This window comes from Dufourea novaeangliae, unplaced genomic scaffold (genome assembly GCF_001272555.1).
Source record: "Dufourea novaeangliae isolate 0120121106 unplaced genomic scaffold, ASM127255v1 scaffold125, whole genome shotgun sequence".
In the NCBI taxonomy this organism is placed as follows: Eukaryota; Metazoa; Arthropoda; class Insecta; order Hymenoptera; family Halictidae; genus Dufourea; species Dufourea novaeangliae.
In genome coordinates this window covers 3,278,240-3,558,111 of record NW_015374020.1, presented here as the reverse complement: position 1 = coordinate 3,558,111, position 279,872 = coordinate 3,278,240, and the positions used below count along the sequence as shown (strand labels likewise).

Sequence of the window (279,872 nt, the reverse complement as noted above, 5' to 3'; positions counted from 1 at the left end):
TCATGTAACTCGAGTCAATCATCCATTCGCCAACGGAGTACTCGCGATCCCTCCTTTTTTTCCTTCTTCTCGCTAAAAAATTTGGGCGTTTCAAACGATGTAACGGGAGATACGATTTCATTGTATTTCAACTGTGCCTAATGATACGTAATTAATGAAACGCAAATTTTTTCACAAAATGAAAGAGATGATGGAGTAGTGTGATACGATACGATACGATACGATACGATACGGTGCGGTACGGTGCGGTGCGGTGCGGTGCAGTTGCGGTGCGGTGCGGTGCGGTGCGGTGCGGTGCGATACAGTGCGGTACGGTACGGTGTGGAAAGAATAATGGTGAAGGAAACGTGTACTTCTTCGGAGAAGAACATAGTTTTACCGTGTTACGGTAAATATCATCACTGAACGCGCGTATTATGCGTACTAAGAACCTACAACGTTAAAAGTCCTTTTGGAAACGTTGCCTCGTCGTACTACCTTTCACACGCGTAAAGAACATTCAGAGAAGCAACAAGTTTGTCTGTAAATCACCGATCATTCTTGTCGGGAAATCCGTAAAGGAACCCGTAGAATTGTACCCTTAAAGAAATTACCGTCACACATTAATCGATCATCCATTGAGAGTTTAAAGGATTCAGCCGTTTAAATAGGTCGCGAACGTATTTGAGCTCGCGCGCAGAACATTTACATTGTCGAATATTTTTACAATGCTTTACCCTTTTTTATATCATAAGTTTAAAGCTATGCAATCCTGCAGACATTAGCCGATTAATTAATGCGTAATGATTATTATTATTATTATTATCATTATTATCATTATTATCATCATCGTCGTCGCCATCGTCATCAGCATCAGCATCATAAGCATCATCGTCATCATCCATCATTATCATATCACCACCATCATGATCATCATTATTATTATTATTATTATTATTATTATTATTATTATTATTATCATCATCATTATTATTAGTACACAACTATTATTATTTTTATTTTTATGCATCGTACATAATAATATTAAGACACAATATTAAACGAGATCGATGGAAATAGGAGAAGAGGACCGCTATAATTTAACATTGTTTAGGAATTATCGTCGTCGAGCGATTGTACTCGTAACTCGTTCGAGTAAAACGCAAGTACTTTGCTCCGAAAAAATATCGGAGTATACCTAACAAATACGCACGCGTGCACGACATCATCGATAATGAGATCTGTTGTTTCTACGAAAGATACCATGTAAGATTATATTTAAGTATTATAATTGGCTATACACTATTATGCTATTTAACCTTTTATTCGCAAATGTATTCGCGGTTGAATGAAACTAAATTAGAAATTATTGTAAATGTAGAGGCGATCTAGAGAGACTTGGTGTATATAAATAATATAATATACGAAGGTACTAAATTAACCAAATAAATGAAGCCTCACACACCAAGAACACGAATAAAAAATGATAGACGAGAAAAAAGAAGTAACTGAAGAGATGGAAGGAGACCATGCCGAAGAAAACAGAAATTAAACAAACGAATGGAACCTTGGGATTCGAGTAACGCAAATTTTTTATATTTGCCTAAGATTAATCGAGTAAAATTACTTATAGGCAATGATTAATTTATTTAAATAAATACGGAACTCGAATAATTTTTTCACGTTTCTAACATTAACGGGCTTTTTGCGCGCGCATGCATACGTATGTACATACATACATACCAAACACCAAGCAGGAACATCTCGATCCACCCGAGTACATACTTGCTCTCGACGCGTGCTCCTCCAATGTGTTATCTGTTTGGGAATCGACAAACGACTGATACTAGCACTTAAGTACCCTCGACTGTTCGACACGTCCCGAATCCGAGTTGTTTTTCTGCACAGGAGATAACTGAGAAAACATTTTCAGTCGAGCGTGGCAATTGTATGTGGGGTTTCAGGTATCAAGGCTTAGAGAAAACCTGTTCATTCATCCCTCGTGCGATAAACACACGGACCGATTACCCGCCCCCTCCTAGTGAATTGTCCACAGAGCTGCTTCGCTCCGTTTTCTGTTTACGATTTTGAATTAGATACCTATCGCTCGTCGAACTGGACACAATCATGCATAGTAACACTCGAAAAATTCCTCTTACATCGATCCCCTTCCACAAAGGAAAAACAAACAAACGGAACCGAAACGAACAAACGCACGAATACTAAAACTTTTTAGTATCGTCTTTATGTCTGTTAACGGCGATTAGATACACGTCTGAACGCAAAATCCAAAATTGGTATGCATACATATGTATAATTTAAAATATGAATCGCCACTATTAAAATCAACACGACGGTGTAGAAAAGTTTATCTTTACGATAGGAATTACGAATTCATGTTACAGAAAATAAAACCCTACGATAGCGTTGATCGTTTCCGTCTGTAAAATAAAAATGGACGGAAAAAACGATTCTATGCTGTAACAGTGTATACATCCATATATAGCATACAAACAAAGCCACACACACATACACACATATACGTATATCTATAATATTCACAAAGACGGGCACCTATCGTTTGTTCGACCGTGCGCCGTTTGCTTATTTAGTACGATAAATGTAAAAATTTCTTATCAATAATTGTGAAAAAGGAACTGCATTTAGAGAAAACTTTAAATGAATCTGAACCCAAAACTAAACGACCGAGAGCAGAATACTTTTGAAAGGCAGAGGACACATTGTTTGCGCCGGCCGCAAACAATTTTTCCCATTTTTCTATAGAAATAGTAAAGTGAGAAAAACATGAAGAAATTCCAAATCTGTACACGACGTATACGTATACCTATGTACACACGGACACATACATATATACATATGTACACGCACCAGTCACACGTGCAATGCATCCGACAATTTGTAGATATAGCTTTACTATATGTGTTTTTTGGTGATCGGTATTTAACCAACAAAATGTAGCAGACGCATTTCTAATAAAAAGTTAACAAACATTGTTTTCCAACTGAGATTTCCTTCAAAGTTGTGCAAGCAACATTTTATACTTATTCTAATAGTATTTCCTTTTGTTTGTAATCAACATTATTTTTTGTTCAATTGTACTGACAATTTTAAGTAATTTTTACAAAGATGTCATATTGCGTGATAAAAAGAAACAAACTCTAACGCCCCTGATAACCATCAGTTGTATGTAAGTTTCGAGGAAATTAATCTTAAACGTTTCGTTTACCAGAAAATTATACGTACATAATATCTGCGCAATACTCTTTTAAGTACCTAAATCGGAAAAACAAGAATGAAGAAAGTAGGATCAAATATTCGTGACCATTAAATCATATCGAATTCCATAACGATTGTATGAGACAGTACGAGACCTTCGAAGATATACGGCCTATCTAATTCGCAAACTCAAGCGACTATAGGCGGCAGCGCGATCGCTCTATCATGGCGGTTGTGGAGGGTGGTTCAAGTGCCACGACCATAAATAAGTCGTCCGTAAGTTACTTGAGGTTACTTCTGCTGAGCGGTTTACGCGTTTCTGTGGATACTTGTTAGACAGAGCAAGAACTCTTGCCGAAATCTCACTTTATCCAAGTGGATGCAGAGAGGCTTCGGCGGGAGTTCTCGCTCTGTCTCACAGATAACCACAGACACAACAGCACGCGTAGACCACTCAGCGGGAGTAACCTACCGATGACATATTTACGGTCGCGACACGCAGGTGGCTTGCCTCTCGACCCCTCCAGCCAGAGATTCATCCGATTCACCTATATTTACAATAATCTACATTATATCTACACTTCGCGATCTGTCCCGAAACAAACTTGAAACAACATCGTACGATCGGTAAGGGATAACCTTATTACATAGCGATTTTGCCGATTACTTCTACCATACATATCTCGTTCGTGGTTTGTTTACTACTTTGTACCGCACGCTCTGACCACGTTAAGTAATCCGTTAATTTTATATCAAAATAAATACAATGACACGTCGCGCTTGTGGTTTCGTTGTATTCCGTCGAATCCAAGGGATGGTCGAGTACCTTCTGATGCAAACTTCATATGGGGAACATCATTGGACACCTCCAAAAGGTTTGTACCTATTTAACTCCTTTACCGTTTCTTTCGCTGACCATAATTATTCTCCGATCATCATACATAACCATTAGAAGATTAAAAACATCCATAATTCGCGCGTACCTGGATCGAGCGGCTTCCAGTTTCAAATAGCGAAACGATAATTCTGCTTCATTTACAAAAATGTGATCGCCAGAATCGGGGATTGTAGCCATTGCCCTTATCTTATAGGACACGTAGATCCCGGCGAATCGGACATGGAAACCGCAATACGCGAAACGAAAGAAGAAGCAGGCTTGTTAACCACCGATCTCAAAATCTTCGAAGACGCGAAACAAGAACTAAACTATTTAGTCAATGAAAAACCAAAAATTGTCATTTACTGGCTGGCAGAGCTACTGAACAGCGATAAACCTATCCAATTGTCGCACGAACATCAGGCGTTCAAGTGGCTACCGCTCGAAGAAGCTTGTTCCGTAGTTACATACGAGGATATGCAGAAGACATTGAGAAACTTCAACGATTTCATACTTAAGAATCTTTCTTAATGTGGTCCCTTTTGGGGTCGCACATAAAACAGTGCATCTGTCGAGATTAATAAAAATAATTTGCTCGTTCTCGTTACGTTACCACACTATTATTACATGTTCTTTTACGATAATACAAAACACCTTGATCGATCGATCGATTATCCATTTCCAATTTTTAAAAAATGTGATTGCAGGTCTTCTTTTTAAAAATTTGGTATATAAGTATGTGTAGCTTGAGTATTCGGCGTACAACCACGTACAACCCACCTCATGCATAGACATATTATGACTCTATATAATAGACTGCGTGGTCTTATTGTACGGATGAAGTAGGCACTAGAAAGAGAGGACAGTAACTGGAGTAACTTTCCTCTCTTTCGAATGGGGCGGTTGGTGGGGGTTACTCCTACGCTTTGTGGAGGCATTACATCCTGATCTGTATATCTCTCTCTGTAGATCAGTGACGACTGTATACGACCGTGTCTATACGAAGTATGTATCAGTATGTATACATACTATATATTCTATGAAGTAACACGCCACGGATGACTAATCCGTGGAAATAACCTAACTGTTAATCTTGTTTCGATTTAGTCCAATTTAGTCATTTCACGAATGTTTACCGTTATGATGAATTCGCTAAACAAATTATTTTCATTTCTCGAATACTGGTACTTCAGATATATGCTCGTTACGGAATTATATATGGTTGAAAAGTGGGAAAGAAAATTTATCAGTATCCTTTAGAGAAAAAATGTAAACCTACCAAAAGTTGACAAACATATTCCAAAAACGAACTACCTATATTAATTCTTACATTAACATAGATATATTTCTAATTGCACTCTTCTTCTCATTTTTTCTGTTTAATTATAAAGTATTACTACAAGTTCTGCAGTATACATTACATACACAACGCAGTGTCGTATAACGATTTATCATGTGTAATTTCAAAGTTATTAATACGTTCCAATGTACCAAATGTGCATCAAGCTATTTTATGTAAATTATGTCGCCATGCGCTGCACATACAACGTAATTTTTTTTATATAACATATCAAACTTTAAATACATATGCATATAAAACATATAAATAATACTGACTGTTATTTCCCCCAAAAACTAATAATTACTTATATACAAATAGTTACTTACGTATTCTTGTGTATTTTGTATTTCAACATACAGGGTTTTATTAAAAGTATTTTTTCGATTAAAGCAATAATTTTGTTATAGTTCCTTAGAACTTTAAGACACGCACTCATTGGATAATTATTGTATCAAGGTTGTAGGTAATAACATGTACACAGACAATTTTGTAATTTTCATTATATTTAATAATAATAACGAACACGAACACAGTTCTTCACTAATGACATTTCGCATGTAAGTAGGCACAACAGGTGCTGCACGAATCACAAATTTTATTTCTTTTAATTGAAAAAAATCAATCACTATACTACGTAACAATACTTCCTGATTCTGGGATTACAATTCTCCCTGAATACGATAAAAATATGAACCAAATTATATATGAACATTGATAAAACACTATGTTACAGCTAAATGTTGAGAAACAGAATAAAAATTTTATCGCTAAAATATATAAAACTTATAATATATTGTGTATCTCAAGCAGCCATTGTACTATATTTACATGTTCTTTCCAAAACAATCTATGCAATATTTGTGATGCAAATGTTGATACAGTTAAAATGATAGCTATTGTTTAAAGTAATCTACTGTTCCTTTTTACGTAGAATATGTATGGTTTAGTTACTAATATTGCAATCGTTTTCTAAGGAGAAAATTTGAACAGAATTTCTATCCTTGACACTATAATACTGTGCATACGACAATAGTGGATCCAAATTGTTGGAATGCAAATACAATCGCAAACTTGTACTATTAGAAGAAAAACATTATCATACTAAGAACGTAAAATGAAAAAGAATAAGGGACGGATAGTATTACAAAAAAAGTTACTCTTTAAATTTTGCAACACACGCGTACATTTAATAAATATTTTTCTTGAAAGTATAGACAATTCGTATGCATGCAGTGACGTTGGTCCCAGTACTGCACATATGCTGACTATAGTAAAGTGGTAGATTCGAGTGGAAAATTAATAAGGTAACGTATGATAGTTCTATTGAACATGAATACAGAGACTCATATTAAAGGTAAATATGATATGGATCTTCCATCTGACTGCAAATCGTTTTCAGTGTCCAATCGCCTAACGCGTACTCTTTGTTTGTAATGGTATTCCTTAAGATAACTTTTAAGTGTCTTTGGCAACTGCAGTTTATTTATACCGTCGTATGTTGTTCGTGTAGTAATTACCGCTCGGCACAAGTGTTGCAACGGAAAGGTAAAATTTCGATGCAATGGTATTGTGAGCATAGGTTCAAAGAACATGCAACAAGAAGGGTCCTTATAATGTTCGATTAAACCGCATACCTGGAAGAGATACAAAGGCTAATAGGTTTGAGCATCCCGTATTGTTTTCTCTTCTTTAGAAGAAAATTTCGACGACATACCGTTTCCGAGGCATAAACTCCTGGATCGTGTGAATCAAAACTAAACTTATGATTCCATTGTTCGATTCGCGCATGCAGAGAACGTCCATATTTTCGAAAACTCACAGAAAAGAGAAACTCTTCTTGAGCCGAATCCCGCAACAAAAACGTGCCTTCTTGTTTGCCTTCTAACAAACGTTCCGCTTCGTATCTATCTATTTTACCCCAATAAAAGGAGCAAGCTGTAATTGACCTGAGGTCTGGTACAAGGCAATGAACATAATCGACCTGTAAATATGTAAACATACACCAACTTAATTTACTATTAAACATTTAGTTATCAGACAAAAAACTTGATGCACTTACCTGTGTATGCGCAGGTCTTTCGATGTTTGGAATTAACGTAAAATCAATCTGAGACAATGCCGTGAGGGCAGCAGCATGAATGCCGGCATGGGCTTGAAATAAGGCCGCTAAACTGTCTACTGTTATTCCATTTGCATGTACTTGTATGTCTGATGAATTAGGCTTATAACCAGGAGGAGGTTCAACACCTTCCTCCATTTCTCGTGCACGTTGCAGTCGAGCTCTTTCATCGCAATCCTACAACAAAATATATCCAAATAATGGTATTTGTTATGACTATAAAATTACATTTATTTAGAATAAACAACAACACTCACTTCCATGGGAAACTCCTCTGGATAGATTCTTGAAAGATCAATTACAGGACTAGGTGGAAGGGGACCTAGCACTGGACTTTGCGGAGCCGACTGACTATTAAGCACGACACCAGCTCCAACAGAATGCTCTCCAGTTCTTCTATAACCAGTGCATACGCATTCTGAACTAGTATTTCCATGACTGGGAATAATGTCAGTGCTTTTAGAAGCTTTACTCTTGGCGCAATTAAATTTCAGTACCCAATTACTCCTCTTCTTCTTAGAAGATAAAACATGAGTACATGCAGGGTTCTGATCCTTGTTACGCTGTTTGCCTATACACATTTAAAAAAAATTCATGTAAGTTAGAAACCGGCACTCCCAATGTACTAAATAAATATGAATGGAGAAGTACAAAAGGTTCATTTCCTTACTTTTGCGTTTTCCAAATGATAAGGTTTTAGAAGATCTCCTTAAAGGAGGGTTTACAGGACTATCTTCTGAACTACTGCTATTATTACTACGTTCAGAACTACTGCAACATACTTCCTGTTGCTTGAAATGTATCTCGCTAGTAACATTTCCATTGCTACAAATTTGCTTTGAATCCTGAGTTTCAATAGGTTGACTATATAATGTTTCAAATTTAGAATTATGATTATCCAGTTCTAAATTTAATCTGTCATTGTCCAAAATCCCATGCATCTTGCATTCTCCATGTAATATTGAATTTGAGTTTAATGCAGGTACATTTCCGTTATTTGCATCATCATGCATGTTCTCTACATCATCCTGATTCATCATATCTAATCTTGAGTGCTGAATAACACTGGAGCATACTTCAGAAGACTGCCGTTCACCATCCATTCTAAAAAATTCTCTGAGACTAGCGAAATGCTGTCCCATTATTAAATGGACCAAAAGGCATCTTATTGCCTCAAAAGTATATCACTCTTATCTCTCTTTTATAGAAACATCATAAATACTTTCATATTATGCAATATTGTTACATTATATCATACAAGTTGTCAATCAATGCAATGTTTTTGATTATCTAAAACAAAGTGTATTGCTTTAAAACTTAGTGAAACATCTTATTTTTGAAATTATAATTTGTAAATAATGTTTTCCATCAGTATAACTTATTATTTATACACAAAGCTGAATATTAATAATAAGTGACCACAGTATTCTTTATTTCGTAATTCAAAGAAGAAGTCTAGCAACAATTTCCTCAGAGACGTTACTACTAAAGTTTTTCAAGCGCTTATAATGGTAGCAACGATAGCAACTGAAAACATTTTCAGACAAGTTTTGACAGAGCTTTCTTGATCGATTGAGACACGCTACTAGATAAATATTTTCAGTTCTGAACAAAGTATTTATCTCACAATACAATTAAAACCATACTTGAAAACAAAACGCACTGCATATGAACTAATATGATCAAAGAAGTAAAATTGACAAAACATGACCAAACGCATCGTCAGCCATTTTCCCTAACCATCCCCAACTCCCCAACTGGTTCTTTCTCATGTAACACAAATAACGTAAAATCCAGACCATCTAGACCGTCTGTCTCATGGACATATATAATAGAGAGCGCGGTCTTATGGTAGGGATGAAGGTGGTAGTAGCTGAGAAACTGGGGTCATAGAACCCCCGGAGCATCTGTAAGAGACCCCGTCTTAAACGTATGTATAAACCAATACGAATACGTAATATAAAATGACATGATAAATAAATACGTACATACATACATCCCATACATCTCACACACGGGGTCTCTTCGCATGCACCGGGGGTTCAATGACCCTTCTTACCAAGCTACTACAAGTTCATCAGAACAGAAGATTTGCAAGTTACAGGGGAGGGAATTATTTGCGGCATATAAGTTACAATATTTTATAAGCCTGAGTAATATCTAAGCCTAGTTTTTTTTGAATTTATATAAATATCATTACAAGTTTTATTTCCCGTTATACATTTCCCGTCAGCAAATTATATAGTAACCCCAGCAACCATGTCAGTTTCTGCAGATACTACTACAGCCTAAGTTTAAAAGACGTAGGCAGTAGTTAGTTACTGTAGTAAGCCAGGAACCCCGTGTGGTGAGATCGTGGGGTTATAGAAGCCCCGGTGGAGGCACCAGGGACCCCGCGTGGTTAGAACGCGGGGTCATAGAGCCCCCGCAGTAGGCGCCAGAGACCCCGTGTGGCGAGAACGTGGGGTCACAGAGCCCCAGCAGGAGGCGCCAGCGACCCCGCGTGGTGAGATCGTGGGGTCACAGAACCCCGGTAGTTGGTCTTACCACAGGAGGTATTTACATTAACGGTTCAATTTAAATTTCAAATCTGATCATACTTGAATCTTTTATCCTTACTTAAATACTTTATTTGACTTAATTATATTATTAGTAATGTATTAGCGTCAGCAAAACACTGATATTATGTGTTCGGATCTGAATCCGAAATAGAAAATAAACATAAATTCATAAAAATGTTTTAATGAGAATAAATATAGAATGTACATGATAAGTATATTTTTGTGTGACAAAATCTTAATGAAATTTCTAAATTGTGATAATATACAAAACAAGATCGTGAAGGTAGAAAGTGATACAAGTAACAGCGAGAGTTATGTTTATGTATATACTTACTTAAGTAAATACTAACTGTTTACACGTGACAATTTTATCGAAGGTACAAAGAGTTATTATAGTGGCATTTTTTATTTTATTAGTAAGTATTATTAAACTCTTTACATATTTTTGTCGTTATAATGAATAACTGGTAGAACTTTTTAACTTACACATCCATTCATTCAAACATGCGTGACAGACCATTCCATAACTATGTACTCAGTACTCACACTATGTCATATGATCCCCGACAACTTATAAGATTAATGCCATCACTCAGCAACTTACAAAATTTGTTTGTTAACATCTCTCCAAGTTAAACAAAATTCTATGGAGAGCGAGAGACCTTCTTTTCGTTATATTTCGTTTAAAAAAACCTATATTGATATATTGCAACCCTAAACGTAGGTATTAAAGTATTTTTCTATTTACTGTGTACTAACCAGAAAGCAAATTGCAGTGTTCAAATATCTTGTAACAGACATTACAAATTGATTAGATTTCATCTATTCATGATCAAATTAAAGTTTGAATGCAATTTTTTTTTTTAAATAATAATAAAGTACACAATATTAGTTGCCTCTTGTACACGTGTATCTTCGGTTTCTATATCGTTCGCTATGTTTCTCTCGTTTAATACTCATTTGGAAAAATGCTGTTCCTTTCGTTTGCTATTTCACTAGAAAATACATTCCGGTCAGTGAATAATCAGATATTTAACTAAAAAAGAAAACAGAAAAGGGCACACGCATCGTATCATGTTTTTGTCTTAGCTGTACTTATTTACGTCCAAAATTACTTATACCGTAAAAATTTCTTGCTAAATTTAGGACTCTCTTATAACAAACGAACAGCTTATAAAACATTTAGTTGCAGCTTTATTTTAGATACGATTATTACTTCAATATCTTACGACTTTTTAAGCACTTTCCTCATTACATGTAGTCTTATCACATACAACTATGTATGACTAAATACATTTTGTAACTTATTACATCTATTCATACAAATAATTTTTTTTTTCTTGCTTGCAATAAAAGTTTACAAAGTACACCACAAATCGTGTGAAAAAAATGCCGTCAAATTTCTTTCTTTTTTGTTTGCAATACCGGTTGCAAATAAATACAGCCTACTAATGAAGAACAATGAAACCAAGTTACATTGGATTCTTCTTCGTCCTTTCTTTTTTTTTCTTTTCGATCCATTTCTGTTGCAGTTATAGCGGCCTAGCTTGAGACCCGAGTCGCATAGTATCAAATGTAATGGCTTCAAGGTTCCAAGCAGAGCTACTCTCATTGATTCATTTTATATGATACAAATCGTTGATGTTCTCATTGAAATGCAGTAGCGGTACGTGCATCTGTTACGTTTCTGAGGCGACATCGGTTATCATTCCCACTCTCGTTCCGTAAAAAAAGTCAAGATACAGCTAGTATTCCTTCGACTGAAAATCGCTGACAATGAATGAAAAACTTTGTTGCATAATAGAAACTATTCAATGTGATGAATCGCGAGAAACAATTTTTTAACTTGTGAACAACGCATAGCGTTTCTGGCAGCTACTTTGTTGTAAAGTCACATTTTCATACGGAGTTCTGTTTTCTTTAATTAAATTTATTTAATGTTTATTTAGTCATTACTACCTTCACAGTTTTTCTCTATAGACCATGTACCAATGTTAGATACGTATTAAGTCGTATTACCATGCATCGAAATTATTTGTGATTTGTAAATCGTAAAGCACCTGTAGCGTTTATTTTGGCGGAGGCAAGCTCGAACGATAAAAAAATTTTGCCTTTCTTTGTTGTTCGGATTCCAGTACTTGTAAAATTTAGGGATCGTTGTACGAAATTGTATAACTATGAAACAGAAAGTAACAGAGAAGTGCAAATATAAGTATCTGAAATCAATTTTAAAAACTTGAAACTTCGAATAACATTGAATCTTCTCTAATACAATACTATACTGCACATTGTAAAAAGGATACAACACTTATGGAAAATATGTTTTACTATTTTCTTTTTATCTATATTCAGTCAAATACTTCACATTCCACTTGGAAAAGTGGAAGCAGTTCACATTCCACTTAGAAAAGTGGAAGCAGATACACATCTACATTTGAGAAGCTGATTCGGATATTACAAATTAAAGGAAATAATGCAAAGTGGAAAAAAGACAAAAATTTTGTATCAATTGATATGAATACTGACAATAGTTTTCCCATAGAGTGAAGTATTTAAAATATCTACGTGTATTATTTCAATTGCAAAACGTTTTGTCAAGAAAGAGCAGAATATACATTGACACATTGAAAGAAACCAGATCTTTCGAATATTTGTTTCACCGATTTAATGGTATTTGTTAAATATAACAAAATATATACTGTTTTACCCTGAACGTATTTTATAACCAATCTATGAATACATAGGGATTATCAGAAAAGTGAAGCCTAAACAAATGCGATGTGTGACGTTTCGTTTAATTTACAAAATTCCTCCATATGACTTGCAATGTATCATATATATCTATATTTCTATATTTCTATATATCTATATATCTATATATCTATATATAGTAATAATAGCATTATCGTACAACTTTATGCAGATAAAAACACACATATACGTGTAACATCTTCTAAATTTGCTGAAACAATACTATTTTATGCATAATATGTACTTTCGAAAACAGCATTTTATGCACTTTTAAATTTAATTCTGTTGCAGTACAGTTATCAGTTAATTATAACTACAATTGAATGGGATTTGTAACATAACTTATATAAATGTTTTAGACAGATGTGAATCACATAGGTACAATATATATATGTATATATAAAAAGTGCAACCAATACCTTGTTAAAATTCGTAGTAATTTTTTTTTATTAAATACTGGTATTGAAAAATTATTTCTATTACATTAAATAGTATTTTTCAGCATACACTCACTTGTTACCCACAACAGAAGTTTTTAATTCTATTAAAATCGCATAACAGACAAACAATTACCACGTTTCGGGCTTACCTCCTTAACAAGAATGTTATATTGTAAACGTCGCTTTAAAAAGTATATAATAATGTGTATCCGTTTTGATGGCAGTCGTGGTACATGTTGTGGGGGAAATTGCAGATCAAAAGACACGATAGTCTCTGTAACAGAATGTTTCTCATTGAGATGTGGAGGAAGCAAGTTACGAAGACGACTGGTAATTCAGTCCTGCATCTCTTCTGGTATTTCGTGCGGATTAAGTATTCCTGGAACTGCCATTTGTTGTCGTCTTTTCTCTTCCTGAGCCAATCGCAATGTTGTTTCTCGCTCTTCTAAATAGAGATCAGAGTCATCTTCACCGGTGTACTCCTATAAGAACAAAGGTCATGAACTCATGAATTTACTTTTTTTTCCATATACAATTGAGAGATGATCAAAAGATAATTAACACTTACTCTAATTTGAACAAGAAAATCTCTAAGATGTTCCTTGAATGCGGGGATGTCTTGGTTAAGATTAAATAAACCTTGTACCGTGATTTTAATCTGATTATCAGTCAAATGGGGAAATGCTGCTTTCAGCAACCTTGCGACAAATTCTTGAACATATAATACATTATCCGGTACAGGTCCCAATGGTACCTGAATTCGTCCAAGTTCAACCAATGAAAACATGTATGCCAAGATAGTGGCATGCATAGTAAGGCCTGGATATTAACATTAACAGATTAATCACATAAGAACGATAAGAGTACGGCAGTTAATAAGATGCTACTTCTAAGAAAAATTATTCATATAATTTTACCTGCTATATGAGATGTGTCAGTGACTACACTAAATATGTGTTGTAGAATATCTGTGAAGTATGTTCGGTAGAAGCTCTGTGCTGCCGGCTCGTTTTCAACATTTTGCAAAAGTTGATAAAGTATTTGTAACCCTGTGTCTGCAACATTTCTCATTGTGTGTTTAAAGGCCCAAATTATTGAATCAAGTACAAGTTTGAATTGTGCTGGTGGAATCACGAGAAATGCAGGAAAACAGTATACATTTACAGCCTAAAATAGAGCAAAATTAAATCTCTCGATATATGCAATACAATTTCTTTTTTATATATAGTCATACCTGTAGGAGTAAAAAGAAATTTGTTCTATGTTCTGGGAATTCTTCAAAATCTTTGTTAATCATTTCTAAAGTACATTCGAATACGGCATCAAATATTTTCGGTACTTCAGAGGTAATATGAGCTTCTAATTTATTTACGATAGTGGCCATAGCACTTAGCACTTCTGGTTCTCGAGCACAATGAACATTCGTTTTTTGGTAGTCCAGCAACACAGCATCCAAAAGAGGTGGTATAAAGTTTTCTAAAACCTGTAAGGATACAATAGAATAAATTAATTTAATAATATTGCAGCTCGTACATTTTCTATATAAAAGAAAATAATGTTTACCATTTGACAGTCGGTCGTCCTGCTGACCCAATCTGAGATCAATTTTAACGTTTCTTTTTTTACTACTCTCATACTCTTAATCAAAGATTGTTCCATTACTACTTCACCATTCAAAGCTATTGCAGCACTTATATTTTCACTCATAACCTGTAGAAAAGAACCATGTTACGTAGTTGTTCATCGAAAGGTTACATATAATATTACATGTTGTATGTTTACCTTATAAACGTTCAACATATCTAAATATATTCTTCCTAATTGTATCACGTATGGATGCCCAAGAGCTTTGCAAGCCCTAACATTTGTTTTTAAAATGCTAGCAAGTTGTTTTACAGCTTCTTGGTCTTTTAACACATCTACGTTCTGAAAAATAAAGAATGTTCATTGAATAAACCAGAATCGAACAGATACTTTGTAAAAGTATCTTGTGTGTTACCTACTTTAGATGCTTGACTTATGATATCATCCCAAAGTAAATTTGGTAGAAGCATGTACTTTTCTATCAATTGTTCTTGTACTACTGTGTCCGTCTGTGCACTTATCATATAACCAACTGCTTCATAAAATGTATGTACCTGAATTATAATTAAGGAAAGATTTAGTAACAAATCGTTTTAGTCTATTTACAGGAAAAGTTTGTTTCATCCTTTCCCTTAACTATTTTTATTTTACCTGTTGTGTTTGAAGGTCACAGATGATACTATTAATAGTAGAAAGTATTTCTTCGATGAATGGTACTGCTTCGCCTAATTGTACTGTCACGAAGTGTCGCCTGCACTTTAGTGCTATTTTTATAAACGTGTCACAGGCCATATCTTGTACACCATCATGTGTTTCTATAATAAATAGTTATTAGTAATTTAAAATGCGTGTTGTTAAAAAAGAATAAAAACTAATTTTCTTAATCTTAAACGCGTTCTTATAATAAAATATTCTTACCATGCATAAATTCAAATAGTTTATTTACAACAGTCTTTAAAAACTTCCAATGTGCTTTGAGAAATCTCGGATACTGCCCAACTACATACATAATGTTGCTAGCGATGATAGCTTTATTATCTTTGCCTTTCTTCTGTTCGCAAAGACCAAGAAGGTCCTTGATCACAGTCACTAAAAATCGTTTTTCATCTTCTTCGTGCATAGCGCCCGAAATACTACCTATTGCCCAACATAACTAACAGAAGAATCATAAAAAATCGTTAGATTAAAGCAATACCGCAATGAGAACCTTCATCATGATATTCTAAAGATCACTTACCGCATTGAGATTCTTCCAAGACCATTCTGATCCATTTACTTGATTGTGTAGTTTTTCTGTCATTATTCTCTCGGTATCCATATAATCAAGATGAGTAAGATACACAAGAGTCTCTCTCATATTTTTATATAAATTAATTGAATCAGTATCCTTCATAAATTCTCTGACAACTTCCCCATTTTCGTTCTCTACAACAAGAACTTCTTCAGGTTTCGCCATTCTACTGATCATAATATACCGCACTTTCGTTAAAACTGGACAATAGAATATTCTTCTAGGTGGAATTGTTATGGTTTTAGCCATAAACAATGATGTTGGAGCTACAAATCTATACAAATCAATTGATAACGCGCTCCAATATTCCAAACAGATTTTAAATATTTCAACTTCATCGACTTCGGAAATTAATACGAGATAATGCAATGCTTTGAGTAGCATTTCATTTAACTGCTTCTTCTCTATAAATTGACCATGTTCCTTCAAGTATGTGCATAGAAATATAGCTAGATTCTGAATGAAATTTTGTTCTTGATCTTGACCAGCTGCGTATGCTTCACGTATATTAGTATCGAGTGGTAATATTTGCTCCAGCTGCCGCATTACATTAATAAATAACATTACAAACATATCCTCATAAGTTGTTGCTGTGACAGCAGCAATTTCAGTCAAGCATTTCAACGTGACGTTTCTGAATATTGGTACATTCAAGAACTACAACGAAAAATTAAAGGATAATTACGTTCAAAAACGAGTATGATACGGAGAAGATAGATAATTTATTTACCTTGAATACTAAAGTACTTATCAATTTTGTTTCAAAAATATACCCAAGGGGAATCCAATTTAAAAACCTTAAAAGAGTTTCTAACGTAACTGATACTAGTGGAATATTTTGTGAGCTGTCCAAAACAAATTGACAAAGTTGAAAGATTTGGGAAAATTCGCTACACATTGTATCCTTTAAGTGTTTTGCTTTTGTTTGTGTCATTTGTCCACTAGAAAAGTCAAATACTTCCTCTGATAGTAATTTCAAAATTGTCATATTGTTTTGACAAAGACTTTCATTTGTCTTGCTTGCCCCAACAATGTCACCAATAAAGGATTCCCAGTTTTTTGGCCATTCTCGTTTTAAAACCTATAAAAACGATAATACATTTGAATAAAATGAAAGACAATATTTGCTGTTATTTATGAATATGAAAAAAATTTATATTTTGACTTACCTGGACTAAAATCATATTAAGTTTATTAAGGTAAACTTTTTGTGTTTCCATTGTTTCTGGGTCACTGCTTGTTTTTATAATAAGGCCTACAATATACTTTTTTATACCCTCGCACTGATTTCGTGGTAATACTTTCCATCGTGTCTTTATTACTTGCTCCAGTATTTGTAAAGCATAATACTTTGTTTGTTGGTTCTATTGTAAAAACAGTTATATTAGTGAAGCAGGTTTATTATGCATCTGATGAATAACAAATGTGAATAAGTTGAATTACCTGTGAATATTCTAGAATAGTATCTACACGTGTCCATGCATTTGGATGTTCTTTAAGTGTGGTTAATACTTCTTGTGCAACTTTCTGTTGCTCCCCTATTCCAGTGTACATACAACCTACTACATCATCCAGAAGCGTTATGTCAAGCTTCTGATTAAAGTCCAAAAGCTTGGAAGCTTGTTCTGCTAAAGTTGTCATTATTTATTGTAAACTGTCCAGCTTTCATACACTCTATCTGAAAATAAGTAATATAATTCTTTATGATCTATTAAAATAGAGTATATAAGGCCAATATAAAGTAATACGTGTATTATGATATTAATTTATTGCTAAAGTTAAAAAATACCAAAAAGATCACAATTTTGTACAATTTAATAAAATGAACATTTTCAGTAGTAAATCTAGAAATATAATTAGCACTACAAAATATACTGTGAATACAGATTTGTTATTTCATTACTTTTAAAAAAAATCATTGTTTTCCATTGGTTATAATTCTATGGAGGAAGAGACAGAATTAAAATTTACTTTTTATTTAAAACCAGAGATGGTTTTAAATCATTTGGCACATCAAAAAGTTCTTCTAATTGAAATACATTCAACTGTCTGAATACATAGATAAATTGACAAATATCATTGTAGTTTCTATTGTTCATTCATTAATTTTGTGCAATATTAGATATATATTTGTTACTCTTTAGATAATGCACTGTTAAATTCTGAATACATTAACATTTCTTACTCAATGTTTCATCATATAAAGAATATTTACCTCCATTATTGTTGTTAAATAGAAAATACATATTCCTTTAAATTAACCATGTATGTTAAACACTACAGTATTTATTTCCTTATTGAATAGGCAGATAAAGATGAATATCTATGTTGCAATTATTAGTTTTTGCATGAATTAAATTATGCTTACTCAAACTCTTCAAAAGTAGAGAATAATCTCATGTACACTCATGTTCAAGTAATGTATGAAGTATTAATATATTCAATTGACGATGAAATCAAATAAGAACAATCTTTGTATAATCATCTATGGAATTTGAAATGTTAATAATATATTCAATACCCATTCTTAACACAATTGCAAAATATTAATGTATCCTTTATTCTAACATGAAAAGAAATAAAAACATTCTGTGACTGCACAATTAACAAATGCAATACGCTGAAACATTTAATATTTGCCTCCAAATAAGATCACACATTAGTAAGGTATTAATCACTAGAACCTTTTTTTGAAATACATCTAGCCCATCTCTGTTTGTAATAAAGTTCGTGATATTGAAAGAAAAAAGTCAAACACGGTGTAAACAACGAGACCGAATAGAAGCAATAATAAACGAGGAAATCGCAGTTAACGTGTACGCGAGGGAGGTCACCGCACTGCGACCGCTCGACCTAACCTACATTTGACAATCGCAACAAGGTTATGTAGAAATTTATAGTGCGCGACGTTTATAAATCACGTGCAAAAAGGGATTCGTGCGATACATTGGATCGTGCACGATGAAATGACGACGGCGGTGTAAATGTATCGTTAAACGGATCGTCGGAATCCGTTGGTTTTTGTTGTCCGGGTGCACTTTACTCATTGCGTCGTTGTCGAATGTATAAAAGTGTCGCTTAGGATGTTTCAACGTACCGCGTCAACACCCGCACGTAGATTCTTGATAGTTACAGTAAAAAAAACACACGTCTCGCACCAACAATCACAATTTCTCGCGATAAATCACAAGCAGAAAAAGGCCAAACACACAACAACCGCTGATTCCCGCGCGCGACCAATTTCATTCCTCGTTTCCACACACTCACTCGCCGTTCCTCACCGTCTCTATATCTCTTTCTCTCTCTCTTTCTCTCTCTCTCTCTCTCTCTCTCTCTGACTTTCGCACGTTCTCTCGCTCGTCTCTCCTGCTGCCTGCTCCGTTTGCGACGATCGTCAGCGAAGACTGCCTTCGTGCTTCGGTAAACGTACGATACCCACCGAGGCCGTTCTTCGTCGTGACCCTCTCGTTTGAATCTCATACGAGCGTCTCCCTTTGTTATTCCACCGTGAACTTTCAACAAGAAACGCGAAAAGCGGTCGCGTTACGTCCACCTCAAACCCAACCTAAAGATTTTCGAAAATAATAACAAAATGGCTGAACACGTTACGCGGACCATTGCGGAGAAACGGGTGATCTGATTGGTCCGAACGATCAGTTTCCACCAATTGGAGAAATTCTAGCGACTGTTTTCTAAACGTCGCAAATTACGTCACGTGATGTCATGCAACACGTGTTCTCCATTTCGACTTGAAATCTACTTGAACATTTCCTATACTATACGAATAATGTCCGGTATTTATGTATTTGATTTTTAGCTTAACATTGTCGGTTTGTATGGTAATTTGAATTGTTTTTTTTTCTGTGCTATTTGGTTACGTAGTATATACGTTTATAAGAATACACAATAGCCGTTCGCGGGTGTTTATTTCTTCCCCAATTCTGAAACGAAGAATCTCTGCAATATACTATCCGGTTTGCAAACATGCGAAATTTTTTGATGTACTCATCTATTAACTTTTCGTTGCACATGCGTGTTAGCTTTGATGACGGCCTGTTCAGCTCAACTGAGACCTCTATTTATTTACAACGTCAAAGTTGAGAGAATTGGAAGCTGTTTCTGAAATAATTATTATTTATGTAATCGATTAGATATGTCTTGTCAGATCAAGGGAATTGCGAATTTGATCAATACAAGCAACATAAAGGAGGTACTTTTTGGTGATTCTACTAGAAGATGTAAGTTATTGTGTCTTTTCTTTTGTCATCTTAAAGGAATGACAAATGTCAATGTTTGGTATTTTTTAGCTCACATCCAGCAGAATGAGCTACCTCTTCAGGATTGTTTTGTGTCGCTTTCATCCACTGGAGATGTACTTGCAATGGCATATAATACAAAGATGATCATATTAATTTGTGCGTATCGCTTCTTATGTTTACACATATGTTCTTTAGTTAATTATATTCTTGATACTTTTATTATAATATATTATTATGAACTGGTTTGATACAAAATATATATAATTTAGTTAGAAACTAAATGAACAATGTATACTGTAATTCCATGTTAGCAAGGTGGGATTCTTTAGAGCCTGATGAAACAAAAAACAAATTTCATATGATATGGTATGGGGAAGTTGCAAAAGATCCAAAGTGAGTTCTGGTTACAATATTGTTATGTCAACTTTGGTACCTTTCTAATTTTAAGAATTTGTTTGAAAATATGTCCATATATTGTAAGTGTTTTTCAGTGAGTGGATAACATGTCTGATCTGTTTGCCTTTATTATCTTTGGGAAAAGCCAGTGGTGGTACTAATCCAGATTGGACATGCATTATAGTTGGTTTCAATACTGGTTTCATCCGGTTTTATACAGAAGTAAGTCTTATTTTGCCTATAAAAATAATTTGTAATTTATCCTATTATATTTTTAATTTGTGTTTTATTCAGACAGGTGCATTATTGTTGGGAGAGCAGTTACACAATGAATCAGTCATAGGATTAAAGTGTCAATCTTTTCGTTCACCTAAACATGCCGGAGATACTGGTTTAGCCGAAGAAGTACATGTAATTTACAATAGTGCTGTGTGCGTGTTACAAGGTTTTCCTTTGTTTTCAACATTACGAGCATGTAGAAATCATTTGGCAAGAGGTACAGAGATAAAATATGCTTAAAAGAAGCTGAAATAATGTGAATTTGATATCTACAACAATGTTTTATTCTACAGTTAAAGCAAACTGCGAGGATCTACCACCAATTACAAATTTATCATATAAGAAGTGGGGCTGTAAAAATCAGGATATTGTAAATGACTCTGAAGTAATTGGCACTACATCTGTAAATAGTTTTGATCATTTAATGACAGCTTCAATATGTGGTGGATATAATGCATCTTACAGATCAAGTGCCCCGCAACATAATTTAGTTATCGCAACTGGTAAAAGGCCATTTGTTGGCTTCCATTATGCGTTAGAAGGTGGTGCAGCCCCGGTGTTGTCTGATGTTGCAATAGCTATGGCCAGCAAACTAGCAAATGCTATTGGAACTGCTGTTCCGTGAGTGTTGCATAATATATTAATGTTATGCATTTAGGGTCAGAAGATATATTACCTGTAAGAGTGCTACTAAAGTACCTAACTTGAAATGTAGTGTAGCAATAACAGTTTTGAAATTCAACTTACTGTATTTCATTGTAAGAAATTATATTTGAAGAATCATGATTATAAATTTTAAATATTTTCCATGTATTTATTTTATAATTGTTACTGTAAATATTCGTGTTATTCTTTCTTTTTTAGTTGGTTGCCGATTAGTTGGGGAAACTCAAAGAATCATGCTTCACCGGAGGTACCAAAAACTAGTGCTCACGAACCAGTTGAGCCAATGACATGTAGATTTGGGTTGAGTGATGTTACGCGAGAGGGTTATTCGGTAGTGTCTAGTCCAAACAAAATGTTGTCGGTGGTATCAGATACGATGGGTAGAGTAATATTAATAGATAATAGACGTGGTATAGCCATAAGAATGTGGAAAGGATATCGTAATGCTCAATGTGGATGGATCGAAGTAGAGGAACAAAGACACTCTGGAATGCACAAAGCAGTTACCAAATTTAAACAAACGTCGCATTTGCGGTCCGCTTTATTTTTAGTTATTTATGCTCCTAAGAAGGGTGTAATAGATATATGGGGTACTCAACAAGGTCCTAAAATTACAACATTCACTGCTAGTAAGCATGGGCGGTGAGTAGCATCATTTTTACTAAATATCTTGTTATTACTGTCTCAGTGTAAAATTGAGTTTTCCCTGTGTTGCCGTGCAGATTACTTTACGTTAATTACGGACTTCTTGGCACGAATGATGCTACGCATCTGTTAAAGAATAAACCCCAGTATTCATGTGTTTTTATGGATCCGTTGGGAGGTTTAAAAGAAATTATTGTGCCATTTCATTTTGCCCTGAGTAGTAAGAATGGGAAAAGAGCACGGGATATACATCTATTAAAAAAATTGAAGACATTCTTACGCGAAGAAGATTTCGACCACGAAAAATTAGTATCAGAAATCCATAGTGTATGTACAGATCTGAAGACTAATGAAATAAAAGTACAAATAATAGAAATGTTGATGATAAATAAAAATATTATACCTGATGCTTTGCTCGCAGCCACAGATTGTTTTATTAAGAAACTGAATGAACAGGGTATATTGTATATTATTATCATACTTTTGTAGAAATGATTGGGAACAGTAACAACAGCTTACATGTTTCAGACAATGAAGAGATGGAACCTACAGCAAAAACACTTTACTTATTAACAACACAGTTACAGCAAGTGATTAAATTTTATAAACACATTCAGTCTCAGTCTGATAGTCCAGGAAACCATAGTCTTTCTAACGACATTGATCTAAATAGTCGGGAATTAGCTTTGATTTTATTAACTTCTGAAAGAGAAGTCCATAGAATTTATAAATTGTCTGATACAATAAATAATTTTAAATCTACAAATTCCAAGGGGGAAACTAAAGTGAAATTTAAAGAAGAGGGAAAAATTTTCTTAGATTTCTTATCCTGTTTTGAGTTTGGAACACCAGGATTGATAAATATAAGAAAAAGCGTGAAAACAGATAAGAAACTTCAAGTCGGTAAGTGACATGACGTTAAAAGTGAACGTAACAATTTACCGTTGTTATAATTAAATGTTTTATTTAATGTGGTTTTTAGCTCGATTAATGTTTGAAGGGTGTATGCATTCAAATGATAGAATCGAAGCTTGGAAAGAAGCTGCTGCGAACAGTAACATTCAGCCTTTTGTCTTGATGGAGTTTGTCTTAATTTACTGGCTCAACAAGAAAAGGGAGTTATGCTTAGGAGTGGAATTCAAACAATTTACACAGCTGTTAAATGTTATTTGTTCAGTAGACAGTAAGATTTAAACTTACTTTTTAATCTCGAAAATATTGTCATCACGAAATTGTCATTTTTGTAACTACATATTTCATAATCTGTAGATGTAGAAGAAATATGCGCCGAAAATAACGAAATATCTTTATGGTGGAAAAACGTTCGAACTATCCTCTCGGATTCTACGAATCCATTTAATGCCCTTACTGCTGCTTTAGCATGTAGAGCAGTTGCTACGTGTCTGGAAAAATATAAAGAAAAGTGTGGTAATAAAACTCAAGAGAATATTGATAATGAAAATAAGGGTAATGGAAACGGGAATGATTCAGTAGAAATAAAGGAAATGAAAGAGCCTGTCCCTAATGCGAAGTTAAACGATGAAATGTATAATTTAACAAGTGAATGGGAAAATGTTACCAAAGATAGTTGCCAGTTTACATTGCTTATTGGAAATCTTGAGGACATTACAATTTTAGACGCTATCGTGAGGTAATCAATAACGGAACATATTGTTAAAGAAAAGGATTACAAAATTCTAATAACCATATGTTGTTTTAGTCAAAAGCTGCTTTCAGATGCCACAACACAATTTTTTCAATTACCATTTGTTAAATTCGACATTTCTTTGGGATCAGTTCTTTTGAAAGGAAAAGGTATTTATTATTTTCGTGTGAAATATTGTACATATAATTACATCATATAATACAAGTTTGCACTTCTGCTATTTTATTAAGGTTCTGTGTCAGAAATTGTTGCGAAATGGATTGTCTCAACGGGTATTGATCCAGTTCAATTAGTGGATATGACAGACATTGAATTTGATCAAGCACAGTTAACAAATAACTGTTTAGGATTAACAAGTGCTACAGATGAAACATGTAATACTGATGCTTCACAGCACGAGGCAGAAAAACCTTCATTAACTTCCGATGAAATTGGAAACGAAGTAAAAGACGATACAACTGCCACTACATGCATTTTAGGTAATATATATCTGTACTTCGATTCTTTTTAAAGTCTACATTTCAACAATTTTCCTTAATGCTATTTAACATATTTTCAGAACGTATTACCTTGTTAAAACGTTATTTTCCATATAGTCTGACAAGTAGTGTTTTATTAGCTAATGTGTGTTGGGAATATGCTATGTCATGGAATAAAGACGTTTCACAGATAAAATCTCTAGAAAGTGCATTATCTGTTTTACGACAAATACCGATGAAGCACATGAGGCATGGCAAGTTATTCAGTAGTTTCATTTTGTAAAAAAGTTTCCCTTATTTTCTACGAAGTAAATGGTTTTTTTTTATTCAGGCGTTTGTTGTTTGTTATGGTCTGTTCATATAAAGAAGAGAATGGAAACTGTTGCAAAACTGATGAATAAACTTGGAAAATTACCGAAAGAGAGATTGTGTATACAGGAAATTGGATTGACCGATACACAGACAGTTATATTTTTACAGAATTGTGTTACATTCTTAGAAATATTCATTGATGTAAGTTTATAATAATGTGACCCACAATTAAAAACAAGCTCATATTATTTAAATAACTATCACGTAACAATTTGATTTTAGTCGGAGGTCCTAGAGGCCGGAGAAAATAGCGTAGTTAAATCAGAAGAATTATGGGAAGGATGCACTTCTGGACCACAACCATTTGCTGCATTAGCTATTTCTCAAGCACCGGCTTGGTACGATCTGCTAATGTTGCATGTACAATTAGCCAATGTTTTGTATATGATGGCGCATTTTAATCTCAAAGTGATAAAACCATTGAACAATTTATTCGAATCTGTGGTAAGACAAACGTTAATGTGTAATGTAGTTCATAAAGATAAAATTTTTCACCGAACAGTAGCGTTTATACGTATTTAATGTTGAACGTGCATGCAGGTGCAGCCATATTTCTTTCAAACTATAACAGATAAAGTGATGCTTACGTGGTATAGAGATGATAAAAGAGACAATGTAAGAACGACATTTTTATGCCGAATAATTGCCGCATCAATGGATTATATTCACCGAGAAACCACCGATGATAAAAGGTTAAGTTCAACGGAAGCCATTCATTGGATGAGCAGATGTCAAATACTAGCCTCTATTTGGAAACTTAACAATGATGGATTGAGGATATATCAAGTTTGTCAATTATATGTGAATGGTTTTGATCAGTTGGCAGAAGAGGTGAGTTAGTAGGTTTTCACGTTCATTCCTTCTTTTGAGTTCTCAATAACAGAAAATAAGAAAAAATCTTACTTGAAAAGTTAGGGAGCTATCAGAAAGATATCTGTAATGAATAATGAATTAATATTTCGTGTTGTTCATTCTTGAATAGGTCGTTACAGCGGTAAATGATGTTGAAGCATTAGCAAAGGATCTGCTGCCAATCGCCGGAAGAAGAATGATGGCCTATCTTTCGCGAACACCTGATCTTCTGCAAGAAGTTTCCCGTATAAGTCCTGTGCTCACAAAATATTTAGAGAGTCTGGTATGCGTTGTGTGTCATAAAATCTATTATTGAATGCTACAACTAAGATATTACAATTGACAATTATTATTTATAATAGGTTATTGAATAACTATTAGTAAGATATATAAGTGACAGCATGATTAATTTCTTTCAGTACGAACTAGAAGTGATTTGTACAAATTGTTCTAACGATGAGACTATCGAGTTGATAAGGCGAGTCTCCAGGCACCTGCCGGAAACGCATCCCGACTATCATCTTGTGCAGCAGATGTTAGACGCGACGTTTATCTACGAGGGTGCAACATGATGTTCAACGAACACTTTAAATAAAATTAGATTATAACGAGGAATATGTTCAATAAATCTGTCTGTGCTTTCATGTTGGTTTTAATTAATTGTACATCACGATATAGTGGTATGTATACATTTTTTCAAGTTCTTTATACATTATTCGAAATAACGCGTGTCGTACAACCGCGAATACGGTTTATGACTTATGTACATTAATATTAATTGTAATGTTAACTGTATATACAATTCTCAATGTAAGGTCTTTTGAAATTTCACAAACGAGACCGTGTGCTCCTCGTGTGAAATTCACAATACACGCTTAGCAAGAATATCAGTTTTATGCAAGACATTATTTACACTGCTACGAAGCCTCTAAGATTAAAACGACGCAGGATTCCTGTTGCTATCCTACATTCAAAATATATAAATATAAATTCTTTTCCGAGGTTTTCGAAGTGTTTGATACTCTAAACGGGGAGCTTTGTTACACGAACAAAACATTCTTAACGAATGGAAGTAGATATTTATAATTCAATTTCTGTAATTTCTAAAATAATATCGGTGTCTTTTAGCCTGTGCCTCCAGGACGAGTCCGGTTGTGATTCAGCGAGACGAGAACTTTATTAAAAACGTATGGCAAATCCTTTGTACTGTAGCCTGCTGATTGCTTCCCAATTCGTGAAGTCACAGTGATCGATTTGGCTACCGGGACTTCCCACGCTCGTCAGCCACTGTGTCCTTAAAGGAACAATTTTAGTTCATTATTACAATTTCCAGTTCATTGTTACCGAATTTCTAAAACATCCCCCAATATACAAGGTGGACCACGAAACACTTTTATTGCATGCTTAAACCATCAGACGTCATAAATAGAACTAAGCAGTCGTTTCTTAATCGTTTATGCGAGTGTATTGCAGCTGATGGATACCATTTTGAATATCGTGGTAATTAAGGTAAATAATATTTTCTTAATGTATCTTTGGTTTCGAAGAAAAAATATTATTTGTTATGATGCTTGCCGAATTCGTCTCATTATCCGCTAAAAGATGGGCATCGAAAATTATAGATTTGTTTATAAAAAACCAAAGGTGATATTGAAGACTCGGGAATAAATATGTTGACAAAAAATTTGGTATAATCACCTTAAAGACCAATTTTCGATCAAACAGTCAGCAGTCGAATAATTTAAGCTGATCACGTTTCGTGGTCCATCCTGTATACCACGAGCTGATAGCGAATTATTCTAGAATCTATTATGAATTTCTGCACAATGTTTAACATCCGCAATTGTAAGACAAACGGGAGGGGGCTGTACGCTTTTGCAAACGTTCGTCGTTTCCACGCATCGAAATCACTGTTCCGTCGTTTTCGTGTGTCCTTAAACGCGGAACCCTGAATGGACCACGAATCGGGGTCAGCGAAATGATTAATTGGGGCCACATTGTACGTACGTTGTTTCTCCGCCAATCGATGTAGCGATGCGCAAAATTTATCACTCGCCAAATAACAAACGGTTAAGCCTGTGTGCGCGTTAGAGTTGTCTGTCTCATCGACGGCCGCGACATCGGTCTCACATGCTACGTAATTATAATTAGCGGCTAATCAGACCGAGTTCAGATATTTTAAGCGGGTCTCTATCGAAGTAGGATCTTTAAAGTCGATCAGCTGTCCCGTGACAACAATACCGACAAGCTACCGACCTGTCTGCAATCGGTTTTATCGTTCGACAAATTCGATTTCGGATTTTTCCCTGAAACCCGCGCCATTGTCGGTCAAAGAATCTTGTGATTACTATGGTTCGTGTATGTCATATCGTCATATTTATATATATATGTGGTTTATATTATTATTTTTATAAATTATTTCGCGTAACATCATTTGACATGACAATTTTCGAAAGACGTATCATGGTGTCGATGCTTCGACTGAGAACTTATTGAAGCGACCTTCTAAGGTGAAACGGTTTCGCGCGATGAACAGGTGTTCTCGACGAAAATGGAAAATTCTAAAACGATAACAATAAAATAAAATGCAAAGTTCGCAAGAAAATCTTACGTAATGGTTCGTCTGAACGCGATTTGAATAGTGTCGATTATTAATCTCGTGTCAACACGTTTCTTCTTATGGTAACTTGGACCATTGTATGATGAACTAAATTTCTTAAGACGTTAATATTTAGATGCATAAATGTTAATTAAAAAGTAACCCCTTTATTTATATTTCTGTAATCACGTCACCTGTACGCACATATTGTTATTATATAATTTCTGTGATCCTAAAAGCATTACGAGTTAAATCAATAAAACATATTACAAATTTCATCTGAAAATTCAAGAATTTCATGACCGTTCGATCGATGTTATGTTATTTTAACAGTTTAACGTTACTCGAGGTACAAATCGACCATAATTTCGCTTAAACGTCACACGAAAAAATAAATATAAATACGAAGAAGCGGTGGATTCGAACCACGAAGCTGTCAATCGGTACGATTTCCGTTTTGGGGGTAAGCCAGAAACCGATGTTCTGTCCTCGACCGATCTATTTTCTTTAACTTCAGGTTCACGAACGGACGCGAATCCGACCGCGAAACCAGCCTGCTCTCGTGGGACGTTGTTCCCTAATTATCGTGCAAGCGGTTTATATTTATTCGTGCAACCGCCGTGTTCTCGTCCGATGAGAAATGTAATTCGTCTTTCACGAGCGGTGTTTCTTCTTCTAAAAGTACATAGAGGGTGAGTCGCCTGATTCTACCACCTTGAATCACTTGTAAATTGTTTGTTGTATAATAAAAATACTGTAAACAATAGACATAAGAGGGGCTTACAATATAATAATTAGTCTTTCGTTATTTTGCTTTTTCATCGAGATACGAAGCCTAAATAGCACATGAGACCTTGAAGACGGCTTAAAGGCGCCTTAGATCCGTATACCTTAATATTAGGTGTAAGTAATCCACTATTTCTTTTTAATAAATTAGTAATAATTTCAAAACATCTTTCCACCCTTGTCTTCTTTCAAAACGGCGGTGGACATTGAAAAACGAGGATAAATAGTATTGAAACAGCATAGGCTTCTGATTTCCTCGAAAGTAAGTATTGAATCTGACTGAAGTCGGATTACTTATTGGTACACCTAATAATTTTTTTACTGAACGTTCAATAATTTTCTTCGAATTGTAGGGTTAAATGTTTCGCGTTATGTTTGAAGATACGTCAAGGTGACCTTCGTATCTCGATAAAAGAACAAAATAATAAAAAAAACTGATACTGTCTGCCATCCCCCTTGATTCTATACAACTTTCGTTTCAAACTATATAATAAACAACTTAGAAATATTTGAAGGTTGTACAGACTTAGGTGACTAATCCTCTTTATGGATCAGTAGGTCTGGCTTACATCTCGAAATAACGATTACGCCTTTGCTCATCGTCTGTTTTCATTCTGTTTACGGTGTACCTATTTTTCCTAGTGGAATTAGTCCGTCTATCCGTGTAATCGTCCATGCCACGCGGCTACGTGGCTGTCGGAAACGTGTTCGTGGTAATTCGGCGATAACTTGCGAAGGAACGAGACGACGCGCTACGGCGCCATTATTTCATTAGGATCATTATTAAAGTCAGGCCCAACTGGCTAATGGCGGTCAGTCGGCAATTTGCGGCTAAGGTCACGCGATTTTTAAGGGAGCAGCGAATTCGTATACGAGCGAGAACAAGCGACGCGGATTCACGGAACGGAGGAAGACACGAATAGAGGAAAGGATCTATCGTCTTGAACGCGAGTGATTCACCGTTGGAAATAAGTCTTTTCGATATTCTCCAGATCGATATAACGACGGAAAATCGTTGAATCGGTCCAGAGATCAAAGGATGCATCCAAAGGTTTCCGGAAATTGAGCGAAAAGAATAGCCTCTATTAACTACACGCATATATTTCCAACGAACTATGATTTAATAAAATATGTCTGGCTACGTACGGCCATTTTCACTGTGGCGGTCAATGCGTTAATATGACCCTTGTGCCATTAAACGGACGGCTGTTTGGATTGTGATATCCCTTAATAGTTTGGTTAAGTAAAGGGTTAATAATAATAGGGAAGAATTACTCTTACAAGGGAAGGACCCAAACTGTCCGACTTCGATTTTCACAAGGTTTTGTAAGATGATAGTATACAGGTTCCTAATGATACATTTGGAATATTAGATGTACTATGAATATAAGTCAAACTTATCGAAGTATGTATAAGGTTGTTTGGCAGATAAATCAGAGGTACTTGGATCAATCCCCGTTCACCAAAACATCTTTTTCGTTTTACTTTGCCAACGCAACTTCGATAATTTTGTTTTACATTCATACTATACCTCGAAGGTTCGAAACTTTAATTATTTGTATCTTTAATCGTTTGAAATCGGACAATTTCGGTCGTTCCCTTGTTAGCGACCGTTTGAAAAGATCATCGATGATCTCAACGCAGGCTTCTCGATCGATACATCAAATTTGGAAATCTGGAGGTGTTAATATCATCGAGCTTGTGCTTCAAGTCTACCGATAAATAGTGTACTGTCAAGGGCGGCTGAGAAGCAGCAACGATCGATCCTCGTTCTCGCGATCTTCCTTTTCGTCGTTTGTTCTCCGGAACGGAACTGGAACGGCAAGGTGCCCGTGCAAATTTGCCTTGGTTTATCTGTTTCTCGGTAATCAGAGGCAGATAAAATTTCAATAAAAATGAACTTTCACGCTGTTTGCCGATCGGCGCCCGGCGGCTCGCGAGGAGAACGGCGACAAACGGATCCGGGGAGACTCACATCTGATCGACGAGCGCGCGTGGCCCTTGCATTTTTCCAAGAATCGTGCCGGATTTGCTGTTCTTCACCCACCCGCAGATTCCCAGCTGCTGGGATATGTCTCTCACGTATTTTGGAAAGTAGACACCTGGAAAGAAATTAAATTACGATCAACGATCGTGCGGCTTTGATATTTCCATTTCATGGAGTGGTCGCGTACGATCGTTCTCTCTTTTGTATTGTAAGAGCAGAGAACAAGTATGGACGATCAAAACTAACGAAGTGAAATAGAAAGAACATTGATGTATCGTGAAGTCTGTTTTGCATGGTTGTCAATTCTAACAAGATTATAAAGTGCGTTCTAACGATCCTTTCGCTTGGTAAAGATGGCTTAACCCTTCAACTTCCAGTGTTGCAGCGATGCAACATTCATTTTAACTTTTGTTAGCAAGGATCCGTGGTGTGAAGTAGATATCAATGTTTTCAGTTGAGAAATTCAAGTATTCCCTCCAAAAATAAATAAGAAATACAGGTCGGTTTAATAACGATATTTTTGACTTTAAAATAACAAGATACAACATATATAGTAAATTATAAGTATTATATAAAGTAGTTCAATTTACAAATTCCATTATAAATGTACAATTTTAAAATTTTAAACGATTGTTTAACTTCTAGAAGACGGGCAACTTATTTTTAGGCCCTAGAGGGTTTGCTTATTTTTCGTACCATGAGACTATAACAAATATATAAAAGTTTTACCTAGAAAATCTTAAAAAGTCATGAAACAATCTGTCTGACCTCTAAAGGTTAACGAATCATAGAAGAAATGAAGGTCTGTATGTACCTGTATATAATTGTATAAATATAAAGAATAACGAATAATGGGTTTGTTTACTCGATTAATTATAAGCTGGTGTCAAGTCACGAATTGGAAGTTTTCTGGTGAAATAACGTAACGAACGCGTTCTAGACTCCACGTGGACTGTTGCTGTCACCGTATTTCTCGTTGATTGAGTCGATCGCGGTTCGGATGTTGTTCCGAATTCGAAGTCAACGGAGCAATGGTCGCGTGGCAGACATCAAATGAATGACGATGCAATTATACTGCTCAAGACTTATTGTCGGATAATTACAAAATCACTGTTCTGCTACGGTGAACAATACTCCGACCCGTTTAAGGAACTTTTCGAACGAAGTAAGAATCTCGGAACGGTTCGTCATTGCCCGTGAATTCCACTTTAAACTCTGACACACGATCATTTCCGGACACGACGAACGATTTCTTTGGAACGGCGCGATATTCGAATAATGAACTAAATTGCACCGTGTCTTGATCCACGATGACACAGCTGACCGTGCCACGAGAAACCTGTCAAGTCATCGTCGCAACCACTTTGCTTCCTCGAAGGCGTGATGAGATCATACTCTTTAGGAAAAGATCCTGATTATCCTGAGACAACAAGACTGTTTTCAGGTGAAGTAGATCTTCACGCTTTCAGTTGAGAAATTCAAGTATATCATTGGAAAATAAATGAAAAAGCAAAAAGGTTAGGGTTAATATCGATATTTTCGACTTCAAAATAATACGATACGATATATATTTTAGTCTCATAATTTTGAAATAATGATTTAAGGAACGTTAAAGGGTTAAATACATACGATTGTCTGTGAGTTACGGTGAATGCAGCAGTAAATGAACACGTATCAGTGAATGTACATATTATATAAAAACGAGTAAATTAAGTTATTAAAATAAGCAAATAATTAAATATTGAGAAAATCAATTACTTAATTTACTCGCCATTTCTAGAAACGTTTGTTTACTTAATATTGTTCATTCACTGGTGAAATCTGCAATTATATTTTTCAATTAATTACATTTCTCCGATTTTTCAAATTGAAATCTTATATATTTAAAAAAAAAACGTGTGTAGATTTAAGAAAATCTAATTTTCACGTGCCAAATATTTCTCAATATTATTATCCTTTAAAACGTGACTGTGATAGTTACAAAATCTCTTAAGTGTTCATTCATTCGTGCGTTTATCCTAGTTCTAGAAAACAAAAACAATCCAGTTGCGTGGTGACGAGCGAAAGGGTTTTTCAATGCACACATACATACACGAGGTGACACCACACAACATACGAATTAGATCGAAACACCGTACGACCTTTCAAGGCCGACGTAAAGCTGCAACCCTTACCCTGCACCTTGCCGAACACCTCGAACTCAACGGAAACTAACGGTTCGTTCCGGAGGGGATCGTCCGCCGCCATTTCTACCACGGTCAGGTGGGGAAGAAGTGTGGTGGTCACCTTACAAGCACCGCTTCGTGAACCCGTGGAAGTCCGAAACGCTCCGGGAACGCGAGATCAGCATAGACAGGCTCTTTGGCTTCGACTCGTTCTGGTACACTTCCGAACGGCCACTTCTCCACCTTTCCCCGCGATACGACCCGTCGTCGACTGATTCTGAACACATTGCACCACGGGCGTCGCGACGCCTCAAATAGATCCCCCCACCAATCGACTGAGAGAACAATCCAATTGCGATCGATCGAGTATCGATCAGGGCTACCTCCCCCTCCCTTCGTCCAACCGTGGATCCGACCCTTTACCAAAGTATTTTTAAATTCGCCCTTCGTTTGTCGATCGTGATCTAATCGGTACCGACCTCCTCGTACGTCTGCGTTCCGTCATCGATGAAAACAATACATATATTTTCAGAGGTGAATAAAAGAAGGAATCTTGGAATCAAATATGACTGGTGGCCTGTGGCAATCTATCCTTTTCAGTTCAATGGAAGTATTATATCGATTCATATCACCGACATTTCCCGTGACCTCAACCTAAAAATTCTTAGTCATAAACTCGTAACGACGTTGCTGTAGGGTTGATGTGTCATGGCCAGATGTTCCAGGTAATCAAATGGACGATCGGAAAGTTTGGATGAAACTCGAGCAAACACCAGTCAAGGTAACGATTACTTCCTTATCTTTTTCTTTTTTATTTCAATCAATGTTCCGTGTTAAAAGTCGCATACACGAGCGTATAAATATATGTATACACATGGTATATGTATATATTATTGCTCCTGTTACATGAAACACCCTGTACATCTATCTCATTCGATACGCCAAGAGGGGTTGAGGGGATGGAGACAATTGTCGAGGGTTTCGCCACGATCGGTGCGACGGGTCGGCGGACAATTTTGACTAGGTTCGATCTCTATCGGGCCTGTTCACACGTTCAAATAATTTTCGCAAACTCACATGTGCGTGCAAATTTTCGCAAATGAACCGAGTCGTTGTATTCTACATAATTGAGGCCCGTTTACACGTTCAACTAATTTCCGCTAATTATCTCGTAGAATTATACGCGTTTTATCTATTTTCCAGATTTACAGGCTAGGCGGTTTTCGATTAAGCAGTGTATCGTATGCTTTCTTAAAATTCAAACTATTCATGAAAATGAATACAAATTAATATCTGCTCGGATAAATGTAAATGCACTATAGTAATCCTCGATGAGCGTTCGAGGGCTCCTCAGCACTGACAAGGACAGGTCTTCAAGTGTACCGTCAATTTTTTAACGAGCTTTAACACATCGATAGAACTTGTAATTCTGAAGTAAATGATATTTGTTTCAGCCGCATATGGCCATTAGTTTATGAAATATTTAATATGTAGTGCCGAGGAGCCATCGAACACTCATCGAGGATTTATTGTAGTTAGTTTGCACGAATTACTCGGAATATATAAGTTTCCGTTCAAACGATTATGCTTGCATAAATTGTGAATGCACAAGTCCAGTTTGTACGCATTACTTGGGGGGGGGGGGGGGTGTGTCTATGTAGGTACATATGCAACGTCGCCGGGCACGCTTCCGGTCCCGCGGGCCCTTGCGCGGATTGTCCATTGTGAAAATATTAAATGTAGGCCAGGAGGGCGTCCGCTCATCCGTCGAACTTAACTCCACTTCCCATCGATGCGCCAGCCCGTCCATTGTCCCGTCATTATTCCAGTTAATTAATTATTAGTACGCGCATGACGTCGTAATTGATGGACAAGAGCGAAATCCGCGGGGTGTACAGGATGCGGGGGAGAAGGTTATAACCCATTTACACAAACGATCGGGCGTCCAGTCTATTACCATTGTCATCATCAAGGTCTCCTCCATCCGACGGCCTAGGATCGCGGCCGTGTACACCACGCATCGAAGTATTTACGGATGAAGGAATTACGCGTAAGAAAATTTTCCATATCGATGGAATTTACGTGCTCGACGACGAATAACAGAGAAGGGAGGGCTAATCGATGACTAGAAATCCTACGAAATCGACGCCGATCGGCTCGCCCGTTGTCGCGAAAGATAATCTCGCGCGCTACCGGAAATCGTCTCTTGCCAAGACAGATTGCGTCGCTCGTCGAATGTTGACGCGAATTCGAGATACAATCGGTTTAACGGAACTGTGGACACTTCGTACGATTTCTTATTGTCTCGTGGTAATATGGAATTATACACTGTCGCTCAAAAGTTTGGGACCACTAGGTAACGAGGTCGTAAATTTTGTGTATCCCGTTGTGTAAACTTTTGTAATCGGTAATACTGTTTTCGATAGAATATATGAAAAAATATGCTACTGTTCGTGATTGTGTTAGGACATTTGTTCTGATTACCTTACGCGAACTCGAGTGTTAGAGATAGAGCTGTAAGCTTCTCTTTTTAATAACTTCGATAATTGTTAACGATGTGTTTTTGAAAGAAGAGGATCACACTGTAGATCAATCACATTCACATTCATATTTATAACACGTAATAACCGGAAATGTACAACAGCTCTCGTGTGGACTTTCCAAATTTTTGAGCAACAGCGTTCTTCCCGCGGACTGGTGTTCTAAACGAGTAACAACCTCGACACGTGTATGTGCACATACACACGTATACCTCATGTTTTTTCGTATAACTTACATTACACACGTGCATCTTCGAGGACGAAGCGAGTTCCTCCGCAGCTTTGATCCGCGGCGGATTCACCGACGCCACTCGAACACGCACACGAATCGAACACAAAAACCATTCCTTTACAACGATCATCTCGCGCACAATGTTCCCGGTGCCGCGGATGATTCTACGATTGTTCCTGCACTGGTTCACCGATCTTTCCACTGAATCCTCACTTCGACGATCCATCGTTCGCCAACGACGAACACGGAAGTCCATGGTCGCCAAGTCGTTCGATCCTCCTCGATCCGTTTGCCTAACTTAATCGGTGTCCTAAGCGTCTATCTGATCGTCTATCTACATCTCTATCGGCCGATCTACAACACTTATCTAGCTACTCGATCCTCTCTATACCCGTCTATCGGCGTTTGCTTTCGTTAAACTGCTCCGACGAATGTCAGGCGAGGTTTGTCTCGCCTCGGCTGAACTTCACTGCACAATCACTCGGTCACAAACATTGTCACGTATCTGTTGGAATTGTAGACCGTTCCATGGAATTGTGGGGGATGCCTGTTTCTTCGTTCGATGACCAAGGGCGACTCGACTCGACGTCGATCGGAATACTCGAATGTCATTCGCGGGGGATAAACCGATATCCTCGACCTGAACGGTTAGACAAGAGATTCAGGATTGGTCGGTAAGATGGTGGTAGGCGCGCTGTTGTGCAGCAGAGCACCGTTCTCCGTGTCCTTCGCGTTCCCGTCCGTTCGCGGCCGGAAGTCCTTTGAGGCAACCAGCAGGTTTCGTCGCCTCGCTTCCTTCTTTTCGCGTTCGACCTGCGGACAGAATTTGTGAAATATATGAATGGGAGGAAATAATTTCTGGGTTGAAACAGGTATACATCTTCCCCCCCCCCCAACTCTCAAAAAGGACAATGTCTCTTTGTGGAGGGAAGTTTGCTGTAGTTGGACTATCGCAGAGTGTGGCAAGGTTTGTACATATGGACGTTCGGGACAAAAATCATCATTTCTGAACTAACAAATTTTCAATCTAAATACCCTAACACTTTTTTTAAAGAGAATAACAAAAATATACAGTTCTGGTGAAAAATATTGAGGTGGTCTTGTATATTTATCGAATAAAAAGTTTTTTATCAATAAGTTCTATTGTAATTTATTGCCAATTGAATACCGGCTAACTTTCGCTCGAAACATTTTTGTACCAAATGGTCCGAATTCGACAATCTTCCCCCACCTTCCATTTCTGCACTGTGAATAGCGGCCAGAGATTCTAAAGCAGAAGACTATCAGAGATTTTGAAGCAGAAGACTATTGAGAGGTTTCTAAAGAAATAAGAGCGCAATTGGATGATAACAATTCGAATGCAATTAGGTGATCCAAATTCGACAATCTTCCCCTATCTTCCATTTCTGCACTCTGAATAGCGGTCAGAGGTTCTAAAGCAGAAGACTATTAGAAATTTTCAAGCAGAAGACTATTAGAGGTTTCTAAAGAAATAAGAGTGCAATTAGGTGATAACGAACCGGTGCTCTATATTAAGATTGAAAAGATGAAAGTACCATTTCGTTTCTAAGCGGACCAAAAGGCTACAAGAGGGGGTTAAACACCATCAGAGTTACCGATTCAAAGCGATCTACGAATACTATAATTACAAATAGTGTCATTTTTAACTGTTTACGAACCTTGAAGAACAATCGAAGATAGTGACAGGGGAACACGACGCACTTTCCGTCCTCCTCCTCGGCGTCGATGTAGACGCCCCGCACGAGGATCGAATTGCTGCAGTTCAGAAGCACTAGGAACACGAAACATCCGACATGCGTGATCCAGCAGGAGAGTTCCGGATTGTCCGGGACCAGCCATAGGTCCAGGAGGTTCCAGATGCCACGCCACACGTTCACCGTACCCAGGAAGCTCAGCAGAAGGAAACTGTCCGCGGCTATAAGACGCGAGAAACCCTGGAGACGAGCGCAGACGTATCTCATCAACGGTTGCAGGGAGAACGTCACCGTCACGATCACGTATCCAATGGCCTGCAATTGTCAATGTCGATGGTTAGGACATACTCGTAGAATTCGATTTATATATCGATCGCGTCATTACGGCGTGAGAATAACGATGAGAGCGGACGATTGCACGGTTAGGTGTCCTGATTCGGGGACCAATTTAACATTGGTTTAGATTAAAAGATCGTTGGCTGCCATTTTGTCGCGATACGTCTGTGATGTTCAGTTCGATACGTAAATATATTATGCTGCTCTTGTTTTATGGCGTTGAATTGAATCTGGGTTTGACGCAGTAATGACAGCGACACTGTATGTTGAGTTTGCAATTTTGCACTTGGCCTATACCGTTGGTGGGCAAACTACGATTCACGAATTGCATGTGGCTTACAAAACTACTTTGTGCAGCTACCGAGACAATATTGGGTTCATATTTTTCCTAAACTTTTATATTAATAATCTATCGTACGATAATATGTACCAAGATCAGAATAATATTTTATTTCTGTGGTTCTTGAATATTCAAAAATGTTTGAGAAGTGTTATATATGGCTCTTATCGTCGACACAGTGCACTTTGTTTATCATAAATGTGGAACAATATAATTTAAAACAGGACCAACAGTCTCTGCTAACAAAACATTTTTTCGACGATTTATGACTTAAAGAACGAAGTAAAGTATGTCTGGCTACGTACGGCCATTTTCACTGCGGCAGCCAACGCGTTAACCCATTTCGCTGATTTCATGGAACAATGGATCCTACGGGTCAGGACCAGCGATCTTTCTCATTCGATCCAGTTGGCACGAATGAGAAAAACGCTCGGCGATGACGTCCGATCTTCTCTGGCCAGGGGGTTTCAGCGAATCAGTTCCAGCCGACAAATCGCGAGCTGCGGCGCGCTGTGTGTTTCACGGTTTCGAAGCGGCATTGCAAGCGAGTAAATGCGTGAATTGGACGACCCTCGCGCAATCATCGACCCTCTTGAGAATTTACGTTATCGCGATCATCGCGCAACCGTGTCGGATGGAACATCTCTTAAACGTCCCATAGACCGATACGATTTTTCGTACAACTGATCGTACAATCTAGATCGTTTCGACCATTTGAACGACAGTTGCAACGTTTGTGGCCGCGATCGTACGACTTGTAGACAATACAGCAGCCGAAAAATCTGTCGTCTTAAACATTTACCCAACTCCCTGTGCAATTTATCGTTACGACAAATAGTATCGTCTGTGGGAGCCTTTAACCCTTTGAACTCCATTGTCGGATGTGACTCGACGTCAATTTTATCCACTGGTACTCCTATGCCAAGTCATACTCGACATTTTTAGCAATGTTCCAATGCTATCAACAATAAAATTATTGAAAAATATCTGTTTAAATTGATTCCTATCAACCAACAATTTTCTGAAGTACATTCAAAATAAAAGACCTAAAACAATAGGGAGTTATTGGAAAGCAAAATTTCAACAGAATTAGGAGTGCAAAGTTGCGAGTCATAAATTTCTTGGCTGTGAATCCATCTACTAACAGACAAAGAGGCTATAAATCACCGTTAACATCCGAGTGACAGTGAACCCATTAAGCGAAACGCAAACAACAAAGTATAACAGTTTAAAATTTTCGAATCCTAAATTATCGAAGACACCATTGCACGTTCTCAATTACCTCGTCTCCTGCTATCATTTTATATCAAACTAACGGAACTGTTTGCAGAAAAATGACGGGGGATCATAGATCATTAGAGAGTGTCTGTCGAGGATTCGAACGATCATGCCTGGCATACTCGTAACTCTGAAATTTTAAGACGACCTGTAACTTCAAGACTTTCTCGAACACCTGCAACAAGGTTCGTTTCCAAGTTATCGCGATAATTCCCTGTACAAACTGTTGATTAATTACCGCGAGCTTCCGTCTGCCAGTCAGACCGGCTCGGCGCCACGAAAATCTGTTTACGTGCCTACATCACCGGCGGGTTTATCGAAATCGGAAAGTTACGATCGACCGGCGACGCGCGATAATACCCCGATTGGACGGAAGAGGTGGTTGATCCGCGTGATCTGAAATTTCTCTCTCTCTCTTTCTGGCCGTAGACGTATCATCGATAACGAAATATAATTCAAGCGTCGAATCGCGTTCTAAGTCGACACCTGGATCTTTATCGAGTCGATCTACGTCGGCGAAAGTCGCGTCGTCGCGTCGAAATTGTTTTCAGCCGCTCGAACAATTTCGATCGGTGGTCGCCGATCATCATCCCGATCGCGGGAGAATCGCGGCGACAGATAGACACCGCGCGAACACCGGAACAATTCTTGTGTTATTGTCTGTGGCGGCTACCTGGCGCCGTACGAGCGTCGTTTTGCAACGGGGACGACCCTCCTCCCCCTCCTCCTGGCGTGGCTGCCGCCAGAGAGAAGACAATGTCGAAATATTTGTGCGGGATCATCTGTTTGCGGATGGTCTGCTCGTAACCACGCGGAATCGCAATACGAGGAAGACTTTTCGGAAAAATAAGATCGAAAACTGAGTACATAAAACGTGGAACTAACAAGGGAAGGCAGGGAAGTGCCCCTCTTCGATTTTTATGAAACTTCGTATGTCTGTTTAGCAGATAAAATTAAGGGATACGTATTTTTTTTTATCGGCTGAGACCCGACTTTGAGGGGTGAAACCACCACTCGAAGTTTCGATCCGAAAGTTTTTTGTTATAAACAAATTATATTTTGGATAATTTGATAGGAGCATATTATTCTACATAAAAAACCGCGAACCTCGTCCATTAGAAGGTTTCATGTATCTCCTCTGGTTTTCGAGATAGTACTTTCGGGTCGAAATTTCGAGGGGTGGTTTCACCCCTTAAAGTCGCGTCTCAGCCGATCAAAAAAAATACGTATCCCTTATTTTTGACTGCTTTACAGACATACGAAGTTTCATTAAAATTGGAGGAGGACACTTCCGTGCCATCCCTTGTAAGTAAGCCACAGGATAGTACGACGTAGGTAGCCTAAGTTAAGGGGTGGCTTTGATTCAGTCAGCGGTAACTAGATCCCGAAGTCAGAAAATTCTCATGTTCACTTTTTCAGTTTTTTTCTAGGTATTAATTCTAGGTTAATTCCGAAATTTTGAAGAGCTGCAAAATCAAAAATGATCATTTTCTGACTTGGGTCAAAGTTACCCCATCTTACGGTACTTCAACAGGTCGTTTGACGAATTTTCGAAGCTTCTTTACATAATAGTGAATGAATACATTATCTGCAGACTCGAGTAGGTACTTGATACCGATACTTTTCCCATGTTATATCGTGAACGGTACAGAAATAGATCGTTCAATCCATCCGACACAGTCGAACAACCGATAAGCATTTTAATCATAGAATCAGATAGCATGATCTTTTCCTGTAGATTTTGTAAGTTCTCCGAAATGATACTTCAATAAAACAGACACAGACATAAAACCTTCCTATGCCATTTTTAAGGGATACCATCTTTGTACTCATCTGTTCATTCACATATGATTTTTTCAAAGAAGAAAACCATCTAGCATCGGGTGAATGACCTCTGGTTTAGGATTGGTCCACCGTGATTTCGACAGTGTGATTTCGAACAAAACCATCATAGAACGATGGTGAACGGTGGCAACCGGCCGGGCTCGAGATCAACGATCGTCATTATTGAAAAATTAAACAAATCCTCCCGGTGACCGCGTTCTCCGCACTCCGCATTCAGACAAGTATACACGGTCTGCAATAAAGTGTCTTACATATATACACACACGCATACACGCATACACACATCGGCAGTTTTGTCATGTGCCCTCGCAATCATGCAATTGGCGAATATTCAATTATACAATCGGACCAACGGCGTGCCGCTAGCGCACGGTGCGTAGGTGGCACGTTTCAAAATGTCGTTCAACACGTGATTGCTAATGACACCCGACGACACGCGTTCATCGATTTCATCGACGCTCTGTTCGAAATACGCGGTTTAATAACAACAATAACGATTCATTAGGGTGAACATTGAAACGTGTGTCACGTGAAGCATAGCGTATGTTCTGTCACTTTTTTTACATCATTTCTTGTATATATATATATACAGGGTGTCCGACCTAAGAAGAATGCCTAAATATTTTCATTATGCCTAAATATTCACATTATTAATGCCTTAATATTATTCATCGAGTGAAATCGTGCCTCTGGGGTTCTCATCTGAAAGAAAATAAAAATGTCGCTTACAAGGGATCCGATCACGGAGTACTCTCGATCGTCCGGGAACAGGTAGATATCCAAAAGCATCCAGACACCCCTCCAGACGAACACGACCAGGGTACCAACGACACCAACGCTGAACGCACAATCCAATAAGTACAACGACCAGTCTCTCGTGTTCTGCAATCAAACAACATAAACAAACGATAACGCGTGATTCGCAGGTGAGGACTCGAGAAATATTTGACGAGACTCGTGAACTACGATAAGCAACATTCTGCCGATCGTCAGTCGAGCATCGCTTACGTCAAAAATTATTTACGACAAGGAGTATATACTTGGTTCCCCGTTTTTATGCATGTGTAGCTTCTTATCGAAATTCAATAGAGTTCGTGGATGTCAATTCCTGACAAATTTTGGGTCTACGAATCGAATTGGAGGTGCTATAGTTCATGGAATAAAAGGAATTATATTAAAGTAAGAATCCACTTCGGAGCATTCGTGGCAAAGCGGGAAGGTTTTCAGCCCCTCATGTTTTCTTGCATTAAACCGTGCCTCAGCTTAGCTTCTGTTTACTCTGTTTTGATTGGTTCCACAGGGGGACTCCCCCAATGGTGGGAATAAAGCGATCATTGTAGAACCAATTTTGAAAATATGAAGAAGCTTCTGTTTCTTCGGAAGGAATAGTGTTCGAAGCTGGAAAATTTTTCTTCCTTAATTGACTCGATCAATCAAGTTCCCTTCTAATTTCCAAGTATAATGTCGTAGTATCTAGCACTCGATCACTGTTTTTTTTCTCAAAAATGTTGACCATCGATCATCATGATTTCAAAGTCACTTAATCGAAATTATTCAAGTATCGTTTCGATCGCGATAAGATCGTTTCAATATTGTCATCGTGTCGTTTGCAGCTTGTCGATGTATTTTTTCGCGCGAATCACTAAGTCAAGCTTCCCTAAATTCGTTGATTCATTGAACGGGAAATTGCCGGCCTGTCGAAGGGGATATATTGCGATGGTGTCACGCTGTTGTTAGAAGTAGAAATTGTTGGGAAGAGGAACTTGAAAATGTTCGATCGATTGTTAACCTATTAAGGACCGATGTACCATTATCACTCAATACTCAAAGGATCTTCCGGTTGATGCATCGTTCACGAGGTAAACCCGCGTCGGCGTGTGTCGCCCGATTACTTCGCATGACACCCTTCTGTCCTCGATTTTTAACTGCACAGAGAGGACTCAACTGACGATAATTAAGTCAAGATTCGTTCCACTGTCTCCGTTGATTGCAGAGCGAAGCCTGAACGGTGATTTTTAAAATAACTTTTCGATATCATTGCGACGAATAAATTACACCAGAAACTGAAATCTAATTTGACACGAAATTTCACATAACATAAAAAGACTTGGATCTTCAGATTGGAAATGAAAACGAAATAAATCGAAGGTGTCCAAATTTGAAAAGTCAAGATAATTAAAAATTTAATTTCAACGGATAATACATTTACTTCGAAGATCAGACAAAGAAACAACCATTATTAAACTTAAAGAGAATTATGTTATTTAAAAAACATAATGTTGTTAAAACGAAGTCAATGTTGGGTTCAATGGTTTAAGGTCAAGATACTTAATATTTGAAGTTCAATGTCAATGGAGTTTCAGTCGATCGAAAGATAATTAGATCTAGGAGATATCGACGTTTAATTTCTGGAAGGGGTGATTATTAAAAAAAAAAAAGAAAAAATTGTGTTCGATGAAGAGAAAGCGTGGACACAAGCGGCCCAGAAATTAGTGCAGCTGGAAGCTCCGCTCGTGCGTATGCACGGACGCAATGCTGTTCGACTGTCGGGAGAGACAGCCGGAAACTACGCTTATACCTTACACATCGATGTCCGCGCAGCACACAGCACGGGCTCCAGCGATGCGTCAAAATGCACCGTCTAAGCTTTTACGTTTCCTACTTAACATTTACCCTTCTTCCTATCGTGTTCGACGAAATCAAATTTGCTTTCAAACATTCTATTCTCTGTGCATTTCCAAAGATCCGCGATCTTTCGTGATTTTTTACGTTAATTTCCACGAAAATTCAAATAATTTAACAGGTATGACGTAATTTTGAATTGCGTAAGCGATGTACTTTTAACCCTTGAACGACGACTGGGTCATTTTGACCCGAATTTTTCGAGAACTTCACCCAACTCAACAGCTTTTGATAATTGATTTAAGTTAGTAATTGTTTATATTAATTTAAATAAAAAGAAGTCCAAACTGTCTGATTTCCAAGGGTTAATGAAGACAGATGGGATTTCATTTGTCCCCTTTTTGGAAACTGTTTCACGCTTTTTCTTCTCTAGTTTGTTTTGATTCAGTACTGTGCTTGGCTATGTTATTTGTTTGCGACAATAGGTGAAACGGAATGGCAGAAGATCGATGATAATCCACGGTGATAAAGGGTACACGGTGTTATCGGTCCAGGGATAGAAAATTTTCCGCAATCTCGTTCAGGTACAAAGACACCATCCTGTCCAAATGACCGATATCAGTCACACGTAAATACTGCAATTTGCATTACTGTATCTAGAAAGTAATAATAGTGAAATATGTAATGTAATAATATTGATGGGTGAAGAAATGCACTGTTCTTTTAACTGCCTCGAGCTTTTTTGTATCCCTTTGGTCTTTTTTAAATAGTTCCAATTAGTCGTACAAATAAAAAGGCAAAGTCCTTGATGACCTTGTCAGGTGTAGAAACTAGGGATTTCTGAGGAACCTAGTTTCAGGATTCTGGACATCTTGAAGCAGTTACCAAGAAACTGTAGAAATCAGGGATGAATCGAGAAAAATATCATGGATCTATAATAGACCCTTTCTTGGTAACTGTTTCTCAAGAATCCCTAGTTTCTACACCTGACAAGGTCATCAAGGATTATTGAATCTATTGAAAATTTATTTGAAAAAACCACAGGTACTATATCTATTTGAAAAAACCAAAGGGATACAAAAAAGCTCGAGACAGATAAAACAAGAGAGTAATTTTTCACCCTCCAATATTATTATATAATTTATTATTATTACTTCCTAAGTAAATTGCAATAAAAATGATTCTTCACAGGGGTCTCCATATGTTTTTTCTAACAAGTTTATCAAAACCCATCCTCATCCTACAAAAACTGCCCTCTTATGAAGATCCTCTACTCTACGATATCCAATCCAGAGTATTCAAAGACTAGTCCACCCCCAAAAACGAGCATGCTACTTCAAATTCTGATCCAGAACCTTCAACAATACTCTTGAAATTTCTCATGAAACTCCATGAGTCTCCATCTCTTTCTCCCAAAGCTCATCCTCCCCCTATAAGACTAATCAAGATCCTCATTCCACCCGGAGGATTCAAAGAACCCAACAGCCCTCTCGCTAATCATCTACCCCTCAGGTCAGGACTGTCTCGTGGCAACGGAACCTGCTAGTACTTACATTCACGCGGAACATGGTCTGCACTTCGAAGTATCCGGGACACGAGTCCAGGCAAAGGGAGAACGGCGGCGCGGAGATGTTCCTGACCGCGCGCATGATGGCGAGGGCGAGCAGGCTGACCGCGGTGGTGGCGAACACGGTGCCGGGTGTCCGTTCGGTGTAGAGGTCGAGGACGTGCCATGCGCCACGCCATGCGTTCACGCAACAGAACCCGAAAATCGCCGTGTAAAGTCGCGACCCGACATAGTACGAGAGTCTATGCTTGTCCGGGTGGAGTAGACCGTTCAGGACATTTTGCGATACATTGAACGCGTAGAGCCCTATGAAACCGATCACTATCGATGTGAAGCTGCTCAGCACAAGATCCTCCGGATATACGTATACGTCGCTCAGGCCCCAGGTGCCCCTCCAATATCCGACCACAGCCGGTGCGGCCACAGTGGCGGAGAACACAGTGTCAAGGATCGTGAGTATCGTGTAATGGAGACGACTCGACGAACCACGACCGCTCAGACCGCTCGTCATGCCGGTGCCACCTCGTAACTCGACCATTCTCATCCAATCCTGATCGAGCCTAGTCGCATCGCTCATCATGCATGACTCGAGGCTGCGTCGATACGCTGCTCTCGATGATGGTGCATGTCACCAGCCGTCGGTGAACACCGTCGACCGCTGGACATTCTTTGTTCCCTCGATGCTTCGTTTTCCTGCTGATGATGTTGCTATCCTCGCTGGAGTTTCAGCGATTTCACAGCCGCGGCGTCGAGCAATTGAGCTTGATCAACGAGGTGGTGGATCCGTCGCGTTGAATCCGTCCCTTTGGGGCAGCTGAACGCTTGCCCGTAGCTATCTTGACTCTTGAGTATTTGGGATTCAATTATTCGGATCTATCGATTCCTCATGGCGAACCTTGCTTCGGGGACACTCTCGAGACCCATGGTTTCGTCGTGAATTATATAAGACAATCTTGGATCCGGTATTCTTTCTGTTCAACCGATAAAGAGACTAGGTACATACACGACGATACCATCAACGTTTACAGCGAATCTTCTTGAAGTAATACTGTCGCTGGACCGCAATGATCATCCTCTATCCAAGAATTCTGCTTCACCAAAAGTGTACTTCCTAGTTGATTCTGGAGACCCTTCGATACTCACTGGATAAGTTTCTAATCGATCCCCACTTCCTCTGAACATCATCCTCAAACGTTTCACAACATACTAGCGCCGTCGCGCATCTTGTCGATGGTTCCAGTGTCTTTGGGACTTTTAGGGAAAATCTTGATGATTCAACGATCCCTGCTCAACAGGATAATCCTCTAGGGATCCTATGTTTACTCGTAACCTCTGTTCACACTGGTCTCGATGATGGTCCCAACCAGAGTGTTTCGAATGTCGATGTGCTTTACCGGATCGACACACGGGGCGAGTACGCGCGGCTGTCAGGCCGACAGGTCGGGCTACGGGTGAGCACTGGCATCTGTTCACTCACCGCTATCTTTTATCAAGTGCTAAGCACGGACCAACACTATCGCATTATCATGAACGGGGCTTCGTCACCGCGGGCCATGGCATAGAGAATAGGAGAGTACGGTGCCTCTCGGCTCTCTTCCCTTCCTTCCGCGATCTCTCCGACAACCCCCACCCACGTGGTCCTCCCTTCCCTCCCCCGCCTTCTTTAAAGCTACTGACGCTCTTAAGAAAGTCTCCACGGGGGCGGGGACCCTGACATTCACGGAAGGTGGCCTTCCAGCTTCTTGGAGCTGTTTCTGCTCTTGCTCACCTCGTCTAGCTTCAATTGTAATTAATGGTAATTGGATAATGGCGGGGAATCGTTAAGAAAATGGTCGCTGCTCCGCGCAACTTACTTCGATACCGAGCTGTTCGTTCAGTTGGTGAACGATGACGGAACTTTTTTTTTTTTTGGAGATTCCGCGCTTTTTTTCTGGAATCTAGTAGGTTATACTTTTGTATACAATTTCAGTATTATAATTACGCGAAACACTCTATTTGTTTTTGATGAAGTTGAAGAATTGAAATTTTGCGATCAGCTTTTTATAGTCGCCACTTCAGAGGGCGAAAATTCTTTCCTCGTTTAACACTAGAACTACCAAGCAAGTCAAAATGGTCAATAAGGTGTTAATCGTGTCTAATAGCTTCTACGATTGAATCCTGGTCAGGTACCATTCTGTCGTTGTACATAAATGTGACAGAAGAGAATCGTTTAAGTTCAATTCTCCAAGCACCATCAAAATCAGTCTATGAACAGGTTCATCGTTCTCCGTTGAATGGTCACGAGGCGCGCGAAAATTGCACCCAAGCGTAAATCGTGATCGACGTGGTACCGTTCTGGATTAACCGTTCCGGAACCGATGCGTTGATCGATAAGAAACAAGATAGCCCGATCGTAGAAGAGGCTGGGCTCCGCGTGTCGAGCCACCTTGAAGCCTCATCTTTCTGAGTGGCGTTTCCTGTCCGCCAGATTCATCGGGGCTTTTGTCGTGCCGAACGCCTCGTTAATCGGCATCTTTTTGTGCGCCAATCAAGCTTGGATTACGACGATCCTCTCACCTTGACCCGTCATTTTCTTGTTTTTTCTTTTCGCGACACGGGCTTTTGTTCGCAGCACGAAAAAAAAAAAAAAAGATAAATGTGTGCTTCTAGATCTGTCCGTCACCGTGGGTCGATCACACGTTTCTTCTTCGTCACGAGCGTGTCTGTCATTGTCCGTGGGGATCGGTGCGTGTCGCGTAACCCTTTCGTTCGACGTGCTCGGGGATGGAAGCTCGCCGCCATATTGGAACGTCCGAGGAATCTCGCGGTAAGAAGTTGAGACTCGTGTGGGACACTTTCTGTTACGCGGGTACGAGTAGAATAGTCAAATATTACAGTCTATAAAATGAAAAAATTCAAAGTTCTAATTAAGAATATTGAGCAGAATGTAAGGAATGCAGTAAATTATCGATAAGTGTTCGAAGGCCATTGGTACTGATAGTGAGTGTCAGACGTCATCCCCACCACTGAGCGCTACAGTGGTGGGGATGACGTTTGAACTGTACTTTTTATTGCACTTTACCGTGAAATTCTTTTCGCATTGGCCTTCAGAATTATTTGTTTTTCAAATTCCTACTCGGTACGATCCGAAATTTGATCACTTCTACTAGAATACTTCATACTACTTGAATATTCATATCCTCGAATACTTACGGATATAGTTTGAACACTCAGTACAGAGGAGTCTGCTAACACTTATCGACGATTTACTGTCCTCCGTTTTATATGAAAGTCGAAGGTGAAGAGCTACAAGTGGAGGTTTCAGTGAAAAACCAGGAACGTAGTAATTCTTTAGTGAACTTTCAATTAGTTGTAATTGTAACTGTAAGAAATTAAATCCTATTATTATTATTTAACATAATGAAGTGAGGAAAGCTGTAATTTGTTAATGAAATATTGGGTCTAGCCAGACGAATTCTTTCTAGAAAAACGTATGTATAGTATAGTATTAATATTATATATACAACTTCAATAATTCGCTGGCCGCAGTGAACTGCGTGCCGATAGCGAGCTCGTTAAGATAAAGTAATAACTGTATTGTCCCGTAATAAGTAGTACTATTATGTTTATTACGTAGGTGGTTTTTTTTTCAACACGTTATAGACATGATCTTATGTTTAATTCAAAGACTTTACTTACGAGACATTCAAGTCTGATGTCATTACTCTTATGTAATTTTCAGTAATTCCATCTGATCGTGATTAAATATCAGGTGATAAAATCACTGAAGGTGTATTATTGATTCGATATGGAAACCCCAACAAAAAGATATTTATTTGCTGTATATTGCGAACTCACGGTACTCTATGTATGTACACAAATTTTGTAAATATGTATAAAGAATCTAGCAGTTTTTGACATGTTCGTCGAAAGTAATTTTGTCAGACAACACGAAATAAAATTACGTTGATAGGAGATTATCGATAAAAAGAAAAGATAAAAAAATTAACAATATTCCTATTAAATATAAGATATGTATATAGAATGAACTAATGTAATTTGTAACTCACCAATTTATATCTCGTAGGAAAGTGGAAGACGAAGGAAGCTTTGTCAACGAAGATCACGAAAGGAACAGCAAGAACATTGCGAACGGAACGGAGTATCGTCAGGCTTGTTAGTATCATTAACAGCATGCTTGTTGTTAACCTGAAATGAATTTCTAGTACAAAAAAATTCAATCACTTCCTTGAAATGTAAACACCAAACTGTTGCTACGTTGAGTCATACTTAAGTTTAATACTCGAAGAAAATCGATGCAGATGGGACAGGTATTATTTATGACACAATATTTTTCAGCATTGAAAGTCAGTAATGTTATTATCAATGTTAATTATCGTTCATACTTTTCAAGATTATATACTGTTGATGTAGAAAAACTGCTACTTCGATTATACTGTGTATAGAATTAGTATAGTAAATGAAAGTGTTAAAGAAAATTAACGATCTATTCTCGTTGCATCTTAAGCAATGCTCACCGTCAGAGTACAACAGCAACACGATCATCCGTAGTTGTCTCTACAATGAATATAAATTCATATTTCTTCAAAGAAATAATTATTGTAATTGTTTTAACAACCCTCGATTGATTTCGAGTATTTTACATTAAGTCCATTATAAAAAAGTTGATAATATTTCTATATTTAAACCAGAAATTCGCGAGAACGAAGCGTGAACAAACTCACTGCAAATGGCTGCTGAAGTAATAATCGAAGATGATCCATCCGCCACGCCATTGTACGTTGCAGGCAACGCCGAAGACGTACGTATACACGATTTGCACGATTTTTATGAGTGCTTTGTTGGTCCAGTTCTTCTTCCGTAACTCACCGATGAAATAAGAGTGCAGAAAATTCTTGCAGATTGCGAAGTTCATGTGTACTAGAGTTCCGAGAACGTAACACAGGACTCCTGGAAACCTGGAAAAGTCGATTATAAATTATTCAACGAACTGCTACCATTGATTTTATTCGATAATCACTGTCGATTAATTCGATCGTTTGTATACCATTTGAATCATAATCTGTTTTGTTGCGCGGTTGATGGAAACCAAAGTTCTCAGTGTTTGCCTTTTTCAATTGACGTGAAAGGTATTGATTAGAACACAAGGGATTGAAAAATAATGTGTATTTTTATTAAAAAAAATGTGTGTGATTCAGGGGGCTAATATTACAATCAGAACTCACCACTCGATGTGGAGGTCCATCAACGTCCACGTTCCTCTCCAAAATCCAACGGACATCGGAGTGATCAAGAACATCGACAGAACCGTGTCGATTAAGGAAAGAACGCGCTTGTTACTCTTCAATTTCTCTCCCCAAATATCTGTAGACTTATGCGTATCATTTGAATATTTTCCCTCGTCGTCCACAAAGTTCGGTGCTTCCAAAGGGTTTGTCTGCGCATACAAACATTTCGTTAACTGAAGTGTTAAAAAAAAAATAAGAAAAATTTCCACGCAAATACCTTCGTATCTTTTCCGGATACTTTTGTGATTACTATTTTCGGCGTGTTCGAATTTTCCAAGAGACCTTCCGTGAGTCTGTCGTCATTTGCATCTTTATCGTCCAGAGGATCGATGATGTTCCTCTGGTTCAGGTGATATTCTTCCAACAGTACCGGCGCGTCTTCCGAAGAAACTTTCGAAATCTTCGATTCGACATTGTGATTTTCGGGATTAGGTCTTTTAAAGGTTTCAGGTATATCGTCCAAGCTCTTCACCCTTCTTGAATTCGATTTCGACATTGTTACCGGAAGTTATCGATCCGTCGGATGATCGAGAGGAGCCGATACTCGCGGACAGCCACGATGACACTATGACAACCTGTCATCGCCGACGAAATCCTGTCACTCGGGAACCCACTATAACACTAGGTGTTAGTTTTTTGATCACTAGTCGCCGCGGTGCGAATGAGACGCTTGCGCAAAAACCTGTCCCGTGGTTGCGGTAGACACTGCACCTGGAGAATTCATTAGACTCGATTAACATCGGCTTACCTGTACAGTTTTTTCGATCGACAGGAGTTAGCAGGCACTATTGCACACGTTCTCCCGTTTGTTTGATCCGTGATGATCGTTAAGTATTAAGGAATCTATTATTAACCCTTTGAGTATGCGCGTTAAGGGGTTAAGTCTGTCTGTAGAGTTCATCGATCTTTATCGCGGTACATACACCTGTTCTTGTGAGACCGTCGCATGTAAATTATTGATTTATAATGTTTTTTCCATAAGGAAACTGTTGTTGTTTTAAGTTGTAATTTTACGGTGTTCCTGCATTGCAATTTATCGATTTCTTTCGTTTGGAAGAATATGGAGCATTTCGTGAGAAGCACGAGACGCATTGTTGTGACAGTTGAGGTAATAATTTACTATCACACGTCGGTAATGTTATTGCTGCACCGTTAAATATTTTATCGGAAGTGATTCTAACAGCCTGAGACCCTTGCAAATAATACACGTTGACGGTAAGCCAATGGTAAATATTGAAAGTTTTCTGCAGCGAGACTGAATACTTAGTTATGGAACGAAACAGGTAAATACGATTATAAATTAATCGTTACAATTTTAACTCGTCCGATAGTTAGTTCTGCACAGCTGGATAATCGTAAAGTGTACCAACTAAAAATGATTACCCGACATATACTTCATTAATAATTCAGTTTCTATGAAGTTGTTCTCTTTTTTCTAATTTAGTTTAATGTCACATCGACGGTTAGGTCATTAGCAACAGAGTCGGGTCGATTTTTCAATTGAAACTTCGTGGTAGAGGTGGGTTTCCTTCAGTTAGTAGTTAGTCCTTGATGTTTACTAAAATAACATATACTTCACAAATTCCCGACTTGAACTTTAGTTACTGGAATTACTTTTTCGCGTTTCAATATTGGAGAATCTGGTTATTCAACACTCTACAATTGAATTAACACTGCAGAATATCTTAAGTTACTTGTTTTAAAATATCGATTCTCGTCACGTGGTTAAATCCTCCTTCATCCGCTTTTCTAAGGCACAAGATGTACATATGCATATGTATGATTATATACATATCAAAGATACGCAAATTGCCGGTGTTTGCATAGAGACGCCTCAGTTGTAGGGTATAATGAACTTCGACAGCCATGTGTCAATAGAAAACGCAAAGCGTGTGTTGTCTGTCTCGCTTCGACTGTATGTTCGGAAATGTTCGGCGTATATGTACTTCCTCAGGCGCCACTGATAAAATGTTTATTGCGGCGCCTCGATCGCATCCACAGCGATTTCTACCTGCCGCTGCGCTTGGATAAATTACACGTAAATCCACGCTAAAGACGTACGTCTGTTTGCTCGTCTCTTTAGTGAACTGGAACCTATAACGCGACTCGATGATTCAGGGTCGTGCAGCTGACGATCGAAGAGTTAACCAAGCTTTGGTCCTGAATACAAACAGTGAAACACCTTTCTAAAAATTAAGACAAGTGATTCGGAACTTCGAATTTACCTTGCCCCATTTTGGTCTGGTCCGGAAGTCTTGGCTCATTAATGGCGGACTAACATTTTAGAATTGTTCATTAACATTGGGTTTTATGTTGTCAACGTTACTTTTATCTGTGGACAAGAAGATTTTCCCGTTTGCAGAGACTTTATTCACACTTTGCGTCGTGTTTTCACGCCGTCGGACACCAAGCGTTGATGCAGTGTTTATGTTTCTGTCTGAAGTTAATAATCTTAAACATCGTTCCAATAGCGAGGATAAATGGACTTGGTTTATGCAATTCGGTGTGGGTTGTATTTAACTTTCGTCAACGGTAAGGTACCTGAAGGAATGAAAAGTTGATTAGTATGTCTCTATGATGAAGTGCATACTGTAGCGCCGCCATATTGGATTCTAAGGGTCGTAGCGAATGTTTCCCTTGCATTGCAAGGTTATAAAGCAGCTGGTATAAATATTATTATTCGGCTAATGATTTATCAAGACGATCTAAAAATTACTTCACAATAGCAATAAATTTATGGAACTCGAGTAGAACCAAAATATGTAGCTGGGATTACTGGAGTACTCAGTTCTGAAAGTGGCAATCTACGAATGAAACTTTTGTATACGCTTCAATTTATTGTAATTTATATTACATCGACAGATGTACACCGCCCTCTGAAAGCTCTGTCCTTATAAAAATACATAACAAAGCTCGATCGCGCAGCAAGCAAGATACCGATAAATTAGGAAGCGAAACTAGCGGCGAAGGGGTGGCGTTAAATACAGTCGTTTATTTTGTACCCTCGAATGAATGAATGTCGTGATCGATTTGTGCGTATCCGGTGTCGTTTTCGCCTGGAAAGAACACCACCTCGTCCGATAAACGGGTAACACTGTTCGTTATTAATGGGACAACGTGTCTTTTCTCCATCTTAAGTAATCGTACAAAATAAAAGAAAGAACATATTCGATACACTTCTCTCTCTCTCTCTCTCTCTTTCACTCACTATCTTTCGCGCTTCCTTTCTTTCTTCTCTCTCTCTCTCTCTTTTGTTCGTTATATATTATAAACGCAAGGTATAAAAAATAAAGTCGGACAAGTATTATATCTTTCGTTTACGTTACTAGCATAAATTACGAAACCCGCGGAAAGAATACACTCGATTCCCTCGCGAACGCGTTTCGCGGTTACCAACATACGTGCGTGCACACATACAAAAGCGATTCGTTTCGTCGTTAATAATCGTAATTAATTAAATCGTCAACGTTTCTCGCGCATTCCATGTGACATTAACTTTCCTCCCTTTCTCGTCACTTCATCGAATACAGAACAAAATCAAAGATAATCATCAACGGAACAGTATCTGCAATTTTTTTTAATGTATAGATCTAAATAAATACGCTCGTGATAATGTTACATGGAATGTCGGGGAGGGACTAACAGAACTCGGAATCGAAAATCCGTCGAATACGAGAGGTCGTTTTTTTTTATATATATATATATACGTCGTGGACCTTTTTCTATTTACCGAAAGTGTCTCGAACTCTTGCGGAAACAGGAATATTGCACGATGGATCACGAATATACAGAACAACGTTAAGTAAAACGGATGCTGCTGGTCGTACAGCGACGATCGTTTTGGTCCGTATAACGTGTTTATTACAAATACAAACGCTTTCTATCACACGTGGTATAAATCGTTATTTGTCGGTGACGCATTGACTGCCATATATATGTCGCCTGTTCACGGATCGATACTTGACAGCTCAACAAAAGTCAATTCTTCTAGAATGAAATAAAGTTGTTTTACAATTTATAAATTCTAAAAAAAGAAAATCAGAATATTTCAAACATAATAAATTTTGGATCACACAAGATTCTCAATTTTGTCGAAGAAATCACTTTCGTTCAGTGAGAATTTTAATAGATGCCAGTCAACGCGCCAAAATGGCGTCGCAGGCAACACGAGCGCCCGCCCAGAGAGACAAGCGTGGATAGAAGACGTTCGATTCTCTCCGGACGATCGTACAACCTGATAAAATCAACCGAGATAGCTTTTTCTGCTCGACAGTGTAGGAAGATCGCCATACGACAGACTAGTTAAGTAGGTACGCAGATCGTTAGTGGTCTCGCGTTTCCGCTTCGCGCGATTTCGATGGCTCCGACCGGATGATGATTTTTTAGGACTCGTGAGGTCGGCGCGTCTGGGACCGAGTCGTTTTACGATTAAATCGGCGGTGGCCCGTTCGGATAGACGACCATTGGCGTGAAGCTTCTCGCGAGATTGTTCGACAGCATGCAGCTGTAGTCCTCTTCGGCGGATGGCACCAAAGAGGCGACACCAAGGACCACCAGCATCAGGGCTTGGATCGGCAAGGAGATTCGCAATACCCGACCCAGGAAACGGTATCCCCGAGACAATACCGTTCGATGGCCATCGTCACCACTGAAACACGTTCGGGTAGGATCATTAATATTCTTCTTACTAGTGGAATATGGTAGTTTTATCAAAGGGTGTACCCTATCGCTCAGAAGTGTCGGGTCACTTATTTGGTGTAGTTATTTTTTCTCTTTACCCCTTAACTGGTAAGGTGTAAATCTTATTACTTGATACATAATTAGTTCTTTCGCATTTTTTATGTAAGAAAACCACCTTACCAGTTAAAGATTAACATTTATTTCTCTTGTTGTTGTTGAACTGCCCTTATTTAGTTGAAATATATAAGAATTCAAGGGTCCATTTTCAAAGAATCGAGTGAATCCAAAATCTCCGAACAATGGTAAAAATTGTTGGGAAACGTTGCTTCGAACGAAAAAACAGAAAATGTAACAACGTACTCTGTGCCGGGTGCGTCGCGGGGCTGTACGGTTCCAGAGGCAGCTTCGTCGAGCAGCTACAATAAGTAAAAGAGAAAACACAAAGAATAAGGTACTGTGCGTGTGAATGCTACTGTTACGAGGCACGGAACGATAAAAAAACAAAATCTTCATTCGAGAATTTACTCGGAGTTCGAATAATTCTAAGTAACTCCGATCTCCACCGAGTATGTATTTGTCATTTGGTTGCTGAACTAATATTTGTATTCGTCTCCCGTCGATTTTGTTTACCGGTTTCCGTGCCCCGTGTTCGAAGTATCAATTAACGTGATCCTACGACGTGGTGCATACGTCTACACCGAGGACTAACATTCAAAAGAAGCGAGAACCAGTTTTCGGCAAGTAGCCTCAGAGGACTGTGACGTTCCCTGGAAACGTTCTCTCTAAAAAGAAGCTACTGTAAGGTGTACCGCTTCGATATTTCGTTCAAGATACCTCGAGCCGAATTTTACACTGTTTCTAGTTTCCGTTCGATATGAATAAGAGAACAATAAAATGACGGCGCTTACGTCGTGGGAGAGGGAAGCGAGGGACGATGTCGTGGCAGTAAGCCCAACATCCCTCGGGTCCATTCCTAGCGCAGCCCCCAATTTCAATGCGTATATTCCTGTCAGACGACGAAGGGACTGCAACCTGAGTCGCAGCTCCTGTAGGCACGCTCTGGTTTCACCTTTCTCGTCCAGTAACTGATTTGCCGACTCTTGTAGCGAGAGAACTCTGGGCTCGCAACGCTCTAGGTCGCTCCTCAGCTCCCTGGAAAAAGGCAATTTTCCTTAATTCCTAGTTTCTTTTATTTATTATTCTGCTTTAACACTTTGACTGTCCCGTCACCCACATATGGGTGGAATTATTTAAATGTAAAACTGTAAGCAGAATATTTTGGTAAAATGCTGAGTAAATTAAATTTATTGTAGTTAGGCCTAATCTTAACATAGGAGATTTAGGATTGAAGGAATAGTCTAACTTACAAAGTTCCAAATTTTCATGAAAAAAATTTTAATTTCTGAAGGTCCAAATTTTATTGTAAATTGCTTTGATTTCGTTAGAACTTCCATAGAACAGTCCATTCCATTAAGTAGCCAAGTAATAAGATTTAGACACACAATATCTTAACGTACCTGAACTTATTATACTTCGCCTTCATAATTTCCTGCGACTCGGTCAAGTCAACCGGCTCGCTGGCCCTTATACTGACTTCCGTTTTCTCCAGCCAGGTAACCATTTCCTCTATGATACGGTGGAATTGATGATTCGACATCAGCGCGACCTGCAGTTGTTCCTGCCAGTGTGCGGCCTGTACGCACACTTTGTCCCACCTATCGTTCGTGATCACCAATCTCTCTCTGAGTTGCGTCGCTCGTCGCGTTTCCTCCTTGTGATCGGCCAGATGGGCCCCGACCGTGTTCAGGCTCGCGAGAATGCTCTTGTGGCTGTCCAAATCCAATAAGAATTCACGATGATCCCTAATCACATCCTCGAGCTGATCGATATTGCTGGGCGGACAGTGTTGCTCGCTTTGCGTGCCTTCCGCGAATTCTAGCCACTTCTCCAGCCGCCATAGATCGTTCTCCAATTGCGCCCAATTGCGGCGGGAGCACAGGGGACAGGTCAGCCTGCCGTTATCGCTATGGAATAAAAAATAAAATTTTCGTCAATCAAGACTAAGAAACAAAATTGCTGTCAATATAAAACAACTGGTACTAATCCAACTTTTACTGTATTTCGTTTAAATGAACAGTTCGCTGCTTCGACGTGAAACGGGCAGAGGAAAAAGTGTGTGTTAAAATGAATGGAGAACGTTAATGATCGTCAACGAGAAACTGTTAGTGCGAAAGGGGGAACACTCACTGATCGCAGGGGGATGTGTATACGTCGGTGTTAGGTGACCTGTGTGTGAAAAAAATTTCTCGCTTAATATTGGCTCAATGGTTCGAATTGGAGAACGTCCACCGTGCAACAGTCGCAATTAAACAATCAGAACAATTGTTCGGTACAGGGTTCTACCTGAGTTCTCTGATCTGTTGTTCCCGTGTTCTCGCCAGCTGGAGTAGGTCTTCGTATCTGTTCGTCAACTCCGCCACCTCGTTACCTTTCGCAGCCTGGGGACTCAATTTTCCATCCTCTATCAGCAATCCGTGGAGATGTCGAACCAGTTCGATAGACGACTGACAGCTTCCAATCAGTTTACTCTACGAAATTACAAAATTTTAACGATGATAAACGATACAGTAAATCCTCTACGAGTGTTCGAAGGTTCCTCAGCACTGAACATGAAATATTTCATAAACTAATGGCCATATGTGGCTGAAACAGACATCATTGCTTCAGAATTCCAAGCTCAATTACTGTACTAGACTTAATTAAAAAATCAGCATTACACCTGGGGACCTCTTTCTCAGTGCCGAGGAGCCTTCGAAGTGCCGAGAGATTCGTTTGATCCACTTACAATATTCTTCGCAGCTGCGTTAAGTCCAGATCCAGCGACAGGATCCGGCGTGACAGCCGCTTCCAACGTGTCCAAAGCGTCGCTGCATTCGACGAGCGCAGCCTCCAGCTCCATCAAATACGCGTCACTGGATGTCATTCTCAATAACCTGGGCAAAGTGTCCACTTGCACGGCGGTGTCTTGCTCGAACTTTAAAGTCTCCACTTGGACAGCCTCGTCGACTTCAAGCTTTTCCTGTCCCTCGATTTCAGCTCTCAAAGATGCCACCCTGTTCGCGATGTCCTTCCACAGAAGCTGATACTCGTCCACTAGTTCCTGAACGTTCGGTACGTCGCTCGGATGACACTCTTGCATCACTTTCAACGCCAACTCGTCTGCTCTCTGCAGCGTGACGTTGAATGTTCTGAGCTCCTCCTCGATCTCGTTCAGTTGTTGTTGCCTGCGTCGTACCGAAGCCTTTTGTTCAGGCGTGGCAAGGTGTTGGATCGTGGTCAGTCGGATGTCGACCTGCGTCAGTCCGACAACCGCCGCGCCGTGCACCGTAATGAAGTCCCGATAATTCTTCCGACCTTGCTCGAGCGTCAGTAGAACAGCATTGATTCTAGGCTCCAACGTTTGCCACTTATCGATAAGCAGTCTAATATCACTGATAAGAGACTTTAGATTATCTGGTTCTAAACCCGTACGCGCTAGGCGTCCGAAGTTCTCCTCGATTATCTTGATCACTGGATCACGTAATTCCACATCGTCCGCAATGATCTTGGCCCTCTCGATGATCCTACCAGCTTCCTCTTTCGAGACCTCGTCCAGACCGTGTTCCAGGTCCACGAGAGCTTTATCAGTCTCGCCGAGCCAGCCTTCGTTCTCAGCCTTGATCTTCCGTAACTCTTGCAGTATCTTCCACGCTTGCACGATCTTCTTCTTCCTCTCTGCCGATTTCACGCACGTGGCCTTCCATCTACGTTCTAGACCCTCCATTCCATTTTTGATCGCGTCCGTGTTGAAGGACACCTTGCAGGCGTCGCACTCGTTCAGCAACGCCTGGCAGAAGCTCAACACTTCGCTGATGTTCCTGTTCTCTGCCTCGATCATCTTCTGCAAGTGTTTGTGATCCTCGAGCTTCTCGTCGATGCAGCTCTGCTGGATCGTCTCGATCACGAACGTCTCTGACAGCTGAGATTCGACGCTGGCCAGCCAGCTCCTCAGCTCGTTTATCCGTTTCTCCAACGCGCTCATCCGCCTCATAAGATCGACCAGTTGCGTGGCTCTGGCCTTCCCTGTAGCCAACAAACGATCCCACCTCTCGTTCACCTCATCCAACGATCGTTGCAACTGTTCCCTTTCCCTTTCTTCCGTGACCACGATCAGATCGTGACCGGTGTTCTGCAACCACGAGAGATCACGTTGCTTCAGGGCGATCTCTGCCTGCAGCTCGCATTCCAGCCTCTTCAGTGTCTCCTCCGGTTCGTTCGGAGTGATCGTGTCGCAGTTCTGGATCTGAATCTCAGTCTCCTCCATCCACGTCAACATCCTACCCAATCGGTCCTTCCAACGATCGTACAACCCGCCACGTTCCTCCAACCTGTAGACCAACAACGCCGCCTGGTGTTCCAGATCGCCGTGCTGTTGACACAACAACGATCGTTGTTGGTTCAACGTCTTCATATCCGAGGGGCTCAGACACTCCCTCAACTGCTCCGTGATGACTCCAAGGGACTCTAATTCTGGACTCATATTGGACAGCCTGGTCTGGAGCTGTTGCACGGATTCCAATTGCTCCTTGATTCTCGATAAACTGGCGGATTTCGCGTGGAAAGCTGTGCTGAATATTTGACCAATTTCATCGAACGCTGTGCTGATCGTCTTAGTTTGTTCCTCATACTCCCCATGTAGTCTCTGTATCCTTTGAATGAAGTCCCTCCAGGTTTCTAAACTGGCGCTCAGGTTAGCGATCCGTTGAGCGTCAGCCGCTAGCTCCATTCGAATGGACACAGCCAATGCCTCGTCGCAGTTGACGAGCAAAGATTCCTGTTGCTCCTGAAGGGACTCCAACTGAGCTTCACCTTGAGGTAGCTTGTCCAGCAGGGTCTGTATCCTTTGGAGGATCTTATCCAGCCTTCTAAGGTGGATGAACCTGAGATGTAACTGTCCCCGTTCCCTCTCGATCTCCTTCAGCCAGGTCAGCAGCTTGCTCTGGTCCTGCTTGTATCTGTCCCACGCAGCCAACCTGTCTCGTACCGCCGCGTGCCTTTCCATTATCCTGGCCAACGTCTCGTTGTGGAGATTCGTTAGTATGTTAAACTGTTCCGTGGTCGAGAGATTTCCGCCTTCCTCGGCTCTCACGGTTAGAATGAGATTCTGTTGATCGGTCAGGAGGTTCCGATGAACCTCGCAAAGGTTCCTGTGCTCCGAGAGCCCGTTATAGTCGCTGGGCACCCCATTCGACAGGAAGTCCTGCACGTGGGTCAGGTACTCCTGCCAGAGCTTCAACGCTGTGGCGCCGTCCTGCGTTTTCACCAGACGAGTGGACAATCGGTGATACTGCTGGAACGTCTCCCTGAAGACCTTCTGCCAAAGCTGCAACACCTCCACCACTGAAGGCTCTTGCGTGGTCACCTCCAGGCTGCATTCCTTGATGGACTGCAGCTGCGGTTCGGTGCAGGTCAAAGCGAGTAGGTGATTCCGGAGAACCTTCAACTGTTCCTTCGACTCGCCTTGGTTCACTGCGGTAAGGCTCTGAAAGGGAACAGAAGAATTCATTGGGATTAGTTCAAAGGTTTTCTTTAGTGTCGATTTTTTGTTTTTGGTTCCGTCAATGTTTTTTTAGCTTTCATTGAAATGGTCAGATTTATAAGATTTATTTCTCGGTTTTGTATATTAACATTTGAGGACATCTTTCGTTTTCCATTCATCGCAGCAGTATATTGATGTGTACTGCTCTATTCGAATCCACGAGTTTAATCGATCTTACATAAGTGTCTCTATACCCTCGAACAGATAACAGCGGAGAAGTTTCATAGTTAATAATCCAATCTCTTCTCCCTACATCAACGGTGCTCCACTCGATCGCGTTCACCTGTCCCCCCACCCCCTATCGATGTTCCAGCAAACTCCAGCCTCGTCCGAGCAACACCTACTTACGTCTATTCGCGGTTCTCGGACGTCCTTGGGGATTTCCCGTCGGCATAGTCGAATCGTAGTCGCCGATTCGGCCGTAAATTCGATCGGAAACGCGAACGGTGTGGCGGTGGAATCGAAGGTGGGCGCGTCGAAAGTTTCGCCAAAGAGTGCTGCTGCTGGCTCCGGGTGCACGGCCGTTGGATTTTCAGCTGTTGCGGATTTCGTGACTGATGTAATTGCCAGCCCCCACCACCAACCCCTTATCAAGCTTTTAAGCCCTTCGCGGCCTTGACACAACAAATTGTTTCGGAACTATCGCGATTAAAATGTAAACGCGCGTGCGGAGCTAATGATCCGCGGGGCCTGTGCCAAGCACCCAATAGCACGCCGGAAACTGATGGACGCGTACGAAAAACGATATCGTCGTTTCGAGTGGTTAAAGAAATAGTGTTATTACTGTTGAGGCTTTTGGGTGTAAACCGTGGCCTGGTGGAGTTATTTTTTCAACAGGTTTTGCAACATTGCAACTAACTTCATCAAGGGCTCGAATGAAACACTGATCCTGGTGCTTTAACTGTATTTTTTTTTTTTATTAATCCGAACGATGACGGGAACAACGTATCGGCCAAGGTCCTCTATTCCGTCAGCTACGGTTCCGGGGCAACCTTGTACGATAATAAAAATAACCATCACCCGGGGAGTTTTCGTAACACGCGCCACACCACGGTTTCTTTTTAACCACTCTCGAATCACGAGGTTCGAACTGGTCGTAAAAAGATTTAGTGGAGAGGCAATTTGTAGCGGAGGATCGCGATTGGGGCGAACTGGGTTTCAGAGGGTCTGATGTTCAACCCTCGAATGGTAAGGCCGGTTTTAAGGTCATAATTGGTAAGGTGGTTTTTGCTACTTTCAACCAGTTAAAAAAGTTATTATCTTGAACTTGTATTTTTGCTTATTTGTATAACAAAGAATAATAATTGAGTTTAATAACGTATAATAATATAAGAGTTAAACATTTACTAAATAATAAATTGGTATATTATTGGGTCTGTAATGTTGATTTGATCTGAATTTATTATTATGCATTCGAATGGTGCTTAAATCATTTCTTAAGTTTATCCTCTAATAGTTGTGTAAAAAATAGTTTTAGACCAATAATTCGGATATAGAATATTCTGTAACCTGTAAACTTCTAAAATTGCGAATGTACCCGGATTGACGTGGAATGTTGAATTGTGCAGGTGTTAGGCGTTATGCAGTCCGCGAAGAAAACGAAACGGCGACGGTGTACGATTCGAGGCATTTCGTGCGCTCCAGACGAATCCGCTGAAGGCCAGAATAAGAGAACGGGAAAGCCGCGTACACGTCGTTCTTCAGCATATGAAACTTACGGCTTTAGAACCCCTCGTTTCTCAGAAACGTTGCTCCCCGTGGAATTCAGACATCGCGCCTAGAGGCAATCCGTGAATCTTTACGCGATTCCTTAACGTCGAACCGTGGCGTTTCCGTTCAACGTCTTTCCGTTATTTTTCTGAACCGATTTTGTAATCTGAATTTTGAAAAACTTAATATGATTGTAGTATGACCAAATCTAACATAATTTATCGTACCTTGAGATTTATTTTTCAAAGAAACAGAAGAGTGAAAGTCCAAACACCTTAAAATCACCACTCACACTTAATTTTCCTCGGTAAAAAATATTATTTATCTGAATACAATGTGATTTTATGTGAAATACAATAAAAACAAAACTTTTATCGAACCCAACGAGTTTTCTATTTTCTCCTGAACTTAATGAGATACTTAAGAGAAGAATCTATTGATAATTGTTCGAAGAATATACGACACTGAAGAGATCACAATCGGAATACCTAGAATTTTAACGAAGCTCGGACTACGATAATTAAAACGTGGTAACACAGGTTGGAATTTGGACGCTAATGGCACCGTCAGAGTGTGTAACTGTCAGAGCGTATACTGTCTGAAGGATTTCTAATAACTTGTACTGATAGGCATGGTTTCCTTACAAATTTTAATGTTGTGTCGAGCCAGTGACCTCAGTTGGTGAAGAGAAGCTCCCAGTGGCGTCTGGCGCTAATTTAAATAAACACGTCGGCCCTGCTAACCATACGACGCGAAGCGTCCGTATCAACACGTTTTCCATCGATACCCATGTACACGGTCAAAATATTTATGAAACGGGGCTACTGTTTACGAATTTTCGTCGGGGGAAAGTTGACCGGGAATGCATCATTCAGCACGCACTGAGATTTACGATGCAGTTTATGTGTCTACTCTTCACCAGACGACGACTGGACGTCGATGTTTCATTGATTCTTTTTATTAGAAATTCACAGAAGGAGTAAAATCATTTCTGTACAAGTAGCTTTTGTTGGGTGGCTGAACATACACTACCAGCCAAAATTATGGGACCAGGTCTGATAATTAAAACAAGAACAAAATATTATCCTACGAAGATTTGATAAAAGTAATGTGCTAAAATTGATTGGAAAGAATTTGTATACAGTACCGATTCCGTGAATTTTATTATATCGTAACAGAATACAGAGTTATTGTTCCATCAATCATGAGCTCTAGTTCTACTTAACTTTCTCTTATGAGCTATAATTCCTACTGTTCCCTGATATAACTACCATCACTCCTGTCAGATGACTCCAACGCCATGTGGTTATAATACAGATCTAGGGGTCGATAATCCTCAATGTCCTACCCTGTATGCATAATTAATTCCCCAATCAAACTCCCACAACGCATGCTATCCTCCTTTGAAATTACCAGAACCTCCATACATAATTACAAGAATCTAGTCCAAATCTCCTATCCTCAACATATTTTATCCATCGCCTGACTGCGCCCAAAATGCGGCTGGCGATGCGCCGCAAAGGGGTGGCGATGAAAGAAAGAACAAAAAGAAAAGAAAAACACGAAACAGTCGGTTAATCACGCCTGTCTCGGGTGTTTCGTCGGCGCACGAGAATCGGCCCGCGAAAAGATTATATAATTACTTGCCTGTTGGACCGAGTCCAGGAAATTTTTCGTCTGGCATAGATCGCCCCGCGCGAGCTCCTGGTTTAGGGCGCGGGCGTCCGCCGCGTCCGCGAGACAGGACAAGGTCTCGCGGATGTCTTCGAGACGTTGTCCGAGGGCCTCCACCTCGCAGTGCAACGGGCCGCTCGCGTCCAGACCGACGTCAGACGCGATCTGGGCCACCAGGCCTCGAAGCTCCACCAGCCTTTCCTTGTGCTCGGCCATCGTCTCCTCGCAAATCTGTAAAATAGAATCGACCAACTCTTAAAAATCTTCGTCCAAAAATCTTTCGTTTGGGCTTCGTTAACGAGATATTAATGTTAAATATTTTTAAAATTAATGACTATATGCGAGTGTAACAAATATTATTGACATCAGAATTCCAAGCTCGATCATTGTGGTAAAAGTCATTGAAAAGTCAGGGTTATACATAGTGACCTCTCCTTGGCAATGCTGAGGAGCCTTCGGACACTCATCGAGGGTTTACTGTAGATATTTATAAAATCAGAGTAGCTCAATTATTGAAGAATCTGTTCTAGTTCAGACATCCAGAGCAAAGTGAGCCTGTCTCACCTTCTCCAACCGTCAGAGAAACTCTGTCACGCGTACATATCCTGGTCACTGTTTCCTCATAAATATTTAAAGCGTCTCTTTACACGGTGAGGTGTTATCGCGTGTGTACTATTCATAGCGAAAGAAAGTGTCTGCAGGTGAGATAGCGATTCTTTCATGCAACAGAATAATTTTATCTTAACACAGAGTGACTGTAATTTATTAAAAGCTTTAAACTGATTAGGTGTTATCGTCAAGTGGAAAATGAATGGCCTTTCGAAACAGGTTTAGATGTTCTGTTACCTTTATTAGTACATAAAAACTTGTCAAGTTTCTTCAATCATTTCTATATCTTAACAGAGGTTACAGTCTGCAGTAATTGAAGCAATTATAAATCGAATTAATAGTATTCCAGGGACAACAACCTGATTAATAGCTTCATAGATCGTTATTTTAATTTATTATTCACTCTAACAATTCTCAAAGCCATCTAACTAAGCAGTGACAGCACGAAGATACCCTAAAGAAAGACATAGTATCGTTGGTTTTTTGAAAAGGGGAATACTTCGCAGCTTGTTTCGAAAACTCGTGCATCAGAGACAGAACGAGCGTTGCATCGTTCGGAACGCATACTGAATGCATATTTCATCTATGATACGAACCGACCATGACGTACACACACACGTACACGCGGTAGCACGTGAATGGATGACGTGCGCAGAAGTGAATGGACGAATGAATGAACGGGAGAGAGACAGAGCAGTGTCGTAGAAAAAAGCGTGACAACTACGAATGACAGATGCCCACGCCAGATGCAATTCGATTCAGTCCAAATACGCGTATTCTATCCACATAATGACACTCGTTTACCACAGTTCACTGTTTAAAATCACTGGAAACCATAGAACTGCAATTAAATATCGTTATCAACGCCATAAACCTTCCTTATCTTCGCGCGTTATGCATCTTGAGATAAGCAGGTCTGAATATACTGAACGAAAGATAAGAAATTAGTTGGAAATTTCAACTGTTAAAACAAGAAAAATATTTTGCTTAGACCGTAGAGACGAGTTTCTAGATATCATGGATTTTATTTCTTTTCACTAGATATTATACGATTAAAATTCTGCTCAACTCCGATCTCGAGGCACGTATCCTGTGTATTTCGATGCCCGTACCGTGAGAAGTAAATATAAACTAGGATTTAGTAGAGTTCACTGTGGCACAAAAGGTTTCACAGAAACTCTATTCCAGTTCGTTGCGTCACACACGACTGAAACGTAGAATCCACCACACTCTTCTGATTAGATATTACAGAAACGAATCTCCTTCGCTACGCGAGGAAAGAAAGTATGGAACGTTCCTCTCGCGGAATTATACAGTGGACACTCCGTAACAATAGAGAGAAAATAGTGAACAACCGGGTAATGATAACACCAAACTGAACGACGGAATCACACACTGCACTTCCGGTTAGATATTAAAAAAATGTATGTATATATAAACCTTCTTTACGCGCACAAAGGAACTCTTTCAAGAACCATCTATGAGACCACACATCTGCCACACCGGCGGAAACGTCAAGAAGAAAATGGTGAAACCGCAAACAAGGATAATACGTCAGATCGAAGTCGTTGTGTCAATTGCATTTTTTGTTAACCCTTAATTGGTGAGGCGGAAATCTCATTATTTATTACGAAAATCTTATTACTCAGTGCAGAAATCTTATTACTTATTACACAGCTAGTTGTTTCGACCAAACAAACGCCACTTTCACACTAAAACTACCGAAGACGAATGTATTTCTATTTGTATCATGTTGGTACAAGGGACAACTTGTCAAACATATTGCAAATCGTTAAATTAATACGAATTTGGAATTCTATACTAGATGCTTAACTACGTTAGCAATAACACATAAATAGTATTAAACTGTATTAAAACCCTTACTTCATTGTATTTTCCAAGTTAAGGGATGTTATAAATGCATAAACGTCCGCAGTTTAATTATGACATTTTAAAATAATTTTCCCCAGAGTTCACGAACCGATTATTCTGACGCTTTGATAGTTCCCCTGTGAGCAATCAAATAAAAATAAAATACTCCAAAAATATTCACAGGGTTTCCTCAGACCGCACCCCCACCAGTTAAGGGAAAACCACCAACTACACATACGAAACTCGTTCCACAGCAAAAAACGAAAGTAAACATCCCGTCAGAACCAGCCACTGTAGCTACAGGACTAACAAAGGGAAGAAAAGGGTAATAACCGTAGCAGAGACAAGGATACACACACTGTGCTAGGGAGAAGAAGAATGAAAGGGGGTCTCATCCCCTCGATGCCTTCCCCAAGCGAAAAAAAAGAAGGAACGGATCGATATACAGGGTGATCCTTCGATCCTATATATATACCTTTATCTCCTCGGGCGTGCACATGATACACTCTCAATTTAGGTCAACGTTCATCTCGTCAACTATTTTCTTCCTTTTTTTTTTCTTTACACAGATCGCGGTCACGCCGCGCAGCGTCTACCCGCGACGGACGTAGCGCTGCCCGTGAACACGTGTCGTCCCGTGACGTAGTAGCACATGCCTCGGATTCTCGATCGGCCGGAAGCTGGGGTACTGCTGGCCAGCCGACAACGCGTACACGAGAAAAAGCACATAATCCGGCGTGACGAATGGGAACGTTGCGAAATCGGCCTTATGCCACACGCGTGTTTCACGGTGGTATCTGTTTGCGGCGTATGTTTGTACGATAAAAATGAATAGCAGCGATATCAGGGCGTGAGTTCGCGTCTCTCCGGGGATCGATGCGCATCCACCCCGACACCGAGTGGGGGGGACCCTCTTGCCCTGTATTCCAACGACCTACCCTCCAGCGGAGTCACGTTTCGGGGCGCACTTGCGTTAGGGTGAATAGTCGGTTCGACGACGCACGGTCTGCTTCGTGACGCGACGGGGGCGGGGGCGATGACACTAACCCACCCCTTCCCTCCCTCAAGGGACCCCATTCAGAGGATGAAGCGCAGCCACGTAAGCGTTCTGGATGATTTCGGGGGATGATTCTTAGGGGTGGGGTGCGATTAAGCGATTGCCAATACTGTTAACCTTTTGCTGGGCAAATTCATTTTTAGCGTTCAAGAAATTTTTGATTTGTATGTACTTGCAGTAAATTCTTGGTGAGTGTTCGATGGCTCCTCGGCACTGGACATTAAATATTTCATAAAGTAATGACTGATGAATCAGATGCTACAATAATGCATTTTCACAGATCTTTTACAACCTTTATTGAAATATGAAAGTGAAGAAATTAGTTAATTTCTGATTTTATCGTCGGTAGTTCGAAAAAAATATTAATAAGCAAAAAACTTAGAAACTAATCCATCTAATCGCGTTGATGATTCTTAGATATACCGAAATTCAACGGTTATCTGGGCGTGATAGACAGCCTGGCTGGTTTGGCAATATGTACAAACGTTACCACATTTCGATAATGAACATTATGTCATCGTTGTTTTACAAGTGATAAGAACGGTGGTTGATACTAGGTACATACGTTGCCAACTTTTAAAAACTGCCTTTTTACTGGAATAATATAATCTTGGAATAAGGAATTGGAGTCTCTTTGAGGTGACTGACAATGTTTAAATTGAAAATACAGTGAAGATGTTTGAAGACGTTAAAATGTTTGTTCAGAGGATTTCTGCGTTCACTCGTTTGACTGGACATTACAAAATACTGATTTAATTTACTACGTTTGCTCTTGAGAATTTACTTCTTACGTTCGGAATAATTCACTGACCGGTGTGTACTGATGAGTCACGCCTGCTGGAACAATTAACCGCTCAGACGGAGCACAATAGAATTTAAGGGATTCGGACTTGTAACAATCCCTTACTCATAGAAACGCGTATACACAAGTAGGCATGCGAATACAATTGAAAAGAAAAGCGTACTGTAAAAATTTCATTTCACAGATTACATCGGTTCTCTTGGTTTAAATACACATAAAATTTTATCTGGTGACTCAAACATTAAATATAAAATCAAGAGGACCTTCTACTTTTGTCATTTCTATGCTCTTTATCTCTATCCGTCACACCCTTTAGTCGTTTTCCTTGATTTTACAATAAATGTACTTTATACGGTTTAAAAATAAGTATGGAAGATAAAGACGTTAAAAGAAACAAGTACAGAGGAGTACCTACATAAGTCACAGAACTAAAGAAAATGTGATCTTTTATATACAGCTAGAGTGAATGTAAAAAATTAAGTGAATAGAAAATTTCATTACTTTTTGTTAAAAGGTGTCGTGGGTACGACAACATAAAGCCTCTTTGACAGATTGCCAATAATGACAAAGAGATACGATAAAGACGGCTCTCCGAACATTCGATATTTCCCAATGCTATTATTAAAAAAGAAACTCTGAATTGCCTATTGTATTTTTACAACACAAGTTAGTCCTAGAACCTATGCATATCAAGAAACTATCATATAAACATCCACCGTATAACAACGATCGTAAATGTACAGAGTAAAAAATGAGAACTAGCGAAGGCGTACCTTGATGTGTTTGACGGCCTCCTCAGGTGGCAGGTTCGCGACGCTGTCCATCTGCGTGTCCACCCAGGCCTTAACCGCGGCACTCGAGTCTTTGTACTGTTCCCACAATCTGCACGCGTGCTGATACTTGGTGCAAAGGGCATCTAATTCGGCCCTGGTGTCCTCCCAGGCCTGCACGGCCTCATTCACCGCTGCCTCGACCTTCTCGCGGACCTCTGCAGCGCAACCCTCCCGCAGAGGTTCGGCAGCCTCACGCAATTCGCCAACGAGAACTTCACGCGCGCCCAAATCACCGCTGAGACCCTGAGGAGAGATAAAAACGAGCGGTTCGTATAATCACACACTCACCACCACACGGACACGTTTATATGTACAGAGCTCGTTTCCGTCACCAGAACCAGATTTAAGCGCTCGCGAATTTACCGAACGCTTAACTCGTGGAGTTAGATGATAAAAGATAGAGAGATTGGTAAGAAGTAGACTTTGTACTTTTTTTTTCTTCAGAAATTACTAATAAATTAGACAATTTCACCAATACATGATCGTTAACAGTCTACTAGGCCCCTAATTCAATGTACGAATAAGAGTATCTCTCACCATCAATTCTCATACACCACAGACCGAACGAAATTAGAAATTATTAACGTCTTATGTCCCTTATCCATCCATGCTGATACACGTATCAATTAAGGAGGGTTCAATCAAGTTCACTTAATCAGTTTATTTACCCGCGTTCCAGGGGTACAGATCAAAGAAGTGAACTGGAGGCTTCTTTCATTGGACTCGGGGTTCAATGTAACATTAATTAATTTTCCACGCACGATTGCTCGTCGCCAGCCTTTACATTTGTTCTTTTCCATTATAAATATAGCCGCGGCGTTAATGTCTCGGTCGCGTATAACAAATGCGAAGAAACAATGCCGCTTGAAATTCACTTAATTTGCGATTCGAGGTCATGATTTCATCGCGTAAACATAGAATAAACATTATGCAGAGAGGGGAAAACTGCACCGCCCGCGTTTCCACGGTTATTGCTAACGATTAAAATTATCTGTGACGCACGGTCGATGATATTTCACGGCGATACACGACGGTTTCGTCGATTCCATGCGATCTTATGGAATCGATCATTGATCGTTACGTAAAAGAAACTAGGGGGAGCAACGGACACGGAGAAACGGTTTGTTCGGACGTTGGTCTATTGTTTTATTGGAACGAGTAATTGAACGATCGGACGTATTATCTGCGCCGATGATTTTCGAGATAATTACGAGCATCGTAACTATTACTCAGACCATTAGCTGGCATTGGCATGTACAATTATTGAATAGATATTTGCATGGCAAACAGTTGGAAAGGAGATTCTACGAAAACTGAAGACTCTGACCTTAGTCTCTTGTAGAATTTAAAATATTTAACATTTACACTGAGTCACTAAACCGAGGACAGGTGGAATCACCTGTTTCGTTAAAGCTTAACGCGTTCGGCGCCGACATTTCTTATGGGATAGTTCGTCGGAGGTTATTTTCCATATCTAATAAGATCCATCATTTCTATCATTTCTAGATGTTCACTATTTTTTTTATACATTTCTAATGCAATTCTATTTACTTCTATAACGGAAGTAAGCTTCTCCATTCGTCCAGAGGTGATCCGTGGATAATCGGAACACGTGGACTTGGGAATGGAATTTTAACCTGTTACGAAATTCCGCCAAGTCAGAGTACCGGCTCGAGTTTCTCAAACGGACGCGAAAAAGAGGAAATAGCCGCCCCGAAGAATGCAAGATTCCCAACGATGTTCGCACGATCGTTTTGATATCGCACCATCGAATCGGATTCCAGCCTGAGCTAGCCGGCTCGACGCGCGCGTTCTATACCAAAGAATGCACACACACACACACGTACGCTGGTTTTCCTTAAATACGAACTATAAATAATATTGAGTCACGAGACCGGCACACGTTTCGTGGCGGCTCTCGAATTCGGTCAGAGCGTGGTTGAACTAATTCTGTGTCGTGTACTCGGGTTCGTTCACCTGGCCAGAGGAGAATTTTCCACCGAAACCAGGACCGGGAAATCGAATCGCCCGCGGTTTAACCAGTTCACCCTACCGACCGCGAAATTTACTTACTAGTCCCCCTTCCTACGCGAACTTTCATGACCCGTTTATCTCTGTGTTCCTCCAGTTCTCGTGGGGGTGCGGAATATTTGGCGAACTCGCGGAACTTGGATGGTCTGGCCAAGTTAACGGCTTGATTACCGAACCATTTCGACCCTGCATCTCTGTGTTACTATTTTTACATATGGAAATTAATAAAAGATGTCGAATATGCTTCCGTTTATGAGTATTAGGACCCTTATCGAACGTGCAGTAAATGTTACAGGGCATTTTAAAATTGCTGGAAGTCTGAAATAAATATTTTTTTTATACTGTGATATAATATACGTGGCCTAAAATATATCACGTTTATGAAACATCACACTAAACAATTCGCAGGAATCCAGGAAGTGTTCAAAATGGGCTTCCGCGATTAATTCGGATAATCGAGGTCCGCCCGTGTCTATTTCGAGACACGACGCGCGCGACGTGTCTAACGCGACACTCGTCGATTCCAACGAAGCCGATGATCGCTCGATTTTCCGCGGACCGGAAGTCGCCGAACGCGTCTGGTCCTCCGACCGGAATTGTGGGCGCGGAATCGCGATAAGCAACCGGACAGGAAGTTGCGGACGGTCTCGAACTTCCGCTACGTTGGAACGGCCGCTGACATGAAAATTCGTTCGAGTCTTGTGAAAAAAAACAAACTACTTGAACATCGATAAATATTAGGTGTAACGATAAGTAATCCGCTATTTCTTGACGATATCGGTATTCGTTTTAATGGAAGTCAAGGATCTATCCTACTAATTTGTATTAATAGTGATTTTTTCGTTATACTAAACCGTTGTTACAGAACGATGTTGTCTCAAAATAATTACTGTCCCACTAGGTATCTTTTTATTGTAAAATCCTGTGCTTCAAAGAGTTAATCGATTTCTGGTTTACAAGATGGGAGTTGAAAGAATATATATATATTCTTTTTTACTAAAAAGATTGATGGCCATTGAAGGATAACATGCACGTTGCTAACTGCGCAAAGGATCTTAAAAGGGGTCCATGAAAATGCGCAGTTAGACGCACGCTCGCGACTTATCGACGTTCTCGGATCCGTGGGCTTAGAAATTCGGATGACGAAAACATTAATCGGAAACGCCGCAAACGCCCGAGAATGGAAATCGTAAACACGCCGAGCGTGATCGGGGGATAAGTAAACCCCCGTGCTTTTCCACGTGGCATAGTTTACATACCGTATCGTTGCGTCATGTGTATGCAGATCTAGCCATTTCGGTCGTTTGTGTCATTCCGCGTAATTATATCAAAGTGGATTAGCGAGTCGTCGCTCGTCTGGCCGTGCATTTTTCTTCCGTTTCGATGCAGATACGCCACATTCGAGCGCGACAACTTTCGAAAGTGTAAATGTTTTATCTCTAACATCCTATTTTTCTTTTACCACGATGCTCCAGATGATAATGTGCAGATTTGTTTATTCTTCTCTGTATAACGGTGGATTAGAATTAGTGGATAGTCATAATTAATTGTATTTTAACGCTGGAATTACCAAAGCTGTCAAAATTATTGGTTAGTACATTTTAATAATGATGATTAAATTGTGACAACAATGCATTTTGTCAGATCTTTTCAAAATTGTATTGCAATATTAAAGTGAAGTAGTTAGTTCATTTATAAGTTTGTATATTTGCAAAAGTTTGTCATGTTCATCGATCTAATAGATAGACGTTTATCGTCGGTAGTTCTAGTGTTAACGATTTAAATTCTGGTTTCGTTGTATTTACAAGTTTACAGAATATAATTTTGAAATGAGTAATATTTTCTGTACCTTTATAATATTTGATCTTATCGAATGACAGTGATAGACTCGGAAATAAATTTTTAAGTGGAACTGATCTATGTAATTATACCCTTTTACCCCTTTAGACACGGCAATTTTTATTGCAATCGAGATTTCAAGGTTCATATGGACATTCCACTGGATTATTCACGTCACGTGGAATCGAAAAATTTTGCGAAATCGTAGACCGTCGCTTAATCGAAATGTAAATGAAGAATTATGCGCGAGGCTTGATATCCGTCGTTCTTCAAGGCCGATTTATTCTGACAGACCTGTTGCTGATTACTGTAATCACCTGCCATATTTTTGTTACAATCCTTGAATACTGAAAAACTTGTTCAGAAATTCTATTTCTAGATCAACATTCGGTTCTCTGAGATAATCCACTAATAATTGTTTAGTTTTTACAAGCACGAGTCATCGGCACTATCAAAACTAAAAATGTTCAAGGACAGATGTAACCATGACTATTCCAAAACGACTCAGCTGTTTTTATGTGATTGTATATATATACGTACATTTTTTTACTGATCCTCGTTTGTGTGTACAACGGATTACGACCTACGGGACACCGTTGAATAACAAAACGCTCGAAAGCCTGCTACCGGTTCATCTATTTTTCTATTTCCTCGTCTACGAGGGAGGATAACGAAACTACGGTGTACAAAAATGGAAAAACTTCTGTACTTAAAATAAGAGTAAAACGTGAATTGTCAAAAAAAAAAATGTTAACGAACAACCAGCTTTATGTTTCACAAGTAAACTTACGTTCGATCGATGGATTATTTTCAGAACGTATACAATAGAAAAACCGACATTGCTCTACGGATTTTAAAAAAGAACTCCATAACAAACTGAAGATTTCAAAAAGAAACTGACACTGATTACTTGACGAATTCCCACCACACATTTAATCAACTTTCTACTATATATTCTTGTATTAATAGGTGTTCTTTTTTAAACGAATACGTTAAATCGTTACGTGAATCTCAACCGGCAGTATAGTACTCGAAGGAAACGAAATCAGAAGCGAAAAAGTGCTATTACGCATTGGAAACAATGTAATAAATCGAGTGTCACGAACGGGTCACACTAGAATCATCAGATGCTCTTGCTGAGGTGTGTATGAATATTCCAAACGCTTACTTCCGATCAGCCGATCCTGTGTGCCGAGCGCAAACATACTCGGCCCTCCGTGAACTGACGTATCGTCGACCGTTTCGTCGATCATTCCTCATTCTTCCATTTCACGATCACTGTACTCTGTTCGTCGGCGAAACCACCGACGGGGGAACAGATATCACTCGTCCATTGACCAACGATATCGCAAGTAAACGCACAAAATTAACGAAAAAAAAGGGAAAAATTTCAGAAGAACACGAGTCACTTCGCGACCAGATGAACGGAACACGGTGTGCTGACCGTTCAAACGCGCGCGCACGGTCGATGCGAACGCGACGACGGAACTCGTGCCACTGATAGGTGAGCCACGATAACACCGTGCAAAGCGCACGCGTCGACCACAGGGTCCGCCGTCGCGCTACTCTCGCACGTGGCGAAGGTTAACTCGCGTTTCGAAAGTGCGTCTTCCGGGTCCTCTGAGGCACGATCGATCCGATCGGTAATTGGTACTGGTGCACTTCCGGAATATGTCAGCCGTTCTTTTCTTGAAGGTGGTGGGACCAATTTGGAAAAAAATTAATTAACACTAGAACTACCAACGATAAACGCATTTCTTTTCCGACCGATCGATAAATATGGCAAACTTTTGAAAATTTACAAATTTATAAATTAACTAATTTTTTTAATGTCGTATCGTAATGAAAGTTACAAAAGATCTGAGAAAATGTACTGTTATAAGATTTTAATCATCGTTGTAAGAGTGGATTGGCAAGTCATTTTGACTTGCTTGGTAGTTCTAGTGTTAAGGCTAATAAAGTAAGACGTTTTGAATATTTCCTGTCCTAATTGCGATAGAACTATCGATAATTAGTACAAGTATATTTCTGGAGCACATTTTGGCATTGAAATTGGTAACGATGAATATTTTGAATTTTTCAAAATGAATCATTACATTACTGGAAGGATAGATCGTTAGATCAATGCATCATCTAGTGCCCACATTGCCCAATCGATCGGTATTCCATATTTTTTGTACGCGCAAATGAAAGCGATTTTTCTCCACCACAATTGAGAGCTCCGTTGCAAGTATGCGGGTCGCTCGATACCCCCGAGCTCCAGTTATTCGAACTTCTGAAAGTTTTAACGCATTCCGTGCTCTGTCAACGGTACGAAGAATGTTCGTACCGTACTCGTTCGTGTCACAAATCTCGAATACTTCGAATGCTTCTCCACGAACTTCGTACTACGAGATAATCAATTTCCTATATCGACTCATTCTCCGATTGAAATTCCCGGTCAATTATCGTAATTTCCTTTCGCGTGACAAAAGAATACACGAAACTCTATCCCCCCATTAATCAACGTTCACGACAACAATCATCCCATTATACTAATTACAATAATTCGAAAACTCACCTCGAGACGTTCAGTGGCCTTTAACAATCGATCATAATCCACGGATCCCTGAACGGTCAACAGCTCCATCATGTAGTCAGCCTCCTGAACAGATTGCTGCACCATTTCCAGCTGTCTCTCGAATCGTCTCCACAAGGCGAGCCTGTTCTTCAGCAACGCCAGCAGACGAGAGCATCTAGCCTCCAGATCGGTGTGTGCATCCTGAAGGTTCGATATATCCCTTTCGACGCTCACAGGAGACACCGAAACTCTCATAACAGTTGGTAAAGTATGTAGCATCTGTCTCAGACCCATTATGTCCTGCCACAGAACGCCAAGTTCGTCAGCGACCGATTGACAACGATCGACAGCAGCGGCGACCACGTCGCTTCCTTGTCGCTCACTGCCTTCACACTGGTCCAATATCGAAGATTGACGTTGATGGGCTTTTCTGACCCGACTGAAGCCTCGCTGGATCGCCTGAAGCCTTTCACGAAGTAATTGAGCGGCGTCCAATTCCTCGCTGATCTGGGACTCTATTCGACTTGCGGATGACAACAGAAGACCGACTTTCTCGTTCTCAGCGACTGGTAACAGACCAAGTCGACCCAGCTCGTCTTGGATCCACGTGATCCTGTCGAAGAGGACGGTCAGACGTTCGATGTAGAGGTCCAGTTCCTCCTCTGTCTTCAGAACACCGTGGAAACCGTCGATCGTCATTCGTAGCTCGTTCAGTTCCCGTTCGAGAAGTTTTAACTTCTCGTTGGAAGATATCTCCTCGGAGGAGATGTTCCTGGTGACTTCCTCTTGGATGTTGTTGATCTGCTGGGACACGTCGTTCCAGCGATCTTGGATCTCGCCGTGGAATTGTCGTTGAAGCATCTCGTCGGATAAGGGGATGATCCTGAGGGCTTGCTCGAAGCTGTTGTTCGCTTCTTCTCTTATATTGTTGTGGACCTCGTATTGGGCTTTCAGTTCCTAAAAAAATCAGTCCCTTAACATTATGGGATCCTTAGTGCATTTAACTGATTTTTTGTTATTTTGAGGGCTGGTAGGTTTCTGCATAATTTGGCCTAAATTTATCAATAATCTTAGTCTAGCTATTCCTAGTAAATGCTTCAGTGTCATTAGTAGACTGCGGATTTTTATGCAAAATGATATTTTCTAAAGTACTTTTTGACGATAACAGCAAAGATGGGAATTTCGTTCTTCTCTTAAATATCTTATTGGGTCATTAGTAATATGAACTATAACTCTGTTTATTTAAACATCCTTACTGTATGAAAACTTTCGCCCCTCATTGTTCTATGAGAAATCTCTTTAAATTGAATTGTTAACAATATTCTTACCCAAAATTGACGTATGTGTCCTCCCGAGGGATCACGTATAATCTCCAGTTCCCTATCAACCGCTGTCATCCAATTCTCTACCCGATTCATCAACCCCTCCTGATTGCACCAACTCTCTCTGAAGGCCAGTAACCTGTGCAGGGACGACTCGACGTTATCCTGAAGCTTCACGATCACATCCAACGCCTCGCCGTAACGATCCTCCGGGTCTTCGATGTTGATCAGCTCCTGAAGACTCCGCGCCATGTTCAAAAGCTGGATCAGTCTGGCATGATGCGTCGTTACGTCTGTCACCAGAGACTGAAAAATGAAATTAGAATCATATATTTCTCCACTCTCAATGAAATTCAATATCTACTAAATTGACACTTGATCCTGTTACGTAAACTTCTACTTTATTTATATCTTTCTTTGAAAAATCTGAATAACGATCGATACGTGATTAGACTATGAACCTTAAACCAACGATTATGATTTAGTGGAGTAATTTAACAGTGTAAGAATTATTACTTATTTTTCATAGTACAGTAAATCCTTGATGAGTGAACGCTGAATTCAGTAACAATGCTTACTTGATATAAGGAGATGTACTGATCGTAATCAGACGAGGTCACCGTCTGAAGATCAGGTACTCTTTGATGAGCAACCTGTAGCCATCCCCTTTCTTCCTTCACGCCCTGTTCAAGGAGGATCCACCTGGAAGCAGCCAGGGCCATTTGCTGAGCCCTAGATGCAGCTTGATCCAGCAAGGATATAGCTCTACTATGCAATTCCTCGTGAAGATCAGAGTACTTGGTCCTTGTTTCAGGATCCAGGTTCCCCTCCAAGGACTCCAGAATCGCTCGACAGTGGTTCAAGTTGACGAAGAATTTTCTGTGCTTCTGCATCTCCTCCCGAAGATGTTCCAGGCTTATCACCGAGATCGGACTACCCAGCAAGTTTTCAGCGATCTCGGTGATCTGTGCGAATTCTCGAAGAGTTTGCTCGTACTCTTCAGCCAGGGCTGACAGTTGCAGCAGACGTTCGCGTTCTATGCATATACCATGCTCGATTATTTTGGTGATCTCGTGGGCGGCGTAGGTCTCTTCTGGTATGTGTTTCCCTGGATAATCGCGGAGCAACTCGTGTGACGCTGTGAGGAGATCCGCGGTCTTCCACATGTGACAACGATTCATGTTCTCTAGTTTGTCCAGCTCCTGGAGCTTCCAATTTGTGGACGCTTCGAGCTCGATCAGTTGGTTCAGCTGGCTGCGTTGTTCTTCGATCAATCTGTTAATTAAACTCAGTACAATGTCTACGATAACGAGAAAAATAAAATAAACCTTGAGACTGTAAGGAGTAGAATTCTTACCTGTACATGTTGTTCACTCCATTAACAAACTCATCCCATCTGGCGAGCTCGCTGGTGAGATGCTTTTCGCCATCGTTGGTAACTTCCTCGATCATTTTCACCTGGTACAACAGGGCGTCAAGACACTCCTGCAGGTTGGCACGATCGTTCCCTGGGTAGTTAGTCTCGACCAGCTTCCAGATATGATTCAGTTCTTGAATATTCTCTTCCACGTTCTCCACTTCATCTTTAAGCTCGACGTAGGTCTTATCGTCGTGGGAGGGACCGCTGGGACACTCCTTGCTCAAGAATATTCTGTACTCGATCGTTTCTAGCCAGGTGGAAATAGTCTCCACGATGACTACCAGGGTCTCTTCCACAGCGATCGAATCCTTCTCCTGAGCAGCGTCTCTCAGGTGGGACAGCTCTTTACGGATGTCAGCAGCGCGTTCCTCTGCCAGCTTCTCATTGGCTACTTTGTCCAGGTGAGCGATGTGGAGAATGTTGCCCAGGTGACTCGGTTGTTTGGCGTTTCGGAGACTCTGCATTCTGTCGGAGATCACCTTTGTGGTCTGATTGCTTTGGGTCAGTTGATGGAGAGGCTCGTATTCTAGGGCTTCGTGAAGGAGGAACGCCTTCGAACTGGCGCCTTTTTGAGGGATAGAATGGTGAAGCACATCGGATTGTTTCTTGGAAGGTTCGCTGATTATGTCCGCGTAGGTTCTGATCTTGGGTCGTTCTTCCACTTGCAGAACTGACTCCACGGGTGATAGTGGTTCCTCAGTCGTGTCCATTGGTTCGAAAGAGTCCTCACTCGTGAGAATTGATTGTTGCGTGCCTGACATCGATGGTAAGTCGATCTTTTCGTTACCTAAAGCCCAAACCTCTTGGCTACCTTTAATCACAGGTGGTTCTGTCGTCATTGTAAATGGTGAAGCGTTTTGCATGCTTTCTTCGATTACTTCAACTCTCTGTTCAGGTATGAATTTAGAATTATCAAGAATATGATCAGACACTTTCTCCAGTTGGCCATCTCCAGAAGGGGACTTTTCTTTGCCTGCGTTCTTCTTGGTGACGTCGGAGTAGGACAACTTCAACGAAACGTCTCGAGACTCCATGGGTTGACCAAATATAGACTCAAGATCCTTATCTCCGGTGGAGCTGATCTCGATCGTCTTGTGTCTTCTTTTTCGTTTCTGTCTTTTCGCGGCGTTGACGTCCTCCTTCGCCGTGTTATTCAGATCCTCTGTGATTGTATTGTCTTGCGAGGTGTCGGTCAGCCGACTTGTAGTGTCAGTCGTATCCGAGATCTCTATAGTCGCCTGCAGACATATCTCGAACGAGGAGTCTGCACTGGCGTCTTTTACAGGCGCTTTGGGTATCGATTCCTCCTTTAACTTAGGCATCACCTTTTCAGGGACTTCTTCAACAGTTTGAGCTTTCGATTCCTCTTTCGAGTCATCTTCAGCTTCTTGTACTTGTACATCAGGTGCTACTGGAATTTCAGTATACTTTACAGGCGTCCTTTGCATCGACGCGTCAACCACATCCATAGACGTGACTGTTATCAAGTTCTCTTCTTCGTTATCTACCACTTTCTTCTCCTTAATCTCCTCCACCGCTGTATCAACAGACACTCCATTGGTCTGCTGAGAAACCGTTACCAGTTCCTTCCGCCCCTCACTCGGCTGCGTTTGTGCACTTCCATCACAGGTCTCAGGAATTATCTGCACACTCTCCTCAACCAGTGGCACTAGCTCGTCAGTTTTTATTTGCACCGAAGTGTCCGACGTCTGTACCCGTCCTGGTGAGCTGGTTTGCGACTCTTCTTCCATCACCTCCTTGGCTTCCTCTAAACTGGTCTGAGCGGATAGTTCACAGACTTCGATTTTGTCCGGAGACATACTAATCGGACTTGTTTGGATCATCATTTCCTGAGAAGGTCCTGAACCTATGATCGTCTGTGACTCTGTCTCTTGGGTCTTAGCTAGTCTAGGACTTTCTTCCGGGGTGGTCTGTGTCTCTACAACGTCTACAATTGGTTGCTCTATCAAGTCTGCTTGGATATTAAAGTCCAGCGTAGTCTTTTCTGGACTAACTGGTTTGCTAGTTTGTGATTCTGTCTCCTGGGTCTCAGCTAGTCTAGGACTCTCATCCGGGGTGGTTTGTGTCTCGACAACGTCTACAGGTGGTTGCTCTATCAAGTCTGCTTGGATATTGAAGTCCAGCGTAGTCTTTTCTGGACTGGCTGGTATGCTGGTCTGTGCCTCGGTTTCGATGGTCTTGGGACCGTCAGGAGTTACTGTCTGAACAGCAATGCCAGCCAGTACCTTTTCTTCGACTGGTGGCGGAGTTGTCTGCTGTTCAGTGGCCACGAGAGTTTTCTCTATTGTTTGGGTTTCTATTTCTATGGGTGGAGTCGTTGGTGAAGTTTGCGCCTCCATGGACACTACCTCTCTAGGTGGAGTCGTTGGCGAAGTTTGCGCCTCCATGGACACTACTTCTACAGGTGGAGTCGTTGGTGATGTTTGCGCTTCCATGGACACTACCTCTGTAGGTGGAGTCATTGGTGAAGTTTGCGCCTCCATGGACACTACCTCTATGGGTGGAGTCGATGGTGAAGTTTGCGTCTCCATAGACACTATCTTTATGGGTGTAGTCATTGGTGAAGTTTGCGCCTCAATGGACACTATCTTTACAGGTGGAGTCGTTGGTGAAGTTTGTGCCTCTGTGGACACTACCTGCGTGACTAAAGTTTGTACCTCCATTTCTTCAGTTTCTGGTGGAGGAGGTTGCTCTTCCACTGGGCTGGTCTGAATAGCGTACTCTTCTACTTGCGTTGCAGTTGTCTGTGTGCTCGTTTCTTCGATCTGGCGCACTTCCGTGGCTTGAACAGCGGAATCCAACGCAGGGAGCGGAGAAGTCTGCATTTCAGCGTGCTGGATACTCGGCTTCTCAGGCTCCGGGCTTTCTTCGCGAACGGTCTGAGTGCTGAAGTCCAACGCAGCCACCGGTGACGTTTGAATTTCCGTGTGAACTTCTTCCACCTTAGGCACTTGAGTTCCTTTTGATTCTTCCGGAATTTGGGGAGAAGTTTGTACTTCTGTGTGAACTTCTTCTATCTTGGGTACTTGCGTTTCTTTTGATTCTTCTGGAACCTGGGGAGAGGTTTGTACTTCTGTGTGAACTTCTTCTATCTTGGGTACTTGAGTTTCTTTTGATTCTTCTGGAACTAGAGGAGAAGTCTGCATTTCTGTATGAATTTCTTCCATCTTGGGCACTTGAGTTGCCTTCGAGGCTTCTGGTATCCGGGGAGAAGTTTGCACTTGTGCGTGAACTTCCTGTATTTCTTCTACGGTACTCTTTTCTATGGGTTGCGGGGAAGTTTGCACGTGGACTTCAGACGCTTCTTCCTCCATCGGAGACGTAGCAATGGTAACGGTGAACCGTGTAGGAGCCGTCTGCGTGTCCACTTCGTGCAAAGAGGGAACTGAAGGAGTCTCCTCTTTGCCAAAGTCTTCCCTCTTCTTTTTCTTCTTTTTCTTTTTGGTGGCCTTTGCGTCCTCCATCTCCACCGGCGTCTCTTCGTCGGTGAATTCTCCGTCGTCCGTGGTGGTCTTAGGGAATTCAGATGGTTCCTCCTCCCTGGAGCTCCTGATCCTCTCTTTCCTCTTCTTCCTTCTCTTTTTCTTCGTCACGCTATCATCATCAGGGGTAGCAGTGGACACCATCGTTCTGTCGTCCGCTTGGTACCCGTCTTCGCCTTCCGACGTCTCCTCCAGGGTCAAGTCCAGTTTCACCGATTCGATCATCTCTGCCACATCGGGCTGCGGCGCTTCACTGACGTGTTTAGAAGAGTCTGACAATGGAACGTTGAGCTCCACCGATTCTGAGATGTTCGAGATCATCGAGGTGCTAGATTTCGTCTCTAAAGACTTCGTTTGGGATCTTTCTTCCTCCACTTCTGTATCAGCCATAGTATCAACTTCCAGCGCAGGTTCAGTCTGACATTCGTCCTCCTTCTCGGAAGTGATGACAGACTTGTCTGTTGTTTCGCCCTTCTCCGAGGTCATAATAGACTTATCGGAAGTTTCCTCCTTTTCAGACGTGATAACAGACTTATCCACGGTGGCAATTTCTAACGACTCTATCGGTGACGTTTGAACGATCTTGTCGTGGATCACGGAGGTTTCTTTATCCGCCGGCAGACGGATGTCTACATCCTCTTTCACCATGCGATACGGTAGAACGGTTGGTTCCGCTTGACTCTTCACGGACACCGTGGGTTGGATGTCTTCTCCCTCTTTCTTCACCGCCAGGGATATTTCCACTTTATGGAAGACAGGCTTGTATTCTGGCTTCAGAGCTTCGTCCACGTGATCGTATTCCAATTCAGGAACGAACGATGCCTTCACCATCTCCTGTTTGTCATTAATGGGTACTGTGTCCTTCGTGGATTCTTCTTTGCTAAGTGTCTTCGTGTCTGTGGATGAAGACACTTCAGGCTGTTTCTCTGAAACTTCCTTCTCACGCACTTCTTCCGGCTCTTTCGGTTTTCCTCCTGAAATTTGAACCCTTTTTACTTCTTTCAATGTTACGTCCATCGCTGGTGGCTCGTTGGTCGTGGGATTTTCCTCTAACACAGGGACATTCGACTTATCGACATCAGGATCTACGGTGCCAAGTGTGTCATGGTGCTTTTCTACATCTACCGTGCGACCTTCTAGCTCGATACCAGGTGTTTCGATCGTTACGGGTGCATCGACAGACTTACAGGTCGCTTTCGTGATGGTCGGCACGTCCGAGACCACGGAATCGATTGGCGACGCGACTGATTCCTCGCGTGCCTCGCGTACCTTGATCTCTTGGACAGGGCTCTGGAAAGCGGACACTTCAGCATCGATGAACGCTCGACTGTCCGCCAGAAGGGACTTTTTATCGGTTACCTCGATGGTGAACTGCTCGTGCTCGTATTTATCCACTGTCTGAGGTGTTTTCGAAGGTCTCCTGCTCACATCATCCTCTGCTTTCCTCTCCAATGACTCCTCGAGACTTTCCGACACCTGTTCTTGTCGATCCGTAAGCAAATCTGGGCTCCCTGCATCGTCTTTTGAAACCTCCGTATCCGAAACTACTTCTTCAATTATAACACCTTCCTTCCTAACATCAAGGAGATCGCCTTTCCTCGGTTGCATATAGTCCGAAGGATGCATGTCCTTAGCAAAAGCACCGAAGAATGGTCCCTGCATGGGAACATCGTCGTGCCTTTCCAATCCAAAGCCCTCATTGTCTCTTCTTCCCTTATCTTCGAGCTCTCCACGCGTCTTTTCTTCCATCGACTGTCCTTCGGCATCGAACTGTCTATGTTCCTCCTGCTTAACGACATTAATACTTATGTGAGGTATACTCTTCTCGTCGATCTCCACCTCTTCAGGCTCTTCGATGACCTCCTCGGTAGCAGTCTCCTTGCCATCGATGATGGTCACTTTACGAATGACTCTTCTGGTCTTCCTGACAACACGACGAGTCACCTGTTGCACCACAGCGTGGACGCTGGAGGTCTTCGCCTGGTATTCCCCTCCTTCCATCAGGATTCCCTCCTCCAGAGGCTGAGGACCGACGTCCTTGATGTTACCTTGCGTCACCGTGTGCGTGTATTTGGGCGCTGACTCGTACTCTTCAACGTTCACGTTCTGGTAAGGCGTTCCAGTGGCGACTCTGCCTCCGTACACCTGTTTCGTCGTAGTCTCTATGGTACCGTTCGGCTTGGTGGTGGTCACGGTGACCTGTTGGTCCCTCATGGTGGCCTCTGAGAAAGCTTGCACTACAGGTGGAGCGTCTCCTATCGCTGTGGACGTCGAGGACAGGTGTTGCTGTGTGGTCTGTCTGCTAGTGACCGTGGTTCTCCTCAGTTTCCTCACGATGATCCTCTTCGAGCCATCCTCGTCAACTACCACTTCGGTGGTCACATCGTCAGGTTCGACTAGGATCGTTTCGAAGGACTGGGGAGCAGCATGGACAATGTTCAGCTCGCTGGTGGTGTTGTCAGCGTTCTTTGGGTCTTGGTATTTCATGTCCACTACGATGTCTTCAGGCATGGCGTCTGATCGCTGTGGAACGACTTCTTGGACAGACGTGGATGGTAGATTCTTAGTGGCTATCTCGATAACGTCGTGGTCCCCGTCTGTTGTCTTTAGGATCTTTATAGTCTCTTGGGTTTGTGGACTCTCGTTGGTGTCCATTGTTTGCGTGGTCAACGAGTGACACACCGCTACCTGGTTCGTGGAGGTTTGCTTGGTGAGCTGCTGGGGTCTCTCTACGATATCATTCGCTAGCAGACTCTGTCCCGTTTGGAGGGACACATCGGCTAATGATGGCATGCTACTTTCGAGGGACGAGTGAAGGGAGGGTGCTTGGTCGAGGGTGGCGTCATCTCGCTCTGAGGTTCCGTCGGCTTGCGCCTCTTCGTCGCAAACCGCCTGGAAAAAGTGAAATGGGTCTGTCTGAAGGTACCCGCCTGAGGATCGTGATCTCTGGTTCTTTGGTGAATTAACAGTTTGATTGCCATGTCAGTTACATATGGGGCCCTACTATGTTTCGTCTGGGGGTGACAGTTACACCTCACTGTGAAACATTCCAATGAAATTATTGAAGCTAGTATTTACAAGTTTCTGGAAAGCTTAAATAGAAATTGTATTCGTTCAACTCAGTTAAGGAGTAAGTTTGAGGCCTGTGAAAGTTCTACAAGTAGTTGTCTGGCAGTCAACGTGTTAACCTTCTTAATATTCAATCAAAATTCATACTAATTCGATAAATAGCTGAGTATTTTAGATACGAATGTGAGAATGTATGAATCTTTTTGTCGTTCTGAATGTATTCTGGAGTTTTCATGTTTTCTTATAATGTCGAATATATTCTTCGAGTTTATTTTTATTAACATATCTTCCATAAATAACCTTTTCCTATTTGTAATCTCTGAAACTCACATTCTGTAGGTCAATAATCTGAATTGACATGTAGTTTAACAAGAAATCTAATATCGTCCAAATTAACAGCTATTTTTTCTTTTCAGTGAAAGTAAAAGGATACAGTACACAAAGTTATATCTTTTTTCTGACATGTCTTGAATAATTACCAAATGTTATTAAAGCAAATAAGCATCTATCTACTCCCATATTGTAAAATACACGATATTTACACTATAAAACATACATTTAGCATCTATTATTCTAGTTTGTTTTCTATCGACAGCTCTGCAAATGTTAATGCAACTTTCGTATTTTTTATTAACCAAGAATCGTCTTATTACGTAATGTATCTAAAAGCAGCGGCGTGGCCAACAACACAGCGCCCCCATGTAGCGAGATCTATTCCCGGTTAATGATCCTCTGGTGTTAATAATGATCCCCTAACGTTAATCACTCGTTTGTTACGTGAATGTCGGTGTCGATTGTTACGTGATACGATGAATCCCCGAACATATCGCACGGCACAGGATCTGCACCTGCATGGCGTCGATGGAAACGGAAGACGAAAGAATTATTATACGGCGAGCATGATACGTCGGGGAGCGAGGATCGAGAATATCCGCAGACAAGAACACTCCGCGCAACACTGTCGTATTTTTAGCTCTTATGTGAATGCCGCGTTCGACTTTACCTTAATGCGTTTATTTTTAGGGCGTACTTATAGCATACTTGTCCACGTGAAATATATGCACGAAGAAAAAATGTATACGAATAAACTAAAAAAAAAAGATATTTTTTTAAATTTATATACATTGATATAAGAATAAAAAAAATGTTCATGGTCACAGTGTTATCGATCATTGATTTTTAAATAGGTCTGACCTCGGACTCCGGTATTTTACACGTTAAACACATAACGTTTACGGATATACATATACGGATACACGTGTATTATTCTCGTTGTGGTTACCATCATCACGTACAGTGAAATCAGGGGATAAATAAAGGGGTAGGTGGGGGGAATTAATGAGAATACTTTAATTGCATGAAAAAAATTACAGTAACAATGTATTAACATTCCTTAAACAAAATGCCGTGGCCTATATTTATATACGTATATATATTACATCCATTACCTTAAGCTAAAGGAACATAAAGTGCGTTATATAGTTATAAATAATACACAATGTGACGTGATGAGCCAAAAAAAAAAAAACAAAAAGATGAAGAAGAAACAAATATGGTGACGGGGATTCGTGGACTGTGGATGCTCTGTGCATTTGTGTTCGTTAAATTTACGTTGAAGATCGGTGGAAGCTTTTTCTCTTCTCTCGAATCAAACGAAACGTTGAATTACATATTTTTTGTCAATCGATCTGTAAAAATCAGACATTTCAACATCCACCGTCCAACGATGATAATAATAATGTTGCATGGTGATAAGCCTCTTAACGTGGTGTATGACTACGTGCAAATGATTTGCGTGGAAAACGTTCTCTAACCACCTAGATTACCCATATGTATACATTATATACTTCGTGCAAAATGAAATGATAGTACCGAACATAAATTACTACGTCGAAGCAGCGAAAGAAAAATGAATTATTACATGCTTCACCATCGAACGATCACCTTACTCCCTCTTAATGTACAAGATACAAGCAGTATATATATATATATCATTCCTTCATATACATACTGTGCAACGTATATATAATTATTCTTCGAAGTCTCTTGCGTTGGCAAGAGATCGAACAATCTTTTTCTTCCTTCTCGAAGTGACTAGATAGACTAGACGATCGAAAATAACTAGAATTGACTAGCCTTTGGTTTTTACGGTGATACAGTGTTGGCCGAAAGAAAGTTTCGAATTAAAAATACAAAATCCTCTTTGTGTTATAATTATTCTTTTAAAAATTCTTTCACTTTGTGAGAAATATTTATTTATTGTCGAAATATTCAAGTATGTCTATATTATATCCATATTAATAATCTGTCTACGATGCCGCAGAACTTCTAAGAAATATATGTTATCGAGTCAACCTTTTACCTCTATCCATATTACAGATTTTAATTCCTGTCATTCTTATCTTCACTGTTTTCATGACATATTCGAGCAACCAACTTTTATATATAGATCTTAATGAAATTGGTATTTTATTTTTAATCCAAATCTATCACAGAATAAACCTATCTCCCTACTACATTATAGCGATTTCAATTACCTCAGTAACCTTCTAAACCTTCTCCTAGCTATTCCACAAAAACACTGTCTCATCCACCCAACTGATCACGTTCAAATCCATTTAATGCCGAACACATCATGGAAACCTTATTTACAAGAAAATCCGTATTTCTGTCCTACTCTAAATATAAAATCACTTTCACACACTATCCTCATCGAACAAAATTAAAAACAGAACTTTCTCTCAGCCATCACTGTAAACCTGTATATTCTACTTGTCGCACTACTGATTGCTTCTTTCCCAGAAAAAAAAAAGACAAAAGAAAAGTAAATCTGACGGTCTGTGTCGATCGATTGCTCTCTTTTTTTAGCCCCTCTACCATCAGCACACTTCACGAGACCGTGGCGCGAAGACCAGCGAAGCTTGCGAAAGCCCCCGAGCATTGGAAAACGTTGGGTACCTGCTGCCTTGGTTGCTGCAGACGCGACATCACCTCCAGCAGCGCATTCTTCAGGACCTTTGCCAGCGTGCTGATTTCTGGCAGGGTTTCAAGCTCCGACACACGTTGCGCGTGACTGCTCAGCTCGTCCTGCAATGCCTGTCCGTGGGACACAGAGACACGTATATACCTATGTTACAATATCGTGGCGATTCTGCTCGAAAATAAACTGTGTGGCATTCGAAAATCGTGGATATTACATACACGAGTGGCATCGCGCCGGCGCCAGAGAGAAGCTGAATCGTACCTGAGGAATCCTCTATTGCTATAGGATTTTTTTTTGCCATTGAGGCTAATGTTAGAATTTCGGGTTGAATTTAACGTTTATATTTATGTAATTGATACGTTTGTTATTCCTTTCTTTTGTGGAATTCTGGCAGATTGCGAAATAAACTTTATGTTATGTTATCCGTTAGAAAAATTTATGACCTGGTCGATTAAGTCTCAATTTTCATTAAATTTCATTTATAGGGTGGGTTTCCATGTAGGAACTCGCCAAGTTCTGTCACACACTGTACCATCCCTAATTTGTACGTGGAATCTTATCTGATTGTGAGTTGAATACTTAAGAACTCAAGCTTAGTAATTTCTTCTACAATCTCATGATACCAATTGATCACGAATAATGTTTCGAACCTAATTAATTTCAAACAGAAGTATTCAATAGTTAAGTCGCATTCTTACGCATATATACATCCTAAATAATAAACTTTGTGTAAAATGAATATTTTCGAGGCAGTGCGCATCGAAGACTAGATTTCAATGTATTCCATAGATTGTCATTACATCAGACATCTAAGGTCAGATATTTATGTTCAATTATTCTTCTCTTTTTTAACTATAAACGCACCTTGTTCGTAGCGATCTGTGGTTGTTCCCTCATACCAGCCACTATACTCTTCAACCAGGCGTCGGTTTCGTCCAGGAACTGTTTGTAGGCGTGAATATCGTGGCCACGTTGCTCTTGTAAGCTACGCGCGCCCTCGAGGGTGGCTCGTCCCTCTTCCGCTTGCGTCAAAAGGGTGGCGATACGCGTCTGAACTTCCGCTAGATTGAGTAAGAGCCTCTGTGACTCTGCGTCCGCTGGAATTTTATGTACTTGGTCTTCTAGTTGGTTCGCTTCTTCCTCGTAACCTCGCAGCTCCGTCGATAAAGCCTAGAATTAACGAATTAATTCTTCCTCTAATTCGATAAACATTGTAAAAACGATTTGCAAACTGATTCAGAATTGTAACTGGGAACTTGAATGGTTAGCAAACATCGTGGAAGAGAACAGAAAACTTTCAATGTACTCACACACTCGTTTATATACTTTCGAAATAACAATTAAGGGTAAAAATTGTTTCTATATATTATATCTATATTTTTATTGTCCTTTTGTGATAAATTTCTTGAATTTTGAAATAAAATTTCGCTAATTTTGTACGTAATTTAGTCATACAGAAATGACTTCTGTGAATTCGTTTGAGTTGTTCAGGATTTTCTCCACATTATAAATTTTCTTTCACATATCACGTTATTGAATCTTATAAAATTTATACAATGAACCCAATAAGTGTATTTTGAGAATAATTTTAATCGTTCGAGGAACTCATCGAGTTCAATCTCACCGTAAGTGCCGACAGCATGGAGTCTATGTTATCACGTGGCAGGCAAGTTCCCTTCAAGTTCGACAGTCTCAGCTGTAAAACCATCAGGCGCTCCTGTATGATGTCCTGTAACACAGCGACGAATTAATTCTGATCCGCCATATTGGTCCCGCGGGGCCGAGAATATGGCGTGCACACGACGAGCTTCAATATACAGGATGAGTTACCTAACGTTTGCACCTCAAATACTTTGTTGTTTTTAAAGATACGTCAAATGTCTTAAGGACACCGTTAAATTGTTCAATGGGGCTCACACGATACCAAAAAAGTTTTTGTTTTTATGTCATTTTTTTAGAGATATCAAGGTCCCCTTCATTCTTCAAAATGGAATCACCCTTTTTAAACACCTACAATGATTGTCCCTTTCATTAGAAATTCAGTGAGTATAATTATTCAATGTGATTAACTAAAAAATAAAGTAATTTTAAAAAATGAAGGTGACCTTGATATCTCTAAAAAAATGGCATAAAAATAAACATTTTTGGCATCGTGTAAGCCCCATTGAACCATTCAACATTGTTCTTAAGACATTTGACGTATCTGTAAAAACAACAAAGATATTTGAGGTGCAAACGTTAGGTGACTCACCCTGTATAATCTGTTAATGGATGGATTAGCATATGGGGTGGGGAAATCACGAAATCTTTAGCAATTCATAAATACGTACGTAAATACACTAAAAATGACATCCTTCGCGATCTCTCTATCGGAGTCATGTAAATTATTGTAAATCCATGTTATCGTTAAATCGCGCCGAAAAAACAATTGCCATGCAGGTTCGTCAGTAAAAACAGGGACCCCCTCCCAAAAAAAAAACAAAACATCTGACTCTCCTTTAAACAACAGTGTACACCGCTAGAGAATATTTCAAATTATTGTGTAATCGAACTTTAGATCGCATGAGCTTCGAGTAGGGGGTTAAAAATGGTTGCAAAAGAATAAAGGACGAAGAAAAAAAAAAAATGATCACGACACGATGATCTAACACACGATTCACGAAACGTGTGATGTGTGATTCGAAAGCACCATCTGAAAAAGAATACTTCACAGTTTTCGATACCAAAAAGAAAAACCAGATTGTCGAATTGTGATCTTCGAAGCTTTTCCCGTGTGAACCGCAACGCAAGCCGAAAATCAAGTAACGTTCAAGCATCTCTAAGCTACTGGTCATGCAGAACGTGAGGAATAGCGGTGACAGTCTGACAGACAAGGGGAAAAAAGCAGAGATAGCAATATTAATAGCACAGCGACATTATATTACGTTAAACAGTCGAGGTCAAAGAGTCAGCGAGGTAGACAAAAGAGATACGCTCGAAGTATAGAGATCCAGAATTGCGAAACGATCAGCAGCACGCAAAAAAACAAAAAGAAACAGAAGGAAAAATTATTCAAGAAACTATTCTTCACACGAGTAAAACAATGGTGGAAGGAAAAAAAAAACAATAGGCAACACTCGGAACACATACACCGCATACACACAACAATTTCTGCATGAAAAAACTCGAGCTGGTTGTTCGAGCTCGATCCTGTAAAGATCGAGCCGCTGATTTGTGACGTGATCGCACCTTGATCCCTCGTATCCTCTTTTCAGCCACATCCTCAGCTACCCCCGTCTCTCTCTCCGTCTTCGGAGTCTTCCGCTGCATCGATCCTCTTTCTTTACCTAAATGATCCTTGGGACATGGACTTGGACTGGGAATGCTTGGAATTGAGGATTGATCGTCAAGGTCGAATGCGACGGAGTTTAACACGCTGGGCTCGAGAGGCAAACTGGTGGAAGATTGATCGATTAAAGGCGGTATTTCGCGATCTACGTTTGAGAGTTCACTAGTAGTGGTTTGTAGTTTCAACCCCTCAGAGATTGAAATCGTGGGATCTAGGATCGACGATGATTCGTCTGTTACAGGAAAGGATTTCTGGGTAGGTTCGTCCCTAGGAAGGTCTACCGACGCTGGAGTCTCGATCGTTTCGCGAATGGGCCCTGACAATTGATCGGTGCTGTCGTTTTCGCTCGACAGGTAAGTACTATAATCGCTCCAGCTACCTATACCACCTGGGAGATCAGCAATCAGACGTTCCGTATGAGGCCCGCCCATGAAGAACGAGTTCATAGGACCGCCGTTCCCGCCACGATCGTTCAAACCACCGTCACGATCCTCGTCGAAATCGTCTGGATCGTTTGAATCGCGTTTGACACTGTTCGAGGAAGTTTCTCTCGTGTAATTGGCTAGATTCTCGAATAGGTAGCGTTCAGCCTCGTGATAGGGGTGCTTGTCCGGCCAAAAACCGCTGTCGAGGGAGAGGAATTTCGTTCTACTGAATTCTGACAGGCTTCGCAAGATCAGAGGGGCCTGAGTGGGTTTCTTTTTCTCGGGAGTCAACACCAGGATCTCGTCAGCTATGTAGAATTGCACCTTTGGCTTGGCTGGCTCGATCACGATGTCAACTGTCTCGATCTCAGGCTCGGTTGATATACACTTTTCGAATTCTTCTTCGGTTTCTAACTGGGACTCGATCGATTCTATCACTATGGGCGACGTTTCGATCTCGTCTGTTAATAGATCTATCGGTTTGGGGATTTCTGAGGGTTGGTCTGGTGCAATGTCTGTTAATAGATTTATCGGTTTCGGGATTTCTGTGGCTTGGTTTGAAGCAACTTGAATCTTACTTTCCAGTTCTTTTGCGAACGGTGGAGGAACCTCCTGGATTTCTTTAGGTTTTATCAATTCTTTTACTTCAGTGGGTTTGTCCTTCACTTCACGATCGTCAATTTTGCCCGAGGGCTTGTCCACTATTTTCACTTCTGTGCTTGTTGGTTTAACTTCAGGTACGCTGCTCAGACGATCTTTAGTCGCTTCTTCTTTACCTTTCTCTTCAATTCCTTTGGACTTAATGATTTCTTCTTTGATGGGTTTTTCTTTTGTAGACCGTGCTTTAGAAATCTCTTCAACTTTCTGTGTGTCTTGAATGGTTGTTTGCTCTTTCAAGAGCATTTTCTCTTCGGTGATGATCTGACGTTGAAGGTCGACGTTCTGTTTATTTATGTCTGTAGTGGTATTCTTGACTGCAATTACATTTTTGTCTTCTTTCTTTTTCTTTTTGCTTTCAGGGGCTTGTTTTTCTTGCACCTTCGGTTTTTGTGGCTCGTTACTTGCTTCTGATTTCTTTTCAGGTGGTATTACAGTCTTGTCTACTTTAATTGTCTCTTTTGGGATATCTTGAGGTGGTGTAATAGGAGAATCTGTGCTCGAAGTCTTAATATCTTCTTCACCTTTCGCTGCTTCAGCTTCATTCGTAGATTTTGATGTCTCTTGCTCTTCACGCTTACCTTTCTTCGCCTGTTTATTCTTTCGTTTCGCCTTGTCTTTCGAAGCAGGTGTAAATTCTTCTTCCTTCACAGATTCTTCTAACTTTTCCTCCACAGGCTTTGGTGTATCTACTTTATCTTCATTCACTTTCGATTCTTCGATATTTTCATCATTTACTTTTGTCACTACGAATTTTTCTTCTTTCAACTTTGGCGTCTCTGCTTTCTTCTTATCTGGTTTCGTTTCTTCTTGGAGCAATACTTTAGGCGCAGCTTCAGGGGCAAGTTTCACTTCGCTAGCTTGAGGAGCCTTGACAGTTATTTTTTCAACTTTCGATTCATCTTTCGTTACTTCAAGTTTATCTTGCTTGACAGCTTGATCGACTGAAACTGTTTCTTTAGGATTCTCTTCCACCTTTTTATCTTCAGGTTTGATAGCTTTCTTATCTATTTCTTCATTTGAGGATACCTTTTCATCGGGTGCTGTGATACTCTGAGCCGTTGTCTCTGCTTTTTCTTTTTGTTTTTCTTCACTGAGTCCCCTCGAAGCCGACTTGTCTTTTTTCTTCTGTTTCCTCTTATCTCGCTTCGACAGTTTAGCCTTTTCTTCCACTTGGGAGTCTTCTTCTTTCTTTTCTTCTTTTATATTTGCCTTTTCATCTATAACTTTTTCTTTAACAGATTCTAGTGAGGGAGCAGATATTTCTTCAGAAGGTTTTTCCTTCATTTCTTCCTTTTCATTTGCTTTAGTTTTAGACTCAGTGATTTTATTCTCTTTCGTTTCAACTACTTTTTCTTGTTTCACTTCTTTTTTATCTTTTGATTCGGGTTCTTTCTCGGTCTCAGCCAATACCTCGCTTACTTGTTCTGGTACCTTCTCCGTGTTCTTATTTTTCGATTTTCCTTTACGTCTCTCGGGAGCTTTTGGTTTTTCCGTTTGTGTTTCTGTCAAGGTGTCAGGTTTATCTTCAGTTACTGGCTTGCTAATATCTTTGACTTCTTTCACTTCTAAGATTTCCGGTTCTTTTACATCTTTCGTGACAGCTTGTTCTTTTATATCTACATTCTTCTCTTTCTCTGGAGATGCTTTATCTACCTCCTTCTGTTTCACCTCACTTTCTACCTTATCAGGCTTTCCTTTCTTAGACTTTTTGTTCTTTTTCGAAGCACTCGCAGGTTGTTCCTTTGTCTCCTGCTTCGACTGTTCTGGTACCTTTTTCTTATCTACTTCCACCGATCTATCTGGTTCCGAGGTCTTCGCAGGTTCTTCGATTTCTTTCGGTTTAACCTTTCCCTCAACTTGCTGCGTCTTCTCTTCAGTCAGACCTTCTTTCTTAGTTTCTTGGGTTACCTCACTGTTCTTCGTTCTCGATTTACCTTTATTTTTTGCTGCATCTTTCTTCTCCGACTGTTTCTGACCTTTCTGTTCAACCTTCGGTTCTCCACCAATCTCCGTCTGTTTCCCTTCTTTATCCTCGATATCACTTGTCTTCTCCTTACTCTTCTGAGGTTTACCCTTTCCTTGTTCATCTTTCATCTGATTGAGTTCATTATCAGTAGCTTTGGTCTTACTCTTCTTCCTAGATTTGTCTTTATTAGATTCCTCCGTGTCTTTTCTTTTACCCGTCTCTTTCTTCTTCGTTTCCTCTACTTGCAACGAGCTCTCCTTTTTCTGTTCCTCCCTGGAGACTTCAAAGCCAACAGGTTTATCGCTGACCTGCTTCGAACCCGTCTCGTCTCGCCTGGAGCTTCTAGATCGCGATCTGGATCGCCTGGATCGCAGCTCCTTACGGTTCACGAACTCCATGAATCCTTGCTCGTCGACTTGAACTACCTCCTCGATAGGCACTGGTTCCGGTGCTTCCTCTACGAAAATCTGAACCTGCGAAGCAGCACGTTGCTCCGAAGACTGTTCCTTCTTAGCAACCGGTTCAACAGGTGTCGCGATTGGTTCAGCTGGTTCCACGTGTTTACCGACCACGGCAGCCCACGAATCCTTCGCTTTATGTGGACTTTCAACTTCTGACACGTTTAAAGCGAACGGTTTTATGTTGTTCAGATCTTGCATTTCTTTAAAAATAACTGCTTCAGGTTTAGCTTCTTCTTTCACTTCCTGTACATTGAATTCGGTAATTCTTGTCTCTTGTAATACAGGTTGGGTACCTTCTGTCATTTTGTTCAGGTCCAGATCAGATTTCAGTGGAATTGGTTTGATCAGTAGGATGTCTTCTTGAACACCCGGAGGAGGAGTCCCTCGAGTCTTGGCTGCAATTTGAGCATACGATTTGTTAGAGTCCTTGGCAGATATATCTTCGGTCCTCGATTCTGCAATCTTTTCTGGAATGGTCTTCACACTCTCCTTCTCGGTTTCTGTCATAGGGGAAGATACTTTGACTTCAGTAATTATTTCTTGCCTTGCATCTTTCTTCTTTTGATGTTTTGGTGGTTTCTGTTGGGTTGAAGGGCTTTGAGGTTCTTCGGGCATGGCTTCTACTGTCTGGCCTATTTTTTCTGCCTTCGTACTTTCAACTACTGACTCTTGATACACACTGGTCACTTTAGTTTGTGAGTTGTCTGAAGGAATATCGGTTGTTTCCATGGTTTCCTTCATACTTACAATAGACGCCCAAGATTTGGTGGATGCAGGTGGGTGAAGAATATCTTCTTTTGGAATGTTCACTTCAGATGGACTTTCCTCTTTCTTACTTTCTGTCGTAGAACTCCCACTTTGAGCTTCTTGATTAGTTTCTGCTTTGGAGTCTTGCTCGAAAGAACTTACAGACTGAAGATTTTCTTTCTTAGATTTGCCATCATGTTTCTTCTTCGTTTCTGGAGAACTGACTTCAGCCTTATCTTGTTTCTTCAAGTCCTTTTCTGCTGCGACTGGTTTCGATTTACTTCCAGGCTTCTCTTTTGTTGGTTGCTTTTGTTTTTCAGATTGTGTCTGGGCCTTTGCATCTTCTTTGGATCTGGACTTGTCTGAAGGTTTAGCCTTGTCTTCTTTTATTGGAGATGCAGGATCACTTTCATCTCCAGCTTTAGACGCCGGTCCTTGCTGTAATACTTTACCATTTATTAGTTTTTCAGGTGTTTTCGTCTTATCGATGGTAGTGGACTTCTGAAGTGAAGGCTTCATGGTATTTTCTGCTTTTGATTCTTCATCTTCCGTTGGTACTTTCGTAGTACTTTCATAGTCTTCTTGTTTCAAGACTGGACTTTTGATATTTTCTTCTTTAATTGGCACCACTTGATGTTCAATTGTGGATGCAATCACTTTACTGTCTTCTTTCTCGACTTGAGTTTCAGGCACCTCTTCTTTCTCCATTTTGAGTCGTGACTTTTCATCCTGTTTCTCTTTTGCTGCAGCCTTCTTCTTTTCTTTCTTTCCTTTCGATTTCTCTTCAGTCTTTTCTGGCTTCTCTTGAATATCAGACTTCTTCTCTTCTTCCTCTTGAGATTCAGGCTGTTGTTTTTCCTGTTTTATTTTAACATCGGGTTGTTTTTTTGTTTGCTTCTCCTGAACCTCAGGTACTTTTTCTTCTTCTTTCTTTACAATTTCAGGCTGCTTTTCCTGCTGCTTCTCTGCAGGACCAGATTGTTTCTTTTCTTGTTTTTCTTGAATTTCAGGCTGTTTCTTTTTCTGTTTCGTCTGAGGTTCAGGCTGCTTCTTTTCCTGTTTGTCTTTGACCTCAGGCATTTTCTTCTCCTGTTTCATTTCAAGATCAGATTGCTTCTCCTCTAGTTTTTCTTGAGTTTCAGGTTGTGTCTGTTTCGTTTGAGGTTCAGGCTGCTTCTTCTTCTGTTTGTTTTCGACCTCAGGCAGTTTTTTCTCCTGTTTCATTTTAGGGCTGGGCTGCTCCTTTTCTTGTTTTTCTTCAGGTTTAGTTTGCTTCTGCTCTTGTTTCTTTTGAATTTCAGGCTGTTTCTCCTTGTGTTTTGTTTGTTGTTCAGGTTGTTTCTTTTCTTGTTTGTCTTTAACGTCAGACACTTGCTTCTCCTGTTTCAATTGAGGTTCAGGCTGCTCCTTTTCTAATTTGTCTACAACTTCAGGCTGTTTCTTTTCCTGTTTATCTTCAATTTCAGGTTGCTTCACTTCCTGTTTCTTAATTTCAGGTTGTTTCTCCTCCTGTTTCTTAATTTCAGGTTGCTTCTTCTCCTGTTTTTCTTTAGATTCAACCTGTTTCTTCTCTTGTTTCTTCTGAACCGCAAGTTGTTTGTTTACCTGTTCAGTTTGAACTATAGGTTCTTCCTTCTTTTCTGTTTTTTGAACTTCGGGTTGTTCCTTTGCCTCTTCCTTTGGACCAGCAGGTTGATCGGTTTGAATTACAGACTCTTCCTTGTCTTGTTTTCCTTGTACTTCAGGTTGCTTTTTCTTTTGCCCCTTTTGAACCTGAGGTTGTTTTTCCTCTGGTTTCTTTTGAACTACAGACTGTTTAACTTCCTCTATTTTCATTTCTGATTTTATATCATCTGCTTTCTTTTGAACTTCGAGCTTCTGTTCTTTCTCAGTTACCACGATCGACATCTCAGAAACTGCTTTCTCTTGTTTCTCTTGTGTCGCAGACTGTTTCGTCTTTTCTTTCTTCCCTTCCGACTTTTCTGTCACCTTTTCTTGCTTTTGTTCTGTCACTGGCCCTTTATCTTTACTTTCTGTGTCAGCCTTTGTATTTACATTGCTAACAAGAGGCTGAATTGAGGCGTTAGTACTCTGTAATACTTCAACTTTCTTGCATTCAGTGTCTTTAGGCTTTTGTGGTGTTTCATCCAAAATCTTATCTTCTGTCGTTTTAACAATTTCTTTAACGTCTGAAGATTTCTGAGGTACTTCATCCAATTTATCAATCTTTTCATTTTTATCAATGTCTGATTTCACAGACTGCTTTTCTGCTTCTTTAGGTTCCATAGCTTTCTTCTCAACATCAGCAACACCCGTAGATTTACTTTCTTCTGAAGTTACTATAATCTTATCTTCAGACGTTTTTGACTTCACCAACTGGGAGTCTAACTCGCAGAACGTAGCCAGAGGACTCTTAACAGATTCTTCAACAAGTGAAAGATTCTTAACCTCTACCTCAGTCTGTACCATTTCTTCTTTCTTTTCTCCCCTTTGCTCAGGCTTCTTCATGACCGATTCCTGAACAATCCTCTCAATACTCTTCGATCTTGGTGGTTGAGAAGCAGGAACATTTTCTTGCACCACTTCCACCACTTTAAAACATTGATGGAAGTTACTTTCTGCTTCGGTATAAGAATGATAATTCGTCGACCAATACGGTTTAACCAAGTCTTCGTAATAATAAGAAGAAGCATTACTTTCTTCAGGTTTAGAATCGTCAGCTTTTGGGATATCTTTCTTTTGACTTTCAGTTACAAGACTCTTCTCTTCCACTGAAGTTACTTGCTTTTCGACCTTGGTCTCTTCACTCTTTTCGATTCCAGACTCCCTTTTCTTTTCTTCCTTAACCAATTCTTTAACAGCCGAATCCTTACCACTAATTCCTTCCACGAAAACTGCTTCAGACCCAGAAACCCTATCTTTCGCAGCAGTTCCTTGCTGCCTCCCAACGCCAGGTTTCTTAACTTCAACCACAGTTACTCTCTTCTCATCTTCAGACAATTCTTTCTTGTCTTCTTCCTTCGCAACAGAATTCTTACCACACACCTCCTCTACCATCTTACCTGATTCCTTCATCGTTACAACACTCTCAGACTCAACCCCCTCTTTCTTTGCCCCAACGTCACCCTTCTTCACACCAGAATCTTTACTTTCTTTCTTAGAACATTCTCTACCATCCTCAACATTACCATCGTTTAATTTACCCACGGAATCCCTCAGATCCAACCTCTGTTCCCTCGTCGAACCATCGAAATCTTTCTCGTCCCTCGAGCACTCTACCAACTTAGGCGACAAAGGTGTTCCGGAACGACCCCTTCTCCTATCCTGAACGCTACCGAACAGAACCGGCTGATCGTTTTCCCCGAGACTCTCGATATAGACCGCATAATCCGGTTCCGTGTTCCCAGTGTCCGCTAACGTCTCTAACGAGCCTCTTGGCGGTACACCGACTGAATCATCCGATACCCTAGCATATCTGGTGGTTAGACTAGCCTCTACGGTTTCGGGACGCAGGGTGATTAGTTCGGTGGGTTTGGAGCCTACGATCTTGGGTAAAGGGATGCTTTCTAAGATCTCGACGGATTTCACGGATTTTACATTGGGTGGTTTCACTTCGACCGAGCCAGGGATGCTTGTGGTCGTGGTCACGGTGGTCACCATCTTCTCGATGATCAATGCTTTCCCAGCAGCCGATGACTCCTCGGACGACGACTCAGAATGGTTCAAAGTTTCTTCTTTCTTCTCTGTCTCTGAGCTCGTCACATCTGATCGCGACTTAGCTTCTTTGCAGATTTTCTTTGCGGGTTCCTTTTTGGACACTATAGATGATTTGTTTTTTGACATTGATGTCACATCTTTGGAAGGTTCTTTCGGTGGGGCAGGAAGTTTTGGACACTCCTTTTTAACAGTGGGAGACTTTTCTTCAGGTTTTTGTTGCTCTACACTTGATTGTGACTCGCTGGTCTTAGCAATGGGTTTCGACCTCTTCTTCGTAGGTTCGGTTAATGGAGGTTTATCTTTTGATACTGGTGATGCTTCTGGAGACAGAGGATGCTCTGAAGATTCCTTCTTACTGCCTTCAACGAGAGATTTCTCTTCCTTTTCTACTTTGGGTGACATTTCTTCTTTCTTGGTTACTGTTTTTGAAACTTCAGTCTTTATCGTGTCTTTACTTGGTTTTAGTTCGGATACTTTTTCACTAATTTCAGTAACAGTTGGTTTGTCTTTACTTGGAGACACAGGTGAATCGTTATCTTTACTATCCTGTTTCTTATTCTTTCTCTTGTCTAGCTTTGGTGTACCTGGTTGGCTGGTTTTAGGCTCTTCTTTCGATTCGACTACGTAAGTTGGCTCGATCTTTTCGATCACGACTTGCTCCTTCGACTTGTTCGGTTTCTTGATCTTGGACGGTGTCCCAAGATTCTTCTGTTTCTCAGGAGTCTCTGGTTTATCTGTATTTGCTTCTGTAGTAGATTTCTGAGGCACTTCAGGAGGAACAGGGACTTTTTCCTTTCTTCCTTCTACGGTAACTTTATCAGTAACTTTGTCTTCCGACTTTTGTAATGGTTCTAACCTAGGCAAGGTAGCCTCCTTGTCATTTTTGTCAGGTGTAGCAGCTGTTTCTGTTGGTTTCTCTTGAAGAACAACTTTTTCAGTTGTTATTTCTACGTTCGTTTGAACATCGGGCTCACTTGGTGCGTTGGCAACCATTCCTTTAAGCTCTTCTTCAGTCTGAATTAAAGTGACAACATTTTCAACGCTATCTTTAGAAACAATTAATTGTTCTATTTGTTTAGTAGTATCTTCTTTCGGCTTCTCAGGTGTAACATCCTCAGAAATCGATTTTTCTTTAGAGGAAACTTTACTGTCTTCCTGTTTCGCAGATGTTTGTTTATCGTCATCAACAATATCAAGCTTTTCTTCCGTTTTAGTCATTAATACTTGTGTTTCGACTTTCTTTTCCGGTTGCTTTTTTTCTTCTGCTACTTTCTTATCCTTCTTCTTGGATGTTACTTTTTCCTCTGTTGCTGGCGGGGACTTTAAGTCTTTTTTCTTTTCAACTACTGTTTCAGATTGCAAACTTTCTTTTTTCAATTCTTCTTCTTGACTCAATTGTTTCTCGACAGTCGTGTGAACTTCCTTTTCAGAAACTTGTTTCGTTTCGATTGCAGGCCCTTTCTTCGATTTCTTTCCTCCTTTAACGTTAGCTTGTTTCTCTGGTTCAGCTTTCTTTGTCTCTTCTGTCTTTAATTCTGTTTTCGAGTCCTTGGTATCGTCTAATTTTTTTTCGGAAGATTTATCTTCCTTTTTCTCAGCTTTATGTGTTACTTCTTTCTTCACTGTACTTTCTTCTTTTGGCGTTTCAGGTTTTACAGACTCTTCCTTTGAATCAACATTTTCAACTTTTCCAATCGCAGATTCTATTGCACGATCTAGCTCACTAATTACGGCTTTCTGTTGTTCTTCGATGTCCATTTTCGACTCTTTCTCTACCTGAACTTTATCTTTCTTCTGATCCATATTTTTCATTTCTTCATCCTTTTTCTTCACTGTTTCCTTCACAATTTTCTTATCTTTTCGATCTGTTTGCTCTTTTACGCCTCCCTCTGCTCCCAATTCTTCCTTTTCTCCAAGTTTACTGCCTTTCATACACTTTGATTCTTTTGCACCTTCTATAGATATTTCTTCCTTCTTAGATTGCTCTGATTTCTTCTCATCTAGATCTTTCTGCTGAGTCGGTTTTTTATGTGTCTGATCTTTCAAGGGCTCTTGCTCGTTCCCTTGTTTCGCATTTTTACCCTTTCCTTTAGTATTTTCCTTCACTGTTTTCGATGCATCCTGTTCCTCAAGTTTCTGTGACTCAACTTTACCATCAGTTTTACCTTCAGGTTCATTTTGTACTTTATCTTTCTGTTCCACTGCACTTTCGGGTACTTTGTCATCTTTAGCTGGTCCATCAGTAGTCTTCGCAGACTCTACTTTCTTAACTGGAACATTCTCAACACTTTTAGACTTGTCCACTTTGCTGTCTTCCTCCTTCTTCATTTCTTCTTTCATTGAACTATCAGCAGCTGCAGGTTTCTTAATTTTTTGCGCATCGTTTTCAGTCTTCGTAGGCTTCACAGTATCTTTAGCAGATTTATCCTTCGCCACACTGGCTTGTTCCTTATTCTTCTGTTTCTTCTTTGACCCAGATTCCTTCTGAGCTTTTTCTTCTTTTACGTCGAGCTTCTTGAACGTTGTGTCACTCACCGTGTCTATTTTAGCCTCAGATTTCTTCGATTCGCTCGTCTCAACTTTTAATTCTTTTTCTTCCTTTTTCGTAACTTGAGAATCCTCTTTACTCTTCTTCTCGGAATCCTTCTCTTCCTTCTTCACTTTCTTCTCATCTCTCGATTTAATCGGTTCGTTCGTCTCTGGCTGAGTCACAGCTGTTTCCACGTTCACCGCTCCATCTTTAGCCTTCGATTCCGCTTTCGACTTGCTCTGTTTCTTCTTCTCGTCACCTTTCGCGTTTTTCTTCTCGTTTTCTTCTTTCGGTTTCTCCGGTGCCGCGACAATATCTTTAGATTTACCCTGTTCCTTCGATTTGTCCCTCTGATTCTTCATTCGCTGCTTGTCCATATCCTCAATTTCCTTCAGAGCCTTCTCGATTTCGTCATCGACCTTTTCTATTTTCTTATTCTTCTTGGCTTTTCGCTTCTTCTCTTGCTGACCATCAGCTTTCTCTTGCTGATCCACTTTCTTCTCAGCTTGCTTATTCTTCTGAACGTCATCCTTCCTCTCCTTAGGAGCTTCGACCTCTGTATTTCTCACAGGACTGACCTTTTTCTCGACAGGGACCTCCTTTCGAACCTCTTTCTTCACCTCGACTACTTTAGACTGACCATTCTTCTCCTTCTCCAGCTTCTCCTTCGGTTGTTCAGGTGCTTTACGCCCTTTCTTCTCAACTGAAGGCGTCTCCTGTCGACTCTTTTTCAATTTCTGCGCCTCCTGCTGGACCTTCTTCGCCTCCCTTCTCTTCGTAGTGTCCCAACCCATCTTTTCCTGCTTTTCCTGCTTCACCACCGACGATTCCCTCGTCTGTCTAGCTTCCCGAGGCGGTGTAGACTCATGGATCGACGAAGTTCTCGAATTTATAGGAGATCTAGATCGTTCTTTCACCTGTTTCACCGCGAAACTGGTCATACTCGGAGACGAGGTGTTTGTGGTGGTCGCTGGGCGTGGACTGAGTCCCTGAGACAGGATCTGAGCATACGAAAAAGCCTTACTCTCGTACTGCACTTTAGGCTTGGCACCTGTGGTCTCTGGAATCTCAGCAACGGATCGTTGAACCTCTGCTTCTGATATCTCTGGTTCAACAGGCTCTACTGGTTGGGCCACAGGCTGGGCTGATGATGGAACAACTGGCTGAACGTCCACAGTAGTGGACGTTTGACTAGGAACACACTTTTCTTCCGGATTTTGTGCAACCATCGGTGGATTCCTCGCGGGATTCTTATACCTGGGCTGTTTTTGATGCTTCTGTAATTGATTCGGCTGATACATCTCCGTCTCCGGCAGGTAACTGGACTGAGCGACGTACTGTTCCGATGGGAACGGTATCTGACTATCGTAATGAGGTAGAGCCACCTGCGGAGGCGGCGCAGTCGGCATGTAGACGTAGGAACTTACTGGATAGGCGATCTGTGACCCAATGAAGCCCACCAATTCGGTCATCGGCGGGTGAATGTAACTGTACACCTCAGGAACTTGTGCTCTGGTCTCGTAGCTCTTCTCGTTCAGTAGACTGTACTCCTCGATCGGCTCGTCGGCCCAGTTGCTCTGGGTCTCGGCGATCTCCTCTGGTATCTCCTCTGGTTTCATAGGAGCAGGAACGATCTCAGATTGTTGCTGGTAGGTCTCCACCACTTGGTGACTTGATTCCTCCACTGGAATTTGTTGCTGAACCTGGACATCCTGCTCGACCTCCACTTTGGGCATATGAACTCCAACTTGTTGATCAGTCGTGTCGCTAATCTTACGAACCACATCAACGTCTTTGGTCACCGTTTGTGCGTTCTTGCTGGTCTCCACCGAAGGACTCCTGGAAGCACTAGCACGTCCTCGCAGGATATCAGCGTAGGTAGTGGATCCAGGTGCCCAAATGGGACTGGCTGACCTTCCTCTCCTCTCTTCCTTGAGAGCCAAGGTGTTCTTCAGTACTAACAGTTCTCTTCTTCTCTCTGGAACATTCTCCTTCTCCCTGGACATGTCTCTAATAGATTGCTTCGCAGGTTCTGACATTTCTTTCCTGACAATGGTTCGTCTAGTTTGAGGTCTCTGTTTGGAGTTCACCGTGTCCATCTTGGACACATGTTGACTCCGTTCTTTAGGCTCTTGTGGTTCCTTATGTTCCGTCGTGGTCTCGATTCTTGTTTCTTCAGGCATGCTTGGTGCTTCGGTTCTCGTGGACGGTGAATCGTCCTGAACACGTCTGGCAATTGGTTTCTGGATGGACGGCCTTAACAGCTGAACAGCGAGCGGCGACGACGACGAGGAGGGCGCAGCCTCGTCCCGGGGGTTTCTAAACGGGCTAGAACCCCTCGAGCTCGGACTGGTACGACCGGCCGCGATGTCCGCGTACGAGATCTGACCGGCGATCGGCCGGCACTCGTTGTTGCTCTGTACATAGTACGGGTCCACGGCGTATATCTGTTCCAGCAGTGTCTTGACCCGCTGCCTCGAATCGTCCATCCTTTGCTGCAGGCTCTGCGTTATCCGCCACGGAGGAACAGCCAAGGCACAACAATGGAATACACTTGGGGGGTTGATCAGGGAGAGAGTAAATTAATCCCGAAGAGTTTTCTTTTTTTAGTATGCGTGTATGCTAGATTAACGTTATGATCAGCGGTGGCTGGTGAAGAAATTAAAAAAGAACTTAACACCGTTATCCCATTATTTGTTTGGTTTTAGTTTTCCTTTTGCTCTTTCGTAGCTTGCAAAGAGGGCTCTTTATTCTCTCCTTAAACTCATATAGACAGTGTAGACGTTACACGAGGCGATTCGCTCTCTATACTGATCGATATAGAACATTTTAGGATAATTTGCTCGATATGGTGGTACGGTATATGTTATGTATAAAGTTTCGCTAAAAAAGATCCTGAGGTATTAAAAACGATTTCCATCCGAGAACGGGGACGAATTCTGTGCTTATGGGCCCCTTGGATACCTAGGCTCTTCAATTTTTAAATCAACTTCCAAGATCCAAGGTTCCTATATTTACTGAATTTCTAGGTGTTCAGATCCCTAGGATTCTAGATCTGTAGGTCCTGAAGCCACTATGATCTTAGATCTCTAGGATTTTAAGTTCTCGAGTACTTAGATTTCTGGGTCACCGAGTCCTTACATCCCTAGAATCTTAGATCTTTGGGGTCCTAGGCTTCCCAGAATTCTAGATCCCCGAGTCCTTATGTTCCCAGGATCTCAGATTTTTAAAATAGGTATCGAGATCCTTCTAGTCCCTCCAGCACCGACTCTGTCATCGTTCCGGATGGAAGTACACAGGAGTAAACGAGTAAACGCGAGGATCGTTACGACACTAGCTGTCAGAACGAGGACGTATCGTGTCCGGAAGGCCTGTCAACCATCCGACCGTCCCTCTACTGTCATGGATCCAACGGTTCTGGATCGGGCGTGCCGCGTTGCGCGAGAATCTTCGACCTTTCCGTGCGCGCCTGAATTTTGCTCTGCAACGACTTGATCTTCTCACGGCAGAACTGATTCGTACAAACGATACACGCCGAGCGAGCGATCGAAAGGGATGGAGACGCCAAGATCCCGCGGATCGAGAAGCGTGTCGTCGCGCACGACAGGCGGGGAAGAGAGACAGAGATCCAAGAAACCAAAAGGGCGAGTGGGAATGATGATGGTAGAGTAAAACCAACGTGGACGCCAAGAAGACGACGATGACAAAGCAAAAAAATGAAAGAAAAAAAATGAAAAATCGAACGATGATCGAGACGAAGAACGAAAAGAGAAAGTGAACGTAACAGAGAAGTACGAACGGGAACCGGATATTGAAGGAGGTGGCGGGGATGAAGGGGCGCAGCAAACAGAATCTCGTTAATCGAATAGCCGATGGCGTTGGATGTAAAGAAAAATAAAATAGTAGAAACCAAATTCTCGTTAAACCACACAAACAACGAAAAACCAGAAAAAAAAGGATAGAAAAAAAATAGTAGAAGAAATATATATATATATATTGGGATCCATGAAATTTCGGAACAGGCGTTCGTTCGACTTGTGCTCGCTGCGTTTCTCCACAAGTCACGACGCGCGTATCTGGAGGTCACTTGATTTTCTTGCGTATCTTCCGTATATTCGTCGCGCGAACGCTGGCTAATATTTTTTACGTCGGCTGTGCTATATACGTGTGACGATCAAAAACACTCGAGAAAAAGCCTACGGTGAACGTGTGTGTGTTTGTGTGAGTTTGATAAAGACTCAACATATGAGTGGACGAGACAGTTTTGCAATAGACAGTGCCGCTGGCGACGGTTCGTCCCGGTAAACAGACGATTCCCCGTGTGTGTGCGTGGCGACGATCTCTCGTTGTTTCGCGTCGCGTGTGACACACAATATTAAGACGTCGGTGTGTGTGAACGGCGAGATACAGATAAAAGAAACAGAGAAACACGTGAATTACACAGAAAAGAAAATGAAGAAAAAAAAAACAAGCAAAATCAAGTAATCCCCTCTCGGTAGAACAACACATATACATGTGACCTGGTGTGTGTGTGTGTGTGTGTGTCGTTAGAAAGATGATACACGGAACAGAGAACAGAACAGAAAGAAAAAGAAACTAAATTTGCTAAAGAAAGACAGGACACGTGCGTGAGTGTGTGACACGGTCGACGAGACCTGGTCTCGTTTGATTTAACCCTTTCGTTACGGTCATATACGAGACTTCTGTACGTTTAGATATTAGATTGTAAAGAATTATTGAATAAACAAAATTAATATTCTAGAGTGAAAAGTTAGTTTAATAGAATGTGATATTTAATCTACTTTAACCCCTTGGGTACATTTGACGACTGAGACTAGTCATGTATTTGTGTTGCCTAGGTGCAAGATGTCGAATCTAAATCGTCATTCTAGTCAAGACAATATTTAATATGTACATTCTTGTTCATCTGAAAGTAGTGAAATTATTTTTATTTTTTGGCGAGTTCCAAAAAATTAAATCTGTTCCATATGCAAAATTTTGTTTCAAGTAAATTGATACTCAAAGGGTTCAGTAGTATAAAGCTGTATTTTCATGGTTAGTGACCTATTATAGTTTTCAGGCGGCCGATCATGGTCGCTGATAGTAACGAAAGGGTTACAAAGACAGAACAGTGTGAGAAAACCTTAGTTAGAGCGTGATACCAACCAGTACCCCGTAAGAAATCTACCACCACGATGATAACATGCTTCGCGGAGCGGATCGTTCGATCGAATTTTTGAGGGAACGATCGATCGTCGATGCAATTTTCACGGCGATCGTTGATTACGAATCACGAATTCTTTTTTGAGAAGCTTGGCAAGCATGAGTGTATCGAATGCAAGAAATAAATCAAGAGAGAGAGAAAGGGGGACAGAAGAAGGTTGCGGTTAAAGTTTGTTAATGGGATCCAGGCTATTTTCGTCGCGAGTCGAATTTATTTTTGGATGAAATTAAAACGTCGATCGGTAAGCTTGCTGTTAAGGCGGAAAGCTTCAATGGAAAGGATCGCGTGGAATTAAAAATGAAGATTAAAATTGGATCGGGGTGAACTGAATGGAAACACCTTGATCATAAGCTTGTGATTGAGGAGAACTTTTATTTCGACCTCTGTCTCCCCGTAAATGGGACCTCCGAAGGCATCAAAATGTTTCCAGTGACAGGGCGATATTTTTGTCAGTATGTTAGATTCTTTTGTTCGACTGCTGATGCGAAAACATAAAATTTTGATAAATTGACTTGTAAAAATTGAAAATGTTTTCTTTCCCCATTCATAAGTTCAAAACAGTTTTCTCTTCAGAGTTTTATTTAATTTAAATTCATTCAAACCGAGAGCAGAAGATTATAATATATAGACATCTACAACAAAACGTGTAATTTTTCTTTTTAAGAAACTAATTATGAGAATAACTTTCTTTCAATTATGTACGACTAAAATTTTCATTCTACTGACTGTTAAACAAGATTGACTCAACACGAATTTCGACAAATTTAAAAACGAAAGAAACGGTTTAACGACTAATCAGGCAATGAGTATTTTAGTAGTTCGCCCTGTCGTGGTTAATGGTTAACAGACTGCGGATTTTCTTCATTTATAAAACAAAACTTAAGAAAAGCCTTCCTTAATAAGTTCTTCAGCAGATTAAATATAACATAACTATTTGTTTTTGTTCTCTGCAAAATTATTTATAAACGCGTGAATTCACGCGAACATCCACAGTCTGGTGATTAACGTGGCTCGGTCGACGGTTAATTTGTTAGTCATTGCTCTCTGGCGTGCAGGTAGTACAGAGAAATTCGCGCGTGTCGAAGGAGAGAGAAACTATCATCCCCCCGAGCGTGGACGTACGCCCCTCGGAGAACCGGAAGTGAGACAAGGTTATATATCCTGGTGGTGGTCTTCAGTTGGTATCGAGCAAATGCAAAAAATCAACTTGCTGCTTGTAGCGCAATTGTGCAGGTGATGAAAAGGTGGGACCAAAGCGAACCTACCTGTTGCTCCTGCAATGCCTTCTCCTTGTCCGCGGACAGGTACGTCGGGCTGAGCACCGTCCTCAGTTGCTGCTCCACCTGCATGATCTGCTGTCGCAGCTGCTGTATCTCCTGGAATTACAGACACGTACGTCTCAGCTGTGCTCCTTTCGGGAACCGTGCCCACGATTACCGATCCTCCTTGCTTTTAACCCAATAGTCAACATGGACAATATTAATTTTTTTTACATTTTGCTGCGAAGGTAGAGCTAGAGACTCCTCTTCAGTCAAAATTGAAAGACCCAGTTGTAATTTTATGTGTTTCAGAACAATGTTTCACTTAAGTGTGATCCACTGAATGTCTTTGTTAACTGTGAAAACGCTAAAAATATTTTATACGTGATTTAGATGGTATTAATTGTATATTTTTTAGGTTTTTACAATTAAAGAAGATATTCGGGTTATCACACTTACACGAGACCCCCTGTATAACTCCAGTTTCCGTAATATTCTCAACCTTAATATTTCCGAAATATCAATGAATTGAGATTCTACGAAATGTTCACGTCTACAGGTTAAAAACGATGTATAAAACATCGTCTGATTAGTCCTGTCCCTGAGAGGCTAATAATTTGTCCTTCAAGAATTGTACCCTACGAATAATCAATAGAATCAAGAACAAATCCTACGATCAACTTCTAAATCCTCGAAATACTTGTCGATTGGGAGCTTCAGACGGATCGGTAATCGCGTCCCAAAAAGAATACAGGCCAGAGACAAGAAGATCCAAGCGCGCCAGATCATGGCGGGCACTGGGTCGACAGGCAAAGGCAGCCCCTAACCTGTTGATACTGATCGATCTGTGTCAAGCAGGCCTCCAACGACGTCGCCTGTTCTTTCACGGTTCCATGAAGGCTGTCCAGTTCGGCCAGAAGCTCGTCCACGGTTTCCCCGATCCGACTGTCACCGCCGATCCCGGATCGGAAGTGTACCTGTAGCTTCTCCATCGATATACTGATCTTGGTCTTTTGTATCGCTACGTCGCTGAGCATTTTTTCCCGTACGCTGTGCTGATCCCTGAGCGGTTTCTTCTTGCCCTGAGGCGACTCGAGGCTCTGCCTCGCCTTCTCGATCCACGACTTCACCTCCTTCATCTTCCTCTCGCATTGCTCCCATTCCTCGCTGGTCTCTTGCAGCAGAGCGTTCTGAAAGGAACAATTTTTGTTCTTGGACACTGTATCTCTGACGCGCTCCCAAATTAGATCGAGTTTTCGAAAGACTCGACACGAACCCTCTCCAACAGCTGACCCTCCACGTGCACCTTAGCCTCCTCCGCCTCCAACAGCTTCTCGGGCAGATCGCCCACGCTGCAAACCTGACCGATACTCTCGAGCTCTTTGCCCATGTCGCTGAGATTCTTGTTGATCTGCTTGCAGCTCTTCACGGCTGTCTGTAACGCGGCATCAAATGGGTTCGTGGATTAGCAGAGTCGTCGGTGAGTTGTTTCTTTGGAGTGTCTGATCACTGAACGGATCTGTTATCGATCCTCTGACCGAAGATCCAGAGAAACGTGTCTATCCGAGCTGGCTGAATTTCGAATTCCACTTTTGGATATCTGATTTTTACCATGATTCCCTAACCCAGTGGTGGCCAACGCTTTACATACCATGCGCCAATTTCAAACTCAAGCATCTTTTCTACCATCTTACGTTCATGGTTGGGGTTGGAAAATAGGGATAGAGGTAGGATCTGCTACGCTTAGGGAAGGAAATCATTCTGATGAAATACACCATACGTTGGCCACCCCTGCCCTAACCTATCTGAACCACCCCAAAAACTGAATGTACCAAGAAACGTCCACCTGTCTTCAGGAAGAGGATCCAAAGAACCGTCCAGTCGATCACAGTCCTCCACATACCGAATACTCGTGCAGCCTCTGTCTGGCCTGCACGAGGGTGATGAGCTTCAACGGCTCAACTAGGAACTGTTTCTTCTCCTCGGTCCACGCCTTGACCGCCTCGTACAACGTCATGAATCGCTGCCAGGCGTCGATCGTGTCAGCGACCACCTGTTTCCTCTCGTCCAGCCAATTCCTGACCTGATTCAACTGTTCGGTGACGTTGTGCACGGTGCTGTCGATCAGCTGTTTCTCGGTGTCGTCCCTCGTGTTCTCGGCGATCGTGCGCCCGTTTCTCGTTAGTCGTTCGAGCTTGTCGGTGATCGTGCCCAATTCATCCTGTACCTGTTTCAATTGCTCCTTCAGAGGGCCAGGCTCGACCGAACGGTCTTGAACCTTCAGCTCGGCCTGTCGTATCCACGCCTGAACCTCGTCTAGGTCGGTCAAATAGTCCGACCTGACTGTTCTGGCACGTTTCTGTTCCCTCTGTTTCTCCTCCATCACCTGTGCGGTTGCCTCCGCGCAGAGTTCTAGGCCGGTCAGGTGCTGGGCTAGATCACTCGGGACAAGCTGCTGGCTAGCTTGGTACCGCGCCTTAGTGCTTCCGGCGAACTTCTTCGCGGTGTCGAGGAGATCCTCGACGGTCGTCCGTAGCTCTTCCAACTGCTCCTCGGTCGCGTCCTGGTCCGGGCCGAACACGTGGAGGCTCGAGGCGCGATCACGCGCCTCGTTCAGACGCTTCCTCAGGTGCTCGATCTCACGCTCGGTGCTCTCGAACGCCTCCAAGTCCTCGTCCGCCTTCTGGGATTTCGTCTGCAGGGAGTCGACGAGCCTGGAAGGACCGGATTCGTTCTCATTCGCGATTCCATCACGATTTATCGCGGTGTATCATGGAGGATTGGTATGATTTTCAGGTAGGTGATATATTGTTTCATGAAGCACATGATACGTAGAATTGTAGATGATTGGGTGGATAGATCGATCGTGATAAATTAGCGGTATTGCCTATCCTCTTATCGAAATTTACTCCTGGGTAGATTTAAGTGCTACTGGTATGTGCTCGAGAATTTATAAAGTACAGTGATGATTGAAAGAAAGGTTTTTCTTTTCAGTATAGAAAAGAATATAGAATATTCTGTTTTTTTGTAGGGTAGAATGATGGGAGGAAGGTGTAACTATCATCTTCTGAATTTTCTTTTAGCTAGCATGGTACATTACGTCCCCACAATGAAGGGTTCTGCTTTTCGTCCACGATTGTGGGAAAACTAAGGTATAACTGAGGGATGAAATAAATACTTCAAACTTTATATGATTTTGTAACTTTTTGTCTAACCCTGTATATCTATTCAAAAGACTCTCTATGCATCGATTTAAATGAGGTAGATCAATTCCAAAACGTTGAGTGCCACCTACTTAAGGTATGCATCCTATTGACGCTATTACGCACGCTATAATAAAAAGAACATACACGAAAAAATTCATTATTAAAAATTCAATTGTCTAGAGACGATATGGATCTTTCAGATTCCACGTGCCAAACAGTGAACGTGTCAAAAACAAACGAGACTCACGAATCCCATCACAACATCGATCATATTTAAAGCGTAAACGGTATATCCTAGATCACCAGGACCTGTCAAACGGACATCGGAACGTTAGAATCATACTGCGTCGAAAACTCGACGCCAAAGAGCCCCGCGAGGCCAAGGAACTTCAAAGATCGTGACAACTTACGTGTCCACCCCCACACCTCTAGGCGAGTACACGCGTGTTCCGAATAGATTTCACAGCGAATGTTTACTGACCGTCGAAATACCAACGTAGAGCCGTCAGCAAATTCGGTCGCTGGCTCACTAACGGAAAAACGATTTGCCCCTTTAGCGAGCATACTTCTGCACGGCGCGTCGCGGTGTAAAAATAGAATTTAGCATATTTCCTGTTCGAGCAGGGTCTCGAATAATGCGTGCCAGCCCCGAGATCCGTCCAAAGCCAGGCGTTGGGTGACTTAAAGGAACCCGACTAGTAGAGAGGAACGATCGAAGAAGTGGACGAAGCTGAAGGAAAAAAAGAATGGAGAGAAGGGAATAACTCGGATTGATCGGTCGCGGCCTTAAGGAATTGTTCGAGGCAGAGGTAGGACAATTTTAGAATCGGAAATGCGTGTCGCTGGTTCGGCCGTAGCTGGCTTCCCTCCAGCCAGAGCGGAGGACGCTTTGGCTAAAAGTAGACGGTCTCTGTGTCCGTGTGCGAGAGAATGTTTCGAGAAGTTGTTAGATTCGAAATTATTCTTTTGCTAGCGACTGTCCAGGCCTATTTTTATCTCATGCTGTTCTTTATCTCGATCCTCGAAACGATATATTGAATTGGAAGCAGTGCAAGACTAACGATTCCGTCAGACTTGTCATTGGATCCCTATCCTGGTGGATGATGGATACGACCGTCAAGGATTCGTATAGGTTACTCTGTCCATTTGGTTCCATTGTGCTCGCGAGTGTGAATCGTAGAATGTTTTTCGTTGGTATGTTATTGCCAAGTGTTTTCACAAGAATGACAACATCGTCGATATAGCGTGTCGTGAGAGGGATGTCGCAACCAAAGACACACACACACACACACGTCTTTGTCGTTTGTGGCTCGTATAAAGCGGGTGCAATCGTGTTTTCGTCGTGTTTCTGGTTGGTCAACAATGACATCAACGATAAACCGACGCTGTTTGATCAGTGGACTGCGGAACTTTATGCAAATTCACAATTCTGAATACTAATATGTAAATATTAAAACTGGATAGAACTTTGAATGCTGTATTAGAGACCTTACTACGGTAATAATAATACGTAAATTTTATTAAACTTTATTCAAATCTTTGTTTGAATATGTTTTGCAATTTAGGAGATGCTATATATACATAAACATCCACGATCTACTGATTAGTCTTGGCGAGTAGGAATTGCTGTGTCCGCTGAATGAGATAAATCGACGAAATCGAATTAGGCGAAAGGTTTCGGAGTATTTTTTCGTTGGTTTGGTAATCCTGAGAAATTTGGGGGACTGAGGATGGTAGCGATAAAAATGTCGAAAGTAAGAAATTTCATGGTACGAGTGCATCGAGCGTGTCGAATCGAACCGGAAGCGACCACGATTCCAAAGTACAGAGGAAGGTTCGCTGGTGTCAATGTCAAGTTTCGTACACGCTGTCAGAATTCTTTTCGCGCGGTGACATCATCGACGCTAATACTGTACGGTGTGTTTTACACGAGGTGCAATCACCAGAACGGTATATGTATATTCGAGACAGTTTTATGAGATGTACATTCGTCGGTGTATCGTTTCACCGACTGATACAGATTAGAGCGAGATGCTAATAATGTATTCAGCGTTAGTCACTTTTATTACAATGTGCTCCGGGATGCGATAACGTTTGATGTCAGAGGATATTTTTAAAACATTCCACGGAACTTCTGCTTCGGATAATTGTAAAAAGCGTGCTTGAAGATATTCGAACGATGCACTCAGCGTTGGGTAATTTGCATAACCTTTCTCGTGAGTGGACAATACGATTATGTCGGAGGATATTTATAAACCTCTCGTCGACTTCTCTTAGTAGTGATATAGGAAGTACTGTCGAAGATATTTCAAGACATCAAACAGATTTTTTGGAACGTTTTACAGACTTTTCGTTAAGCTCAGCTTTTCTTGTTAATGATCCAGAAAGTATGTCGAAGATATTTGACGATATCTGAATATTTCGAAAAGATCTTTCTATCAATGTTTTAGGAACATTGCTCAACTTTTCAGAGAGTATGTCCAAGATATGTGAAGATATTTGATTTCGAAAAAATCATTTGGACCGTTTTACGAATTTTTCGACAGATTCAAGATTTGATGAAGACGACTAAAAAGGTGATGAAAACACATTCGTCTTTCGAAGTACTGAAACCTGATTATCAAGACTCAGGATGAAAGAGCAATATGCTTGTGTGCATTTATCGAAACACGATTCCGGAACAAGTGTTATCGTAATCGCCGGTAGCGGAAGTATCCCCGTCCACGTGATGCAATCCTTATGCGGGCATGTGACTCGGCCCAATGTGCTCCGGCCATATCATAGCGGCAAGATCATTCGCCGGGATATTTCCGTAACACGAACGGAAACGGTTCACTTTCTTCAAGGATCATCCACCAAGGTTCCGAAAACAAAACGATCCACGGAATCGTACGAACGAGCACTGTTCCAACCGACCACTCCAATCACCAGAAACCACTAAACGAATCGAAGAAAAACCTTCTTCGATCGAAGCATTTAAAATTTCCAGGAACGTTTATTCCCTCCGATTCAAGGATCGATCGCGATCGATCGAGGAGATATTGTGTATCCCTGTGATCGTACCTATCCGCGGCGAATCGTCAGGATCGTCGTGATTAAATTTATAATCGATTATCACGATAAATCTCCCTGTTATCCCTCTGTATTTTCGTTGGTTCGCCCGGTTATCGATCTTGTTCTGTCGCGAAACGGCCGGGGAGAGATCGACGTGGAAATCGGACAACAGTATGGCGCGGCACGGTCAAGCTAAACAGCAGCGTTCGCGGTTCGAAACGTTATTAGACGAGGGGTAGCGTAATAGCGTGCGGTTAGCTTTGAATTTTCGTCTTGGCGAGGCGCCTCGACGCATGCGGCTTGAAACCGAGGCGATGCCGACCCAGGAACGAAAATCGACGACTAGCCCGAAAAGCGGCGCGCACGCCGCACCTAAGAATAATACACCCGTTTTCTTCTTCTTCTTCTTCGTCGTCTTCGTCGTCTTCTTCGCTGGCTAGAGAGAATCGAGCCTGCCCCGTGGGTTCATTGCTCCTCGCGGTCGCGTCTTTGCCATCGCGCCTTTTTTTCCACCCTCCGTCTGGCCCCTTGGCAGACACGATGTTCCGATATGATTACAATGCGGATCGAACGGTCGCGCTCGGTGTCGCAATCTTGCGCAGAGAAATTATTAGATGTATAAATTAAGTATTCTATGCCTTTATCATTAACTGGTTGTGTTTTAGTTTTGAATTTTAACGTTTTCCCGCCCTTTTTCAGGGGGGGGGGGATTTGTTTCCATGTGGACGAATGTGAGGTATCGTATGGAACTTGGAAGGAATTGTACCAGAGGTTTCGAATTCGAGATTATTATACTTTGGATCGACGAGTTTATCTATTTGCAATGCGGAAATTTAAATATTCTTCCGGTTTTGAGCGGGTTTAGAATTAGTTTCTGATCTAGGTCGAAGACGATATTACGTATAGAACTAGGAGAAAATGGTATCAGAGGTATTGAGGCGGAGATTACGATCCTTTGGATCGGCGATTTTATCCATTTGCTACGCCTGAATATATACTATTCTGGATTCCATTGAGAAAATATCGAAGAAGAAGGTCGACAAAGGTTCATCGAAAATTCTACGAATTTGGGGCGATGGACGAAAGTTACATTGGAATACAATCGAAATTTTATTTCGATGCAATAAAACGCCACCGTACGTTCGATGGATATTTCACTTCCATTAATGGAAATTCAGTCCACAAGAATTCTACCGCAGAAGCAGTGACTTTTATATCACGTGTCGCGATTAAATCTTCGCGTTCTGCAATTGAAAATCGATCCATTGAACTTTAACCCCGGTGATTTACGATCCTAATTTTAGACACGGTAGAAACATAAATATAACGGGTTATGCAAAGTGCAATTGTGCTAATTATATACCGTATATTTCTGTATTTGGTGTAGAACAGACATAATTAGAAATTATTGATTGTGAATGTATACTATGAACCAACTACTGCTGTCAGTACATACTTGGAAGTCAGTTGTGTAATCTTTCACCACTCTTTCAAGTACTATACAAGAATACTTCATTACTATCTATCGAAGACAGTCACGTTAAGGCTTAAAAATTAAATTAATAACTTCAATTTAACCACCATAATACCAATTAATAGATACCTAATACTAATCGAAGATTAGTGTTTCAATTCGATCTAGCATTCTATCGCCCTTAACCCTTTGCAGACCCCATGTCGACTACAGATATGTACTATCTTGTAATCTTGAAAAAGTATATAGTTATTTAAAAAAACACCGGTGACCTTGAAAACTTCGAGACAATAACAGCATTTGAAAAAAAAAACGAAAATGAGGCACTCTGTATAAATGACCGAGTGGAAGGCCTACAATACTTTGGACCCTAAAGGGTTAAGCTAAAGTTTACCCCTAAATATTTTCTGTAAAAAAAACACTTTAATTCACGGTCTCAAATTTACCAGCTCTATGCAAAAGAAAGCATATAATACACATTAATTTCAATAAATCGAAAATCACCATTTTCAGAGTTTGCGAAAAAAACACTTTAATTCACGATTCCAAATTTATCAGCTCTATGCAAAAGAAAGCATATAATACACATTAGTTTCAACGAAACGAAAATCACCATTTTCAGAGGCCACGAAAGCTCAAACTCGCCAATTTCCTATCAACAGTCGCGAACTAGTCCGCGGCAGATAATTGCACCCCTCAATCGACGGGAACTCGGTTCCTCGTTCGGCACGTTACAGTTTAACCACGCTACGCCGCCGACAGATACACACGTGCACCGAAACACGCTTTCGCCATCGATCGATGATAGAGACAGCCTGCCCAGGCGGTCATAATATTTAAGCCAATAAACCGTGCAGGTAGGCACACAATCCCCCTAACCCAATAAACAACCGAACATAAAAGAAAAACATCGTTGAAAATTCGAATCTGTGTTACGTACTGCCAATCGACATGCCGTGATCCGTTGTGACCGAGAAAACCGAGGGACAGATCCCCCAACAACGATCTATCCGTGTCTGTTTCCAATTCTTGCGCAATTTCTGCTTGCTCGTCTCGATTACACGAATCCACCTCAAAGATAACACTAACTTCCACTAGAACAACTTGTACAAAACTGACGAAACTACGATTAAATGATAACCACGATCACAGAAAACTGTCGAAGAACAGAAGTTTCAGAGATTGCTTCGGTGTGAATCACTCTTGGTTGCATTCGACGACGATCTCAAGAAGACTGTTCCACTGACGTGTTGTATAATACTATCACGACTCTGTGCATGTGTTCGTCCAAGATATTACGTTAATAACCGCTTAAAGGACGCTTCCACGGATTATTCACGCGATAAAGTGACGTCTGAACCGACGGCCAGACGACGTCCCGTCGTCATGCTTTATTTCCAGTTCGCCGCGCCGCGTACAAATGGCGACTGGGCGTCCGTGTAACCGGCCCAAGCGGGCGCGGATAATACGCCATGAAATTCAGAAGCGGGCCAACGTGCCCCACCGCCACCTCAGCCGAACGTTTCTCACTTTTCTTCGTCAAATCTATATTTAGTGGTGAATTCGATCGACAGCCGAGGAAAGCCCCCGTTTCGGGCCGAGCCGAGGGGTGAAAATTCGGATAGAATTAGATAGGGGATGATTCCGTGGGCGTGCTGCGTCCTTCGACTGTATTAAGGGTTCGATGATTCATGGAAGTAATTGTCACAGTAATCACTGATATCGATCGGCAGTTATAAACGATTATATGTAATCATTAGGTTGCGGATTTTATGTATTTATAGCTTCTAGGACTTTGTGGAATATAATCAAAGACAAAACATTCATGAGATGCGATGGGTTTTCGATTTTATTCTGGACCTAATGAAATACTTTAGAGAAGAAAGAAATTCTTATTCTTTTGTGTAAAAATCCGCAGTCTAGTAATTATTGCCTGTAAATTCATAATCGGTGATTTTTGATCGCTCCTTGAGTCGTTATTTGGAAATTATTAATATACCGATATGTGAGTCTCGTATGTTTGTAAATACTTCTTATTATCATTTTTCATTGAATAAATACATAGAGAGTCGTACGAACATTTTGTGTAAAAATATATTCTTTGTTTAAATTGTTTAACTTTCTATCAGGTGGCTGGTTGTATCATAATAAAAATTTTTAATGTGTCGCGATCAATGATTAGATAGAATTTTCACACTGTGAAATATTTGACTGAAAAAGCTGAATAAAAAATTCCAATTTTTAAACTCAATTAAAAACAAGACTGTTTTTTCTTCTTATAATATCATTAAAATGCAGTGACATGACAGCTACTTTTCTGACATTAAATTCTATACAAAAGGCGAATAGATTTGTCCTTTCCACTCAAGGGGTGAATAAATTAAATTATGACTGAAAGCTATAATTACTGTCATGATTGATTCATTCGCTGGTTCTAATAATAGATTATTCGGTAATCGTAATTGTTAATCAGTGACTTGATCATTAACCAGATCGCATGTTGTACAACTTTTTTCGAGAAACTGCCACGCGATCATTGAATCGATCGGAATGCAGAGAATTTTGGATTATCTAATGTCGCTCGATTAATGACCCGTCTGGCTTGTAAATAATTCGTGATACGTGTTGTGCAACGCTCTCGTCGCGTGTTTACAAACGGCTCGTGGAAACGTGAGACCACACGTATATCGCGAGGTTGTAACCATTATAATATACATATAGTATACCTCAATTCGTTTTAGTCGAGTTTTCGTGTGACCTTTTTCCCGTTGAAGGATATATTTTTTTTCGCACAATTATGATACATCGTTTAATTCTATTAAAAGAAATTTTTTTTAATTTGAAGATTGAAATGTCCTTCGTTAAATAGAATTCAAGCAACTGTTTTTCATTAGCAGGCTTTGTTAGATTGGATCTATTACGATCAAGAAGCATGTCTATCATGAATTTGAGCGTCCGTTATGAATTATCTGACGCAGAGTATTGTAACGCACGGTGCACAACTATTTACAAGGTCTATAATTACGTCATGGGACTAATTTGGGTATGATAGAACGTAATACGCCACGTAATGCATGCTAAATCGATACATGTCGTAACCCATAAGGAATCTACTCCTGCCGAGAAACTTCACGTTTATCCTTCCCCCCCAGAATCTATAATGTTTTCGTCCGATTTTGCAACAACTATACGCATTTTCGATGAACCTCTGACATTTCAATGGAACCTAGAATCATCACTGAAGTTGTGTATTTCATGGTACTAAAAGATGCACCTTGAATCGGTAAAAGAAAATAGCGCTCGTAAGATGAATGAACTTTTGAGGTAATACGTTTATAACTAATAGCCCGATTGGAACGATTAGATTCAGAATTTTTTGCATTTATAATATCGAGTACTGTAATAGAGTCAATCCTTAATGGAATTTATTTTATATATCGAAATGGGTTTCATACTTTCAAAATAATATCTGTGAGAAGAAGTAATTAATCTAAGTGCACTAACGTAAGATTTTCGGTAACTAGACTGCGGATTTTATGCACATATAAAATATTCAATCGTCTAATATTCAGTATAGTAAAAAATTTCAGAAAGTTCACTGAGGTTTTCTTATTATTTCGAAACCTACTAAGAGCCTTTGGCAGGGTAAATTAATATTTCTGAAGGTCGAATATCGAGAAATTAATTCAGAAAGTTTTATTCTAACGTCTATTAATAACGTTAGATAATGTCTTCGTGTCATTTTTTAATACGTTTCTGTTCATATTCTGTTATAATGGAAGCGTGCATAAATATCCGCAGTCTGATCGTGATTGTACCTGAAATTGATAATTAAATAAAAAACCCTGAAAAGAATAATATGATCAAGAAAAGTATATATACCGGTAAACATTGATTATATTCGATGCTGTGAGAACCTGCAACAGAACGTGAGAAAGGGTGAAGGGAGAAACGGACATTGTTTCTCCCTTCGGAGGGGATCGTAATATGCAAAAGCGGAAGCACAGACATGCACATGCGTCGCAATCGCACACAGGCGCACCGCATGGTTCCCTCGTTGTTTACTCTGCGAGTTTTGTCGCAGAATACTAAATCTTTATGATTCTTACAAAAAAAAAACAGTTAAGTGATAGAAAAAATACAAAAAAGGTACAAACAATCTATCTGTTTTACTAATTATATGCAATAAAATAGATAAAAGCTGAAGATAGTAAATTAATCAATTGACTAGTGGAAATTACCTTTTCACGAAATTATTCTACTTGAAATGCTGACTTAAGTGATTACTTTCAAAAGAAGGAAAAACGGCTAATATTGAAAAATAGGATGATTAACTAATATAAGATTATAAGGGTGATTAAAAAAACTTGTTTTGAAGATCAATAGAAATTCTTTCGCGAATAAATTTGTGGTTCGCAGTAACAGTGACACATAGGCATGTGGTGTCCGTTAGGTCGTTGGCGGTGCGTCTAGACATGAATAAAAAGAAGAAAACTGCATTTCGACTCACGCTTCGACGGAACCCTGTAGTTTGTCCAGTTTCTTCTCGAGAGCGTGCGCCGGAGCCTCGGTGAAAGCTGCGAGATACGCGAGAACAGGTCCTGCCAGGGCTCTTACTTCCTCCGTCATCGGTTTCAGCTTCTGAGCTTCCGACACTAATTCCTGTATCATCAGAAAAACTCAATAAATTTCTACAATAATATAACTGTATAAAATATGATTCGAGATTTTGTTATTCTATCGAGACCAAAATTCTTATTATATCTCTTCAATTGGAATTTAAATCACATCGCATTGTTTTTCTTTTATAATTTTGAAGATTGTAGAAGTTAAGATGACCACTGACAGATTTAATAATTTGCAAGGTTCATTGATAATAAATATTAAAGTGTAAATTTGGTAATAAATATTTTTCTAAGAAATATTTAAGGGATACGTACGTGCAAAGCTTTGATGGTGTCAAGTAAGTGCTGCTTCGATCGAACCACAGTATCCACGAGCTTGTTCTTTTCTTCGGTGGCATTGACACGGGTCTCGATGATCGACCATTGGGCTTCCAAATCTTCCCAGTGTTTCGAGAGCGCTTCCAGGGCGTCTCTGCGACCCTCTAAACCGGAGACCAATTCCTTCCATTCGGCGGTGACCTCGGAGATCTGGGTTTCTATCGTCTTCTTGTTGCTGGCATCTGCCAATCGGAGGACTTCCTCGCCTCGTTCATTCAGGAGATCTAGTTCGAACTGTTGGTTCTAAAAGAAATATAGAACAATAAAATAATACTGAATAATAAATTGGTTCTTAAAATTATAGCAGAGCTGGAAGCTATAACAGGAATTATAGTTCCTGATATATGTACTTCTAGGAACTATAACTTCCAGCTCTGCTTTAATTTTAAGAAGTAATTTATTATAGCAAAAAGGGTTCCAAATTTTTTAGCGACTTCCTTTATACAAACTATGTTATAATATTATTTGATTATTCCATCTTTCCACCAGAACCAACAGTAGTTATTTATTTGATTTTCAATACTCAAAGATTAGTTGTCGATATAATTCTTAACTTACCTGTATGTCATTGAGAGCGTGCGTGATTTTCTGAATGTTAAACTGCAAGCCAGCCAATGTGGTGACTGGTTCGTCCGTGAATCTGGTTCTCGCGATGACAGCTCGAACCCGTTCCAAAGTCTGCGAGTAGTCCCTCCAGGTTTCAGCGCCTTGCTCGAGCCTGGCTCGTTGAGATTTCGCGGTGTTCAGCGTGTTCTTCAACAATTGAGTGTGCTGCTGTTGTTCAGCGCTCAGTTCCTCCTGTTCTGACGTTTTTAGCGACGGCCAGATCTTGTCGGCCGCCTGTTGAATCTGCTGGGACACCAGTTCGCGGATAGACGGCTCGGTGCTGAAGTAAATCTGAAAGTAAAATTATACGGTGCCTAAAGGATCACAAATGTCCCGGAGAACCCAAGGGTAGAAGCATTGGGAGGACCAAAGGATACTAAGGGATCCCAAAGACTTCGAGAAAACCCAAACGTTGAAGGTGTCTCTAAGAGATCCGAAGGCCTCTGTGGGATCTTAAGGGCTATAGGTAATCCAAAGGGAATTGTAGGGCGGTATATTTATTCCAAGGGAAATAGTCAACAATCCACTGACCTTGTGCTCCTCCAGGTCGCTAAGGATGTTCTCAAAGTCCAGCCCATCCTTATCGTTCTCCAGCCGAATTTCCGCTTCTCGGACCCAACTCTGAAGCTTGTCAGTAAGCGCAGCGTACTCCTGTCTCATCTTCATATTACTTTCCAAGTAATTTCCACGTTCCTCCATTTCCCTGGGCAAAGACGATAGCAGGGACACGGCTTCGCTGAGCATCTCCTTCAACGATCCAGGCATCCCTTCTTCATAAGGTATAGAGTTCTTCAAGTTCCTGATTCTATCCAGATGTTCGTTGACAGCTTTGCAGAGCTCGTTGTGCTTCTTCAATTCGCCTTCGACACTGGTTGGATCCCTTTCCAGAAGAGGCCTCGACTTCACTTCCTTCTCTTCATCTTCTAACCAGTCCAAAATCTCCGCCAGTTCGTTCGCCAGCCTCTTGTGTTCCGCCGCGGCCAATTCGTGTTGTTCTCTCTGTGTCTCTACGGCTCTCCTTAGACCCTGTAACTGTTGTTTCAGGGACTGCAGTTGCTCTGTTACGTTGTTCCTATCCACCGTCGAGCCTTCTGCAGCGATTTGCTGACCTTTATCGGTCGCGCTGGCGAGAGTAGCCTCGCACTCTTGAATTTTGAGGATCGCGTCATCGTACCTAATTACAAAAAAGTATTATTTCAAGCACATAACAAACATGTTTAAAAGCAATGAGTAGTAAAGAATGGGTGAGGAAGAACTGAACGGAATAAATACCTTCGGATTTTCTCCTCTATAGGCTGACCGGAATTCTCGATGTCCCGAACGATTTCCGTGTACTTGGCAATGAAGGTCGTAATCTCGGTGATCAAAGCGATAAACTGCTGTCGTAACAGCAGCAATTGACGAAGTTTTGCTATTTGGGCTTCGATGGCCTTTATGAGATCGTCCTGCTGAGTCAGCACACCATGAAGATCTGCGACATTAACCGATCCCAAGTCAGATAATTTCGCCTTGTTCGCTGTCAGGTCGTTCAAGATCCTCTCGTAAGCGTCCAGCATGGCTTCGACGTCCTCGACTCGAGAACCTATGGGCTTGTTCAGCTCGTGAAGTTCCTTCTGGACGTCTGTCATATACTGTACAGCTTCAGCGACTCGAGCTAACGATTCCTCGGCCTCGTCGATGCTCTTCTGAAGAGCCTGAGCTCGTTCGTTTATTATCCCGGCTACTCTGCCGTGCGCTTCCTTCATGTTTTGCAGCTGTTCGTTCAGCTCGAGTTTGTCCGCGTCGCTCACCGTTGGGAGAATGGATTTTCCTTGTTGGAGGATTTTCTCGATGTCGTCCGCGTATTCCTTAGCCTCCTTCTTCAGACGATCGTACTGAAATAATAAACAGGATATAGTTACCTGAGAAGTATATAAAAGTAATACCCTAAATATTCGATAATTCATTCAATTCTCTAGAATTCTCGTCTCCTGTACTTCAGGTACCACAGTGTTTTTTAATGTTATTATATCCTTTCATAAAACTCTACCTTGGCAAGCTGTTCTCGCAGAATATCGATACTGGAAGACCTCAGATCCGAGGAGGTAGCAACTTCAGCCTCGTTTATCCACCTCTGACACTTGTCGATCTCACTCTCGAACGCTTTTCGTCCCTGAAGAAGATCCGCCAGAGCCGCCTGTTTCTCGTTCGCTTCGTTCTTCAGCTCGTCGTAATCCTTGCTCAGCTCATCTAGGATAGCTTCCAATTTAGCACGATCCTCGTCCCGGCATTCCTTCAGCAAATTGTTCCCCTGCTTCAAGATATCGTTCAGATCCTTCTCGCTGAAGGAATCGATGTCTGCCTCAAGTTCTCCGTGTTGCGCGATGTCTTGCTCGACTTTCGCCGCCTTCAACGGCAGGTAACCGCTCAGTTTCTTCAGGTTGTTGCTCTTGGACTTGATCCAGGCTCTCGCGCGATCTAGTTCACCCTCGAACTTGCGACGAGCGTCGGCTGCAGCCGTTGCGCTCGAGATTCCTTCCGTCAAGATGGTGCAGAGTTCTGCTTGTTCTCCACGCAGGGCCTTCGTCTCGTTTTCTAGCTGCTGTTGCTCATTGGTTTCTAGTTCGTTTTGCATGTTACCGACTCGTTTCTCCAGCGTGTCGATCACCATTTGTTTGCCTTCGGCTTCCTTCAGCAGAGCCTAGAATTTTAGTTAGAATTTCAATTACTACTATCTCTAGAAAAGAAGACAACCTCTAGTTATCTTCTTTTTTAGTCATATCTTGGTACATTTCCTGGCGATATGTTTATTTATATCCCTATCTAAATGAACCTATACATTGCCACCATCATGTCATGATTACCAAATTGCTTGTTCTGAGAGTTACCCAAGTCAAACCACCTAACTCTTGTCAAGCAAACGTTAGCATACCTTCAGAGCAAGAAGCTTCTCCTCCGCCAGTTTGCTGTCGTAGCCAACAGGTTCGGTCAGCTGGGCCTGCTGTTTCTTCTGCAGTATCCAGTCCCTGTTCTCTTCTATCTCTTGCCTGGTGGCATCGATACCTTGGGCAGTCATGTCCAAGACTTGTGCCTTTCGCTGAAGCTTCTTGGCGATGTCTGCGTACCTCCTCTCCACCGATTTGATCTGCTCTTCGATCTGCTGGGAGTCCAGGTTGCTCACGGAGTCCATCACTTGATCACCGAGGCTCTTCACCTCGCTCAGTCTGCCAGGCCCTTGGGACTCGAACTCGGCGGTGATCTCCTTTACGTTCGATATCTTCTGAGCGATTGTCTGTCCGTTACCTTTCTCGATCACGTCGACCTTCTTCGACAGAGCGTCCAACCAGGACTGGATGTTTTGCACCTGCGATCGATACTTCTGAATCAATTCCTGGGCCGCTTGCTTCCCGGCGATGGCGTCCATCAGCTCGGTCTCCAGTTTATTCAGGCCTTCCTCGATGTCCTGGTCGTCTTCGTGGAGCGCGAGGTCGGTCATCGCGTGACTTCGGCGCTCTCCGACGTTCCCTAGAAGATCGTTCATCGCCTGAAGCTCAGCGTGGGCTGCCTCGGATCGCAGTTTCGCTGGCCGTGACTTCCATTCGGCGCAGAGAGCTCGCTGCTGGTTTATCCAGGCTCGAAGGGCATTCTTCTGCCTGGTCTGCTCTTCTAGTTCGTTTACGGCCTTCGTGACGTTCATCAGATGTCCCTGGGCCTGTTAAGACGGAATTAATGATTCAATAATATGTTAAGCAAAACGCGTTTCGTAATCAAATGATGGTTGCTACTCCGAAAGAATGAGAGAAAAATCATTCGTACCTGATCGATCAGTTCTTCTAATTTGGTCCTGACTTCCACCTCCCTCGCTGGAATCTGCACAGGTGGTGCATCCAGTGGACTTCCAGGCCTGGACACGCAAGCTACCGCAGCCTCGCAGGCTTCAACAGCTAGAGCCAATCGAGTCTTCTCGCCTTGCAGCTTATTGTGCAACGCGCGTGCATTCTCGAATCTCTCCTTCGCCTGCTCGAGACTGTCCATGGGTGCGTCCATCTCCTGTGCGATCTCTGGTTCGTACACGTCCAAGTTCCTCATAATACTCTCCAGAGTGTTCTCGTAGTCCTGGAACTTCACCAGAGACTCGGCCAGTCGTTTCTTGATCTGCAGAGCAGTGTTCAGAAGCGAATTGTAGCTCTCTTGCACATTCTGCAGCTGCGTCTCGATGAGATTTCTTATCTCTGGGTTCACGGCCACGTAGCGATCGATCTGCCCGTTGCCCTTCACCTTTAGATCGTCCAGGACGCTCGTGTAATTTTCGATCTCCCCAAGTAGACTCTCATGTTGCTTGATCTGCGCAACGGTCTGCTCTTTGTTGGTGATGTAGAGGGAATTGTGGGCCATCAGCTGGAAGGATATCTGCAGCAACCATTTCTCAGTCTCCTGCAGAGCCGCGTGATAAGCGTTGTACTCCTGCATTTCGTTCTCTATCATTTTCTTCCTCTCGTCCACACGATCGCTCAAGCTCTGCCAGAGTTTCAGCAGCTCCCCCGTTTGATCCACAGGTGTGTTCTTCTTCGCTAACTTGGACAGTTCACTGGCTTCTTCCATCAGGTGGTCCAGCTCGGTCTTTTTGCCTCGAACTTCCTCCTGGATGTGCTTGTATCGTTCCAGCATCGTCTTCATGTCACCGAACTCTCCTTTAGTATCTGGTATCTCTTGTATACTCTTCTGGGTATCCTCCAGCCAGAGCTTTAGCTTTCCGTGAGCCTCGGCGTGGTCGTCCCATCGGTTCAAGAGAGACTTCAACTGAGCCTGGACTGTGTTCAGATCTATGCTCAGCTGCTCCCAACTGGAACGAAGCCCAGCCATGTCTGATCTTAACTGCTCCTGTTGCGCCGGCACTGCGGTATCGATCGCCTTCGTGAAGGCGTTTTGTAGCGTCGAGAGTAGGTGTTGACCCTCGGTAATTCGAGTTGCGACGATCTGTGGGAGGACGTGGAGAAAATAGGTTCACTAAGTGCGTAGAATACTGGGATGTTCCAGAAACTATCGCGCGTTTCAAAATCTTTGTTTACTAAGACACGAGTGCAACAAATCTCACTAAAGGTCTGCTAACAGACAACTTAAATTTCCTGTAATTACAGCTTTGTCAAATTTCCTGGTCTATTCTTAATATAAATCGACGAGACTCAAGGTTTCTTTATTTCATCGTAACCTCATACATTAAAAACCTCGATACACACCACTTACCCAAGTATCACAACGTGAATGGCCATTACTTTCACACGGGATAAATAAAACTGGCAGAAATCGATAACTTACCTTAATGGTCTCCAGTTTATCTTTCGCCCACTCAGCGTCACCGACGCCCATGCAATCCTGCACGGAGCCACGAGCGATGCGCAGCCAGTCCTCCATCTCCTTCTTTGCTTTCAGGAACTCCGTGTGGTCTGACAGATTCTTTTCCACCCTCGATACCAGACCCTGCATGTCCGTCAACAATGATGTGTAAGCCGACTGCAGTTGCACGGTTTTATCCCGGGCCCAGCTGCAGGCGCTCATCTCCAGCAAAGCTTCGCATTTGTCGTTCAGATCCTCAAGTACAGGCTTCTGCTGGATAGCTTCCTCTACGAGACTCTTGCAACGAACCAGATCCTCCGGGGTCTTGTTCTCTTTCGATTGTTCGTCGTTCACCTTCTTCTGAAAATGATCTATCCACCTCTTCATGCTGTCCAAGGCGGCGGTGAACTGGGACCAGCTGGAGATGCAGTTGGACAAGGTCTTCTGGGACTGATGACACTGCGCCTGCAATGACTTCCAGTTGGTCTGAAGCTGCTCCACGTCCTGCTTGATCGTTTCCTGGCCTTCTGGTCCAGTACTGGCAATCACTCCGTCGCTGAGCTGGATCACTTTCGAGATCAAGGTTTCGCCCCTAGGAAGAGAGGCAATGATTTGGTTGACCTTGCTCTCCCGCTCGATGATCCGATCCTTTTCACCGTGGGTATCGCAGTGCTGTTGAAGCTCCAGCTTCGTGTGACGGACCCAGTCTGATGCTTCGTTCAGTGCTTGCTGGAACTTCTCGTGGTCGTTTACCTGCTCCTCCAGATTCTGGAAATTGGGTATTGATTTGGATCAAGTGATCCATGAATTATCTTGTAGTCAATCGATGTTATGGTTTAATTATAAACAGGTTATTGATAAGCAGATAATAAAAAAAATCACTCACCCGTATTTTTTCGGCAATAAGTTTATTCAGTTCGTCGTACTTCGCGATTGTCGACTGGTATGGACCAACAGGAATACTAGAATCCTCTGCAAGACGAGCCTTCAAACGATCCACGGTCTCGCCATGGCCTTGAATATCCCTCTGAACTGTTTTATACTTCTCTAAGACAGCACGTTTTTCACTGAGATCGTTCTTGTACATTTCTCCAGGCTGAATCTTTCCCTCGATCTCCTCGATCCAGTCCGTGGTGAGCCTATGGATCTTGTTCAGCTCTTCCAGCGCGCTGGCTCTCGCTGACAGTTTCTGTCTAATGTCCTCGACGTTGACTAACAGCCTCTCGAACTCTGTCTTCAGGTTCTCCGTGTCTTCCTGAATCTTCGCCGCCCCATTTTGTTCCGTGTTCATGATCACCTTCTCTTTTAGCTCGAGAGCGTATCTCAGCTTGTTCTGGCCTTGCTCTAGGGTCTGCCTGATGGCCTTGCATGTGTGTAATTTGTTGTTTACTTCGGCTAGGGTGCTAGGAATTTCTTTGCATTCGCCAAGTTTGTCTCGTGTTCTCTCGATCCAGTCCTGGCATTCTTGGTAGAGAGTGTTGTGTTGCTGGTGTTCCTGAAGAGTGGGCGATAGATGTTGCTATTATACCACTGACTTTGCAAATTGCGATTTTAAAATCATTTTATTAGAATAAGAATGCGACAGAAGTTTATTCCTTCTGTTAGATATTTCAATAGGTTAGGAATATAGTAAAAACTACGGTTAGAAGGCTAAAGACTACGGTAAGATTTAAACAGAAAATGATACATTAAGATCTAGCCATACCTGGTAATGGAGCTCCAAACGTCTCATGATCTCCTTCGCGAGCGACAACAACGCATTGTACTTCGTAGTCAGCTGAGTGATCGCGTTAGAGATTCTAGTGTCGGCGCATGTCTCAAGCAACATCTGAGCCTTCATGTTCAAACGATCTAGTTCCTTCTGCCAATCGAACAACGTCTGCAGGTGAATCTGGAACTGTTCCAGGACATTCTTCTTCTCTTCCAGGCTGTCTTGCAGCTTATTGAAGGACTGCACCAGCTGTTCGGTCTGCGTGAGCCACTCGGTAGCTTCGGAGAATTGGTCTTCGTACTCGGTCCACTTAACTATACCTATCTCTAGCAAGCTCTTAGTGTTGTTCAGCGAGTCCCTGCGGTGAAAATGATTGTATAATTCGTAGAAACCGATAACTAATCAGAATTTTTATGTTTACGCAATTAAATCGATTAAAAGAGAAAGAATTTTATGTTCATGATTATACTCACACATAGCTGTCGTACTCCTCTTGCAACAACGCCACTTCCTCTTCGATTATCTCCTTGTCCTCGTCATACGCGATCTGACACGCCGCGTTACCCTGCTCCAAAGCATGCTCAAGCTTCTTTTGTCCCTCCGGAAGCTCACTCTGCAGAACCTTCAGCTGTGTAATTTTATTAGCCAGTGACTCTTTATCGCCAGTCGGTTCAGAGCACTTTCCAAGTCTCTCCTTGGCCGCCCGTATCCACTGAATGAACTCGTTCCCGCTGTCGATGAAGGCCTGATGCAGCTCGACGGTCTCTTTCTGCTTAGCGTACAACTCCTGCGCCTGTTTGCTGAGTGTTTCGTATTTGATCGAGATCTCGGTGGCTGGCGTGGCCTGACGAAGATCCTCCGCTTTGGTTGTGACAGATTGTATCATCGGTTCGAAGGCGACGATGTCCTGAACAATACTGTTCGTCTGTCTCAAGTTCGCCTTCCTTTCACCAATGGCCAGGGAACTCAGGCCAGCTAGGCCTTTTCTAGCCTTGGACACCTTCTGTTCGCAGACCTGTTGCAGTTTTGCCTCGCGATCGTTGATCCATTGTTGAAGTTGCAGATAAGAGGAGCTATAGTCAGCCCATTGAAGAAGACTCGTCTCCAGGTGAACTTTCGTGGTCGAGATTTTCTTCACCAGCCTCTCCCAGTCGTTCTGGATCTCCTTCAGCTGCGCGTTGATCTCCTCGCGACCGTCAGACCTGGTGTTTCGCATCACCTTCTCCCCACAATTCACAGTCAGATGCACCAAATTCTGACCTTCCTCTCGTTTTCGCAAAAGTTCCTGAATGTTATCCAATCTGTTTTGTAGTTCTTCTCTGCTGCTGGTAGACGCTGCCTCGGTCCCTTTGCGAATTATCTGCTTTGCGTTCTCGATCCACGCGTGTGTCTTAGCTAGGTTCGCCTCGTACTCTTTGTGTTGGGCCAGATTGGTTTCGACTTTGTTCAATACATCCTTGGCTAGGTTCACCTGGACTTGGTATCGGGAGTTCAGGTGACGCAGTTGATTGTTTACGTAGGTGTCCAGGTGGGAGGAAAGCAGACCCGACGCTGTCTTGTTGAATCTGTCGATTTGTTCTTGACCCTTCAGCAAGTTCTCCAGAATCTCCTTGACCTCTTGCACCTGCTTCTCTTTCTCAGCGACATTTGGTAGAAGGGAGTTCTTCTGCGCCTTGATGAGGATGTCGAATTGCTGCAGCCAGTCGCTGAGCCTCTCGTATTCGTCCTTGTAGTCGCGCCATTGGCTGACTGTCTTCTCCAGTTGGTCCTTCTGTTGCTTGATATCTGGAACGAAATTTATTTCTGGAGTTATTTGGGAACTATTTCAGAGGATCATTATCTTTAAAAGAAATTAATTATCATATAAGTGAATACAAACGAAAAATTCTAGCGATCGAGTCGCTATTTATCGACATAACACTAAAGATCTCTTCGTTGTTATCATAGATTATAGAATCACCGTGTCTCCTTACCTTTGAACAACTCCTCGAAGCTCTCCGTCAAAGCCCTCACCTCGTTCTTGATGATTTCCTGACCTTGCGGGCTGGTACTGGCGCAGACAACCTTTCCAGTGTGTTGAAGATGCTCCACTAACAGTTCACCTTGAGCTTTCTTATTCAACAAGCTCTCCAACGGGGCCACAGCGTTTTCTATCGCCAGTTTATCGCTGAGAGGTCTCTGCTTCATGGACGGGATCTTCTCACGAGCTCTGCTCAACCAGTTTATTATGTCGTCATGAGCCTCCTTATAGAGTCTATGATCTTTATACTGTTCCTCCCTTTCAGCCAATAGTGACTTAATCTTCTCGAACAATGTGTCAAATCTGTTCAAGATACCCTGAGCCTGAGAAGCGGCTAAACCTTGAGGTCCACTGGCGATCATCTCCGCCACCTTGATCTTCAGGCTGTCCACTTCGATGTTCTCGCAACGAACTTTCTCTTCGAGAGCCTTTATACGCTCTAGTTGACACCTCTTTTCGGACATGGTGGTCTGGTAGGGCAGAATGTCGTTGAGAGCCGACTGCATATAGTCCACTGTTTTATTCATAGATTGGATCTGTTCGAGGAGTCCAGCCCACTTGTTGATGGAGTCGTCGAGATTGGTCTTGGTCTCCAGCATCTTCGAAGCCAGTGCGCTCCACTGTTCCTGTAGCTTTCCAACCGCGTCGTTTATAGCCTTGTGACCGGTTGGCGCAGTGTTTGCTAGAACAGCCTGAGCCAATTCGACGATTCCCTGAACCTTCGCGAAACCATCCTCCTTGTACAGTAATAAGCCTTGAACAATCTCCATCTTGTTCTCCAGGTCCTTCTGCGAAGATGCTCCAAGATCTGAACAGTATGCCAGCTTCTTCCGGATGTCATCCAACCACCTGGTGCAATCAGCCACCTGATTATCGAATTCCTGATGAGTGGTGACGTACTGATGCCAGCGGCTGTTGAGGTCCTTGACCTTGTTCGAGATCTGCTGGTACTTGATGCTCAGTTCCGACATCTGTGTCGTCCGAGAAGTGAGATTCTTGTGTAGCTGCTGAGCTTTCTCCGTAACAGCGTCGATTTCGAGCTCTTTCGCGCGGACCTGACCCTGAAGAGTACGCAACAGCTCCAACTGATCTTTCTTCTCCTGGAGAGTAGCTTTCAAGTCCACTGCGTGGAGCTTGGTATCAGTTTCCCTCATCCAGGCTAGACATCTTTCCTTGGACGTTTCGAACTCGTTCCATTGTTGTAGCTTATTCTCCAGACTCTCTATGGTCGACTCGACAGCTGTGACCAAGCTCTGCAACTCTTGCTGGGAGGAGTCTATCTGCGAGCGGATGTTGATCTGTCCAGACTCCAAAGTACCAGGTATCACCTTCTTGCCTAAACTCGCTATCTGCTCGACCCTGGGTGTGTCTTCGGGTAGATTCCGCAGGAGGTTCAGTAAGCGATCGAGGTTCGTATGAAGGGACACTCGTTCGAGTTCAGTGTCGCCCCATAGGATCACTGCGTTGTGTGTTGCGTCCAGCCACTCGTGGGTGTCTAGGACAGCTTTGCTGTACTGTTGATGATCGCTTACGATTCCTTCGTACCTTTCTACGAAAGCAGCAGCGCGTTTCAATACGGCTGCGTGTCTCTCGTTCAGTTTCCTGAGGGTCTGGTGTACCTTGTCGGTCGAATCTGGTAAGTTATCTGCCTTGTCGCGAAGATCGAGCAGGTCCTGCTGATGCGATTGGACATCGTGTAAGAACGTACGATAGATCTGTAGTTGTGCACGTTTCTCGTCCAACGTGGTCTTCAGCTCGATTTCTGGCTTCAGTTGGGTCTCGATGGTTCTGAGCCACCTCTCGAAAGCTTCGTTGGATTCGTCGAACCCGGACCACCTCGAGATCTTCGATTGTAGCTCGCGTTCGGTCGACGCGATGCTGTCGTATAGCTCTTCGAAGGCCTGCTGGAGGTCCAACAGTTGCTGACGAACGATTTCTCGGCCCTCCATCCCGGTAGTCGGGTATAGACGTTCTCCAGCTTCTACCGTGTTGTTTATCAACAGGTTAGCTGAGGATTGACGTGACAGAAGGTCTTTTAAGGTCGACACGTTGGAAGTCAGTTCCTGACGAGTGCCGCTGATGTCGTCTTTGATGGATTGGTAGGCGGTCCTCGCATTGGCTAGCCATTCAGAGCATTGCTTGTAGCGTTCTAGATAGGCTGCGTGGTCTGCCACTGCTTGCTCACACTTCTTAACTAGTTCCTGCGATTTTGATGATGTTCAAAATATTAGTTTGACTTTGTATATTGATGGGGGTATGTTGGATTTAACGAAGAATGGGATTTACCTTGGCTGTGGATTGGATAGACTGGAAACGGGATGTGATTTGCTGAACACTCGCGGAGAACCTGGTCTCACCACTGATCTGCATCAGTTCGGATGACTCGTCGCTCATCTTGTCGAATTCTGCCTCGTTTTGCCGTAGATTCACGATCAACATCTATGGGACACAACGATGTTTAACTTTCTTTGATATTTAGTATTATATTTCGTAGTCGTCTAACTTGTGATACAGTTCATCGTACGAAAATGGTACAATTTATATTAAATATTTCAATTAGAAGAAGAAGAAGTAGAATACATAGGTTCATAGATATCCATGTATGCACAGAATTGGAAAACATTGGCAGCACAAAGATGCTTCATCCACGAATTCAATCATCGTTGCGAAAATAGGATTACGAGACCACAAGTCTTCGATCAAGCGTGTTGAAAATGACACGATCGCATGCATCGAGGTGACAATGGTCGTATCACACGTGTGTTCACATGTTTCCACAGGAAACGTCAACCTTTTTGATCCTTCCTTAATTATTTATTATATACGCGTTATGATTTCAGTGAGATATCGGTGATTGTGTGCGGTGTACAAAAACAAAAAGATAAAAAAAAACACAAAAATTATTACCGAGCAAAAATCGTTACCAAAAAACAGACGAAGAGAGAAAGGAAGAGAAAAAATTGTAGTTGATTGTAGAGAGAGAAAAATAGAAGAAGAAAAAGAATAGAAGGGGGACAGTAACGAGAGATTCGTAGAAAAGCGTTCACACGCCGATCCTAAAGAGTCTTCCAGGTTTCTCCTTACTTGATCGAGGTGGTCTCCGAGGGCCACCAGTTCCGTCACTTCCGTGTCCCATGACAAGGCGGTTTTTTGTAGTGCCTAAGAAAGTTTGTCAAATACAGTGCCTGATTTCGTTTACACTTTCACCTGTCTCTCTCTCTCTCGCATCTTTTCCTCTTCTTAATAATCAAAAATATGCAAAGTTCAAAAAACCGTGTCTGCCGTGTCCTCGTTGTAATTTTTAACAAAATAGCAACGTGTCAAAAATGAGGTGTAGTGTGCTAGTGTATTTGCATTGAAACTATCATTATAATAAGAAATTTAAAGTGAAATACACAACAATACATGATTTTAATTCTTCGCTCTTTGGGAATGTTACCTGATACTTCTCAAGCTGTTCCTGTTTCTCGTCGAGTGTATTCTTCAACGAATAGTTTTTCAAGGAAGACTCCGCGTCAGCCAACCAGGCCAGCAGACGTTCCAACGAGTTCTCGTACTCGCTCCATTGCTGAATCCTCTCCTCGATGCACCTGATAATGTCTGTGACAGCGGTGGCGAATTTCTTGTGTTCGAATCTACCATAATTCATTAATGTAATTCATAGAACTAACATAAGAAATTCTGATATGTAATAAAATACTCCAGAAAATATAATCGGAAAGTCTCGATACATAAAAAGGTACAGGTGTATGTCTCCGTACCTCAACGTAGCCAGATCCCTCTCCATAGACTCCAAGGACCTCGGTGTTAAATTGTGAGCGCTCTGCGCGACGTGCTCGCTTAGGATATTCAACTTCAGCTCCCCTTCCCTCTGTCCATCCTGCAGCTCCATGATTTTAGTCAGTTGAGCCTGCAGAGCAGCTTTATTGCCGGTGTAATCGCTGTAATTGGCCAATTGTTCCCATTGCTGCTTCTGATAGTCCTGGTAGGACTTCTGGAGGTCGTAGAACTGTTGGAAGGTGTCCAAAAGTGTCTCCAGGTTCGATATATTCTTCTGTGACATGTCGACCAGGCCTTCGTATCTTCCAGAGACCGAGGCCGCCTTTTGTTTAGCGTCTGACGGCGCTTGGACAGCGTGGGTAAGCGCATTGGCTTTCTCGGAGACGCCTTCGATGATGCGTTTGTAGGCTAAGATTTCCTGATGCATCGCCTAGAAACATTAACATGTTCTCTATAAATAGTGCCCGAAGAAATGCAACAGTGTTAGTCTGAAAATAAAATTCAAAAGGGAACTGAAAGTTACCTTGCTCTTCAACAGCCTCGATTTAATTTCCTGAAGGGAGGACCAGGTGATCGACGAATCTTGCTTCACGGATCTTTCCATGGCATCCAACCAGGCTAGGATCTGCTGCAGAGTCTCCTGGTAGTTGGACCACTGCAACGATTGAGCGTCTTGTTTCTTCTGTTGCTCGGATATTCCCTCGACCAGTTTGTCCCATCGTTCCCTGGCCTGTCTTAATTCGTGGCGGATAAGCTCTCGCCCTTGCGCTGAAGTGTCCGCCAGAATCCTTTCCCCGAAGGAGACCAGACTACCCAGACGGTGTTCGCCTTGTTCTTTCTCAGCAAGGAGTATCTGGAGACGCGAGACCTTTTCCTCCAGGTTTCCACCGGTCTCGTCAGTCTTCAGACCCGACAAACTTTGCTCGAGCTGAGTGAGCCAGGCGTCAAAAGCCTTTAGTTTGTCTTCGTAGGCTCGGTGGTCGTCCACGATGCTCTGACAACGAGTGACCACCTCTTTACTGAGCACGTGCAGCAGCTGGTACCTGGAGGACAATTATTCGTTTTAATTTTATTACATGTTAATGAACCACGTAAACAGCGAACAACATTTCAAACACTCACCTGTTACTAATTTGAGAGATCAACGGCTTTATTCGTTCGACGCCGCTAGCATGCAGCAAACTGTGGGACTTGTCGACGAATTCGTCGATCTTGGACTCCTCTTTCAATATGGCGTCGCGTTTCTCCTTTAGAGCACGCAACCGAGCTTCCTTGTCTTTCAAGGTAGGCTGCAGTTGTTGATCTCTGAATGCAGCCTCCATCGTGCAGAACCACTTCGTGTGCGCTTCCAGTTTGTCTTCGAAGTCTTGCCACTTCTGCAGAGCTGCCTTCTGTTTGTCTTCCACAGATTCTGTAAAATGAAACATTCTCTCTAGAAACCGAAACATCGAGTATTCATTGTTACTTTGTTTAGAGTAGTTACCTATTTCGCTCAGGTACTGACGAAGATTACTCTCTAGAACAGTGATCTCTTTGTTAATGGCATCCCAACCCTTAGGAGCGGTCCTCTTAATTACTGCGTCGCTGAGCTCCTTCAATTTTCCAAGATGCTCAGCACCCAGCATCTGATCATCTTTCAGCACCGTCAAAGTGGCCAGTCGACGGGAAATATCGGTACGTTCTCCAGTAACGTCGTTGCACTCGGCGAGCTTCTCCCTTTCGCTGTTCAGCCAATCAGAGAAGCTCTTCACCTGCAGGTTGAAGCGATTGTGCTTCTCCACGCAGTCAGCCAGATTTTCGAGCAAATCCTTCGATTTGGCCACAATGTTATGAAACAGTTGCTTGATAGAAGGTAAGAAAACATTCAGGGACGTGTCCTTGGTCTGATCGACCAGTTGCTGAGCTTTATCGCAGACGGACTCGACCAGAGACTGATGAGACATTATCTCTTGGTGCATGATCTTGTGGTTCTGTAGTTGAGCCCTCTTTTCCTCCAAGGTACACTTCAACTCAGTGTGTTGATGCATAGCTCGTTCGACATCCCTGAGCCAGGCGGTCAGCTGTTCATGTGACAACGAGAATTCAGCGAATTGCATCAAACACTGATCCAGTTTCTGCATAGTGTTCTGTAGATCCTCGGAGAATCCATCCCAGAGCGACCTCAAGTTCCTCAACTGCTGTCGGATGATCTCTCTACCCTCCGGAGATGTGTGGCCGTAGAGTTTCTCTCCGAGGTCGATCACCGATTCGAAACGAGCGTTCTCCTTCGTCCTGGTGTCGCCCAGGTCACGAATATGCTTCTGTCTGCTTTGCAGCACGGATAAATCGCCCACGATCTCACTGTGCTTCTTCAGCTCCGACTGAATGTCTTTGATCCACTGCAACAGCTGGTTATACTTTCCATTGAACGCGTTGTGCTCCTTCACAAATTGTTCGTACCGCATCACCGCCTCCTTTATCTGATTCTTGACAGCCTGGTACTTCGTCGTCTGCCTAGACACCCTGTTAGCTAGATCTGCCTCGGCCTCCATGTTCTGACTCTTCTCGATAGCGGCGTTGAACTCTGCCCCCTTCGCCAGGATACTCTCCTCCAGAGATTTAAGCTTCTGCAAGTGCGCCTTCTTGGCCTCCTCGGTGCTCTTCAGGCTCTGGTCCTTCAGCTGAGTCTCCATCTGCTTGATCCAGGCCTCTAGACCCTCCACGATCTTCTCGAACTCCGACCACTGATCGAACAATTGTTTCAATTTATTTCTAGCGGCCTCGCATTTCTTCAGGAACTCCTCCCAGATCTTCTTCTGCTGCTCGAAGCTCGTCAACAGAGCCGGGTGTCCTGGTATCGATGTCTGTTCGAGGACAATGTTCAATTGCTGGTTGCAATCGGACAGAATCCTGTCACCTTCGGCCTTCTGTTGCAGCAGATTCTCTATCGAAACGATTTTATTCTGCGCGGTGTCCCGATCCACCGAAAAATCCTCTACGATCGGGGTTCCTTCGTTTATAACCGTGCTGATCCAGTCACGAGTCTTCTCGAAGGTCTGAAGATAGGCCTCGTGATTGGACACGTGTTTCTCAGCGATGTTTATTCTTCCTTCCACTTCGTTGGACAGTTTCTCGTAAGCTTCGATGACGCTACCCAACATTTCACTCGCGTCATCATCAGGAGCTGTGCTCAGCCTTTCCTGAAGCTGTTGCAGGATGTTTTTGTGGACACTAACGTCCTGCGCGACGGCTCTATACAGATGAAGAGCTAGTTTCTTTTCTTGAAGAGTCGGCAGCAGTTCCTGTTTCTCCCCTAACTTGTTCTGTGCGTCCGTGAGCCATTGTTTCACCTGGGAGAACTTGTCTTCGAAGGAGGATCTGTGCATCATGTCGCTCTCTATCTTCTTGTAGATCACGTTTGCACGATCTGCCATTGCGTCCACACGGTTTCGGAAATTCCTTAGCTCGGCCCTGATCATTTCTCTCTGATCAGGCGTGATCCTCGCGAACAAAGCCTCTCCAGCTTCAGCAGTTCGATTGAGGATCGCCTGACCGACTTCTCTCTCCTCGGCGAAAGCTTTCAGCTCCTTCAGACGTGACTGATAGAACGTGATAGGTTTAGGCCCGGTGATCTCGTCGAAGACTCTCAGCTTTTGCTCCGCTTTCCCGATCCAATTTTCTAGCTTCTTCTTGTTCGCCGTGTACTGATCACGGTTCCCTTTCAGTTCACGAAGTCTGTTCAGATGTTGGGCCAGGAACTTCAGCACGTACTCGTAACGAGTGTTCAGATGCGCTATGTACTGATTCACTCTTGACTCCGAGCTGACCTTGGTGATATCCTCCGCGAGAGCAGTCAGCTCCTTCAGTTCGCTGTGGTACTCCATCACAGTCTTCTGCACTTCAGTCATCTCGGCGATCTTCTGTTCGATGTCGTCCAGGTTCAGCAACGCCGATGCTTCGGCCCTGATTTTGTTCTCGTTCTCCTTCAGCCATGTCAGAACGTTTTCTGATGTGAGTTCGTAACGCTGCCAAAGGGCGATGTTCCTCTCCAGGTCGGTCTTGATCTTACTGTAACTGGATTTAAGGGATTCAAGGTCAACGTCCACTCTGTCACGTTCAGCCTGCAAAATGGCCATCGTTTCGGCGCTTTCGACCGAGGCTAGAAGTTTCAAGGACTTGTCGGTGTCCTCTTTTCTCGCGGTACAATCAGCGATACCAGCTTCGACGTCCATCAGGGACACCATTTTCACCTCCAGGTTGTAGCGATCGCTGCTTTGCTCGGGCTCACACCAAGCCACCTTTTCCTTGAGAGTGACCACCATACGCTGAAGAGCTCCGAACTTCTCGTGATAGAGTTTCGTCAAGAATGCAACCAAAGTTGCGATCACTTTATTTGCGTGGCTGGCCACACCGTCTCTTCGAAGCTGTAGAGCTTGAAGCTCCTTGGGCAGACTCGATCGCGAAATGCTTGGATATTCCGCGGACATCTTCGTCAGGGTCTCCTCGACCTTCGACAAAGCGTAATCGCATTGTTCCAGGTCAGTTTTCAATTCTTGACACTTGTTAATTCGGCCGAGAATCCTCGTGTTTTCACCGGTTAAATCGTCGCATTTGATTATGTCCTCTCGTATCTTGGATATTAGATCGCCGCACCTCTTCATCTCTTGCCTGATCGTCCTTTCGCGTTCATTCATCGTCGATGTTAACGATTCTAGCTTATCAGCCGACGCTTTGACCACTTTAAACTGATCCTCTAATAACTTCCGCAAAGAAGTCAAGGTTGGGATGTCTGTTTCGTTGTTCACCTTGACCAGTTGCTCGATCTTGCTGACAATGTTCTGGTAGAGTTGTTGATAAGTCGGTAGCTCTTCTCGATACCTTAGTAATCTTGCTTGACAGTTTTCGGCGTCCAGCTGACGATCGCTAGCGCTAGTCAGAGCATCGTTTGTGTTCGTCAACCATTTAGTCAGCTCGGACTTGCACTCCTCTATCTGCTTCCACATGATCACTTGAGTCTCGTATGCCTGCAATTTTTCGCTGATATCGTTGTAAATGTCCTGATACTGTTGCCTCATTTCAGTCAGATCAGACTCGATCAAATCAGAATTGAATCTAGGCATCAGAGAAGCTTCTTTCATCAGTTGCTGGGCTTTAGAGTCCATCTTATCCAAGAATTGCTTCCCTTTCTTCAGTGCTTCTAGGGCCTTCTTGTGTTTCTCCAGACTTATATTCGCTTGAGTAATATCATAGGGAGTGCCCTTGGCAGACTGACGCAGATTATTCGCCTCTTCAATAGACTTCTTCAACTTCTGCCTAGCGTCTTCGTAGACCTTCCAGTCTGTATTCATGTCAGCATACTTCTTCCTTTGTTCTCGGAGAAGCTCGTTTACTTTCTCCCAATTGGCGTCGACAGAAGACAGGACGACTTGTATATTAGTCGTCGATCTTTGATCTTCTTTCATTAGGGTGCTACCTTCAAAGTGAAGAATTTCTTTCTCCTGTTCCCTCTTCTGGTGTTCCTCGATCAGTTGATCTATCTTGTCCACCGCAGGGGCCAATTGCTTGCACGAATCTACATTGTAAACAGCTTCTTGAAGAGCTGTCTGAGTGTTCAGTATCTTCTCCGTTATGTTCTGCTGCAGGGTCCTGAAGTTGTTCCATCTGGCACCTAGATTCTCCAGTCTGTCGCGTTTGGCAGATATTTCATTCTTCAGAGACAAAGCCTTGTTCTCTAGGTCATTTAGCAAGCCAGATGCGGACAGAGGTTTGCCTTGTTTGTCTCGAATCTGGATACCAACAGCACTGTCGGGCATCACGTGTTGCTTCCAACCATCTATTTTATCATATATAATTTGTAGCTCAGAAGAAAATCTCTCCAAATCTGCGATAGTTGGCTTTCTTGCTTCTGCTTCATATTTACAATGACTCAGTTGAGCATTGGCGTCATTTAACCAGCTCAATAACTCGATCCACTTCTCCAGACCCTTCTTTTTCTGCCTCAGATCGTCCTCCAGCGCCTTGTACTTCTTCGCCAAGGTGGTATACGTCTCGTCCAGGGCTGCTGCCTCCATAACCGATCCCTTTGCCGATAGTTGTTTCACCTCATCGTAAATAGCAGCGAAACTAGGCTGTTTCTCAGAGTGTTCTTGAATGTACGCGTGCACCGCCTGAAGGTTGGTGTCGACGGTGTCCACGGTAGCTTCGCTGATCTCGGCGATATTTGACCTCAATCGTGACATCCAGTTCTCGAAATCGGCGATCTTCATCTGGAACTCTTGGCGTGCTAAAAGCGAATCGGAGACCTTGTTGATCTGTAATCTGACAGTGTCCGCCAGTTTGCTGACCCTGGACTTGATGTCTGATACTCTAGCTTTTAAGTTGGTGGCTCCTTCTAAAGATAAACCGTGGCTGATGTGATCGGACACTTGTGTCAGCGATATTAATTGAGCCTGGTGATCAGATATAGTCTTATTAAAGTCCTTCAGCCTTGCCAATTCCTTCTCCAATACCGACACTTCAGGTGTCTGGGTATTGGGCTCTATCAGAACCGCCTTCTCGGACCTCTCTAGCCACTCGTTGAAATCTTTGATCTCCGATTCGAAGCTGTTCCACGACGTGACAAGCTTGTCCAGTTTCGTTGTCGTTTGGACTGCTATATCATGGACAGCGTTCCAACGCGTGTGAACAGCGTCCACCTCGTCCGAGGCGGACGTCTTTCCTGAGATTCGTTGGCTGATCAAAGACAGGTCTTGAATTTGGGGGAAGTGTTGTTGGCATCTGACTTCGAATGCTTTCGCGGTTTCTAACATCTGAGTCGCCTGAGGCAGGGTCGTCGGTTTGCTGCCTATTGTGGCTGCTTTTGATTCTGCTTCCTCGATCCAGGGCTTGAATTTTTGGATTCCTTTCTCGTACTCCTTCCACGTGTCTAGGTTCTGTTTAGCGGTTTGCTTTTGGACCACGATGCTCTTTTGCAGTGCCTCCAGCGTTTTCTCGAGGTTTATGATGTCAGCGCGGAGCTGTTTGCCGGGGCCACTTTCACTGTCACCTAAAGAAAGAATGATATTTCATTGTTACTTTAAAAATGAATTTGTTATAGATGTTCGTCGTTTCTAAATATAGTTAAAAATAAACATTACCTTTTACTAGCTTCTGAGATTCAGTCTCCAGGAACTTCAGCGTTTTGCTCTTTTCCTGAATCTCCTTCTGAATCCTCTCCGTTCTATAGACCATCTCTTCAGGCGTGGTAGACAAATTCTCAGCGTCAGCAATCGACTGAGGACTCTGCTGAGTCCAGAGCTGCAGTTCATTCAGCTTCGTCTGGAATTTATTCCACCTTGTGCTGTGCTCCTGAAGATAAACCACCTTCTCCTGGACTGTCTTCATGGTTGTCTCTATTTTCTTCTCGGTCTGAGTGATTTCCTTCCTCAGGATCTCCTTTCTCTCTGTTGGAGCGATGTCCGTCAGACTGGCGTAGGTCTCGCGGAGCTTCTTCAGCAACTCCTCCGCGGACTTTCTCAAGCTTGAACTGAAGTCCTGTTTGTTTTGCAGATCGGACGACACTTGAGAGGCATCGTAATAGCTGGCTGACTCGATCTTCCTTAACTCTTCTTCAGCCTGTTCGATCAACTTCAAGATCTCCTCTTTCTGTTCCAGGTAGGTGTTCCATAATTTCTGAGAGCTCTTCAGGGACTTCAGGGTCTCCACGCTGAGTCCATAAGTATCGTTCCAGCTGGACTCGAGCTGCTGAACTTCCTGGGAGACAAACGATGGCGCGTGTTGATCCTTCAGAAGATCCTTGCCTCGTTGAAGCATGCTGACTATTATCGATCTTTCCTGCTCCAGCTGGCTCAATCGATTCTCCTGATGGGCGACCGCGCTGTGCAGGGTCTCGGGGCTTTCTGCGACCACGTCGATCTTGGATTGTTCGCGAATTTTGTGCAGTAGTGTGCACACCACGCGAACCTCTTTTCTGTAGGTATAGCTCTTCGAGTAGATCTCGGTTTTCGTTAATGTGATCTCTATTGTTGGGATCAGATTCTTGTAGCGAGTTATAAGCTGCTCCAGTCGATTCTGTTCCATCAAAGCCTCGTGATCCGAACGATTGGAGGTCAGGCTATCAAGGGTCTGCACCAACCACTTCATTTCTTCGCGCTTCTTGTCAGCGTCGTGGCATATTGTCTGGGGAATGAATGCGATTCTAATTTAATCAGATTTACACTGTTGGACTGTGTAAAGGACTAATATCAGGATTATAATTTCTTGCTTTTGAACTGTAATGTTTTATATTTACCGTGATGTTTATCAGCTCGAATTGGATCTATCCAGCGAGAGGAAAGCAAGGACAGAGTATAGAAAAGCAGTGTAAGGTTTGTTATAAAAGTACAGGTTAATTTGCGTCAGGATATTTTTGTTATTACATTGGAAGTTCAGATTATATGAAAACGATAGACAAATAAGATTTCAAGATCCTCGTAATTGATATTCACCTGGAATATCATCCTCTCTTTTTCGAACTCCTCCAAAGTGTTCATTTCATGAAGTATGGCCCTCAGGTTGCTGTCCACAGTGTCCATCCATCTCACCATTTCATCGAACCTGATGGAAACAACAAATATTATTGCAAAATCCACAAGAAAGCTAAAACAATTGGTCTAGAAAGCTGAAGATGAACCTACTTTTTCTTATAGGCAGCCCATTGCTGAGGCACTTGTTTCAATTGTTCCCTCAAACTCTCCACTCTCTGGGCGGAGACCTCCCACAGTTGTTCAGCGTTCTGTGTGGCTTCAGCCAGGCTATTGTCACTCGGTTTCAGCTGGCTGTAGGCATTGCTGATCTTTTTCAAGGTCTGCAGACACTTCTCGACCTCTAGTACAGTGCCACGATCAACGAAAAACTCTCTGTTACGTTGAAGGATACTCTCCACGTTGTCGTTCTTCATCAGAGCCTGCTGTTCAGAGTTGATCTCTACCTCGATCTCCTTGAGATACTGCAGGAAAGTTGTCTCGTCCAAGCGGAATTCGAGTCTCATGAGATGAAGAGGCGCAAACGTGAGCACTTCCTTCCAGCGTCTTTGAAGAGCTTCCACGGCGTCCAGAATTGGACCTTGCTGTTCGACAGGCAGGATGTTTTTCAGGTCCTGGCCAGCATTCACGAAGTCCTGGATCCATTTCTCGTTCACGTTGCTGAAGAAGTTCTTGTGATACTCTATAGACCGTCTGTTATCGGTGTGCTTGTCATTGATCATGGTCTCGGCTACGGACAACCATTCAGAGACTTGTCTTTCACATTCCTTGAACTTGGTCCAACATCTAACAGCTTCCTGAAGACGTTGTTCCCAGAGCTGAGCAGCTTGGGAAACTCTATTGAATCGTTCGTTCAGTTCTCGCAATGTTCTTCCACCTTCCGCGGACTGAACATCGGCGTGGCTGTCCACCGACTTGACGATACTGGTGAAGACTTTGTTCTTGGACTCAAGCATTGATTTGTAATAGAGGGTTCTCGAGAAGAACGCTTTGTGGCGATCCAACTGTGCCAGTATATGCTCCCTGCCTCCGGAAAGATCTATTCCCGTCAACATTCTCTCTGCTTCGTCCAGCCAGGCAGCTATCTCTTTCTGGCCAGCCTCAAGGGACTCCTGTTGGACAAGTAGCTGATGGTACAGGTGCAGTTGCATCGGTATCAGGGCTCTAACCTTGACCAATGACTCCTTTTCTTTCTTGAGAGTGTTCATCATCTTGTCCACTTCGTCACGCGATAGGTCTTGGATCAGCGTCTGGAACTTCTTGCTGATGCTCTTAAAGAGGTCCTCGACACCTTCCACTTCGTTATGAAACATCTGAAGCTTCTCACCGTAAGCTTTGATCTTCTCTGTTGTGGTCAGATCGGTAGCTGCTAAAGCAGCCTCTACGTTCCTCAGCCACTTCTGCAGCGTCTCCACTCCAGCCCTGTAATCTTTTCTGTTTCGTATCAGATCACCAGCGTGCATGTACTGTTTCGCCTCTTGGAACAGGGACTCCCATCTTGACGCGAGGTTCGTGTAACGCTGCTTCAAGTGCAGAGCCACCGGTTCGTCCGATGTGGCTATCAGGAAAGTGACAGTGTCGGATAACTGTTGATGTTTATCCTTCCAAACGCTGATGTCTTGGAAGAACTCCATTTTCTCTTCTTCGGGAAGATTCACGGCAGGTTCCGCTCGGCTCAACCAGTTCTCGAATTCGTCTGAGAGGACGTTCCATCGACGCCAGTAGGCAACCACTTCTTCCACTTATCACTGGTTTCTCTCATGAAACGGTCGATGCTTAGGCTTTCTTCTCGATCTGTAATATTACGTGATCTGCTTAAGACTAGTTTAGGATTTTTTGTGGGACCGTTGCATGGTTATTTTGGGACCTGTCAACGTAGAAGTACAGGTTTCCTACGACCTTCCGAATTACGTATACGAAAATTCATTATTAAAGAGTTCCCAATAGCGAATAAAATATAAGAAATTACTTTTCATAATTAAAGTCCTCGTTAGGGTCACGATCATTCAAGTCTTGAATCATCTTCCACGAATAAAGTAATTATATCTGCTTCAAAGTACCAGACACAAGGAAAGACCAGGTGTACAAATTGGTCAAAAACGAAGTAATCATATTGTAGCACTCACCAACACTGCCCTCACGTTTATAGTCCTCGACGACTTGCTGCATGTCCAAGTAGGCCTTCTGGAACTCCTGGAAGATTCTGTTCCTCGACACGAAGTTCCTATACTGTTCGAGCATCTGGTGCACCTTCTCTTCGGTGCCGTACTTTACGCTCCACCCTTTCAGTTTCGTCTCGACTAGGAACAAGAAGGCGATAAGGCAACACTTGTGCTCCAGGAACTTTAATCGGATCCGCCGTTTTGCGGCGCGATCCGGCAGACTCTCGAACCGGGCCGCCATATTGTTCAGCTGTTGGGGCTGCACTTGCATGGCAAGCTGAGAATTCTTGGCCGCCTGGAACCGCTCCACCATCGACGGTAGATCCAGGAAGAATTTCTTATGATCCTCCAATTTGTTCGAAATTATATTCGCCGTTTCCTCTGTCATCTCTTCCGGTATGTCGTTGTCGGAGGTCAAAAGGGCCTCTGCGCGAGCGAGCCATCTACCAGCTTCGCCCAGCTCTCCTGGTAGAGCGGAGTCGAGGGACCAGAGCCAGTGTAACATCTGAAAAAAAAAAATAAAAAAACCAAGTGAATCTCATTGCTTTCATTCTTTCGATGTCTGCTAGATGTCACTTACAAGAATCTCGAAGTTCTTCCATAGGGTCTGTATGTGTCTCCAAGAGTCTCTGGTAATACTAATCATAGTAGGCGTTTCGACAAGACGCTGTAACTTATTGTACACCACCAGCTGCTGATCAGCTTCTGTCTTTAAGGCAACGTAATCCTGAATGCACAAATCATACGAATTACGATCATTCCTCACTCCTATTAAATTAATCATATTTGTGACATTACTAGTAAGTATTCTCATTCATTTGGTTCTGTCTCAGTTTCACGGAACAATTATCAATCACCATCAGTTATCCCAAATAATTGCGTCCTTGTGAAATAATCTTACCCCATAATTTAGTGGGAAGGAATTGGTTCTGTCCAGTTGTTCCAGGTGTCTGATCCTCTCAGTGAGCCAGCTGAATAACGCATCGTATTCCTGCTGCACAGCTGCGAAAGAGTCCGCTGCTGAGGATCCTGGTTCCGGGTATTTGTGTAGAAATTGAGCGACGTACGTCATGATCGACTTCTCGTCGGGTTGAGGAACGTCAACGTCCTCTGGGTCGAGGAGTCTCGCGATGCCTAGCTCCAATTCGGCGACTTGGAAGGCTGTCTCCAGGCGAGCCCTGTTCGAGGCCTCTCTCATGGCAGCGATGTTCACCAGATTGTGCTTGATAGCGTCGATGATGGCCAGAAACGCGTTTCCATCGCGCCAGCTCTCGCCGAAGTCGCGAACTTGGATGCCTATATCCCTGAAGAATCAAAATTAGGGTTATACATCCATTCGTCTGATTCCACTTAGGCCATACAATAAATCCTCGATGAGTGTTCGAAGGCTCCTCGGCACTAAGCATTAAATATTTCATAAATTAATGGCCATATGCGACCGAAACAAATATTGGCTTCAGAATCCCAAGCTCTATCACTGTGCTAAATTTTATTAAAAAGCCAGCGTTACATCTGTGAACCTCTCCTTGTCAGTGTCGAGGAGACTTCCAACACTCATCTAGGATTTACTGTACATGGCTTTACTGTACTCATCTTCAGATCTATCGGTCAAATTTAGTATTTGGAAATCTGGACCACCCGATTTTCAGCCACAAGTTTCTTTGAAGTCATAGTTGAAATGGGATTTTTCCAATAATTGTCTTTTAATACTAACTTGGGCAAAGCGTTGGTGACCCATTGAAGCAAAGTCTTCCTCGCCCCCTGTTTCCATTTCTCGCTGCTGATGCGTTTCCTCTCGCTGGCCGCCGAGCCCTGAGTGCTGAGACTCTCCAGGCTGCTCTGGCTGCCCCACGTGTGACCGAGATACTCCAAAGCTCTGGTGTTCTCCTCGATCTAGAAAAACAGCCGATCAGCCGATCACGAACTAGACACCGTCGGACGATGAGAATCCACGGCCAAAAAGGGGTCTAGCGTGCGTATACTGGGTGTGTCGCATAAGATCATGCAGGTGTGAATGCTCTATCTGTCCTCTGTGCACAGAGACTTTCTCTACAGCTTCTTTGCCCGATCAAGATCGGTACCAGTTAGACGAGAATCTCTTTTTTTTTGTTTTTTTTTTTTTTAAACAGCTACTCACCTTCCTTCGATCCTTCGATCGTAGCTTGTTTATGTGGAATAAACACGGTTAGCAGAATGGAAAGTAATTTACGTCGCTCTTAACGAGGACTAATCGCGTTTTTGGAGTTTATAGAATATGGATAATTAATCTCACGGTTACTTTTCGATTCATCAAGATCGAATAGAATATTTCGAACAGGGGATTTACGATGGTACGAGGTAACATGTAGTAGAATGAATTCGATAAAAAAAAATCATCGACGTGCGAGGCGAATTAATCCTCGCTGTAAACGATTGCAGTGCTACCGGCGTATAATCGTAACACGTTTATGTAATTCGACGTTATACGTGGCACGAGCGTCGGATTTAAGCAACTACCGCATTCTAGTTGGTAAGAGTGCTTTCTGCGTATACAGCCTCGACGGTATTAGTATGAACGGAATCATGTTTACCTGGAAGTATAGGATGATGGTCCATATCAGGCCTAGCACCACTGGCGGTCGTCCGTCGACTAAGTCCGACGAGTTTATGTTCACTAGTTTAATCTGTAAGAAAATCGTATGAAATATGATCATCAGAAATGTCTGTGTAATCATTAGACTGCGGAAGTTTATGCAGATTCACAATTTTAGGTGCGAATATTTAAAAACTAATAACACATAAATAATATTAAACTTTATTGAAATCTTTGTTTTATTGTATTTTCCAAGTTAAGAAATGCTATAAATGTATAAACATCCGCAGTCTAGTAATCAACCATCGATAAATTCGTAGGGAAACATTCAAGCACAAAGGTCTTTGAGGAACGTTCCATTGGGGCTTAATTTTTTTAGAGTACACTGTCAACCGACACTAGTGTACTTGACTCTACAGTTCATGAAAGATTCAAACGTTACGTTGTAACAATTGACTTACAGTTATTAGCAAACCAACTGCTTCAACATCACTCTAATTTCGACTTTAATTATCAAAGGGAAACGTGAGTTCGAAATGGTCTTCCAAATGTATTACTGTTCACCTTTTTGCTCTGCAAGAACTGTAGGGCGGTGTTGGCGTTGCTGAGAAAATGCGGTCTCTTCAAGTTACGGCCCCGTTCCAACGGCTGCGAACAGAAACGCATTACTACGCCGTCCGAGGAAAGCATTCTATCGATCAGGATTATACGGTTCGCAGCTGCTATACGGACTCACCAGTTTCTCGCCGGATAACACTTCGAGCAACGCGAGTAGGCGGGTGCCGTCTTTAAGGTCCTCGATCAGATCCTCCACGCGTAGCGGCGGGATTCGCTGAAAATAAAATGTCGTTATGGAAACGCGGTTTAACAAGACTGAAATCCTTCTGGCAGATCCGTTCAGTATCCTTGCGACTCTACCGCATTATATAAACGTTAGAAACAATTGGAAATGATTTTTTCACAGTACGATAACGAATCGTTGAAATAATCCAACAACTTTTATCTTTGTTTTATAATCTTGTAATCTCATTTCCCATCCTGTATATCTAGACCAAAGGGCTTATTGTCTGTTAAATAAATAGATAATAATAATCACTTTTATAGCGACACTTCGATTATACAGAGCGTCCCACATAAAACCGGCTAGAAATATCGCAATATATTTTGTAATGGTTCGTGAATGAAATGAAGTTTTGAAAGATCGCCATTTTTCAAATTTTACTTAACCAGTCAGTGGGGGGCTGGTTTTGTGTGGGATGCTCTGTAGATCAGACAAGTAATGAAGCGAACAATTATTATAAATTTTAATGACCTATTGTCTGACTTTACAGTTATTCAATGCATTCACTCAGGAATGTATCGTAGATTATATCGTACCGTGTATTTAATAAAGGCATGGTATTTAGTAGAAACAAATGAAGAGTATCTATTTTAAAGGATGATGTACTAGGGAGCTTATAATATAGAATTGGTTTAGTCGGTGTACCAACGAGCAAAGTCCAATTTATTTATCGCTAAAGACAAATCCAGAAAGGTTTATTTTAAGCCACGGCGGGCAAGAATATCAAGAATACCCGCCGCAAAAGAAGATGAAGTCAGCGTGACAGGTTGGCATCGGGTTACATCGGAAGATCACCGGCGTGGTTTATGCAGATGCAGTTTTTAAAATTCAGACGAGCATCCCCGCATTACGTGCCACCAAATACGAGAGGGTTCGCACATGGTTGAAAGTAAGCAACGAGAGACGATCGTTTGAGACGCGTGATCCTCTGAGAATGTAAACGCTGCTCCAGACGGGACAATCGAAGCGACGGGATTGGCTTTCGGGATATAATCACGCGTTCTCTATCTTTAGAATCATTGACTATCACATCTGTCGGAAAGTTCTGTCACGTAATAATTTATTATTAAGAAATCCACAGACATACATTACAGAAAAATGTTAGGTGATTCAGGGAAAGCGATTCTGAAAATCTGCTGGAACGCGTCTGTCCATAGCATTCTGTTTCTACTTATTACCGCCATGAATGCATACACTTGGTAGCAGCTTGACTGCCACAGTGAAAAGGGCAGTACGTAGCCAGACACATTTTACCTCGTTTTTTAGGTAATAAATCATGGAAAATATATGCGTTTAGTTAATAAAGGTTGTTCATCTTTCTTTAAATTATATTGCAATATTAATTTTACGAAGACATTTTGTAACGGTATTTAATAATATTCCTAACAATTAATTTAAAGACATTTCATACGTTATGGAACTAATTTAAATTCTCCAATCTATCCGTAAAAATTAACATTATATCTCTAATTAAAATATCGACATTTTTCTTTCATGAAAACCAAAAACTGTTACTTTCAATCCCGGTATCCCCAGTTCGATGCTTTTGCGGAACACTGTACGCGTCGTGCCTACGTCAGCCGTCAATCACCGTCAGAATCTCGTCGGAAGATGCTCGAAGTCTCGAATTTCTCGAAGGATCCTCTCGTGGCCGAGAATTTCTCTGCCACGAACCCGGATCGCTGGTCGAACGGGACAAGGGTTGAACGCAATGTCGTGACGTTCTCTTCGGGTTCCATGCATGTCGCGAGGAAGTGGAGCGGGATTTCTAATTCAAGTTTCGAAGTAACCGGAAGTGCGGAAGTAGGGGAGAGAGTACCAGTATCGAGACCCGTGGAGCCAGGCACGAGTTATCCGAGAACGAACTTCTGATATTCGTGATGCGGAGTAATTTCAGCGATGGCTTATTATACAGCGGGGAACCGTCGGAAAAAGGTAACGACGTTTCACGTGTTGTGTTGACAGGAAAATTGTTTGTTGACAGGGGCCAGGTGACTTCCGTCTGGAGATGAACGAATAAGGGAATCGATAGAGGAAATGACAATTCGGTGCTTCTGGTGGATCGTGTGTCACCGAGGTCATGGAAAATATGTTAATAATAAGTTTTATCTAGAACACTTGACTTACCTTCGAGAGGTAGGAGTTGATCCAATTGACGAAAGTCTTTTTTTGTACGCGTTCTTGTTCATCTGCAACAAAAAGAACATCCTGTTTGTGAGAGTTCGCGGACAGGTTACTAGACTGCGAATGTTTATGCATTCGTAATGTCTTCTAACTTGGAAAATGTAATAAAATAATCGTTTTTATAATATCATCGAAACGTGCCAAACCCCAAGGTCGCCATGTCGGATGGCTTAAACATGTTCTAACCTCGCGGTGTCTTCGAAGATAAATCGTAAAATATTATGCGCGATTACGTAAACGAATTATGCCCTTTCACTCGAAATGCAAAATACATTCTGCTGTCAAAATAAGTCTTCTTTATCCAGTCGGAGCCGATGACGTAGTTGACATCTTCTGCTGTGGATGTTGAAAATTTATGAATGGTAATCGATCCCTGGGGCTATTTGACGAAGAAGTTTAACAAATTTGATAGAGAAACGTAAAAGTCACTGCAACTTTGTATACTTTAAGCTTTCATAAAAAACTTACAAAGGTTCCCTAAACCTTAATAAATACCATTATTTCATATGTAACCTGAAGGGAACCTGGAGTTATTCGATTCCACTTTCAGCAAAATTGGTCCACAAAAATATATATATATATATTTGTATAAGCATTCGTCATCCAGTGACGACTCATCTGAATAGAAAATAAAAATAAAAAAATGATTATTCCTAGAAATAAGGAATCTCGTAAATCGAATCGTTCGTAGTGTTGGCGATCCGATCAATATTCACGAGTTTGTCGAATCTAATAATAATCCTGACACAGCTACCCGGTGACATTGATAACGAAGATCAAGAAAAACGGAGCCGCCGTGTGTGCTTACATGATAGCGCATGTAGCCGGTCGAGTAAACGATTCAGTCTTGACTTACATTACGTCATCGTCAATTGCGTAGTCCCTCGCGATCGCGACGTTCCGTGAACCGTGAACGGTGTCAGAGACGACGCTCCCGTTTGCGTCGGTGACGGTCGAAGCAATACGGAAAGTTTGCCAAACCGCCCGAGCGAAAGTATCCGTCGATTCAACCACGTTCGAGACTTTCGAGCGCATGAAACATTCTTCGGTTCGGCAACGGTTTAGTATTAATGCATCACGCTGCGCCGGTGATGGCTGGAAACCAGTTTCTCGCATTGTAAAGTTAGCCATTAAACCGATTTTATTGGCAGTAAACCGGTAATGTTACGTGGACCTTTGAAATATCCTTTGGACGCACAGTACGCCTACGACAGACTTTTATTGTATTCACGAAGAAAGACCATCTGTGTGAGTTCAGGCCCCACTGATGTCGTCGATATCTCATCGTCGGCAGCTAGGAGACTGATCATCGAGAAATATATTGTTTTACTTCGTCTTGGTGTTGTACAAGGGAAACGAATTTGTGGAAATTACTCATTTAAAATTATTTCATTTAACAACTTGTGCTGACCATTGATCCTCCGACACTACACAGTGTGAATTTCCACTAGCCAAATATTGTTTCGTATGTAACTTTCCATCTGGATAGCATAACGGTATCAATTTTTTATAGGTAAAGAATTATTTCTCAATTTTGAAATTATTATTACTGAAAAATATGTTATTGCAATGTGAAAGTGCTGAAGTTTATTCAGAGAGTTTTATAAATTTCTTTTTCTTTCCTTTTTACTTTTTATACGAAATCTATTTTTAGTTATTTTATTAATTTGTATATTCTCAAGAGTTTGTCGTCTTTATCGAGCCCATAATAGATGTACGTTTATCGTTAGTAATTCTAGTGGTAATGGCGTGTATAATGCAACCGTATTATGACTAAACAGCAACTTGTCAACCTCAATCAATACTTTCACTAGACAAAGAAGAAACTGTATGTGTTAAGCATAATTAAATCCAACTATCTCCTTATCTTTTAATCCATATCCGATGAATATGCATACGAATACGAAACTTCCCATGTAATTTCTCGAATTCTTCAGTTTCATCGTCCACAAGAAAGTCGTTAACCGTTCCTCGGAGTTCCTCGCGGTTCTCAGTTGAAAAATTAACAAAGTCGGCACCGTAATTTATGCACCCCAGTTCCTCCGTCCGAAAAAAATACTACGTCGTACCGTAATTACGTGGCCCCTCGCGAAAAAGCGACCACGATATCCAACTGTATCGTCTCGATCTCCTCCAGCGAAGTGGATTATAAATTGCGGTTTATGGGTTGCGATGGCGTGTATTTCGGCAAACGATCTCGATGGTTCGGACCGATAAAAGCGAGAGGAAAAATTGCGAGACCCAGCGGGTCAATTAAAAGCTTGCGTCGGCGATGTGCATACGGGACGACGAGGGGCCGTGTGCACGCGTGTACGCGTTCTGTCGACGCGCACGTGATTCGAATGCGTGTCTGGGTTGTCGCACGGGGTGCTAGACGGCCGACACGTTTCGATGTAGATTCTCCACTGTTGCTCGACGACGAGAAGAACAGAGAGTTCAGGATGTCTGTCGCGAGCACAATAGACGGGAATTTATGGTAATTTTCTGCGGTCGCCATTTTGGAGAACCGTGATGCGTCAAGGAAACGATACACGGAACGCAGATGTGATTGCAATTTTGTGTACTTTAAGATTTTATAAAAAATTGAACCTTAGTGAATATCATTATTTCATTTGGAAATTGGAATTATAATCATTACAGTGAAGGATGTAGTTCCGAACACAAATGGAAGAGTCCAAATCTCTGTTCCGATTATTTATCGAGTGTGCATTTAGGATCGTAAGATTGATATGCGCCGCGAAGAAATGCACGTGTAATAAGCCGTGAAATTACACGTTCCAGACGAAGGATGTAATTTAGTTGTCTGTCTTGATCGTTAGACGATCAGAGAATCGGGCAAAAAACTCGACAGGGCGGTGAACAAAACGTCGCCGATTCGTAGATCATCGGAACGGTGTGAAAGAAAAAAGGAAAGGTAATATCAAGGTATGAGCTCATTAACGTGTACGTGCCGCTTAATGACTAATAAAAGTAACAAATATATTTAGTTGATTTAATGGTAGTGTAATGGGATGGTGGTGTCTCACATGTTGAAAGACCGGCAATAAATTTGGATGAAATATAGGTAGCTGGTGTATCGATACGGTTAAGTATGATATTCACGGAAGAATGTGCAGTTCGCGTGTGTAGCTGAAATGGCGAGTTCCAAGATGGAGAGCACGGTAGTCGTTAATCTTTTTGTATTTTAAATTAGGTTGTTTGTAGCTTTCATGTTATTATGTTTTTATAGCGTCCCTTGACTTGCAGAACGTATAAAAATAAAGATTCTACAAAAATTTAATAGTATTTACGTATTATTATTAACATATTAAAACCTGGAATGCATGAAATAAACTTCTGACCAATTTTGTTTTTCATGTATTAGTATACAAAATTTCAATTTTTCATAAACATCCGCAGTCTACTTATAACGAATACGAATATAAAAATTCAATAAGAACATACATAGATTATTATAATTAACGAATCAAGATCTTATTACACGCATTCGCGACTCCGTATAAGAAATGGCGCCGTATCAGGTTGAATTAATGTGCACGAGGAAAAAACCGCAATTAGAGGGAACAATTCGCGCAACTGTTGATCACCGTGCGAGTCGTTACTTAACACCCGTGAAGTCAGCCTCGCATAATAGTTATCCACGCGCACGACGGAAGCGTGGAAGCAGCTTTCCCCAATTTTTTCTTTTTTCAAACCGATCGTTACCGACATTTAAAATTATCCTGGCTTTCTTCCCTCCTACTCCCCCACTCTACTTTTCGTTTTCCCTCGAAAAAGTGGCGCACGCATAAGGCGGACGCGCGTATAAATTCGTATTTTTAGCGCTTTCGTCTCTGAGCCGCGCGATGTCGAAAGCTGAACCTGCGTGGAGGAAGAGGCGTTCGTTGAAGTGGGACAAATTCTCGTGGATGAGCTCATATACGCTCGATACCCGTCTTTCGACCGAAACTTGATTTTTCTTTCCTAGATTACATATACTTTCCCCTTTTTTCATTTGAACACAGATGAAACGACGAATGATTATTCAAAGGCTCCTGCGATTTAATCAGACTATATAGTATCAGGATAGAAATCGTAGCCATCGCGTATTCATCGTTTGTCAAGGGTATTGAATTCATCCGTGCCGGTGAAGCGATACCCGTGACGAATCTACGATTTCCTTTAGTTCATCAACCGTGTGTGTCTCGGCGCGTTTTTATTAGGCCGCGTTACACCCTATATTTACGCGTCGCTGTGTTTAGCTCCAATCCCAAGTAGACGTGACGTTCGTTTCTTTCTCGTTTCTGAAGATCAAGTGAGCGTTCGTTCGTGCTCGGGGGCTTTACGAGATCAGTTTTAGCTCTTCACCGTGAATGCCCCATAATTTATGGCGTAGCACGATTTAATTGTCGCGGTCAGAAACGACACTCCGAGATTAAGTGCAGGGATCTTAATTTCAGAAACGGGGTAAAAAAAATGTTGTCACGAGACGAAGTTCTCTTTTAATCAACTCGAAGGCTGATTTTAGTTTTTGTCAGATCGGCGACGGTGATCTACAGACATTCAATAAAACGAATCTCGTATGCTTTGTGATAAGAAAATGCAACCTTGACATTCGTCTCGCGATAAGGGACTTGATTTATTGAACAAAGTGAAACCATTCGTGACCGAAATGCAACGTAACGGTAATGTGTATACAACGTAAACGTAACGAGATATTTTAATGAATTCGTACGGCTTACAGATCGATTGTACTTTCAGCTGTGTACTTTATGTAGTGTACTAGCCTTGGATAGAAAGTTGATAAGCAGACTGTGGATTTTACTGATTTATATAATGTTAGAAATTATCTAATCAAAATTTGAGTAATGTTCCACGAGATTTTTATTTAACTTGGAATCCAATAAAACGTTTCATAGAGTGAAAAAAATGTTCGTTCCATTCCAGTTTATATGAAAATTGTATGAAAAATCGCTGTATATCGACAAAAAATATGCCGTGCACTTAAGAGACCGCTAATCGATGCATAGAGAGCAAGTTTTTGCGTGCGACAGGTCGCCAGGTAGGCGTCAATAGATGCGTTCACCTTTATATTTCTTCCAATGAGATCACTGGCGATTGAAAAAGACACGCTCCTAGCCAAGGTGAAGTGTACATTTAGCGATTCTTAACTTCTGTTTTTAGCGATGATACCGGTTTTGAAATAGCCCCGTCGGAGCTTTCAGCAACAAGTTTACACAACGTGATAATAATGTTCTCTGCAATGACTTTCCTAAAGGGCTCCGCCGTTCGTAAGAACGTAATGCCAAGCAGCTCCAATTATCGAGTGCAACTGCACGCCATTTGCCATGCATGCAGCTACATACACACGACGCCCCCTCCACCCCGTGGTCGTTCGAGGGGCCAAGTTTTAAGGGTTTGAAAACAGGTATATTCCAGTGATGTTTGTGTTCGTTCGCGTTAATTCCAACGGTGATTCTCACCATCCATCATATTATTTACATTAATAAACTGATCTAATTGGAATCTGTACAGAAGTGGTAGAAGTAAGCATCCAAAATCTATTTTATAATTATTTATGTGTATTTTTGTACTGAAATCAATCAGTATTATTATTAAAGAGCTTGAGGTTTAAATATCATATTTCTAAATATACTGAAAAACTACGCGCAAGGTTCGAGAAATGACACAAGTCCCATCGATGGGTAAGAATATCGACAGTTTCTCTACTTCGATACCAACAACAGCAACGTATCGCACTAATTAGTACTTTTTATATTTTTGTCAATAATATGTCAACCTAGTTGACATTAAAATCTGTCACCGTTTATTTACTGAAAACGTAGCCACAATCTTCCAGAAATGAAACGGTACCCATTGATGTCTCGAATCGCGGTCGTTACGGATCACTCTCCATTAAAAACGACTGACCGTGTGTTTGCACGCGTGATTGTTTGTTAATTACTTCCTAATGAGCCGTGCCGAGAGGGATGAGGTAAGGATCGCATGTCCGCGGGTCGGTGGCGCGTTCTGCTTGTCAAGCAAATTGGAGAAATCGGGTGGCGTGCTGCATGGGCCGACACCGCGTGCAGAAATCCCTAAACGATCGTCGCGACCGCTTTCCGTGATTACGCTCCCAGGACGAAATCATCGTTTCGTTTGTCCTCGGATCCAAAGACCATAAACCATACGTCGGTTACGCGAGAGCCGATCGAGGTCGCGAATTGGAATCTCATCTATCGCGAGGCTGAGGACGCGTCTTCGAATGGATTTTCGCGGCAACCGTTCTCGATCCGAGAGTTTCTTGGAACGAGAAATCGACCTAAGTCGTGGCTATAAATAGCATATATGAGGATTTCTAAATATAGATCCGGGCGTGTTTATTGTAAACAGGCAATTCATGGCGGTTCGACGTGAATAGCACTCGTGAATCTGCGAACGAAGTCACCTGTCTGCGACAGGAGGGCCGCTTCTGGTATTGCGAAATCGGGCACGAGCGGTCTGCGGTTGAGAGAGAGAAAGATGGATCGTTATGTAAGACTGGAATGATAAATGTCTTGGATTCGTTGGAATTCTGTGAATATTTCTGAATATGGAAGGGAACAGGGGAAATGATTTAAGTTTTAAGTTTTCTTTGGGTCCTCTGGGTGAAAATCTCGGGTTTGTTTACAAATTATTTTCAGCCTTGTAACACTTTCGAGAGAAGTACACGGCTGATTTGGTCGGGGATGACAGTTGTCAATTGTCTGTGGATATAGATATCAAAGTTATAGTGAAATATAGAATAACGTAAATCAACTTAACGTACCAAAGAATATGTCTCAGCTCTTACCACGATTAATCGAATGGTACAAATATTGATTCAGTAATCAGTTTCAACGTTTCTGAAAGGGAATATATGTAAAATGTTTATTTAGTGCATTTGAAAATTAATATGCATATATAAATATATTTATATTTTTGCAAAAGACCATTTTGACGCTGTGGGAAAACTTTTTGAAATGGGCGTGGCAGTGAACGTGTCGAATCCGTGGACATTTTCATCGACGCCACACCAGGCATAAAAAACGCCTAATAAAAGCTCGATCGAAGATTTACCGTCCACGTTATTCGCAGTTTCTCCATCTCCGAGGGTGAAACGCGGTCGATTACACGCCTCGGGAAATAGACAATCACTTGATGCAAAGTGCTCGGTCTACGTCTGGTAACCGGGTACTCCATTCAATTTCCAAGACGTTGCAGAACTGTCCGTCGACCATAATTGCAGGCCCTTTCTGAACGGGAACACACCTGCACGCAACTTGTGCGCGCAAAAATGGCGCAGATTGTGCGAGCTCGACGGTTCATGCTCGTTACAGAACTATTAAATTTTAATTGTAATGTATCACAATCTGCTCGCAATTCTTCGACAAATTATAGGGAAACTGAAAGTATAATAATCGTCTTAGCAGTCTATTCAAGAAAACTCGTAAAGATTGAATTTTAAAGAAGCTCGATCAGCAGAAATCGATCTTGAAAACATTTTATGTGATGTCGACCAAGCCAGGAGAGACGCTTCGGGTATGGTTATTAAACACCTGCACGGCCTTCGATTCGAAAGAATGAAATCGGATTACCCGGAAGCGAAGCCTGCGTCGATACAGACTGCGTCGATACAGCCAGCCGGATCGAATTTGTCTTTCGTTCGCGATTAATACCCGCGTAATACGAACAAGGTGTGTCGCGGGGAGATTATCGATCGATCCAATTGGATTTCGCTGATTAATGAAAGACAGATGCGTAGTAGGGTGTACTGTAACTCGCGATACTCTAGTTACAAACGGTCAAAATAAGTGGTTACAGCCAGTAATGGTCACATACTGATAAGTGGATACAACCAGTGATGGACAGACACTAACGCCGAACGACATTGACAATCAGGAACGTGTACACACAATATATTTTCTTCCTGGATATATTTAAAAACTAAATGTCGTAGGAAAATATTTTTTGGTGTATTTATTGACTTAATAATTTACGTAGAGTTGTATCAGTTCGTTGATACTTCGTATATTTGAGTCGACGCGTGGAAAGCGAGATAGAAGCCAGATCAGTGTCAAGGAGAAGACGACAGAAACGGACGGTATTATTGATAATGATGGGCGACTGCTGGTAATACTCGAATCGATGTCTTTCTATATTATATTACTATCTACGACGTTCCAAAAAATAATGTACAAAATTCTTTCGTTAATCTTAACTCGTATTGCACTTGTTATGAGAGAGATCATACAATAACACAAGTTATCTATTGGTAATATTGAATCTCTTGACTCCCACTGTGACATTACAGTGTACTAAATTCTGTTCAACACAGATAGGTATAGAACTAACGAACTCTGAATGGCCTTTGACTCGTGTTATCGCTGAACTCCGTGTAGACCTCAAAGAGACATTTCAACGTTGACAAATCAAGGAGCCCATTGAATAAAAATTCCTTTTGCCTTGAAATAACAGTGGTCCTCTCTAATCAGAATAATCTACGAAATAAAAAATATTAAAATCTAGCATCGTTTACCTAGAATCTTGACCTTTACACGACTCTCGATGCAAATTCCCCTGTTTCCTATTTGCACATACTGTTTTATGATAATGAAGAAGGCAAGAGTCGTTTAGGTGACGAGCATGAGAGGACCAAGTGGATACGGCCTGGAAAGAGACGGAAAGTGAAAGGAGTGTCTGAAAGAAGAAAGATGAACTCGTGACGGAAGAAAGAGACGCACGAAGTCGAAACGAATGGTCGACGAAGAAGAAAAAAAAACTCGTGGAATTGACGGCGGTGAGACGAGGAAGGACTGAGTGAAAAGGTTCCAGAGAAGGCGAGCACGGTTGGAGTATAGCCTTGAACTGACGCCGAATAACGTCATCGTTTACTATTAGTACGTGTTACCACATTACGCTTTATACAAGACACACCGGCCACGTTCGATTGTGTCAGGCACTCTAACTATACGCTCGACACGAACATTTCCGTGAAATTTCTGTTCAGACGATGAACAAGTTTTTGTAAATGGAGTGTAGCTATCGTGACCCTCGAGTCCATCGAATTTTATTAATTTTTGGGATCGATCGTGAACGCCATAGCCTTTCCTAATTTCAACGTAATATTACTGTTCATAACTTTTAAATTACTACGTTCATTCACGTCTCCATATATCCAGTTCTGTCTATCCAATTCCAGACTTACAACGTCAAATGATCGTTGAAATATACTATTTAATTGAAAAATGGCGGTCATCTGAAATTCTACTATTAAGTATTCTTGGCTGCAGAAATACGAATTTAGTATCTGACTAAATTTTTCATAGTCACAGTTTTTTGTAGTGAGCTCAAATTAATTCGCCTCACGTTCCCAGAGATCGTTTATCTGCGAGACTACCGCTGATGTAACGCGTCCCTTTTAAAACGCGGTCGACCGAACGACACCTGATGATTTTCAACAAAACACCGTAGTGGCACTGCTTGCGTTGGATGGTCGCGTCGAATTAATGAAATCCAAAGTTGTTCGCATGGTGGCCACCGATGACGCGAACGATTTAATAATCAGGGACTACCGGTGACCTTGACCTCACTCTTGCTTCCACTCTTTCTTAACGTGGCCGTTGTTCGATCTGTCCGTCCGAAGATATCACTCTGTTCCCAGATTCTAATTAAAACTCTCAGGTCGGATAATACAACTGCGCAGTAGGTAATTCTATAAGAAAAAGTAAGTATAAAGAAAGAGTAAATTTTTGTTGTTGGAGCTTTTGCGAGAAAGTTGCATTTGAAAATTCATCTAATACGCATGTACACGTGTTGCCAGTAAGTAGAAACGACCTGCAATGAACAGACAGTCTTCAGCAAATTTTCAAGTTCGATTATCCCGAAAACATCACCCAAGAAAATTTTATTCTTTTTTACTATTTCTTTTTGCAGGGAGAACACATCCTTTCCGGTTGTATCACTCATCCAGAATACCCTATACAAACGACATTTTTAAAATATGTTATAATTCAATAGTTTATATATTATATATTCTACAATGAAAAAATCATTGGATCAGAAATTTCTACAAATATCACAGTTAGCAGTTTCACTATATGTGTTCCTCGTTATATCCACGCCTACGTTTGTTTCCTCTGGATTAATTCCCCCCACCCCTTCCCAGGTGATTATCAACGTGTGAAATCGTAGAATCTGAGAACCAAGGAGTCACTGGGTTTGATATTATGAATTATAAGACGCTCTTGCGGTCGGTGTATCGGGTGACCATTGACGCCGGGCGCAGTCTAGTCGTTCGTACGTCGCTGCGCCTCGTTATCTAGACCCAACCAGGGCTTCGTTTTATTTATTCGCAGGGAATAGATCGACGGTACGTTGCCCCGGTTCATCGTCATTGAGCGATCATCTGCTCGGTACTCGCGGTGTATGGGAACGCGTGCCAAAATGTATCGGCCGGCTCGAACGAAATCCAGGTGCAACTTTGAACTCGCGGTCCCGTGCTAGGATTTAATTTGCAACTTTTTTGATTGCCACGTTTCGTTTCTTTCTTTTATTTCGTGGAGAAGTTGCTTGAACTTGTTTGACAACTTTCGTTCAATTTCAGTGGCTGTCTGTTACGTCTGTCGACTGTACGAAAAAATTGCACATTGATTGCACACTGACTATCTTCCTCATTTTTTGTCGTCGCAAGACATTTGGTATTACAAGTTGCTGTATTCAGCGTAATACCTTTTTCTTAGTTTAGGGTTAATTTTGCGTGAATGTGAAAGAGAAAATGTCGATGCAATAATTCCGTATGTTTAGAGGCAATGTATATAGTAATCGATACTTTTTTCTTTGGATAGAATTTGTGAACTCGTTTCTGGTCGTGTGTACAAGAGTGTAGACGTTTGTTTCAATCTTGTAACCAGATTGCTACTATTTGAATTTCAATTTGATTGCTCCAATTGCAACAGTCACGGTGTCAGCGATAACCATGTCGTGTCGCGAAGAACGTAATGACCATGCTGAATTCGTAAGACGATCTTCAGAGCGCATATGATGCCAATTTGAATGAAGCAACGACCCTACGGGCATTCGCGGTTAATACTCTTCCGTCCAACTTTTCTTCCAATAAAACTGAACGAACACAGCGACACGAGGATGAACTTTCCTGCTGTGTAATTCCCGTTTTGACGCCAATGTACGTCTACTTCTGTATTCTTGACGTTCTTTCTGTTTTACGGTTAATAACAGTTCTACAGCTGGTTTTCACATCGATCACTACGATATTTGTCTCCTCATAACAGTGACTTATTATATTTCTATATTTCTATATCTTTGTATATCTACATCAATATGCAACATTTCTATATTAATTTTTATATCATTCTAATATCATATTAATAAATTTCAAGTATTTTGACTGAAATGAATCGGATAAAAGAATAATACATAAAATTTTGCTACATCCTGCGCAAAGTTTGCCCCTCGACCTACGTCCATATTTAATTAAACGGTCCGTGTGTATTAAATAGCTTCGTCATCCTTGATACTGAAGTCATTCCCCTAAATTGTCCAGAAACCCGACACCCCAATTACTCCGAGCAACCATATCGTCGACGTTCTCTGTCCAGACAACCATTCAATTTCAATTTAACGGAAATAATTCCATCCGAAACGTAATTATTTCGCGCATGACACCGACCGTGGCCCACATATAGCTGCATTCCCAACCGATCTTTCCGGTTTGTCCCACGTGAAACACGGTCGAGCGTGGGCAACGGGATTATCGAGCGGGGACCGCGAATTAACGTAATCAATCAAACACCGCGACAGAACACGTGGTTCCACAGAATCGTTCGTATCGTTCACATTAATCCGTTTTTCCTGGAATTCGACTATAAATTCGGTCCATTCTTCGAAACTTTTTGAATATATCCTCCGTCGGTTTTTTTCTCTCTGTGTTTATGCTACGAGCAGAATCAGCAAACTTACGTCACCCCTTTCTTATCTAATCTCGACAGAATAATCCTCGATCGTGCAATAAAAAAAGAAACCCGACGTCGTTGTGATATACTTGCGAGCGGCACGATACTCACAAACGAAGAAAAGCACGGTCCCCACGGGAGAATTGCTAATATACGTACTTAACAGAGGGGAATAACAATATCGATCGTGAAAAAAGCAGGGTTCTACGACCATGGTGTTTCGTCTGGTTGGGTGGAATGAATTCTTAATGCGACACGAAATTGTGAGAAACGCACGATGGCAGTGAACGGAGAACGTGGTCGTTGGTAACCGGGAATATTTAACCCAATTAAATCCGGTGTAACGTTGTCCTGACGCGTCCTTTTCGCTCTGAATTAGTTTTGGTTAAACTCCAAAAATCGTCGTCATAAAACATGATAATATATTTAATTCAGTGGGTGTTCTGTTTCGAGTAGGTCTCAGATGTTAATACGACAGGAATAAGAAATAAACGAGGAAGATACATTGTTTTTGTAATCGACTGTATGCACTGTTATACAACGCGAGCCAAGACAAATCTTCGCGTATCGAAAGGAACGATGACTTTGCAGGCGGTTTCTGGAATCGAAAATCAGTACGGAGAATGTTGGTACCGTGATTGTTGATTTTAATGGCGTTTCGCGGGGCCCCCTCCCCCTTCATTTGTCAACGTTGAAAAGAGCAAGCGGGACTGATACATCGGATTCGTCCTTTCAGACGGATGAGTAATGAATTGCCTCCGTGTGCGTCGTGGCGTGGCAAATGTGGGTCACCGAGTAATTTTATTTTAATTAAATTTTAAGGTCGTTATGCGTCGTGTTTTGTATCGTGGGGACCATCCGGGGCCCGATGGAGCGTGGAAGATTCATTGCTACTGGGCCCCTTTGTGATTGAAAATTACATGCAAATGACGAATGAGGAAAGGACTAACTCCACTTTATGTAAATGTCTCGATTTAAGTTGTTATTAGAAAATTTTACGAAAATGAAGTCTACGAAATTGTCGATTTTATTTAACTTGTATATATTATATAATGAAGATTCAGGTATTAGAGAGGATCAACAAATTTTCCATTCAAGGTGAAGGGATTCCCAGCTGGCTTCTCATGCAAACGCAGAAACAATGCAAAAATGCAATTAACGACGTATTAATCGCGATGAGTGTCTATACTTGACAAAACAAAAAAATCATAGTTACGTAACGGTGATAATAGCAGGCGCTTCAGTTTTATCAGTATGAATTAGTCACTACGCGGTTTATAAACATTTCATTCACCTCAGTTTACCCTATCCTTATGTCATCGGTACTATTCAAAGTAATGTAAATTGTTTATCGAAATCTTTCAAGATGAGTATTGAATTATTTTTCGATTATAGTAAACCATTTAGTTCAAATGCATCCATCCGTCTAGATTCAAGTATAATTTCCTTCTATTTTTCTAATCCAATACCTACAAGAAGAACAACTACACAACCAATAGAAACCTTGGACCTCGGAAATGAGTGTATTGAACCCAAAATCTGTCTCTACCACGACCTCTAGAATTCAAGCATACCCCGAGTCGCGCCCCCCACCCCCAATACATTTTCCCACCCCCACAACCAACTCCCAGACGTAGAAAAATGTCCAAAAAAAAAACCCAACCAATACCTTTAATCTCAGCGATGTGCGCATCGTATTCGCTCTTACTGCGAACATATTCGATCTTAGCCGAGTTCTGGAAGCTCTGAGTCCTATACTCGGCGTACCACTCGGAGGGCGTTCGATCGTCCGGTCCTAGATGCTGCTGAGGGCTGTTGCCTTCTTCCGATGGGAACCTGGTGAACGACGTTACCGAACTCGATTTACTCCCGTGACTCGGCGCACCATGGCTATGGCTCTGATAGGCCGAGTCCTCAAGGGCGTGTTCCTCACTAGGTGTCCTACTGGGCTCCGTAGGAATTCGATGATGATGATGGTGATGGGACACACCGGTGCTACCAAACTCTCGGACACTTTTTCTCACAGTGATCTTCTCGAACTTCACCACTTTCGCCCCGTTCAACTCGCCCTCCTCCACCAATCTCTCGAAGCTCTCCTCGAACGACGAGTCGCTAGCTCTGGAAGAGGGTCTAGGATTGGTCGGGGACCTGAACTGACCGTGTCGTCTGGCATCGATCTCCTGGAACAGCTCCTCGGAGCTGCCTGCGCGTCCACCGGACCATACCTGCTCGAAGAAGCTGACCCTGTCACGCAGTCGACCGCCACGTGGTGTACCTGGACTGGCAGGGCTTGCCCGGCTACCGCCGGCTGGACTCCCTGCCTTCGGCGGCGTCGACATAACACTCTCAATGTATATCAGCGCACCGTTCTCACGGGCCCCTGTTCCACTGTCTTTCTATCCACCGTTGTTCCTCACGCCTAAAAACATGCCGGTGTACCTACTGTATCCGGCCCCCGGTCGTTTCACGGTCGAGCTACGCTCGTGGACACCTGTTCCCCGCACACCACACCCTACTACGCGCACCGTCACCACCGCCACGCACATCAGCCTTGCTCTCCTCTGGTCTCTGCGAGTTCGTTTCTCGCCGGTTCTGCGGTCGATTTTCAAACAACGAATCAGAAAAACTTGAAACAAGGAAAAATGCTTGAGTATATTGTCACAGTGTTTCGTTTTTTTTTTTTCTTCCTTTTTTTTTTTCACGCTGCTTCACACACTGTGTTAACGGTCGACCAGTGTCCAAGCGACCAAGTGAACCAACGACGTACGCATATCGGCCGTTCTAGCGAGTATGTGGCGATACACACGGGTCTCTACCGCTCACGGAATGCACTCTGGCCGCCGCGCACCACGGCCACCGCCGTCGTCGACGCCGCCGGTTCGATATCGGTGCCTCCCTTCCCGACCTCTCGCCGGTCCCCACCTCGTCTCGCCATGCGGTACCCTCCGTGCCCTCCTGTACCCCTTCCCATTTAGTCTGTACGTTCTCTGCTTGCTGGCGATCCGCATTGCACGATGACGAGGACGAGAACACGATGACGAAGTTGGTGACGACGGAGCCGGCTCTCTCGTCCAGTCCGGCCGGTAGACCGAGGGCGTCGCGACGACGCGTCGTCGTCGTCTAGCCAGGCTGGCCCTCGCTCTGTCTCCCTTCAGCTGATACGCTTCCACGCCCGATCCAACCTTCCTGATGGGAACCACACGCCGGTGGATCGATGAAGTTATCCTGCGTCCTTCTCTTTAGGCTGGTTGAATGTCACTTTGCCCGCGAAACGTTTGAATGCGTATGTCCTTCTCTGGCTAGTGGAGTTGGTGGTTCGAGACCGGAGGATGGTTTGGATTGGGTAGATTTGGGAGTGGTTCGGTGTTAAGAGTTTGGAAGGGTTGGGGGTAGGAATAGTCTGGCGTCTTGGATCGATGAAGTTGTCCTTGTGTCCTCCTTAGGTTGGTTGAATGTCACTTCGGCTGTGAACTGTTTGAATTGATGGTTCATCTGAGCGCAGAGCTTCGTTGGTGAGCCACTAGGTTTCTGATGAGTGGATGCTTCCTCGATTTGAGAAGGTTTGAGAGTGATGCTGGTGCTGGTTGATGATTTCGAGAAAGTTGGACCGAGGAGGTTCTGATGTGTTGGATTCTGGTAGCCCGCAAAGGATAACGTGATTCCTATGTTCTTCAGGATTCGAGGAGTTTTGTGGTAATGCTGAATAGCGCCGAAGATTCTTGGTATATTTTCAGGGCTGCAGTGACCTGGCTTGGCGAACTGTAATTTTGTAGTGAATGCAGAAACTTTCGAGTGTTTGTGTACGGTTGCTGCAGCTCGGATAAGGTCAGTTGAATATCCAAGGTTAGTGGAGCAGGAAGCCACTCCTTAACGTTTGAGTACTCTCAGATTTAAAATGACTCCATACAATTTACAGTTCTTGAAGTATGTTCAATTTATTATGAAAAATATAAACTTTTACTTCAAGGTCGATTCCAAGTCCATCCCCACTTCATCTTTTTTTCAGTCATTTTATTTGACATCTTTATGCATCCTCTGAAGATTATTGATCGGATTCATTAACTTAATTGTCAGACTTCAACGTACATTGACAACAAATTGCCCCGTAATTACATATAATTCAATGACGGAGTTAAATTGTTCCAGCCTTTTCATTTTCAGCTCGATGAGAAAAGATCAATTGTTCGGAATAAGATCCCAAGAGGACGGAACAAATTTTCTCAGGGAAAAAACGAAGGGGACTCTCACGCAGAACTTAATTGTCTCAAGGATGTTAGTAATCTACAGATAAAATCTTCGAGTGAGAGAGAAGAACGTGAAACATGGCTGCGCAAATATTTGAAGATACACGTCCATAACCTAGTGTAACACGTCTGAATATGGCGATCTAGGACAACTTGTTGTGAAGATAACATTCTTCTATTAACTCAATATTATTGCATAGAATATACTGTAACGATAATACAAGTGGACAATTTTTAATTCAATTTAGAATAAAGTTAAAAGATAGAATTGATTCCGAGCAATTCACTAGACTGGTCGTGTTTACAAGATAAAAATAGTTGACGTTGATATAATTTGTGGGACGTTATGAGGACGAATGCGAATTTTATCAGTAACACACCATTCTACGAAACGTTGACGCATATCGATATGTCATCCGTTGCGTAATGCAAATTCATCGTGATAATAGTGAAGTAGTAAATAATACAGTAGAATCGTACTGTGTTGGACGGACAGTTCCACGATCGCGAGTCAATTATCTCTTTAGCACAGCCAAGATTAACAAGGTTCCGTTTTAATTTCAAGCTCCAGTCACGTTAAATTCCATCAGTATTTGTTTAAACGATCAACGATAAAGCATGCACGAACGCGAATTCGTGTTCAAACATTTTCATATCGCACTGAACTTTATATCGTTGTTTCAATTAACAAAAAAATTCAATTTTCAATATAAGTCACGTGAAAAAATTATACATTTTCTAAAGCTCAGAGATTACTCTAAATCTGCAATAATCTCTTCATGGAATGCATATCGGACTTGGCTAATCTTATCAGTGAAAAATAAGTACATGTTTGATAGCAACTGAGCTATAGCAATGCTACTCGATAATTAAATTTCTCCTATGTACAGGTAGTTTAAAGAAAAATTGCCGCAAACGTCTCTACAATAAAATGAAATCAAAAAGTAAACATTTCTCCAAATATTCAACGAAAAACAATCTGATTCGATCTACTTAATTGTTTCAAAAGTAGTTCACGATCTCAAGTTCATTCGAGTTAAAAGCAACAGTACAAACAATTTTAATTCTAGTTAAGGACTTCAACAATGTTATACAACGTCCTTGGATTTAATTGATCGGCTCATCTGTACTGTATGTACTGTAAACAATAACAAATTTCGCAATGTGGCCTTATCTATTGTATGGATGATCTCATCTATCGTACTATTGATCGATCTTTATCGGTTCGTTCGGTTTCATTAACAAAATTGCCAAAGGTGTAAAAATTGCTGAATTCAGATTGGACCTATACGATTTCCTCATCATCCAGTGTACCATGAAATCGACTCATTTGTTAATCGATCGGCCCTCAGGATGGGAGACAGCCGACTTTCGTGCGACCAAGGAGAGAAAAAGTCAATGGCGGCAATCGCGAATGTGCAGGTGCTAGTCACATCTATTTATAAATAGGTGAGCAGTCCTCTTCTATTTCTCTTGCACGGTTCAGCGAATAAGTATGCGAATCGCACACACTCGTGCACGCTATCGATATTCATTGATCCGCGATCGACGCACGCGGAATTTCACGAATCGGGTTTGAGCTTAATCTGCAAGCGAATTGTTTGTTAGTCAACGTTCGCGGTAGGTCAGTTGCCTCGTTTGCGACACTGGTGTACGATAACGTAAACAATCTTGCTAATTGTTGGACACAATGCTCGTCAAAGTCAGTACTCTGATAAGGGAATCTTTTTACCCACATTTTCAATAATTTTGAATACTCTGAAACGAGTTTCTATTATTTATCACGTGTTCTTTCTCTAGTCAATATACTTTTTGATCTATGGACTAATTAAATGTCAATTACGTAAGTATTTCCTAGAAGCATTCTAGTGCAATCGTCGTGCACATAAATTAGCTACACTGTCTGAAACTGTTGGCAGAATATCCTCATTCCTTTGAAGTGGCGATTGTTTAACCCTCGTCTCAAGAAATGATGTATTCTGTTGTGTGTAGATAATTTATTTGAGGTTCTGTGACTTTTATTTTAAAGAATTTGCAAATTTAATTATTAAACTCTTCCTGATATTGATATTTTTTGGTTGTGTACTGTGTCAATTTATCACCGAGGGACAAATTAAGTTGGGAAAATGAAGGATGGATGAGGGTTAAAGCCGGAAAAAAAATGTCGATACATCTGGAGGAATATTCGAAAGTTTACAAATGAAACTCATTATCGTTTCGGAGAATCTCTCCAGATGTTGCTGCACAGACTTACGAATATAAAAGTTGTGCAATAAATGTTTCCGTTTCTGGAGGACGGTGTAGATGGAATAACAAATAATCGAGTCGATCGCATAAATTAACAGTTTCCTGCTAATTATTGCGTTTGCGTGTAAAAGCACACGGTTTACACGTCGGTTTCGAATATAAGAAAATTCAACGTTAGATTGTAAATATACGTGACTGCAACTCGCGTGCGAAAGTCGATTTAAATTACCCTGAAAATTGAATTTCCGAATGAAACGCGTTCCTGAGACGTGGGCGGTATCAATCGGCGTGATTTCTGAATTGGCAGACCGATGTTCCATTGACATCGCGGCTGCCAACGGTATCGTGTAACCGCATCGGTAACATCGGTTTTTGGTTCGCCGAATGTGTATCATTGTCAATGTCCGTTTCGTACCGCACCGAAATAAAGTGTGCCACCCACCGTTCGCTGCCAATGAAAACTAATTTCATTTTAACTACTCACTTTGAAGTTGCTGTATCGTGGCCTGATATTCGGCGAGTTTCTCGTCCACATAATCTTGACTCTGATTAGCTATTATTTCCGCGGTGCTGGGACCGCTGGCTTCCTCTTCTGTCTGCGAATGTTCCAGCGGCACACCGACATATTCGTAATCGCCGGATCGGTAGGTGCCGATCATGTATTCCGGTGGTCCACAGGCCAATGGCGACGATGCTCCACTTTCCGCTGAGCTCTGTCAAAAAAATAATGACGATCAGTGTCCAGCAAAATGCAAATATAATAGCAATTCCTACGTACGAATGTAGAAAATCATTCGTTCATCTTTCTATAAATTTTTATCGATCTTTAAGGTTTTTACAATAAAACACATTCACATTATTTCGATGCACTCTTTTTACATTGTTTAGAAATTTATGTTTACAATAGTTTTGCTGTGAAATGCATAATGAATTGTATCGCTATTAGAAGTTGTGACTGATTAAACATTAATTTCGTATTTATCGGCTCCCGTTAAAAAGTAGTTCGAATTGTCTTTAGTCTAACATCATGTTTCCACAATTTCCTTTATATACTCTGAATCTTCAAACGTATCTCATCTCCCTAATACTTTCGTCGTTCACTACACATCGAAACTACACTCCACATCTGTGAAACCTACTTATCTGTCGCACCTCGCCAAAAAGCAACGCGGATCCTCGGTCATCGCGCTCGTCCGCGTGGACGTTCACCACGTTAACAAACTTATCGCGGTGCATTCACACCTGGCGTGGATCACAGAAACCGGTATAAACGTTCGGACTCCGCTGCGCGGCCTACATTTTATTTAGGTCCGGCGTTTCGACGGCGGCGGTTCCGTGGGCGTCGAAGCTTCGCCGCATTTCACGGAACGAATCCGCGAACCTTTCCACGTGGCGAACGAGATTCACGAGGAACCTTCGCCCCGATCGGGTTCACAGGAGGATCGAGAAACTTCCTGTCGATCGTAAAATTTAACGCGAACACGACGAACAATGGGATCGACGGCTGAGCGTGAGGCGAGGCAAAAGCGTCTCGCCTCCACCGCGAGTTTCGTGACTCGAAAGAATTTCGAGCCTCGAGCAGGAGCTCTCGAGAATACGTCGAGTCTTTCCACGCCTAGTTCAATTTTCAGTGAGTTGACACGTGTTCCATTCCGCGACGAAACCGTTCGACATGCAACACGCTTTGTAAATCATTTCTGACTGAGTCGAGATGTCTATTCATTGATCTTGTCGAATTTAATGGGGAACAGGTTGTGGAGTAGATCGAGTTAGGTGGTGGAGGAATTTGATGGGCATATGATGGAGGATGTCATTGGTGATACTGTTCGTGGTATGTGAGTAGGAGGAAGGAACTACATGTAATTAATCACAAAGTCCTAATATTCGTCGTGCCTTGAATTCTTTAAATTTAGAATACACTTTTAAATACGGAGATAATATATGAAGAACTTGGGAATATACCTTGCATTCTTTAAATTTACACCTTTTTTTATTACTTCATAGTAATATAAGCGTCGTCTATTGAGCTTCAATCAGTCATTTCTACCAATACCTAAATAGATACCTAAAAATCGTTCCACAGCCAAAGTACCGTGGATTAAAGCAGTCGTTCAGAGGACACTCACCTGAGTCGGTATGTAAGGCCTAGGTGTCTGGCTCGTCATTGGCATGGGCGACGGCCATCTGGGTCTGGGGCACTGGATATACCCGCTAGGCGATCCAAAAACCGGCGATATTCCTGGTGAGATCGGCATCCCGATCGGGACCGGGCTCATCGGGTGCATCATTCCGCTGTACGTCAACGGGGACGTAGGATGAGCATGATGAACCGGTGTAGAGGGGCCTCGAGCTCGCTGCGGATGCGGCGAACCCGTTGGACTATAGGGGGACGGTGATCTGAAGTGACCGGGTACACCACCCGGTCTACCAGACCAACCACCCCCTGGCCCGGGTTTTCCATGGGGTTTCGAAGGCGGCTGCGACATCTTTGGCTATTCCGAAGCTTCCCGCGGCGTACTTCGACCAGCTAGCATCGCTGCAAGAGACACGAGGCTCTTGTTGATCAATTTTGCCCCGTTTGTCGTGAACGGATGATTGGATGAAACTTCGAGTTACGTGGATTTCTTATCGGAAGCTACTATTATCTTTGTACACTCAAGAAGACATTGAGACTAAGCGATTATGAAGGGTGGGAAGAAGGTCGCAGCATCTGATCGAAATGAATTTCGCGTATTCTACTCGATGGAAGACCGTGTTTATGCAAAAAGATTTGACTATTATGTCCTCGTATATTGATTTCTACGACACCTCGGTAATTCTTCGGTAGCTAGAACATCTTCCATGCTTAACGAGCTCTGGGTCGTCGAGTGGCAGTGAGTAGGCAGATTAGGATGGGCAATCGTCCAAAAATCTCTCGAAATAGGCGCTTAGATTGTCTGGCTTTCCGCTGACTTGTGCACGTTACCGTGTGAAAAATATGTAATGAACAAATCGACGCGCCGCGTGACATTACACAACCCGAGGAAATGAACATAGAAGCTTCGGAGTTTAATGAAAGGTTTTAGCGACACTTTCGCTATTCCGGAGAACCGTGGGCTGATTGGACAAGTGGCGAAGAAGATGTATACATTGTTTAAACACTCGCGGCGAGTGGTCGCTTGAAATAATTGAAAGGAAACTTCGTCACACGAATCCTCGACGAATATCGACGTGGTCCGTAACTTTCTACTGGCAAAATACATCCAATTCTGGTTTTACACGAACTGCGAGGGGCAAATATGTATATTCGTAGAATAAGAAAATTTCTTTTCTACTAATTGTACGAACAAATACGTATAAATGAATATAAACGTTAGTAATATGTACAGTATAGTATAAAGAACTGTAATAAATTGAGTGAGAATCTAACTGAGAAATTGGAATGATTATTCATTTTTTATAAATAAATAAATCTATGTATAATATAAGAAATGTATAAATACTATCGCCCCTCGAATCAGATTGCTAAGTAGTAAGCTACCAATCCCCACAATTCCGACGAAGATCTAGAACCCAGTAGTATTCCGTTACCTTTTGAACTAATTGCTTTCTCGAGCACCGACTGTCCCCCTCGGATTATTCCGGAATATAAGGAAGTTACTGCGGTGTGGTTAGACGGTTCGAAGGTCTAAAGGTTTTTGGCTGGATATCGAGTGTAGGCCGACTAAATATAGCGACAATTCTATTTCCGAGGGGCACGAGTGGTGCCCACAGACGTGTCCGACACGGCAGGTATATTTGCAACGACTGCGTCAGATATTTCAGAAAGTGACGCGAATATTAACACCTACAATTAGCCTTGCAGTCACATGCGTGCGAACGACTGGGCGTACGATGCGCGGGTGCATGGCGCCATCGTTGCATAGTGTGTGCATAGCCACGCGGTTCCTTCTTTCATTCAAATTTATACTTGACAGCAAAAGGGACCAAAAAATATGAAACTTCGAAAAATAATTGAATTCTACAGAAACACGAATAGTCGTGATCTGTGTCGTCTAACATACGTAGGTCAACGTAACGTATCTTGGGGTAACTTTGGGGGCTAACATAAGAAATAAAAAAAATGGCGCCGTTTAATGTCGATATTTTCTATTTCTAATAAAAAAATGTAACATGTATATTAGTTTCATAATTTTGAAATACCGATTTATGAATCAGGGTGTTGAGGGTTAAGAATGACGGCTTTTGTAAATTGTAAAAATGACGCAAATACGACGGTCCCATGTGTGCTATTCTAGGATAAAAATAACCATACGACATCTAAAAAAATTGTAAAATATTAATAGACGTTCGATGTAGAAGTATTACGACTCATGTTTCACTGCCTGGTTATATTTTTCAGTATTCGAATTTCTTTACCTCGACGGATCAGTTTCCCCTGTTACATTTTACACGGCTCCGTTTTCGTCCCGTGTAAACAAACAACCGAGAACGTTGCACATCCGTTCCAACAGAAAAAAAAGGATAACCGTTTAAAATTCATCCGACTGGCTTTCCCCTCAAAACCAACATAATCGTTGGTTAAAGACACGCGTGTCCATTTTGTTCCTGTTTAAAGTTCACGAGCAGCATCGCCGGAGGGGCGAGTTCGTTCCACTGATTTCAATAAAGCATCGAGAAGAATCAAATGCCGGCCTATTTATAACGCGCAACCACTCGAGCACCGTTCGTGCACGAATTCCAGGTGCACAGTGTCCTCTTAGAGCCTCTAAAAAATACTTCCAAAGTGAAAAAGAAAAAAATAGACAACCCTTCTCTCTTTTTTTGGTTTTCCACATCGTTTTTTGTCGTTCAAACATTTTCTGGTGTAATGTGTTTCGAAAGAATCTGGTCTGAATAAGAAATAACGAATTTGATTGTACAGAATTCGAATAGTTCGTTATATCGGGAACGCGATGAACTTGGAACAAATCGTTGTTGCCTGGACGTTCGACGGTCTCTGCGAGGCGACGAATAAAATTACGCCTCGAATGAAACGGCGGCTGAAATTCTATCGTATCGAGCCGAGGCGCATATGTTATCCACGGTTGAAACGGTTGTTAGCTCGCTGGATCCTGGACCTCAGATGCTGCGTCCAAAAATAAGATTACTGCCGAATTAACGAACAGAAATAGGCATCGGTTCTGAACGGATGCTGCTTCTGACACAGGTTGCTCGTACCGGCTAACCCCCTCGATGGCCGATGGTTATTGTTAAAATGAGGGGATCGTAACCATAAAAAGGAGTTAATACCACGAATTGAACGTCGAAACGAAAGATAGACCTTCGTACAATCTTCTTAGGATTTCTAGAAAATCAGTGATTGACAAATAGTGAAAATTAAAAGAAAGAAGCTGTTAATATTGTCAGGGGTTTCAACTACAACCACAAGGTAACTGTTAAGGGCCATTATTTTCGAGGAGTATGGCAGTTCAGAGCCACGCCTATAAGCTCCAGTTGCATAATTTCGAACATATATTAATGGTGGATACCGTGTTAAACCCTCCAATACGATCGTCATTCAGGAAGCATGAAACCCACAATTCGTTCAAGAAATCCATCCACATCCCAGGAGCCTTCCATAAAATCTCCTCGACAATTATTACAAAAACAGTGCTGTTTTCTTCGTACTCACGAACTTATCTTCATACAAAAATAAGCTAATAAACCATGTAATAAATATTCTATCCTACAATTTAACCCTACGAAGCAGATGGTGTATTCGAAACGCAAATCACTACTTTAAACAAAATGCAGAAAACAATACCGGTAGGGCGTCGAACCGAGGGCACGGTCGATCAACAAAATCGGTTTCACCGTGTATTATAAATCCAGGCAGGGCCACACCGATAATCGTCACGTTCGTTTTTGGTGATAAAGAAAAGAGAGCGGTTCGGTCGGTTTCGTTTGAGGCGCGATCCCCTTGTCGTCGGTTTTTTTTTTTTTTTTTTTGGTTCTCGTAGTCGGTCCACGACGAAGACCACGAAGAGACTGGTTCGGCTCCGCTTGGTTCATCGGTCCAGGACGCTTGCCGCGACATTTATATTTAACTTTGGCGTCGCTCGACTTTTCGGCTTGGGGGTTCACCACGCGCAGCGATTCCGTCTTGAGTTCCCGTGCCACATTTCCTACGCCCCTGTGCACAATTTCGCCCCTCCCTTCTCCTCCCAACACCAACCCCGTTTCACCGACCCTTCGAACGACGTGACGCGTTCCATTTTATTATCGTCGATGAACTAAGATCGAGAATTCGTTCGTGTCCCTTCGGAGATCAGTATCGATGGTTTTTGGGCGTTGGTGTGATCGTTATTGCGTCGATTCTGGGGCTGTGAAGCGAGAGAAATGAATTGTTTAACGGAAATTGTGGGGTGGAGGGTGGTTTTTTTTTTTGGAGTTGAGGGATTTATTGGGTGTTTGAATGTAGTTTCGACGAGGATAATTATATTTTGTGGTATACTGACCTCAGGGTCTGTCGATGACGTTTGGAAAGAGTAGAGTGGACAGGCCACCGGAAGTTGACAGCTGGCTCGCGAGGTTGACGAGCGCCTTGACCCCATTGGGTTCATCGGGGGAACCTATTTTTATTAATTTCCAACGACAGCTTATTATTTCAACGTAACAAGCGATTTATAAATTGACTTTGAGCATCGAAATAGAATTTAGATATTTTTGCATTTTTTGTCGTGAGGACATTATTCTCGATTAAATCTTGTAAGTGTTTCTCTGCCTAAACATATATAACGATCATTAGTATATGACTGATAACTGTTTCAGATTATTAGTGAATTTTATGACCAAGAAAAATATTAAATTCTACTGTTATTATATACGTATCCAGTAATATTCTCGAATAAGGATAGATTTTAAAACGTGTTTTCTTTTTTCTTTTACTAAAATTTAACGCCATTGATAATCCACCCTTCTTCCACGTACCAAGGGTTGATAAGCTTGCTTCCCAGACTCTGTCCACAGACAAGATACATATGTATGAATAGGCTTCGTAAACTTAGGAATCTGTAATATCGACACCTTGAAAAGCCTGTGATTGTGGTGACATATATGTTACGAGAATGGTGAATTCAGGAATTACGTTCAATTACAGATGAGATATATGAATAGACCTAACATGCAATGTAATTTTCTGTCCCATACTTCGGGGGCGTCAGAAGCCCCCTTACCATTTTGGTGTCATTTCCCGACGTTACCGATAAAGCATGAATTCTGAGTATTATTAGCACAAATGAAGTGTTATATAATCCATTCATATTGCGTGTATGTATACGATTTGACGGGAATAACAATATCCGATGCTTCAGTTTAAGGTTAAGGGATAAATATGATTAGAACAATCTAATGGAGATCATATAACTATTACGGCCCTATAATTTTCACTTTTCATGCATGTACTTACAATGTTACAATTATTTATATTTTATACATCAAGATTAAGCAAAAAGAGTGCAAAAGTAATAAATTAATGAAGGTTATTAGTTGTTTCCAAGAATCTAGGACTAAAAAATCAAGACATTTAAATTTTGAAAACTAGATATCGAAGATTAACTATTGTTAACTATTATTTAATAATTTACAATAAAATAAAATTTATTCCACGTGAAAATTCCTTAATCGATCCATATCTTGCAAGTTTCTGTATATCTCGATTTGTATCTGTTATAATTATTAACAATTCGCATTGTAAAAGGGATGATACAATGTTGAACATCTTCCACCAAAGATGTGATTGTTATAAACATTATAATATTAAACTTATTCTGAAATAAATCAAAGAATTCCTACTGTTCAACAAATTTTTATGAATTCCTTGTTTAAAACGCTATCAATCTGTTCTACAAATTTTTATGAATTCCTTGTTAAAAATACTATCAAGGCACATTTCCATTAAATAATATTTATTTAACAATCGTCATAAACATTAAGACATAGTCATTGTAGAATAGTTTGCAATAAAGTAAAATTTATTACATGTAAAAGTTCATTACACGGTTCATGTCTCGAAAGTTTCTGTATATTTCGAATTATATTTGTTATAAATAATAACAATTTGCATTATAAGACAGCTGACAGAATGTTTAACAATATTCCTTAGAGAGGCAATTGTTATAGCAATTACCTTATTAGAAATAATAAATTAATCGAGAAATAATTTTTGGCGCGCCGAGTTTCCAGTGCACTCAATGTACGCGCACTTGTTTGCGCACTTGTCCGCGCACCAGTGCGCGCAAGTTCACGATCACGCGAGCCTATAAATACGAGAGCGCAATAACAAATCCTCAGTTCACTCGGGTCCGCGGACCTCGTGGAGGTCTTCCCACGATTCCTGACCACTGGTGGACACTGGTCAAGGGGGTTCAAGGGGTCCTCTCTATTATCCGAACTCGACGAGGTCTTCCTACGATTGCTGACCACTGGTGGACAATGGTCAAGGGGGGTTCAAGGGGTCCTCTCTATTATCCGAACTCGACTCAGGGCTTCGTTTTTTTTTATTTTTTTTTTTATTGTGATTTATTTTAATTAATTGTGCTTTATTTTGATTTATTTTAATTAATTGTGTTTTTTTTTAATATATTTTAATTCCTGGTGCTTTATTTTAATTTATTTTAATTAACTGAGTTTCATTTTGAATTATTTTAATTAATTGTCTTTTATTTTAATTGATTTTAATTAATCGTGTTTAATATAATTTATTTTAATTCCTTGTGTTTTATTTTTATATATTTTAATTATATGTGTGTTATTTTGATTTACTTTAATTCAATAAACTCAAGAAAAATGCCGTCCTTCGAGGGATTTCGATATTTATAGTATAAGTCTATTTAGATATCTAAGTTAGTTGTAAGATTATTGTGAAAGGTGGATAGATGGAACTTGTGTTTCCATCTATCTTCCTTGGGTCTCCACTTGCAGCAACCTCCACGTGGTGAGACCTGGTAATCGGTGTTATCCTCGATAGTTTTGTAAATCGAGGATAATACCGAGCCAATGGCTGCAAACCCATTGTAAAATAATTGTAATGTATACCGAGGACTTATTATTTTTATCGCGTAATCCGCTATTTCCGGTCACTCTGCAATGTGCAGGTGATCGGCCGTGTTGTAGGCCCCGAAAATCGGATTCCCTAACTAGCTATCCTAATCATGGGTCCATGTCTCGCACCGCGAGGCGGTGTCTGTGCTTGCACGGCCGTCTCGCGGCATGCCTCCGTACCGGGTCCCTCTCTTTGTCATCCGTACGGAGTCTCCTCGACTGGCCCGGCAGTCGCCTGGAGGCAGTACGTTGGGAGAAATGGGGACCCGTACGGAGGAGCGCGAGATACGACCCCTCTGACAGGGGGTAGCTGGTGACGGGGCCGACCACTAGGGGCTCTACTCACGGTACGCGTCGATTCGAGTCACACTTTGCCTCAGAGAGAATCGGTGCTCTCCTTCCGAGAGCATCGACTCTCTGAAACATATTCTCCTTCAGAGAATATGCACTCCTTTTGTCTGTAATAATTGCTCGGTATACGGCCAAATGGGATAATTGTAAGTTAAGTTAAGTCGATTCTAAGACTAGTATAAGTTCAAGAAAGAAGCCATCGATCATCCGCCGTGGGATCTTCATTTTATTTTCAGGTAGACTCAAGAAAGAAGCCATCCGCCGAGGGATTTCGTTATTTATAGTATAAGCGTATTTAGATATCTAAGTTAGTTGTAAGATTATTGTGAAAGGTGGATAGATGGAACTTGTGTTTCCATCTATCTTCCTTGGGTCTCCACTTGCAGCAACCTCCACGTGGTGAGACCTGGTAATCGGTATTATCTTCGGTGAAGTATTGTAAATCGAAGATAATACCGAGCTAATGGCTGCGAATTTAGAATTAATTTCTCTAGATATAATAATTGATGTAAGATCGCATATTTATTGTGAATATTCTATCTTACATGAAACTTTGAATATTTTGAGGCTAAATGTAAGATAAAAAATTTTTGTTACTTATAAGACTACGTGAAACTGAATAATAAAATTCATGAAATCACACATATATTCGACTATTTTAATATCCTTCCTTCATTTCCTACAATTGAAATAAAGTTGAAATAATAGCCTGTAGAAGTTTGGCTAGTTGCGTTTTAGTTATTGTTAATAAATAATGTGTAAATAAAGTTATATCTAAAAATTGCCAGATCGTAATTGATTGCGCGTGTGAAAAGTAACATTGCTAAGGTGTCCATTAACGATATTATTGATTTAGAATAAGTTATGTTATAGGTAGGTGGAAAAATATATACTTTCGTTCTTCATATTTCATTAGTATCATATTCATTCTTTAAACCGTAGCGTCGGATATTTTTACTCCCGCCAAATCCTACTAGGTACACGTTATACGAATGGAAGATATAATGCTCCATTTGTGCTAATAATACTCAGATTTCATGCTTTATCGGTAACGTCGGGTACTGATACTGAAATGGTGAGGGGTCTTAGGAGCCCTCGAAACATGTAACAAAAAATTACATTGCATGTCAGGTCTATTCTTTATCTCGTCCGTGAATATTGTCACAGAGGAGATATGTATCTATTTCGTCTGTGCTCTGTCTTTCTTAGTCTGTGATAACAGCAGATCCCAGCAAGAAATTTTTCTGTTACCAATGGACGGTCATTACTGGAATACACTAGATTCACGACAAGTGGCGCTTGGTGTTTTATAATTTGAAAACATCTCACGACCAAAGAGCTTTCACATATCAATTACATAATACATTTTACATGAGACACATTAACGAAATTTTAATCATTTTTTTCCATTTTATTATTTCAGCCTTTAGTCATAATTTTACTATTCCAAGAATACCCGAATTTGTGTTGAATTTTCTTTGCGAAGGTAAACGAATGGATTAACATTAGACTTTCATCTACACTCTCACCGATATGGCATCGAATTCCTGCTATTTATCGTATTCTAATTTTATTTCGAAAAGAGTCAGTGCAGTCTAACACAGACCTCATATATAAGAACGCAGTAAAGTTTATTTTTCACTCTTCGATCCTCACCGGAACGGGAAGAAGTTTTACGAGCATTAAAATGTATTGAGATGTCCGGCATCGTGGACGGGGGTCATTCTGAAGCTTTCTTTCGGATCGAAAACGTTAAGATCTTCGAAAGAAAATTACGGTACGAGAAAGATCTTAATCCGCTGGCTAATTATTGCAAATAGTCTGGCACGATTCTATAACCAATACGTGATCAGAGAACACCATAAAAATATCTAAGGACTTTTACGAAGGGGCGAACGCATTTTCATGAATACTTGACATTTTATCGTTTGTCCAGCCGCTGACTTTTATGACGAGGGAGCTTTTCTCATTCTCGTTCGCTTCGTAATCTTTTGACTTCACGAAGTAGATTCTTGTGGAAAAATTCCATTACCTATAAAACTATAATTGCCTTGTCAATCACTGAATATTAATATTTACAGTAACGTGTTAAATAACGTAGGTTTGTTGCATGTCTAACATATTCTTGTCACAAATATCTGAATTTGTACTGTTTTTTGTAAACAACCTGACATCGACCAGATCCAGGGAACAATAAACGATCCTAGAAGAATGGATTAATCTAAAGTTATATATGATTTTCTAGGCGTCATAAGATAGACCAGATGGAATCTTCCTAAGGTTAGATACTTCGAGGATATAAATGTGGCTTTCATTTCTTCAAACAAAAGTGTGCTTTCTTTCGCAGCAATGATTCTTCTTCAATCTCGAAATACACGACAACTGTAGGATTCTTTGTAAATGTTCTGACATTCGTTAGCACCAAAAACATAACGATTACTTTTTCCCTGAAACTTCTGATCATTTCCGCCGCGTCACCTTGTATATTTATCAGAAGCTGAAGCAATCTGATTCAACACGCCCTGGCTCTAAATCCGCTTCGATACGTTCGGGGTTCCCCCGTTTCGAAATTAACTAAGAAACTTGACGGAGCGCGGAGTCTTTGTAATCACTTCGCCTCCGGCTGGCAGATTTTAGATAATTATACCGGCCTGGTTATAAGCTCGCCGCCTTAATCCTTCGCTTACGACTCTAAGTCCCGCTTCAAGTTCCGCCCGACGGGAAACATACGTAGCCTCGTTTCGTCGAGATCAAATCCGATTAGACCTTCCCCACTCGCGTTATTGTAGAAAGGTGGCGAAACACTGAAAGCACCGGCCGTAATTTAATGCACGAATTTATTCGAGGGATTCGAGTGAGCTATGGAAAGCTGAATACTCTTTACACGTTTTAATCCTGTGATGGTGGCTGGATACATTTTGATCTGAATTGTCGTAACCAAGCAAGAATATTTATTTCCCTGTCGTGTTTCCATTGCGGTCGAAGTAAGGAGGACCCAAGGCGGTGCAAAGTTCCGTCAGAGAGCTTCCGCGGCGATTTTCTGAACAAGCCCAGGCTTGGGTAGGTTTTAAAGAGCTGCTTATTATACCGGTGTTTCCACGAGCCGATGAAATTTTGCTATTGAATGCACATCGTTGCATCGGCCCGTCACAATAATTAAGGCGCACGTCCGTCTACGTCGCTCGCGATTCCTCCTATTGATCTGACCACGAGACTCTGCGTTAATTACGAGCACGGCCGGCCATTCCGTTCGAGATTTCTATGGTGATTAAGTGTTATACCGTATAGACGCAAGAGTAATGTGGTTTGGTAGATTCAATATCAGTTTCTGAACATTTCCGAAACCTGTATATACATATATGTATATATTTTTTTTTTCATAAAGAAATGGCCTTTCTTGTTTAATAATTTATGTACGTATATAACATATGCACTGCGCTGAATTTCGAGTTTTGTCAATGTCCGAAAAGGGATATTCTTGGTAGCTTAAATATTCATTATATCTAGATAGCACATGACGCCTTGAAGACTCCCATTTTACGGCTATTTTAGGTCTAAGGCGCCTTTAAGCCGTCTTCAAGGCGTCATGTGCTATCTGGGTATGATTCATGATATCCGTATCTATCCATCGATCTTTCTAAATTCTATTTCCTTGGACTATTACGTACAAGTTTGCAATTCTTTCTATCCTAAATAAAGAATTTAGCTACTTTTTCTTAAATTACAAATAATCGTAGTTGTGAACGCCATAGCTCCGCCAGAATGTATGAAAATTTCGCGTGACAGCAATTTCCCCGCTGGACCACGGGAGTGAGTTATCGTTAAAGATTGATCCACGCGATACCGTGGCCCGGTTGCAATTAATAATTACTGTCCGGCAGGAAAATTATTCCCTATTATGGTAATGGGACTTAAATCATCGGGTGGGAAGAGGGTAGGGGCGCGTTACAATCGCGGATTTTCCGCAAAGCGGATCTAAGCTTTTGTCAATTTGCATACAACGGGACCGGTTAATCGTTCCTCCCCTCCCTCTGTGAACGTTGAATTACTTCGCGACAGGGAAAAACGAGGCGACCGATAATCAGGCTCGTCTATAATTGCGTTGCTTTCTCGGAACGGTTAATTGAAAGGGGAGCCAAAGACGATCAGAAATACCCTACGACGATCTACTTTCCATCGCGAATTGAAGCTGTAGGGTGAAGGTATCTACTATCGTCCATATTCCGAATATCACTATTCGTTATATCTTGCAAAGCAAGCTCTAAAATTGTTCAGTCATGAATTGAAAAAGTATCAAACTGTATGCAGAAAGACATATTGTAATTGCAGTTTCATGTGATCAACAATTACAGAATACAAAAATACCAATTATTATTCACTCGATAGCGATTTAACTTTCGCTAGGCGATATTAGGTACCTTCACCCTATCTTCTCCGCTCGTTGCAATAACGATCGTTTCTCTGAATGCTGTGTCTAGTCGAGCTTTCTTTCGTTCCCCGAATTTCCTCGATCTTCGACGTTAGAACAATCAGTTCCACTAGGTAGCTCACGAGACGAACATGAAACGGAATATTACCGACCTAGTGGCGACGATCGCGCACAGAAACGTACACCGCGGAAGTAAACCTCTGCGTTAGACACGTTACTCGTTACTCGTACCCTTTTTATTTCCCTCTAAATCCTCTTCGATCGGTGCGGCGGTTCCCTCTGTGTTTCTCCCCGGTGCCCACTTTCATCTCCCTTTAACGGGCGGGGCTCTCAGCGAAAATTGGAAGACAGGAATCCTATTCGCGGCGAAAGGGACGAATTTCTCTTGTATCGGAAAAGGGATGAAATCCAGCGTTTTATCGAGATTTCCCGGTTGTTCGAACGATTCCGGCGTCGATCAACGAACGTGGACTAATAATGCCTCTCTGTTTCTACGCTACGATTCGCGGAGGATCGTCTTTCCCCCGTTCCTTTGCTGGAATTCTTGTTCGAGGACTGCGGCCCCGAACCAGCCGCCAAAAGTTCGTTTCAGACGAGGTAAATGCGACGATCGCGGACCGGTATAAGCCCTCCACAAATCACGCTAGTCCCCCCGTTCGATCGACGTTTTCAACGGCGTTTCGTCGTTCCATCTTCTATTCGCGACTCGATGAAAAAACGGAGGACTCGTTTTTGAAACGAAAAATAATCACCGGTTTCGCCTCGACGGTCCTCTTTCTTGGTTTCTGTACCGTTAACCCTCTTGGTGGTACTCGAACTCTTTGAGGATCTGTCGCTTGTTAACGGAGAACTATTTTTTGTATCTGAATACACTTAACCCTTTAACACCCAGTGTGACGTATACGTCATATCTAGAAAATCAGATTTCCAGGGGATTTGTCGTGAAAATACAGACGATTTGCTTGTATTGGGACCATTCTTGAGTTAACTAATAAATAATTTTAATATCCATATTTGGACTTCCCAATAACAAGATGCAATATATATATATATATATATATATATATATTAGTTTCATCGTTTTGAAATAACAATATGAGGGTCTGGGCGTTAAAGGATTAAGGACAAGTGAAGGGAGTCAAAAGACTCATCAGGACTATTGGCTATCATAGGTAATATGTTTAATGGTTTAACTTTGCATTAATTGTTATTACGCCAATGGACATGAAACAAAGAATGATTTCTAGGAGTACGTGCAGATAATTGAAATTTAATGTTTTCCAATATTTCTGCGCAAGTAATAACGATTTTAAGCAAAAGTAGTAGCTTTAGTAGTTCTTCTCTTATAACGAACTTCGTCTAATGATTATAACTGACATTATTTGATGTTTCAAATCAGCTTGTAACAAGCATTACTTTGCAATATTGAAAGAGCTCAATATTTTTGTAAATGGAATAATATTGTTGTTCATGCATTCCCATTTACAGAGAAATCGGTAGAAACTGCGCTTTCGAAATGGACGCCTGTGTGTTTCTCGTCCAGCGCTGGATTAACCCCGTATGAACAGCTCGAGGACACGTGACCGGGGGCTCATAGTGCTTACACACCATGCAACAAAACATGAAATACGCGTGCAGCTTCCGTCGAAATGACTTTGCATAGCTGGTGGAAATGTAACCCGCGGGGCTTGTTTCCTTTCCAAATAAGCATCGTCGCGAGCATGTCGGGGATAACGACACTGCGTTTCAGTACCGACACTAACGGTGTTGACAATTAATTGGGGGTGTCTGCCTTTCCACGTCTAAATTAACCGTGTTTGATGATATTACGACACTTATGATTACTCGCTATTAAATAAGTCTGGATTATGGTAATGGAGTTTATACAACTGACTAAGACCCAACTAAGAACAAACTCGTGAAACGGTTGAAGAACGCTTACCTCAAGTAGAATAACTCGTCACGTCAGACATATTTTTCCAGTATTTTTAACAATTAATAATTCATAAACCCCAAACCTGGTTTCGTCATTTCTGATTCTCACCTCAATTCTGCATGTAGAATCCACCCTGTGAAAGTGTCCAATATTTTTATTAACATACTGTATCTAATTAAAATTTCAATGACTTCGCGTAATCCTCGTAGCGGTAATATTCTTGAAATGGGTTTTCCGCAGATTATGAAATATTCCGTACATGGAATAGAATTTCGATTCGCCAGAGACTCGATACGATGTTGGTCATTACCAAGTAGAATAGACCCGTGGTGATACGGGCGATTTTAATTGTAATAAGAGTGTTGTTTCACGGCTATTTCCAAGTGGACCAATAGGAGGTGTAGTGGCCGACCCGTTCCCAGTTCCTTTCATTTCGAGGCTCCGGTTTTCCGGTTCCGTTCGTTGTTAGACGATCTTCCAGCGCGGCTAGCAGGCCGTAAAATAAATTTCTGGAAACGGTTACGAGGGGCGAAACCACGCGGGTGAAATAACCCCTTTTGAGTGTCGAACCGCAGATATATCGGTTTCGCTGTACACAAGCCAAAAAATACACATACAGGTTACGGCGGCTGGTTGCAACGTCGGGAGATCGATGACGTCCGCGGTAACACGGTGGTAAAGTAACGGGAATGAAACTAAATGCTTGTGTATCCATAGCAACAAACAATAATAAATCAGTAAGATCGATAAATCTTTCGAGATATCACACGTGTGTATGTATACAGGCTTGCGCACGGGAAAAAAGACTGAAAAAAATCGGTTCGATCCTCTACGATGTCATAAATATATTTCTTATTTTTCCTCTCAAACACGATGATACGTTGTGACGATATTTCACAATTTTCTCGAATCATGTACACGTCGCTGTCCGTCGACTATTTTGGTTTCGACGAAAATCTACGAAAAAAATCGATATTGGAGGAACAAATCTTCATGGGGGTGAAATTTGACGGATAACGTGTCACACAAGCCATCGAAATCGAATCGTGACGCTTCTTGGAATAGCATTTTTAATAAAGATCGTGACACGGTAAGGGCGGTTCAACGTGTCACGCGTTTACGATCGCGCGAGTGATTTAAATTTCAAATTACTCGAGCACTAGTACACGCAGCCCACGCAACGATGGATATATTGCTTATTTATTGCAACAATGACATAATTCAGAATTTATAGTTCGAGTTGTCTGTATGGAAAAAACGGTTGTTTTCGGTACATTTCCCCGGTAAGTAAGCTTCCAAAACTCATTGGACTTCTACTTTACTTCACTTTCCACACATTTACGGTATTTTTCGGATAGTTGTCGAGTTCTCTCTCATAAAAGTGATGGTTTGGAGTCGATAATTAATTATGGGGCCACGAATTAATTTTTACACTTAATGTAGCGATCAGAACATTCAAATTCACCGGACGTTTTTACACGTCGGAGACACTTGTACGTGGTGGCGTGAGACGTGGATTAAAGGGACGTAAAAATGGATTTCAACGGAAGGACCGTGGTAACGAGGGGAGAAATGATTGACACGGGCTGCACTTGTTATCAGCCTGTCTAATAAGCGCGTACGGGGCGACGACACGTGACCAACCTTAATGACACGTTGATGCTAATAATAAAGTCCGCCGTGAAAACAATAGAACGCCCTTCCCTTCATCACACTTTTATCGAGCGTCTTCGGTGGAATCTAAGAACACGCGAACCATTCATTTTTTTCTTGTTTAGATTACCTTGCTCTGATGCATTGTCTTGGAAATGTGACAGCAATATTTACGCGCTCTCTACCATTGTTATATCTAGTGCTACATATAAAGTTGAAAAGCAAATGTAGTCGCTGTGAATTATTATTAACCCAAATGGAAACTTATTTACTTTATTAAGGGTTCTATCAGGTTTTACGTAAAGTGGAAATCTAGTTAAAGTTTATTAACACATCTACTGGCCATTTCTATACTCCTCATACAATATCATCATAATTGTTCAGATTACATATATTCAAATGATGAATCATGCAATCATTGTTTACGTTATTATTCTGCTACAAATTTGCTTAGACAATTCTATACGTTACAGTTCAGAGATTGAAGTTTTTTTTTAAACAGTCGCGGTGACCGTGTACAACATGTTGTTTCTCTGTATTTCCGAAAGTACGTTTTCCACTGGTCAACGACATGTCGATGTTTGACCAGCCTTTTGTGCCACTCTTTTTTCCCGCTGAACGAAATTAAACGAGTCGAATTCAATGATAGCCGCCGCGGCCCGTGACGCGCAATACAGGTTTTAATAAAAATATCGAAATGCCTGTGAGGTACCCGTGCCGAAACCGCGGGTAGGGAAAATACCATCTGACGTAATCCGAAAATTATGTTTTGTCAGCCCCGTACAATAGAGACGAGTGCGATTCGCGGCGCGAAACCGCCTATCAAAGCTCGCTGATCGTAAACCGTGTTACATTTTTTTTCTCTCTCATTCCTCCCCGTTTCGTCCTTTTTTTCCCCGGCTCTCGTCGTCACCGTCGACGTGTAAATTGAACTAATTGAGAGCCAGAGGAAGCGAGGGGCGGCCACCCTGGTGTGAGGGGACGGTGTATCGTATCCGTTCGCTTAATTCTATATTCTCGAAAGAAAGATTTCAACGAGGGCGAGCCCTCATCGAAGTACACTTCCCTTAATGGGCTGCTGACTTGGTAATTACCGTGAAAGTACTACGTGATTTAGTCGCCTGTAACGAAGTGGCGGGAGGAATATATTACACTCCTTCAGTTAGGCCTGACCCTTGAGCGTTCGTGGAGGGGGAGAAAGCGGGTAGAAAAAATAAAATGGCGGTTGTCTATCGATAATGGCGATGTCGTGCATAGATTTGTCGTCGAGCTATTATTATTTCGTGTTGGCTGTATTATTTTCGAAGAAGATTTCACTAATATCGCTCGATCAACGTCTGTATTAACGCTCTGTAGCCCGAATTCTTTTCTTGACTATACAAGAATGTATGTAACGTGAAACTAACAAATATCAACCTTTGAATACGAATTAACAATGAATTTATTATTTTCGAAAATTTAATTGTTACTTCGATATACTCCAACTAGCATATAGAGCCTTAAATGCAATGTACTTAAGGCCGCGAGAACTTCCTACCATGAAATCTGTAATTGTTTCCCATCTTCCCACATCCGTTTGAAAGTAGCGACCATAGTTGTTCGAGCTTCCCTCTAGTCGCGGAAGAAGCGACCAGAGAGTAAAATTCCCACGGAAGCAGCTTTCGCGCGTTAAATATTTATGAGAAGTCCCGTTTACCTTCACTGGTGCTCTTTTCTCCCCTCCCCCTTTCATCCACGGTTTTTCAGTTTCCCCTGTTCCCTTTTTTTCTTCTCACTCACCTCTCTCCGTCCAAGCGCAACGCAACGAAAGCTTCGCGGTGGTGGAGGCGCAGGTATTTGTCGGTGCCCGTCCGGCACAGTATCCGGACCGACGGGTCATTTGTTACAGAAATGGGGCCCCGAGTTATAACGGCGGAGGTTGGACGACAGGCGAGAAGTGTATCCTAGCCTCCAGTATTTTCCTGTCGACGGCTACCGGTGGCCAGCAATTTTCCGAAACTTACCAAAAACGACGTCCCTCCGCACACTTTCCGTGAAACGGGACGCGTTGCTCCTACGATTTGTACGGTACTTGCGCGATTTCCGGTGGGCTGCCGGCCCACCGGAAGCTGTTACGGAACGTACGAACGCTTCCGAGGTTCCCCGACAACAAAGGACGCGAGATTACGTTGGGGAAACGGCGAGACGGTTCGAGGATTTTTACTGTGTGTCCTCGGAGTGGTTTCATTTGTTACTGCGAGAAAATTGAATTATGGTGGTCAGGGTGGTTTTAGACGCGTGATCGATGCGTAAGGAGGACTTAGAATGTAAAGGATATAGTTTACGACCGTAATTTGGGAAGTTTTCTTGCTTGTGACACTTGCTGTGTCTGTGACTTCAATGGAGACATGTCGATTAGATGATATTTTAACGATTTGTAAGTGTTTCCACAGTTATTGCTTCGCGAAGAAGTGAAATATATGAAATACGTTTATGTGAATTATGGTAGAACAGATTATAGTACAAAAAGAAATGTAAGAATTATATTTTCCTCGAACGTAATATTACGTAGTCGGACCTTAAAGGGTTGATAAGCGTATCTACATTTCGCGGCGTGACATTTATTACCGAGAACCATCTATGGTGTAATATGCGCATATTCATTTATAACAATGAAAGGTACACGACCATGCGTCCAAGGAAAAATTAGAACCGTCCCCGGGGCGGTGGAAGTTCGCGCGCCCTTAAATCAGCGCTTTGTTCCGCGCGACAAAGTGAAACAAGCTGGTAATTTGCGCCGGCTTCGTTCTATTTATCGGCGTTACAAAACGCTTTAATGGTCGCCGCTGATTTTATTGCGTCACGTGTACAGACGACCAGGCGTAATTTTCGTGAATATTGGCCGGCGGCGTGGGAACGAGTCCCACGTCGAAATTATACGGTTCTTTCGCACCAGCGCAGCGGAACAATCTATAGGGACACGTATTCGTGTCGAGAAAATTGCGCAGAATTAATGATAAATATGAATTTATTTTTACATTGAGAATAACGAACGCGCTTTGTGCCGACAAAATTCCAGAACAATATATAGGTTTCGTTGGGAAATAAATTTATCGCATTGTTGCATCGCTTGCGTGTCTTTGTCGTTTAATTTCTCTTTTTGTTTTTCGTTTCTCGACCTGCTTTAATTTTCAACGAATTAATCATCAGACTGAATTTATCTTTCGGATATAGTTTGATTATTCTTTCTTCGCGTTCTAGAAACAATCTCGCAGTTACCAGGTGTGCACCAACGGTCGCGCAATCATTTTTCATTATTCCTCTAACAATATATTTTTCATCCTAGCTCAATTCACATTCATCCCGCTCTCTTTTTTTTCGGGCGCTTCTTTATTCTTGTTCGCGAGAGATCGAAGGAATTCCCAACGGTCGCGGGGGAATTAATAAAATTTCATCGTTATACCATGGAACGATTGGTACTCGTCGTATTATTCCGCGTCAAATGGAACGCGAAACGTTATTAAAATTATTAATTTCACGCACGACTTTCGAACGTCCGGGGGCGGGCAGGCGATCGTGTCGATGCTTTATCGTTACAATAAACCAAAGCGAAATAAATAGAACGGAAATAAATAACGAGCAGAACGAATGAGAATAATATTCCAGTTTCGTGGTCCGCGCGCCCATTTCTTCCTGAATAAATTAAGGGGGTGAAAAAAATTATTAAAAAATCGATCGTCGATTTTTAATATTTAATCAAAGTGGAAGTCTTTCTGAACATTTCAGGTCTAATTTTAACAACTTCTGACGAATGGAAGTAATTGCATTTCAATTTTTTAAAACTTTCAGCTGAATTTTGTATTCCGATCGAGATATTTAATCGTAAAATAATTCGATTAGATTAATCGTAACTACTTAGGATCTATTTCATTTCTCCTTCTAAGCTAACCGGTTATATTCACGAATTAACGCAATTCATTTCAATCTTCATCGCAACTCTGACAAATGTTATTCTCGAACGGTGGGCAAACATTCACCGCATGCATACACACACACGTCCGAATTCACCGCCGAACGCAAAACCGCCATATTTCCCTCACGTGCTCGCAGCTTTGACTTACCGTCGGATCGCAGTAAATACATTTACCGGTTTGCTTCCTGCGCGAAATATGCATGGAAATTACTGTTTCCCCTGTAGCCCGATGCTCCACTAAATCACACTTGCCCGGAGAAAAGCGAAAATTGTCTTGGGAAAGAAGGCGGACGAGCGAAAGGTGTGCGATGTGCCTCGGGAGGATACGGTATCAGACTTGCCAATCCCGCCAAGTCCGTGCACACGAGAGTTTTCGTGTCACGCGTGTGCATTTCGGTTCCGTAAGTCATCGAGCATTCGTGCTTGCGAATATGGAACGAAGTTATGGAAATTTTTAGATGAAACCGAACATTTTGATAGATTGCACCACGGATGCCCCGATTAACCTGTCCATAAGGTGTTTACGGATGTATTATACAGGGTGTTAGAAAAGAAAAGGGTCTATGGTTTTATACTAGATACTCACTGAGTGGAGGAAATCAATCCTTTGGGTATGAAATTAATTTTTATATTTATAAATATTCGATATTGTGAGTTTTTTCATTATTTATTAAATAAACCTGAACTCAACGGACCATCGTAATTTCCACATTCTTCGAATATTCCTCATTTTTCGTGGAAGACGCAAGTGTTCTGTAGCTTGTGAGATCGGTATTGTACACCTGGGTGAGGGTGCAGAAATATTTTCGAAATATTCGACAAAGTTCAAGAAGGAAGGCATATCTTGTCGGTTATGCGCCGGAGAACATTCGAGGGGGTTGTCAATCTTACTGAACTACATTCTTGCAATAACAATAGGTAGGAGAATTCGCGAATTCACGGAGGGGGTGGCGGCGAACGTAGATAGTGTGTATGCGTTCGACCATCCCGGTCGACACCCCCAAATATTTGCCTCGTATCGGGCTTGTATTTAAGCAAACATTTTCCCGCCATATGAATTATTTATGGGCGTGGCTGTCGTTGCGTTTATAATTCGTATGGCTGAATTGATCCGTTATTAATTTCTACGATGAAAATCCTTTCAATAGATTTAATAAGAACGATCAATATGTTTTTCTTTGCATCCAACTTCGTCGATTTAAATACGAAGATTAGGAAAATACTGTTTCATGGAAAACGTCAACGGATTTTTCGCGCCTCTCTCGAGGCGCCGGCAGAGACGCCGCGTAAAAAGTAAACGATCCGTCCAATTATTGGAATCGCCGTAACATGAAAATGAAATTGGAGTTTGTAGAATGGGATTCGATTTGAAGCGAATGGAAAACACTTTTATCAGGAGATTTCGTATTCGATTCGTGAGAGGCTTTATAGTCGGCCGGGATCAAGGGGGGGGGGTGGGATTTCTTTCGAAGATTCTGAATGAAATTAATTCAAGACGTGGATACCATTAAAAATTGAGAAAGAACTTGTTACGCTACAACGTAAGCCGGCAATTGAGTCTGCAATCTTCATAAATACTTTTGCAGAACTCTACGATAAATACAAAATTAAGCCGTTCGTTTAACCCTCTTACTACTTTCTTACTACTTTCGAATTTCTCGAAAATCCACTTATTCGAGGCAGTATGTCTTTCACATTCTCTGTACGCTAAATCACGTACAAAATAGTCTAGTACCATGTATAGGAGAGAATGTTTAATAAATGTTCACTAAGAACCCAATGAAACTTTTAAGAGAGTTACAAACACTTTGCTTCTACTTTACGTGCATTCGTTCATGCATACCTATATTTACATAACCGTCCACGGTTATTATATTCACTCGTGACTAGTTTCCTGATATTAAGCTCTTACGAACTACGTAATTCTCTAAAAACTGAATAACATTTTTACCGAATTTTTAACTATCTCCATAACTTTGAAAAATCGGTCGTAAGACATCGTTCTTTAATATAAAAGGACTTTTTCCCCAGTTTTTGATTCACAAAACGGAGCACCGTACGCTAATTCTCCGCAACGAATCGCACGATCTATCACGTCTGGGTGGACAGGTAAGTTCCAGGGGGTGGTAGTGGCCACGAAGGTGTGTCACGTCGGGGGGATGATCTTTTTGCCGCGGTTGTTTTTCCGCGTACAAGAAAATGCGGAACGGGCCAACGGCACCACGGCCATGGAAACCGACTAATTGGTATGTCGCTGCCACGACCCCGTTCTATAAACTGTCCCGCCACTGCGTTGGAATACGGAATGCACTTTGACCCTTCGCCGGCGTCGGCCCCGTTAAATGGGTCACCCTTATTTATCGCGGCGTGGGCGGGGGAGGGAGGGAACGACGCGAGATATATACCGCGATCACGGTGTCGTGCGAGGACGAAAATCACGATAAGATTTCGCCCACGGGACCTCGAAACCGGCGTAGACACCGTGAAATTTGCGGGCGAAAACTTTACGCGGACGTTCCTGGATTCTTAATAAAGGGGTGGGGGGCGTGGGATGATATCGTCCCATCGTCCGCTATGCGATCCCGTGGTGAACGAGAATTATGGTTTCTGTGATATCGGATCGTGGCGGAAATAAGAATCTGGTTGTGTCTGGGATAGTGGGGAGTTTAATATTTTGACTTTATATCGGTGGAGGAAATTTTATGATTGAATAGATTAGAAGAGATGGTTTAGATTTGAAATCGTGTATAGTAATCTTCTCAGGGTTTAATGTGGTGAGAGTGTTAGGGTTGTCGTGGGTTCGATGGTATAAATATGGACAATACTGGGGGTACCGATTGGTACCATTTTCTTCCGGTACATTATTTGCTTAACTACTCCAATTTGTCGTTCTGAGGATTAAATGTTTACATGTTGATGCAAATACTTGTTGTTTGAGTTACTAGTTTACATCTAATTATATGCGTATACATGATTGATGTTTTTTTAATAATATTCAATGACATCAGACCCATCACAAGTGATCACCATGACAGTTAGTGTGTCAAGAACTTCTTCCGAAGAAACCAAAGGTCCGCCATTTATAAATATTTATCTGTACCACCAGTTAACTATTAAAGTTGATTCCTGTCCATTTGTTACACGAACGATTTAAACATTTCCCACCTAGACCAGAAGGACATACTAAAACAGTGTTGTTCGAACGTGAAACCGGAAGTTCATTTATTCCCGGCGCGGGAACCGACGGCACCCTTTCAACGAAGTTTCGATCGACGCACGGCGCGGCGCGCAATTTTATAGATGATAAAAACGTTCCGGCGAACGCGCGTAATTCTCGATTATGCCAGAGGGCCACGCTTAGAACACACTCCACACGGGGAAACGTTCCCGCGCAGTAAAAGGGAAACGAGGTTTCCCTATGAAAACGTTATCGGCCCCCGAAACGAATGAAATCACCCGGGCTCCCCGAAACTTTGCAGTTTCGTTGTTCATGCATTCGCTATCAGCGGGTATATCGGATCGAGCGATCTGAAAATTCCTTAACACTATAGCCAACGGCTAGTTTCGCGATTAACTTTCATCAGTAGCCTGTTTTATCTAGAATTAACGAAGTATGGTTTTACTAAGTATGTAAAAAAAATTTAACCCTCATCCGCCCCTTGTGTGAATTTGACACATTTTTATCCTGAGAAATGATTTTAATCTGTCATGTGCAGGCAGATTTACTTTTATTTTGAAAACTTGCAAATTTAATTATTCGTGTCTTTATTATATTAATTTTTTATCACTGTTTCGATTTTATATCGAGGGACACATTAAGTTCGGAAAATGGGGGATGGATTAATACCTATGAATATTTGAAAAGTTGTAGTTGACAGCAGAGTTTAAAATTTCATTTGTTATTCGAAACTTTTTTATCTAGATAATGAATTTTCCTATCTCTGATTGACACTCAGTATAACGCCTCTGTGGAGTCATTCGTTTTTAAGTAAATATTATCACCGAACGCCACGAGTCGCGTTATTAGGTGTAATGCACTTTAGTATTGTACAAAGAAAATCCATTTCTTTTAGCGCGCGCCTCTGTCAAGGACTCGGGATTATGCGGTACAATGTATTACCATGTATTTGTCTAACTTTGGGTGAATGGAGATAATCACAGTCTTATCCGATTATAGGGGAAATTTATATACTACGTTTGAGAGCAGGGAACAAGTTTTAGAGACTCTGGGGTGATATGTTTTTGTAGCGTATGTACATAGATGAATGGATTATGTAAATTTAATTGTTTACTCGCGATCACTATAGCGAACGATTTCAGCTCAGAAAATATTATTGGCTGAAATACACACGCATAAGGAATGGAACAGTATTATTTAAGTAAAATAATCAATTGAGCAGAGGCTCATCAATCTTCTCTGATAGGAAACGCTGAGTGACTTAAAAAAGTCAAATAAACGTCCAAAGTTTCGTAATAAAATGGATACTGCAATAAAGGAGTTTGGTTTTTTCGTAAACCTTTATTTGTCTCGGTTGTGTTCTACCACGATTAATTTACTTTAAGGAATTTTATACCCTCTGTCCTTTGTCTTGTTTCTTCTGCATTACTCCGTAGACAATAATGGTTTCTCAAATATACGGCGTAGTTCTAAAGTGGTGAAAAATAAAAATGAATTTTCTTCACAGAACTTTTCGTTTATGTAATACGAAATAGCCGTATTTTCACCTCAAAATCAGCGTTAAATAGACCAGTATTTATCGTAGAATCTGAAGATATTACAATATGCAAGATGACGATGCTATCAGACAGTAAAGCTTGCTATAAGATTTCGATGGTAGGGTAGCATCGACAAGAGCCGACGAAATTTGTGGTTAAAACTTCACGGTGGTGTTCGTGCATTCTCAATAAGTAGCCACAAACTCGGAAATCTCCAAAACTTTGCTCCGAAGGTATAACTATCTCTCCCTTCTTTGTCCGTCTACCGATACTTCATTGACCCTTACGGATTATTTCGCAAGAATAACGAAGCGAAAGTTGTTTATTCAGGTTTAAATTAATCCTTAATTGACGAAAGTTCGACATCGCACGAAATACCTGAATATTCGAAATGAAAGTTCCGTTTCGAATGCAAAATATCAAGTAGCCCATCGTTATTAGCAATCCGAAAACGTTCCTGCGCTTCAATTCGTGTCAAATATTCCGCTTTTTAGAGAAATGTTATGTAAAATGTGAAACGAATCTCTTGTATTCAAGCACAGGAATACTGCAGATTTCAACTGGCATCTGGATTACACTTCGATTTAATGTAAATTCCGATGCAACGACGATTACGAGAATTCTAACAAAATTAAATGCTTCGTTTACGGTTGTTAATTTTTTAACGGTAGAATTTTATTTTGAAAACGAGCAACCATTTGATTCCTTTATTCTTATAAAAGAAATATATCCTTCACGACTTGAAAATAACAAGTATATCAGTCTAATACTTTTACAATAACGACTTCAAAGTCTGAGCGTTAAAGGATTAAGAGAGAGGAATTTTTGCCTACTCAAATGGGAAATTTATGCTCTTACATTCTATAGTTCCTGTCAAACAATCTCCACGTATCTTTCGGTGAGAGTTAAAAAATGTTCCAGTTCCAAAATCCGTTCCAATTTCTATATTTCACTTCAAATAATTACCGACCGTCTGTTACGAGTAATATCACAAATTCCAAATTACATCTGTACCGAAGTAAAATTTATCCATTCCGATGCATCAATTATGAGAACGGGGGCTCTGATTGCATCGTATCGATCCGACGATTAAATTCCGCTCACAGAACTGAGGCAGCCCTGCGTTTCGAGTTTACCCTTTTACCCGGCGTGAAACGTCCTGGAAAAAGAGACGGACGTTGGATCCCGTCGATTTGCATGTCGCCGTTACCGCCTAACTCGATTTGTCGCCAGCTGCCTCCGTATTTTTGACGTTGGCACGTCACACGCGTTCGACGATCCTGCGTCGTCGATACCTTTTTGAAATCACGTTTCCCACGTCCTCTAGTACCCTCTCCTTCACCTCCATTTTGGAGTTCATCGATAAATTTGCCAAATTACTTCGCCGAAACGACTCTCTCGTGAAATATGAAACACTGAATTTCATGGCGCTTGGGTCGCATTAATGCACTGTCGAAATAAATCCTACCACTTCGAAAATGGACGTGTATTAACGTTCCCCTCCCCAGTGGAAACGAACCGCGTAAATAAAGCGGTTGAAGTTGGGGGGCAGGTTGCCGGCCCGAATATTTTCTCCAAGGCACGACACCCCGAGGGCGGTTTATCGAGTGACCGAAACAATTTGGGAGAGAGTTCCACGCCACGGTTGAAATTTTATGAACTCTCGTCGCATAACTCGGTCAGCGTAATTCATTACTTGCTGCGATGCACGCAGTTGTCCTGTCGGTGCCATTTTTAACCACCGACGCAAAAAGGTGGGGTGTTATAAGTTTGATGCCTATGTTTGTTTGTGTGTGTGTGTTTGTTTGCCTATGGCTTTGTAGCTTATCAACGAGTGATCTGATTTTGATGCGGTTTTTTTTGTTTTAAAGTGTATATTTCAGGCACAGATCGGGAAATTTTTATTTAAATAAAATTTTGAAGTAAGAAATAACAGATATAAACATTATTTGTCACGAGTCGAATAAATATAACCAGAATTATTCGAGCCTCAAATAACGAATAAAGATAAAGTATCTTTTATTTGATTCGTTATTTAAATAATGCTCATCTTTGATTTCCGGGAAGGTTAATAACCATGTTTGGTCAAAATGGGTTCGACAGTTTCCAAGGCGGGGTTCTTAAAATTTGTAATTTATCAGTTAATAAACTGTTCTTTTCTTCTGTCGAGGGTTCGTAGATGTACCGTAGCGTGGTTGCATTTTAAGACGCTTCTCGACGGTTCTGTATACTGTTCAACGACGACGAAGATGTATCGACGAACCTTTTACCAGGTCGCCAAACGCCTGCGGGGAAAGTATGTGTTCAAAGGACGAAAAATAAAATGTTTGGGAGGGGCTAATGCGAACACTTTCACGGCTGCTGGTGCGAAATAACGCTTTATTGCGGGGAACGTGGGTTCTTTTTAGTCGGTGGCGTAAAGTTACGTTTCAGAAGGTTCGAGGTAATAGGCGGCTACATTTTCATCGGGTACACGCGATATTATGTATAACACGATGCTGGGTGGTTGTGTGTTAATTGTAGTTGCGACGTAGTGTTTATTAAAGTGGAACGATGACGATAGTCTAACGACTCTCGTGACGGACCGAAATAATTTTTAGACGTCCACACAAATGGCACACTGGATTGTTATTAGAAAGATATTAGATTTTTAAGTCATATGAGCGATAAGGAATAGTTCCTATCGTTGTGAAATATTGGGTCGTTTGGGTAGTTCGTAGTCTTTCGAGCACAGTATCTTCGTCAATTTTTTACTGGACTAAGAAAAAATCGTTTGCTTTACTGGATATTTCATAAGATATATTTTCATACGCAACGTTTGCCCGTTCACATTGATTCAAAAAGGATACTCACCTTAATAGTTCCCATCGTCAAGACCAGTCCATAACGATCCATAATCTCTTCTTATCCCCAAGCAACTTTACATCTGTAACACACAGGCACAGTTCAAGTGATTAAAACAGTTTACTAATGTTCTGAATATCCTAATCGAACATTAAAAGATGTAAATCGACCCACACAAAGTAAAAGCACACAAAGTAAAAGCACACAGTATACGATCCCAACGAAAAGTCCATAAACATTTAAAACACTATCCATAAAGCAGAAACTGATCGTAGACAATATCTAAAGAAAAACCTGAGCATCTAAAAGAACATTCTGTAATTACAATTTCACCGTCGAATCAATGAGGTTATCTGGTAGGTGGTAGGGCGAAAAACAGGGTCGGCCCCGTAACCATCAGTTAACTCGAGACATTCTTGCCGAAAGATTAGTTGGGAAAACAAGGGAAGAATTTCTCGGGGAACTTGCTGGCCGCCATTACGAACTTCCGTCAGAAGCCGTGGGTGGTGGTAGTGATGGTGTGGGTTCATTGAATGCACCCGCCTCGGTGAACGGGTTGAGAATGTGTGTACGACAAGCGCGAGAGCATTACCGGGCGTGATGTATTTAAGTTTCCGCGTATGAAATCCGCGGCAGTCTGCTTCCGATTACCCCGTGCGCACTAGCAGCAGCAGCTGGCATTACAATTTGGAAATCCTCCATTAAATAATTCAGCCACCCCTCCAGGGGAGGAAACTTCGGTTCGCGATAGGCGTTTAAGATTTTAATTAAGACCCCCTTGGTTCGCACTTTCAGCCGGAGATTTTCACCTTTTATCGCGCCATTTATAGACCCCTTCCCCCCGCCACGTTCACCGTCCGAATACCATCGTCGAGACTGCTCGTGCCCCTAAAACTTTCGAGCACGTTGTACTTTACGCCTCGAGCGTCGATGGAATACTGTTTACTGGAATTATTGGTACCATTTATCACGTTCTTGTTACCTTACGTTCCATTTCAGAGGAAGAATCTATGCAACGTGACATTTTATATGTCTGAAGAAATTTGAAATTTCAAAGAAATATTGTATACATTTAAATCCCTGGAATGTCTCCGTTTCCATTTTGCACGGGAGATCGTTATTTGATGCAAAATGAAAAGGAAGATTGTGTACGTTACCACACGGTATTTCTGTATTTACATTTACTTAAATATGTATTACTCAGGTTTTTCTGTTTAATAATAATGAGAATAATGGAAATATTTTAGTTCCATAAAGAAAGAGGTCGAGAACGTCGACGCGACGACTGGCAACGTGTACAGATGCGAGCACGTGTTTGGAGGGAGCGGAGGATTCAGGAGATCCGGGACCGTGGAAAGTTTACAGAGCACGAATAGAAGGAAAAACGCGATGCTCGTAAGTGCATAACAATAAAAAAGTTCACCGTGGAAGAAACGACTTCGGGCCAGTGAATTACACGTAGCGCGCGCGCGCACGAGTCATTTTGTATGCATATTGCAGGGGCGGGGTCCGTACTGTGTGTATGCAAAGTGCATTTTACAGTAACGCAGCCCGACATCCCGTGCGCTTTCAATTTTAATTATACCGTGGCCTCGACCATTATGTCAACCCCAGCCAGCTTTCGCGAGTATTTATCATCCGATGTTCAACCGTCAAATAAAACCTTAACCGTGAACATTCTCGGACACCACTCGAAAAATTCGGCTTCAAACGTATTTTGATATGGTGTTTCGAAAGTTACCTGGTTTTTTGCAAGCTGTTTCGCGAGTTTACACTTGGGTGTCCCACCTAACGTGAGCACCTTCAATATCTGACTTTGAAGGTACACAAAAATACGAATGGAAGTATTATTTGGTTAGAAGGAGCAAATACTGTGACGAGTAATCAATTTCCTTAATGTTATATTGTTCGAAATTTCGAAGTTGTTGTTTTTTTTTTTTAAACGGGACTATATATTTTTATTGGCGTAGTGAAATAGTTGAGATTAAGACTAAAACAATGACCTATAACAGTGTGATCCTCATGTGACACTGAGTGCGAAAAATCCACAAATGTATGAGAGTAGATTTAAATAATAAAATAACTACGACAGGATTAGTGGAAAAATGTATCGAAGTTGATGGATATCACTATGAGTATTTATTGAAACAAATTTTCTTTTATTTTTAAAAGAATTTCCACGTTTATTTGCCATTTGTTAAATTATAACAAATAAATTTTTTGGAAATAAAAAGCAAGCAAGATATTGAGGGTGCTCACGTTAGATAGGACACCTTGTATGTCTAAGTAGAAAGAATAACAGAAAGTACCTGGTTGGTGTTGATTAGATAGTGGTCTTTGTTGGCTAACGTTGGTCAATAGCGGTCAAAGAACATGAACAATGGTATTCTCGAGGGACGCCAGGATAGTCGACACTCACACAAGACATACAGTGAACTCATACAAGATTCTGAGGTAGACTGAAAATTTCTGTCCCTGCGTCTCTATTTACAGTTCTACACGGGAAACGGAAATGTGGGGTGGAGGTGAGCCTCACAATTGGAATAGTGGCGTTAAATGTATATACCCGAATCACGGGACTGTTATTTCACAAGTAAATTATATTACTGAGAAACTGAATATTATAAAATAATATTCGTGTGTATAATTTATTAAAGAATTTGTTATTGTTCGTAAATAAAGATCCATTTTTTCGTGTCTGGGTGAAGGACACACGTAAATGTCCCGTCACCTCTACCTCCGTGCTCGACGTATCTGCCATAGTAATTACACATACGCCACGAAATGTTAACGCACAATGCTCGACGCTTCGAGCCATGGGGTGCTGTCCGATATTTCTAGAAATTCTGGTGGCCGAGAAAACTGTGTCGTGTTCAGGCTCCCGGAAGTATCCGTGAAATTCGCTGGCGTATACAGGCGTAGTCATTATAGAAGTGGTCAGAGAGGTGTTTATTCGATCTGAAACGTACGTCAACATACGACTAATATTTGTCGACATTTTTCAATACTTCCCGACAGCGACAGTGTATCTGTACATCTTGAACAAAACTTCGATCGCAAGGAAGTTCCAACGCTTCTGCAAACTTCAATATCACATCGACCAATCGGGTAAGTCGGAATCGACTAATTAGTGCCTCGAAGTCGTTCAATTTCCCGCGGGAACTTGATTACACGCAAAAACTCTTGAAACACGATGGAGATCGTGCGTCAGAGACAAGTTCTTCGAAGCTCGCATATACAAGGTGCCTCGAGTTGAGTAGTATAATTGGGCAGGAGGTTATTTTACATGCAAAAACAAATCGAAAATATGGAATACAATTTTTGTCCAATAAAATTTTGGTGGTATAGAGATATCTTTATATAATACTCTCTATATACCTCTATATGTATAATACTACCCAATCTGAGACACTCTGTATATAAGTCAAGGGGGTTCGTGTAAGGGCGTGTGTGTAAAACAGATCGTAAACTAAAAACCTGTCGTGACATCCATATACGAATCCCAACGTTGAATGCACGGGTACCCCAGTTATTAAACTACGACCTGGCTACGATTCATTAATTCGAAACACAGGCGGCGTGACGTCGATTGTACGCGTTGATTTGTTGCCACGCCGCGGCCGAGATTTTGTTTAATTTCGAAACAACCCGTAGGGAACCAGAGGTTTGGTTCCCCGTCGATCGCTCTGATTTGCCTGCACCCCGCGAAATTTAAGATAATGCCGTGAAGAACAACGCACGTGTATCATTTACGAAGATGGTCCCCTATTACGTCGGAATTAACATCCCGAAGACACCCCGTTTCCGTTTGGTCATGAATATTCAGGCCGGCGAGCGCGTAATCTTGAAGAGGGTACGTAAATTTCCCGCGCCCCGGAAACCGGGCAACCGTTTCGAACACGTTGAAAATTAACGATTCACGAGATCGATTCGGCTATTTCGATGATACAAGTTGTGCAATTGAACTGTGGAATTGCTGAATCATATGTTGCCACGAATTGCATATTGGTGTAACATGCGTTTCGTGTGAACTCTATAGCACCCGTATAAATTGCATCGAAGAAGAATAATTGGCTCAGATTTTGCAGAAACTTACCAGTCCTCAGACAAAAAATTAGTTCAATATAGTACGGATCCTACAATTTTGTGAACTTCACTTTGCAAAAGATTTCTAACTCAAAGAATAACACTTACGCACATTATTCAATTCATAAAATTACTAAGTCATAGAACATTAAAAATAATATTAATGATAAGACTCACAGTTCGGGTGAATTGTACGTGTTTGCGATGTGAATGGGCCATGAGGCTCGTGCGGCGTTCGCGATTGGCTGTTCGGTGGGGGGGCCGATCGCCACCTGTGTGACGACCGAGGGAACTGTCACCGGACGGATTGACTGGTCGCCAGTCTTGGTTGTCGTGTAATTGAAGGATGCTCACGCGGGAACGTCTCGGCGTACGTTTTCGAACGTTGGTTAGGTAGTGTGTTTGAGCTCGTCGCGTGCGATTTCTTCCTTATTCATCTGTGTTGTGAATTATATGTATCACGTGTTTTCGGTGTGCGTAGATAAACGTGGGGTTGTTTATTCCGGTTTTCATGCGTTCTGGGTTTTGTCAAGTGTTCGGTAAAAGCGTCCATTTGCGTCGGGTATAAGTGCGTCGAGTCGCGTGCAAAGGGCATCGAAAATCGAGTTAGTATACAGCTGCATCGCGGGAATGTGACGGCCTTGCAGATTGCCAACTCTATCTGTACGAGCTAACATCAACGGCATCCGTTCTGCAGCTCGAATTAAACACCCAGGATGTCCAAGTGCAACTTACAGCAACAACCGCAGCCCTGCTGTTCTACGATCCCACCGAGATTCACCTTGAATCTCCGGGTGCGTCTCTCTACGAAACACAGGACGTGCTGTTCTGCGAGCGTCCCCCTTCGTGCGGAATTAAGGTCGTACATTTCTTCTTATTATAATAAACGCTTTTTCCCCCTCACGAGGGAGTTTTTTATGCCGGTAATTCGTCAATTACCAAAAGAGCTTTTTTCCTCCACTGGAGGTTTTTTTATGCCAAGAAATTATTCTTCTTTTGGGGCTGTAGGACAGTAAAATGGCAATGAATTTAGAGTCCCCTCCATGTTAAGTTTTGCCGCCATGGCGTCGGTTTCAGCGCCTGCGCAAAAGCTAGATCGTGCTGGTGCGCCGGCGTACGCAACGGTCAAGCTAGTTTTTTTGAAAAATTATTATTTTCAAAGTAAATTTACTTCACTTCAGATTATTCAGGGTTAATAACTTTTTGTATAAAACTTGGCCCAGTTTGCATATGGCAAGGACAATGTCATAGATTCAGATCGTTCCATGGTAATTTAATTGTACAATTTTAAACCTGCAGAATGGGGACGATGAGTCAACATTTGTATTCGGTTTTTAATAGTTTATAATTTCCTTATTGTTTTTTACACATAGTTTCTCGTATTTCGTCCTATTATACGATCTACATTCGTGGAGATTCCCTCAAGTTTCTTATGGCTCAGTGGTACCAAGTGATTTGTTGCGATCGAAATTTACTGAGTTAACAGGTTAATCGTGCGATACAATGAATCCACGATTGAAGAATTTGCATTCAACGCGAAACGGGAGTTTCCGAGGAAAACTTAGAACTTCGGAAGGGTAGTTGCGAGGAGGGCGACGGAAGATAAAAGGTGCTCGGGAAGAAGAGAAATTTCAGACGCGACCTATATACGCTACCGGATTCGCGATTCCTCGCGTGTTCGCTGAAATATAATCGCGCTACGTACGAAAACAAAATTTCCTATTCAATTAGCAGACGGGGAGAAAAAGTTCAGCTAGTTTGCAGACGGGGTCGGGGTCGATTAAAAATTTTCGAAGCACGAGCCTTGGAATTTAAGTAGGCAAACTATTTCGTTGCGTCGCGTTTAATCCAGACTGCCAGAGGTCTTACGTGAGGAGTACGCAATTTTTTTGATATTCACTTTTATTTGTTGCTCGAGACGGTCTGGAAATCCTTAAAAAGTAAATTTGCCGAGGACAATGAAGTCTCGAACGTTGTATTTTTTCACTGAAGTATATAATTAAGCTCTCATTTAAGTCTTGTTGTTTCTTTTTGTGTTGTGATATTTGGTATTCTATTGGACTTTAGATAAATTTTATTAGTCAATGCCAGATAATCTACTTTCTCAAGACAAGAATATGTATACTGATGCCATTACTAGCAGACAACCTGAATTCGTGAAAATTCATTTTTACTGTTTAGAATAATTTCTCTTAGCCCTCAACCACCATCACCACTAAGTCACTTCCACCAATTGCATCAGAGTTCACAAAAATCAGGGGTAGTCGATACCATTTCTTTAGACTTGAGATTTTCTTCTTGTGGGGAGGTCTAGTTTGACTCTATTCAAGTAAAGTTTTCCATCACGAATAAAGTCCATTTTTAATTTCCAGTCTCCATTTAATTATATGATGGTATGTCTAATTAAAGAAGATTATGCCTGAAATTCTTTCTGTCCTCCCCGTGGAACAAGTCGTTCGATCGTACCCCGATATCCATCCATGTTTCACGACGGTTGCAGTCGGGCACGTTTCAGGCGCGATAAATGCAAAGTACGTACTAACGGTAACATAAGGTTCCAAGGAACGTTCCGCGGCTGTTCCCGCCGTGGAAAACGGGAAAGGACGAAAGGGAGGGTCCTTGATAAACCGGACACGTGCGTCCCCTTTCCGCACGGCACGGGACTTTCACGTGGAAATCCGGCCACGCGCGCGCAACCCAGCGGCGCCTACGAGCGGAAAACCCTTCTATCGCTCTAGTCCGCCTATTTCCACGGTATCGAAAGAGCGATCGTGATTTTGTAAATCGCCACGGATCGATACAGAGTATCGTGAATGTTTTTCCTCCTTTCGATCTCGATTCGTTTCGATACTGGGCACTATTGACGTTTCATTGACAAAAGTTGACCTCGGGTTGCGTTGAACGAAACGGACTAACGAGAATAGACTATTCAGCAGCTCGAAATTGTTTTCTTGACGAGGACAAAGGGATCGACGTTTTAATCGCATCGACAATTCTTCCTTTGGAATTTTTTTTCGTAGTTTGTATGTCGTTGGATGTATTAGGCGAACGTAGCAAGCGTCCAGATTTCAGGTATGTAATTAGTATGTAACTGCGTTTGTGTAACAGTTTGGAGAAAGAATCCGCGAGAGCTGACTAGGGTAGGTATATGTCCCAATTACGTATTCATTCTTTGTAATGAAGATGAGTAAATATTACAAGGCCTTATAGAATTGCTGAATTTAAATTGCAATATTTCTGGGGGGGGGGGGGGATAGAAAAATTAAACTTAGTAAAAGTCACGAAAAAGTAGTGATCTATCGTTTGTTATTATTTCGTAATAACAACAAGCGAACGGTGCTCTGATGTCTCTGTAATTGGGTCATTTACCCTAATCAGGGTCGATTCACATCGATGAATGAAACTGAATCAATAGCCGCGAAGGGTTCACGTTGATTTCAGCACGGTTTCACTTTCCGCTGCTCGTAACGTTACACGTTTTTTATCTTGTTTTTAGCGACAACGAAATAAAGTGGTGACGAGTAAGGGGGGGGGGGTGCGGCGCAATGTGTGTATGTATTTAAACGGTAATTGCGAAAGTCCCGCGCACCGCCACGGAACTCCCCGATGGTTAATCCGGTTTATTAAGTTTTATCAAGTTTTCACGGGAGGGAGGAACTTTTGTAAGTAATTATTATAATTATCGCGGCGAGCGGAGTTTAAGTACCGTTCTTGTTTCGATAAACCGCTCTGCCTTGTTTAATGCGGGTGGGATGGAGGGAAATACCGGCCGGTTGAGTTACGTTAATTAGGCCGGGCCACACCGGCTGAATAATTTAGAGCCGAAAAGTAATCGACTTTTGGCTCCGTTGCAAAGCGAAACGTAGGCGAGGTTGGATTCGAATTGTTTTACTCGGTTTAATACTATGGAATCATGATTTTGCAATCGATTTTATATCAAACGTGGGTGGACAAATTTTGTGGAGAATAATCGATTATTTATCTATCAATAATCATAAGTTCGTAGGACATATCTGATTTCGTAAGATCATTTTTGTTATTGAATATAATAATGAAAAAAGTAGTCGAGCACAAATTTCTACGCTTTTTGGAATGTAAAACTCATCTACCAGTACCTAAATAAGCCACTTGAAATAGTTATCCAAAAATGAAGCAGTTTTCGTAGTTTCTAGATCACAGGGTTCGTCGCCTCTTTGATTTGCATGGCAAGGCGCGTACACGTAGGTGTTCAGACATACACGAAACCCTGGTGAATTGCATCGCGGACCCGACGCATGACCAGAAAATACGGGATGCATAGGTTTTACACGATTATGTAAATTTTTGATGGCGTTGCCCCGGTCAAAGTTTGAGCTTGCGAGCCACGCGCGTCCCGCGTTTGGGTGCTGGAAATTGGACACGTACGTACATTGAGAGAGAGAGGGAACGGAACTTCGGAGGTGGTTTTTGGCCTGGTCCAGCGGTTACCTAGCGTGGGGTTCCACGGGAACACCGGTGTTCGATAGCGCGATATCCAAAAAACATGATTTTCGACCGGCACGTGAAAGGATACCTGTGCGTGCTTCGCCGCAACGTGAGAATTTATTCAAGTGGATACACCCTGAACGACCATTCACGGAGAAAATTCGCTGGGAAATATTCGACGTTAATAACTGGTAGAATTTGATCTATTCGATGACCGGGAAAAATAATTATTCGTCTTCGTGCAAAAAAACAAATTTATGAGGGGCTGAAAAACTTTCCGCCTTGCCACGAATACTCCAAAACGAACCCGAGTTCGTTGTACTCATCGAGACATTACTGTACATTCGTTTCGGTCTTCTTTAAACAAACTGCAAGAGTTTCAAGTCCGTGTCTTCCATTTCGAGACCCATCGTTCGTTGTTTTATTAGCCACAAAAAGGAAAACACCGTTCGCCACGAGGACTAGATTCCGCGCCACGGAACAATAATGGGAGCCTCCCGGTCTCGAGAGGTTTAACTTAGCCCCGGGTGGACCACCCTGGTTTTCGTGTCAAGGAGACAGTCGCCACAATTCGGTCGCGGCGTAAACCGAGCGGGTAGGTTGTGTGGTTCCTGCCGGTTAACAGCGGGGTCATTTCGAAGAACGACAATTTCGAGGGGTGTTGCACGGTCACTGGGTTTCTTTCAGCGACAGCAGAATCAAGCCCCGTCGCGGACTCTTCTGGCGAAAGTTTCGTGCCGGCAAACATTGCGAATTAATTACCATTCGTTGCTCCGCTCGCTGTCCTGGAACGTCGCCACCCACCACCACCATTGCTAGTGCCTTCGTAAAGCTCCAGCAGGTGAATATTAAATAATGAAGGATGCAGGACCAAAGAAACGACACTGCTTTATACGGTGCCCTCATGAAAGGTATTATTAAATTTGGAATACAAAGCGGCGTTAATGGCACGCGGAAGCTTTTTTGGGGGGATTTTTTTTAACGTCGAGAAGTGGACGCTTGGGTCTGTATTGCCTTGGGACGATACGAGACTCTGATGTGAATGCTACTTTGTCTCTCCTATTGTCTCTGGTGTGACTGTGTTCTATTAATTGTATTGTTAAACTGGTCTGTTTAGAGTGCAATATTTCGGAGAGGTAAAAGGGAATTATGAAAGATTATGAGTAGTGTAGACGGTTCGGGAGGTGTTTGTTAATCGTTGACTAGTGACCACTCGTCTCAGAGGCGAAGACATTCTAGTGGATAGTTTTGGAAGGTCTAGAGTTTAAGTACCTTCGATTGACTAGTACATTACAGTAAGGACTCGACGAGTGTTGGATAAGAAGTTCCTCGTGAGTGAATTATTAGTAATCTTAAATACAATTCTTCTTGACCAACTTCATAAAAATATTATCACCCCATAAAAAAAGTTCCGAAGCGGAAGTATTCGGGATATCCACTTATCTATGTAATCCCGAGTAAACTGTCTGTCAAGTTCATTCAATTAAAATAAGATTTCACCCCCCGCGATAATTCTCTTATTTTTCTGTTATTCAGTCTCCCCGGAGCAGCTCGAATAAACTTCTGAAACTTCTTTGAGCTCTGTTTAATCGTCTTTATCGTCTATTCCGAGGGAGAACGATAAAATCTCGACAAGAATTCCACTCTACCCGCCGAAGAATGCCTTAATTGCCCGCGACAATGAACGTGCGTACGCAGTGGGGGGTGCGCCATCCTCCCTCCCCTCCCCTTCCCATGCTTCCACTTTAATTCAGCGCCACGGAATGCTCGTATATCGCGGCCGATTCGAGGGGCGCATGACCGACGTGAGACGAGTGAAAGGGTTCATTTCCAAAAACGAATCGAGACGCTTCCCTTACACCTCCACCCCATCCCCTCTGACTACGGCATCCGCCCCTTCTTTGTGCGACTTCCTTGGAGCAAATGGGCTGCCGCGGCAGTTCAGAGCTCGCGGAATTTGCCCGACGAATGGCGTGCATTAATTGTCCATTGTTTTCCCCTGCCGTTCCAGAATGTCTTACACAGGGTTCTATCATCCCCTCTGTTCGTTGATTAATATACGCGTGCCTCTGGTACGCAAATCGAAAAAAATGACGTAACAGCTAGCTCGATGACTCCTATTCTACTTAATTAACGTTCCGTGCCACAGTGAAAAAGGCCGAACGTAGTCAGACACAAATTCTAAATTGTTCCAAGTGTCGACAATTTTTTAGCGATGACTCGATTGTTATAGGTGCTTGGCAGAATGAAATACCCGTTCAGAGACTAAGCATCGAGACTGCCTATTGGATTCTTCTATTTTTTTTTTGTGTTTACTTGATTACTGTTCGCAGAGGCAGCATTTCCGCGAAATGCATTCTAGATACCGCGAGGGGGGGCGTCGAACGATAGAAGGGAACGATGAATGGGTGCGGTTCTATCCACGAACGAGATGTCCATCGCGTAATAAAGCGGGAGAGGTGGGGGCGGGGGTGTGCAGACAGTCTACTGGCCCGGAAAACTTCCATAGATCGGCAAGGCGGAAGATGGGAGAATAAAGGAGGGTCCGGCATCGATAGGCCACACGTATGTATGCATACGTGGAAATTGGAAATGCTTTGCATAGTTGCCGCGTTGGATGCACACTCCGGGCTAGTTCTCGCGGACCGATACGCCTCGATGGCGCGGGGCGGTTTCAGCAGATATTTGTTTTCCGCGAAGCTCTGCGAATTTTAGGATTTCACCAGGCCGATATTATTTGTTTTATCGGGTTAATGGAAAAACAATTGGCGTCCGAGAGCCGAACGCAATTTAATCTTGCCTACGTTTAGCCCGGAATAGGTAAGAACGTACACGGGGTTCTTCCACGTTGTCGAACTGTGGTAACGCATTCTACGGATAGAAAAAGCATCTAGCTAAGCTTAACGAACTATATTCTATCGAATATAATTATTAAGTATATTCTCCTGAATGCAATTGATTAATTGACGATTTATCGTACTATTACTAGTAGATGTAGAATCATTTGACTTGTTTGAATTAGATTGTTGATGTTTACGGAAATTCGCATTTCTACCAACTAGTTTATGAAAATAAAAATGGTAACTAATAAAAATAAAAATTTTGTATTGTTAGGATATCTGAACAACCAGATTTACGATACATACGTTTTAATCGTTCAGGTGTCCTAATCAGAAGACGAACCATTTTTGAAATCTCGAAGCTTCCTCCATGCATTCAAAACGGTACTGTACACGCAAAGGGAACTTCAAATATGTATGCAGATCGACAATAGGAAGGCAGAATGGTTGCTCTTTGTTTCACGTAGTATCGGTGGTGGTTCCTTATCCAGCGGTGACGCGCGTTAGAGATCCTCGTAGTATCCACGGGAATCACGGGGCTGTCTTCTATGTATGCATAATGCCCTCGAAGGGCGGCGTGGTGTGAAACACCGGAGGGAACAGAAATGTGGCATGTTTCGTCGGTGATACTAAGTCTTGCGTGGCACGACAGCTGCGAGGCGGGACGTTCAGCCGGGTTTCGCCCTGTCAGAAGACTAATTCCGTTTCCCGAAATTTCTGCGAATGCCTCGCAAAACTCTTGAACCCTGGAGTCTCGTAACGCGAAATTAAATTTCCTGGCTGTGAGGACTGTACCTGAGATACGTTCTAAGTATTTTTTTCCCGTGGACGAGCATATGGGGAGAAAGGGAGGGAAAAAGGAACACTTTTTGTGAAAGAGGGAATTCTTGAAGAGTTAATAGATCCTTCTTGGGGTTCTTTTCATTTTGTAGAACCATGTCCATATTGGGTTTAAAGAAAGGAATAAAGAATTAATATCGTGGGGATACTAATTTGCGAATACGTATCACAAACAAACGCATTATCTTCGTTTCAATATTAAGTTGTCCCACAAATAGTCTTCAAGACTAATTAAACATTTTAACTTAACACTCATCTGACGTTACAAGACACGTCAATAACCAGACTGCGAAACTTAATGCAAATTCACAATGTTGAATACTAATATATAAAAATCAAAAGTGGATAGAACTGCTGCATTATAGGCTCTACGACGGTAACAATAATACATAAACAGTATTAAATTTTTATTTTAATATGTTTTACAATTTAGGAGATGCCATAAATACATAAACACCCGCAGTCTAGTCATAACTTATGGAACGAGATGAGACAACATTCCGCCATAAAATCACGCCGCTCCTTCTGTCCTGGCCCATCAACTGTTGTTTAGCACCACAGGATGGTGGAATAGCAATTTATATAAGAGGTGACAAAGCACGATCCTGTGTCGAGAATATATCTGCCTAATCTCTTCCTTGAATTCCTCCAGTGGTCCATAACGTGACATTCTTGTAAATAGATCTTCAGTCATCAAAAACTACTACATTCCTGACGGGATGAGTTTTCGAAATTTTACCAAGTTAACATAAAATAGTTCCATCCATAATCGAGGTTACTTCCATTTATTTTCCCGTGAAATGTTCACGATCGTTCGAAAACGGAACTTTGCCCTATGTATAAAAGCCTATAACGCGTTGGGTACGGAAAACGGGGGGTCATAACGATTACACAGTGTCGATACTTCAAAGCCGCCAGGACCATTTCGAGAAGATTGTTGGACCAATTTCTTTCTACGTTCCCTACAGCCCCGTCGAAAGCGGAATTGAACTCCCGCGGCGTCTACGGAATTGCCGGGTGGAAGGTGTTCGGCGATCAACGGGACAAGTGAATACCTTATACAGGATGGTCTTCTTCTTGAAATATGAGAAACATAAAATTTTCACTAAAAAGACAAGGACTGAAGTGTGCTGCTGGCCTTGGAAACAGGAGACGAGGCTCCCCTTTCTTTATCCTGGGATAGCAAGAGAGGACAAATAATAATGGAAGGATTTCCGGATTAAAGAGGAGACCGCTCAAGACCAGGAACGCGGAATTTTCTGATGAATTTTTAAACAGGCTCGGAGATTCTCTGGGGCGGTAGAAATTCTGCTGCTTATCATATTAAAAAAGCAGGACTTCTTCCGTTGATGATGCGGTGGGGTTTCTGTGTCACGACCCTTCTGCTCCTGACCCTTTTCTTCCCTGTACGGTGCAGATTCCGCTTTGGGGGGTGTTTTACTGGGATGTGAGTGGTAATGTTACAATTTTTTTATAGAAGGTAATAGGGGCTGTAAACGGTATAGACAAGAGATTTCAAACAGGGAATGAAAGCGTGTATTGTAACGAGTGGTTGGGACCTGACTTATTCCAACCAATTGTTATTCATTTGCTTTTAAATCCACTGAATGCTTTGGATGTGGTTTGAAATTTTCCTTTTTTTTTAATAGTATTAGCGAACTCGTTCGTTTCAGTATGGTGTATATAGGAAGTGGAACGTGTAACGCGGACGAGAGTAAAAACGAAATTTCGGGCTTTAAATTTTTACGAGAACACTCGTGAGAAGAGCTGTTTAATTCAAATCGGGGGGGTTTGTGTAAAAATGTTTTTTGAGGTCGTGCGATGGAATATTAATTTTGATACGTTGAAAAATTGAGCAAATACGTATCAGTAGGTCGGTCGATTTCGTTTTTTGCTCAATATTTACGTAACAAATGGTTCGGGGAATAACCAGAATCTATGGAATAAGTAATAAAGTTTGACTAACCTTTTTACTACGGACTTTCGTATTCTTGGCACTAAAGAATACTGCTTTGCGGATCGAACACCATCTGCGTTTTCTACGATATTCACCCTTTTCCTAGTATCTTCAGTTCTTCACCATATTTCATGTACGATAGACAGAAAAAAAAATAAAACACAACAGCGAGGTAACGTCGTAAAGTATAGCACCGCGACGGGAGCCAAGAGTAAGCGATGTTTTTTATCTTCTGTCAGACATAAAAGGAAGAAACTTTGGAAATATTTTTTACAGAAATTTCTTTGAAACACATACAAAAAATTGCTTGAACATTATACATATATAGCGTGTAACCAACGTTACTGCAAGAGCTCAGCCGGCAGACTCACTGTCTGATTAGTCGGGGTTTTTGCTAATACCTCGTTAACAAAGCCTGGGAGAACTCTTTTGCTAAGAAAAAAGTTGTTTCAAATCACCCTAAGAATCACCATTTTCAAGGACTTACAACTATGTTGGGGCACCCTATATATTTGACAGATGGGCATCAAATGAAGATTTCCTCCACGATGAAAAAAAAATAAAAAAGGGCAAAGGACGCTTTGTGTCACTCCAACCCATGTGTAGTCACTTTCCCGCAATCCCCTAATCACCATCAAAAGCTTCCACAGTCCTCTCGCGATCGAATCCTCGCTGATGTCCCCGATGAGGATCCAAACTATTGCGTGCACGGGTGCAATAGCCAGGCCACGGGGGATTCGGATGCAGGCCTTGTCGTCTCGTTGCGAAAAGCTTCGAGTTCGAGCGTCGTCTCCAGGAAGCCGGAGGTTAGGCGGCTCACTCTTTCTCTATCTGCCTGTCGCGTCGCCAGCACATACATAGAGGATGTAGGCGTGGCACTCGCCGCTGTCCCGTCGGATGCTGCTTGCGCGTGCACCAGGAGAAATAGGGACAGAGGATGCACACGCGTGCGTTAGAAGGGAGAGGGAGGTTGCAGCGTCTATCGTGGACAAGGACAGAGGGTCACCAGCGATGAAAGAGGATGCGACACTCGTGGCGGCGTAATGTCGAGAGTAGGACGGACGAGGAAGTAGAGGACGAGCGTTAGAACTGAGAAAGATGGACGACGTAGGGTGGGAGGAGGATGGAATGCTGATAAGGGACATCAGAAGGGAGAGAAACGGGGATATCGGTGAATTCGCAAGACGAACAGAGGAAGGTATTCGTGGAACAGAGAGAGCCAGACGGAGCAAGAGAGACGAGGTGGCTGCGAGAAAAAGATGATTTCGCAGCTACGCTGGCGCGAGAAGGACAGTGGGATTCGCGAGTACCAGGAGGGTAGGGGGTGGTGAGTTCGTGGCGGCGAGAGAGAGAGAGAGAAAGAGAGGGGGCGATGGTGAGCGAGACGGGACAGCAGTTTCAGTCACCGCCCGATCCTCGGCGCGCACGGTTTTCGAGCGGGTGTTCTTCTCGTTCCTCCGCGAAAAGGGATGAGATATCGCCAAGTAACGAGGTCGATTTTAAATAGTGGGCACATGTCGGTCCCTGTCAATCGCTCGCGCGATGAACCTTTGCTGCTCACCTGGATGACTCGTGAAACAACGGTTCTGACGGATTAATGGAACTTGGTCAAAGAGGTGTTCGCCGACGGTTGTCGCGGGAAGTTTGGTGAAAGTGGTGCAACGAACGGTTGTGACGTTTTTTTGGAGACGTTGAAACGGATTGATCGAGGCTTGTGTTTTGTCCAAGAACGGTTATATGTTTGGAAAATATCCCTGATCGTGATAATTAGTCCAAGTGACTGGTGTTGACGGATTCGGTTCGTGGTCGTGGTAACAAGATAGGAAAACGTTCGACGTTTCGTCAGGGGTGCGTTAATTGAGTGATCGTGTGGTCGATGGATTTCTAATCTCGTTTGACGTTTCACGGGAAATTTGCGTGTACTTCAACGGAGAGTACTTTGAGTCGTGTGTGCGAATAGAACAGTGTTATTGGTGCGTGGACCAGCTATACTTTGATTGATTATTCTCTTATCTACGCGGAGACGTTTCTTTGACTGGTCCCACCCCGCCAGGACGCGACTTCCGGTGCAGCCTTTCTTTCACGGATTCGACCGGACGAAATGCAGGGTGTTTGCGCATCCGTTTGCCGGCCACTTCAACGGATTTAGGTAAGTCCAATTTGAAGTTACATTCCGCGAACGACGCTAACCCCGTATAACTAATGCTCTTGGGAAAGTTATGGTCGAGATTCGGCTCGCGGGAGTGGCGTGCAATATCGCTGGGCGGTGCTAAAGCGTTTACTTGACATATCGACGAAGTTAATTCTTTGATGACATTTATCTATCTCTACGTTCGAATTAATACTCGATAAACTGTTTAGTTATAACGGTGATAAATCTCCAACCTTTTCAAAGTTAGAATTGAATGGGTGTCTAGAAGAAGGGCGTATGATAAAAATTTTTCGGAAGTGGTTTTCCGTAGTACAGGGGTCAGTCTGATGTAATAAATTACTTCCTCATTATTGGATTATGGGATTTAATGTGAGAAGTGATATTATTTAGCTTTGATATGAATAAAATTAGTAATACACAACGCTTTTAAATACAACGATACGAACACGATTTGATGTTAACGACACCACAAAACAACTCGGATTGATAACAAGAAAAATAACAAAGTTACGCCACGACTTCAATTATCAACTGCCTTCGTTCGATAACACGCGAATAATATACAATATATACAGTCTGGGATATCTTTCATATTCCACAGATTATTATTTATTTTTCAAAGTGTACGAAGGACATATGTTACACCAGCTGCTTCTTCAATTGCCACAGCGAACAATGAATTGTTTCCACGTTCTCCTGTAAATTTTATAAAACGTAACGCACGCCCTACATCTCGACGCCCATTCAGTTCAGAAAGTCTATTCGGCAAGTTTACTTTCGTTGTTAGAACAAGTAATTTTAAAGTACACAACTTATTAACACCTGGCCACGATTAGGTAAACACACTGGCTGTTACACAAACACCTCTCTGCCCGGTTCACGAACCACCCGCGATATTGTCCATTTACATCGTTAGCCCCTTTTGTGGCAAAACAGACGCGATTCGGGGGGGATAGCTTACAAATAGCCCGGTAATGGGGCCTCGAGTGTTGCAATTTCGTCGCCGCCGGCGCATATGCATTCCCTAATGTGCTGTAATCGACTTCTTTGTTCGTGAAACGGTGCCTGTTAGAAAACTGCGAACACCATTATCGGTTTATTGGACGCGATAGCGTCTCGTTATCCCCAGGTATCTCCTCGGGAGGACGATTGGAAGTTTTCGTTCGCCCTGTTTGCACGATATTTAATTCCTAACACGGGGACAAACTGGATGGTGGAGTGGAGAAACGTGAAAATACGAAGTGGAGGGTATTCGAAAGTGGCGAGAACGGGGAGACGAAGGAGGGAAACGCTATTTCGCTAATGGAAAGTCAGATCCACAAATCGGCGATACAGCGGTATTCATTTCTTTGTGTTTTAAGATCGTCCCGGGGCTTTTCAATCCGGGTCATCCGGCACATCCGACTCGAGGGGTGGAGGGGATCGATATCGAGCCTTGGCCACTGGAAAATTGAAATCTTTACCGATAGACACGCGCCATCGGAAACGATAACGGTGCCCGGGAGTTTCCTTGTTGCTGGATTTTGCTGGCTTCTCGCTTCCTGACCGCGTAGCGTCCTCTGTTTTTATACACAAATTCCGGGAACAAGTCGTTTGGGCTTCGAAACAAACACGTGTTTTTCGAAGGACGAGGCGGTCGATGTTTTTCTAATAGGTTTTACTTTTATTTGGGATGTATAGGCGAGGTTTATTTACGTTACAAAATAAACTGAAATTTCTTTAGTACATCAAAGGTTCTATCAATCCCTATATAAAATTACAACCATCTTAAAATTTATTAAACTTCTTACTATACCGAATTTCAGACAATTGGTTACGTTATAAATACAAAAAATTCGCAGTTTAGTAATAACGTATGTATGACACCGTTTCATGTTAAATTACTTGTCGTCGAACCTTTGAACCGACGAATGTCAGCACGAAGTGAAATAAGGGAGTCAGGATGGAAGATCAGGTTCAAGAATTATCGGAGCGTGAGTTTCATTCGTTAGAAATGTCGAGCAAATCCTTCGGTTGCTCTTTTCACGGGGACCGTTTTCACGCCGAAGGAAATATCGGTCGACCCTCTCCCCCTTTCTCGAGGGAGCCTTAATTAACGAGTCGAACGTGTGTGCAAGCGTCAAAGGGCCGCGAGCGGTTTTCTCTGTTTGTGTGTACATGTTGCCGATAAAGTGAGTCTGACTAAAAGCCACTCGACCCTTTTCACCGGGCGGCAAAACAACGGTCTCTACGGTGAACCCAAAGAAAAAACACTTGGACGGAAAGTAAACGCTTTCTTGGTTTCGAATGTCAGCTGGGCACATGCAGCACACGCGGCTGCTGGGAGTTATTACGTGTTACCACAAAGAGAGAGAGAGAGAGATGGAGCCGTGTGGTCACTGACGTGGTTCGCAAATGTCGTGTTAACGCCACGCGGTCCTATTAAACGCCTGGTTATTTCAAAATTACGACTAATATGTATGTTGTATCTTGTTATTTTTGAGTCGAAAGTACTGGTGTTAAACAAAACTATTTAAAAATTTTTATTACGAGAATAACATTTTTATTATGCATTGAAAAATTGAAATAAGTAAGACAGTTGAGTCGATTTGGCTATTATAGTGGCTATCTTTTATACATACGTTGTTTCAAAAGCCACCGATAGTATTGGTCTGTTTACCGTGTGATATCAACGAAGAAAATATTCAAGCGTTCTCATCGTAACGGTCGATAATATTATTGATAGGAGCACTCTATCCATGAAAAAGTGCATACTCGTAACTGGAGAGCTCCGTAGCAGCTATAGGATTAATATTATATGTGTTACTTTCAAGAAGTTTCCCTCTCAAGCGATATTTCTCTGAAATTTTTCACATCGTTATTATCAGTTATACCGATGAATGGTCCATTATTTTCTTAACAAGAATAGAATGAAATTTAAATCGACACTGTTATGAATGGCGTAATATGTCGGAGACCAGTGACGAATATTCTAAAAGATAACACGTTTTTGATTTTCCTCTTAGCAAATAGTGAACGTGGGATAAAATAGTAGTATAAATACATATTAATACACCTTATATTTCGTAGTTTCAAATTATTTCGTGTAGGTTAAGATAGTTTATATTTATAGATTGGGAAAAGTTCACCACCGAGTTTTCTAAATTTACGAATTTCCAAAAAAGCGATTAGATTCTCCAGTCTATCGTATTTACCAATCTAGCATCGCGATGTGTATCTCAATTTCGATTTTCACGGTCCTGGGTGCAACGGATTCGGTGCACCGATTGCACGGCTTTTCCCCGGTTCGAGGTTTCAGGCAACACTGTTCCCAGCGTTATGGGCTTACCATGGTATCGGGTGATGCACGGATTTCACGCAGACAAAGACACCTGCTAGCGAATGTTGATTAACGCACCGTGCATAGTATGTTGAAACAAGATGTCTGTGTAGATGTTATAATCGCGATGTAATGCGTTTGATCGTGGCATTCAAACGATGGAAACGGGGCTGCGGTCTCTCAAAGTAGTGGATATTCATCGAAAAAACTATGAAAAACAATGTTCAACACTTGAATTCCATCAAATAAATGGGACAAGGGATCAATAATTTTCGATCGGATTGCTAATAATAGAGTAATCTCTATTGATCACGATTCGTGGTTCCAGGCCGGATTTGTCAGACAAACCGGTACATTGTTGAACAATTAATCACACGTGTCTAGACTTATCAGAAAGCTGAGAACGCGTGTAAGGGTTGCGAGAACCATTTGTTCGAAGATCTCTCAGTTTCCACGATCCCATTCGATGGCACTCGACTCCGTCGACTAGCCTGTATTACCTTCGAGACTCTTTCTTCCTCCCGACCTACTCGCTGGTTTTCCTTCCTGGAATTATTTATTTTTCTATAGAACACGCTTTAGAAGACAAGATGGGGAAGAATCCCTGTCTGGAAGTCGAACGAGTCCGCGGGGGAATCGTTGTTTCCGATGATCGAACGCTCGGAGAAAATTGACGTTTCTCTCGTGTACACACATACACGTCACAAATACCTACCCGAAACAATAATGGAAACTCGGGACTTTCAGGGCCGCGATACTTTTGTCGAATAGTTCCTTAGCTGGATCGTAAAGAGCCTTCTGCGAGCGACCCCCATTGCTCGAGAAAATATTTGCCCGGTACGTGACGCGTGTTTCGGCTAGCTGGAAAAATCTGAGAACTTGAAATTGGCCCTAAATACGAGAAACAATACCGTACGTGCCTTCGATGAATTTCGGATCGGTGGGAGGGATGTTTGTTGCGTTTCTCCGCGGCATTTATGGACCACGCCACCGTTCGTGGTTACTGCGATTCGATTACCGTGAAACGTAGTTTCTCACGAATGTATTTGGACGGGCCGCTGGGGTACTAAACAGTTTATTCATGACATAAATACTAATTTATTGGGCAGTGAACAATGAACTGTAATTTAATTGTTTTTGTGTCGGATATTTACATCTGGCATTAGTAAATCAATGTTTATGTTTACAATGAAGATACAATTTTTTTGTTCCTAGAATTAAGAAAATCGTTCTCCAGATACATCCTTCAGAATATCGCAACCAAGCTGTTGCGTATATTTTCAGAAATTGCCTCACAAGTATCGGCAACTCGATTGGATCATATTTGGTCCAAGCCTATGCACGATATTCGCCGGCAATTATTAATATGAATTATTAAACTTCCATCAGCTGGGACTCCAACAGCGAAATTAGTCCCTTATAGTTCTACTCGCTCGATTCGTGGCACAGACTGTCTCGCACCCCTTCGCAAGTTTCGCCGATAATCAGATCAGAAGCTCGTCTTTCCGTTCTTTCCCCCGCCACGAATTTTTTTGCCATTTTACTCACGGTCCGGCGAACTTTGACTTTTCAACTTTCCCGACGGGGCCACTGTAATTAAGGGTAACCAAACTCGCAAGTTTCTGACGGCCCTTTGTCGGGAATAATGCTTCCCCCCACCCCCCATCGTGGACCACTTTAAATTGATCCTTGGCGATGTGTTCGTTCCTCATTCACGTCGAAATCGTTGCATTTTGCTCGACAGTAATTTGCGAAACGAGCGGAACCCTTCGCGGAAATTTTCGGAGTTCCCAACCAGGAACATTTAATATTTTATAAACATAATCGCTATTAGAGTTATTATGAACGTAACAACTATTCACGTCGACGTGTAAATATCAATATCGTTAATAACACACGTATCTTATCATAACTATGGCGTGCGATGTGTTAATTTCAAAACCAGAATGTAGATCACGTCCCAACGATGACTCGAATCGATACAGCCCTCTTTTACAAACTACACAAGCAAGTTTCAACTAATCCAACCGCAGTACGAGCACGAACAACACCATAGGGGTGGGGTGAGGATCGACAAAACACAATATTCCAGCGTGCAAAATGGCCCCGTACGCGGTCCAGCGTTTCGACCGAAAAACAATCGTGTGTCGCGGCACGTTCCCTGCTCCATTACACGTGTATATTTACAGGAAAGCCAGGAGAATCGCGGAAAGGGGGGGGGTGGTGCGAAGAACGAAATGGAAACGGGGGGTGAACGGAGAACGATCGGTGCGCCACGTCGGGCATTCGTATTACCGGCAATAATTTGTAACCCCGTGAATTATGCATGACTCGCGGCTCGATAGATTATGCATCGCGACCGGGCCGCGTAAAACTCGCGAGAATATAATTTTACCGAGTGTCCTCGACCATTATCGAGCATTAATTACCATGTCCTCCCCCCCACATGTAATTTTATCGTATACGCGCGAGTAATACGGCCGACTATTATTGTTCCGTTAACGATTCCGACCGCGACACAAGCCGGGTATCAATAGGGGGATTTTAATCCGACCGGTGGTGCACACGCTTCGTGTGTGTGTACACTCTGAATATTTAGCCTGGTGATTGTCCGACTCGCAAAACCATTCCGCTACGATGGAATTTCATAATGGCGACGGTGGTGACCACCTCCACCTGGAATCCTTATAATACGATGACCTCTGGTGCGTGGAATTTTTAGAACCATGGTTTTTCTGTGCCACTGTGCGTTTCTTTGGAGGTCCTTCCGGCCGATAAAGTTTGATTTCGTGATGGTAAGATAGACGAATTGAGTTGGCTGTTTTCTGGGCTGGGGATGTTGGGGTACTCGTGTGTTATATTGGTTCACGATCAATTGGGGATTAGATCCTATTCTTGGGGATGGGGGCTTTTAATGCGGGTCTTGGAGGGTCAAGTGTTCTTTTAACCCAATCTTCTAGGTAGCTGGTCCATCTTAGATTTTCGGGATCGTTTCAATCGAATCGGGAGTTTCTGATATTAGTAACCCCTTGAAAAAGTTGATGTCCTGTATACAAGCTTGAAGTTCCAGTAAAATTTTTGAAAAAGAGCTAATAGCACTGTACACAGCAATAGAGAAATATGTCTATTTTTTCCGGTGTCAGATAGGTTTCAAAGGCTTCTTCTTTTCGTGTGTCACTTAAACAAAGTGCATTGTCAAACAAACGTTAAATTGTAACGGGAAGAGAATGAAATTGTAGCTCCGTAACTGGAACACCGGTACGAGACTTAACTCACTTCGGATTTACTGTCACGGAGGGAGATGAGACTCGTACGCGACGGAGTGTAATTAGTTTATCAAGTATCGTTAGCTCCTCGGAGTTAGGAAAGCTTTATGAGAATATATTACTTAGGGAACAGGAAAGCGCACACCTGATGGATATGATCTCGGCGTACATTACGATACGGGGTCTTTTTCGTGACTTTGAGTACTCATAATTTCGATTAAATTTTCTTCATTTCCAGATACCTTTGTGGTTCTCTTCTACTTGAAAGTTCTTCCAGTTTAATTTCCGGAATTATAGTTCGCGATCGTAATAGGAGCTTACTAAAATTGATTCTCAAAGGGTACTTTGAATATCGCCGGTTTGAAATATTCCGTGGACTTTTCCTCTTTCGCTTCTCTAGCGTTTCTCATCCGCAGATAAAGATGCTCGCCACTGCGATCTTGGCTTCTGAAATATTGACGTAAAAAGGCGGATACCGTAAAGATCGAAATAACAGAAATGCAGAATGGTAATCTGAAGGCTGATTCCGCAACCGAACCGTTCGGCTGACCGTGGCTTGTCGAATATCGCTGTCCTGTATAACGAAGTATATCTCGGTTAATTGTAACCTTAATATCGATTTTTGTACGGTTACACTATACGGTGAATGTTTTTTGCGCATATGCACTGTTAAAAGTATGATTAATATGTTAAAAGCGTGATTTTTGTGGACGAAGCATACAATAATAAAATATTTTATGAAATTATTGCATGGAACTGGACTGATACCCTTTTGTCCATTCATTTTACTGAAAGCTTTTGTTTCGTATTATTACAGTAATATTCAGCTGGTCACATGTGGAAATATTGAACATTTTGTTGTTCGTTGGTATGGAAGATATATGAAAAGTTATTGGAATAGCTTGTTTAGATCGATCCAGGGTACGCAGATAGTTTAATTTAAAAAATTGTGGATACCGTACCCAAGTCGCGATGGCAGTTTATCCGTCATAGGGTTGTTCGCGGTTATCCTTCTTCACGGAAACAAGGTAATATTTCGCTTCTCAGCGTTGGCCGGGGGCTAGCCTGCAGCGTAACCAGACCAAAACGCTGCGGGAAAGCCAGTGGCCCGGGTCACGCTCGGGATTTATCACCGCGTACTTCTTACCAACCGAGCCGCACATTTCGAGCGCGTGTGCGCTATCATTTCCCGTGTTCTTATAAAGCCTGGGGCCGGATGAAACTTCTTGGCCGGTATTTATAAGGGCTCCAGGGGTACACGTTGTCGGTGGTGGAAAACGTGAAAAAGAACGTCCGCGGTTTGGATACGCGTGTAACAGACTCGCTGGTGAACTTTATAGGATACCGAGACGTTATTCAACCTTATTCGTTCCCTCTCCCACCCTTTGAACGCGTTTCGCCGAATAAACAGTATCCGATGCGGTCGACCAGGATAATAGAGATAAAGTCTGAACGACCACTGTTCGGTCTGTGATATACCCTGCAACTGGTCGACCGTTTGCGTGGTATTTCTCGAATCGCTGTGGTTTTCGTGGAAAGTATATTGGTACCGATCGATGAGCAACCTTTGGAGACTGTTTCTGGATCGATTTGATCGGTAAACGAAGTTTGATTTTAATTGTAGTGCTTGTTAGGGAGATTTGTAGGAAGGCTGGAATGTGGGACCTGGTGTTAGAATTAATGAAAGAGGAAAAGGGTAGAGGAGGTGGTCCAAATACAGCCTAGGGTCTAAATATGGGCTAGTTGAAAGTATCATGTTAGGTGCTTCACTTCAGTGTTTTTTAGTTTAGATGATTGAATGCTTACTTCATGCGGATAACTTGTATTGTCAATGGTCGAAACGGTCACCTGGCAACTGAGAGATTTAAATCTATTAATTTCTTTCTCTTCTACAGTTGTGTACAGCTTTCTTATTATATGCGTCGGTAGTTAATAATTCAGCGACGATTCTTCACGAAAGTCTATTAAACAGACGTATTAACCTACCTGCTTTATTAACGGTCATACATTTTTATGAGACAGTTTTCATCTTCCCCCGGCCTGCCATTAATTACACAGACTCTCACTGGCGCGGTATAGTTTATGCGGGATTACAGGCTTTCATCCGTTAACTTTCTTTTTTTTTAAATGAACGCGCACAGTACATCTCGAGTTTGGAAGTTCGTAAATATTGCAGCGGCGGCTTCGGCGCTCGCGGTCGCCTCCGAACTTCCACCGAATTTCCTATGGAATACTAAAGCGGGGCTGATGCAAGTTTACCGGCCGCCTGATGCAAAACTAATCGCAGCCTCGACGGGAAGAGATCGTTACGGGGTCGCTTGCGTTATTTATGGGTCGCCTGGAATTTTTGGATCTTGATGGATCACGACCGATTCCAGGTGAAAATAGATCTTTTGATCAGACACGACCGGGATGACTGAAGCAGACGGTTGGGAATAGCTAGGTTTCGGTCTTAAGTAGATTAAGCCGTGACAAGTCAGCCAACAGAACAATTTAAGCATATCAAATGCATATTCCACATATAGGTTTTTAACATAGCTATTAGTATTTAAATTAGATAATAACAAATATATTTAGTAATTAGAAAGTAGAAAATGTTCACGCGTTTGGTAAACAATTTTGAGTGATTCTTTATGTTTTTTTAAATGAAACCGAGAACAGTCCAGAGGAGAAGTAAAAAAGTAAAGGATAGTCCTGGCTCAATGATTTGGTTCTCTTAACCTAAATTCCTGGCAAATTTCACGACGGCGGTTGCTTAAGCTAGTAAAAGCAGACCGGTTTTCGAGGAAGTTCGGGTTAACTAAAGTCTCCCAGGCGTGTGGTACGTTTAATAACACGAAATTTCGTTGGTTTAAGAGCGATCGTGATGCACGATCATGCCTGGATTGTCTTAGTTTTTCAAGTGTATTTACTCACAACTTGCTTGTAGTTCATCATTCTTGAGGTGGATGAAGTCTGCGAAACTCTGCTTTGTTGCACTTTTAAACTGGGTGTTGGTGCAAAACTGGGAGTTAAAGGATTAAATATATATCTAACTGATCAGGATTCTTAATGACCAATATAAGGTTATCAAATTCAGGACAGTACGTTCCATTCGACTGGTGGGCAAATAACATCGCAAAAAGTATCTACTTCAGCCTTAAAAAATGGAGAAATTAAGACATTAAGGAATAAACACACTTAGGCCTCTCTTGGACCCAGCCACGAGCAAAGCGCAATCTTCGTCAAAGCTCGACAATTAAAACGAAGTGTCGTTAAAAACCGTATAAAATCTCCAGCGTGTATGAGTCCTCCGAAACGTACCATCTCAGCCGTTACACCAGGTGCAACCACCAAACGGTTCCCCAATTAAACTCGTGTTCCTCGCTGGAGCAAACCGGGAAAAAAGAACGACAGCCCAATTTCTTCCGCGCACGATCATCGTGTCATGACTTTCCGGGCGTCGATCTAATTTAAGCAGCAGCACGCGAACACGCGACACGTCTTTACGTCGTTTCTTTGAAGTGAATCGAGTCGAGAAACCGGCTCGTGGACCCAGTTGAATTCACGGGTACCGGTCCGCGAACAGTTCAGAGGGCGCTCAGCTTAGGCAAAGAGTCGGCGGCAGAGCTCTGATACATCGTCTCGAGGCCCACGGCGCTCGTTCCTGCATTCTGATAATAATTCGCTTCACGTAGTTAGTTTTCGTGGCTGGAAATGGTAGGGTACGGATTACTTTTTCTCGAGGCTGTACGGAACCACATGCTTCCCAGGATACCCCGCACATGTGGCCGGGCTCCAAAGCTTCTCTCTCTTCGCTACTTAGACCTTCGTTTCACAGTTTCCGTCACCGCCTTTACTCCTCGGTCAGCGCACCCTTGAGTACTGTAAGACCGCGGAGAGAGAGGGAGAGGGAGAGGGAGAGAGAGAGAAAGAGAAAGAGAAAGAGAGCCAGCCAAGGAAACTTTGCTCCTTAACCGCGCCGAGACTTTTCATCCGCGCGGCGGCCTCCTTTCCTTCCCGTTCTCGACGCGTCGAGTCCCAATGTCTCGTCGTCTTCGGGATTATGTCCGACGAGTGCCACTCCCGTTCGTGTCTACCGCTTCATCTTTATCTGTATCTTTATCTTTCTATCTATTTTTCTATCTCTATATGTATCTCTATCTCTGTCTCTATATCTATCTCTATTCGTACCTGTCAATCTCCACCTCTTTTAGTCCTCGTGAATTTTGCATCGTGCCGTTCCTAATACCAACCGCACATGTTTATTTGTAACTGTCTCCAGGAAGATAATATTGCAGCTCCTCGCTGAGAGAATGCGACTGGAGAGCTTTTCAAACTTCCGAACCGTAGACTTCGGCCGATCGAAGATGCTTTTATCGTTTCGCCGAAGTCACGATATTCCGCGGTGCGTGGTTGCCTGGTTTCCATGGATTCCTGCATCTATTGACTGCAAAGCTTGTATTTGTGGTGTTCTCGGTGTATGAAGTTCTGTAGAACATTTGGTGTTTCATATATATGTACGTGCTTATTTGCACGTGTTCTCAATTGTAAACTTCACAGTCGCGACTGGGAAACGTATTCTCATTTAGCCTATTTTAGCTATGAAAGTTAAGTATTATTTATGAAATGTTTTTGGTTCTATATCGTTTAAGTACGTTGTTCAGTCGACAGTAGATTAAGTCCTCCGATCGTATTGGGTCAGACAACAGGATTGGATGAGTAGGCAGTAGATTCAGTTCTCCGATCGTATTGGGTCAGACAACACAAGATCGTCGATTTTATAACACATCAAGTGTTATTCCTTGCATTTTCTGACTAGATTGTCTGACGGATAGTTGGATTCTTCAAATTATATTGTATCTATATTATATAAATAATTTACTTTTGTTATATCTCTTAAAACAAATTTTTTCTGAGACTTGCAATCATGTTTTCATAATGGTCACCTATACTGAACCTCAATCAATCGAAAGCAATAAAATCGGTGGGCTTGTGCAGTAAATAATCTTGGGAAATATTTTGTACGCCGCTAGGAGAGCGATTCTACGCGATGTTTCGGTTCCCAACAAATGAAGAGGAAAGAACACCATTCGAAGCACGGCTAGGAATCTGTCTGGTGAATGGGAGGTATTTCCAGGCCGGTTTTGCGCGAGGGAACCCACTACCGCCGTGTATTCTAAACACCGAAGTAAGTGCTTCGGTGATTTATTCGATACTCGCCGCGTTCACGATGATGCTGCCCGCATTCGGGGGGCTTGAATATATCGTTCGAGAGCGATTACAATTAGTTTTCGCTGCAAATGAAAAACATGAAATTGCGGACACTATAATTTATCATCTAAAAGTCCAAAGCATCGTTTAGTTTTTCGAATGAATTACATACAGTGGATAAATTAAATATGATTTACAGAATTCTGAATTGAACAAGTTGTTCAGAAATGAAAAAATTAAAGATACGATTTCTGAAATGGGAAAATTTTTTTATCCAGAAATGACCATTATTGAGTCTGCTATTACTGTGCATCCATCGTATGCTTCTTCTATGATAAGTACCTACAGTTGTTACGTTTTATAAAATTTATATAAACAATTGGGTGTTTTTTAAATTATTAACATTCATAGAGTGAAGATAGAATAGCTGTAATTAATAATTTCATAATATAATATTATTATAATATTAATTATGAAATAATGAAAGAGCCTCAGAGGCTTTTCTATTTGAATGAAGGTGAACCAAATACATCGTACACGTCGAGCATCCCATTCCCGATTGGTTCGCAGACTAAGGGTTACGTTTAAACATTCTCACACAATCATGAACTCAAATTTCAACTTCTCCACATTGTTTCCCGTCCTCGAAAGATATTCTTCCACTTTTTCCTCGAGTTCAACATCAGCCACGCAGAACGTGGCCCACTTTCGTGCCCTCCAAAACCACCGACGAACCTCTCGTCTCCCCGAACTCCAATAACTTCGAGCCGTCTGCCAATCGTTATTTAGCCGCCCCTATCCCCCTGAAACTCCATTACGTCGTCGGATAGTGTTCGAAAGTAGGCGTTTTCGCGGCTCGATCGCCAAATGAACAAGGGTATCGCCCGTTGTCGCTGCGGATTCTCATTTCCTCTCGGGACCTGGATAATAATTCGGGGGCGGATTCTTGCTCGGCAGAACAGTCTCGAGCGCAAATATTGACCGTCTCGAGACGGCGGTCGGAGGAACGAGCTCCCGCCCTGTTCTTCGAGTGACGAACGTCGCTTACCTTTTCGCGTTATCGGGCCTGGTATTAACAAAAGGGACGAGGACGTTCCTCGGTCCCTGTCTTCCGAGCGCGTTAATGCCACATGGAAAACTTGGCTTTCATTTCCTGGTGACGCGAGTTGCGACCTAAGATCACCGTCATCATACCAACCCCTTTTGTTCAATTTAATTCGGTTCGCCTAGCATGGCGTCTCCGGTGGAAATTCAGTCGGATCGAGTGCAAGAGAAATTGTTCTTCGTGAGGAAGATGCGATCCGCCTGTTGGACTCGTTACGCTCGACAGTCCGTCGAAACGACTCAACTTGGTAGGGGAGAAAGGCTTAACTATAGGGGGTTATTTTTTACCCAATGGTCACCATCGTGTTCTTCGTTAGATTCATTTCCGTTAAGATGAGATGGACAGTGATGCTTAGGTATTATGTGAAAAACCTTCTTACAATTCTTAATTGTAAATACTTTATTTCAATCTCTTTATCTTAGATAAAAGAATCAGTCTTGACTGTATACACACAGATCACACAAAATATAACGATTCTAATAATTCGAAATAAAAGTTTAAAATTCCTGAAAATGCTAAGCATCCGTAGTTAACAAATACACTTTATTTCGATTTATTCACGGTATACGAAAAGTGTCATGATGAATTGCTACATATATCCTATTCACTACCGGTTTAAACGGTGGCTGAACAGGATGGAAACCGAATAAATCGACTTATTTTCATCGTCGATATCCGCCGAAGCATGAGCAAGAACGACCGTGGCCGATGTAGTTCCCACGATAAATTCCTCTATCGGGGAAATAGCTGTTTTTCCGCCATTGGTCTCACCTTTGTTTTGCCTGGCGTTCGCCGAACACAGATATGCTAATAGTCCGCCGTTCGCTTTCGTCGGTGTCGAGAGTAAATCTCGTCTCGAGCCGTATGCTCCGACAGGGAAGCTCAGATCGTGGGGAATTAAAGAGCGGATGGGGCATTAACGTTCAGCCAGAAATAAATAACGCGCGAACTGAACGTTGCCTGGGATAGACTTTCGGCTCGGCTGTGTAGGATCGTCGTGTTCGTGGGATATTGAATATTTAAATTGCCCTTTTCGAGACAGGCCCTGAATACAGATGCTTTCGTGTAATTGTACGCGATCGAGGGCACAAAGAAGCTGGGCGATTGCTTCATGTGACTGGAGCGATCGATTACCGATTTGTTGGAAACATATTAATGTTGGAAAATGTGGGATTAGTTTTAATGAATTGAATGAGTGAATCAGACTGACACTTCTGTCCACTTTGTTCGTTCATTTTGATAAGGGTTTTCCTTTTTTGTAAAAATGGAAAGATTTTTTTTTCATAAACTTTGAGATTGTACATGATGATTCTTCTCTTACATGCCCGCACTCGTGCTCGGTGAATATACTCCTAACTTTTTATACAAATCCGTGAATAATTAATTCATGTTCCGAATGGACGATTATTACGTGCACAGAGGACAATATTAGCCTCTGAATAATTCTAATTGTTGGAGTCATTAAAGAAGATTTCAGTTCCATTTAAATCCAAGACGTAGGAGGGACTCTTAAAATTCGGATTGTTCTAGTACGCGAGACTTTGGCCGCACGGGTCAAGTTTAATTAATTCTCATTGTACAGCTACTAATGTTAATCTTCGAGTCCCATTTGATTATCTTAACGCTGTTATATGGGCCAGTTTCTGCTAAATTGCAGCAAAAGAGTCTCTTAAACGAGCTAATTTTCTGTAAAACCCAATTTTTACATTTGTGAAGCAATGTAACGAACTCCATCCATTACATTCCCTTTGTTGTTTCTTAACTGACGATTTAAAAATCAAAATCAATGCTTACGTTCTGAGTAAGTCTCATTTTTCAATACACCATAGTCAGAATGTTCTCTATCGTAACTACGAATCGATTAATTCTTGTAGTTTAATCATCGAACACCTAAACAACCAACAAATCCATTGTTGTACAATCTTCGATCGTTAAATTCAACCGCACGTAAGACGCTCCATCCCGAAGTATACACAATTTGCAAAACGACTATAGAAAAATGTGTTCAAGAAGGAAGAAACGTCTCGAGATATCTTCTTCGAGCTCGATTTTATTTGCTCGCGTCGGTTTAAGCACCGACGAAGGTTCTTTCGTAGCGTCGCAACATGCACGTCAGTTTCGCGGAAGAGCAGCGCACTTGATAGGATCAATCGCAGGTTGAACACGAATTTTCCATGGAGCAGGTAGAGGCTTCGTTGTGGCCGTCACCGGTCCGGAATATTTAACGTCTGAATTATTTATATATATTCTACGTCTTATTATTTCAATATATTCCACACACCGAAATGGTAGCTTCATCTATTCGTCCGTGGGTATCTTTCTGGTCGGCGAAAGGGGTGAAACGAATCGATAACTCCGTTCGAGCGTGAACACACGATTTTCCTTTCGCGAAGTCTCCGTCGCCGTTTCGTATTATCTTCGTTATATTAATGCAAGCCGATTTCGAAACTTCCCCGCGCGCGTCAACTGTCTGTGATCCTGCACAGTTGCCACGACACGATTTAGGTCTGGCAAGTTTGCTACTCGGTTCTCGGTACGTCCGCCAGATAAGACTAATGTAAGTTCAGTCACGTACCCTCTCGCGACACATTGAGATATCTCGATGAGCGGCTCTCTATAATCGTGCCCGGGGAACTGCAGGAACGTGTACTGTACGTGTTGATGCCCGATACACCCTGTCACACGTTTCCGTTTCAGATACACGGGATCTCCTGTCGCACGATCCTCCTCGAAAGTTGTGTTGTCTTGTTACGTGTTATATGGATACAAGTTGGATGTCGTCGATCTTCTGATTGACCTTGTTCCAGCAGCAGAAACGTGATGCACCTTCGTTATTTTTCAGTAGAGTTGAAGGTCCTTTGCCGGTTAGGATCAATTTTGATTGAGAAGAAATTGAATTTTGTCTTTTAGATATTAAGCGCAGTAGGGAAGGTAAGGGGAGAATCTCTTGACTTTGCCTGCAAGTTTTGTGTAGTTTATAGAAGATTCTAGTGCATGTCTAATAAGTGGTCAAATCAAACCAAAATCAATCCCAGATCGATCGCAACTCCAACTCATCTAAATAATTCAAACAATATAAAGTAAGATGCCGTCCAAGTTCTACCGACTATTGAACCCTTACTGGATACCCTTCTATTGAAACCCACACTTTACAACATGACAATATCGGTATTCAGAATTTCCAAGTGGAACCGTGAATACAGTACTCCTGATACCTTCTGTCCTCCCTCATGTCAAGCGGCATTGACAATTTAAAGACGGAATGCTTCCATTCTTCCTCAAAATCAGCCAGCTCGAGGTATCCTCTTTCACTGGCGTACTTTTATTCGTGGGAAAGAACTCGACAGGGACTGGGTATCGCGAAATTACTTAGCCGTTACAAGCGAGCCAAGAAAGAAAGTTTCCGAATGATTGGTTGAACGCAATCCGTTTGTAGCGATCCTGTCTAAAGTTCTCAAAACGTTTCTGCAGTTGCCCCGGTTACGTCTTCTCACAGCGTTGGATCAAGGGGGCTAGGTAGGGGGCTGCAGCCCCGGGCCCCACTTTGCAGGGGGCCCCAATCTAAGCATTCCATTTATGTAGAAAAATAATCCAATGAAAGTCTACTGTTCCCTTTTTCAAATAATTAGATCTCGCAATAAATGTAGAAATAAATCGGAACATAATTATCAAAATATAACGAAGAATTGTTCGTTATAATCCAGTGCAATTCTTAAAATTTATGTACTTCACTGTACGTTTTCTTACAAACAATTTTTGTCTTCCCCCTCTCCCTCGGTTTTGTTTAAACAGTTTCCCCTGCTGATGTAAAATGATCCCAGTTCCCCCATATGAATACGGGGGTGCGTTCTCCACGAATACCACCAGATCGTTTCAGTGCAGCGGTTTTCTGCTAACCGTGGATGAAGCGTCGCGGCGGCACGTTGAGAGTGTCGCCTATAAATCATGAACTCCGCACAATGAAAACGAAATAATTGGACGAGGCAGTGGATTGATGATGATTCGGCCGCCCCCGGGCCCTGTACACGGGGGCCTCTACAATTTCAATGTTGCGCGATTCACTGTGCCCCCTCCCCGCCGCGGGTGATAAATCGTTTCCGCGCATTGAAAATTTTCAACGGACCAGTCAAAAACTGCTGATCCCCGCGACCGCCCGGTTTCGCGGAATTCGAATTCTATATTTTATCGGGCAAGGGTGGGGGGATGGCTCGTTCGCGAATTACTCTTGTTAATATAGTTGAAAAAATGGGTAGTGAAAACAGCTCACGCTTGTTCCTGATTTATCTCTATTGTAGCCACAGTGGGGTGATATTAAAACAAAGAAGCACATTTTGATCGTGTTATTAATAACTATACGGAGGATTTATCGAGCGTTTGTGGTAGTATATACATTGAACAGAAGCGATGATTTAATTCCGGTATGTTTGAAGTAATATGAATCTTATATTATATGTAATTAAGGTGTGTCAAGGTGTAAGAGAGTTAGGAATATTTTTTTTTAAGGAGGTAGAATTTCTAGACAAGGGTGGTTTCTCCATATAAATGTCTGAAATATTCTTCTTCACGTGAATACATACTTCCTTCAGGTCGTTACTAACAAGCACACGCAATGCATGCTTGACAAGTCTGCCAGTCGGGATCTTACGGTGCACTTAACCATGTAAGTGCATCGCATTGTGTGCCGGTTCCTTCAACACAGGAAGCAGCGAATGCGTTTTCTTCCCCCGCTTTCAACAACGCAACACGACCGTCCACAATTCCCGGAACACTTTACTCTTTAGAGTAGAATAAAAATATTGCATTGATTCTGTTTATTTGTGCTTTCTCTGTGCAAGGGAATCGCCTTATGCATGCATTACTTGCAAAAGGTCAGCACTTAGTAGTGAAAAATGCAATGAACAAAAATTTTCACAGTCGAGTCGTCTTAATGCTAACACAAAGTTCTGTCATTAATCAGGTGAACAAATTAAGTGAGCAAACACATTTTTTATAAAGAAAAAATGTTATAAATAGTCTTAAAATGACTATTTGCTCTCTATTTTATAAATATACCATCATACGAGCCTCGATATCCGATTTGCTCCCGTAAAACAGCAGAAAACCTCGTGGACAGCAGCGTGGCTCCGAGAGTCAATTAAAATTCGGCGAATGAAATTTAGTAAACGAGAGCCGACTCGCTAATAAGCAAATTGCTTCCCATAGCCAGCGGTCTCGTTAACGACTGTAGCCCGATTAAGCGACTCGTCAGCCTCGATCGCTTTTCGGCGTTGTGTGCGCACGTGTGTATACGTGTATTGCTCTTGCGGCAAGAAAATTCAATTCATTCCCGCGGAAATTGCGAATATATAGATTCCGCTATTTTATGTTTATCAGTCGTCTGTGTTTGCAAAATGTTAATGTTCGCGGGATTTGGCGCTCATTCGGGAACATGTCGGTCAGCAAATATGCTTTTTAGGGTAACGATGCTTTCATAACGATTATCAACGAGGTCAAGCAATTCAGCACACAAAACGTTTTATTCGTGAGAAATTGTTAATCTTTCAATTAAACCTTTTCGGTATTAAAGTAGATTTTTTGGTAGTTTTTTCAGAAAGAGGAAGTAATTCTGATGTTGTTATTTGCAAACGTACCAAGATTCTTGATTTCATTTTTTGAAACCACTTCTGTACCCCTAATGTCATTTACATAATCGAACTGCAAAAAGTCACCCAAGAGAGGGTCGATCGTGGTTAAGAACGAATAGAAATTGCTCCCATAATTGTCCATCGAATCGATGGTTCAGAGCAGGTGGTGGCGCAGTGAGATTCGCATTGGATTGCATAAATAATAAGCATCATATGCAGGAAACGGAGTCGAGCTTTCGCGGGAATCCACGGGATGCCAGACGCAAGCACCGTATCGGAAACCTCGAGGAAGCTGGGCCACTCAGCTGTTGGGATTCATTTCGAATGGAAATGGGATACCGGGTGTCCAGGCCCCGGACCATTGACAGTCGGCCTACGAACGGTTCTCTGCTGTCCCTCCTCCTCCTCGCTGCCAACGAGGAGGACCGACCGGCTGGCCGGCGTGTGCATAGTGGACGCTCAAATACTGTTACTGACAGCTTCCTGCCGTCATATCCATAATTAGATATTAATTCCGGCGTTGAATAATCTTTGCTGGGGCAGGACGTTTCGATACAACCCCGGTCAACGGCAGCGTGTGTCACCGTTAACGGTTTACATGGACCAGAGTACCGTTGACAGAACCGGTGTTTATTAAACTCCGCGGCAAGACGAGAGTTTCACAGTCGATATTAATTCCAATATCCGCGGAATCCGCTAGATATTAGATATTCTCGTATGCGCGTAAAGCGGACAGCTTGACACGGAGATGCGCGGGACCTGGTTGCAATAAACCTTGTAACTGAAACGTTGATCGATTTTTGTATGATACCAAATTGAAAATGTGGATTGAAGTTCCATTAGACGAAGTTTAGTTACGAAGAAATTTTGATTTGAGTGTCCTTTGGATGTCTGACCATTACGTGCTGTTTCTACTTGCGGCGTATCTATTACATTTTCGGTCAGTTACACAGTCTTAATATAAGACTAGCACGTATATAGCATGAAATTAACTTGAACCTAACTCGGCGTAATTGAACCGAACTTGGACCCTAACTTGGATTCAATCTTGAACTCAATCTTGGACTCATTCTTGGATTTTACCCAACTTGGAATAGCATAGACCTAGCCCAGACCTACTAACAGTGAAGGCTGAGTAGCCATCAAGTGATCGATCGTTCACAGAAGGAAGAAAACATTGTCTGGACACATTCTCTCGCTCCTCGCACCGTGACGTTTCATTAAAAAGATTGAACGCTTCTTTAATACCACGTTTCCGCTTTGACGAGCCTCCCACACCGTGGCAACGTGAGCCTCGTCGTCTTCCTGTCGCGTCCGGTATCCCCAGATCGAAAGCAGCGGCCGCGTCATCGACTCTGGAATACAGAGGGCGTAATTGGAAAGTTGCCCGGTGTTTGATGAAAGAGCGGACGTCTTTCTCCTTTGATCGAGGCTTCGGGAGCGTCCGACCAGAATGGGGTTTTATCTACTTGCCTCTTTTTCACCGGCCGCATAGCACGTCGACACTGCTCCTCCGTAATTATAATTGCGTTTCGCGGTGAGTCGAAACGAAACACCGACTAGTCAACGGTTCGTCGAGATTGCTGTAGTGGTATCGAAGGATAGCTGTTCCTTTTAATCCCATAAGTGGCGGAATACTTAAATAAATCCCGCTTCTTGTGTCGATTCTACTTTTAATTCTCCCCTTATTTGCCCTTTTCTACTCGACCCGACGGCAAAGGATCTCGAGTATAAAATAAAAAATGTTTGGTAGTCGCAGACAAAGGAAAACCTCACTTCTTACGTCACATTTTATTCACCAGGATCAGCTGTCCCAATACTTACGAACATCAGCGTATATCGTGAACCAATATGGCTGCCGTGCTCCACCGCTTCCACGGTGGACCACGAACGCGTCGAAAGCGGATACTTTCGTGCTCTCTCGCGAATACTTGTACAAATGAAAACCACAGTCGGAACAGCATCTGCTGACGCAACTTTCCTACCCCCACTCCCTACCCCTAGTAAAAACACCTCGATGCTGCCATAGAGGTTGCGTTTCACTTATTCGACGTATACTTACGTAAGTCACACATAATTGTACGACACCGCGCATCGTTCCGTCGACCGTATTTTTCATGCTCGACCGCGCGATTAATCGGACGACGGACGAACAATGAAACGGTCGCCGGATCTGTGCGGTCGGCGTCGGTTTGCTTGTTGCGAGAGCGTTGCAAGTTATGCGCCGCGAACGTGACCCACCCTTGGAACCGATCCAAACTCGCCCCCACCCCTGCGGATCGTAGCTGTTCGATGCTCGGCTTGCTGCTGGCTCACGGTTCTCCCCTGCGTTTTTTGGATTCCTCTTCCGTCGAGTCATCCGGAGAACCGCGATCCTGGCCGAAAACAAACGAAACGTTGCTGGAATGGTTGCTCCCGAGAAGATAATTAACGATGTTTCAACCGTGGATTGTGAGTATTTTCCCCAATTGTGTCTAATCTGTGCACATTTGACTGTATACTTTGTGTGGTTACATATATTGGAATGGGTGTTTCGATTTAAAAGAATGTGATGGTTTATGCTAGATTACAGATTTGGGAATACTTTTGGGATATTTTACCTCGATTTTAATCAATTACCTCGACGAATTCGTTTACAAAATAATACAAAGCAACAATAACCAAAAATTTCCACGAGATCTGTCCTGCAGTATACAGTTTCGTGACACTAAATATCATCTAATACCAAAACCAGTGACTAATTCGGAAAGTAAATGCAAGAATTCTATTCCATCACAGTTGTACCTTTAACAGCAAATCAATATCCCTTAAACAACCCCCGATTCGACAAACAATAGGTCGCTCATAAAGTACCCAGACGTCCGTTTCAAAGCGCACAAACGGAAAAAATGATCCGGGTCGCGGCGGAACGATCGTTATACCAATCTCCGCTGGACTCTGAAAGGACATCTATCGCAATGGGGGGCTTAAAAAAACACAGCCTCGAATCGCACGAACGTGTACACACAACGGCGAATAAACATATGTATACGGGACGATTTGGTGGAGCACGGCATTTCCAGCCTCCCGTCGAATGGATTTCATTGTCGATTTTCAAAGCGAATTCGCGCCTCCTCCCTCTCTCCCCTCTGCCCGCGAGATCAATAGGCCTCGGGTCGGATCGAGCCGCGCGCATTGGTCTCTTCGAACTGTCAACAAACGCCACGACAACGCTAGAAACACGGCCTGAAGGGTTGGAGGGAAGGGAGAAAAAATAGCGATTCTGCTCCAACCGGCGCCGTGTTCGCAACGAAGAATGAGCTTTCTCGGGGAGAACTCTTTTAATTAGCGGGGAACACGGCGGCAGCAGCCCTTCGGGCGGGATTTTGCGATATTCAGTCATCCCCAGCCTCTCGGTTTACATAATTAGCGGCAGAATAGTCTGTATTTTTTGCCCCTTGGTAATTATAATTCGCCAGGTATTTCGAAGACGCTTGGCCCTATAGCGGATGTTGATTCGGGACTGTAAATAAACGAATATTAATTAATAGACTGGGATGTTTCGATTTTCGTGGAGTATAGCTGAGTTTTCAATGAGGTTTCGCACAGCAATAGAGTTTAGAATTCTGAAGCCAATATTTGTTTCAGCTATTATGGCCATTATTTTATGAAATATTTAATGTTCAGTGCCGAGGAGCCTTCGATCACTCATCGAGGATTTACTGTATTGGTTCTTCATTTTATGAAAAAAAATTTGTACAAGATACCAAAAAAAATGCAGTGAGCAGGTTAACGCATTTAAAAGAGTAAACAAAAATCTTGGTAAACTTTATAAAAATTCTCACTGTGCTGAATTTTAGACAATCGTGTATGAGTTAAACGCATAAAATCTGCTGGTTATTAATTAAATAGAGCTGGGTGAGAACCGTGCAGCCAGAAATCGTCAAGATAAACGTACGTCGATGGAAAAATGCAAGATAAGATATTGATTTCTCGGTGGTGTGTTCAGTCGCTCATTGCTGGTCTTCCTCTGCTAGTCGCGCGATTTTTTGTCTGCTTTTTTATCATGAAATTTATTCGCAGTAATGTATTCCCGATCGTTGGATTTGCAGTCCCGGGTCGTGGTTATGTAACTCGGTCGAACGACGAACTGCAGAAATTATAAATCAATCCCCGGATCCTGGGTACACGGGAAGATGTTCGATTTTAGCATCGATTAACGAATGCAGAGTCAGTTGTACCTAATGGCCGTGATCGTTAGCGTATTCTTCATTACAAGACACGTACAGGGCTTATCCGAAGGAATAATAACTGGACTGCGGATTATATGCAATTAAAACTTATGGATCTCTATGAGATACAATAAAACACAAAACTTGTATCAGATAGTTTCCTACAATATTTTATTCTGTACCCAATAAGATACTTAAGAGAAGAAAGAAATTCCTACATTTACTCTGGTTTTTGGCGAATTTTTTAGAAAATGTCATTTTGCTCAAAAATTCGCAGTCATCTTCAAGACAACACGAGTTAAAATTTAAGTATATTCCTAGAGATTTATCAAAATTAAATTGACTTCCCAAAGAACACTCAGGTTCACAGTGAAAATGATGACAGAAAAGTTTTTTGTACCTAAACAACCGAACAAAAATTAAAACGAAGGTGATTAAAATATACTTGTATATCTCCAGGAAAGAAGTAACGTGTAGCTCCTGTGATACCGAATACAAGACACGATTTAATACGAAAAAAGAGTGTTTCCATCTTCTCCATTCGAACGTCCGAAACGTTTCACCCATTTTCCCGCGCGACTGCATTAACTATGGAAATAAAAAAAAAAAGGAGGGAAAGTCGGTCGCCGAACGGTGTCGTTCGTTCCTGTCGGCGTGAGGTCGAGCGGGGGATCGCCGTGGAAAATCGTGTCATTTAACGAGCCGGAATTTCGCAGCGGGTACGAAATGATAGAGAAATGAAGGCGATGGGATAGAACAATCGCGAACGGGTGGGTTCGAGCCTCTGTGATTAACAGCCTCCATGGATCGGATTCGATCGGCCGGTGTCCAATTTGTGAAATAATTTTCTCTGTCGATCGCAATTATTCAATACGAACCGCCTGGGATCGCTTGTGGAATGACGGATGATCGACGCAGCGCGAAACGAAAGATTTTTCGTGTTTTAATTAAACGTAATATCTGTTCGGCCGCGTGAATCGTCATTGTTCCCACGAACACGGTCTCCCCTGCACAGGTTCCGTGTTGAAACGTCGAAAATTAATGAAATTTCCGTAACGCGGTTCGTGCCTAATTTTTTTTTTTTATTTCTTTAAATTCTCCTTTTAGGAATCACGCCCATTTAATATTCGGAGTATATTCAAAGGAAGCTACCCTTTGAAGAGGAATATGATTGTGGCTTTGTAGAGACGATCGATCACGTCTGATTTCACCACATCGAAATTTTCGGTATATTAATAACAACAATTAATAACGTTGACAATTGGGAAACTCTGGGTATTGATGATTTATGGCGTGTTCCATCACTCTTTCGATTCAGAGACAGCATAACAAATTAAATTACAATTAAAATGAATAAGAATTGATTAACATTCAATGTAATTCACCTGAATCCTCGTTGTTATTAAAGTATTCTGAATTCAGTATACGAATATCAATAATATATTACACACCAGACATTAATCGAAATTTCATAGCGTTCCCGTGTCATAAATTAGAGATTCGACCTACAAAAGCGTTCTTTATTGAAGGAAGAGAAGAAAGGATACGCGTAGAGAAAACGATAGATCATCGGACCAGTTGTTATTCGATATAGCTTGCGAGGGACATTCGAAATACCCTCTCCGTATATGTCTTGCTTAGATACGATCACGAAGGAAAAAATCGTCTCGTGAACCTTTCGGGCCGAGTTATGGCCGAGCATACAATTCCCTCTGCCGAATTTATGACGCCTCCAAAACAGGGTTCGGCGGTCGTCGACGAGAAAATAGCCGTGGAAAGCAGATTTTTTTTTCCACGGCACTTAATCGCCCGGCAGAGGAACTATGAAGGTCCGAGCCGGCGATACGTCCTCGTGGACACCGGCAATTGGCTCTCAGGATCTACGGAGACACCGTCGTTACGTTAACGGCACCATAAACAGCGATTTAACGGCGGCACTGTGCTACGTTTTCCTCTGTCGATGCTTTGATGAAGTCCCAAGTACGACACTCAGCCCTCCAAATAGCGCACACTGGTTCAGGCTCTTATGTTTTTATGTTCTGCAGCATTCAGAAATATTTTTTTTAAACGAATCTTTAACAGAGTGTCAGTTGTCACAGTGGGTCAAATTGATCTAGCATTTGACCTTGAAGTAAATTATCTTTTATTTAGTAGTAATTAATTTTTTTTTTCGGCAATCGGAAGTTTCTCCGTGTCATAAATCCAAGTTGGATCGCGTGTTCCAAGCACCGTTGTCATTAGAACGTCGGTCTAACGTGAGTTATCGATGAAAGACGGCTGGTCCGAGTGATATCGTTGCACGGAAGTTTCGAAGCCTTTCCGATCGTCGAGCAGTCTAGGCAAACTTCAGACGCAATTAGGGCAGTAGAAGCGAGAATCGTGGCCCAAGATAGAAATGTTTATTAGGTGTGATGCACGTGAATGGAATCGGGCGTCATTAGGTCGCGCGTTGGCCGATGTTATTTCCATAAACGAAGAATAATGTCGGATGGACGAGCGCGCCGAGCAAGCAGAAACGGCCAATGAACTACCATGGCTTCGCGAAATCATGAAGACGAATGGGAACCGGGACTGGATCGTGTGTCATCGTCGTCGTCGTCGTCGTCCGCCGCGGCGAAGAAATTTTCGGATTTTCTGCGAACGTCTACCCACCCGCGATTACAAATGGACCCAGACCACACGGTATGGGCAAAGCCATTGCTTTCCAGCAAAATCCAGGCGTTCACCGATGACCACCGAGACCCTGCATTTGGCACCAACGGGGTTGCTTTATTGACAGAATGTATGGCCGATGTCCGAGCCATTTGATACGATTCAAAATGGGCGTTCACGTTGAGCTTCTTCGATCGCTCATCGTAAATTTTCCATTGGGCGGTCGACGGGGATGGTCGTGGATATGTTTTGAAGGTTAGGTTGTAGGAAAGAAATCGATTCATGGAGACTAACTTTACTGTGTCTTGTATATCGTTTTAACTATTGTCGTACTTTGTCTATAAAACGCACGAAAAATTGCTTTTATAGTTTTTTCTAATTCTCTGCAGGGGTTATGTAACGTTTCTGTATGAAAGGTTATTCCAAAGGGTTCTCTATTAAATGAAAAATGGTATAATATAGGGAATTTTGGACTATCCTATAGTTCGAATACTTTCGTTGTCAAGTGTATAATATATAAAAGTGTGAACCGTCTGTTATCAGTGTCTTCGAATTCCGTGGCAGCGAATACTTTCGCGTTGAACGTTAGTGTACCACAATTGAGTCACCACTTTCGATGCAACCAAGATTTACAAATAATCCGGTAGAAAATCCGCGGCAAGGCGGACAAGTGTTCCACTCTGTCCTTTAAGAACTTTAAGGGAGCATAACGTCAGGACGGTAACGCTGATGAGGGCCATTTCCGGGCATAAATTCTCCGTCGAAACCGCGCCTGGGATAGGACAAACGCGTGAAATTGTCGAGCGGTCTCTTATCTGTGACTACTAAGTAGAACGGTGAAACTAACGTCGCGTTGAAATGACGCGTTATAACGATAAAGGTGGACATTTCACGCGCGGTTTCGTCGACGTTACCGCGGTTCTTAGCGCGGATCGACGCCCAGGAAGAAAAGAAGAGGGGCCGTGGAAAGCGTTTCCGGTGAACCAGTTCCGTTCTAGAAACCGACGAATCCTACGATTACAGATATTTACGTAACGATAGTGTCGGGATTTGCGAGCGTTTTATCCATCGTATGAATTTGCTCGATTCCCATCGACGAATAATAATAGTTTGATTGGAAATAATTGGCCGTCTTAACGTACCTTAATATTACCATTGCCTCTGCTGTAATTCCGAATTATGTGGAATTTCATGATTTATTTTTATAGTGTGATAAGGATTTGTAAATTTTCTGGGGCTATACAGCACTATGGAATGAAATTTCAAGTATTCTTTTCTTTAATTGATATTTATGAATAACATAAAGCTTTCAACAAAACGTCGATATTACCGATCGATTCCTGAGGAAATTTTCTATCAGAAACATAGTCTTTATAAAAAAATTACTATTTATTTCTAGAAGCTATAATTAAGTGTTCTTAAACTACGAGTTAAGTTTTCACGATTTAAACGATTGGTATGAAAAAAAGGAATAGATCGTTCTAATAGCAATGGTAGAAATTGTCCGAATAATACAATAACGAGAAATAAAAATACAATAATTTTCTAGTAGAACGTACAGTATAGACTAGACAATGCAAACGAAGCATAAATCATCGAGCGAAAATTACTGGAATCGAAATCGAGGTAGCCGGCGAGACGAGTGGCTTCAGTCACGTCGAATCGCTGGTATTCGAGGGCAGCGGGATGTTTGGCGCACGAGTCGTAATATACCGAGATCCATTTGCCCGTGAAACGCAGCCGTAACCCATCGTTGCTCACCTGTATCAGACACGTGATGGTAACGCTGCCTCCGCGAAACGCTTAGCATTAAATCGCGTTGCCAACGAGCGCATACCCGAGTACATAATTGCATAGAGCAATATACAAGAGGTGATGCATCATGTTCTTCGTTCGTTAAATGTTAGTAAAGATAAATTTAAATCTGAATCTTGCCGAGAACTTCATTTTATTCCCGAATGTGTGATTATTCAATGGTTTGTCTGGGTGTCCTCGTGAAAAAAGGCTTAAACGGGTTAACGATGGCCTTGGAAACTTCGAGAAAAAAAACAACGCTTGCAGGATACCGACCACTTAATACCATTCAAATTACGTATAAAATATTTTTTGTGTTTTCACAATTAAAGAAGATATTCGAAGGGTCACGTATAACTGAGACACCCTGTATAGTCACAGCATTGATACAGCGAAAACGATTACAGAATAGTGTTATAATTGACAAGAAGACGAACATTCCGATTCTTTTGGTCTCAAAAACGTATATCAATGGAACTCAGAGGAACATGAGAACGTTTGACTCTAACGTTGCGAGTTTTCTCAAGAGAATCGCAAATAAAATCGAACAATGGTCGATGTCGCGTTAAGGAGGCTTAGGAGGAAGCAATCTTGCTGCGGTACGGAGATGCATCCGGAGGCAGGTGAAAATGTCTGTCGTAGACAATGGGTCTTACCGGGCGTATTACGAAGAAACGGTTTCCCTAGATTTCTACGTACCGATTAAAAGTGTCCCACTTCCGCGGGATCGCGTTTCTCATTGTGTCCTCGATCTTAAAATCTACCGAATCGTTAACGTCGCTCTACGGCCTTTTTTTCCGTACTTGTTTCTTCTCAAACATTGACGAACACTCCATTTGAAAGAATAATATTTGATGAAATTGGAGAATCGCGACCCGGAAATTCGATCTCCAGGGACGTGGAAGTTGCAATGTTTCCCTTGTATTCGACGAAATCCCCTTGGCGATGCTTTCCGTAAAGCTGAATTACCTTTAATGCTTCGGAACACTACGGAAACAACGCTAATGATGTTTTCTGTTTAAGAACAAGGAATATTTCAGTTTCTAGATGCACAGAGTCCAATTCACAAGCATTAGGACGCCCGTGTAAGTCGAAGAAAGTTTATTATTTCATTCAAATTACGTATCTTGCATCATTTCTATGTCATGGCATTGGTGTAAGTTTTAACTATGAAGCTTTAGTATTCCCTAGAATATATATAGACAAGTTTTTAACGATTCTTCAAGTTCGTTTCACATTCGATAAATATATCCAAATACAATGTACAGTATAGAACACACCTATAAATTTCATATTACCATTACATCATCCAGCGCACGTTTTCAATAACAGTGAAAAGAGTCACAGTGACGCCCTGGAAACGAGCTCCTCGGGTTCCGACCACGAAATTCGATCAACTGCTGTCAATTCGTTCGCAATACCATCCGCGATGGTCACGAAAACCGAACATACAGGATATATCCATTTTCAACCCCTGTGCAATTTAAAAGGCACGTAAACTCGCGTGTCACATTAATAAGTTCTTATCAGTCCGGTGGAAGGGTCAAAGCGATCTTTAAAATTCGACTGAAACAGACGAGCACATTTTTTCAACAGAGTGATGCTATTTTTTTTCGGCCCCCAATCTTGCCTATTTTTTTTTCTTCGATCCTTTTTCCATGTCGGATCAATCGGGCATTGTACAGAACGATACCAATTATTCCACCGATTCGACAGGAAGGATCGAACAAGCAGCGGCGCGCACGGTTTACAACGAACAACAGGCTGCTTTTGTACCAGAACTCGATCGTTTAAACTCGATATATTTGGATCCGACTCAATAAAGATCTCAGCCGTGGTGTTACCGCGAGATAAATGTTGTACCGAAATTACAGTCGCAGCTGACCTCGTCCCGAAAGTGCAATATATTTCGCCGGCTGCTACGGCCAACACGCCAAAACGATGTACCCACTATCCGGACACGATTGCGCGGACCACCACCACCACTAGAGCGCGCCCACGCCGGCTGGATGTTGTATGAATCAAATTGCTTTTCGTCTTGCTCCGTTCCTCCGCCAACATTTGGACATCTTCCTCTGACCGCCTTTCATCCATGGATCTTGTATTGTTCCGACCTGCTCTCTTTGGCGTCCTCGATTTTTAAGGGGACATTCTCGTCGGATGTGAACCAGAAATCCTTCGACACCTTGATTCGTGGATACTGTGATTCTTTGATACGTTGATTCGAGGACACCTTGATTCTTCGATACTTTGGTTCGTCGACACCTTGTTTCGTCGAAATCTTGTTTCATTGATTCTTCGACCCTTGGAATCCTTAATTCCTCGATACTCCTTGACGTCCCAACCCCCCTATTCTCTACGCATTCCCCACAGGACGCTCTAGACAGGAACATCAGCGTTAATTTAACAGATCAGAAAACAACATCGATCAAAATGTCAATTGCTTCCACAAATTACAACATATTCAGAAACAATAACGTCGATCATTCGCTAATTCGTCGATCCGATTACTTCCGAAGGTTCTCATCTCCGTAGCCAAGTTCTACGACTAAAATTTTACGGTCTTTTAAATCCATACGAATTAGGGTATCGTTTACGACGAAACTTCGTTCGTCACCGGTGCACCAGGGACGGAAATTACTGGCTTCCTGTCGTAACTTTTCCCACGTTTCGTACTTTTTTTTTCAACACGTCGCATTCCGAAGATGGATTAAAGATTCTTTCGATGCCCCCCCAGGGCGGAGGGGATGCGAACGAGTTTAATGAAAAGACGTTTCAATTTCGCTAAAAGCTTTCATCGATTGCCGGTGACGCGGGCGCACGCTGGGGCGGTGCGTTTAATACGGCGATCGGTTAAGCAGAATGACGTGGCATAATTTATGCGCGGCTCGCGGCCTATTGTGTAGCGCAGGGTAATGGATACGCGGCAGGTTCTATCGCCGGATTGGATTTTATCGGAATCACCGAATCGGGTGCCCCGATTATAGAGCAGAGTTCTCTCGAAAATCCAGGACTCGCGCGTTTCCGGGTCGACTCGCTTAAACAAACTTTATACCATGCTCGAGCAAATTGCTGTTTGTTAGGGTATCGTGGAACATCACTAACATTCTTTACCTTTTGTTGCCTTCATTCGATGAGTTTGGCTTTCAGGATGTTTTTTTCCTTGTACATTCATAATGTTTAGACTGTAGTAATACCGTACACGATCACAAGAGCCACAAATATGGAATTGTCAACATATTAGGACACTTATCGACTATATAGACAGAAGCCGTGCAAGTTACAATCCAAGAGGGGCTGGAAATTGCTCGAGTTTAAACGTATCCGGACGGACTTTGACTGGCTGGTTGGGGGGCAGGGAAACAGCTAACCGGTAGCAATCGAAGCGGCACGAAGGCGTTAGCATGGAGACGTTACTCTCTCTCCCTTCCGCCCATAACACTAACTGTACCGTGGAAATGTACGTCACTGCGAGATGGGATATACAACCTCTCCCCTTCTCTCACTCTCTCTCTTTTTCGATCCGTTTCGTTCGGCGACGTTCAATTTTCCCTCGATCGCGTGTGCACGACGATCGACGGCCGGCTGCAGGCCGGAAATGATCGCTGGACCACGCTCGTCCGGCCTCGGAACGAACGCGGTTTATGAAACGTACCTTCTCCGGTGGCGATCGAGTTTCTCTTCGTTCCCTTAATTTACGGGTGCTCTGTTATCGGGAGCAGTCGAAATCGGGGCAGGAAAAATCTGAAACCCGCATGTTTTCTGGGTTTCGGGTCGCTTAGCGAGATGAGAGAGGAACGGTGGATTTCTTTGCGGAGAGAATGAGGGAGTGGAGGGTTGGTATGTATGTACGGTTGTAATCGGAGGGAAGGGTGTGCTGTGTGGGAAAGTAGGTGGAAAATTTGCGATTGAAGTCCCTTTCAAACGATGCTGTTTTGGTTTCGTGAGACAATATAGTACGGGGTTCGTTTGATACGCATACATTTGGATATTATGTTTCTCGTGTGTCTGGCCTTTATGGATTGTTTTCACTTATGTTAATGTTCACGAGCATTGACCGGCATGTGACATTAAGATATTTCCATAAAAATCTGATGGAAATTGGTTGTGAGATGTTAAGATTGGGTGAAAGCAGATAAGAACATGTTAATGACTGTATTCACTGCAAGTAGAAATAGTAGACTATGATCAGACACAGTGGCCAACTGTTTGGAAACACGTTCCCCTGATGTCAAAGCATAGTTTCATTAAAAACAAAGCTTCATTCGGTAGAATTAGATTCTACATTATCAATTAACTTTCACACATAGTGTATTAGATCACATGCTTCCACCATAACTACCCTAAAATTTTCAACCCTTACGTATTGTGGTTAAAATAAAAAGGAACCACTTTTTTTCTATGAACCATAACCTATTCTTTTTTGGAAAAATATTATTTCTTGATGCGTTTTTATTTTAACCACAATATATAAATTTTGAGTTGGTTTCATAGTTATGCCACGCAGTATATATTCTTAGGTTGTTGGACACGAAAAGTAGTTCCTCCGATAAATCTACAAATGCAGTCTTTTCGGAAGATTCTGTTCTCAGAGCGTAGTATCTTTCTCGACACGACAACGAGGAGATTTCACGGGTAAAGACGAAAGAAAAGCGAAGGATAAAGGTCTTTATACGCGCATACGAAGAACGATTCAAAATCACAGCGCTGCTATTAAATGTAATCTTCCGTATAAACGAAAGCAGACTCGAGACATACGATTACTCTTTCGCTTCCTGTAGCTACAAACTACATAAGAGCTTGATGCTCCTCGTGTAGCTACATCGCAGACAGTCTATCTCGGTCAGTTGAAATCTGAAATTTCTTTAAGAGAATTCAGTGCCTGGAAGGAGTTAATCTTACCTTTCACCGAGAGACTATGCAAGGCGCAGATTTACGATTTCAACATTGTTCCCCCGGTTATTTTATTCCCGTTTATCTGCCTGGTCTGTAATCCGCTGGGAGGAAAGTAATGTAGGATTTGTAAAAGCCGTCTCTTATTCCGCGAACGATTCTCCCTGGAAGTCGTACGAACGGATCCTTATGTACGGGGCCGGGCTATTTTGGCTAGCTCTGTTATTATAGTCGATACTCGCTTCGACCTCCATAGCCGTTCCTCTATTTTTCTCTTTCTACTCATCTCTCTATCCCTCTCTGGCTTTATAATAATCTATCCGGCCCCCGAAGTTCTCGAATACCCCCCGGGGGAGGTGTTGCGAGCTAGAAACCGTTGGTTTCTGCGCAAACCTTAATTTTCTCGCGGAGGCGTTGGATCAACCGGATGCTTCGAAAGTGCATCTTTGTGTCGAAGATGAAAGACTTTGTTCGAATATTACTATTGTAGAAATATAGATTAGATTGCGTTGAAATGACTAAAATAGTATTTGAAGGAACGCTGAAGGGGGATGAATGACAGGATATTATCTCACGGAGGTTTTCCATTTTTTGGCCGTAATTGTGTCAATATGTGAAACGTGTATGTGGGGCAGAATTATATATTTTAATTAATATATTTCACAATTATTATATTTTATAATTACTATATTTTAGAAATAATAAATATTTATCTGGTAATGCGGTGTTTTTTGATACTCTTATGTCAGACGTCGATCGCCAGAAAAATTTTTTCTTCCGTCCGCAAACACGGCAGACTGATATATTTGTGAAGCGTGTACCTGTTTGCGTCCCGTGCAAACATGTATACTCGGAACATTAAACACTTCCGTTCTCGTATTTGCTCGAACTTCGCGATGAACGTAGAAATTTGACGAGGTAGTAGGCGACGCAAGTCGACCCAGTTTTCATCGGGTCTGAATTAGTACTGCAGATTAACGCTGAATGTTATGGTTTACACAAAGGATTCTCGTCGCTTTAATATATTCCCTTTTGTGCCTACACATTTCTTAATGGAATCTCATACACCATGCAGGAATCTTCTCGACGTGAAAGCATGCAGCCGGCGCACGGATTTAGTGTATGCGAGCCAAATTGCATTAAACTTTCATTTCGCGAGTCAAGCTTCACCGTGCAGCTACCCGTCAAATATCTCCTGGCAATCTTTAACGGTTTAAAACATTGTGAAAGAGACGGAAATTTCCTGTCGTATGTCCATTATTTCTCAATTTTTATTGTTCGGAGATCGATCTGGTGCACTTCCGTCTTAAACGAACGTAAGAAATGACACGACCTAGAGATGATCAAATTATTAGAGCTATTTACATAAATTTAACTTTATGTTTTATAATTACACGATCTAAGTTCCATTTTTTTGTGTATTTTTAGTGGGCAATTATTAATTAAATGTTATGCAATGTGAAAACCTCGATATTCCGAATCTATTTCTACACAACCACAAATCACAAATTGTTCGTACTGTGGCTCAAATCATTTGATCACCCATTGTAACTTCGGAAGTACAGTCGTTCAAAAATGTATTTTAACAAGTCACGGAGATAAAGAAATTTCACATATTTTCTTGAGCGAAGGCACTGAACATTAAACATTTCATAGACTAATAGCCACATGCGGTTGAAACAAATACCATTGGCTTCCGAATTCCAAACTCTATCACAGTGCTAAATATTATTTAAAAATCAGCGTTATATCTGGATACCTCTTCTTATCAGTTCCGAGGAGCATTCTGACAGAATATCTGCAACCTGTGCGTATTAAAACGATCGACAAAGACTGTAGAAAAATAGTTCACTGTCAATTCAACTTTAAACCAAAATTTACTGTATACCCTTCTTCATGGATTCCATTCATTTCTCGTCGCGACGAAAGTGCCCCATGTTCATCCCCCGTTCCCCAAAGCGCAGCGAACCTACCCCCGCCAGAGGAACAGGCCCGTCGCCCTTTTTACGGGTAATCCCATGAGCTCTGAACGACTGTTTTTCATTTGAAATCCCGCGACAGATAAAATACGTATTTATAGGCGATATCGAAAGATTGCGCGCAGACTCGTATTTATGGCCCGAGGCGTGCACCACGTACCCACGCCGCCGCTCGTAAATCGATAACCTCGCGACGGTCAAGTTATTGGGCGAGAGAAAAAAAAAAGAATCTTCCTCGACGATGAAACGTTTTTTTATTTTGTTGAGCTTCGCGAGTGGAGGAGACCACGGGGGACAGGCTTAAAACGCTCGTCCACTCGGTTCACCTGTATGTGTCTTCCTGTTATTGATTAAGACCAGGTTCGACGATACATGGCCAGGATATTTCATTTGTCGCGGGCGGTTCTGCGGTATCAAGGTTCAATTTCTGTGGACTTTTCGAGGATTGTTCCGGCGATGTTTCTACTAGTCGATCGGTACTTGATCCCGAGTGTAAGCGAATTTGCTGTGAAGTTTTGTCTGAGTCAGGTACATTCGAAATGAAAATTCAGACTGGAGTATAAAACATTTTCTTTAAATCGAGAGTTTTCGTTAGGAACCGTGCGAGACACAATTCGTTAAGCGTTTCACGACGATGTTCCAGAAGCGATAGACAGCTGAAAGGTGGTCGGAAAGGAGGAGTCGAAAATTACTGTACGTCCATTAAGAGAGTGCGGCGGCATCCGTTGGAGAATCAATTCAACCCCGTTACCGATGTAAGATTAAGTGCTCCATTGTTGATCAAATGGTGATTACATCTAACAAACTGAAACGACGTTGATGTTTCCATTCCGTGTTGTATCCAAGCTTCACGCTCCCATGGAAATCGGTGTCCCGGTTGCTCAGACGTCGGTTGATTCGAAAAACAACGGGGCTACGCCAGCCGGAAGCGTGTGCAAACGGATTTCCATTAACAACAAATGAATACGCGCGCAGGTGAACGCCTGTATAGTTATATTTGCCGTGTAAACATCCGTTATGCACCCAACGGCGAACATCTGCCGTTTCCGCCCGGTGAACTCGCGAACTTCGAGATCTTTCGAGGGTGGGTCGTGCCACCCTGCTCGAAACGCATTGTTTGCGCTAAGCCCGTGACGGAATTACGCGGTCGGAGTCTCCGGAACTTCGATCTCCCTTGGGACGGAAGATTAACAGGGGTGTTTCTTGCGTTTCCGTCTGCGAGCGATGACGGGATGAACCGTTTGTTTCGCTTTGGCAGATGGCGAACGGAGTAGCGAATGCGCGATACTGGAAACTGGTTCCTTTGAGCGAGTTGAGAGGGAATTCCTGGTTCTGTTTGTTGGGTGGGCCTAATGACAAAGACGATGTACATAATGAGAATAAGAGGGAGTATTGTACCTTTATTTTAATGAAGTTCTTTTCAATTTTGTGCTAGAAGATATTTGTAGTACGATGCCGTGACGATAAATGTAGATCGTGTGAAACTGTGTACATTAACACGTCTCACAACGTTTGAGTTTGAGTCGCCATTCAGTATAAAAGTATTTCTCGACCACAAACTGTCCTATCATGGACTGACAGGAAACTGTTTGCCGTAAAATAATTTTGTCTTAGCTACCAGAACCTTGGCCAGTTTTGAATCGACCGCTTCTTCTTTTCTTATTTGATAGGAACGCCCTTAATGAGTCTGTCTTCCTGTGTCCGGCGAACCGTGTCCACGGGGTCGACTCGTTTAATCCTCTTAAAGGAGCACCAGCGCTGCTGTGCCGCGTTTTAATTGGAAAATTTTTATCGGTCCGCCCAAATAATATCGCTGCGATCCTATTAGAGGTAATGCGAGCCGGGTCGGAGAGTCGCGGCAAGGAAACGGGACAATCCTCCTTTTCTCTTTGATCGTAATCTTTCGAGTATTTGTATTCCGGTCGGACTGGGAAGCAAAAAGAAACGGGAGGAGGTTGTAATTCGATCCGCTGAATAAATGACATAATCTAATGGTCTACCTACAACGGATAAATCGACACACTAGAACACCATGTATCACGCTGAACACTGCCTATCAAAATCCCATTTTAGCTCTATAACATCGCAAAACAATCGCCCCTCGCGTTCCACGCAAATCAGCCGTGCATCCTCCTCCTCTTTCCCCGTCCATTATAATGGTGATTCGATCGGTAAAATTGCTCTCCGATTCCATCGAAATGGTTCCTGTTCTCCATTCACCTGACGCGGGGAAAACTACCCCCACGAACGCCACGATTCGAGGAACGTGAGCCGCGTAAAACTCCCATGAAAATCCGGGACTCCATCTGTAACAATCTGCTCGGGCTGTTTACGCGAAGCGGGCAATAGCCGAGAGCGCCCCTATAAAAACGCGATATCGCCGACAATGCGCAGCTGGAAAGATCGTAGAAGATTTACGGCCTCTTCAAGAAGTGCCTTGATTTTTGATTTGACACCCCCACCACCCCCCATCATCCTCCTTCGCCCCTCCCATCGTACCGATAGGAAGTCGAGGAAAGAAGTCCAATCGAGAAAGACGGAGTGCTTGCTCGTGCACACACGCACATTCTACTCGTTTACGAGCCGCGAAACTCAAGGTTTTACAGCCGGACCGTTTCCTACGGGCACATCCGCGGGATATCTGTCCTGTCGCGTTCGCGGCTCGCTAAAACGGCCCCTTTTTCAGCACCGCGGAAACGCGATTCGACGACTTTTTATTCTTGCCCGTATCGCGATACGGTGTATTTATGACGTCGGCGCCGGGGATCGTAACTTCCGGTCACCGTGGCCCCGTATCGCCCGCGATATATAGGTACTGGAGCGCGGGAAAAGTACCGATCGACTGTATGCACACCGTGTGACGACCGTTGTGGCTCGTGAACGTGAGGAAATTTCGAGACGAAGTATTTTGGCTGGGTCGTGGTACGCTGAATCGACGAGGGAGGTTTCTTTTTATTTTTATTTCAATGGTAGCTACCGATAATTGAATGAGTATTATTAACAGACGGTGGATTAATATTGGGATTGACTTTCCTGGCAGATTTGTCGTCGATAAAGAGGATGAATAGGACTGTATCCTCAATTCTTTTCAACTTTTTCAATAGTGCCCTACTACTATAACATTGCATTTTTCTAGAACAATTGCAAAGTAAATGGTTAACAAATATTTTTTGTTAACTGAAATAATTTTTATTTGGTACTCTTATGTTTCTCGCGAAAGGAATCGTGCGAACCACGAGCCAGAGAGATAAAGTTTTTGGTAATTTAATTTTCGAGAGGCAGCCACCCGTTCCATCGACCTCTCACGTTAAAAAAAGTTCGTTTTCGCGTGGTTGTGCGAGCACCGGCCGCTACTTCCGGTCCCCGAAAGCGTTTCGACGCCAAACGAAAAGCATCTCTGTCGCGTCGCGTTCCGTATTAATAACCGTGGCCCGTTAATTACCGCTTTTTTGTCGGGACAAGATACGAAAAAAAAATAGAAAAAAAAACAGTTCTCGTCCAGGCGTCGACGGCGCCACGTGCGCGTGCCGGGTATTCGGTCCGTGTAATTATTTAAACTTTTGCCGCGGCTCGAAATCGGTTTTAATTAATTCCAACTTTCGACCGCGCGGCTACGTGTTTGTGCGTCGCCGAGCACGAATTTAATAAACTGAATTTTGACGGTACATTTCGCGGTTGTCCACGGAGGTGAAAATAACAAAAAAAAAAGAAAATAACAAAAATTCTCAGCGTGGCCGCGCATTTTGATGGTCCCCTATGGCCGTCTTTTTTTTCAGGCACAGCCGGAAACCGAGTTCGACGGAACGACAATCGCAACTGGAAACTTTCCGAACGATTCCCATGGAAATTGCGTTTCACCACCGGAGGGAAACAACCGGAATCTTGTGTCGCTTCCTCCGCCGGACGGTCTTTGCCGAGTAATTTCGGGTGAAGTTTGATAAACTCGGGGAACGATCGGAATATTTTCGAGGCTGATCGTCGGGTATACATCGTCCAGGAGAAACTTTGTCGAGAGAAATGGTAGCTGGTGTTTCGTACTCTTCATGGGGAGACATGGATCTATGCTGGTAATTTCACTTGGGATTTTATAAAAGTAATTTATACAGACGAGAGCGAATGTAGGAATTTCTATCTTCATGAAAGTATCTTATTGGGTTCAGGATGAAATAGAAAACTCATTGCATCTGGTGGAAGTTTTGCCTTTCATTGAACATATTTCACAGAGTCCTATATAAATGCATAAAATCCACAGCCTACTTATTACTTCTGTTTTCGCCCTCCTATGATACATTCATTATCATTATAAAATACAAAATTTCCTTCTAATTTTGTCTTCCATGAACAAATCTGTGAATTACCAAGTGAATTACCAAGGGATCATCGAACCACCCTGTACAACAGAGTATTATATCGTAACCATGATTGCTGTATTATTGACCACACCCCTCGTCTCTACTATCTTCCCACACAGAACGAAAAAAAAACTTGCCAGGTTTCTCAAAAGTTCCGCGCGTTTGATTCCCACCGAGGGCAGTGAAAGTGCGAAAGGGAGGATGAAAGTATATCCTCCCCACTCGAAACCGTTTGACAGTTACAGCGCTCCTTTTTCTCTCATTTTTCCTGATAATAGAGTTTCCCCGGTTCTCCAGAATCCGTGGCTTCGCGAGAGCCAACAGCAGCGCCGGCAATTAAAAGCCCTAGGCCCTTTGATCGTCGAGCGTGACTGCGTCTCGAAATCGTGGTACTACGCGACTTCGCCAAATCGCTGGAAAACTGTGTAAATGAAACTCCCCACCCCTAGTCCTGTGGAGCACAACGTTCCTATTTCATCGAAAATTTTCAGAGTCCTCCATTCTTTCGCCCGGTAGTCGCGTATTATTCTTGTTAATTAAGTCGTTCGAATCAGGACTGCTCTCGAAACCGACGAAGGAAGACGAAGATTGTATAAAAAAGGTCCTTCGCCAGCAGTAAAAAATTTTTAAATCTTCCTCAAACCTCCTTGCTATACCCCTTGCGTCTGGCGACAAAACCCTCTAGCAGTTCTTTTTGAGACATGAAAATGGGCGATTCGCCATAATTTCGAGAATAAAACGACTCTTCCCCCCTCCGTCCGCCGGAAACTCGATCCGTTTACGACGCTTAATAACGAAAAGTGCACTCGACCCCTTTGTTCCCGCCGTTGATTGTTCACCTGCCGAGCTGTTGTCGCGTTCCTTCCATTTTTTTTCCCCTTCACCTCTCGACATTAAAACGTTCCTGTCGCATATAATAATTCTCGACGGTAAATAGACGTCATCCAACGTAAACGAAACGGCACTCGTTCGTCAGGGTGGAACAATTAATCCGACGCGTAGCCTGTGCCCCGAATTGATACCCATTTCACGACAACAACTCCTTTTCATTCTCTCTCAATTTTTCTCCCTCGTCACCCTGCCCCTCCCTCGTAAATAATCGTCGAAACATCGAGCAGCCACTTGTGTTGTGTCGAGTATACTCTCTGTCTTCCTTTGTCGATACTCCCCGCGACAATTCAGCGGCTGAGTATCGATCACGGACTCGTTCAGGCTGATATTTACGAGCGTCGGAAACGCCTATCGCCCGAAGAGGTGCAACCCCCTGACGACGTTGTGTTTGTGTAACGCCTATTAACCGGCTGTTTATTGTCGACGCGACTGAATACGGGACACGTTTGATCGATCATTCCCGTTTTTTTTTTTTTCGTTTGTCTTTCCTTTCTTTCTGTCAAGCTGCGGCACAGTCGGGATGAGCGTCGAAGGGCTGCGCGCGTGCTGCGGTTTCCAGGCCGGATTGATCGGAACAGCGGACCTCCAGGCTGCTGGGAAACCGCGGAGAGAGTAATTGGAATCGAACGAAGAGTTTCGGCTTTGCTCCAGCGAATAATTAAAACGGTGATATATTTGGAAGATAAATATTGTTCCTAGGTCTTTACCGCTGAGGTGCACATTTACCGTACTCTAGTCGTTTTATCCTCTTTGCCATTTTCACTTCATTGGACTAGGTTGTCTTTTTTTTCTTTTTTGTAACTTTCAACATCACTGCGGAATCTATTATAGTACTTATGGGAAACGTATATGACTGAGGTAATACAGTAAAGGAAGTAGTTCGAAGATTTTGTTTTTAAATCGATGGATCAAAATTGATCCTTTTGTGGAACTGTGTTTACAACTGCTTGTAGTGCGTGTTTCGTTGAAGAATGCCTAGAATAAAATAACAGAAAATCAGTGTTAGATCGCCCAAGCAATTATTTCCACGTCGATACCTCGTTTAATTTACCATTTTCACGTGAAAGGTTTAAAAGGTTTAAAATCGTTGTCAGTCAATGTACAGACGACCAGCTCATCGAGTGGGTTTTCTTAGAGGGTCGATCCGTAACAGGCGCCTGCCCGTGTCCGGCGGCATTAATTCGATGGTCTCGAAAGCAATTTGCTGCCCTGTCACCGGGAAGACGAATGTTAGAGACGACGTGGCCCTACGGTTACCTCCGCGTCTCGAGTGCCCGTCGTGCCGTTCCTCCCGTCCAACCGCGTGCTTGATCTCGCGTTAATAAATTGGCGACACGAACGCGGGCTGGCAAATCGCTGGAATCCTTCCCGTGGCCAGATTCACGAAGACAAACGACGCCGAGCACGATGAACTGATGCTCGAGAGGGGGGACAATTAGTGCTTCATAATTAAGCGGAGGGTTTGCACCTTGGGACGGGACATTATATCGCCGGCGAGCCTTGCCCTTGGCCAACCTGAATGAACAGAGACACTGCACGAAGATTAAAGTTTCTTTAATTCGATGTTACTTGTCTTGTTATTCTCATTAAAAAATCAGTGTTACACCTGGGGATCTCTCCTTGTCAATGTCGAAGAGCCTTCGACCACTCATCAAGAATTTACTGTATTCACTTCTATATCTCGAAGGAACCACGTACTCGCTCGGTTAAAAAATACAGATTTTTTTTACCACTTTGCCAGTAAGATTCGTTCGGGTATTGTACAAAATGTGCTTCAGTTTTTATTATAGAAGTTAAAATTCTAAGTGGTAGGCGTTCGAAGGTGGCTAGATTCGCAGCTTCTCGGTACTATTCGTGCGTTAAGCACACGTGCACGCGTAACTTCGCGAACTTTTCCCTCTTACTACCCAATATTCGTAAGTCAGCGGCAGGTTGTGTTTTATCGGGCGATTAACTTCGACGCAAACGGCCGATAAGAGTGCGGCCACGGAAAGTTTAAGACCTCGTGTCGTCCCTGCGTGTATCCGGTTCTACGTAGCATTCCGCATACCATAAGATTTCCCACGTGTCCCATGCATCATCCCCACGGCCAGGTGACTATCTCTTGCGGCCTCCCCCTGCGGCAACTTTGTTTTGATATTCGAAACAATATCCTTCGTAGTCGCTGAAGACTTCCCAGCCGCGTCCACACGAGAAATATTTGTGGATCGCTGGAGAGAACGGTCTCGCGGCGAGCCAATTCCTTTTGCCTCGTTCTTATCGCGATCCTGCTAACAAGAAACTGTACGAACGGAGTCTACCTTATACGTGACCCACGGTTCGCTTGAACTTTCGAAGGGAATTCTTATGGAATAGACGTATGGATAGAAACGGACAAATGTATGATATGCATGTATATCTACATTTTCGAAAATAGGATGTCCCTCTTGGCTCTGTATCGAAAGAAATTGGACGTTTATTCAAACATTTCATTCGTGTTACTGTAAATTGAGTCTGGGATGGTTTTCTTGTGTATAATGTAATCATGTATTTTATCATTCTTGGAATAGTAGTTTTCAAGCGTATCGTTGAAGGTGATTCTTAATTAATTTTGCTGGAAAGACTACGTTCTGAACGATAAACTATATCCTTTTACTGACACCCCTGTTCCTGGGGTAGTTATTAATTGGTGCAATTAATATTGTTCTTTATCCTGTGTTCACTATAATTAAAAGATGGAAATAAACTCGGCATTTTCTCTGACGTGGTATAACTCTAAAGTGTAGAATAGAATGTTTGTAGAAAATTGTCTTTGGAAGTTTATCGAGTACAGTTCCAAGAGACACAGTTATTTAAAGAATTTACAAAGTACTAACATATAGTGTAACATTTCACACGTCTTAAGCCGAGAAACAGCGTTTCCTTTCCCCGTTAAATCCTCTTCCGGCGACGACAGAAGCTCCATTACAGTCGGACAACGAAACGTAGCTCTTAATTACACTATCTGATTACCGAACCTAAATCAATCGATCGAATTTCGTTGTACGTGAGAGACACGTTCGACGAACTGCCATGTCATGTGATATACATTCGAATCTCACGGTATACAGAGGATCGAACACGTTGCCGCCTGTAATCGAGTACAGGTTGAACGGAAGGAATTCGGGCAGACAGGCCGTATGAGAGGAATACTCGCATCGAATACCGTGTCGCGCCAGGTGTCGTTTAATTCGAGCCTCCCTCCCTCAGGCAGAAATTACTCTCTGGAAATTGAGATCGTGAGAGGGGCTCGCGCGTTCATTTCCACGAATGGGCCAACGTGCGTCCGCTCGAGTTATAATCGGCCTGTAACCGGAGCTTTTATTGGAAACATTAATGAAAGCGTGGAGAGCGATGAAGGAAAGTTCGAACGGTAAATGGCCAACTGGACCGCTACCTTTGGATTTTCGGTTGAGCCGCTCCCTTCATCGTTTGAGTAACATTTGGTACTCTAACATTGTCTTTGGTACATGCTAATGATTATTGTTGTTATTTCGCAAATAGGAATTTGGCTTTGATAGAACGGACATAGTGATCGGATACTTGTGCTTGTGAATACGAGTTAATGTGTCTGGTCATCGCTGGCTGTTTCTACTTACTTGAAGTTCTGATGCGTGTGATAGAAATCACTTGAACGTTAGTGTATATAATTGAACAAATTGGATGAAAAGGAATTGTATATTCCTTCTTATATTTCATTTCGTTATTTCGAAGTATATTAAAAGTGTGGGAAGAAGTTTTAATGTAGAAATTGAATCTTTCTCTGAAGAATCATTTCTGTTGCCGGTATACCACCAGTATCGAACTGCTCTGTGTAACAATTTTATTCTGAAGTGTTCATCGATTTAATAATATGTAGTATGAGTGTAGTTAAGAATAGTGGGTCCATAAAAGGAGTAAATTGGAGCTGTCCGATATATCCTCTATACTAGACACTAATAAACACCTTCAAAAGGAAAATACCCCTTCCACGATTCACGTCTCTTTGATCCATTCAACAATTTCGTCCAAAGCAGTGAAATTTCTTTCACTAGCCCCGTTAGTTGGCCCATGCACATTCTCCCTATCCCAGCGTGAATATAATAAAAAAGTTCGCGAACGCAGTTCCTTCGTCTCGCATAAAAACCGGACACGCTCACTGTCACTCGAAAGATGCATTCACCGTTTCGAAACGGTCTCGCAGTCACGCACCTCCGTTCGACGACATAGAGGACGTAAAAAAGAAGCCTGGAACTCTGCATTCGCATCCAGAGGTAAAGGAACGAATGGCACCGAGAGTTCCGAAAGTCACCCCCATAAAGCACATCTTTCTCCATATTAACTGCGACTTATAATCGAGGATACTTGAGAAACTCCCGCCGCTTTTCACGCTCGTATTTTCCACGATCCGCATAAAGCTGCCGGCGACGAGAGGACCCCTCCATTCCCGGTAGTTTTCACCCCTCTCGTTCTTTTCAGCCGCGAGTCTGACTGGTGAAACGGAATTACGTGTTTTCGTGGGCGTCGACGTGCTGGGCGACGCGAAAGTTGGCCATTTTAAATAAGAATAAATTCGAATTCCATTCCACGGGACCACGGAATTCTACCGATCAAAAGTTTCAGGTGGAAATGGATGTTTCGAAGTGAGTCGGTTGAGGAACACGAGGCTCGGGGCATGAATTTCACAAAGGACATTGCGTTCTCTGGATTCGTGAGCTTCTTTAGTGTCCGACGTGGGAATTACAACGCTGCAGTTTGTCACTTAAGGGTGTACAGACACTGCTGTTCATGAATATTAAAACACTTATCGAATATGGATCAATTATGATAAGTAATTATGATAAGACCAATTAATGGACCAATTAATGAAGTTTGGAAGCGAACAGAAATTTGTTTGTCTCACTAAGGTTTTCTAGTGTGAAGATATTACGAAATTTTTGAAAATGTGAATATTTATTAAAATATAAAGTAAGAACAGTAGTTCAAAATATATTATTTTTATGAACAGTGTACATGTGGTATTTTTGTGAAAATCTAACGTTTCGTTAGATTGTCAGTAGAACTCTGTAATATTTGAACATGCCTCTGAACGAAGGTTATTTATCATTATATTTTTGGTTTCCGGTGGACTTTCTTCATTTTCAGGTGTCCATCGAGTTTCAGCTCGAATATCCCGCGATTAATGGCCATGTCGTTTCACTTCCTCAGATTTATAAATCGTTCGTGTTCGTACTTTGAGTTCTGGTGGAGAAACTGGCGGGGTGAGGGGAGGGACAGATTGGATTAGACGAGGACGCGCGTCGTTCTTGGACCGAGTCAACAGGGTGAGCATTTCCGGTTTGGAGACGGAAATGGACTCTGGGTAGAATTTTGTTCGTCCATTTATGGTGTACAGTAGTGATGAATCGTGGAAGGAACAACGTGATAGAAGACGTCAATATAAGTTTGTATACTTTCACAGTGGTTTTGGTCGTTCATACTCAGACATTCTATACGATGTCTCAAGTTGGGTAGTACAACTGGGCAGGAAGTGATTCTGTAATAAAAAAATAAGTTGAAAGCGAAGAATAAATTTGTCTTCACAAGAGTTTGCTTTCGAGAAAAAAACACTTTGAAGTCTGATCGAGTATAAATGTATACACATATAATAAGTAGAAACGGAATATGATGAGCAGACGCGTCAGCGAAGTCCTATTCAATTCCACGAGTATCCAGCAGATTTTCAAATTCGATTATTTCGGAAACAAAGCATCGTAGATAAAACTTAAAAAAAAAACAACAATCAGTGCGTCCATGTAACACGACTATTTGTTGACAGTATGTGGGATATGAAATAGTGTGTAATAAAATTATTTATTAAACGTATTACTATTTGAAGAGCTTTTCCTCTGTATGTCTTCGTTATGTTAAGCTATCAGCAGGTACCCAAGGCATACGAAACTTCTCCCCCGAATTCCGTTTCGAAAGAAAACAGGAACATATTTCAAGTAATAAAGCTGCGTGAGCCACCCAGTATAAGCACGGGGACGCGAACCCGCAACGGGGATCGGCGGATCTTAAATTCCCGGGAAATCCTCACCGTAATGGCGTTTCCCTGTAAGAAAAAAAAGAAAATAGAAAATGGGGCCAAAAGGCCGGGGCTGGATGAACGTTCGCTGTCATTTTTCTCTCGCATCTCGCCGGGAGAAATTTCACGCCGCTGAGAAGGGGGTGAAAAAGCAGGGCTGCGAACTTTCGTATCCCGGGTCGGGGTGACTTTTTCGACGTCGAAGGTGACTTAGAAGCACTTCTCGTCGGTCCCTCTGTCGAGTTCCGCTCGAAACTTCCTTCTTTTTCACTCTTTTTCTCTCAATCTTCCACAACTCGGTGTACCTTGATCCCTGTTACCGTGACGGCCCTTAGAGGCATCGATTCGACGAAAAAAGAACGAAATTTAACAGGCTAACGGCACTCCGGAGTATTGTTGACCGGTTGGCTGTTGCGTTACGATGGATCGTCTCGGGGAAAAAAAACCGTTCCCCTATCCCCTCTTCCTATGGCCTGCGCGCGACCAACTTCTTCCTCTGACTCGCCTACTCTTTTTTCGCGGCGTGAGCTTCCCAACGCGCGACAGGAAAAAGGAGAACATTGAAAAGCGTCCAAACAGGCCGATCGAACGTCGTTCCATACGACGCCGACAATGCCGAGATCGTCCTTGTTCCTGTACAGATTTATCATCTCGGCTGATGGCTGCTAGCTACCGGGAGGGCTGCGACCCAGCGTTTTCAACCTTCTTCGTTAAGGAGGGGACGACCGGGGGCAAGGTGCGGCGGCGGTACTGGGTTAGGGATGTTGGACCGCGCATTGAGTTGTGGGTCATTTGAAATGTCAAACTTATAGGGAAAAGCTCCACCACATTTATTGATACGGTGGAATTAATATTTGTGGAAATTGCGGCGCACACAAGAGAAATTGAATGACGTGTATATTCTAACAATGATTGACCCTCGGAAGGTGGACGTTTTTAATGTTCGTGCAGCGGTGCTTGGGGTCTTGTGGACCCTTAATGCTTCGTATTTTTGAAACATTAGTTTTTAAAACAAGTATTCTAGATGACCTGTTTACCTACTTTACCCGAAAATGTCTGCAATTCATTAATTACGATTTCCTTCCATCATACTATCTACCTCCACAATACACTAACGACCTTTCGCATCCATTAATCCACAACTCCGTGACAACCGTCAAATCGGTCCTGTACGTACAACAGTGTCTTCTCCGAATCGTTTTTACAAACACACCCACCTCTATCAGATTTCCCGCCACTGTCCTCATTTTAGGGAACTTCCTCCGTAAAAACAACCCCGAAAAAAAACGAAGGGCGTACACATCACCCTCGCCCTGCGGCGAGGTCGGCATGAAAAGACTGTTACTCGAGATCGAGCCGTGTCTACCACAGAGGGAAGACGTAGAAAAGATTCACCGATTTTCTAGAAGTATCGTTTCTCTATGGATCACTTGAATGGTGATCTTACAGGACTTTTTTGATAGAGGGACCAACCAGTGTACGACAGACCAATGGCGACACGGGGCCGGACGTTTGACACACGGTGCACTCGCGTCGAACGAAACGCACGCTAATGGCTTTAACTTGCTCGGTGCCAGCATCGAGCTGGAAATTCTCCGCATGGCGCTCTGTGTTCTCGTTCCATTCCGTCTCGCTCGCGGCAGCTTCCTGACCTCTATTCCCCGTGGCGGGGAACCGTACGCCACCGGGACGCATCGCGTGTTCCTCCCCCCGCGGGGTTTCGTTGCCTCGATTTAACGGAAACTGATTACGGGGACGAGGCTGGCGCAACAATAAAACGGTGAGCAGGATAAACGAGTAGAAAGATTCTACGGGACGCGGTAGCTACCATGAATTTATGGGTCACGCTGTGTCCCAATACGGTTACAAATTCACCCATTCATGGCGGACTGGTTCTGGCCAAGGATATAGGGTCATTCCATACGGTCATCTAATAAGGAATAATAATTCAGTTATTATAACGTATCATAAGTATTAAACGTTTACTAAATAATCAAATGTATTTTAAAACGAGAATAATAAATAACAGAGTGGGGACAGCACAAGGGAAAGCATAGCGTTGGTCAGATACGACACCTACCATTGGAGGGTTGATATTCCAAACAATATTTATGTAGTGAATGTTCTGAACGTTACCGAGCACACTTTTTTTCACGTATCGACGAAAGTCGGGCGCAAACGGAGGGTTTAAACAGCAGTTCGACAAACAGCAAACGATGAACGGGGTTGCGCCCATCGGCTGACGTCAATAATGACGCGAGTTTCTCGGCGGAGGCCGGCACAACGCGCGATACTCATTCCACGCCGTGATTCAAACAGTTGCGCGCGCGAAAGGCTTCCCCGGCAACTTTGAATCGTGACAAAAGCGGCGTGTGTCTCCTCAATGGCCGGTCCGATTACGTTCGATCGTCGAATCCGTGTGCAGTCTGAGCGCTTCAAAGGAAAACTCGTCGTCGGGCGTGTTTCAAACGGAGGGACCCCACCCAGCTCGAGTAAACAGGGAACGAAGAACGAAAGGATTCGGAAGTATCGCTCGTCGCTGCTATGCCGAGCTTTATTACGGTTTCAAACCGTTCGGGGGACGGTCGGATCCCCAGCGTGTACACAGGGGTGGTTCTTGGAGCAAGAGGGAGAAATAGGGGAAAACGGGACGAGAGCGAAACGATTCGAAGTTGAGGCAAGCTGGGTAAAATTGCTCGTCGGATCGATGATGCAACAAGATGGACTTTGTGACGATCGTAGATCGGATTAGCGACTGCGAATTTATTTTGATACAACGAAAGGGGTCGTGTGTCAATAGCTGAAACAACGTTTCTTCTTTTCTACATTCTATCGTTATACATTGGGGGTATCGCAATTTAATGTTCATTTTTAACAACCCTCTGCCATCTGAAAACCAACTATCCCGTTTTTGTAAAACGGTGGAAAACTTTGGTAACCCTGTGTTTGCATCTTCATAATTAGAAAATCTTGTACCCTCTAAATAATACTGCAGAGATCTGAAAAGTCAGTAATCAGAGAGTGCTACATCCGGTGAATACGGCGGATGTGCCAGTTTCCCAATCAAGTTCATGGATCTTTTCCAGAGTGAACCTAACAACAGGAGGTCTCGCGTTATCATGTTGCAATAAGACATCTTTAAAAAGGCATAGGTCACAAAAAACATTATTTTCCTGTATCCCTAATAAATTCACCACTGTTCAATGATTTATTTCAATCGAATATATCTCTAAATATAATTCAATTTCCCGATCGATTCCGTTTCCATATTAATGTGACTACGGTTTGTATTTAAGAAGTAGTATAGGTCAATCACACACCAGACAAAAGTTTTATTTCGCGTTTTCGTGACAGGATAACATTAAGCGGTATATGTCAGTCACTAGTCGAACAGCAGACATTTGCGTTCTATTTGAAGACACCTGTAAGTAGTATAGGTCAATGGAATGTCAGACCAAGGACATTTTGCAATACCGAGCTAGAAATCGAAATTTTTTCTCTATATCAAACGGTACACTGTTACAGTTCCAAGTTCATCCAATCGGAAGCTCGGGTCAGAATCATCGCGCACAGGTGGATTTCAGCGGGATCTCGCTTTGAAATTGATCGGACGCCACTGTGTACAACGAATTATTGCCCCGCGGTATCAGGACACCCACGCGATATATAGCCGGCCGCGCAGGCGACTCTTTTGCTTGAAAATGCGTGGAAAGTGGCCGGCGGCGATAACGGATTTTCCTGGTTGCGGCCAGGGCCGCGCCTCGTTTTCTTCGTGAACGTGGTACGACTGGCCGGAAATGGATTAGGGAATAAATGGCGTGCGGTGAGGGGTTGTCGTTTCGCGGCCTCTGGCGTATCGTGGCTTTTTACCACCGTCCCTGGCTTTCGGTTGTAATATTTTGCGGTTCGAGGGACCGTCGATTTATGTGGAACTCGCTTGGGCACTTGGTCCGTCGCTGTATAGAATTTTAATTTTGGGTAAAACCGCGCGTTACTTCTATGGTCACACCGCATTTTTAAACCATAATTGTCGGACTGGGCCAATTGACTCGAGCCAATATTTAGTTAACTATTGTTTAAAAACTATTTGTTAAATTAAGTCGCAAAGAATTACTATTGAACGGTTTATTATATTTAAAATAATCTTGAAACGAAAGGAAGTAGTGAAAAAACGTTTTTTTTTGTATCTGAAATTACTAGTTTTAATACCTGAAATTACTACTATATGGCGCAAGTAATACCTTTTTCAATGATGCCTCAATGATATTTTATTCCAAAGTCAAATTGTGGGTCAATTGATCCCAGTATGACAACGGAGGGTTAAAGTTTTTTCAAAGGCAATTAGAGCAGCGTTTTTTAACCGCAAGGAATGGAAAATAATTCTACGAATGTCGGGTTGTTTCGAAATTTATCTGCCTGAATTTCGTCTGGATGCGGTAGATTTTGAGATTGGAATTCTCGGTGAGAAATATCGCGTACTGTGTCGCCGTCGACGGTTGATACAGCAATACTTGAAGGGGTTACAAATTCTGATCGGCTTACGCAGACGTACACAGGCGCACACGGACGTTCCTTGATGCCGATGGCGACGGCGAGAACCCGTGCGATTGTCTCGCACCTACGATCTGTGAACGTAATCACCCCGGGTGTTGAATTTCGAGATTTCCATCCGGGATTCTCTCTCATATTCCAGGCTGACCTATACTGGAATTGATCTACTGATAGAACGGTGGAATTATAATTATTAAACACGATAATTATGGTAACAATAATAACAATAATAGTGACTTTCTGTTTGAAACTTTAAAACCTTTAAGAAATCATTTGTTAACCTATGATACTCTTTTATAACCATGACATTCTTTTACATAGCGATGAGTAGAATACACTCATAAGTAGACTGGAGATTTTATGTACTTATCGTAAATCTGAGTGTGGAAGATATAGTACAGGAAATGTTTTGGGGAAGATTAGTATGCAATTTATTTTAAGCTAGGCCCAAAAAGGCCTTAAGAAAATGAAAAAAATGTCTGACATAATTTCAGTTTTATAAATTGATCAGTCAATAAAAATTTGAAATTCTATAATGTTCCGCCTAGAATAATATGTATGTATAATATATAAGAATACTTATTTGAAAACATTTATTTATTTAAATTGATGGATAATAGCTCCCGAACAATGTTTAATAAAAATGTATATCAATTTCATATTATTTTACCAAGATTACTTTAGGAGGGGTCTGTTATTACAGTATAGGAGTATCTTGTACGTGAAATACACCGATCCCTCACCTCCGTTTCACACGTTTTATCGCCTCGCGGTCCAACGAGCTCGGTAGCTAACTTTGATCCCGGAGCTCCGGTAACGGAGAGTTTCGAAACCGTTCGACTGGCTCGAGCATGATCTCGCCGGTGTCCAATGCGCAACTATAAATTATAGTTAATCCGATTCGGCTGTGAACTTTGCCGTCTCCGTGTTCCCGAAGATTCAGGCTCCATATTACTTTCCGTCGTTCTCTATCTTCCTTTACTACTGGCTGATTAACCAATTCTAGTAAATTAGAAATAAATAATCCGTTTACAGTCTCTAGGTCTCCTTTATAGTCTATATATAGTACTGGTGTTAGGGATATGTATGCCTGGGTAGTAAAACAGGATCAAGGGCCCTTTGTAACCAAATCCTAAAATCCTAGGATAATGTTCCCCACATTTATGTATTACTTAATAGTCCCTCAAGATAGGTATTACACAGGGAACTCTATTATTGATAGTGGAATTAACAAGGGTTGGTTTTTTGTTAAAAATAAGATGAAGGTTTAGTAGATCATTGTTGGGCCAATTTTTTTTAGTTTTAGTACTCTAACAGCACATTGTAGGCTATGTAACACTAAGAATAATTTTCTTACAGGCCCTAAAACTTTCTCTTATCAAATTTCAAAGAAGCCTATTGACTATAAATGCATAAAATCCGCCGTCTATACATCACATTACAATTCTTTTGACTCTAGAGTCCAAAAGACCCAAATTTTCAACCTTCCCCAAGAGGATCCCCAAAACTCCTTCGCCACGTGCAACCGAGAACACAAACGAACCACTGTTCCCACTCCGAAAAGCCATCCAGAATACCCTAAGTGACTTAATTGCCGCGGTGTTCGCCCGACCGCAACATTATCGTCAACGTCCGCCTGATCCACGGAAGAACGTTCGATATTCGCAGGTGCGAGAGGATCGCGCTGGTAATCCCGTCGTAAAGCCGCGCGTCATCCTGCGCATCATGCGGACAGACAAATACGTCGAACTTGTCTCGTTCTGTGCTGGCCCACCTCTCCCCCATCCCTCGATAAGTGCACGGTGTGTCGCGTGAATTAACGTTTACACGAAGATGACCACGCGACATGAGAATGGCGGGCATCGACATTGGAAATTCCGTGGCGAGCTGACCGCTCGTTTGCGCCACAGGGATGGCACGCACCAATCACTTTGATGAACCGAAACACGACTGGCAACGGGCGTGAGCACATCCCCTATGCCTTGAAAACTTTCTGCCCAATTGTCCAGTTGTTGATGAGCGACACCGCTAATTGCCGTTCCACAGAATCTACAGTCGCGATTGTTCTTCGTTTATAGAATTTACCTGTCTCCTTTTTTCCGTACTTTCGTTACAACCACACTACTCGTTTATCCTCTGTCTACTCCCTCGATTCCCTGTTGTTTGCGCAACGTGTATCCACGGACTGATTCGTTGGAACTGGACCAGGGCCCGTCATAGACGACGTGACTACGGGATGGGGTTTCGATACGCGTAACTCGGTCTGTTTGTCAATTCCTTTTCGTTTTTCGATGATATTTTACGGAAAAGGACAATTTTAGGTCTGATTTCCTGGTGGGATAGTGGGTATAGGATTAATTTGCAAAAGATGAATAGTGAGTAAAAGTCTTTCAAAAATTTTGCCTCAATCTTTGTTCTAGAGTTTCTTTCATCCCAGTGTTGACGAGCGTGCAATGACAGTACAATAACAAAAACGAACCAGTAGAATCGCAATTGCACGGCAGACTATCGCGAATAACCAGCGATCATTTGTGCAACGTGATCGTAGCGAAATCTCAACGAGACCCGCATCGAGGCTCGGCCACGTCGACTCGTCGACGGTAACGATCGTTTCGTCGTCGAGACTGGAATAATTTACAAGTCGATCCGAAGTTTCACCCCGGTCATTTTTCATCTCGTCGCCCCGCCCGTCGATAAAGTTCGTGTTACCGAACGACGGAAGCGAGGCTAATCTCCCGCGGATGGCTCATCGGTTCCCCTCTCATCCCGTGAAAATTTTCGCGATCCCAGTCGATAGAGTGCACAGAGATAGCCTTATAATTACGCGATTAAACAACACGTCTGTCCTGGTCGAGTGCCGTTCAACCGGAAAATAAGTGCTCCGTTCGGCCGGCCGTGTAACGATAATCAATTCCGCGGAACGCGTTTTCACCCGACAAGTTTATTTTCCGCTCGGTGTTCTCGCGTTGTGTTTCAACGCGACGGCAGGCAAGAATTCACCGCTCGTCCCCCGATGTTGTTGTCCCGGCCGACGTTGTTATTCGCTACAACGTGCATTCCTAATCATGTTATCGCTGACACGGTGTTGACCGGACATTCGTGTAATTAGTTTTCGACAATACAAATGTTTGGCCGTTCCTGCACGCGATCCGGCGTGCGTATATTCCGTCGAGGCAAAGTGCAATTGTGCTTTGTAAATGAAGATCAATGGAGTGTTATTTTTGCGTCTACAATGGTGACTTCGATGAGAGAACAACGGTTTTTTTGTTGGAAATGCAATCGTACGTGGAACAGTATGGGGATTTGCAAAGTGTACGATCGTAACTTTTCATCGAATGGATTGTTTCATTGTTGGGAAACAGTCACGATATTTATACCGTATTGTTATCATTTTCTATGTAGCAAGTGGACTCCTGTACTCTCTTTTGCGCGACATTGCATTCGAACATGCGTCCTCAAGACGTTATTATCGAGCAACTTTTGCATCGTAATAACTCAATCCCCTATCTAACCTCTGTCAATCATCTCTGTTTCAGACCCAACTGTGTCTCATCGTGGCCAAACTGATCGGGTGCTCTCGATGATTCCATTCCACCCAGAGGCATTCGAAGGTCGGCCAGGAAGGAGTCACCGAAGAATCAAGGTGAGTCGAACCCCTAATTCAGTGTTATTTTTTCAACAATCTACACCGCGAGCTCCATCACCCACGAAGTTAGCCACCCAAGAGACGTTTGTCTCCTCCTTCTGTGTTCCTCTCGCAGTTGCCGAGTTTTGCCCAACTTTTTGGCGCAATTCCACGTTACCAAGGGGGTGAAGAGAACGGCAGGGATGGTATCGTCGCGCGAAAAGCTTCCAATTCCGACAGCGATCTTTTAGGGACGTTAAATGATAGCGATTTGTCGCGGACGGTAACGAGCCCGGCCTATTTCCACGTCGAACCACCGTGGCCCTACGGTATACAGCATCCGGGAGCTCGATAAAGCGATGCGTTATATCTCCCCAAATGATTTCTCGCCGCGATATACTACAGCCTTCTCCTCGATACACACGCTGGCTGTTTTCTCAAACTGTCTCGCGGCACAATGGACCGTGAAATTGTTGGCAGCGCTCTTAATAACTCCCCTTATACAGCGAAGTTATCCGTGATATTTCATCCCTGGTTAAATCGCGAACAGCGCACCGGCTAGTTTATACTTCTGTCGTTGACGAACGACCGAATAAAGAGAGCTTTTCATCCGAGTGATTGATTAACCAAACAACCCAGGCATTCTTCACGGATACGTGGGATCTTCCGTGGTTCTTGTCGAGTAATTTCCGAGTACCGGTGATTCTCACCACGCCCACTTTTGTTTTGATTCTCCAGTGTCCGTTGGGTTTTCAGATCGTTTCAGAGGGATCGATATGCTTGACTCATTTGTCACATTTATTGTCACACAATTGTCACATTTATCGGTACCTAGATATATAATTGTTTGAGTATCATCAATATGTATCACTGAAATAGTAATTACTAGTAATATTGAAATCTTTCACAGTAATTCCTAGCACGATACTAATTTTCCATTCACGTCGATCCGATTTGTTCCACATAGTTTGGATCTCAACCGTGTACGATAAAAGTCCCGTATCCGTGTTTAACAGGCGGGAGTGGATTGGTCGGGTGTCGAACGTTGCGCGATCTCGTGCAGCACCTGTGTATATCATGCGACGTCAATTACATTATCTAGCAATTCCATTGATTACACGTGTACGCGTTCCCTCTAATTATGCACTTTGCCGGGTTGTCGAGGCAACCGCAGGCGCAGTTTACGCCGCAAAACGAATTGGTCATAACGCGTGCGCGCGGGCTAACTTGTTCCACGATATAATTTGTCCGAACGTGCGCTCGCGAGAGACCATAACACATTTCACGTTGTTACGGGTAAATATCGTACCAGTAATTACGATAAAAGATTACGATAACAACGGTACCGTGATCGAGCACTTTCGAAAACGCTCGAATTTACGATTCACGCCGGTTGTTTATTGTCCGGCGATCTTTTAATGCTGGAACGCTGAGTTACGCAACGGTGTTTCGTGTATTCGACGGTACACCGAATGGGTATTTTAGGTATTGAATGAGTATTACACGGTATTGGCCAAAACTGGGCGGGGTTAAATGTGGTAATTAACGAGGAATGTATTTCTCGCGTAAGATCGTGCTGCTCGTTTGTCGGTTATCGAGGTCTCATGGTGTAATTTGACACGATTATACAATTGTTGTTATTGGTTTTCGATTTCCTTTCGTGCCCATTTGCCCATTGCTGGCCGGGGTTACGGTGGTGTATCAAGTTTTCCAAGCGAACTGATATTTCTGTGTAGTACGAAGAAGAAACGAATGTATATGCAGGGTGCTTCCGAAATGGTGATACAATCCGACAGAATGTTATTTTACATGCAAAAATAAGTCGAAAAGGTAGAATACAATTTTTTCGTACGTTGCTTCGTGTAAAATAGGTAATTTCAAATCATAAGTATGTAATCTCGCTCATATGAGTCATATGACCATGCCGTTTGACATTAATATCCACAGCGTAATTTCCCACACTTATTATACCGGAGCATAATTCGCGCGTTATTCATGATCGCCCGTTAAGATACTTAAAGGAAAGTATACAATGATAAAGATAAATATTTCTCTGGCGAAAGGAGAAGCAGCGGGCAATATCTTCAGCACAGTTAGGAGAACGACTCGTCTATCCTCCCTCGTTATTCCCCTCTCTGGAAAACGAGCCACGGAAAAATCGGTTCGGTCTACCCGGGGGAGAGAGGAAATGCGGAATTCTTACTTCGTCAGAACATAAAACGATTAAAGCCGTGTTCCGCCTCATTGGGAACTTGATTCCCAGCAAAGAACCAGAGAGAATTTAATTCCCCGTTTAATTGTTATTTTCTCCTGTAATTCTAGCTAGATTCCTACGGAGCGTTTCGCAACGGGAACCCGGATGTTTCCTGTTCCTTTGCGAAGCTTCGCGAATATTCGCAATGTGTGCACAAGAACCGGTTATTTCATCAACCGTACTTCAAAAGCCGTGTTGCAATTTCACGACTTCGAAAGATATTAAACAATTTACCAGCTAACAATTTAACAAAGAATATACAGTGACTCGCAAAATTTATTCACGAAAGGCTGTCACATTTATTTCACCAGATTTCGTACCGAACTACGAATCTTATTTCAAAGTTACGAATAATTTATCACGAAAGCATGAGGATATGTATCGACACTTATCACACGTGCAGTAAATGTTACAAACCATTGCGAAATGGCAGAACTTCTGAAATAAAAATATCTTATGTAATATTATACCTCAATGGATAGGGCTTACACCAATACGAAGTAGTCATAAAAGTGGCTTAAAGTATCCAATTCTTGACAACCACCACATTTTCTTCCTACGGACCAGATGTCTTAATACTTACGGTCTATAGTATAGTTGGGTATAATCCGCGGTACAACGATCGTCGTAGAACCCATCACCTTGCAATTCTCGAGTCCCAGGATCGAGGCTGGATCGATAAATGCGACCGGCTGAAAATCCGCGGGTACTTTAATTCCCAGCGGTTATTGTTCCGTGGGCACCAGGGGATCGGAACACTGTTCCCGCCTCGTAACAATTGGTCGCGAGCCCGCGGAGCTTTACAATCCGATTGGATTTATAACGGGGGATCGGGTTAGCCTCGTGATGACCCGGTGGACCCGCGTGAAAGCGATGTGGCTACGAATAGTGTTGGGTTCGTGAATAAATCGTGTCAAACATATCTGAACTGGACTTCTGACGGGCGGTCTGAACAGTTCAAGCCAATTCTGATCACAGAGAAGCGTTCGAACTGAAGGTCGCTCCCAAACAGTCTGATGGCGTTTGAAACTTCAATTGGCAAACAAAAAACAAAAATTTGGCGAACAGTGACAAACCGTTCCAAACTTCAAGACCCTCAAATCTGTTTGACGTGACTCCCCGGATTAGCAGCGTGTTTCGTCGTGTACATGGACACGCCTGGGGACCATCCGCACATTTTCAATCCGTCGGTTAATTTGACAGTCACCGTTCGAATATTTACTGGCCGATGGAAGTAGCATGCGCGGGGATCGCCCGTTTCCCTGATAATCCCACCGAATTACCAGCTGTTAGCCATTGTCAGTGGCTGGTGTTTAAGTGACTTACCGATTAATGATCCCGCTTCGCGGGACAGTCAATAGAATTCAATTATCAGTGACATTGACGGACCGATCTAATTACGCGGTCAAGATGTAAACGGTTTATGTTGTCGTCGTTAACGTATATCGAGCGGAATCACGTGTTCTTGGATGGGAACCTTGGAATTGTTTTTCTGAATCGGTTAAGTCCAATCTTTTTTAGTTTGTATATAAATAGTTAATAGAATCTTCTGTTGTCGACATTTAGAAGACACTTGCAGTCAGTGACTAAGGTATTCGTAATGATTTTCATGATTACATTATTGTGAGGAACTTGTTTAAAATTTGGGTACATAAAATATAGCTGTAGTGAAGGCACAGTGGTTAATATGTCAAGCACCATTTATATCCAAAGGAATACTATACATTCTGGCCTAAAAGGTCCCTTAATTAATTTGGATACTCCGTCCTTCATTCAGTTACACCTTTGTCTACACAGTGTCCAAAAGCAGCATAATTTTTTCTTCGAAAATCGATCCTTGAACATCTTTCCATTCAAGACAAGGTCGGCTGGGTAGCCGTACTAATAATGACAATACGTTGCTATCCCATTTCTTTCCATCCTCTTCGCAATCTTCTTCTCGTTTCGCCCAAGCCGCCTAATAAGTGTTTTCTACTCGAGGCTTTCATGTTGCTCCAATTCACGCGGTAATTACTAACACTTGGTTGCCTTTTCTGTTCCGTTCCCACCGATTCTAATTACTGTAACCATTAATTACATACAAATACATATAAGTAAGTATACTACATATAAAAAAAAACATTTAAATTATTCTGAAGACAGTAAACAAATAACATAGTAATACTACAAATTTAAGAATGATCAATCAGCCTTTTTTGCCGATTAATCCCTTACTACAAAAGCGGCCGGATACTTTGCTTCACCGACTAATCGATACATCTCTAATTTGAACCTTCTCCTAAACCAACTTAACCCAAGAATTCTCTGAGTACCACTAGCAACAATGGAAATCGCTGGTAACACCGTCCCTACGTAACGGGGCTTTATTGTTCATCCAGGCGTTAGGTAACATCCGTTAATTGATCCTGGCATTGATTTACTGATTACTAAACCGATCATCACGCGATACCGTTTAATTAACGCAGCTCCGGGAGACTGATTGGGAAGGATATTCCAGCGTCCGATAAGATATTAGCGCGAGGGTAGGGGATACTATCCTCTATCATTGTGCGGTCGATCTAATCAATCAGCCTACGATTATATCCGCTCTGATCCGTTCAATGACTTCGGAATAACGAGCTCACGTGTCGGTTGTTGCTTCTGATGCAGTGGGTCGGTCACCCTGTCGGACGCTGCTAGATCGTTGGATTACACGAACGGCTGTAACTCACCTTCGACTTGAATGTTCACCATCTCGAAGATTATCTCATCCCCCCCTCAACCTTATGGAACAACTGGGATAATTGGACGCGTTGTTGGACGATAGCGAAACGATTCACGCTTTAAGTAGGACCGTTTTAATCCGAAGATTCCACCATCTTGATCCCGTCCGGTTCACCTCCAGGAACGACACAAAATTCTCTAATTAGGCGTAATTGGTTTTTCTAACCGATGCATCGTCCCCTGTCTAATTTTCCGCGCACCCGATCCGCTTTTGGCTCGGCGAGTCTAATTTACGGGGAATTGATATATGGCCCTGGCACCAGCGTTGCTCGTTTCGAGAATTCGCCGCGGAATGCTTTTCGGGACGCGCTCGTTTGTGGAGTATATATATATATTTTTTTTTCGACGGGATGAAACGGGATACTCTGGGTTTCGTTTTTCGCTCTCTTTGCAATCTTGTAATTAATTTTTCTGGGTGAATGGAATGTCGAGGATGCAAATTATGCGCTTATTGCGCGACATATTTTGTCGTCGACTGTAATCCTGCATTTTACGTGATCGCGGATTTATAGGAAAGAATAAGGTATCAGATGCTAGCAATTAATATTACAATCGCATCGATATTTTCATATTGGATTAAATACTCAGTTTCTTTGTCTTTTCGCGACATGAAAATTGCAACATCAATTCAGAGCAATTTAAGATGGCGAGTTTCTGTAAATTAATCCATAAAAATCTATATTTGCTTAAGTATCCATAAGAATACCGGTTCCTTTTTATTCATCTTCTTCATCGTCTTTAATATAAATATATTAAGTGTAACTAAAACCTATTATCAATATACTTTATCAATTAATAACAGAGTAATGGCCCAGTGTAACGTGCCGAACGCCAATACACCAATATGATACACTTTTTATACCGTCGTAACACCATCGGCGTTCAATTTCTGAAGTATACCCATTACCCGACGATCAATCTCGATCCCTTACACCTCCTGAAGATATTAACCGGTAACATCCACACACCGTAACAGCCTATATACGCCGGCAATAAAACCATTTGTTACGATGTCCTGTCAGTGCTTTAATTTCACACGGGGGAACGAACAGAGAATTCTCTTGGCCCGAGGAACAGAAAGAAAACGCCGCGAAGGCACGCCGTCAAGTTTTCCATTAAGCCCCCGTTCTCCTTCGCATCGATCTTCAATCCTTTCTTCCCGTTCTGCACGAATCCCGGCCGTTTCTGTATTAATCAACCGGCAGACGTCGCTTAATCGTTTCCACCCGGAAAATATACATCAAATGCTTCGAGACGTTCATGAACGAAAACTAGATTCTCGAAATTTAATTATCTTTCGTATTATCTCATTATATCCCCTAACACGTATAATTTTTCAGTGTATCATTACAGTTATTGGAGTTATGTGCGTTACGAAAGGAAGATTACACTTCGTCATTCGGAGAAATGAGCTAAATTATTAAACCATATGGCAAGAAGTAAACTTTCCTGCCTATTCTTTATCTACGCTATAAGTATTTCTCGTTTTATTCAATTCGTTTCGACGCGCAACTCTCAACGATCGCCTGTCTCGGCAACAGTTTCCCTCGACAGGAAATCCCAGCTTACCGAGTATTGTTCCTCCGTACGGGGAACAATACGCCTCGTACATCGGACACAATTACACGAAATTAATGGAAATGAAAATCAGGATCTACCGGTGGCGGTGCGAGAATCGCGGGAACCGTTTCAGTGCCGTGCGGCTGGCAAGGTGTTCGGTAAATGGAACGTTGGTGTTTGGTGTCGGTGTTTCATTATTGTTTGGTGGCCGGTTCCTTGTGATCTGGATTGCTCCAAACGGCGGCGAACGTACGTTGAACCGTGTATACAGGGTGGTCCAATAAGAATTAGCACTGGAATATCTTCATTATTTTCCGAGACATGAAAAAACTTTAGTAACAAAAGTTGCACAGTATAGAGGGCGCTACAATATGGTAGTAATACTTTTTTTGCAGTTGTGGGAGTTTCGGAGATTTCAAGGTCACCTTTTTTCTTATGGCCTTTTTTCCTACCCGTTCGACTTGAGGAGAAATGATCGTGAAGGAGGTACGAGAAATTTCTGATCCTTCGCTGATTGCAACGATATTTTAATAAACATAGACAAGTAAAATATTAATATAAAAGTAAATAATGAGATTCTAACATTGTATCCCAAAAAAATATTTTTCAGTCTCATAGTGTTGTGGGTTTGATGATATTCTAAGGGGAACAAGGCGGAGCATGTGCTCGAATGTGGAAACCACTCGCGGCTGATTGTAGCGAATTCTGGGTTGAAACTCGAGGACCTGGAGCTCGTCTTCGTTGTTAGACTCTTGTCTGAGATCGAAGATACAGAAATGGAGGAACGCGGGAGAGAATTCAAGGGGTGGATCTGCTTCGTGGCGCTGGAACAGATATTGCTATGGATTTCCTAATCCCATCGATGCGAACTGTTTGCGTGCTTTTGGATATCTTCGTGCATTTTCATCGCGAGCACGTGTGACTACGTGTGGTTTTCTCGCGCCGCCGCAGTGGGAAAACGGGGCGAATAAACCAGCATGGATGTTCATTTTTCAAACAGAAAGCGTGAAGGAGGACTGCACGAAAAATAACGGGTCAATGTCTGTTTTTATAGTCCGGCGTTACAACAAATTTCCATGGAAATATTCGACGCGGCAAGACGAGGCGCGTTCGCCACGGACGGTTTTATGAAATACCACGGCCCATTTTCCGCGCGACTATTCTTGTACATTTAAATACGTCGGACTTTAACTTGCAAATGCGTTGCTGCGCGGGACCCGCATTTAAATACCCAAAAAATTTGAATAGTCCGCCCGACGATTAGGAAAAATGCCGGAACGACTACTACCACTTCGCCGGAGCTCGCGCACGGCGAAAGCGTTTTGTCTCCGGGGTTCGTGTGACGTTCTTTTTTTGTCTCTCCGGCTGGAAAAAATCTCGTTGGAATCTCTGCTCGTGAAGGAAAAAAAACGTAAATCGTTTAGAGGGTCTCGCCACTAGTATAATGGTAGGATGTGAAGGAACAATAAGATACTTGAGGTACTCAGGTTAATTGCTTATTAAAAGTTATTATATTTATTCGCGAAGTTCATCTTCTAGTGGATACCTCTTACCCTTCACCGCAAATTCTATGACACAACAACGACAATGTGGTAATAAGTGTTATTTGGAGCATTCGTTTAAAAAAAAAAAATAAAGTTTAATGTGACTGAAACGGCGGAGAAAGTTTGAACCTGGTTCGATTGAAATTCAGGTGCGAATGAAAAGGCTTAGTGGTCTGTTTGTACGTTTGAGTTCTTGAGACGAATGGATAACTTTGGACGTGCGTGACAAAACTTTTTCTGGGAATGAAAGAAGAGTGCTCGATAAAAATGGAAGAGGAAATGATGCATATGGGTGAACTTCTGTGTGGAAGGAGGCGATGTACGAGGAAACTGTGACCGAAGGGACAAAACGACGGGCAGAAAGAGATGTCAGAGCGTATAGAATGCAAACTTTCTAAAATAAGGCATTTGTTATAATAACCAGGGGTGTATCTACATTGGGTATAAATCACCGGTTAAAAGTATGAGATCATATTTATTTTAATAATTCAATGTACCCCTTAATTCCAACATTACCTATATCACAGACAAACGTAAAGTCATAGTTGCAAATATTAAAAAAATTCATCGAGCACACTTCATTTCAGACACACGAACCCGGTAACTATTTCACCTCTTCGATGGAATCGGGGAGAACAGGCTCTGGTAGCAAGGTCTCGCTTTGTCGTACCATATTATCGTACACGTATGTACGAGGAGGCGATCCTGTCGGTAGATCCGAAGTAATACGACGTCGACGTTATCGGACGTGGTGACTCGGTTGTGTGCGTGTATGTACGTACATCGATACCCCCCGTGTCGCCTTCGCCTACAGGATTGGATAGCGGCAATCCTGAATCGGTGGTGGCATCGGTGGGGACAGCGGTTTGGTCATCTCTAGATTTGATCCCCGCTGGGACGCGTCAAAGCTGTCGAACATAGGTCGACAAACATAGCGGGATTCGGACCTCCCCTTCCGTCCACGCATTGTGGGGTGATACGTCAGAACGTTTCAAAGCCGATACACACACCCACGACCTCCTGACACAGTTTTGTCGCGACGTGACGTCGTATCGTGGGCTGTGTTCGGAAGAAAATTTTTCCTCCTGGTCGTTAGCCGACGATGCTTACGCGGAATTGCAAGCCAGAACCATCCCCCGTCTACACACACTCGCAACGTGACGTTCCTCGTTCGAAAATATCCGTCCCGACGCGTTATAAGAAGCCCGTCGGGCTCTCACGGGCGACCGTGGCAATAATACAGATTCCCTCTTACGATCCTATTCGCCGAGGCGCGCGATGCAGAAGAATAACGGAAATTTGATGATAGCCGCATGCAAACGACCGCCATTCCCGTTCACGGCCGTATCGAGACCCCATCCTTATGCGTTTCTCTGAGAGACGACACTGCGCGCGATCCAGACCAGGCTATCAACGGGAACGATCTCGCGTGTCTCGTCTTCGAATATTTATTAATTAGTACAGCTTCCTAGATTCTTGTTTTCGTAACGTGATTACGGAGCATGATGAGAATTTTCTAATGGGTTCAGATGGCTCCTGCAAATTTTTTTTAATCGTAAAATTAGTTGAAATTTAACAGAATTTTCTTAAAAGCTTCGATTTTCGATTGCTACCAAAAAGCGATTAAATTATTTAAAAAGAAACGTTATAAAAGATTCGTTTAGCACGAGCATTATGGGACTGCAATTGTTATTGAGAAATTCATCACTTTTTCTTTAGTTACGAAAAATGACATTTTCATAAAAAATTAGTTGGTTATAGATTTGTTGACGGAGATTCTGATGGCACGGAAAAAAAAATTAAGATCAAAGTATACAAACTTAGGTTTCAATGCGTATGGTAGTATATTCACCTAGATCTTGTATTTGTGTTGCACTGCGCCAGAACCTAGTCGCGAAACCAGAGCAACGGGCACTGTTCGCCTAACTGATTTCGTAGCTAATTTTTGAGAGAAGCAGTCGCAGCAGGGAGTGGCTGGCAGCCGAGTGCTCGTTAAACAACGCGAAACAACAGCCGTACAATTGGCGGAGGGGCGCTCGGCTGTTCCGCACATTTTAATCAGGACGAAGTACTATTAAGAAAACCCGTCCCGTTCGCTTCGCCGGCTCGGCCGAGTAAAAACGTTATCTCGTTTCTGGGTACGCTGTCTTTCGTAACCAGGAGGATCTTCGCATCAACCTAGAAGGAAATGACGTCATCCGTCTCTGTAAAATTTATACTACGGTAATGTGGTAGTTAGCACGGAGATGAACAAGGTTTCAATTAAAACTTTTAAAATCCCTGAATCAACGCACTGTGTTAGGTTTATTACTACCAAACATCTTTTGCTACATCTACGTAGATTTTTATGATCGTAAGATCACCTCGTTAAAATCTTTCGTCCAGTTTGAAATTTCGTCAAGTCTGGACTAGCTATGAGTTATATTAGTGCATCGTAGAAATTATTCAATTCATTTTCAGGTTTACTGGATGAGACGAGTAAACAATAGTCTCTCCTCGGTAATTTCTCACTGTTCCTGATAGGATTGTCGTCTATCCAGAGATCGTGTTCTCATCACGTGCAGCAATAATGCCTAAGAGCGAGGCAGACCTTACGATTCTTGCCACTTTGTATAGGGCGCACACCCTAGAGAGGTATCTATGAGAATGGAGCAAGAAGACTAATGAAGAGAAGTGGAATTAACGGTGAGAAAGCGTGGAGGTGGTTTCCCTAAGCTCCGAGAAGCTTACGCCAGACAGCACTGGTGTGCAGGATGCATTTTCGAGCTGATTCATTCGCCAGTGTATCGAGCAGTCCTCTTTTGTTTCGCCCAGTGCAGGATCTAGAGAAACGGATTCCGTGGCTGCTTTCGTGCTTCCACGATATCATTCTGTCCGCGTGTAAAATGGAATCCATTTGTTCGAATAATAACGAGAACCTGCGGTGATAGCGACGAATTCATTGAACAGAGGTTGAGCTTGTATCGAGGAAACTTTGTTTTGTCGAAGATGGTTAAAGTTTATCGCGTCTAATAATGTTCCTTCACAAGGGATTCTGAATGAAGCTTC

At 42.1% G+C, this 279,872-nt stretch overlaps 8 protein-coding genes across 13 annotated transcripts; 2 read left to right on the top strand and 6 right to left on the bottom strand.

The window, feature by feature from the left end:
- The first annotated feature begins 3,534 nt into the window (after window positions 1-3,534).
- On the top strand, window positions 3,535-4,759 carry LOC107189025 (bis(5'-nucleosyl)-tetraphosphatase [asymmetrical]). 2 transcript variants are annotated; one of them, XM_015577455.1, is made up of 3 exons: window positions 3,535-3,843; window positions 4,029-4,091; window positions 4,308-4,759. In XM_015577455.1, exons 2-3 carry the CDS (start codon window positions 4,031-4,033, stop codon window positions 4,622-4,624), a joined length of 378 nt encoding a protein of 125 aa, XP_015432941.1. In that variant the 5' UTR covers window positions 3,535-3,843; window positions 4,029-4,030; the 3' UTR covers window positions 4,625-4,759. The 2 variants fall into 2 exon arrangements, with proteins under 2 accessions (XP_015432941.1, XP_015432940.1); XM_015577454.1 differs by having other exon boundaries at window positions 3,535-4,091; window positions 4,308-4,753.
- Window positions 4,760-6,602: 1,843 nt separating this feature from the next.
- Window positions 6,603-8,736, bottom strand: LOC107189038. The gene is made up of 5 exons (XM_015577471.1): window positions 8,225-8,736; window positions 7,812-8,125; window positions 7,495-7,731; window positions 7,150-7,416; window positions 6,603-7,069 (listed from the first exon to the last, which is right to left on the bottom strand). The coding sequence occupies exons 1-5, from the start codon at window positions 8,694-8,696 to the stop codon at window positions 6,779-6,781; spliced, it is 1,581 nt and encodes a 526-aa protein (XP_015432957.1). The 5' UTR covers window positions 8,697-8,736; the 3' UTR covers window positions 6,603-6,778.
- Window positions 8,737-13,449: 4,713 nt separating this feature from the next.
- LOC107188974 (exportin-1) lies at window positions 13,450-19,771 on the bottom strand. 5 transcript variants are annotated; one of them, XM_015577380.1, is made up of 14 exons: window positions 19,279-19,771; window positions 17,625-17,859; window positions 17,351-17,545; window positions 16,912-17,262; window positions 16,128-16,838; window positions 15,809-16,043; window positions 15,542-15,705; window positions 15,310-15,444; window positions 15,089-15,232; window positions 14,870-15,016; window positions 14,541-14,789; window positions 14,224-14,473; window positions 13,875-14,125; window positions 13,450-13,788 (listed from the first exon to the last, which is right to left on the bottom strand). In XM_015577380.1, exons 2-14 carry the CDS (start codon window positions 17,820-17,822, stop codon window positions 13,642-13,644), a joined length of 3,177 nt encoding a protein of 1,058 aa, XP_015432866.1. In that variant the 5' UTR covers window positions 17,823-17,859; window positions 19,279-19,771; the 3' UTR covers window positions 13,450-13,641. The 5 variants fall into 5 exon arrangements, with proteins under 5 accessions (XP_015432866.1, XP_015432867.1, XP_015432868.1 ...); XM_015577381.1 differs by having other exon boundaries at window positions 17,625-17,855; XM_015577382.1 differs by having other exon boundaries at window positions 19,621-19,771.
- A 563-nt stretch (window positions 19,772-20,334) lies between these two features.
- Window positions 20,335-26,428, top strand: LOC107189034 (rab3 GTPase-activating protein non-catalytic subunit). Its single transcript, XM_015577467.1, has 19 exons — window positions 20,335-20,419; window positions 20,489-20,596; window positions 20,752-20,833; window positions 20,932-21,058; window positions 21,131-21,332; window positions 21,409-21,736; window positions 21,980-22,423; window positions 22,504-22,883; window positions 22,955-23,329; window positions 23,409-23,609; window positions 23,696-24,077; window positions 24,147-24,241; window positions 24,323-24,571; window positions 24,652-24,825; window positions 24,903-25,084; window positions 25,166-25,387; window positions 25,484-25,774; window positions 25,926-26,078; window positions 26,215-26,428. The coding sequence occupies exons 1-19, from the start codon at window positions 20,335-20,337 to the stop codon at window positions 26,365-26,367; spliced, it is 4,233 nt and encodes a 1,410-aa protein (XP_015432953.1). The 3' UTR covers window positions 26,368-26,428.
- A 486-nt stretch (window positions 26,429-26,914) lies between these two features.
- On the bottom strand, window positions 26,915-33,590 carry LOC107189085 (acylphosphatase-2). Its single transcript, XM_015577518.1, has 3 exons — window positions 33,342-33,590; window positions 31,156-31,282; window positions 26,915-27,089 (listed from the first exon to the last, which is right to left on the bottom strand). Exons 1-3 carry the CDS (start codon window positions 33,412-33,414, stop codon window positions 26,975-26,977), a joined length of 315 nt encoding a protein of 104 aa, XP_015433004.1. The 5' UTR covers window positions 33,415-33,590; the 3' UTR covers window positions 26,915-26,974.
- A 3,130-nt stretch (window positions 33,591-36,720) lies between these two features.
- Window positions 36,721-46,387, bottom strand: LOC107189084. The gene is made up of 4 exons (XM_015577517.1): window positions 45,794-46,387; window positions 42,348-42,500; window positions 37,784-38,134; window positions 36,721-36,917 (listed from the first exon to the last, which is right to left on the bottom strand). Exons 1-4 carry the CDS (start codon window positions 46,385-46,387, stop codon window positions 36,753-36,755), a joined length of 1,263 nt encoding a protein of 420 aa, XP_015433003.1. The 3' UTR covers window positions 36,721-36,752.
- A 9,136-nt stretch (window positions 46,388-55,523) lies between these two features.
- Window positions 55,524-105,020, bottom strand: LOC107188936. Its single transcript, XM_015577336.1, has 17 exons — window positions 97,356-105,020; window positions 91,926-97,247; window positions 90,322-90,426; window positions 89,562-89,867; window positions 88,673-88,810; window positions 79,080-85,537; window positions 78,301-78,997; window positions 77,729-78,028; window positions 76,401-77,357; window positions 69,911-70,213; window positions 64,771-65,028; window positions 58,621-61,356; window positions 58,179-58,363; window positions 57,293-57,799; window positions 56,684-56,927; window positions 56,136-56,191; window positions 55,524-55,743 (listed from the first exon to the last, which is right to left on the bottom strand). The coding sequence occupies exons 1-17, from the start codon at window positions 105,018-105,020 to the stop codon at window positions 55,524-55,526; spliced, it is 26,457 nt and encodes an 8,818-aa protein (XP_015432822.1).
- Window positions 105,021-105,793: 773 nt separating this feature from the next.
- Window positions 105,794-166,514, bottom strand: LOC107188973 (nesprin-1-like). Its single transcript, XM_015577379.1, is given in 37 exon segments — window positions 105,794-106,042; window positions 109,021-109,131; window positions 109,842-110,204; window positions 110,291-110,449; window positions 110,918-111,728; window positions 121,259-121,410; window positions 121,689-121,994; window positions 122,310-122,648; window positions 122,889-123,531; window positions 123,630-124,231; window positions 124,387-125,037; window positions 125,269-126,048; window positions 126,153-127,313; window positions 127,653-128,438; window positions 128,557-129,165; window positions 129,376-129,739; window positions 129,855-131,166; window positions 131,355-133,602; window positions 133,688-133,840; window positions 134,841-135,036; window positions 135,163-135,611; window positions 135,705-136,224; window positions 136,304-136,592; window positions 136,665-142,205; window positions 142,297-143,338; window positions 143,647-143,755; window positions 143,836-145,420; window positions 145,423-145,476; window positions 145,809-146,349; window positions 146,425-146,571; window positions 146,746-147,148; window positions 147,559-147,737; window positions 148,415-148,507; window positions 148,981-149,064; window positions 149,153-149,248; window positions 151,385-151,446; window positions 165,080-166,514. Coding segments are annotated over 37 exon segments (23,721 nt in total). The 5' UTR covers window positions 165,750-166,514; the 3' UTR covers window positions 105,794-105,931.
- Between the last annotated feature and the right edge of the window lie 113,358 nt (window positions 166,515-279,872).

Excerpts from the sequence above, each read along its gene's own strand:
- LOC107189025 (XM_015577454.1), top strand. The coding sequence starts at position 3,983 with ATGACACGTCGCGCTTGTGGTTTCGTTGTATTCCGTCGAATCCAAGGG. Across the intron at positions 4,092-4,307 it reads TCATTGGACACCTCCAAAAG|GACACGTAGATCCCGGCGAA; the intron begins GTTTGTACCTAT and ends CTTATCTTATAG.
- LOC107189038 (XM_015577471.1), bottom strand. The coding sequence starts at position 8,696 with ATGGGACAGCATTTCGCTAGTCTCAGAGAATTTTTTAGAATGGATGGT. Across the intron at positions 7,732-7,811 it reads CAGAGGAGTTTCCCATGGAA|GATTGCGATGAAAGAGCTCG; the intron begins GTGAGTGTTGTT and ends ATTTTGTTGTAG. Across the intron at positions 7,417-7,494 it reads AAAGACCTGCGCATACACAG|GTCGATTATGTTCATTGCCT; the intron begins GTAAGTGCATCA and ends ACATATTTACAG.
- LOC107188974 (XM_015577380.1), bottom strand. The coding sequence starts at position 17,822 with ATGACAACTTTAGCAGAACAAGCTTCCAAGCTTTTGGACTTTAATCAG. Across the intron at positions 16,839-16,911 it reads TAAGTACTTTAGTATTCAAG|TTCTTGAATGTACCAATATT; the intron begins GTAAATAAATTA and ends TTTTCGTTGTAG. Across the intron at positions 16,044-16,127 it reads CTTGGAAGAATCTCAATGCG|TTATGTTGGGCAATAGGTAG; the intron begins GTAAGTGATCTT and ends TTCTTCTGTTAG.
- LOC107189034 (XM_015577467.1), top strand. The coding sequence starts at position 20,335 with ATGTCTTGTCAGATCAAGGGAATTGCGAATTTGATCAATACAAGCAAC. Across the intron at positions 24,826-24,902 it reads GATGAAGCACATGAGGCATG|GCGTTTGTTGTTTGTTATGG; the intron begins GCAAGTTATTCA and ends TTTTTTATTCAG. Across the intron at positions 26,079-26,214 it reads CAAAATATTTAGAGAGTCTG|TACGAACTAGAAGTGATTTG; the intron begins GTATGCGTTGTG and ends AATTTCTTTCAG.
- LOC107189085 (XM_015577518.1), bottom strand. The coding sequence starts at position 33,414 with ATGGCGGCGGACGATCCCCTCCGGAACGAACCGTTAGTTTCCGTTGAG. Across the intron at positions 31,283-33,341 it reads GGTGTTCGGCAAGGTGCAGG|GTGTCTACTTTCCAAAATAC; the intron begins GTAAGGGTTGCA and ends ATTTCTTTCCAG. Across the intron at positions 27,090-31,155 it reads CGCGCGCTCGTCGATCAGAT|GACACAGTGGCTGACGAGCG; the intron begins GTGAGTCTCCCC and ends TGTTCCTTTAAG.
- LOC107189084 (XM_015577517.1), bottom strand. The coding sequence starts at position 46,387 with ATGATGAGCGATGCGACTAGGCTCGATCAGGATTGGATGAGAATGGTC. Across the intron at positions 42,501-45,793 it reads AGACCATGTTCCGCGTGAAT|AACACGAGAGACTGGTCGTT; the intron begins GTAAGTACTAGC and ends GTTTGATTGCAG. Across the intron at positions 38,135-42,347 it reads ACTCCGTGATCGGATCCCTT|GCCATTGGATACGTGATCGT; the intron begins GTAAGCGACATT and ends TGACAATTGCAG.
- LOC107188936 (XM_015577336.1), bottom strand. The coding sequence starts at position 105,020 with ATGGACGATTCGAGGCAGCGGGTCAAGACACTGCTGGAACAGATATAC. Across the intron at positions 65,029-69,910 it reads AGGCCGTCAAACACATCAAG|ATTTGCGAGGAGACGATGGC; the intron begins GTACGCCTTCGC and ends TCTATTTTACAG. Across the intron at positions 55,744-56,135 it reads CGCGACGCACCCGGCACAGA|TGGTGACGATGGCCATCGAA; the intron begins GTACGTTGTTAC and ends AACGTGTTTCAG.